This window comes from Lutjanus erythropterus, chromosome 15, assembly GCF_056507025.1.
Source record: "Lutjanus erythropterus isolate fLutEry1 chromosome 15, fLutEry1.hap2, whole genome shotgun sequence".
Classification (NCBI taxonomy): domain Eukaryota; kingdom Metazoa; phylum Chordata; class Actinopteri; order Lutjaniformes; family Lutjanidae; genus Lutjanus; species Lutjanus erythropterus.
In genome coordinates this window covers 23461141-23746275 of record NC_139331.1, presented here as the reverse complement: position 1 = coordinate 23746275, position 285135 = coordinate 23461141, and the positions used below count along the sequence as shown (strand labels likewise).

Sequence of the window (285135 nt, the reverse complement as noted above, 5' to 3'; positions counted from 1 at the left end):
GCAACATTAAATAAATTTAACTGGGAGAAAAAGGAAGGAAGGAAAACTGAGACAAAAATGTAAACAAAGGTTCTTTTATTAACAAATGTGTCAAATTAGTTTAACAGATTAAATGAAAACACACAAAAGACAACAAGTGTCCATGCTAGCCAGGGGGGCTAACAAGAACACAAGCACAGAACGATGAGTGTGTTTGCTAGCTGGCTGGACTAGCAAAGCACATGAGGGCGCCCAAATGAGTGCCCTTGCCAACCATGGAGGTAAACAAGGCACATGAAACACAAAGACAAGTGACTTCACAAACTGAGAGCGCTAGCAAAGCACTTGTCAACCGCCACGAGTAGTCTAACCTACTGCTACAGGATTAGACTACAGACTAGCAGAGTGTAGTCTGCCGAATGGCCCACTGGCCCCGATCGAATGGCCCACTGGCCCTGACTGGCTGCACTTTCCAGGCTTTTAAGCACCAATTCCTGATTGCAGAGCAGCTGCACCTGATGCCAATCACTGCAATCTGCAAGGGTCAGGGGCAGAACCTGGGCACAGGAGAGCACAGCACCACACAGACACTGTGGCACGTAACAGTCAGTTACAGTCTATATATGTAGATGAAAGGAAAACACTGGTAACACTGTCTATAACACCTGTGTCTATAATGCATCAGTGTATTAAAATACACCAGCCTGTAATCGTTAAAGAATTGATCAATGAAAAGAAAAGACTAATAATAGCAGTATACAAAAGTAATGTTAATTGATTATATGTAATTTCTAAATGTACAGAGTGAAAGTACATTAGCATGAAACACAAGACACTAAGATTTATTCACTTCATATTTGTTTCTGCATGCTTCTAGTAACAGACTGATACAATATGAGTATTGGATCTGTCCATGCCTAGCTTAAATAGCTTAGCATACAATAATAAGCCATTAATATGGATTATTAATGTAGGTTACCCGGTTGCTTCATGTGGCTGCTGTACGCCCTCTCCAAGCATTAGGTCTGGTGTTACATCTTTTCATACAGGTCTCATTTATGACGAAGACCCTCCAGATGAAAAGTTTGACTTACATCTGGGAAAAGGGCTTAGATTCACTAAACATTAAGATATGGTTACATTTTATTCACCTTTTATGATGTTTACCTGATTAGAAAGAAGCATCGATCAGTCTAGCTCTGTGTATTTGAATTCTATTGTGTTAGCTCACATTATAAAGGAACATATTGTGAATTTTGGTGGGTTTACCCTTTATTACATCCAAGCAAAAGGGCTGGTCTGTAGTTGTGTTTATGTACAGTACCTGAAGTACCTGAGGACACTGCATCCTTTATCAGGGACCTACGATGGCCTCAGAAGGAACAACAGCACAGTCCTGTCACTAACTCTGCTCTTGTTCAGAGTCATGGTGTATGTTTTTTTTTTAATCTGAATAAATAAATGACTACACAGTGAGCGAATGCTGTGTAAAGGCGGTGTGTCTGATTCAGCCTGGAGGTTACAGATGGGCAGGTAAGCTCTCTCTGTAATCCAAACAGATGACAGTGTTAATCCTCTAAAGTTATTCCCTCCATCAACTCCTTGTGAACCTTACAGAGCGACCAAGAAGCAGCCGCGGCGCTCTGACAGTGCGTCACCACCAGGCACTGATGCTGTTTGGTGGAGACACACCTGCGTGTTCTGACGCATGAGCTTCTAGACCCCCTCCTCATATCATCATCTAAAGGGTTTGTCAGCCACATCACAGTCCTGTCCTGTGCCTATGGGTCACACACACAGCAGGGTCTTACGTGGTGTTTATGTTGACCCACAGAGGATTACCAGATGGGTGGAGTTTGTTGCATTGTGGTCCATTCAGTGGGCTCAGGGTATCATTCACAGAAAAAAAATTAATAAAGCCAACAGACTGAAAAAAAATTGCTTTAACTTAAAAAAGTTAGTGTTCGGCTGCCTTAAAATTTTAATCGGACTGAATCTGAAAGGTAAAATTCTAATGATTCAAAACAAACTTTTATAGACAAATAAACTTGAAATTAATTCAGTTGTATTTGAGAAAACATGTTCAATAAGCTCGAGATATAAGTTGAACCAACAACTCTTCAGTCACACTGACAAACATTACAAACAAATTTGATTTTCTATATATATTTTTCTCACTGGAAAGAGTCAGTTCTTCATTTCACACAATAAACTTACAGCTGCAGCTGCTCCTGTTTGAGCTTCTTTGTTCTAGCATCAGCACAAAAAATCAATATATCAAACTGCTCCCAGTGAATTTATTACATTTTAAGTGTAAGGGAGCTTTCATTATTTCATTATATGTGTATGACACATCCTGATCACCTACCTATCAAACTACCTTCTGAACTACCAAACTACCTATTTACCGAACTATTTAACTACCTACCTACTGAACTACCTACCAAGCAATCTACCCAACAAACAACCAACGAAAGTCCTTAACTGTCCACTGAACTTCCTACCTACCTACTGAACTACCAAATAACCAAACTACCTGCCAAACTATCTACCAAATTACCTACCTTCCTACCCAACTACCAACTTACTAAAGTACCTACCAAACTTGCCTACTGAACTACCAAACAACTGAACTACCAAATACCTACCTACCAAACTACAAACCTACTGAACTACCTACCCAACACACCACCAACCAAACTCCAGAACTATCTAGTGAACTATCTACCTACTGACCTACCAAATGACTGAACTGCCAAACTACCGAACTACCCTCCTACCAAACTACCTACCACACTCCTGAACTACGTACTTACCAAAATATAATTCTACTGAACTACCCACCAACCAAAGTACATACCAACCAAACTGCCTACAGAATAAACTACCTAACTTTCCATCTACCTACCAAACTACCAACCTAACTAGCTAAGTAGCTTAATTATAACCAGCCACATTACAAGAACATGATGCAGGCTGTTGTTCACAGCAGTCTTAGTGTTGTTGTTCAGATTCTTCTTCAGGATCAATCTGTGTTTCCTCGTGAGTCACACTGACTCACTGTCTATATCTGACACGTCCTGATCACCTCTCTGAGGTTTACACATCAGAATCAGCTTGCATGTATGTGTTTAAAAAAAGAAAGAAGACACATTACAGTATAAAACTTTATTAATTATCGAGGATTGAAACCACCTTTATGTTTAATAAGTATGAACCTGCAGCCAGCGGCTTAACTAAGCGTAAGGACTGCAAACAAGGGAAAGGCAAAACAAGGAAAATTTTTTGAACAGATTAAACAAACAAGATAAAACTTTTTAATTAGTGAGTTTTAGAGGTGCTAGTAGGTGAATTTTGCAAAAAGCTTTTTATAAACACATACATATAAGCTGATCCTGATGAATAAACCTGATAATCTGCAAGAGGTGATCAGGACGTGTCATATATATAGACAATGAGTCAGTGTGACTCATGGGGAAGCACAGACTGATGACATAAGCCTGAGCAACAACAACAACACTAATACCGTGTGAACAACTACTTGCATCAGTGATTCCCAAAGTGTGGTCCATGGCCCACTGGTGGCCCTTAGAAGTACTACAGGTGACCCATGAGAGGTCATTAAAGTTAAATAAATAAAACATTTTTAAAATTCATGTTTGTAAGTTTGACATCACCAAAATATTTACAATCAATTCTAAAAAAAAAGTAATAATAAAACAAAGCCATTGGATTTTAATTAATTCCCTTTAATATAGTAATAAACTTTGGTTTACCCACCGTGATTTCCATCTTTGGCTGACACGGTTGATCTGAAAATAGTGGAGTAAACTCTCAGCTTAATTTAAAGAGGTGGATGAACTCAGTTTATGTAAGTTTAACCCTCACTGGTCCAATATGATGGCAATGTTAACATATGATCCAAAGACCCCTGAAGTTTTCATGAATGAAGGCATCAAGGGATCAATCACAGTTAACTAAAGCTAACACTAGTAGGTGTGAAAAACATTTTGAAATAAAAATAAAAACTTAATTAAATAAAATTTGGAAAAAAAAATAAAAGAAAAACTGACAGAAATGATACTGTGCACTTACAAGACAAACCAAAATAAAAACTACATATATACAAGAAAAATATTGTAGCCAGTGTGGTGGAAAATCTGAAAATGAAAACAGACACGAAGACCAAGATTGTCTTTGTGGTGTTTTAATAAAGCTTTGCAAAGGATCAGTACACAGTCACGCTGAGCGTAAAAGGAACTGACAAAGAATCACATGTGTACCTCTGTCTTATGGAATAAGGAAAACAAAGAAGGGTTGAGACAGGATGATTATGAAGTGCTTATGAAAGGGGTCAGGATGCGCTCGTGATATCAGATGTTGTTCTTCCAAAGAAACAGCTGTGTGTTCAAGGACAAGTAACCAATTAGTGTCTGACGAATCATGAGAACTGACTATAAGGAATAAAATATAGTTCAGCATATATTTTACCACTACACCAGTTTGGTTAAAAATTGTCAACAGCAATCATGAGACATTGCAAGTCCACATGACTCAATTTGTCCTCCAATTTGTCAGTTGCCTTCATTAAGTGTTTTTATTGTTATACTAAACTAAAATATTGTTTAAAATAAACTGAAATGGTTTAACCCACCCTGAAAACTAACTAAAACTAAACTCAAAAATTAAAAAATAATAATACAAAAATATTAAACTATAACTGATTACTGCGCTTAAACTGCATTTCTGGTCCTTTTATGTCTATTCATAGTTTATAAAGTTTTATCTTATTTTAGTTGTCTAATTTTATTCTTTTTTAATTGGTTTTATTTTCATATGAATCATTTTTTTTAATGCTGCTCTCATGCTTTTCCTCGCTTTCTGTAAAACACTTCAAATTGCCTCAGTGTTTGAAGGGAGCAATACATATAAACTCATAGCCTCAGTATCTGCACAAAATGCTTATGTAATGGTAAACAATAGCTAAAAACATGACATCAACCTGTGCCCTAGCCTCAATTTCTGATACTTTTTGATTAGAAACCTGATCTCCAGGATTGTGTCAGCACTCAAACACGCCACTAGAGGGTAGATTCTCACCACTTTAGCTGCTGCAGTATGACCCGTCACACATGCTGTTACAGCTTCTCTATTTCTTTATCTCTGCTGTTGGAACATCTCAGTTTGTTGGGACAATAATCATCACAGGTGGTGGAAGCCGTTTCAAAGATTTTGGGTGGAGAACCTTTTTTGTTTTGAGAATTCGTTCTTCACATTCTTGAGATGAAAACCTGAAAAGTTTGATAAAACAAACAACATGCCTCCGCACCTCCTGAGCAAATATTAATCCAGGTAAATGAACACATTCCTCGGGCGGCTGAACTACCATAACAACAACACAGAAGGGCTTCGGAAGAATAAACGTGAAGTGTGAAGTGAATTAGAAATACACTCCATGCCACACAAACTTTTAGAGCTTGTTGTGCAGCACATTAAAGGACAATCAGGCCTTTTCGCTCCTACAGTGAAGGAACAAGCAGCGAAGTGCCGTGGACAGACACAGACTCAGCTGAATGTGAGCTTTGTTTTGTTGTCAGACTGTTTCACACGCCGCCCCCCCCATACACATCTGTCAGGCTTTGTGCACTCCACACTGAAGTGAACTGACTAACAGTCACATGATGAGACAAGCACAAAACACTGATGCTAGAGGTCTATTTCACTCAACTTCTGTACAACATTTAGCCTGCTGTATGATGATTTTAAACTTTCAAAGGGCATGAAAAAAGGTTGCAGTTGCTTCAATCAGCTTCATATAGAGTATGCATAGATAGATCTCACTGCTCTCATCATGTCTATAAATATATTTAGGTGATAATCTGACCTCTGATCTTCTTTTAAATATATTTGTGTGAAGTCCCTTAGCTTTAATCTAAATTTTACAATTATTAAACGAAATAAATGACGAGAAATAATTACCTTGTATCCATTGTTGGATAGTAATTAAGTAAGACCCACATAACAGAAACTTCTTATCTTAAGTCTTTAATTAAGATAGAGAGATTAAGAAAGAGTGTAAAACAAGATTTTTCCTAATTTGGTATTAGAGGCAAATCTTTACTGCTAACTCTAAGATCCAATCTTATTTTACTTCATCTTATCTTATCTAAGGTTAGGAAATCCTGAATACTCAATTGAACATCGCCTATCAAGTTTTAAGTCTGTTACCTAGCAACCAACACTACTTTTCTCATCTCACAGATCTTAACAACTTTGTAGGTGTTTTTTTTTTTTTTTTGCTCATTGAAACATAGACCACTGAAACATATGTATGTTACATTAAAACATACAAAAAAATGGAGCAAAAACAACGATGGGCACTTAACTTAAGGACATATAAATGAAGGGTTTTGGTAACATCTGTAGAGAAACCCAAAGATATTTTGGGGAAATTTACATCATTGCTAACTTGGGAGATAAAAGAAACAGGGTGGGCCAAGTTATCAGAAACAGTCTCCATCGTATCCACCAACAATTGTGTAACGCCACTAAGAGCAGCCAAAAAGAGTTAGCGAACAATGCTGTTGGTCAGTTAGAAAATTAGCTACTACTACAGGTGGAAAAATGAAAGTTAGGACAGTTTAAGGGAAAAATCTGTGATAAATTTACTGTAATAAATCATAAAATACTTGCTTCTTTGGCAACAACACTACAGCCACAGTGTCATCCTTTGAAATTTCTATTCCAGACTGGAATAACTGCTTTTGCATGGCCATCTTGCGTTAATAAGAGACAGTGAGATAGGCTTAACTCCTGCAGTATTCCTGCCGTGCGGCTCCAACTCACTATTTTGACTGAAATACCAATTTTTGGATGCCCAGCTGTTACATATTGTTCCTTTAACAGATACATGTAAGTGATTTCCCAACTGAACTATTCCTTTAAATTTGACTACTTAACTACACTCATTATTTTAAAAAAATCCTTACAGCACTTTAACTCAGGTAGTCTACTTAAGTACACTTGTTATGTACTTGGGTATTTCCATTATATGCTACTTTACACCCACTCTACAACATTTCAGAGGAAAATAAAGTACTTTTTGCAGCACTTCTTGCAGCACTTCATTTATCTGACAGCTATAATTTCTAGTTACTTAACAGATAAGGCTTCAGACCCCACCCATGTCCTCCTCCATGACTACCAGCTTCTTGCCCTCTGGCAGACAGAGCCTAACCCTGCTGTTTATCTTAACTGTACTTTCTTATGATGATTCTATGTTGATGGAGGTGCTTACTCTTATTGTACATATTATGAGCAGTACTATGATGAATACAGATGTGTTGTGACCAGTAACAGTCTGTGTATGTACTGTGTGTGTATGCACAATGCTACTTTGTATTTTTTAACATATATGTGTCCAAGACAAATTTCCTCTGCGACGATAAAGTCTATCTTATCTTATCAGAGTTCCTTCTCATGTTTTGATCAGTTAAAAGGATAATTCAGGTGGGGTTGCACCCACATCTTTATCTTTGGAGGGGCATAAAACCCAATACCCCTCTGTAGTTGGCACTTATGTGTCAGTCAAATGTTGCTCTCTTCAAACCAACCAAACTCTATTGGCAATAGCTGTAATTTTAAGTCGCAGAACACAAGAGTTGCTGGGCCACCACTGTCTCCATCTATTAGTATGTGTTATGTGTTGTATATGTGTGGTAGACCAGCAACACCTGTGCTCTGTGAGGTAAAATTACTGTTTTTGCAAATGGAGTCTGGTGGCTTTGGAGAAAGCAGCATTTGGCTTATATACTGACAGCTTCTGGTCGAAAAAGGTTATCTGAAAGTAAAGTAGTGAAAATATACTAAATATTACATACACTTAAAATGATATGGATTTTTTTAGTAGATAAAATAGTTGCTGACTCTGTCCATAGTACCTCACATGACCCCAGTTCAAAAAAATCCAAACTATCCCTTCAATGAAAAACTATTCACTGTTGCAGATTAAACTACCCAGCAGTATATTGTTTTTACTTTATGACTAAAGTAAAGGATCTATATACTTCCTCCACCACTGCTTGAATCCATCACTTCACTGAGGTGAAAAGAAAAAAGCTGGAGAAAAGTGAACAGGGTGACAAGGAAGGGGTGAGGGGGACTTCCTGGAAACAGGGGGACATAAAATGAAACAGAGGGATTATGATATCTAAAATACAGACATCTAAGGGTATTAACAGCTTAATATCAATGTATAAAGCTGCTGCTATCATGACATTTGACTCACTGTCTTGTAATCTAAAGAGGTTTTCTTCTAATTTCATGTGTCCTTCTTCTTTCCTGTCTGTCTCAATAAACAGTGACTATGAATTTCCCCTTGCTCACACTTCATTATGTAATCCCAAAGCCATGAAATAACAGACATGTTCTTAAGCTTCTGAGTGGAACCGAAATCTCCTCGCTGCCCTCTGGTGTGACTATAGGGAAGGAAGTTCAGGGCAGATCACATGAGAGCAGAGAAAAAAAAAACTCTGATTTGCTGACATCCCCTTTTTCTTTGGCCTTTGTCCAGCGTCCCATTTCACTAGAAAAGCCTCTGTGGACTGCGTACTAAGGTCAGTGGGAGCTGAATACTCTCATAGCTTGTCATGGTCTGAGCTGCTGGATTAGCAAGCATAAAGAAACTGTAAAATCAAGCTCAATAACACCTCCGTAATAATGGCCTGAAAGTTTGGCATTTACAGGCTCAGTTCCAAAAAAGTTGAGATGCTGTGTAAAACGTAGATTAAAAACAGAATGCAATGATTTCCTTTTTTAAATTAAATACAGTACAAAGGCAAGATATTTAGTGTTCAAACTGATAAACTTATCAGACAGACATTTATTCTGACTTTGGCGTCTGCAAAAAGTTCCAAAAAAAGTTGGGAAAGAAAAAGAAAAAGTTGTGTAATGCTCAAAAAACACCTGTTTGGAACATTTCACAGGTAAACAGGACAATTGGTAACATTATCTGGGAATCAAAGGGGCATCATTGCTTGCTTGAAAGGCTCAGTTGTTCACAAGCAAGGATGGTGTGAGGTTCACCACTTTGTTGGCAAACAATCACAAAGTTTGACAACATTTCTCAACACACAACTGCAAAGAATTAAGAGATTTTACTATCTGCAATCCATATCACTAAAAGATTCAGAGAAATTTATGCACATAAGAAGTCAAGGCCAAAAACCAACACCGAATGCCTATGACCCTTGAGTGCACACCCCACGTACTGAGGCGATCAGTCCTTTACAGCAGTTAGTTCAACTCCTGTAGCCCATTTGCTGCGTATTACATATACATATAGCTTCAACTATCCCTATCAAATAAAGGCAAAAATGCCCCAAAAATAATCTTAAGAAAACATGTTATATAAAACTTATCCCAGTTTTCCCTGCTCACCCAACTGAGTGGAGATCAGCATGCCAGCTTTCAGTCAAGCCGTGAGTTTGGCACACATACCCTGAGGCCTGATTCTCTGCCTGTTACATGGCCATATTGCGAGGCCAGATGGCTGGAAATGTAATGAAACGAAAAGAGTAAACTCTTCCATGCAAACTGGAATTCACTTTCTGTGCACAAAGTTATCTCTTAAGCCTTGGAATTGCCAAATTATTGACTAATTGATTTAGTCTGTATTGGAAGTCTGTGTGTCGTAGATAACACTGCAAACATTCTCAGCTTGACTCATATGCAGCGTGACTCTATGTTTGCTGCACAGATCACCAGTTTGTCCTTTCAATGTTGAGATAACACTATGACCTCATGACCTCTTTGATAAAGGGCTTGCCCTTTCTGTCTGTTATAAACAGACAGCAGAACAAGCAGGGCAACACAGACAATGTCCACGTTAAAAAAGACATCATATCGCAGAGGTTATGGAGTTTATCTCTTTTCTTACAGATCTAAAAAGACCATTGTATTTTGATGTATCCGCTCTGAGGAGCATTTCTGAAAGACTCAGTTTTGACAGGTTTGACAATTGACTGTCAGCATGAGTTGTTTGATGAATGCAAGAGGATGAACTAACTCTAAACTCCAAAGATTTTATTGTTATCACCAAAAATATTCTCCATTTTTTCAAGCATCTTTGTCAGAGCATGTTTCAAAGCAACAAGACAAATTGTGGTAAAACATTGGTGATAAAGCAAAGTCACTGTGGTTTTGTCTCACACTGTAAATATGCTATTTACATGATAATAGTGGCATATTTAACACTGGAGCTAATTTTTTAAACACAAAGTCTTTGATCCTACAGAAAAGTCCAGCTGACTTTTTTAATGCTTTCATCTGGCACAATTTAAAATGAGTACGCTGTAAAAGGGTCTGAAATATATAAAGTTACCTTAGGCTCAATACACAATATAACGTTAGTGCTGACTACCATTCACCTCTTTGAAATGAAGTTGAGAGTTTACTGACTTATTTTCAGATCAACTTTATTGTTCATTGAGGAGAAACAAGGTAGGTAAACTACAGTTTTAAGTATAATTTACCCACCTTGTGTTTGCCACCACACCCCTGTGTATACATACAATGGATGACAGAATACATGCATTAACATGTGAAAAGCACAGGGATTACATTAAATGCAGAAGACGTTGAGACGGTCATCCAGATAGACCAGCCAGACTGTGATCGCCCCGGGAAAAGAGCTGGGATAAGAGCTAAGACAACCCAACAGAGACCTAAGAGAGCAAGGCAGAGATGCATCAACCGCACCCCAATTCAATTCTGTACCAGCCAACATCTTCCTCCTCAAACCCCACACGTAACAAATCCCAATTTAACCCCTGGGAATCAGCAATGAGTTTAGCAAATGCAGTGGTATCTAACACATGTCTGACTGGAGGCAACATTACTGCAGGTAAGTAAGGTAGTTAGCTAGACATGCTAAAGTTTACAGCTTACGTTAGAGCAGATTAAGACAAAGTTTAATCCATTCCTCACGTATGCTCATGTGTTTTAGGTTTTTGAAAAACTAGACAAAGACGCCACTGTCCAGCATCATTAAACAGTGTTGTATTGTTGAGTACTGCTCTTCTTAGAGCCCCATGGACATTGCTTCAACATGTAGACAAATGCAGAGCTTGACAGGCCTGCAGTGTTCTGGATACAGTTACTAATCTATGATTGGACAGTTCCTGTTCTGAGAAGGGGCTTAGCAAAGGGTCAATTAGGCTGAACAGCAAGAAAAATGTACATTAAAAGAAACATTATGTAACATTTCAAACACATGCAAGTCAGGCCTTGCGAGTGCACACTGTATGTTGATCTATGTACACTATGTACTTTCCCTCTGATGGACTTGCCTTTCACCCAGTGCATGCTGGGACAGCAGCTGCAGACATCAGAGGAGCAAGTCCAAACAGTACATCAGCCTACTCAGTACATCATAAAAACATAACTAAAGGGAATAAAAAAGGAAAAACAAAGACATTGGCCAGTGTTAACACTGAAAGTTACTTTTTGACCTTGGAAATATTAGTCGACACAAAAATCTCACCACAGGGTGCTTTTTTTTTTTTGCTGCTCTGGAGCTTTCTATCATATTTTGTTGTCATATAACAGTAGACTTTATATTTTTAATTTTTCCAGGCAATGTGCTTCTTATCCATGCAGGCTTAAATGATACAGACAGTTACAGCTCGATCTTGGAACAAAACTATAGGTGCTTTCAGACAGCGAGTGGTTGCAGCCAACGCCTCTGTTGTTTTCAATGTAAACACAGCGGCAGCTAGAGTGAAGGAAACGATACAGGAGCTGATGTCTCTGCATCTGAATAATACACCTCTTCATCAGTGTTGTAGAAATTCTTTGTCTAAATAGTGAGAGCTGCTAGTTCTCTGAAGAATTATCAAGACGGTGTGATGAATCAAATCTCTTTACTTCATGCAGCATGGAGAGAAGACTCAAGCACAGTGTTCTCTGAAGGTTCTTCACAGTGTCTAGCATTATATTCAAAAACAACAGTTGCTGATTCCATACCAGTTCAATCATTTCTTCTTCAGATGTTAACAATGTGTAAGCACAGTAGCCTTTCTGAGTACAAAGTCCCATTGATTTTACATTCAAACTTACAGTTATCTTCCTTCCTCACAACTTAGATAATAAGAATCCCATGATCAATAAACTGAATGTTGTTCATCTTCCACATCGACAGTGAACAAACAGATCAATGAAGAGAAAGGATTTTGAGCTTTAAAGTTTGATTATCCCCCCTGGGACAATAAACAACATGAGTTATGCTAGGTAGGTAACTAGGTTTATTATCTACATGGAAAAAAATGTTTTTTAACTTACTCAATGTTGTTCATAAACCACTCTTAAAACAACGCACTGAAATTCTGTTGAGAAATGTTAAAGCTATAGTGCTTTTTATCCAGAAAAAACGCAGCTCTCCCATTTACATATACTGGTTCACAGGCCAGTCTTGGCCTCAAAAGTGACAGCAACGTTGACATATTACAGCAACAGGCCCAAGTGACCAATGCTGTATCTAGGTGTATATACATACACACACACACACACACACATATACATATATATATATATATATGATTGACACTTCAGCCAACAGACGCTTCCACGTCCTGTCCTGCTTATCCACAGTTATATGTTTAGCCTTCCTATGCACATTGCAATGTCACATATATTGCAGTTGTTTTTGTGACTTGCCAATCACCTTCCCTGCAATATTAACCATTTTTGAGAACTTTTTGCTCTTCAGACTCAAGCTGCCGCACCAAGCTGTTTACATGATAACATGCATTCAACCAATCCCCTGTATGTGTTGGCTAACACCAAAGCTCCTGAGTTTCCTTATTAAAAACAATCACTGATTGGCTCTCTTATAAATGCTCTGTGTTCTCTTTTAAGGTATTTCAATACAATATAATTTCAATACCTAAGGAGTAAATCTCATCAACATTAGTGAGCCACTGATCATGCAGCATGCTTGCAGGAAGATCTAATAATGCTGTTGATTGGCTGTCTAAGGTCACTCATCATAGTGGCATGCAGGAAAAAGTTATGGCCAGAGACTCATCTTTGAACAGCTTCTTCCTTTAAAGGGAATAATTGTACCCTAATGTGTAATATGATTTTCCCTTTGTTAAAATGGATTTGGTGTTAAAAAAAGTATTGTTCGGGAACCAATATCGAAGCCAGGGTATAAAAAATTTTGCAATACCCTGCCCTAGCTGTAAGATTGACAAACTTATTACAATTTATCCAGGGGGAGACGATGTTTTTTGCCAGCAGACTCAGTGGTCCTTTTTGGCCTGAAAAGTTGAAGCACTTAGTGAGTTGTTGTCATGACTTGTTGGTTAATGTGCAATGTTTGTATTGCACAGCCCAAAGTGCAACACATTTCATAATTTAAAATACAATTTGCCGATTGTAGACTGTAATTAACAGCTTCAAATGACTCTTAATTCACACAGTATTTTTTTCTGTATTTAACATTATCAATTAATAAACTATGCTCAATTTTAACAGCTTTGCACGTGTTTTCTTATTGTTAAACTAGTCATCGACTAGTCTAAATTAAAATTTCTGTTTAATCAACAGGGAAATTAGTCACCAGGAACATCCCTAATACAGATACAGATAATGATATCTTTGTGAGTCTCTAGTCTGGACCAAAGTGGTAGATCAACCATCTGATATTTCTATCCCCACAGACACTCTGCTAGTGTGGCTAAAAATAGCTAAAATCACCATCAAAGGTAGTTTAATTGTATTACAGCCCCCTGTATAGGCCATACAGTGGGTAAAGAGACAGACAATGAGTGTGAGAGACACTTTTATTTATTCATATTTTACAAGGCAGATGTGCAGGTGTGTATGCAGTATGTGTGTGTGTGTGTGTGTGTGTGTGTGGGAGGGGAGCATATCGAAAGCAAATAAGTCAGTGATGTGCTGTGCCGATTAGGAGGGAGCGTACTCCCAGCAGTGAGACTGCTGTTTTCACAGAATTCTTCTTGCCGTTTATTACGCACATACTTGCGATAACGTGTGTGTGTGTGTGTGTGTGTGTGTGTGTGTGTGTTGGCGTGGGGAGGGATGAGGTATGAACAACAGCAGCATTTGACTGGGTGTTTGTTTCCAAAGATAAATGTGGAGCATAAAAATCTGTGAGCTGGAGGAGGAGAAGAGCTGCAAACACATTGTGTAACAGCAAACATTAGCAGCATTAGCCTACATAAGACAGAATGCATCATAGTTACTCATCAGGCCTGAGCAACACATCATCACTATATTTTAAGCTTACAAAATTATCTTGTTTAGCAGGTAACTACTTAGATTTTTGTTTATTAAAGGGACAGTTAACTCCAAATACATATTTTTCCTCTTACCTATAGTGCTATTTATCCATCTAGATTGTTGTTGTTGAGTTTTCAGAAAGGAACTGCTTTGTAGTAGAAAGAAAGTAGTTCCAACATGGAACTGCTCATAACACGGTCTGGATTATCTTGAGTAACCAGGTCATGATTTCTGGAAGGAGACATTAGTGTTGAATTTTTGAAATTTAATTTTTGCTTCTTTAAACATCACAAGCAGAATTCCATTCAGTCCCATTATAATAGAGAGAAAGCAGACATCTCTACGGTCAGTATCTCCAAAACTCAACAACTCACACAATTTATATATCTGTTTATTTATTTTTATGTCATGACAATTCATCCAGTTAAGAAAATGAAAAGACAGGGAATCCCTTATGTCAGCAGGATTTATCCTCTGGGGATGGTGAGTCCTCATCCTAATGTCTTATCATATCTTGACTTAAGTTTCCAAGATAGGAAGAATTCAATCTTCCTATTACAGAGGAGATTCCTTAACTCATGGCTGAGACCTTGTATCTTAACTTAACTCAAGAAATCCTAACTAGATTCTTCAATCAGCATGTGTCCTGTCTGTCCGCCTGTATCTGTGATTAGAGTGTACATGAGTCTGCCTGTATCCATGACAACAGCTGTCTCACTTCACTTGTCACTGGCCAGCTTGTGAATGGACAAAAAAAGATGTGCATTCACTTTTAGCTTTGATGAGACAGAAGAATTAATCATGTCTTGAAGGAGAGGAAACTGCTTTTTGGAAACTCTTTTCTTCCCAATTATCAGCAGCATGTCAATCAAATTCAAAATTAATTGTCTTGTGGCTATACATCTATTAATACAATGTCCAGGAATGTTTGAGTAGCCTTTCATTCATAAAATGTATATGTTCTTGTTGTTCTCCATCTTCATTGTCACTACCAGACCTAACAACTGTGTTGCTGCCATTTCTGACAATTAGTTTGAATTTAGGACAGAGTCTACACCATCCTAACCCTAATTCTTATGTTATGATGTTCCTTTAATAACTTAAGTCCTACCTGAGTTAAGATGGATTTTTTTCCTCAGCGTAGTAAGGAAATGTGTTTCTGTGATAAGAGAAATACTAAATGTTATCCTAAACTGAGATTAGATAGGATTTCAGACTGAGGAAGTTTCTGTAATGAGGGACCAGATTTCATGACAAGCCATCCATTAAGGTACTTTCATCTGGACCAAAGTTCATGATCCACTGACTGACAGAATTTAAATATCATTACTCCTTAATTTACCCCAGAAAAAATTTTGGGATGGCAGCCAGAGATCACTTAATTTGTCCATTAATTTGGAAAAGATGAAAACCAAACCCATTAAAACATGTTAATTCAATTACTTAAACACTGTCATGCCCTTAATTAACAAATTAAATACAATTAAAGTGAAACATGATTTCCCACATAATATACACATTGATTTGAAAGAAATCCAAATCCCTAATTATCAATCCAGTGTTCTTAAAAGGCAAAAGTTAAACCCATTGAAATGATTAATAAGGACCAGTGTGTAGAATGTACATCTAGCAGTGAGCTCGCCGACTGCAAACACCTCATCGCACCCTCCTCTTCCAAGTGGCTTGATACCATATTTCCTGTCTTATACCGATACTGATACTTCAACCTTGACTATCTGCTTTAGTAGCAGTATCCTTTTTTCCCCTCTATCTTTAACAACTGAGCTGTTAATACCTTTAATGTATTAATGCATGTTAATGGAAGCACTTTGCTTAAAGCTTAAACTTTTTCACACACAGAATTTTTGCAGCATTTTTGATGGGTCAGCACTATTCAAACATTAAATAAAATAAATTTAATCTGTGTTCCTTGTGACACGTCTCTCTTTACGGCATGTCGCTCAGAGCTTAGCTAAGCAATTTATGTGTAAGGTGAATAAATCATACTGGATTATACTATCTGTCTATCCATATATCCTATGGATATATGATCCACTGGTTTTGGTACTGGACCGATACTTACTGAGTGTCTGATCAGATCGGATAGGAGAATCTACAGCGGCTGCAAAACTTGTCCAATTCCCTCTGTAGATATTAAGAGCTCATTCTAAGGCAACGGAAACAAAACAATCCTTATTTTCTGGTGATTATAGACTAATGAAAACACACTTGTAGCTGAGTTTGTGCTGACAAAAGGATGCCATGCATGTGAAGTGAGAACAGTTTAAATTAAGGTGCTAGACAAAGACAGAAATGAATTCATAAAAAGTCAGTAAAGATAATATTTAACTTTCTTCTGTCTTCTTGCAATGTGATGAGCTGCTGCAGCCCTCCTCGCTCTGTGCTCAAGCCACAGATAACAGCTGTTAAAAGATGACATCTATCTTCACTGTATGCAGATTGCATAATTGTGCAAGGGGAGCGAGTGAATGTGTTTGGTGTTGATCTTGTCACCTGTTTTTCTGGAGTTGTTAGCACTCTTTTTATCAGTGATGACTGCTGGTTGAACCTACTTGCCTCCATGATCAAAGTCTGAGAGGTTGGCGAGTGGCAGTGCAGTCAGTGAAACATTAACCAAAAGTCTTTTCCCCAACACCTTCACACACACAGAGGAAACAAATCATAATTGTGTGCGCACATAAGCACACACTCCTCTCCCCATTTTTCTAGTAAAACTTACTACCTATGTACAGTTTCGAGGTACTTTAGCTGAATATTTCTGTTTTGTCAACTTTCTATTTTCAATCCACTCCACTTATTTCCACGCTCATCCTTCATTTATCAGCATTTATAATTCATCTTACCGCCTCAGATTAATATTTTACATTTAACATGGGATCATTAAATATTGATGCTATCAGGTGAAGGGCTGTAGCAAGGATGTTAGGATTGCTGGGGTCATGCACTGAGCTCCCAACAACACCCACCTCAGACACAGAGAGGAAAGTTTCTTCTGTCAAGGAAATTCATCTGGAAATTTCCACCAATGTGATGGAAAAAAGATCCTGTAAATCATTATAATGAAAACTTTTCTCAAAATAAGGACTAAATATTTCAAAATAATGCCCATGTGTCTCAAAATTATGACTTAAGTCAATAATGTGAGAATGTTTATCATTATTTAGATATACTAACTCACTACATTGATATATTAAGTCATTATTTCAAGAAATACATTCTCTTTCTTTTTTAGCACGTTGTCAAAAATAGGCTTCCGCAGAAATCCATCCATAACGGCTAATAACAAATTAAACTCTTCCCTACAATTAGTAAAAGATTATTATATAAGTATATTATTATTATTATTATTATTATTATTATTATTATTATTATTATTATTATTATTATTATTATTACATAAGATTACTTTATAAGTTTCCTAATAAATAGAAATTATTGAGGAAATGATGGCTTATAAAATCCTTTTTACTTTTTACCTTGCAGCCTTTTGACCTCTAGTAGGGTTTTGGAGCAGATTTTTTATTAGTGGATACCCACTTTGTTAGTTTTACACTTGCACAAATGTGGCAGGACACACAGTCCTGTCTATGGTTTCACATTATTCAACAGCTATCAGTGGCGAAATACACAGGTAGGGGAGAAGAAGATAGTTATAGCTAAACCATGAATGTAGAGAATGGAATTTTCAATATGTTGGCTTCACAAATGTTCAAGGAAGAAAGTTCAACACATTTTTAGCCCTCAAGGATACAAGGTGAGGTAAGACTGAAAGTACACATAACTTTTGCTTGTTTAAAAGAAAAGTCCCCAGCACACCTTTAAGTCAACATTTTAAATTTAATACTTATACATGCAATGGAGCAATGTTTCAATATGTTGTTTCTAATTATAGTTATGGAGAGGATTTGAGGAGTTCTTCCCCCACTGATCATCATCATCATTATCATCATCATCATCACCATCACCAGTGAGCTGGTTAACATTCCTGCCCTCCTAATCTCTAAGACGCTCAGGGCCCCGTTTCCCAGACCCTTCGTAGCGCTACATGTGTCGTAAATTGTATTTTAAGGTCTCCCGGGCTGTTTGCCAGAGTTGGGAAACAGCCCGTAAGCTTAAGGGAGACCTTAAGATACAATTTACAACGCACATAGCACTACGAAGGCTCTGGGAAACGGGGCCCAGGTCTTTTGTATGCTGCAAACCTGCCATGTGGTCAGATTAAAGGTTTCTGAGAGAAGTGTGGGAGAGGACACTCCTGTGGGGTGATTCTAAAGTAATTCTCATTTTTTCACTCTCTGAGCCAGAAGTTTGGATCTCCCTGTTTTATACTACGTGTTCAAGCACGCCCACCTAGGATTTCCTGTGTGTGTGTGTATGTACATGTGTGTGTGTGTGGTGCATCACTGGTGATAAGAAATGAGGAACAGACTGTTTTACTGATGTGACAGTACTGTTTTGCTTTGAAATTACAAACAAGGATCAATAAATTACAGTTAATCAAACAACCAATCCTATTTCTTTGTTTGATCTTCCAATTTCCAAAAAATGTGACAAGTTAAAATATTATATTCTTCCTTTTTCTGGGGACCCTGTACAACCTAATCATGTACTCTTGTTTGTCCCTGGATCCCAGTTTGAAAACCACTGGCCTAAGTGACTAAGTGACTTACTGCAAATAATTTAAATAAACCAGAGGTTTTCTCTGTCAAACAAACTGTTGTTTGTAAGAAAATCTCAGATTGTTTTTAAACGATTCTGGTAAACATAGCTTCAATTTTTCTTTGAATGAAAGTGATCCAGTCAGCATGACAACACTCCCGCCATGCTCATCACAAAAAATATTTATCGGCCATTTTAATTAGGGAAGTGCGCGATTAGTTGACTATACAATAAACGTTGCCACCCTCACTAATCGACACTAGAAACACAACTTGTTTAAACTCTTTATCAGTACTTTATTAATGTACAATGGTAGCTAACTAATGTCTCCAAGCTGTTATGCAGCCACACACCTCTAGCTGGTGCTGCGGCTCTGGCAGAGAGAAGCCCCCCTTGCCCAGCACGAATGCCCCGATTACCCAGAAGTTATCAGCATAACAGCTCGAAAACAGTGCAGTTTGTCAGCATTTTGATATAGAAATTGAACATAAGGTTGCATGTGGGCTTTGTCAGAATAAACTGATATATAACTACTTGACTGGAGCAGTGCTTTACCACATTCAGCACAGGCACAGACATTCACCTGTAGGCTGCTGCTGCTAGCACTGCTAACATTAGCCACACTGTGTGTACAATGCACATAATGCATGGCACAAACTGCCACACGTTTCAGCGGCATTTATAATACGATATGGTCAGTGAAGAATGTGATTAATGGCTTCAAATGACTCTTAATACACACAATCTTTTGTCGAATCAACAATCTAACAACAAGGAAATTAGTTGTGATGTTTTTCAGTTATTAGGCAGACCCCATGTGTTTCCAAGGAAACAGAGTTAACACTAGCAAAAAAGTTTAATATTTTGATAGAAAATTGTCATGAAATATGGATAAAATTTTGATTCTGTTTTTTATTTTGTTGGTAACCACATCACTGTCATGCCAATAATGATACTTTAAGGCGCACACTCTTAGTAATATTGCTTATAAACTTGAAGGACAGCAAAGAATAATGGGAATATTATCAGCTTTGCCAGAAACCAAAGTATAGAATACATTTTCCCCAGAAGATAGTGCTTAATAAAAACTCAGACAATCACCAAAGTTATTACAATGAATCAAATTTGATGGCAGTCCATTCAATAGTGACATTTCACTCAAAGCCTCAAATGTGAACCTCATAGTGGCGCTAGAGGAAAAGTCAGGGGATCAACGACATCGGTCTGCTTCATCCTCTGGGAGTCATGAATGCCTATAAAAAATCAGCAATCCATCTAAAAGTTGAAATATTTCCATTTGGATGGCTTAAACCACCATGAAAAATTAAGAAAATAAATGAAAAGGAACAAAAAGTATGGCACAATTTCATTGCAATTACTGTGGAGAACCAAAAAGCCCCACATTCAATGAAGTAAATAAAAGTGCTCTTCAGAAAGTGATGGACAAAAGAAGTGAAACAGTCTATAAGCGTCATCCTCACTTAAATCCATTAGATTCTGAGTCATCGGTTCATCTGTACAACCCACACACTGACTGACGCACACAAAATCAGCCTGTTCAGCCAAATTAACAGTTTAAAAGATGCGTATTTCAGCTCAGTATTCATGTATTTGTTTCTGTGAAAGAAAACCTGTCAGACAGACCACTGAGCTTACTGTCAGATAAATCCATCTGAGGAAATATAACAAGTGAAATTCTTTTGAAGCTGGAAACCAAAAAAGCAATATTTGATAATGCAGCCAAGACATATTCCAGCAGAAGTGATCTAGTGTTTTGTTAGTGTGTGTTCTGATTATTGGGCTACGCACATAAAAAATTCAGGTCAATTTACTTTCAGTTGTCGTTATATCAGGCCCACTGGGAGAAGAAATATTTTGGTAAATGTTTAAGCAGACAGTCAAGCTCCTGAATTGCTTGCTTTGAGAGAGAGAATTGACCCCAGCTGCAGTGAACCCTCAGTCTGCGGTCTGTAAATGGGACTGTGTGACACAGTGGACTCTTTCTCTCCAAACAAAGCTCAGAGGTCACTGATTGCAACTACAGCAGTCACTTTCACTGTCAGTTTCATTCCCCTTTTTCTTTTAACAGGACAGAGGACAATGGAGGGCCAAATGGACAACAAATAATCCCCAGTGTTAATGGCAAGCTACCGTTAATGTCAACAGACAGTTGTGCTAATTTCAACAAAACATCACTGTCTTGAGAAAAACATGTACTGTATATCCAAAATGTCATCTTTTGCTGAGCTAAGGGAAACAGCCCTGTTGTGAGCACTGTGAAAAATGCATTATTTTTTTTTAATACTCCACATGGATTTAAATTGTTAATTAGTTTAAAACGTAGGGGAAATTCCTTAACCATAAACCAACACTTAGTCCCTCAGTTTATCTAAAAAATTTAAAATCACCAAACTTGGGGAAATATGGTCTTCACTGAACAGGGAGGAAATGTTTTAGCATGTGACAAAAGGCGAAACCGCAGCAATAACTTTCATAGCAGAAGTGGTATTACACAATTATTAAAAAAAAAAGGTACCCTGTGGCCTTCAGGTTTCAGTTTACGCCTGATGCTGAGACAATGTGTGTGTATATCGATAGTAATACTCTTTTAAATTAAGTTTCCCATTGACCCATCTTATTTTATTTACAGCAGCCATTAGCTTAGCTTAGCACATCACACGGCCCACTAGATTTTTGAAAGACCACCTGGTTATTATTTTTGAGATGCATTGATGCTTGGTTTGACAAGTGGGAGACACATTTTGGGGCCAAGTGTCACGTATCGACAGGATTCCTTTGTTGGGGTATTGTGTCCTGCTCTCCCCTCTGTTAAATGACTCGAGTTTTAGCTTACGTGTGTCACTGCACATACAAACGCTTTGTAGGCAAATGTGAACACATTTAGCAGCAGGGTGACCTCTCACCCTCAAGTCCAGTGTTCATCCCCCCCTCGCCGCCCCCCCCCCCCCCCCCCCCCCCCCCTGAACACAGTCTCATGTCCTGCTCACCCTGTTTGAAAATCCCAGGGACAAAGCCAGGGAGACAGATGGCCTGGTGTGACCACACAACCACACAGACACACAGACACACACTTTAGGGCTTGGTACAGGACTTAAAATATCCCACAATGTCAGTTATGTAGTCCGTTATTGTTAAAGGGGGGCTCCAGCTTGTCCAACTGTCAGAACAAATCTGACGTGACACTTTATTAATTACACAAACTGTTTTTGTTTTTTTTTTACTTTGAACCCTAACAGGAACAGTTGAACATTTTGGTAATTATGATTATTTGCTTTACGGAAAACATGTAGATTAAGATATTAATAGCACTCACATGTTTGTCTATTTAATACATAACTATAGTCATGAAAAAGTTAGATTGATGGGTGGATGTCATGATATTATTGGTTGAAATTGGCTGGTTCAAGCAAGAACATATTATATCTTGTTTTACGCAAAATAAACATGATTGATTTTGATAGACGGATAAAAAGAAATTGCTTTTTATTATTATAATGTATTCATTAACATCTGCTTCTTAGTTAAATGGGTGTACATTATGAGTTAAAAAGACATTTTTAATTTCATCTTGACTTTAAATGTCATAATGAGTTTTTAAAAGATTGCTGGGTAAACAGCTGTGGCCGTTTGCATAAACCACATCAAGTTTCAAACTTAAGTTTGTCCCCTAAGCAAAACATTTATCTAAGCTAAGGAGTTCATTTAGGAGTCTCTTAGGTTCTCTCCTTTCACAGCAGTTACTGTCATAATACAGCACATGGACATTCAGGTTACACAGAGATTATACCACACTCAGCACTCTTAAATTTTACTATACGGGACTTTTGTCAGTCATTAGCTAGCCTGGCACTTTGTTAACCTGTATAAACTAGCTTAGGGACAACAAAGAGAAGACAAAGAGAAAAAAAAAAAAGAGTCAAACTGGACAAAAGATGAACATATTGTTCTCTTCTTGTTTTCCTTGAAGAATATGTAAACCACATGCACATAATCCAAAGTCAATTTTACACACTATGACAAACAGGGTCAGTCTGGGAACAAATTTTGGCCCTGGCATTTTTGGTCTGGACCCCTACCCCATCCCCGCTCTGCCAGCATTGCCAATAGCAGGAAGTTGATCAGACAAATTATGTGTAAGTCACTGGGCCAAAATCAAACAATCATAGAGGAGTTTCATACTCCAGAAAGAACTGAATATTTTATATTAACTGTTCATTTAAAAATAATTACTTTAACTTCTTCATATCTGATTTAATAATATATAATAACATTTAATTTCATTGAAAAATTACTTTAATATTTCCATATTTAGATTTTATATTTTCAGATAGTTAACATACTGTAAGTCTGTAACTTATCATTGTAACTGAGGCTACCAGTCATAATGATCAAGGACAGCATAATATAAATATTACACAACAGCAGTCTGTATATAATCAACATTACACATTAATCTGTGAATAATCTGCACATTAATCTTTTTTTTGGAATGCACCATTTAGAATAGATCATGTAAAGTATTTAAAGGACCAGTGTGTAATAATTACAGGAATTTATGTACATAAATGAGATATATTATATATAAGTATGTTATTTATTATTATCAATCAACATAAACTCATAATCTATATGTTCCCGTTACTTTAGAAATAGCCATTTATAGTTACATACTGTCGGGTCGACTTACGGAGATCATCATCCTGCGCCGTCTATGGCAGCGCAGAGCAGACAAACTGCACTAACAGTGAGTCTTGGGAAGCCCATGGCGACCTTACGTAGATGCCACAGCGTAAACACGGAAGTAGACGGGGAGGATAGACGCAGGTGATTGCTGGCAGACCATTTAGCGTTGTGAACCTTGACTGGCACAGTTTTGACAAATGGAGGATCATACATACACTGTACCAGAACAAAAAGCAGCGGACAGTGAATCCCCGTCATCCAAGAAGCGGAGATGCGAAGAAAGTAAACGCAAGCATGACAGGAAACAGCAAAAACACGAATCAATATCGGCATAGCGTTTACACGATGGAAATCACTGATGGAGGACAAACATTTTCACAGTGACGCCAAGGTTGCCTGTTTTCTGCTGGACAGGTAATTCATCCTACACACATAATTGTAGTTTGTTGCGAGATACCTTTCGCTCGCCATTTTGTCCGCTGACGGCCACCGTACTCTTGGTGAGAGATTGCAACTAATCCTCTTAGTTGCAATCTAAGGTTTGAACGCTAGATGCCACTGGAAATCACACACTTCTCCTTTAAATCACATTTATTCACAACTTACATTACCTACATTTCAATAGAATACGTTTTGCAATGAATTAGTGTTTGCTTTGTTTCACTCAACGTTTTGTTTCAGTCATGTTTAGTTTCCACGGTTGCTGCAAAAGGTATCCAGGTGTTTTATGTTGACGGACTAATGACCAGAGGAATGACACCTGAGTTGGTGACGTAGTAAACTGCACCAGGCAGAGGAATTTTGTCAAGGGAAGTTCCCTTAACTGACACGCCCTCAGCAGGAAGTACGGTCTAATGCTGCGTTTGAGATAACATCGGAGGTCAGAATGACCCAGTTGACATTTCCAACGTGACCTGGAGGCCCTCCAGGTGGAAGACGGCAAAAGTTATCAAAGTTATCGCTTTTGTAAGCAAGTATTCAGTCATTTGAACCCTCAGCAGTGCAGCTTCTCTGCATAAACTCAAAGGAGGAAAACAAGCCTGAGGTAACAGATGGCATATCTACATTGTATTTTACGGCATTTAATAACGTTGCCCTCCAACGTTGTCTAGAACACAATAAATACCTATACCTCAACAGGGAGGATTTACTGCGCACATACACACAGTTAACATCGTTAGCAGCAGAAGTAAAGACATTTACACACTCAAAGCCAACAGCACAATAACTAGAAATTGTTGAAAAGCACCTGTATCTCAACAACACACGATTTACAGCGCAGGTGCACTTAATTACAGCCAACAGCTCAATCACAAAATACAAGCTTTCAATCACATAAGAGGAAAGTTCAAGGCACCTCAACTATTAACAAAAACAAAGCTTGGCGTCGACTGGCATCATGTTTAGCAAACAGAGGAAGACTTTATAATACATATATACATCTATCATAAATCAGTCTTACCTTTTATGCAGTGTTTTTTTCGTTGCCGTCTTTCGTGCGGAATCATCCACAAAATCAACAGAGTTTATATACGTCTGCAGCTGTTTTCATCTGGATCAAACGGTCATAACGTGCTAAGCTAACATAACTTTATGTCTGTGATGATAGCAAGGCAACGTTTGTTGTTACTGAAAAACTTCCACAGTTGTTGCCAAATAAGTATTTGCAGGTTTTAGCATCCACCTCAAGATGTATTATCTTTTTCTCTCTGGCCTTTTCCGCTCCTGTTGTTTGTTTGTTTTTTGGTTCTTTATCCGAGTCATTCGTGTTTTTGACTCCATATCTTTTTGTGTCGGTTTGATCATTTCCCGCTTCACCTTTGACACGGACGGTCCGAACCACTTCAAGCGGTGGGGGGAGTTGGTCGGTACCACTGCCTGCACCTGCCGTACACTATTGGGACTGTGTGACACATCAATCAGGTAGACTGCTCTAACATCAAATGGCTTAAATTTATTGGTTTATTTTATTTTTCTATATATACTGAGTGGACGAGCCCCATTTGCATTTGCCAAAACTGCCAAATGACCAGTTCCAGCCTGACAATATGGGCAAGCAGAAGATGTATGAAGAAGTAACTGACAAAATTTATTATGGCTGCAACTAACATTATTTTCATAGTCGAATTGGTCATTAAAATGTAAGAAAAGGGTGCAAAATATTGATCAGAGTTTCCCAAAGTCCACAACCCAAAGATATTTAGTTTATTGTCAAGAAGGAGAAAAGAAACCAAAACAAATTCACTTCTAAAAAGATGAAATCAGAGAATTTTGACTTGAAAACTTACTCAGATTATCAAAATAGATGGCGATTAATTTAACAATTGATTAACTGTTGCAGCTCTAAAATCAATATGAGAAATCTCCTGTGAACAAACCTTAAATGATGTCACAAAGAAATATGAAATACTGTGCCAGCAAGAAATGAGATATCTACATATATCAAACAAATATCTACATATATCTATCTATATATGAGACAGTTATGTTAATGTTTGTTTAGGTAGCTACAAAGATGCTAGTACCAACATCAAGTAGTTTCTAGTGAAGGTTTCATGTTGTCCTCCTCTTGAACCACCATAAATTTAGCAATTGTCTTATGTTGTACAAATTATGGTATTTACTCTTAAGGAACTGTTATGGGTCCTTTAAAATTATCTGAGGAAAATGGTCACTAAGGTCACTCTCCTACAACACATACAGGAATATTTAATTAGCTATGGCAGGGATCAATAACCTGTGGCTCAGGAGCCACATGCAGATCTTTTGTCCCTCTCCAGAGGCTTCCTATGGCATTGACAAAAAATATATGACAATGAATAATGGTTCTTTTGTTAACATTTCACTTTACATTTTTCATTGTTGTAGGCCAAAAGTGATTTTGAATTTTTATTTTTGGCCAAAAATGTCTCTTTTGTGATTAAAGGTTTGAGACCTGTGAGCTATGGATACATATCTTTTTCCTTAAATTAACCTACAGAAATCCTTAGGGTGAATTTATGCAACTCATTTTTTTTTCTTAAGGTGTCCTTTGAGGAAAATTTATGGGAAACCTTAGCCTAAGTGCTTTTATGCAACTGGCCAGTGCCTTTTTGTGTATTAAACCAAGTTTAATAATAGTAGTCATAACAAGCAGATATTGTATTCCAAGATCAGTTATTTTAGTAGAAAACAAGTATCTGAACCTTATCTGAACTTTTTACTGATATCTTCAGTATCAACATTTTGAGACTGGGCAGATTTGTTGCTTAACAATTTCCTCATAAAGTAAATGATAAAAAATGTAATCCAGGCATCATTAGGTTTCCTTTGAAATGTGTGAGCTATTGTAAATTTGTCGTGTATATAAAAATCATTTCTAGGAGACAGGATGGATAATACACCACGAGCAGAAACATGAAACCTCGATGTCAGCAGTGAATGCATGCAGACCCACTACACTGTTTGCATACAATGCAGCTGCAGCAAAGGTGCAAAGAACACCTGACTTAAACAAAGAGCACAAAAAGAGAACTGCTCTCTGCATGAACCACATGAAAGGGGACACAGAGTGAGGAGAGACCGGGCTGGTTGCACTGAGGAATGCTGGGTAGAGCCCCGTGCTTGTTGCCTTTGGAATGCCCCGGGGCCTCTTACATAAGTCCCGGCTGCTCCGTCAGCCACACATTCACAGTCAGCAGCCACACCAGACTTCCACTGAAACCCAGCAGCCACCTTCATTACACCGCAGAGAACAGTTGTGAAATGCTGTAATTACGGACTCATGTAATTGTAGCATGACGACTCCACAACACACTCACATTAGTATGTCAGATGTACTCCTAACCATTATTACTGTTTATACAGGCTGAGGTTTTGTAGCTGAACCAGAAGACATGAGCCACAGATATCCTGTTGGACTTACAGACTAGATCAACATGCATGTAGCCTCACATGTAGTCTGCTTCTTCGTGTGGCTTTCAGCAACAGTTTGACTGAAATTCGCACTTCATACCCAATTAAATTTAAACTCCCACTGCAAGTTTGGGATCTGCTGAGATGATCAGTTATGAATACACAGTAAAAAGGTGGCTTAAAACCCATCCTTTTCTAGGGTTGTGACAAAAACAGTATCAGAAATGCCTCCAGCACAGCCTAAAATGCTGGATTGAATATCAGCGAGTGTGACTGTATATGCACCAATCCAATAGCATGGAATTTATTAGCAATGAAACAGGACTGTGCTACAACCCAGTCTCCAAAAAAGCTGGGACAGGAGCACATTTACCACTGTGATGCATCACCTTTTCTTTTAACAACACTCAGTTCATGTGGGAACTGAAGACACTAATCATTGAAATTTTGAAAGCGAAATTCTTCAGTTTGAAAAATTAATATCTCGTCTTTGCACAGCATTTATAGTTAAGCAAGTATAGTTAATTATCATCATCATTAACACATGTTCTCAGGCAAGTTTGATGTCTTTAACTGCATGAATTGCTGGTTAATATTTTGTGAAAGTAAATTTTAATCTGTCCTCCATTTGGGTACAAATATTTTCCTCAAAAGAGCTCATAAGACGTGTTTTACAAAGCAGGTATCTTTGCTGTAGCAGAACAAAGATCACAAGTTACACCATTTTCAGTTTCACTCGCTCGCTGTCACGTTTAGCATTGATTTTACACTCTTGACACATAAGACATCACATGGTCACATGGTGACTCAGTTTGAAAGAAGACAGGCTCATTTGTAAAATGAACAAAATGAAACTCAAATTAAAGGGAATAATAAACTGTATATTATTATAGTTACATTTAGTTTATTTGGTGTAATAAATTAATGCTAAATAAATAACTTGAAATATTCTAACATGAAACTGTCAGTAAATAGCTGCTATTTGTAACCTACAGCCATGGACAGATTTTGAGACAACAGCCTCTTAGACACAGACATGTAAAAGCCCCCCCCCTCATATGTAGACTACAATATATGCTTTGTGTCTCTTTGTTGTCATTTTTGTCTCTCTCTGTAGTCTCTTTGTGGTCTCTTTGTGCCTTTTTGTGGTCGTTTTTCTTCTCCGTGGTGGTTTTGTGTCTGACATTTTGCATCACTTTGTGGTTGTTTTGTGTCTCTTCGCGGACATTTTGCTACTTCTCTCTGATTTTGAATCTCCTTGCAGTCATTTTGTGTGTCTCTGTGGTTGTCTTCCATCACTTTGTATGACGGTTTTTGTCATTTTGACACACGACTTTGTGCCTTTTATTATTTGTTTTTCCTATCTGTGGCGTTTTCCTGTCTCTTTGTGAAAGTTTTTTTTTGTCTCTGTGGTTTTGTCTCTGGTAATTTCATTACGTCAATCGCTTTTGGTCATTTTGTGTCTCTCTGTGGTTGCATTGTGTGCCATTGTGGATGTTTTGTGTCTTGTTGAGGTTGTATTTGTCTCTTTGTGGTCATTTTGCTTCTCTGTTGTTTATGTGGTTGACTTTCCACCAAGAGATGTTGCCAGTCACTTTATACAGAGGCTCTGGTTCAGGAGAACTGGGTCTGTAGCCAATAATCCACAGAGTTGGGTCAGATTACATTGAAAACAATTAAAGAACACTAATTACATGGCAGTTTTGGCAATTAGTGATACATGGGATTATATAACGGATTACTACATTGAATATATTGCACCTTACACTGAAAAAAATGGACGCAGCCACAAAAATCCACAAATAATCTTTTAAAACATGTCACAATATTTTCAATGCAAATAAAGTACATTTTTGCACATAGTTCTTTTTGTGAAGCAGTTGTCTAAGAAACAGTTTTTATGGGTTAGTAGATTATTGATTAACCCTAAAATAAAAAAAAGTTTAATCATTTTAGAGTTGTTGTATTGTAAAGATGTAACATTTTTCACATGTAATCTAAATGTATTATTATTATTTTTTGTAATCTATTTATGTAATCCTTATTACATGTAATCCATTACAACCCACTCCTGCTAATAAGTCAAATGTCTTTGTGACTCTGGCAGGTGAGTGGCACCGACTGAAAATGACAGCTGATCATGCCTTATTATTGTGTCAGATTAGACAAATCACCCCTAAAAAGGATCTTAAAACACATTTGTTTCTCTTGGCTTCTTGTTGATTATAAACCGCCTCCAGTGTCCCATGTGAAATTAAATAAAAACAGAGTACACTCAGTAGAGTGCAGATCTCCTCCAGGGAACAGATGGTGAAGCAGCTACTGCAGTGCCACCACAGCTGGCAGATGCAACTGAGAATTGTTAAGTTTTGAATAAAGTTTTTTGTAGTGTACATGTAATAGTATTGTAACCGAGTGTCCTGGATTCACCTAACCAATTAGTAAAACCACTTTACTTTTAAAAACATCCAAATTCTCTATTTTTAGCTTCTCAAATGTGAATATTGTCAATCTTTGTGTTGTGGACAAACGGCACATTTGAGGACATCATCTTGGGCTTTGGAAAACATTTGAAAAACACTAAAGAAAGTAAGAATAATGCAATGGACAAATGTGGGTTCTTCAACTGTACCAAACAGCCATATTTTTTTTTTTTATTTCACAATGACACATTGGACAGGTACTGTAGATATATAGTATATCAAAAACACATCAGTTGACATGTTATATCTAAAATTAAAAAAACACTTGTTTCAATTTGCACATAGAGCTCAAGTCTTCAAAGACACAGAATGAAAGTGACCGAACATTACAAATGAGGGAACGCGTCAAAATACATTTTCCAGCACACAGTTCTATATTGCATACACATTTAATTGGGAGTGGAAATCTGAAAAACGCATTGATGGATCACCTGGAAATTATATCTGTGGTGAAGATTCAGAAAATTTCAAAGGCCACCTTATGGACTTTAATTCAGCGAAAAACACAACTGGCTCAGCTGTCCACAACAGAGGACAGAAAAGCTGTAAGATGAGTCATTACCTAAACAGTTATGAGTAATGTTGGGGGATACCAGTGACAGGTACTGGTAAGCAGCAACTGGAGCTCTTAATGGAGCTCCTAAAATCGAACACCTGGTCTCAGTTTGGTCATGCAAACATAGTATAACGTCCTGGAAATATTAAAAACTCCCTCAGCATGGATTGTGACGAGGTGCCGAACACATTCATGAGGATTTTTTTAAACTAAAATCAACAGCCGTCATCAGAAAGCTTTCCAATACAGATTCATACAGTGAACAGTGTTCATTTCTTCACAACAGACCTTACCCTCTGGCTTGCAAGGCATCAAATTTGTGAATGAATGAACATTTAATTAGGTGACTGTCTACTGTACTGAGTGCTCTACCACAGCAGTTTTTTTTGTGTGTTTAAAAGGCAAGGTGAGAGAGGTGTTGATACGGCTTCTGTATCCAACTAATGACTGCAGTTAAAACTGAGTCAAGGCCAGAGACAAGTCTTGAGAAACAGAATCATTATAAAACATCACATTTGAAAAAACTGACTACAGCATAGATGCTCTGTCAAAAAATTCAAGACAGAAAAATTGCAAAAATGTTTCTATCACCCAAACTAATTACAAACAGCATCTACAGAGAGAAATAGATCATTTCTAATAACTTAAATACTTAAATTAGTATGCAGTACAATACTCTTCCATTTGGGGCCAGAGGGTAAGAAAATAGATCTGCTCAAAGCCTACGCAAAAAAAAAACAAAAACAAAAAAACCGGTAGACTCTTTGCCAACAGGTCCATAGGCTAAACAAAATAACCTAAGTGATGTGTGCTCCAACTTGCATGTGTTGTGTGTGAGTCCGTTTGGAGGAGACGACGTCTCTCAGATCCCTTCAGTCCTGCAGTGAGAAGCTTTGGCACAGAAAACACCATGGGACGAGATGACGCATCACAACACGGTGCTAATGAGGGACACTCATGCAGGCCTCGCTCCAGTCCCGGAGGAGATAAGGTCAGTGAACCCCAACATGCATCGCCACCATACTGCCAGGGCGACAGACAGATGACGAGAGAGGGGCAGAGAGGCAGAGGCAAGGCTGGGAGGGAGAGGAGGAGGAGGTGGAGAAATGTGTACAGAGAGAGAAAAGATGAAAAGAAACGGCTCAAATGCATGAACGAGGAGGATTTTTCAGCCACGACCAGGGGCGATGACAGAGAATAAAAGGCTACTGAAAATTAAATCCTCGACAGATAACAGCGTCGGTGATGTGGTGGTTTTCCAGCTTCTACTCTGTTCCTCTCAGTCCCCTCCATCTCACAGAGACGACTCCACCTCTCTCGTGATGGTCACCTCGGCCTCTGACTGAGGGCGTACCTGAATGGTTGCAGCCTGCTGCTCTGGGGTTTCATTGATTGCCTCCAGGGCAGAGGTGGCGGCGGCAGCCTTGCAGTCACCGCTGGCCTTTTTATCAGTGTTCTGTTTGTCCGCAGAGCCGCAGCACAGCTTGGGAGCGCACTGAGTCCGACAGGAAAGCTCGCACAGGGAGTCCCGAGACTCCGAGTTGAATGTTACAAACTCAGGCTGGATGGTGGTGGCGTGGATGCCCTCGTCATGGAAGAAGTCCTTGATGCGCTTGGCCACCTCCATGTAAGACGTGGGGTCGTGGCATTTAATGTGAGCTGTAGCAATGATGCGGCTGCCGGCCAGCTGCCAGATGTGCAGCTCATGGATGGCGAGGACGCCATCCAGGCTCAGCAACCGTTCATTGAGCCGGTGCATGTTGATCTGCTTGGGCACAGTCTGCAGCAGGATGAGGGCCGACTCTTTGAGCAGCGGGTAGGTGGTATACAGCAGGATGCCCACCATGATGATGCAGAGTGTGGGGTCCAGGTAGAGAACCCAGCAGGGGCCGGCGTACTTCATGGCTGCCATAGTGGGACCTTCCACCAGGTCAACCAGTGTATGATTGACATGCTGATGGTCTGTAGTGTGGCTGTTGATGCATGGGTTCATGCACATCTCACCAGCAACGCAGGGCTGCCACACAAAGGTGAATATCAGAGCATTGACCACCACAATGACAGAGCCCAGAGCATCACCCAACACGTGCAGGAAGACCCCGCGCATGTTGAGCTGCGATGACGAGTCAGACTCATGGTCCATCTCCTCATAGTGGGTGTTGCCATTCATCTGCACCTCTGTGCTGTCTTTACAGCTGATTTCTGGAGATAAAAACAAAGAAACGAGTTTAGTTTAGGGCAACATGAAATAGAAGTTTGATAATCTACTGGGGCCTCATTACAGAAACTTCTTTAGTCTGAAATCCTATCTTATCTTAGTTTAGTTACAAATCCTAAGTTAGGATGTATGGACCCTGTTCTGAATTCAAAATGGCAAAAATTGGAAAAACATGAACATCAAAACGTTATGACAGACAGGCTACTCAAAGCACATTATCATGAGGGATAGTTAGCTGTTAAAACAGGCAGTCAGGGAGGGACTTGTCTCAGTAGCCAATAGCACTGAATGAGCGTTAACACAACACTTCCTCCAGCCATACAGCCATAGACAGGGGTGCATTAATCTAGCACTACCTCTGAGACTGACAGAGGTTTGACGACAGGGAATACAGTACAGCGGTGGTTTTCTTGCTGGGTTTGGCTTCTAAGTCAGCTGACTTGGCTGGATGGTTGATGGCAGTTAGCAGTCAGCTACCTTAGCAACAAGTAAAGCTATCTGTCCATCAGGAAACTCTGTAAATGACCTTGGAACTGCATCCCCTGTAGGTCTTACAGGTTTTGTTCGGCCCTGGTCCAGTCGTGTTTACTAGTAGGCTGCAGAGCCCTGTTGTCTTGCTCACTAACGGCTGCTAACTTAGCAGAAACCTTAAGCTGAGAGGCTTCACTCAAATCAGTGAATAGAGTCATTAAACTGGGATTTTGTACCAGTTATAAACTTGAGCTTTTCTACAGTAAGGCCCGGCCCCCTTTTTTGGCATATATTGTTAAACAGGAGCACAGTTTGACTGGAGATGTGACCTAAAAAAAAGTTTTAATTTCATCAAGACTTAAATGTTACAGTGGTTCTGACCAGGACTCTGACTCTATGATGATGGAGACGTGGCGGGGACAGGCAGGGAGGCATGAAGCAGTTGGCGCAGGTTTGTTACTGTTAATTTGTGAGTATGCATCATCCATCATGGCAATAAGTATTTGTTTTTGTGAAACTGGAAGTTATTTATTCCCATGTTTTGAACAACAAGGTTATTCTGTATCAAAATTAATGAACACAATGTTTAGCTTCCTGGCTGGTTGTTCCGACACGTTCAGAATCATTACTGCTTTTGCCATTAGCACAAGAGGTGGTTGCTTAGTGCCCCAAAACTATATATATTTAAATAACTGGTTGCCTAAAGGCTTGAACTAATGACTTCTTGCTGACTAGGAAAATCTTAAGTTGGGGGCGGCCCTAACAATAAGCTCATTACTCTGTGCGAAAAAAAACAAAACAAACTGTAACACATTAGACTGCAGCAAGGAGATTCCAGGAAGATACTATCAGTAGCACCCAGTTGATAAATTGCTCAGTTACATCATTTGGGGTCAAAGCACAAGTCCGCTTGAAACTTGAAACAAAAAGGCCAGAACTCAGCCTGCAATGTTATCAGGTGACACGAGTTGGAGCTGCTCCATTCAAAGTCAAGAGGAGGCAGACTATTACTAAGACATCTGTTCCATTAAGTTGGCTTATTAATTATTTTTTTCTTGATAACTATGTTCTAGGTTTCACTGTGGGAGGTATCTCATTCTTATGACTGAGTCTGTGCTATAACGGCTCAGGGCTACAAATTGGAGAAACATACCAGGCAGCCATGCTGGATTATATGAAAACGAACTGCCAGCATGTGGGCTCCTAAACACTCTGCAGTAATTCACATCAAGCAAATTCAATTAGTAATCACAGGCAGCGTACACAACTCTGAGGGAATAGCACCTGAGCAATGGTTGCTCGCTTCCACCCCGGGACGCCGGCAGGTCATTCATCAGCGGTTAATGGTCTGGCTGGGGCTGTCAGCTCCACGGTTACACTGATGTATGGCCCAGTAACAGCGATCAGTACACAGAGGAGGGGGGATATAGACTCCATTTATTAAAAGTGGCGGGGCTTAACAGTGTAGGGGGAGACATGTTCGTCTGTACGGGTATAACCCTTCAGTGAGGGAGAAGGGGTGGCGCTTGGACAGAATGACCAGCAGCAAGCCCAAGGAAGCTGTTTTCGGGGTTGGTCTGTTGGTTTATTGTCAACAAGCGAACACTAAACTCTTATCTGATCACAACCAACCAACAGAGGGATGAGCTTCCTCTTTGTGTGCTTGAAGACATTAAAACAGGGGTTGTATTAACCATCTTTTCCATCATAGCCTGAATTGTTTTTTAACAACGATGGAAAAAACTGAAGATGTCATTTTGGCAGATTACTACCCTGAGGGTGATCTACCATAGGGCTGCATGATTCTGACTAAAATGGGAGTCATGATTTTTCTACCTTCTCTCTACCTTTGCCGTCTTTATGTTGCAAATTCTTCACATTAAGTTGTTTATGTTTATGTTCAAAGACCTTTATTTTGAAATAACTTGAATTCCTCTTTCTGCTCATTCTCTGCTTTGTTTTCTGCCAATGTTATGGTGCTGAAGTCACTGATGATGTGCTGTCAAATTCATGTACCACAATAACTCTCACCAGTTGTTTATGATGTTTCGCTGTCTTGTCAATGTTAAGTGTATTCATTGTACCACTGCAATGTTGGCAGAGACCTGTTTATCCTCCATGTGATAAGCTAACCAGCCCAGGTAGCTTGCCCTGATTGTTTAGTATTCACACACTCATACAGAGAGTATGCCAATCTCATTTTACAGTCCTTAAATTCTTTTACGGTTAGGCGGCAAGAGCTGAAGTCCAACTAATGACTCTGTTCTCTGACCGGAGCCATGCAGTGGTCAATTTTCCACATGGTAACAAGGACTGACAGCAGAGCGTTGTGAATGAGGCAGAGAAATGAGAGAACACTGACTGAGTTATATGCATGAATGTTGAATTATTAATGTGTTTAGCTTTGTAAGTGTGATTGATAAAATAACTGGGATGCTTTGGAACACAAATAGGTCAACACGTGAAGGCAGTACATGATGAATGCATAGGGGAATACGAGTGAGTGAGTTTGTCATTTAGAAGAGAGATTGCATAAATGTATGAAGATTGTGATTTATTTATTTATTTTTACAATTAATTGTGTAGCCCTGATCTACAGTAACATTAAGTAATTCACAACAACGTCAAACAGAGTTGGCCTACATCACACAGGTAATTCCCCTTGAAGCATTTGGGCATCATCGCTGACCTCGACACTGTACTAAATGTGACTTGCTATTCCAGTGTTGATAGCGTGTTTATGAGCTACAGATTGGAGTAGGACTGCAACTAACAATTACTTTTGTTGTTGATTAATCTGCTGATTATTTTCCATTGATTAATCAATTGTGATCAAGTGGTTTTTAAAAATGAAATGCTATTAAAAGGCTGTGTCCTGTTATCATGACAAAGTGAAAATTCAAAAGGACGGGTAATAATAGATTATGATGGACGGTGTCAAAATGACAGACAATGAGAAAGTCTTGAAACTTCTGCACCAAGATCTGGCTGTGTAACAATTAAGTTATCCACTTGTACAGCAACAAAATTCTGAGCAGTAAGAATAATGCTGGAGACCTTCAGGAATTTTTGATAGATAAAACCATTACAAGCTTGAACTTGTCAGAGCCGGGTTGTCTCTTGGCTGAGTCAATCACACGCTTGTATAAAACTCTACTGATATGTCAGCAGAATGTGGTCAGTCTCACAAAGTGTGAAACTCGAAGCTTTCCCCGTTATGTCACTGAAGGTGGCCACGTTTCCAAGGATAGAATAACCCCCCAACAAATATCTGAGAGCAAACACAAGATGTCTAAATGCCTCTGTCACAGAAGAAACAATAAGGATTAGTCACAGGCATGCAGGCTGTCCTCATGGTGTACTGAAGATATATGTATGTACTCTTATGCAATCTGGACTGCTAACAATGGAAATAGTCTACCACATGCTGTCAGATTAAATGTGGGACATAATGAGGTTGGATTCATAGAGTTTTGAAACTTAAAGGGATAGTTTGCCTCAAAATGAAATACGCATATTTTTCTTATGGCCGTAAGTCCTACAAATCAATCTCGACTGTTTTGGTGTCAGTTGCCAAGTTTTGGAGATATCGGCCATAAAGATGCCGGCCTACTCTCAAACATAATGAAAATAGACAGCACCCAGCCTGTGGTGCTCAAAGTGCCATGATTAGTCATCCACTATTAAATTAATCGGCAACTAATTTGATAATTGATTAACTGTTCTGATTAATTTTTCTTAAGAAAAGGATATGTGTGCATCTACTCATGGACAGCCACTACAGCTCAGCCAAGGAGGACCATGTTAATGTTCATCACACCTTTTACACAAGCCTCTGATCCACGAGTAGATGCATGCTTCCTTCTGCGCAGTGACATAGTTTGCAAGTGTAGCTCGGTATAAAGAAAATAGTTCCTACATGAAATTTCTCACAAGGTCTGTGGATTATCTTACATAACTGGGTCATAATTTCTGGAAACTGCTGTATAGTTTTTCAGATGTATTTTTTGGTGCATTGAGCAACACAAGTTGAGAGCAATCTAGTCGCATTATATTCAAGAAAAGGCAGACATCTATTCATTAACTGAATATCAGAACTCGCATCAAAACAATCTAGATGGATTAAAAAGAAAAGTGCTACGGGCAAGAGGCAATATGTCTTTTTGACTTTAGCGTGAACTGCCCCTTTAAGTACTCATTTCCACATAAAAACACAGTTTACCCAAAAGAAGGGAAACAGGCTGGACTGAGTTTAAAACTGTTAAGAAAACACAAGAGAAAAATGATCCAGTTTTCCATACTTACCATTTCTGGGTCTAGTATCACCCGGGCTGTTGTGATTTCCCACTAAGTTGTTGGTCTCCTCTCCTGAAGACCCATTCCCAGCCTTCTTGCCTGTTTTACCCCTCTTGTTCTTATTTCCATGAGAGTGACCTCCGCCGTGGGAGTGCCCGTGGCCTCCGCCGGCGTGTCCGTGGAACAGGCAGAGTCCGAGCAGGTTGACCAGGAGCCCGGCGGCGCCGACCCCGGCCACCACCTGCGGGCTCTCGATCTCATGGGGCTCGGTGAAGCGCTCGACAGCCTCCAGGACGATGGTGAAGCACAGCGCCGTGAGGAAGACGGCGTTGACCAGAGCCCCCATCACCTCCGCTCGGATCCACCCGAAGGTGTTTTTGTTGGTGGCGTGAGTTTTCTCGGCGAACCGTACCGCGACCAGAGCCACCACCAGGGCGATGACGTCCGACAGCATATGAAAGGAGTCCGACAGCATCGACAGAGAGGCGGTCATCCGGCTGACCACCACTTCCACAATGAAAAACCCAAAAGTCAATGAGAGCATACATAGCAGCCGGACGCGGTTAGGCTCGCAAGCCATGTTCCCTTCCTCACAGTCCTTCGTCGAGTCAAGTTTCGAGTTAAAAAAAAACAAAACAAAAAACGTTTCACTATGTCCGTTAACGAGCTGACTGGGACAGCAGCTAGCTAGCTCTCCGGTTCAACTCCAAGCTAACCACTTATGTTAAGCTAGGTGGCTCCCTGAGACAATACACGATCAATGTTAACAGCGTCTTCATTCACTGATGTTATCCAGCGACGGCAGCATCACTCGGCGGAATCTGAAGACGACCACGAGCGAAATTAATCCGGAGTACGATTCTGGTTAACGTTTAAATACGCCGTGGTCGTCACCAGCCTATTCAAGTACGTTTGCCGACGAGCTTCGGTTTGCAGACGGCTGAAACTTTGCACCCGAGCCGGTAAACTTTCCACACGGAACACGGCACCGTAAAGATACGCCCCAGATGATTGCTATTGATGGAGAGGGCACAAGGTGGGATCTGATTGGTCAAATTTTGCAACTCTCGCAGGTAGGCGGAGCGAACTCGCCAGACAACAGCGGTTGCTACGCACGCTAACTGCAGCTGTATTCTCGCGATGACGTCCTTATCGTGCTGTATCAGAAGGGAACCCAAGACCGGAGAAAGATCTCGCGAGAGTACTCATTTTAACCCAGACCATATTTCCTCAACCCTAACCAAGTGTTTTATTTGAATCTAAACCTACATGACACATCTTATGTATAGCCCCGTCACATTCTAAAAGCATAATCAGTTTGTGCAACATGCACAATAAAGAATTAACGCGAACAAATCTCGCGAGAGTAACGCAAATATAGGGTTCCCTAATAGACGCACCCGACTTTCTTCTGTTAGACAACTTCATTTATTTTAAGCCATAAGGAAATGTAAATGAAGGAATATCGGCGGTTTATCAAATTCAGCTTTCATCATTGTTTTTAATCATCATTTTCTCATTACAATGATGACGAAATAAAACAAAACAAAACAAAACAAAACAAAGATCTCATAAGTCTCTCGGTGTATCCCAATTTAAATGTCTGGCATTTACTGCCTATGATTTAATTTTGTCTTTGGTCTGTTAATACCACAAATCCCCCAAAAAACGATATTTAATTGTTTTCAGTGGAATTAAGTGGTTGTTACATCACTGTCAGATAGTTTTTTGTAAGTGATTAGATATAAGCGTAAACATTGTTGTCAACTCAGTTGTAACTGGAGGCCTATTATTGAGCAAGCCACAGAATAATAAAACCGTCCCTCTTAATTATCCCCTCTCAACTTCTATTAATCAAGAACAAACGACTTTCAGGTGTGAAGGCTTATTGCTGTGTTGCCTGTAATCAGTGGCAGAAGTCTCTCTTCTTTCAGTGACTGTCTTTTCATGGGAAACTGATGACCCCTTGTGGGAGTTATCCATCTTGATGAAACACTGTAGTGCATTTGTAGTATAACTGTAATGGTTATTAAAGACTAATTAATTTTGAGAAATTGTTCTGATTCACAGGTAACAGGATTTCCCTAAAATCTCTATCAGAATGCACAATAACAGGACTTTTTAATATATTTTTATGATATTCTGTGTAAAACCAAACTAACTATGAATTTTGGCACCAAAGAAACAAAAACAAAACAAAAAAATTATCTTAATTTATTGCAATGTTCAGTAGCAAGGTAAAAACTTGAACTCACATTGTTTCTGCATAGCTTCAATGTTCAGGAGTTGTTCTTCATGTGCATTATTATCACTGTTGTCTAAAACACACATTTTTACATTTTGTTGTATTGTTACAGATACAAATCAAATAATTTGACCTTCTACATCCACTTCCACAGTTTGTGGAGGAAAACAGACTCATTTAACAAGGATATACAGTACATTCACAATAGCAGTCTATAAAATTAACATCCACACATCAAACTAAAATTCTTATTTTACACTACAAAACTTGGAATAAAATACACACCACCACACTGGATTGAATCACTATCATCACAGCTACCAAATTATTATCATATAAATAAAGGTTATTTACATCCAGTTGCTATGACTCCTAGCCTTCAGAAGCTTTTACATTCAGTCCTAAGTCAGGCAGTGGCATCTTTAAGATCAGCGGATGCCGAGTATCTGCCTGCTCTTGAACTGACAGGTCCTCTCCACTTCGCTCAGCTTCTGAGCGCGCAGATTAGCTACCTGCAGCCTCCTCAAAATGAACTCCTGCGACGTGACGCTCTGACGACTATCGGGACGCTGGTTCTCTTTGCTCTCGCCAGCAAAGTGGACCTTCTTCTTGCCAGGGGAGAGGTTCTCTTCATCTAGGATCAAACAGTGAGGAGTCAGTGACAAACAAAGATCTGATTACACTTTATATTTATATCATCAGGCAGCAATTACAATCCATCATGACAGCTACATCTCAGATTGTCAGGTGTGTAATATGAGCTGAATTCTTTTTTCAATATAAAAATGCAGGCTTAATTTAATTCTTTATTGGTGTATAAAAACAGCATTTACATGATTAAAAAATAATAAATAAACACATAAAGAGAAGTATGAAAACATTGCTTAGTTTTTGTCTCTGTTCAGCAAGTCCAGAGGTCTTCGTCCAATTCCCATACCTATGTCTTTGCCACAGAATGGCACCAGGTCCCTCTGCTGCTGTAGACGGTTGTAATTCTTCAGTAAACTCTCAGCTCTGAAACAGTAAAGAGTTTGTACCAATCAGCTGGAAACACTAACAAGGGATCACACTGTAAAATGAACACGGACTGTTTCCTTTCTAGGCTTCTTAAAAACGTTTTACCTTGCAAGCTTCTCATTTGACAGTCGCTCACGAACACATAGCTCCTGCTCTCTTTCTGCAGTGAAGAGACACAAACAGAGCTGTCTATTGTTAGAGTTTGTAGCATGGGACACAAAAACTTTATTTGCACAAAAGTGAGATGCATGTATCTATATTCAAAGTCAGCCAGGTACTGCAGATGTGGAAGAAACTCAAAGTAGGTAAACATTCAGTCACAACAGTGTACACAGTCACAAAGAGCAGGAACAAACCTGTTCCTGTAAAACAAGTTTTACCTGTAGAAATATTATTTTTAGGACACTGTGCAAGTAGACAGTTTAAAAAATATTAAAGTTACACAACTTCACTATATACTGGGAGGAAGAACTTCTCCTTTGCCAAAATGATCCATCCTGACAGGTGTGGCATATCAAGATGCTGATTAAACATCATCTTGAAAAATGATGACTGTCAGTCACTGAAGTATACAGATACATGAAAACAGATACCATTTTCCCCCAGGAAGGCAAAGTCATGACCCAACCTACTCTGCCTCTAATTGGCTACTACTTTTTGCCTTGATTTGTTGAGTTGGTTAGGTTTAGGCATGAAGAGTGATTGCTTAGAATATCAGGATAATCGTGAGGCAGAGAGGGGTGGGTCATGACTTGACACGACAAAAAAAAGGTACCTGAAGAGCTATGTGAAACAGACATAGTTCAGTGTCTAATAAATGTCTTTTGAAGATGAAACTACACATTTCTGAGTGGCATTTTATTGTTACCACTCCAAGGCACACCTGTGCAATAATCAATAATCATGCCGTTTAATCTGCACCTGAGCCACACCTGTCAGGTGAATGGATTATCTTGAAGTGTGCACTAACATGCATTTCAAAATACTTGTGAACAAAATTTGAGAAAGATAAACCCTTTGTGTGTACAGAAGTTGTCTAAGATTTTTCCTCTTCAACTCATAAAAAGTGGGAGCAAAAACAAAAGTGTTGCGCTTATGATATCTTACTGATATCTCTGCAAAGTGACTGTCGGACCTATACGGAAAGTTGTACAACTTTGACATTCTTTAAAACTACTGTCTTGCAACTGTCCTAAAGCAGATTTTTTTTTTTTTGCTTTTCGTGTAAAGTGTTGCATTTATATTTTTGAGTGGATTAAGAATCCACAGCTATTAATCTTTCATCATAAGCAACTTTGAATGAGTGTTTCCAGCTGCATGTCAGTAAGGGTCACACTTCCTCATGGCCAGGCCACCATACGGTTAAACTGTGACTAGATAAGGCTGGGTATCGGTGCACAATTCTTTTGATGTATCGACCAAAATAACCCAGTACCAAGAAACAAAACTTCTCCAATCAAATGATACCTGCACTCGATCTTTTTTGCACACTGATTTAGACAAAAAATGACTATTTGTTTGGTTTTTCTCGCAGCCAATCACTACAAGCATTCTTTGATTTACTGCAACATGTGATTCAGCCCACTTCCACAGCAGCTACAAACAATACAGTCTGTGGTGTGGTGAAGTCGAGTATGGTTTATTTGACAGTTTGCAATTCTGCATGCCAAAAACCCATCAAACCTTTGTATATCTTGAATATATTACATACCTGAGGTGTCTGATAAAAGTAAATGAATAAAATATGAAAGGACAAATTCAGGAACACTTCCAATCACATGACATCAAATGCAGTAGGAAAAAACAGATATCAAATCAAGTACTCTATTGGTATTATTTAAGGGTACTTGACTGACACCAAGTTCCAAGTCTGTGGCAGGAAGGGGAGTAAAAATAACATTCTTACGCTCCAGCCTCTCCTCGCGTTCCTTCAGAGCCTTTTCTCTGTCGCGCAGCGCCTGTTCCCTGAGTCTGAGCTCTGCAGCAGAGACGGGTGTCGGTTCAGACGGCTTGTGAAGGGGACAGTCGGAGTCTGCCGACTTCCTTCGGGGTCGTGCCTGCGCCCTCCTTTGCTCCTCGGCGACAGCATCAGCTAACAGGCTGCTCTGGAGAATAGACTCCACAGAGGGCCTCAGATAGTCCTGGAAACAGAAAAACACAGATTATTACCCGACCTACGTCAAAAGACAAACAGACCAGTACCTGAGTAACAGTATGACAAGTTTCTGACAAAATAAATGACTATCTAAACAACATCATAGGATAGTTAATAATTAATTCATAACCTTCAAGTTGATCATTTTGCTGAGCAAGGTGTTCAGTTCCTCTGAGTATCGGTATGGGATTCTTCTGTACTTTCCCTCTCTGATTTTCTCTGCAAGCTCTTTTTGGTTGTAGGCGGTAAATGGAGGCCTTAACAGGAGAAATCCAGGTAAAATGTGAGATTAGCAGGCAACAGGCCAGCTTCTGTGGAAATCAGCTCAAGCAGAATTAGAAAACTTACGACAATGCACAGAGTTCATACAGCAAACATCCCAGAGACCAAATATCAGACTTCTCATTGTATGACATCCGGTTTATTTGTTCCTGAAAAGAAAACAAGTTTAAGTTCCAATGGGGAGGGTCAAGAGGTCAGGTTAAAATGCTTCAAATGCACCCTAAAAAATGTAGTTTGATAAGAAAACCCTCAGGATTAAACAACTCACTGGAGACATGTAGTAAGGTGTCCCGACAAATGTCTTTGCAAAACTGGTGTCATGGTTCAGGATCCTCGCCAGGCCAAAGTCTCCGAGCTTCACGTTCTGTCTGATGTCGAGGAAGATGTTGGCTGGTTTCAGGTCTCGATGGAGAACTGTGGCCCTGCCGTCACTGCGTCTGTGGCACTCCTTCAGGGCTAACGTGAGCTGTGTCATGACTCGCAGGATGAACTGCTCCTCCAAATAACGCCTGCCATGATAAAAACACACTCTTCATTCTGCAGATACTGTCAGGAAACACAGATGTTTACTGCAGGGACACATAACTCAGACTGGATTTGTATTTTGACACCACGGATCACATAGTCACCTTTCCTTGATGCATCGGGTGATGAGACTGGACAGGTCCCCACCCTCACAGTGCTCCATGACAATATACAGCGTAGTGTTAGTCCGGTCTATGATGCGGTCATAGTACCGCACTATGTTTGGGTGCTTGAGCTCCCTCAGGAGGTTCACCTCTGACACCAGCATCTGCTTTTCACTCTCCGCCATGGTGCCATAGTCCAGCTCCTTCCACACGAGGATCTGCAAAATAAAAGTGGCTTAAATAACCAAGATTGAGGAAACCACAGGTGTTACAGTGATACTAAATAAAGGGATAGTTCATCCAAGAATGAAACCTCATACATTATCTACTTATCTCCAGGCTGACTGAAGGTTGGGTTCAGTTTTTTAGTCCAAAACACTCATGGAGTTTCACAGGATTACAGCAGTGCTAAATCGCCTAAAAAATGTAAGTGAATGGTGACCAGTTTTCAAATGGAAGAAAACAACTAGAAAAGAAGACATTAAGTGCCTCCATACTGCTTGTCCGGTGTAATCCAAGTCTTCTAAACATCCATCATGCCAACTTGACTTGAAAGTCGTCATTTACACCATGTTTTTAGACTAAATCTTCACTGTAGATCCTTAGCTTGGAGACACGCTCATGTGCACACCGTCCAAACTGTGTGTGGTGTGACTGTGTGCGCAATCAAGTGAATGGCATGTCAGGGCTTTGAATTATACAGTATGCAGGCATTTTGTATTTGTTTCCAGTTTTTTTTTCGATTTCAAAACTGCTCATCATTCACTGCAGTTGTTTGGGAGATTCTGCGATGCTGTTTTCCTTTGAAACTCCAGTAGTGTTTTGTGGATGAAAAAACTAAACTCAAAAGCAGCATGAGGTTGAGAAGATAACTGAATTTTAATCTTTGGGTAAACTATCCCTTTCAGGTCCCGTAGGATTTAGTGTAGCAGAGCCTTTCTACTGAGCTAACATGCACAATAGCACCACCCTGACCTGAAACTTAATTAGTATCACTGGCAACACCTGTGTTTACCCTATTAATTCATCTAAAAAAAAGGTTGAAGCGAAAAGGATCTCTATAACCAGATATCTGACATCCATGTATGACATGTTATAAATTAGTACTCATTACCTCTAAAATGTTGCCTCTAAGTGCCCAACAAAGTGTCGACATCACCATTTCTTTCATATTTCTGTTACTGGACAGAAGTTACTTTAGGTTTGTGTTATAACACGAGTTTAATAATTCTTACTTTAAATTACTAACTAATTGCTAAGACAGCATGAACCACGTCACACAAACACGGATATCCACGTTCAGCAACGTAATTAGGTGTTTAAATTAACTGAAACTAACGTTAGAACAATGACTAATCAACAACAGACGGTGGGTGGTTGAAACAAAGACCTCCGGGGGCAGATTAACGTTACCTACAGGTGTGCAGCGGTTTTGTACAGACAAAACTTGTAAACGTTACTCACTTTCCCATCAGATTTCCGTCTAATTTTCTGGCATCTTCCATAGGAACCCGAGCCTATAGTATACAACACCTCGTAATCGTCGACACGGGACGGCATTTGAACTTCTTTAACCGAGTCTCGCGTTAAATTACCTGACTTAACGTTAGCAACTAGCTAGCATAGCACTTAATGTTAGGATACAATCGGGTGTAATTCAACATCAACTTAAACCAGCGATTTTCTGAATTATTCTCTCAGTTTACTCTTGTGCTCCGATTGCCTTTCTTCTCGATAATGATATTTAACGCTAAATAAATTAAATGTTTGGCTTTGGTTCCTTCACTCGTTCACTCGTGTGTGTTGCAGTTAACAAAACAGGAAGCGTTCGCACTCGGTTTAAATTGGTGCCCAAATGCTTGACTGTGATTGGCCTGCCCTCTCCGCATAGTGACTCCCGATTGGCCAGTGTGAAGATGCAAGTCGTGAGGTTGCTAAGCGCCTTAAAGCCGCGAGAGGAGAGCGGGTAGATGACGTGTTCGTTCATTCCTCCACAGGGTGGCGCCAAAAACGCACAGTCGAGTCAAAGCCACGCTTTGGTCACCGTGGCAACCATGTTCCAGGAAATTGGGTAAGGAAAATTCAATTATTTAAGGAAATTGAAAAACGAAGATGGTTTGATTAAAAAAAGACGGATTACCGAGAGATTTCTCAATTTATCTTTAATAGATTCTGCAAAGTCTCACCGGAATGTATTTTTTCTTTTTCTTTCTTTCTTCCTTCCTTTTTTTTTTTAAAGAACAGCTTTACTGTACATGTTGCATACATTTTGACAATATAAGACATAATGCAAAAATCACAAATCATGCCAGGGGGCAACCACACGTGAGAAGAAGTAAATAAGCAAAATAACTTTTCTTTCACTTCCGTTGCAACATGGGGGTACAAATAGATTTAAATCTACTCTGATAATTATTCTACTCAGTGTCTGCAATTTTTATTTGTTCATATATTTAGTTTTGAAGTTTATTGATGATGTTTTAGATATATATTTTTTTTAATTCAAGTGTTGACATTTGTTTATTGTCCTGTATATGCTTAAAAATGGATCCCAAGAATAGTAGTTGTTGGAAGTGTTGTGACTAACTGGGATAAGTTACTGAGTTCTGTACAGAGATGGAGGTAGAGACTTTCTTCCAATTGAAGCACTGAGACTGTCAAGAAAATTAATTATAGCTCACTAAAAATATCCAAGGACCAATTAACATTTGAGCAATGAAGTTTTGTGTATACTCTGAAATCTTTATTAAACAGAAAAAAAAATGAAACAATTAGTTGATGGATTAGCTGGAAGAAGCTGTCTGAGAGTAAGGTAATGCAGTGAAAATATTCTTATTATAGCATAAACTTAAACTGATATTGATATTTTTGTAGGGCCTTTTTTTTATGTAGCTAGAATACAGTACATTTTGCTGCTGACTCTGTCCACAGGATTCTGATTAAATAATGTATAATGAGATTGCACTAAAGTATTTTAAATTAAGAAATATTAACTTTAAACAATCCTTTTAAACCTCAATTTTTCCAGTATGTTTTAGTACAGTAGCTTTTGCAGTTTAACAGTAGTTTTTACTCTGGCAAACTAGCACATTTTTAGCTAAATGGCAAAAAATTTAACATTTTGTTAGCATTTTAGCCAGCTAGCAAACATTGCAATATTTTGTTACCTTTTTAGCTAGCTAGCAAACAATATAGCCTTTTTAAAATAACTTTTTAGTGGGTTAGCAAACAATGTTAGCTAACTAGCTTAAATTTTTCTCCTAATTATTTTAATCTGGGTAATTCAGTTGATTTAATTAAATTTTGCTGTAGCCTACATCACCGATTCTCTGAACTGAGATGAGTTTTTAATTGTGCAACAGAGCTCTGCTTCATTTTAAATCAGGATTTACTCATTTTAAACCTTGTTTTGCTGAACTCTGATTATAACTAATCTTGGTGCAACCCAGTCACTGAGATAAAACTGTTTAAATTACTGACTGTAGTAATATCATCCACATTTTTTTTTTATCACACTCCCTGGAATAAATTTAAAGAGTAAAGCAGCACTGATATTAGTGCACGCGATAGATAAAATATTATTTTTCTCATGGTTATGAGTAAATTTTGATGTGTGATCCCCGTCTGAGATAAATGCAGTTTTTGTGATGATTTCTGGGGCGGCCGCAGTAACAGTTGTGTTCAAATTATCCCTTCAGCCTCTCTGTGCTGCCAGTACCACACACTGACACCACTCACACCACCAAGAGAGTGAGCGCCCGAGCCGGTCTGTCAGTCTGCCTCTGCAAAGGTCACTCCTACAAAGAGCTGGAGGAGTTTGGACATCAGCCAGGAACAGTCCTGGTGGGGGGAGTGGGGGGGGGACGGGTGGGGGACACAGAGTGGAAAACTGACAGCTAAAAACAACAGAGACAGTCGGGTGCCTGAGGCCGCTCTGACGTCAGCTGCCCCTGTTAAAGGCCAGGAGTTGAGAGGGAGCGACAGCGAGGACAGACAGCTACATCCCACAATAACCTCCTAACCTCTGCCGGGGTGACCGCAGGGCTGTAATGGGGGGTTTTACGATGCGCTCATGGAGCTCATCTCACGACTGATCCCCTCCCCTTTATTAATTTCTATTCAGTCTTCTCAAGATAACACACAATTTTTTAATGTGACTCACCTGGATGTTTTCTTTTCTTTGGCATTTCAGACCCCCAGAATGATGCTACAATGAATAACACTGGAATTAGGGTAATAACTATTAGAGGAATAGTTTAAGGAATAGTTCATCATTTTGGGAAGCACTCTTATTTGCTTTCTTGCCCAGAGTTAGATGAGAGGATTGATACCACTCTCACATGTATGATATATACGAGGCTAAAGCCAGCGGCAGTTTAGCTAAGCTTAGCATAAAGACTGGAAACAACCTAGCCCGCCTCTGTGTGAAACTAACAAAATCCACCCACCAACACCTCTAAAGAAAACTAATGAATGCTATTAACATTATAACTGTTTAACTAAGTGTGAATAAGAATCAACCCTTCCTAAATCCCACCCATTTTGCTCTGTGCTCCAATAATAGTTGAGCAAATAATTGGTATGTCGAGTAAATTTCTCCTTTATCTGTAAAAGCAACATATTTTTACATCTTAAGTTACCTAATGTACACAAAGCGTTTGATAAATAGCTAAATAATTTTAGCAGAATGTTAGATAACTAGCTAGCTAATGATTGACCGATGTAAATTATCTTGTTAGTTAGCTAACGTGTTGCTAACATCAGCTAAACTAAGATGTAAATATGTCACTTTTACAGCAACATTTGTAACCATCTTCAAAGTTTGGTTTTAATTTTGATTTATGATAAAGTTGAGCTTAGCACACAACGTATGAGCACAAGAAAGAGGAAAGGGAAAAGTTAACCATGGCTCCATCCGGTACTAAGTTTGCTAAACTATTTTTGGAGCATTGAGCAAAAATGGGAAGGACCTAGGAAGGATCAAAAGCTGCTTTTTACACTTTTCTTTTTTGTCTACACAGTTAAAACGAACGATCTATGATGAATTGAGCTCTAGAGGATCTCATGATCAAATTTTGTTTGTTCTGGACAGAGCCAGGTTGGCTATTTCCCTGTTTCCAGTCTTTCTGCTAAGCTACTATAAGCTAACTGGTAGGTGGCTCCAACTAATTGCAAGACAAACATGAGAGTGGTGTTGATTTTTATCATGTAACTTACAGCGAAAAGCAAACAAGTCTAGTAAACACCACAAATTAAATCTGTCCTTGCTGAGTCCTGGCCCTTTTTGCTCTGTGCTCCAATAACTATTACAGAAGCCTGGTACCCACTGGAGCCTCTGTCAGCTTTCTTCTTTCCTGTTTTCCTGTTGGTCTTGTCTATGTTGCCACATTTTGAAGATGGTTAAAAGATGCTGCTGGGGGACAAAAGTGAAATTTACACATAGTCATATCTTAAGTTAGCAAAACACTAACTAGCTGGCCAATGACTGATGCAGATTAGCAGGCTGGTAGCTAGCATTTGCTAACATAAGCTATCTCAAGATATAACTGATGCTGCAATCCACTGTATTCACAAAACAACCTACAACAGAAAAGTGCAATGCAACAGTCATTCAAGTCTGAACTCCAAGTCAGAAAACTTGGGCAAAACCAGTTTAGGCCGAGGTTTCTGACATAAACACACCTGATGTCACAGCAACAGTGAACAGCAAGCAGAGTTACCTTTTCATCAGTTTTCACTATATGCACTGTTTTTTTGTTGTTGTTGTGAACCGTGCTGTAACAACTTTGTAGGTTCTAAAATACATTCAGTCGATCTGTGTTTGGCAGAAGTCTCTGCGAACAAGTGATACCCGCCTGCTCCTCCTGCCTCTTTTTAAGAGTGCTAATCAGCTGCTTGTGAAGTTCACAAACATTATTTTGCTGCAGATTTTCATGTTTTCCTGAGCAGAACGCCGACTCAGAACTATCAACTTCTGACTTGCAGCATTTCTAAATTTATAAAGGCCTATATGTGTCTTTTACAGGCACCACAGCAACATCTTTTAACCATCTTCAAATTTTGGTTTTCTTTTCAACATATAACATAACTAAGCACAGGAAACAGGAATGGAGAAAGTTGATGATTGGGTGAGAATATAAGGTTAAGGGGTAAAAAAAAAGGGATGGGACTTATGAAGGGATAACTCTGCTCGCCTTTCCTGAGGTGAAGGCAGAAATCTCAGTCAGATATCTCAAAACCATGACACATTAAACTGAAACCACCTGCATGGCTGTACACTACTTTTTTTTGTAACTGGATAAACTGAGCCTTTCAATTCACCTTCCTTCAATTTCTTTCAATCCTTTCAAATCTTTATCACGCTGGATCATGTGCTTCTTCGCTGCTGCGCTCCCGAGACACATAATCTCCAGCGGGGTGTGTCGACACATGTATTTGCATGAGAAACATGTGATCCGAGCAGCCGTCACTGTCATCCTGCTCTCCAGTGACAGCAGGAGGGGCCGGGGAGACTCGGTGATGCCCGTGGCCGCTGCAGTGACATTCAAACCCGGCCCTCCTCTCACACACAGCTGGGTGTTTTAGTGCTTGCTGACTCAAGGGATGCCGCCACTGCCGCGGCATTCATAAGGGGAACAGGCGCCGAAGTGTGACATTGAGGACCTCGGGGAGCGGCACCCGTGAAATAGTTCATTGCAGGTGTCCGAGGAGGAACAGTGGTGCTCCTGCAGAGGACACAAAAGTTCCTCCGGAGACTTAATTTGTCGGTGTAATGTGGGTGACCTTAGGAGGAGGATTTGGAGGTGCGGTGAGGAGCAGGATTCTCCTACTCCTGCTCCATCTGGACACCACGCTGAGCAACAGCCACCCCGGCTCCTGACTGTTAGCCCTTCGGTATGTTCGTGAGGCTTCGTGCATATTAAATCCCATTTTCCAGCTCACTTCCCGCTGTTTTCACCCTCGGTTCCCATTGGCTGCCTGAAGCATGTGGCTCTCTTTGACCAGACCCTCCACATTATCACTCCAGCTGCTATGGAAATGTAGTTGATGGCACGTCACGACACGCCGGCCTTGGTTTCCATTCATCCCCTGAACCCAACAGTTTTAAAGTAGATTGGTGACATGTTTATTTCCTGGCAGCTGATACACAGTAGTTGGTTTATATAATAATAATAATAATGATGTGACTTTTCCATTTCTTAAACTGCAAGTCAGAGACGATCAGAGGTGGGAAGTAACTAAGTACTTTGTTACAGTACTTTAGTATTTATTTTTCTAACAACTTTTTACTTTTACCCCCTACATTTTAACACAAATATCAAAATAGTTTTAATGCATTTGAGAGGAATTATTGATTATTTTTTATTTTGCATCATTGTGCATCCCCCGACTGACCCATCAACTTGGCCAAGAAACAGTTTTTTACAATCACAACCTGAATTGATTTTTCACTTTAGTCTCAGTTGTGAATGATACGCATATACTGAGCTTTAGAGGCGTTTCTCAGTCTGATTTATTTAGACAGAACAAGTCTTTGTGCTAAGCTAAGTTAGCTGTAGTTTAATATTTACCCTACAGATTTGAGTGGTATCAATATTATCAATCTTATCAACTCTTGGTAAAACAACTAACTTGTACATATTCATAATTTGCCTAGAAAACATGATACATTATTCAGTAAAAAAAAAAAAAAAAAAAAAAAAAAGCCATTTTAGTCTAAAATTTAAGTCCTTACAGTTTTACTTTTGCCTAAAAGCAAAAAAATTCTTATAATACTGTTTTTAATGCAAATGTAGTAGATTAGTATTTTCTTAATTCTAGTGCAATGATTGTGCTTTATTCTTCGTTTCAGGACACTAATTTTATTGTTATGTATTCTGAAATATTCTTACTGCACTGCAAAGTAGGAGATTTGGTTTCAATTATTGACATAAAGTGTCTTGATAAGATTTAAGATTTTTATGAAACTTCAAATCGAACAACTACTGCAAAAATGCTAATCACATACTGATGCATTTGTGATAATAATTCTGTAATATACTGGTTATAAAACCATGAAAGATGCAAATACTTTCACTTTTGTTACTTACTGTACATACTGTAGATAATTTTCTATTTTAAGTAGGAAAGTAAGCCTGTTATTTGTAACCACAAACTTTTGCATTGATATTTGACTACTTTTACTTAAGTAAAGGATCTAAATACTACTTCTAACTGTACAGACGGTTTGTTTAATTTGCCTCCAAACACTCCAGACAGGACAGACTAATCATCTCTGCTTTGGTAAAACCTCTGCCAGGGTAAGAAGATCTCCGCAGTCCTGTGAGTTCACATCATCAACCCGTCATGGCTGAAATCAGAGCTCTGTAACACAAACCAGTGACATTCAACAGCTAGTGACTGACACCACAGTTAAACAACGGGCACAGACCTGAGCAAACACAGACTGTGGTTACCTGGAGACCATTTCCAGCCGGTAACTCCGGTGAAGAGAAAATGTGAATGCTGACATTTAGACTTGCAGACGAGATGGAACACCTTGTAGAAAAGCAAAATTTTTAATATTATTGGAAAGAAGGCTTTCAGCTTTGTAATTTCTATAGGAACTTAAGGATTCCTGCATATTACTGAATAATAGTAGTAGTAGTAGTAGTAGAGTAGTTTGACATTTTGGGAAACACACTTATTGGTTGCTTGCAGAGTTAAAGGAGAAATCTGTAATATATTTACTATGATTAATCAGAAAATTACCTTAGGACTTCATCAGAATTTAAGGAAACATGCCAAGTTGAAACCTTTGCATCTCTGACAACAACACTACAGCTGCGACGTCCTTTGAAATTCCTATTTTCAATAACTTGTGTTACCGTTTGTCCGTTTTGCATTAATTAGTGTTCAAATTAATGCTGAATCTTTGTTGAATGATTTGGTGTGTGTTTGAGTTGTAACAAATCATCAATAACCTCTTAGAAGGAGAAGATGTTTCTAATAAATTAATCTGAGTTATATCTTAATGTTGTCATTAATGTTGCATTCCTGCGGTGTTCCTGCAGCCTGCCTGAGCCTCCTGGAGTCTGGAGACGATAGACTGTATATTTAATAGCATTTCAACCTATTTAACATGCAGTTTATGGCTCCAGCGCACTATTTGAACTACAGTACTCATTTTTGGATAGGCACTTGTCACATATTGCTCCTTTAACATTGGCTACCTAGCTTGAATATGACTGATAGCTAGCATACAGGCAGAGGGCAGGGAGAAATAGCTGGAGGCCTGGTTCTGTCTGTACGTATAAATAAATCAAAACTCCAGTGAGTGTTGTTCTGATACTGATACAAAATGCTGGATTGAGTATCGGCAAGGACACCAGTCCATGCACCTATCTGATATCACAATTAGGCCAGAAATGGGACCCTGTTTCTATCCAGCAGCATCGCAATAAGCCAACTTTTCAATCTTGAGTGAAGCCATACAACAACGATCGCAATGATGTCACACTACTTGGAATAAGCACAAAGTCACGTGTTGTAATCAGTGTTTGAGGAAAGGCATGATAGTATCAGAACTTCTCCAAATAAATCCAGCTATCATTATCAGCATCATTAAACCTTCCTAAGGCCCGCCCCTTTGCGCTTTGTGCTCCAACAACAGTTGAGCAAGCTTAGTACCCAGCAGTACCTCGGTCAACTTTCCCAGAGTTCCTGACTTCTGTGTCATAATTACGAGTTGACGAGTTCCACTCGAATGCAGCGTACATACAGGAAACAGGAAAAGAAAAATTTGACAGAGGTTCCAAAAGGGGCGGGACTAAGGAAAGGTCACTTTACACGATATATCCCTACATATGACACAACACCTAGGTGAATGAGATACAAGCTGTGATGTTTTTTTAAGCAAGAATTATGTTCTGAATTATTTTTTTGGCATATAAACCCATTAAATATGGAGACCTGACACTGACAAAAGGTTGTAAAAGTTATGAGACAAGTATAAAACATAACTGAACACATTAACATTATTAAGATAATTAAAATGGAGTGTAAAAAGAAATATAGTTATACTTTTCCTTCCTTCCTTAGTTCCTTCCTTAGCTCCTTCATTTTCCTGTTCATTGTCCAAGTATTTCAATTTGCCGCTCGTGTATTTCCTCTTTTCCAGATGCTTTTTTTTTTTTTACTTTTCTTCATCACATTTCAAACTTTCTTAAACCTTATTAGACTAGCAGAGTGAGGTCTTTATGCTAAGCTAACCAGCTGAAGCTGAACAGATACGATGCCAGGATCAATCCTCTCATTAAATTCTCAGCAAGAAAGTGAAAAAGTGTAGCTGCTGTAATGTCAAACTAATCATTTATAGCTTTGTTGCTTAATGACAATGTATGTCAACATTAAGAGTTAAAAGACGAGCAATTACACAGTTAGGATCTTTATGATGTTTTATTCCAGCACAAGTCTTTTGTGTTGTAAAATGGCTGTGTAGCTAGGAATTAAAGGAGAAGTACAAAATGGAAAATTACAGACAGTTCTATAATAATTTGTTTAAATCCCTATTGTGTTTATTTCCTAAAACCACATCTAGGAAAATATTATTTCCCTGCCTTCTTTGGAAACATGGTCATAAAATAAAAAATTAAAAAAAAAAAAAAAGTGAAAAGGTGAAAAAAAAAGAAGATGGAGCTTTATTTCAAGTCACTCTCACGATGGAGGGGAATCTGAAAGGGCCGCTGGATGAGTCACATTTACAGCCTGGTTTAAAATGTTTTTTCCTACCCAGTTAGGTAGCCCTTTTTTTTTTTTGCATTTCACACACAGTTTCTACCAACAGTGGCACACAGGGAGGAGGGCAGTAAACTACTAAAATGCACCTTTTATGCATTAGTTCATGACAATGATAACTGCTGCTCCTCTATAATTTTCCTAATTAAAGCAGGCTAAGCAAATTACATATAATTGACCTCAAAACCACAACACAAGTACATTTGAGAGAGAACAGCTGCATCATGGCAGGGCCCTGCCAGAGTTTCCCTCGTCAGTGAAGAGTGATCCCGTCCTCACGGGCCAAGTTTGAGCTGGACACCATGAAACCATCAGTAGGACACACACACGTACACACACCACGTTTGTCCAGACCACTGACTGGAAATAAAGATGGACGACACATCGCTGTGCAATAAAAATTAAGCCACGAGAGCTGCCATTTTGCAGTAGTGATGTCTTTACATGAATATTGATTTTTCTGAAACTTTTTACCCCCCCACATGTTAACACAAATATCTGCACTTAATACTAATTATCTTTTCAAAACAGGCTCATTAGTTTTAATGCATTTGAGGGGAAATATTATCAGTTATTATTATATTTTATTTAGCATCATTGTGCACCACCTTCCCAACTTCAAGATTGATTTCAACCTAAACGATGGAACAATAACACACAGTTTCCTCGGTTAATCCATCAGTGCAGATCAGGCAACAACAGACTAAACAAAACGGACAAAACGAAAATGACGCAACAAGACAAAAGAGCCAAAAGAAGGAAACTTAACCACAAAGAAGTGTGAGCTTCAGTTAGCTTTGTGCACAAAACAGCCGGGAGAAATGTTCTTCAGAGGGCAACATTTTACTTTTACAAAATAATATTTCAAATTTGGCAACATTTTATGACAACCATTATTAATAAATAGTATATTGATAGTTGATTAAACTTTAGTTATTTTACTTTAACAAACATTCAAATAATGTTTATATAAGCTTTGTAAACCATTTACTAAGAAGTTTTATAAACATAAATTGCAACTTTATGTTTAGAGACGCACACAGTATTTATTAACCTTTAAAGAAAGGCACAAAAACCACATAAGTTCATGTAACACATGTACGGTGTGAGCACATAAGTTATTATAATCATCAGTTAAAACATTATAATAACCATCCAAGCAATGTTTATAGACAGTTTAAAAACTAATTATTTACCATTAACACAGTGGTCCATCTCGTAATGTAATGATTTAAGGGTTTACAAATTATTTGTTAATCATTAACAAATACTTAATCTTGTTTAACAGTGAAATAACTAAAGTTTAATTAACTATCAATTCACCATGTATCAGTGATGATTATCAAAAAGTGTTACCTAAAATCCTTGATTCCAGATTCTTAAATAAGAATATTTTCTGGTGGCTTTACTCTTTTGTGACACTAAACTGAACATCTTTAATAGAGAGAGAGATTCTTTATTGTCCTTTGAGTTGTGGGCAAAACAAAACATTTGAGGACATAATTTTGGGCTTTTTTTCACCATTTTATGACATTTTTTTAGAACAATAAACAAATTGAGAAAATGATAGCTTAACCGACATTGAAAATGATCATTAGTTGAAACCATTCAAATGATTAAAAACAACCTTCTGACAAAAAAAAAGGACACCTGAACAAATGTCAGTGTTGTAAGAACTACCTAAAATGACAGACACCATCTTTAAGAACATTTTATTTGATGTGAACTTAAGATGTTTTAGTTTGTCCCAGCTGGACAACATGGAGGGGGCGGGGTTTATGGTCTCTACAGCAGCCAGCCACCACAGGGTGATCACGATATTTTGGCCTCACTTTCGGGAGCTCTCATGTTGTCCATCTTTACAGGTCAATGGTCCAGAAAGAGTGCAAAGCATACACATACACAGACGCCGCATTGGCCTTTGGATCGTACGTCAACGTTGCCACCTCCAGTCAAGACCGGCCTGTAAACAAATGCAGGGGAAACAGGGAAACTGCAGTTTTTCAACTGATTTCAATGCATCATTTTATATTAAAGGGTTCAAGATCTATGTGGAGTAAGTTAGAAAAAAAAAACCCTACTCCATCGAGATCATAAACTGTTGAATATAATGTGACTGATTGAAATTCTGCTGAGAAACGGTGCTTTTTATCCAGAAAAAAAGGCAACTCCCTTGTTTACATGTATTTGTTGACAGGTCTTCAATGTTTCAATATGGTGAAAACGTTGACATATCACAGCAACAGGCCGAAGTGGCCAAAGCAGCGTCTGTGTACAGTACCGGTCAAATGTTTAGACACACTTTTTTTATTCAGTGTTTTTTTTTTTTTTCCCCTTTTTTCTTTTTTTTGACTTTGAAGAATCTAAAATATCAAAGAGCAAAAAACTTTTGGTCATTTGTAGGTCGACAGGTGTGTAGGAAAAGGCCATGGGTCGACAATAAAAAGCAAAAAGACTGTTGCACGCTTTCTCCGGCACTTGCAATCAAATATTTGGTAAGAATAATGTTATTAAATGTTATCAAAGATTTAATAACGTTGTTGAATCTTTGAGTGCAGGTGTGGAAGTGTGTGCCAGAGTCTTATATTTTAGACTCTTAAAAAGCAAAACTATTTTGCTTCGTTTTCACGTTTTCTTACCACGTAATTACATATTTCATAGTTCTCCAGTATTAATCTACAGTGAACGAGAAAATGTGTCCAAACTTTTGACTCATACTGTCTATGGTGTGAGGAAACAGTATTATATTTGGGATTGTGGTCGACCAGACATCAGGTAAGGCTTGACAGTCGAGGTTCTCCACTAAATCCTGATCATTTAAAATGTACAATGGTACAAGTTTGGGGCCCGTGTGTCACTGTGCGAGCACATGGACGCACAGTCGCTCTAATGTCATGAATCACACAACAACTTCCAGGTCAGGAACTCAAAAGAAAAGAGAGAGAGAGAAAAAAAAGGAAAATGAACAGGATAACACTGAGAAGCGAATGGAAAATCCTTGCTTTCGTCTTCTTGTTTTTTTTTAAAAAAACATTCATGATATTTTAAACTAAAATACTTTGAAATTATCATGGACCGAAAAAAAAAGAGAAGAGAGAAACGCTGCAGCAGTCATTTCCAACAATGAAAACTCTTCCTCAGCTTCGTTATGTACAAGATTTAAACATACCATGACATGAGGACGACGGTTCATGTAATTTAAAATGAAATCAAATTTTGACCACTCGTGGTGAGACTGCCGCCACACTCTGATGTCACAGAGCAACACGACATGGATCATATATATCAAAAATGGGGGGAGAAAGACAACCACACACACTCACTTAGGCAGGTTATGCTGTAAATTTACAGTAATGACACCTATAGTTCTGTAAGCCAAAATCTCTATTTTAGAATGCTGAACATTAGGGTAGCTTTCTATAAAAATCATAGTTTTTTTTTTTCTCCCACCCCGACGACACTAAGCATATGGCTTAAATATTTGTAAAACTATGTAGTCCGATGGGGGAATAAGAGTCTCTGCCGTCTCAGTCTGGCCTGCTGAGATGATCCTTCGAGATCTACTCTGCTGTGTGTAGCTGCACATGGCTCTGTGTGCACGTGTGTGTTGGAGAGCAGAGGGTGAAAATCCACAAAGAGGGAGAAACTTTTTTTTCTTTTTAGCTGATCAGACTCTTGCCCTGCGTGCTGCCACTGTGTTTTTTTTAGAATTAGCACTACAGCACCGTCTCCTCTTCCTCCCTTTATCGTCTGACACAGAATCCTTAATAATCAATCGCCGCATCACAGCCGCCATCCCTTTAGGCTTTCAGCAGGGCTGCCAGTGTAAACATGATCCCCCTTTTCTCAGTGAGCTCAGAATACTGCCTCGACAAGACAGGGAAAAAAAAAAAAAAAAAAAACGACAAAAAATAGACATCAACAACAAATACAATGGCCGTTGTTGTGGAGATATGCGGGTTAAGGGGAAGAAGAAAAACAAAAACAAAAACAAAAAAAGAAATTAAAACATTGACAGCTACCACTCAGGAGTTATCTCCTGGGACAGGGAGCAGTTAGGGCAGTATGGATCCTTAGTGCAATGAAGGCCAGAGGAGCGGCCGGCGGCGCAGCCTCAACGTTCATAAAGCCGCTCGCTCTGGAAGGTGTGGCCAGCCGGCTCGACAGCAGGCTGAAAGAAGAGGTCCAGTGGGCTTCATCAACTCTTGCCAGGAAGAAGAATCAGGGCAGACATTATGCTTCTAGTCACATATATTCACCCACACATACACGCGTCCATACACACTTTATACTCTGTAAAACTACTAACGGCTAAAGCCTAGGAGGGGGAAGAGAAGAAGAGAGTCCGGTCCAGAGCGTCTTCTGGAGGAGTCCTGAGCCTCATTTTCATTAACTTTGAATAAAAAGTTATGTACGTGTGAGCGTCTACGTGTATGAGGACGTGTAAACATCAAAATGTGAGTCGTGACGAGTGCGAGAGATTATTCTGCTAGGCCGTTGGAGCGAGTGTGTGGTGTTATTAGGGGTGTGTGCAAGTTAACTATGCCTGTGACCAGTTTGTATGGGTGTTTGTAATCTGTGTGTATGTCTCCCTATGTTTTTTTTTTTTCTTATCTCTCCGCTGTTTTGTAAATGTACATTCATCCATCGTAAGGGGGGGCAAGTATGACGCTGGGCCACACACCAACTGATCCTGAGGCTTTTCCAGTGGTCCGATAAAGACTCTCGCCTCATCAGCGCACTCAGAATAAACAGCAGTAGAGGTACTGGAGGACGCTGTACCACATGAAGCCGGAGGCGAAAGCAAACGACTGGATAATACACAGCCACACGGGGTCGAGGGTCATCTGCCGGGAGACCGCGTCCTTCTGTCCTTCATGGGGGAATGATCCTGTCGAGGGAGAAAGAAACACAGACGAGTCAGAATTCTGGTCTCACTTAAGATTTATTAAAGCAGGATGCTACAGCTGGTGGTGCTATGACTTCAAATACTTTTTTTTTTCCCTGAGAAAACTACTTTTGACGACTTGATGTGACCGGCTGAGGTTGGCATGATGTCTGTTTCTTAATATGGTCATCTGTTCCAGATACAGCACAGCATGCACAACACACCCACCCACTCAAGTCTTCATTCGACTGCTCTGCTCAGGATTACATTTGTGTTCAGTTTGTCTCAAAGAAGTGTTTCATATTCTCTGTTTTTCCTTCTGATGTCCTGGGGCTGCTCAACTCTCTGTGAGTTTTTGACAGGTATTTCTCCTTGTTGCTAATGTAGCTAACTGCTACTGCTAGTTAGCTGTTAACTCTGCTGGTGTTTGGGGCTCCCAGTCCAGGCAGGGTCAGCTGCACGGAGCTAACTAGCAGATAGCAGCTAAAGTATCTAACCGCTAAAGCTTTGCCCATCAGGACACTTCATAAATCACCCAAAGTTGAGGAAAAGCAGCCGGAGGACATCAGAGAAAAAAAGAGAAAATATTTCAGCCATAAAATACAATACAGTTTTACCAAAATCAGTGAATTAACTTATAAAATTGTGTCCTTGTGTACAGTAATCAGCCTGCTGCCTCTAACTCAAGGTCAGACAAACTTGCTGGAGTTTTAGTGCAGTCAATGTGCGTCTTATTTGTAAACAGCCTCTCAGAGCCAATCAAGGACTCTGCTATATCATCTACCCCCAAGATGGACCCGCCTACATTAGTTAAGAGTTTATTGGCTGTATTTGAGACAATCTTGATGAGAGTAGTAATAGTCCATGACTACTACAATGCAGTAGTTGTGAATACTCTACTATATTGCCATTTTTCATGCTAACACAGTGCTCAGAAGTACTGGGTGCAGTAGTGTTGCATAGCCAGTCCTATCCACGAGCTAGCCAGCCAACTAGTGGCTAAAGTAGCCGCTGTCAACATGTAAAACTTGTCTGGTAATCACAAAACACTGTAGTGTAAATCAGTTACAGTTGAGGCAGAGAATCACAGGGAAGACTAATGACGGGTCTCTTTCACGACTGTGTTGTGGAATCTCTGATCAAAAAGGGCAAGAAACAGCTAACACTAGCAAGAGCCTCCCGTATAATGTGACGAACAGCTGCCTTACAATCCGGTTTCTCCATAAAGCTGATTTCATGTGGTGAGAAACCTGGTTTCCATAATTACTGGGGTAGAGGATAATAGAAACCTGCTTTCCTCAGGTAGATTTCTCCTGTAGACAGGTGACGTCTTGGCCATGCATGCAGATAACCTGTTTCCAAATCAGGTTTTTAAAAGTATCCACATACATGACAGATTTTGAGAGGAATAAGATCTTCACAGGATGATGGGTCCACCCAAGTACTGACCACTGCAATGTGACATGTTTTAAATTCCCAGTGGTTGATTACTTGTGTGCTTGCTGAAAAAGGGTAAAAAACGTATTTTGCCAACATTTGGAAGTTGACACCGTGTCTCCTAGCAACAGTGGCCCTCAAATATCAGTCAGACGCCCACCCATAGGGTTAAAGCTTAGACACTGATGTACTAATTTGTTTTTTTTTTTTAAGGTTGAAAAATAGCAGAGATATGCAGGATATCTGCAGTATCATCATAGTTTACATTTCAGAGCGACGTGTCAAAACAGACCTGTGTCGTAGAAGTGGGCCAGCAGCTCTTCTTTCTCCACAAACCTCTGATACAGCCAGTCAGTCAGGGCCTCTGCCTCCACAGGAACCTCTTTTATTGGGTACATCCTGAAGGAAAAAGAGACAGACAGGCAGACAGGGACTGAGATGAAACACAGAAAAGGATTACTGAAGTCTCGCTCAGCAGAAACTGTCTGCATTGATCCGTCGTGGAAGCTGCAGTCCAAACCCGGGGTTGTCAGCCGTGGTCCCTGAGCTGAGCAGTCCATTTCAGACTGGAATCTATTACGGCGGGCGGTCTGTGTGTTTGCTGTAGCTTCAGCTCGTTTCAGGGGGTTCATTAGCTGGCAGACTCATCAGAGTGTCAGACGGAGACAGAAGTGCTGAGGGGGGAGTCCTGACAGGAGACAGACAAGTCATGGAGCTCCACAAAATGGCTTGGTTAGAAGTGTGTGGGAAGAAGAAGTACAAAAAAGAAAATCAAACTGAAAAACTTAAATCAGTTTGCCGCTAAGCCAGAGAGAAGCAAGACTATTAAATCTGGCAAGAACTTGTGTCTTTTATCTGTGTGGGGCCTGTGGTGCTCATGGGGCTTCAGTGAGGCATTAGTGGGGCTGCAACTAATGCTAATTTTCATCACTGCTTTAATCTGCTGTTAAATTTCTTGATTAAACAATATTTTGGCCTATATGACATCAGCAAACAGCATCAAACGTTTGTAGAGTCTGTGGTGACCTCTGAAATGTATTTATTTTGCTAAACCAACAGAAAAAATAGTAAAAATAATGACATTTTAAAGGAGCTATCCTAACTTTGCACTCAAAAATGAGTACTACAGTTCAAACAGTGAGTTGGAGCCATTGATGGTATATAAAACAGGCTGCAATCCTGTTTTAATAATCGATCTGTGGTTGAAGTGAGTTGTTTCCCCCTGTGCCCCCCTCCTCAGACTCCAAGCTAAGGTAGGTTGTCTGCAGACCGGAGGGACATAATTTACACGATTAATATCATACTTTCACAATAACGAGCGAGGACGAGTCCTAAACTTAAAGTTGATCAGCTGCTGTGTTCAAAATCAGAAATGATCTGATTACCAGCCACAAACCCAGCAATGAATCGCCTTTTATGCCTATAAATTAAACAATTAAACAACCACCGGTTCCTTTCAGTCAGCTTAACTGTTCCATTTCTAAACATTAGCCTGACTAACATCCAGTGGTCAACAGCTGTTTAATTCTCAGATTGATCATTTCCAGCTGCTACAACAATGAATTCAAACAATCAGAAATGAGAAACACTTTTTCAAGATAACAATGACTGATACTGGTTGGCATTGTGAAAACAGAAGGTGGCTGATAAAAAAAGGTCACTTTTCCAAGCCAATAATGAGAGTGGTGATGAAATCTTGTTTGTAGCCAGAAGGGGTCCCTAGTCAGCTGCACTCCCACACAGCCGACTCCTGGTCACCTTCAAATAGAGGTTACAGTCTCCTCCCTCAGACAAACATTTCCTCTGCACTCAACGTTCGCTCAGCGCTCCCCACCAGATAACGTCCGCTGGAAATGTACATCTCTCCCCGAGAGGAAAGCTTTCCGTGAGAGGGAAGTAATAAGTGATACAGTATTGATTACTGAAGTGATCAATACATATTAAAAAGCAATCTAAGTAAAGGAAACAGCCCTCCTGTCAGGATGATGATGTGTGTTTTAAAGACCAGAGACGCGTTTCCTCACTCTGTTGCAGTTATGAACGTACGACTGCGGCTACATGAGCCAGTATTTTCATCATCCCTTAAATTAAAATTCCAATATTATGAAAATAGAAAATAAACAAGAGTGTTCCCACAGGAGTGTTTGTTTTTAATGTGCCAGTTTAGTTGTTAAATTCAGCATTTTTTCTTGGAATGAGCATTCAGCCTGATTATTAGTTGTCTAAAACTGAAGTGAAAGGATGTTTACGCAGAAATTTTATCAGCAACTGATTTGATAATCAATTAATTGTTCATTATGCCTCTTTTTTAAGTAAAACACTATTATTTTCTGCTTCTCAAATGTGAGGATTTACTGCCTTTCTTTGTCTTAAATTACTGTAAACAGAATGCTCTTTGGATTTTCAGATAAAACAAAGACGTCACCATTAGGGATGCAGGATATAGATTTTTAATAACAGGAGATGAATTTTTAATAACCAATAATTACCTGCTTCTCATGGCTGATACTGATAAGTGATCATTCCACATTTTGTATTTTAAGGAGCGGTTCATATTAGCTACAGTCTCTGCACACCTGAAGGAAAGAAAGGCTCAGATGTAGTAAGCAAAGATGAATTATTTAATAATCCAGCTCTGACCTAACCAAATCTAACTGACATTATTACTACAACAAAATAGAGTAGTACAGTATTAGTCGTAGAGTATTTTGCCTCAGAATTCAAATTAAATGCTCTAACAATCTGTCAGTTAAGACATTATTTATAACTGATATTTATCGGCTATAATTTCATTATCAGAATAATAAATAATAATATGAATTTCCCACTATCGTCCAATAATTTAACCGTCCTGATATTTATTGTGCATCACCATGGACTCTGGGAAAACATAATGGCATTTTCTCACATTTCATACACAGAAGGATTCATTGATTACATCATGGAAATAATCAGCTTATTGACTGATGAATGCTCATTCGCTGCAGCCCTAACTTCCACAAAAGTTTTCACATGAGCCTTTAAAACAACAGTTTCAATTTAATACTGAAGCCTCTACATGAGTTTAATAAATCAAACAAGACAATCAGAAAGAGGATTGGCCATTTCTGTACAGTTATTCTTGATGTTTGAATGAAACGTTTGTCACAGGCAAAGAGATTTTTATTTATGTAATTTTTAGGGCCCGAGCACCGAACCGGTGCGAGGACCCTATTGAAACTGTAAAAATTATTCTTCTTATTATTTTTCCTTTTATCCTAAGGTCGCATTTTTGAGGGCCTAAACGTGCTCAAAAAGTCCCAGTTTTTTGCACACTCGTCAGGTCTTGTGAAAAATTCAATATTTTATGGTCGTTACAAAGGGGCGTGGCAAAATGGCTCAACGGCGCCCCCTAACACTTTTCAAAATCGAAGCCCCCAGCTTTAACTTTGCCCTAGGCGTACGAAATTTGGTACACCTATGTATCATGTCGGGACGGACAAAAAAGCCTCTTGGAGTGACCCCCTAAACCCAACAGGAAGTCGGCCATTTTGAATTGTATTTTCAAATTAAGGTCATTTTTGGCCATTTTCACACGTCGTACTTTAACGAACTCCTCCTACACGATTAATCAGAACAGCTTCAAAATCACTGTGTACCATCTAGACTACTTTATGATTAAAAGTTATTAAAAGATCGCGCTATCGTTAAAAGGTGTGGCCGTGAGGTGGCGGCGAAATTTGACTTCTCGCCATGAAAAACAAAATTGCTATAACTTCAGCATAAAAGGTCCAATCTGCACCAAACTTCACATGTTTGATAATAGTCCTGCCCTGAACAGATGTCTATGAAAATATTCCATAATTGTCACAGCGCCCCCTGGTGGCAACAGGAAATGTCATGTTTTACAGTTTGAGGTACTGTTCCCACCACATTCACCATATCTGACTCAAATTTGGTGAGTGAGGCCTTAACAAGTTGGTAATGCTATATTGTGAAGATTATGACGTATCGTCAAACGGCGTTGCGCCGAGAGCGCGGCGAAGTCGATGTTTCGCCAAAACGCAGAAAAGTGGCCTGAACTTCAGTGTCCTTGGTCATATCTGCCTGAAACTTCACATGTGTGTTAATGGTCCAGGTCTGAACATGTGATATGAGTTTTGTTGATGGGCGTGGCCAAATGGCTTGGCCACACCCCTTAAACATCAGCCCCTGTGGCACGTTTCACCGACATGCACGAAACTTGGTACAGATATGTATCACATGCAGACGCACAAAAAAGCCTCTTGGACCCATTGGCCAAACCCAACAGGAAGTCGGCCATTTTGAATTTTGCAGCCATTTTTGGCGTTTTCCACGCATTGGAATGTGAAGAACTCCTCCTACAGGATTGATCAGAACGGGTTCAAAATCACTGTGTACCATCTAGACAACATTGTGATCAAAAGGTATTAAAGATATACGCCCTCGTTGAAGGGTGTGGCCGTCAGGTGGTGGCGAAGTTTGATGTCTCGCCATGAAACACATATTGCTATAACTTGGGCATACATGGTCCGATCCCCACCAAACTTCACAAGTGTCATAGAAGTCCCGGTCTGAACACATCCACGTGACAAGCAGGAGACATACTCACAGCGCCACCTAGCGGCGACAGGAAGCGACGTCGAATTCCTTAAGGGGACGTCAAAAGGCCCTGACAATCACAGAGCCTCTTCGCCCGGGGCGAATCCTGCCACGAGGCCGCGGCCGCCGGCCCCCCGAGTGGCGCGGGTGTGCGAGGGCCCGTAAAACGCTGCTTGCAGCTTTAATTGGTGTTATATTTTGTGATTATGACAATGAAAGCACTACCACTTTTGTCCACAGGGGACTCCAAAATCAACAAAATATGAAAGATCCTTGTAGCCAAGTGTTCATATTCAGTCAGAGATGTCAGATTAAAATGATAAATAAAAACAACTGTCAGAGAGGACTTCAGTACAGACGGACACTTGTTATTCACACTGACTCAGTCTATATGAGCAAACCAGGAAAATGCTTGTCCTGCTTGTTCCACAGATCATAAGTCTGATGATTCAACACAGACTTCTACTTAGTTTGTATACTTTAAGTGGATATCTACAGACCCTTCTCCTCATTATCCAGCAGTTCACTGTGTGGGAGTCACTCTGCGGCAAGTCTGAACAAGGTCCTGTTTAAGTAGAGTGACTTTTATGTTCCGTAACGGCATGAAACTCCTGTTAAATTCAAGATAAAACTGACTAAAATCCGCCACTTTCATTCTGTTAAAGGCTCTAATACAGCCGACTTTTTTGCAGATAAAACAGCTTTTTAGCAACAGAAAAAAACCAACCCCCTGAGCAGCTCTGGCAGGCCAAAATCCGCTGGAGCCACCCGATAGAGTGATCAGAGACCAAAGCAAGACGTTCCACGAAACGTCTCCCACTGTGTCTGAGGATATCAGGTATCTTACATGTTTCTGATGTGAACCACTGGCGCTGATGGATTCCCAACACACCAAGCAATGAGAAAATAAGCCTAGAAAGAGGCTGAGAATAAAAGACACATCTGTGCCTCTTAATAGTAAGACTGATGCGATAATATGCGGACAGAATGTAGCAATTAAAGCAAAGGATAAATCAAGCAAGTCACCACTAGAACAATAAAAGCTGTGTTTTCCTGTAACTGCGTCGTAGTTGTGGTGATAGGTGGTAATTTTTGGTTTTGGCTGTACATGTAGCTCCCATTAAGAGTCTATTTTTGGTGTGGAGCTTTTGTTTTTTTTTTCACAGCAAACATGGTGTTGTTATTAAATATATGTGAATGAATGATTAAATGTATGACTTAATGTAACATGTGAAACCTCAAGAGCGTTTGACACCTGCTCAAGTACAGGACGCCTGCCAAAGGCCCTCTGTACTTTTAAATGTAACCCGATAGCTCTGTAATCCTGGCAGAGGAGAACAGGAGCCGGCTCGGGCCACTTATCGGAAGGTTGAAGCATTTAGGGCCTCGGGTAGCAGGTGGCAGCCGCAGCGCTTTCCTGCAGCTGAAATATTCATGCAGAAATCAGGATCTTTTGGCGGCTGGCTGCTGAGGACAGCTGAGGTTGAAGGAGGCGCTGCTGATTCGGATCCAGAGCAAATAAACCTGAACGTGCTTAGTTAGCGTAAATGATCTTCCCTGTATCAGCTGCTTTCACTGGTTTATCAGCAACGTTTAGTTTTGTTTTGAGAACAATGTCTGCAGCCCCAGCTGTAAGAATGGCGTCTCCAGAAGTTCACTGGGTTTATTTCCCGCTCTGAAAACACCCACCTCCACATTTAGGCTGCTACCAATCACACTGTCCTCCTACTTTTTCAATACCATATTTTTAAAGTTACAATATCTGTTAATTATAGTATCTACTGTACCAAAGATATAAAAATGATCTAAGTGCTCATTCAAGACCTCAGTTCAGTCTTTATTGCCCTGCCTGAAATTTGGCTTGCAGCAAAATCAGGCTGTTTCTAGGTTTGTGTGCAGGTTGTTCATTAAAATAAAAAAATAAATAATAATCCTATTTTGTGTTCCTAGATTTTTTTTTCTTTTTCCATGGTATTGAGAGAGGTATTGAGTATCATTTTTTAATGTTTTTATTTTATCAAAGTTAAAAATTCTGGTATTGTGACAACTCCACTCCTATGGTTTATTTAAGATTAGTGACACAACTAAGACAACTCAAATTCTCACATTTAAGAAGCTTAAATGAGTTAAAGTTTGACATTTATTGCTTCAACAATGATTGAAACAATCAATAAATTATCAAAATAGTAAAATTTTCTTTCTTATTAGTAATCATGGAAAAAACAGAGAATTTAGAAACCAATATACATTTGCAGTAAAAACTTAAATCTTGGTGTCAAAATTAGAATAGCACAAACACCAATCAGAAAGTGTTGTGGCTGAAACATTGAATGAGATCCATTGAATGGAGCCAAAGTAGCACATTATTGGTGGTGATAATTGGTCAGGCCAATAATTGGTCAGTTCATACTTTGCTCTTCATTTTCTAGTGAATATCAGGCACAAGTATAAGTGATATTTCTACAGTGATGATGTATCCAACCAAAAAGATTAGGAATAAATTACACTATACTTGAAAGGACACTGAAAATGTATGCAGGTCAAAGCTACAGTGGCTGACCGGATGTAAAAGTGACGAGATCAAGAAAATAAAACAGGTTTAGCAGACCAGATTTTTATTAGTCTGCACAGTTTATATCATTTGTCTGGTCTTGTTGGACGTACAAAAGTTCAAGCTGCGGCCAACATCAGTGGTCTCGTTTTGGCTCACAGAAAACAAACAGACTTTAATCAATCAGCGTACCATCTCGCCTGCAGGCTGCACAGTTACAATAAACACCAACTGCGAGGATGGGGACGTTAACAATGCTCCGCCGTGGTTTTGTTTGCATTTGTGTGAAAAATGGAAACATTGCACTACAGTGTCAATATTGTGCTGAGTGCAAAGAAACAGAGTATGGTAGTGTTTGCATTTGCTGTGCCAGGAGGCGAGCCGGCATGTGGACAGTGTACAGTAGTGATGGTGATGGTGGTAGTGATGAGGAACTGGTGGTGAAGTGCTGGCATGGGGCCACAGCAGCGCTCTCATTTCCACCCTAACCTACTTGGCACCGGCCTGCTTGTTAACCTGACACCCTGGCGCACAGACAGACAGCTGTGAGAGGGCTGCAGTTCCTCCTGTCAATAACCTTAAACATCAGACTTTTAGCATATGTACACCTCCGCTGCATCCAACAGATAATGCACATCCTCACAGGCTAGTAGGACTGTGTTGATAACCACGTTACCTAAATACCAGAGTCATGTGATGACAGGGCTGTGCTCACTGCAAATTTTATTTTGAAGGGTCAATCTCATGATCTATAGATCAACACTGTCACACACAAGTCAGGAACACAGCCTCTGATTGGTCGACAGTCTCGACTCAAGGCATCTTGGGACTGCAAGAGGGTTGCTAACGACATGCTAACAACAACAACACACACAAAAAAGGGATGAACACCTACAGAGGACATGTAGAGTTGAATTTATCATCATGGCTTTATGTCTCCAAAAAAGATGCAGCTGTTCAAGGATTACAAAGTTCCTGAAAGCGACACAATCACACCGGAGCTGATGTTGTAAAGGTACAAAGCTAGCATTAGCATCATTATAAAGTAAGCCTTTCCTGCTCAGCTTATATCGGGGCTAATTTCCTTCACTTTTCCAGCAGCTGGGCAATAACAGATCCTCTAGCATCACCATCACTCCCAGCCTGCCGCTTGCTTTCTGTTCCTCACTTGTGTGCTGCACACTTACGTGTTGCCCCTTTCCTTAAAGGAGCTACACTATGTTTCTGAGAGTATGCTTCAATGTAATTATTAAGGCTGTCACATGATACTGCCATCCTCTGTCACCACGGTAAGAAAAAAAATCTGTACTATCACAGCTCTACTGAAGAGTGATGCTATGACATTTGTGTCACGCTCTCCTAAGGTTTCTGCAGGGATGACAAACATTAAATCCAAATATAGTTCCCCAAAAGTTTAGTCATTAGTAGAAAGCTGAATTATGGTAATAACTGCAAATCAGAAGCTTTTGAGAGTCCATATTAACTGCCTTCTTTGAACCATTTAGCTTCTGTGTAGCTCTTATTCTTCAGATATTGTTTCCCCTTCTAACAAGGCTGAGAAGCTAATTAAGTCTGGACTGTTGCTGGAAAAGTCTGTCCACTCAACAAGCCTCTTTGGAGGGTAGCCAGTCATTGTTTGGGGACTCCATACAGTCCTAAATCTCTCTGGCTGTGAAATCTTGAGAAACAAAGAGGTGCCCTGGGAGGTCTGCTCCTGGGCTCAATGTTGCAAAAGGTGAATATTGAGATTAGCAGCCAGTGTGGCTCAGGGACCAAAAAAAAGTCTCCTGTCTTGTTCACTGTCTCTTTCTAGTTAAGATAAGGGCCCTCATCTATGTGCAATGAAGCTCCAAATCCCAAACTGCTGCCTTTGAGTTCTTTCTCTCAATCCTCCTGTGGAGTGGAGGTAGGGTCAGTTCTACCAGCTAAAGCAGCGATTAAATAACGCAACAGTTAAGTAAGATAAAGCAAACACAAGGTTTTGTAAAATCTGAGCTACACTGGATCAATAATTGAGATTTCTTTGTATTATTTTCCTAAGTAAACCACAGACTCCACATGACTCTCAAGGGCTCCTGCTTGCAGAATGCCAAGTGCTTATCTGGAATCAGTGAGGAGTTGAGAGACGGTAAGAGTCCGCTTTTTAATTGCTCCATTTAGTCTTTAATCTGCTTCCTCTCTGGCTCAAGGTAGTCTAGGTTCCAGGAAATGGTTTGGTGCAGAACAATGGTCACTACAGAATCCTCACCAGCAGACGTAAAAAATGGCTCGGCCAGAGGGTGAAAAGTTGAGGAAACTGCCAACATGTTGATTCATAAGGTTACTTTCAATTCAGATAAAATCTTATTCAGAATAGGTTTAAGCACTCCACACAAGGCTGAGGCATTGGCTACAATCTTGAGGCACAGCGGGTGTAATTATTTAACAGGCAAGCTCACTAAGTTAAAGAAATTCTATGTAAGAAACTTAGTTTAAATCACTAAAATAAAATTCTCAACAGATTGTGACAAAGTAACAGTTTTGACATTATATCAGACTTCTATGTATTGTGCTGAAGAGATGTCTTCTGAAGTTAGCATGCTAACCAGCTAGCCCCGGCCCATCCTGTCTTGTAATGCCACTTTGTACCTCAGGAGGCGACAGTGAGTCAGTGAGACCAGTAAAGTCTGGTCTGCCCTCTGTCAACATGAGAGGATGAAGAAGCAGCACTGTCCACAGTGCAGGAAATCACAATTAGCCATAATGAAAGACGCAAAACAAGACAACTCCTCACAATGTTTCTTCTAGACCAGTAAAACAGCTGTTAATGCTAAGGCTGGCTATTCAGTGATAACTTTTAGAGGTAGCTAATTGTATAACATTACTGGCAGTATTAATATGTTTTCTAAGTAAGCTGTTTGTTGCAAGAAAGAAAAGTCTTCTGTATGGGTGGGACTGTGCATTTTCTTGTTTCTTTCAACAGGGATGTGCACCCTAACTTTCTGGCGATGTGCTGCCCCCAATTCATCTGGATTATGAATTCGACTAGTGGCCAGTTCTTACATAAGGCTCATTTTCTGGCATCAGTGATTGCTACTTAAAAAAAGGCTGTTCATACTTTTGATTGACAATGTATTAAATAACATAACAGTGCAAATTAATACCTTCCTCTTCTTATGAGCTGTCATATCAGTATTTTTGATAAAGGTGTGCTGATCATTTTGATTATGTTCTACAATTAGAAACAACTGATCTCCATCTCACACTATGAATTAAGAATGAGTGATATTACATGTGCACTAGTATCAGATTTCTGGAATATATAAAATGTCATGTCCCAGTTTCAGAAACCTGAATTAACCTTTGAGAAACCTCTGAATGTAAATTGATGTCCGTTGCCTTACCCAGGTTCTCTGCTAGGGCAGCACAATTAGTTGAAACATTATCGAACATGGCTAAGTGCAATATCCAAATAGCAGAAGCTACAATTTTTTTGATAGAGGAAAATGTGACAAAATACCATCATAATGAAGTACGGCAGTGCTGTAAGAATGTCCCTGACCTACAAATGTTGTTCTCCAGACGTAAGAAAACATGTTTGTTTGGTTAAGACCCCAACAAATGTCATGTTATCATGATTTTAATAATAATCGAGCATAAAGCAGTGAATCAGAGAAATAAAATGTTATGCTCTGCGGCAATTACATTCTAAAGCACAAGTAAATACACCTGCACCTTCACACAATGCTGGATTTTATGTGAATGCAGCCGAGGACAGCTGTGCCTGTGTGTGTGTGTGTGTGTGTGTGTGTGTGTGTGTGTGTAAAACTTTCTGTAGCTCTCACAGGCATAATATGTCCAAGTTCTCCAATTCCAGCTTCTTCACTGTGAATAGGAGGTCATCTTGGAGTTTGGCGAAACACTGATGAACATTTTCCACAATTTTCCAACATTTTATAGGCAAACAACTATTAATCAAGAAAATAATCAACTAATTCATTGACTATGAAAATAATAGTTAGTTGCAGTCCTTGTCTCAGTGTTATTAAAGAGTTTCAACTTCAAAACCTGCGTGCTGGGGGTTGTTGGCTGGGGGCTACACACCACTACTGAACAGGCTAAAGCCCAGAAACATCCAGTGTAAAGCAAAAGCAAATAAGAAAATAAAGACAGAGGGTCTCTGCAGATGCAGCCATCACCACATAATTCTAGTGGGTCATAAGTGACGACTGAGAGACATAATGTTTGATTCTATACATTTTTTTTTTTTTAAAGAAAATGCTGCATAATGTGCATTTAATGACTGGATTGAACCACACAAGATGTCCTAAAAAGGAGGGTCTCAATCCATTTGTATTAAAATCAGACCACCCACAGGATTTTTAAACCCAAAAGCTCAACTACTATTAAATCCATCTTCTGATTGCAAACTGCTAAGAAATCAATCTCTCTTGATCTGTATAAGCGATGTACGACCTATCTATAAAAAAAAATCCTGTAACCATGGTAACATATCACCATGTCATTGTGAGGATTTTCCAAGATAAAACAGAGATATGCTTGTGCACAGCTCATGTCCTGCCCCTTGTGTTACAGCATTTCTCCAAAATTAAGTAAGTGAAAAAATAATGTCCACGCATTATGGTACAAAATGCCCCTTTGTTGTCACATTTCTGTCTGTTTGTCACCATTATGATTTGTGAGGTTGAGTTGCAGTGCTGAATTATAATGCTCATATAATCAGCTCTTTCTTCATGAGCTCCAGAGAGTATAAATAAACAATAGGAGGCAGTGAAGTGCTGCATGACCTGCTGTCAGTCACCAGACTACCCTCATGGGTCCATGTAGCGCTGATGATGAGAAACGACAAACAAAACTGTCAGTCCATCTTCATGTTTGTATCTCTTGCTTAGTTTCCAAAAAGTCAGTGTGGAAACAAAGTGGACAAGAACTTAAGAGCTGCATCGCATCTTTTTGTCTCCTTGGTCTGAACCAAACAGCAGTGAAAGTGACAGTTTTGGGCTTGAGTGATCAGAAAACACTGCAGTGTGTCTGTTCACCTTTATCCCGCTTTGATCTGTGTCGACATGGCAGCAGCATACTTTCACCTGGTCACTCTGACCATATGCCTCTGACACAGTGTTGCTGTTGTGACTTGAGGACACGGGACAGGGACGGAGGGCAGGGGAGGAGCTGTGAAGAGGTTAATAACAGCATAGCACAGGAGCATCGACCTCTTATCAGTGCCGAGGTCAGAAGTAAGGGGCCATAAAACCACTGTCACGGGTGGATATGGACTTGGTGGCCTGAACTGATTTTACGGTCACACAGATGTCAGTACATCCTGTTGTTTATGAGGGAGCATGTCTGAGGTCAGTTTTAACTGTAAAGAAGTAGGACACTCCTCCTAAAGACAAATTGTACAAAAGAACAGGTATGCCATCATTTGATTACAAGTCTACAGTTATGTCTGCACTTTTAACTCATTATTTACTCATTTATACACAGAAACATTGCCGTAACACAAAAAACAGCCGAATTTCCATCGCGACACAGACAAAAAAAAGCTGTGTTTAATGTGGATGAGCCTTGGCTGATACCTGATCCACCTAACAGAATGTAGTAGTAATGCAGTAGGAATATTTCAATGCAAATCAACATATTTTTAGCATATAGGTTTATATCAGGAACAAAAACATTTATAACGCAAATTAGGCAAGAAAAAATATTTAAGACTTCTGTAAATTAAGATTCACTCTTTTTAATACTTCTTCTATGGCTGTAGTTTAAGGAAACTAATTATTTAAGGGTTTCTAAAGACGAACAGATACTGCGTCTTCCACCCGTGCTGATGATGGGCTTTGAACTCTGACACCTCTTGAGGTCGAATCACGTGAATATGGGTGGGGGATGACTCCAGTAATTGGTTTCTATGGTGACAAATGTCCTTTGAAGACTGTAAAGCTTTGAGAAAAAGATCCCTCTATTCATACTCAATCTCTAATGAGCGAGGCACTCATTAGACTCGCAGGTAAAAGAAAGGTGTAAGAGATACTGATCCTCTGTGAGGTGTTGAATTAACCTCGGTAATAAAAAAAAAAAAGGAGGAGATGTTTCTGATTTACATCCAGCGGCTACAGACTTTGCAACCTTGTGGTCTGCGAAAAGAAAATCTGCCTCAGATATCTTCAGAGAGCAGCGTGGCTGCAAACTCAACAATTCTGTGCGAGCGCCTTGTCTGAGAGAGAAAGCCAGGTGTGCAGCTCGAAAGCATCCATGTGATGACCAGGCAGACTCAGACTCCATAAATCACATCACCTTTCAGATATTTTCAAACAGCAGCTTTCAGAAACGCATACAGCAGCAAAAAAAAAAAAAAGAGAAGAGAAGGTGCATTTAAAAGAAAAGGATTTCAACGTATTTAACACCCACTACTGCCCTCGCTCGGCCCCTGTACGCCCACCTAGCTCTCCCATCTGCCATTCACAGAGGGCTTATGATGCTGCAATCTGGAAGACTGAGATTATATGGGGAGAGGGCAGGAGACACAGTGAGGGAGGGTGAGGCTGAGGGGTGAGGACTGGAGGCAGCGAGGGAGAGGGAGAGGGAGAGGGAGAGAGGGAGGTGGAAGGATTAAAAAAAAAGTGCAGAGCGCTCAGCGTGGATTCATCTAGAATATTACTCAATTCTCAGCTGCCTGTTTTGAAGCTGAGGCTCAGGCACGGTAGTAATCTATACAGGCCTGTAAAAAAAAAAAAAAGATAACACGGGAGGAGGACGGCGGTCTGTCATCAAGGTCAGTTCACATAGAAAGAGTCAGTCAGATTTATTACGACTGTGATCAAACGCTTCACATCTTCTGTTGGACTGTTGAAGACATCACAAAGACTACAGCTGATGTCGAGCTAACATGCATCGATGTTCAGTGTTTGTGAGGGAGGAAATAACTTGCATGTATTTAAAATTATGAACAAAATACATCCCCAATTCCAAAAAAGTTCTGATGCTGTGTAAAATATAAATTAAAACATGATGCAATGATTTCCAAATCAACCTATATTCAATTGAATACAGTACAAGGACGAGATATTTAATGTTCAAACTGATCAACTTTGTCGTTTTTTGTAAATATATACTCATTATAAATCTGATGCCTGCAACATGTTCCAAAAAAGTTGGGACGGGGGCATGTTCACCACTGTGACAAAAGGACAATGTTGTTTTGAAAGTTTTCAAAATGAAATTCTTTCCCATTCTTGCTCGATATATTACATCAGGTGCTCAACAGTCCAGAGTCTTTGTTGTCCCAGTTTGCGCTGCATAATGCACCACACATGGGAGACAGGTCTGGACTGCAGACAGGTCAGTCTAGTGCCTAAACTCTTCTACTATGAAGCCACACTGTTATAACACACGCAGAACCATTTACATACAGGAGCGCACACTGCACTTTAAATGCCAGTAGGCAAATACCTTGTATCTCATAGTTATATTTCCATTTGTAATCATACTTTTTCATGTGTGCCAGATGTTTTTGCAGGTTTTCTGATAAAATTATCAATTCTGAAGTTACCATGACAGTATAACAAAACTGTAAGGTGATCTGGAGGCATGACACACAGACGAGGAAAGTTCTTTCAGTGCACCATTAAAAGCTTTTTTTGCTGTTCATTTCCAGGTGATGATGTCCCCAGTGTGGACACATAAATCATCATTAAGGACAACTATTATTTAATCTCAATGGGAACGTTTTTTAAATTTGATTTGCGCCTCCAAAAGAATCGCACCCCTATTATAGGCTGTTTAAAAAGTCTATTTGATCAAATTTGTAAAAGTATGTTTTGACCCCAAATTGGTCCTTCATCAGGAATTTTTGGTTCAATTTGCACAAGTGGTATATTTTGGTAAATTGACTCATTTGTAAAAATCACTGACTTCCTCTGAGAACTCAGAAACCTTGACAGACCCAGTCTTAGGTTTGTCAAGTTTTGTGGCATGAAAAAAGACAAATGGTTTTCTTGATATTCCTGACTTCATCTGAAATGTCAGTTCAATCAGGTTGATTTCCCAGGGAACTACTATTAAAAACTCAGATTAAAATGTCTATTTTATAAAATTAGGAAAAGGACGTTTGACCGCAAATTGTTTCTATTTTTGGTTTAATTTGTCCACGAGCAGTGTATTTTGGTGAAATGACCCATTTGTAAAAATTGCTGACTTCCCCGGAGAACTAAAAATCCTTGACCAACCCAGTGTGAAGTTTGTCTAGTTTTGTGGCGTTGAAAAAGACAAACTTTCAAATAAAGAAGGTAATGTAGAGTCCGCTCAGTCAACTTGAAGACTACTTTTTTCCTATTCTCAAAACCCTGCAACCAATGCCCAAGAATAATCATTTTTTGAGCAGATTTGATGTTTGATGTTATCCTGGTTCGGTTGTTGATATGAATGATGAAGCTTGATGATAAATTTTGTAGTTTTTTGTACCAAATAAATGGAATAAATTACAGGAGGTACTGAAATTGGACAGATTTGTGTCAATAGAGGATTTAAAGTGTCTAGTAGGTCAGTGTTACCGAAACTTTTTTTTTCTGGAGACCCACTTTTCAAAAATGACAAACCATCGTGACCCAATTCATAATGGGCCTTACCAATAAAACTCAGGAAGAGTTCATTTGTGCATAAATTAACACGCCTGACCATTTTTACGGCCATTTCTGTATCACCTCATATCATCTTGAAGCATGTCATTGAAAACATTCACATCTTCAATATTTCCTAAATGAGAAATAAATGCATTTAGGCTGAGTAAATAGGTCACCTCATTGTTTTTATTTACTCTCATCAGAAAACTATACAGGACATTTTATTCTACTTTATAAATGAGACAAAATAAGTGCATTTAGGCAGAATTAACTGGCTCGTTATTTCCTCTCATAAGTAAAACAATATACACATTTTAAGCACTTCATAAAAGGTGCTTTTCCTACATTTTTACTGTTTTTATTGTTGTCAGAATTGTTATTTATTTGTTAATTCCCTTTTTTGTCACTTGTACTGTTTTAATTGCGGTATATTATTCTTGTCAGACATTTAATTTTTGTTATTACTGATATTGTTTTATTATCACATGTATATTCTATTAGCCAGTACGAATGTGAACTCTGAGCTCTAAGCTCTTTTACAGCAAAGCCCTGTCAGTTTTCCCTGCATAAACATAGGTCAAATATGTTGGGAAAGGTTGGTTTGTTATGTCTGATTCTTGTGTGTCTTGTGCAAATCTCAGGTATTAAAGTGCTGTGTAATGGAGCCTCAGCTCTCAAAATCCATAATATTCTTTACATTTTATTATTTATAGGACAGCTGGTGAAAAAGATGCCGCACCGTGTAGAAACTGTCCTTAACTGACACAACAGAAACAGTCATAAGGTGGCTCACTTGTCTAGCCTCCTCTCCTATTTGCATCACCAAAAGTGCATCACACTGCTCACTCCCCCACAGTGTTCCCTTGATCAGCAAGCAGACTAATCCTCTTGTTGACTCCGCACCTGTACCAGCGTGAGCCTAACTTCTGTCTGATCTGTGTCGTCTGCACGGCTGGAACTGCGTGAGCACACTTGTAACAGGAACAGCTGTGCCTTTAGCTTGGTTGGGTGCCTGCCTGTCCGTCCCCAGGCTGCAGAGCTGCTGACCAAGCGAGGGGAGCTGATTGTGTCAATGGCTGATTAGAGAGTCCCCAAGGTGGGGTGGGACGAGTGCATCCTCTGCTCGTCTAATTACAGACTTAATGAGTCCTTAGCTTTAGTCCGAGTGGGCAGAGAAGTCTCCAGAGAGGGGCCTGCAAGCCAGGGGTTCATAAATCACCTTTTACTTTGCCCTATCCCACCTTGCACCCAGAGGTGAACACACACATGTGTGAGCTGTGTCAGGAGGTTGTTCAGGGGGCGAGAGAACAAATTAAAGGGACAAGATGACTTCTGCATGAGCCTGGACGTCCCTTCTGATCTAACCTGTCAAGACAATGAATGCACAGAGGGCCACATTTGTCTTGAAGCCAGTCTACAGAAAATCTAATCCTGGCCCACCTTCATCACATCCTCGAGTGGATGGATTAGCATCAGAGGGAACCTGGAGGGCACTGACAGCAGGACAATATGGAGAGGCAAATGCATTCGATTTGCATAAGGGCTGCAATATTTTTAGCTGCAGAATAAAGGATGATGAAATCTGTTTACTTCCTATTACAATAAGCATTTCACAGTTTCACAAAATAAAATTTCCTTACAGTCACATTCACACAAAAATCTATTATATTCAAGCGCTTGTCCACTGTCAGTAAAACAGGTTGACAAATCTGCAAAAACACTTTTATTATATAATTATAATTAATTAGAATGAGATAAATAAAACAATATACGGCTGAAAGTAAGAATTATTTTCATTATTGATCATCAAAGTCAACTTTGATGTACTAGTTCTTAAGTATCATGATTGTTTTTGTTATGATTTCCAAATCAATTTTTCGACTACTGAATCAGTTTTTAAAAATGTAAATAACTAGTGCTTCATCAGTTAGGTCAGTGCTAACACATAGTGGGAATTCCTATAGATGCGCTACCTGAACATAGCATCATGATCGCACAAATATTATCTTAAAAAGCTCCATTTTACTTCATGCTTAACATAAAACAAGATGTACTTAGACTTTCAGGGATATATTTCCTCTGATCTGTGGAGACAAACTAATAGCTGCTGACTTCACATTGACAGCTAAAGTTTACTTTAAAAAAATAGTTTATCTATTACTTTAACATGCAATATAGCAATGATGCTGCTGAAATAAAACTCAATAACTGACTGACATGTGATGCGCATTGTTTTCATAAATACAGTCTCTAGAAATGTACGATTCAACTCTTTCACATGGTCCAGTTATAAAAAAAGCAAACAAAAATTACAATAAATTGTAATATTGAATCCCAGTGCTTACAAATGGCAATACATATTGAATATGCACTTAAGTATCGTGATACCATCAAATCAAGAGACAAGTGTATTGTTCCAGCCTCAGCAGGGCCCTTATGTGTATGCAGGGGGAAACTACAACCAGTTTCTTGATAAACCACAATAAAATTCCAGACGATTACTGTCCAGCATCAACCAAAGTTAGCAACAGCCTCCTGACGCAGGCACAGCAGCAACATGGGTTTGTTTTGCTCCAGTTAAAATACTAACATCACAAAGAACATGATGCCATTTGAAATCACTGAAAGGTTTTCAGTATAAAGCTTCAAATTTCAGTGTGATTTCAGTGATTTCAGTGTGAGTGTATGGGTACTTTTTAAATATTTTCAGCACATTTTAACAACACTGCGATAAAACCAACAGGAATTTTCACACCATTTCACCTGAAGCAGTGTCCAATCTGAAGCCAAGTATAGCAAGTAAATACTTTTTCCTCATTCTGAAGTCCAACTTAACGCATTGTGTGATTTTTATGTTAAAAAGTCTCAGCCACTTCAACAGAGAGGAAAAGCAAGCAAACATATTCACATACACAGACACATAAAGACAGCGCTGACTGTTGTCACATGTAAACACACCTGGTAACCCTTTGAGGGGCCTGTTATTGTTGTTTCTGCAGTAAACTTGTGTTATCAGTGAGTCCCTCATTATAAGTGAGTCACATGCATAGAATACAGTAGTACAGAGTCTCAAAGTCTGTGCACCAAACCTAAGTGACCTGTAACTTTATTATGGACCTGTGATGATACTCTACGGTAATAAAAATTCCTCTTTTGAAGTGAGTACTGTATATATTGTTCTCTGGTTTGTACTGAAGTCATAAAAACGGGTATCTCTTTCTATTTTAAAATCTTACTGCCATTAACGACCTGAAAGCACCAATACTAACCTAAAATGTATAAAACACATCAATGATAAAAAACTAACAACACTATGTTGAACTTATTTCATGATGTAACATGGTGCATTTTCATATGATGTAGTTTCTTTGCATGTTGGCTGCATAGGAAAAAATTTGCATAGTAAAAATGGTTCTGGTGTTCCGCCCTCATGTGAATGATAAAAGTTTGGTGTTGAAAACTAGGTTATTTTAGATGTAGATGTGAAAGGTGAATGTGATGATCAACTCTAGCTCTTACCTGTAGTGTACATGTGTGACTGTAGGAGGCCTGTAGCCAAAGATCCAGGTCTGGATGTCCATGGGTCTTGCTTTGGGGTACGCTATGGTCACATCTATTACCCACTGCAGGCCTTTACGTTTATTACCTGTCGGAGAAGAAACACAAATTATAAGAACAGAATTAGGACACATGTGAAAGGCAGGGACCCAGGCTAGAACTTGCTCACAGGGTTCCTACACATTTTACATCTCTGATTTTCAAAGTTGTCCAGACTCAAATTTCCAAACTTCTCAGTAGAATTTTCAATAACAAAATTAATATTTGGTTACTATTAATGCTATACGCGTACATATGCAAAACAAAAGATAACGAAGCATTTTCTTTCAACCTCTGCAGGGACGTGTGCGTTCAGTTGCACGCCATACTTCTTGCCTCACTTTTGATGACATCGAGCTTGCCCTGGTCCTCAATCTCTCAAACTGTGGCAGAGCTGCAACAATTAATTGGTTCACTGATTATTAAGTTAATGCCCAACTGTTCTGCCAATCGATTAATTGATTTGAGTATTTTTTTCAGAAAAAAAAAAAGGGCAAAATTCTCTTATTCCAGCTTCTTAAATGTGAATATTTTCTGGTTTCTCTCCTCATCTATGACAGCAAACTGAATATCTTTGGGTTGTGAGTAAAACAAGACATTTGTTATCTTAGGTTTTGGGAAACACTGATCAACATTTCTCACTGTTTTCTGACATTATAAACAAACAACTCTTAATCAAGAATCTAACTTGCTGATTAATTGACTATGAAAATAATTGTTAGTTGCAGCCCTAAACTGTGGTAAACAAGTATTCACCATGAAAAACACTCTGTTGTGTGACCAATTTAGCAATTATAGTTCAGAAAAAGACTGAATATTACAAAAAACAAATCCATAGTTTCTTAAACTGTACAGGTTCTTGTGCTCTACTTTATCCAGTATTTTAGGTATGGCATACACTAATAATCCACACAGTGAAAGTCTTCTCATTTGCCCATAACCATCAAAGCTCTGAGGTCAAGGACAGCAGCCCCACAGCTGGTAGATATTCAGTAACACTTCCATACATCAGATGCATACCATCACAGAGGCTGCAGCCTGGTTGTCCAGCTGAAGAACAGTGCGTCTAACTCTGAGGTGTCCCTGGAGATTTTTTTCTATTACAGCCAAATGAAAGCTGGTTACCTGCCAAAGCGACTGGTGGAAAACAGCTGAAGCCCTAACTTGGCAGAATCTGGCTGGCGGCTACGTTTATGAGTCACACTAACAGAAATATTTTCACCTCAATATCATGTTATTTTACCAAATGAAAGGCTTAAAATTTCTCACCCTCTGTTTATGGCAGGGTGAGACAGAACGGAAGACAGGTGGAGAAAGTAGTGAGACAGGAAGACGGAGGATGACAGATGGGAGAGGGAATGCAAAACACTTGATAAAAATTTGTCAGCTGCAAGCAAGGGTGCATGTGTGCAAGTATTTATGTACATTATGCAGGGTCAGCTCTGTGCTCACCTGCATGTAACCGCAAACAAGATTAAATATAACAAATGAAAGGAGGTTTGTGATAAGGACGATGTCTTTCCTCTGCATTAAACCTCTCGTCTATTACGGTTTTGAAACCTGCCAAATTGAAGTTGACTTAAACTTAACTTGTGTGTGTGCAGCATGCTGTGGCTTTGACAATAAGACTCAGTGACTTTCCACAGTATGTTAGTGTGTGTCACTATTTGGAGAGGGGATGGTTATTAAGAGTCAGTACTAAATTGGTACCGATTCCTGATTGGTCACTATCAAAATATGGGTAAGCTGCTGGACAAACAGTGCTGTTACTGGAATTTATGCAACATTAATTTGCTCTAACATAGGAGGCATTTTCAAACTCATAACAGTCCCCTAATGATGACAGCGCGAGGCGATTACATTTGACATTGTATTACTGCATGTTTACATTCTCTGCTCTCCAATCAGAGCTAACAGGGCTCACTTCACTATATGAACCAGAGGAACCTGAAGTTGGGGCTGTGATGATACATTCTGCGGTCATGTGACGCCTACTGTGGCATTGGGCTGCAAATTTCATTTTGAAGGGTTAATCATGTCGAGATCTGCGCACTGATCTATTAATACACCTAAGGACCAGCACTGTCACAAACAAGTCAGAAATACAGTCTCTGATTGGTCAACAGACTCAATCCACAGCATCTTGTGATTGCTAGTGAGTGGCTAACAATATGCTAACAACAACAACAACAACAACAACAACAACAACAACAACAACAACAACTGTTTTCAAAGTGGAAAAACCAATAAATAAGAGTGCAATCAGTGTTGGACTAATTATTATGGATTTATTTTACAAAAAAGATGTTGCAGTTCACAGGATCACAAAGCTTCTGCAGAGATATGACTGCATCGGTGCCAACATTGTAAAAGTACAACCCTAACGTTAGTATTAGCTTAACTTTAGCCTTTCCTGCTTGGCTTATTTCAGGCTTTCTTCCTTCATTTTCCCAGCAGTTGGGAAACAACAGACAAGATGTTTCTTGGTGCTCAGAAGCTGCAGTGTTCATTAAGTGGCACACTGTCACCTGTACAGCAGATTTACTCCAAGAATGACAACATGCTAAGTTTAAGTTTCTGCTCTGCTATGAGCAGCACCGGCAGTGTGCCATTTACTTCACTTTCATACCACATACATTTGGAGCTAAGCAACTCTAAACATGCCCAGACCTGTCTTTGAGCTGCATGTGCAGATATGAATGCAATAACAACCTTAAGCCACAACTGTGGGCTTTTACAGCAAACAAGTGCATTAACTAAACGCTTTCCTTTCAGCTGAGCAAGCTCATCAAGTATAAAGGAGAAAACCCCAGCGCTTACAGTGAGGTTGATGTGAAGCAGTGCAGCATATTTGACTGCTTGACTAATATCGCAGCCTGGGCTGCTGTTACTGTGCAGCACAGCACTTCCCTCTCTGAACACACTGGCTTCTCTGTGCGAGGCAAACATGACATCCCTGTGTGACAAGCTGAAGATAAATTTTACAACTGACTCGCCACGTTACACATTACACTGTCAGTATCAGCAGCAGTAAAAACAGGGAATGTTGCTAACAAGTCATAATTTTAACCTTTTCACATGCATAAAAAGACAGTAAAATGTGGTGTCAGGGGGTAAAGAGTGTGACAGATAACAGACAAACACAGCATTCCTTTGATTAAGGTTCACTATGTTCATGTCTGTCAGTACAAAAAAACCAATATGGACACTTTGTCAGTCACAGTTCCTTCCTCTGAACAAACAACACAACCCATAGTCCCCAAGAAAATTCAAGTCATTAGAGTTGGGCAATATGGCAATAAAACCATGTGATAAATACAACTTTGTCTACTGTAACAGAGTTATGAAAGGCTCATCTATTACAGTTTAATGACACAAGTTGAGTAAACAGTATTAAGCCTTTGTTGGCAATGTTGCAAATCACTGAGTAGGACTGCTTTATACCAGTATTGGACTTTTGTACATTTTTGGTGTCTGTGTGTTGTCGTATCTTCATTTGTCAGATATTTATATCTGAAATTCATGTCTGATTAACTTTCCTTATTGAGTTACAGGAAAATACTATATAACCCACACATATTTAAACAAATTAACTAGAAAAGTGCCAATGAACTTTTTTCATCTGCCAAAATCCACACCTGCGCTCACAACACACTTGATTAAGAGGAACTGCTGAAACAAAACTCAAAGGCTGACATGTGAAGACAGAGTGACAAATAAGACACGGTGTCACTAATTTAATGGTAAAATAACAAGGTAACTGGATTCACAAAAGTATGGACAAGTCAACTGTTACAATACCTTTGTTCTTGCTCTGGTTTATATATTATATATCATCTTTTCTGACAACTGTTGCCTTCAACCATTATTCCAAGTGTTTAGCTCCCTGTATACCTGTGTGCCAGCATGGAAAGTGAGTGCAGAGGGCTATGAATGACACTATGACCTTTAAGAACACACACCTCTGTTTACTAAGCATTGTACTGGTTTCAGAACACACCGGAGAAGGGGGAAAAAGCGGCCGAGGCACAGGTTTCTGGCTCATTTATACCAATGTTACAGTGATTTGATAGGCATCCATGGTATTGACGGGACTGGCTAACACCACATCTATCCCTGTGTGGGTAATTGGATCCAGATCTCTGTCCAAGTGTGCTGAAAGGCAGCCATCGTCTCCCGTGAGTGGCCGGCCAAAGACCAGGGCCCTGAGCCAAGGTATCGCTGGTGCCCTATACACTGTGACAAACAATACTGTAATAACAGCAGCCATGGTAATTTAAAATGACATCAGAGAGGCCCTGTCCTCCTGTGAGCGGTTAAAGGAAGGAAACACACTGGCAGATATCTGGCTCTCTATCAGGCCACTCTGCAGGCCAATTACAACATTTGAGGCCCACATCTGTCCCTCCCACTGACTTAAACACGAGTAAAAACTGCCTCCGATTGGTCGCCGCTATCAAACACATTTACCTTTAGGTCACATGGAGCTCCATTCTTAGCCTAAATGACTCACAGCTGTGAACTTTGCTTACCTGTCAACTGTAAATACTGTTTTATAACACATAAACTTTATCAGTCTTAGAGCCTTTCTGCAGGCTGTGAACTACACTGGCGACCAGTGACCCATGTGCTTTGTATCTGCGCTGAGCTGTGTATTTTAGCCTGGTTGACATTGCATGGCTGATACACAGCGGCACACACATTTACATCAAATCCTATTTTCTCCAAGTGGCCCATTTGTCTCTGAGTGAGTCAGCAAGCTCTGGGCACCTCTGCAGAGCATCAGGGAGGGTCAGAGGGAGACAGAGCTGTGTCTTTGATCAGCCAGACACACACACATACACACACACACACACAGCATAGAGCACAGGGTAGTGAGGGACATGGCACTCTTCTGGGTATGTGTGTGTGTTTGCCCTAGGTTTTAATGCCATTAGCTAGATTCAAGTGGAAGGACGAGCTCTACTGCAGCAACCAGCTTCCCCTCCTCCTGAGCTGCTGGAACAGAGGGAAGGACACACAAAGATAAAGAGAGGACCGGGATATGAAGTGGAGCTGGTTTATTAAATAGCAAGAGAAAATGTAACGTGTGATTACACAGGAAAACGTTTGGCATGTCTATGATGTCAAAAAATCCACTTCTTGCCAGAGGTCAAAAACAAAGCCTCTGCTGTCATCAGTGTTTGTTGACATAGATGAGATATTTAAAGACTTTGCTATAAATTAGCAGAAAAGTCAAAGAAAAACATGCACACATAGCATATAACATAACACATAAATTGCGCTGTGCCTGGCTTTATCCACATTTAACGACAGGCAGATTACGAGATACTCAGTCTGTCCTGCAGGGGGATAAACTGACGGCATCTTGCTGTTAGTGCTGATGAGGCTGTAGGACACAGAGCTGTGTTAGCAAACTGGTGGAAGGCTAAAGTCCCTGAGCCACGTTCTCAATAATGCTGGCCCAAAGTCTCTCCAAATTACTATTAACACAGCACACCCTTTAAAATGGATTTTGAACCAAAGCCAGCAGGGACCGCTGGGTAAACTGAGTGTGCAGCATGCACGAGAGACTCATTGCATTTGTAGGTTTATGGCTGTTTTAATGCTGTAGTTTTTGCTGGTGTGGTTTCAAGAGGGTTTGCTGAGTTATATAGATAATTTTGCAAAAGCATGAACATATATTTTTACATTAGTCCACAATCCAGAGTTTAAAAGTCCAATGTGGAAGATTTACGCAGATTTATCGGCAGAATATGGCAGAAATGTAATATGATATTCACGAGTATGTTTTCATTAGTGTATAATCACCTGAAAATAAGAATCACTGGGTTTTCCTTAAAATGAGCCATTTATATCTACAGAGTGCGCACGTCCTTTTTCAGAGTCTGCCATGTATCTACAGGAGCCCACAAAGGAAAAACCAAGCACTGGCTCTAGATACAACCATTTGTGCTTTTCGTGGCCCCTGTAGTATCTCATTTGCTGCTATGAACTATTTCTATTTATTTCTGAAAGTTTGTGGACTTGCACTCCTCCATACTATCTAATTACAAGGACCACAATGGAAATAAGTGACTAAATAAGTGACTTTTTTGTGTTATCCTCGATGCTCTTTTAATTGTATATGTACCAGTGTTGCAATTATGTAACTTTCCTCTTAAATGAAACAAACTGCTAGATGCCACTAAATTCTACATACTGGTCCTTTAAGGGGCTGTTAGCCTTCCTCTTAAAACAAGGCCCTGGTCCCTGTAGCATGAACAACATGCCATCGTTCGTTTCTTAAATTCAGCTAAACAGAATATACTTTCTTTGGAGATGATCTGACAGTCTAGAGAGACTGAGAATATATGTTTAAACTTAAGTGACATTGTAGGGTAGATCCCTAAGGACAGAAAAATGTTGTATCTTAATTGATAACAGTAGAAGTAGTACTGGGAAGCAATCTTTGTAAAATGTTACTGGAGACCTACAAAAATGCAATAACAAACAATTGCTATGAAACGGAACCTCAGAGACTGAAACAGTGGATGGACATAGCAAGGGATGTATTAGTGGAGAAAAAAGTGATGTTTCCTCTGAGGAACAAAGGGAAGACCTTTCTCAGAAAATGGGAGAAACTGATCACCTTGACTGCAAACAAAGATTTCAGTACAATATCTGGATCTATTTAATTATCAATTAATCTGCAGTTTATTTTCAGCATTAATTTATTAATTATTCGGCAAATGTTTGACATTTTTGCTTGAAAACTAACTGAAACACTTAGTCGAAAGAAAATTAGTTGCCAGCTATTTTGACCATCGATTAAGTAATCGACTAAACGTTGCAGCTCTGGATCTATCCAAAGACAATAATGACATAGCAGTGAAAGAGAGGTGGATCTTGCATGGTTTTCAGCCTTTGTTGATGTTTGTTTTCTCTGTTGTAAAATGTCTTTAAATTGTTGCAAATAAAATCAGGTGCCCAAAAAGGAAATTTGCTTCTGAAAGCTTGTTAATTGCAGAGTTATCTTCCTGCTCACTGGCTGTATTTAGGGCTGGTCTCTAGACAGAAAAATTACTCTCCTGCAAATAACCGCTGGGGTTTCAGGGACCTTGATGCAATTTCTGGCACCTCTGTGCATGTCACCCCTTTCCTCTCCTGGCAATCTTTACCGTCAGTCACCTTTCATTTAAAAGAGGACTCCCAGAGGACAGTGGGACACACGAGGTGATGATTTAATGCTTCATGTTTGAAGCACGCTCCATCTCTGGCCTTCCAGCCAACATAAGAGCACATTTTGATCAAGAACTACAGTACACAGTGGAGCAGGAGAGTTCAGACACTGTGAAGTAAAGGAAGAAAAAAAATATATAACTTCTGCCAGACTTCCCCAGAAATAGCATTTTTCTTTTTGAGGCCCCGGCACCCAGAAAACTTCAAAGAATTCAATCCCAACTTCATTTTTTGTTCAGTAAATCAAAAGGCCTAATACAAATATACTCAAAATCAATTTAACATTTCAAATTAATGGCTGTCAGTCAGAAAAAAAAACATCAGCCTGGTCCAGATTCCTGTTAATTTCAAAAAGTCTTCACCTCACAGCAAAGCGAGCCATTGCTGAAGTTTCTGAAGTGTGCATCCATTTGGTTTCGTCTGATTTTAAGATGTGATGCGACCCAGGGGAGATGTATAAAAGACTGAAAACCAAAAAGGAGGCCTTCTGGGGTGGCCTGGAGACTCATTTATGTATAATTTCGGGGTGAAGTCATTAAAATAAAAGCGCTTACTATGATGTCTACATTTATGTTTTTAGAAATGATGGAACTTTATATAGCTTTTAAATGTCTGTAAAAACATGACTAACAGCTAACTTTAGGGGAAAGAGGTGCCCCACTGGCCTAATGCGATCAAACAGCTGGAGACATGAGGGATGGGTATCACTAGGATTTTATTTATATCAGTATTCACTTAGAGACTACTTTTATGGAGGAGCACAGAGGACTGATTGAGAGCTGAACATTATGGTGTCACACTGAAATTGACTTTAGACCTTTTGCCTAAAATATGACATTTTAGGCACCTTATCATTTTATCCTATTAGACATTTTATAATTTTGTCATAATTAACGAGAGAATTAGAGTTATGGGCAAAAACATGCTTAGTGAGCTCACACTGACCTTTGACCCAGAAAATCTAATCAGTTCATCCTTGTGTCCAAGTGGACATTTGCACCAGACGTGATAAAATTCTCTCCAGGTGTTCCAGAGAGATCACCTTCATGAGAATGGGATGGATGAGAGGTCAAAGAGACCTTGAACTTTGACCTCTGACCACCAAAATCTAACAAGTTAATCCTTGAATTAAAGTAGACATTTCTGACCAAGTTCAATGGACAAAAAGAAAACTATGCCTCAGCACCCATCCCAATTGGAGAAAACTTTATAGATCCAAATGGATCCCAAAAATATTCCACCGAAAGGATCTGGGAAACAGAGTAAAGTTTTTTTGTGTGTGTCTGTGTGTGTCAGTTACCTGTCTGGTTAGGGGTCCCGGTCTCGCTGCCCACGCTGCCGTTCTCCTGCTGGGCTGACAGGGTTTTCAGGATAACGTGGGTGGCCCCGAGACGAGGCAACGTGACGTGGGTCAGGTGGGGGAGAGAATGCTTCTTTGCAAACAACTGGCTGGTTTCCCGTCGCTTGCGCAGGAAGCCACCCTCTGGGAACAGCACTATCCACTTCCTGTCGCGGCTGTGGTAGAATTTGTCTAGGTGATCTTTCAGGTAGACCAGCTGCTTGTCTCGGTGAGCTTTACCCTGTGGGAAACAAAAATATGTTAAAAAAAAACAAAACAAACAAAAAAAAAACAACCAATGCACGCATCATAGTTTAGCCTCTTATTTAGTTGCAGGTTAAAAAGTTAAGGCACTAGAGATTCCAGTGCCGTATCAAACCACCAGCACTCTAAAAAAGAACCTTAAAAGTAGGTGACTACATTCAAAACAAGTGCAATTATCTCAAACAGTTTCTTTATTTGCCCTGAGGAAACAAAGTGATTGAGGCTAAGTGCTAAATTCATTAACTTGATAAGATGGATGTTTTTTTTTTGTCAGCATACTAACAACTTCCCCCCCAAAAAAAACAAGCTAACACACAAACTAGAAGTTAAATGCACCAACGCTGTGGAGCACTGTGAGCAGCATTAATAGCACAACTGAAATGGATGCAAAACATGATGGCCCTGACAACATTAGGAGCATTAGCAGTGACGGGACGAGGAGGAGCAGGATTGATTTTTAGTTAGGCTCGGTCAAAAGCCATTTTAAATGCATTAGCATAGCTGGGCTCGACTCTGTGTGTGTGTGTGTGTCTGTGTCATGTGAGCACACGTGCAGCTGAATGTAGGAAAACTGCTGACGACACAATGGAAATGGCTAAATATGATCATTATTAATATTATTATAAATATCAGTGCATAATTAATCTTAGCTGCACAGTCTGATTCACAGAGGAAGAGACGAGTATTCAAACACATCACAAACCTGCACATGACCTTGAGACTGTTGCTGTGGCTACAGGAGCCACGTGAGTTGAAGGAACTGTACTCCACAGTGTTGTCGTTAGACTGAGAAGACGAGAGTACCTCTCCTGCTTTTCCAATGTCAGAGGAATCTTTATCTTTTTTCTATTAATAATTTTTTGCAACTGGACTCGGTTTATCCACAGCTGAAGGTCTTTGACAGGAGGTCACCTGTCTCTTCAGTGACCAACCTGCTCAGCTCCTACATGCTTTTGTCAATTGGAACCAAGGATTATACTCAGATGCCAGTTTATTAGGTACACCCGGCTAAAATAAAGCAGTCCAATACAACAGTTCTGTAATAAATGCCACCTTCACAAAAGTGGTCACTGAACATTGAACGTTTTTGTTGACACAAGGGCTGGGCAATACGTCGATATCATATCAATACAGTGAAACAAGACTACATATTAGGGCTGGGCGATATAGCTTAAAAATAGTATCTCGACATTTCTAGACTATTTTGCAATTTTTGCATAAACAGCTTTTGCAAAAACATATCTACACACACACACACACACACACACACACACACACACACACACACGCACACACACCTCAGTAAAAAAATGACTCAAACTGATTAATCACTTATCAAAATAGTTGCTGATTAACTAAATAATGGATTAGTTGTTTCAGCTCTAATTATCTACATACTCATCCAAAAGACATCAGATATAGTAGTAAGGCAGAAAGGGTAGTAGAACACAGCGACACAGTTAGCTGATACCAGTCAGGCAAAAGACGATTTAAACTGGAGGTTTTCCAGATACTAAGATGAAAGCTGTGGGTAGAGTAGCAAACAAGATGAGATGATCAATCGTGTCATGCAGTTTTTATTCCTCCACAAGGAAAAAAAAAATTTAATTACTTGTAGATGCTAACTAGCTAAGTTGGCTTTTCACAGACCAGCTCTGCTGTGAAGAGCAGAGGAAGACGCTGTAGCAATGTTAGATACACTGGGACCGATTTCTTTTCTGTGGTAGCAAACATGACACACAGCCTTTCAGTAACAATTATACTGTGATCTGTGCTGAACTACACACAAACTATGGCTTACTTGACTTACTTGAGCCTGAACCAAAGTTGTTGCTAACTTTGGGGCTGACCCAAGCATGAGCAAGAGATGGGATCTTGGCTTGTGTCTGCAGGAGCTGAGCACTTATTCAACAACAATCAGCCTAAACTAAACATATACTGCACCTCTGCGTTCACAGCTGTAATATCAGACACCCTGTCTCTGTCTGTTTCATGCAACCTGCAAAGGAGTTCACAACACATTTTAGTTTAAATCCCTGATGCTTAGGCCTGGCGGAGGGTCAACTTAGACCTGGCAGGCATTGCAGGCTTGCAATACACGGCTGGAGACCCTGCCTGAAAATGTGGCTCAGGTGGAGAGGTATGCTTTCCATTTTTACAGACTTTAGTTGAATAATGTCTGAGAAAGCATAGCAACACATTCACATCTTCTTGGTTAACTGCAGCCATTTAGCCAGTCAAACACTATTCTGTTTTTTCTCTTCATTTAGGGCTGCAAATAATGATTATTAATCTGAATATTTTCTCTATTAATCAATCAGTTGTTTGGTCGATAAAGTGTTAAAAATGGTAAAAAAAAAAAAAAAAAAAAAAAAAAGGGGTAAAGAAACCAGAAAGTATGCACATTTAAGAACCTAGAAACCGAGAGTTTTAAAATTGTTGACCATATGAATCTTTGACCCCTATCTAGCTTGCTGTTCTAAGACAATTACAAAACTTATTTTTCTATGTCCCAAATCAGGTTTGTAATTGTTTTAGACAGATATTTGACACTTTCTAGTTATGAGATGTGCAAAGTTTGAGATTGAAACACCTTACTTGCCAGTTTGAATTGACACAGTGGGGATTTGGTATAACTAGGTGTGATGTGAATTGATTGTATTCAGAATATAAAATAAACTTTATGGATTTGACATCCTGAAATGAAAAAAAAGAAATACTATTCTGAGTTATGCTTGTAATTTGAAGGGTCTCCTGAGTTTTAGAGGTGGAGAACACAGACACTACCAAGGAAAAAAGTTCAGTTCTCGCCTTACTACCATCAAAGCCTGCTGTGTGCTGTGCATAATGATGTTGGAGACGTGTCTGCCAGCCTGAGTGGACAGCAGATGCTCGCGAGGCTGGGGCAGATGCTAGCTGTGCCGTGTGGATGTGTGAAGTATTCTGGGGAAGGATGTCAAGAATACACACACAAGAGTGCCAGAGGGGATCACAGAGAGAGGATGGCAGAAATGGCCAAGGCTGCTCAGGCCTTCCACTACAGCCCGTCTGGCTGTTAGCAGGCTCAGGGTGCTTCACCCTCGGCACGGCGCCTGATGTGAAATTCCATGGCAAAGCATTTCCATGACCTAAAAAATTTAATTCCCCTTTGCCGCGCCTGTGGTGTTTCTGCAGTTCAAAAAGTGAGAGAGGAATGAGTGGGCTTCTCATTAATTTTTCTGGCAAAACAAAACAGAGACTACCTATCTGTCATTTAACAGGAGGTAATGGTATTTTTAAATCTTTGTCCTAATGGAGCTGGTGCCAGAAAGTTCTGTTTAGCCCCACAGAGAAAACAGGAGCAAAAGGAAAGCTCATTACTGACATCTAAGGCATCAAATGTATATAAGCTGATGCATTCTGACATGAAGTAGTAAGGCTGGGGGATATATTGAATTTATTTTAATAAATGAGAAACCTGTAATATATTTAGGATAGTTAATCACAAAATGACCATGATATGTCATCAATGAAACATCAACATGTTAAGCTGAAATACTCCTGTGACGTCAACGCTGCAGCCACTGTGTCCCTCCTTTGAAATTTTTCTTCTGAGTTGAAATAAATGTTTCAGTTTGCCTGTTTCACATTAATTAGAGCTCTCATTGATGCAGAATGTTCACTGAATAAGTAGCTCTGTTTATGAGTCTGAAGAAATCATAATCATAATAACGTCTTAGAAGGAGTGGATGTTCATAGGGGTTAAATTGAGTAATATGTTGATGGAGTCCGGCAGGCAGTAAGGCTGGCAGCCACTGAACTCAAACTCCAGAGTGTGTATTTTCAGAGCAGTGGGCTTTTGTTTTCAGGATAACTCTACACTGACAGACAACTGACAGTTATAAACAGCTGATCAACTTACAGTGTAGGACTCGTCCTTGCTTGTTACTGTAAATTTACATCCTACGCTCCTAGGGAGTTCCTGCACAGCTTCCCTAAGTCTGGGGTGGGGGGTGGGGGGGGGGCAGATCAGCTGGATGAACTGCCACAGACCACCTCAGAAGGAGTTAAGGCTGCTGCTGGTTCATGTCCGGTCAGGAAAATGAAATGGACGAAATGTGATTCAGGCTGTCCTAGTAACCAGAGACTGCTGTACTCATATCTTACAGAGACCTGTCCTACAACATCTTGAATCAATCGATCGATGATGCTTTGTGCTCAAACGCAGTCAAAGTTGACGGACAGGGTTTCCCAGATATCAATCATATTATCATATCATCTTGTTGTTGTTGTTCACATTCAACCTGACACAAATTAAAAAAATGCACTACAGATTTATTTCCTGGGTGTAAACAAGTATATTTCTATATGTACATAACTTCATATTTTCCTTTATTTTATTTCTGTTTTATTCTATTAAATTCTTAATTTAATTATCTGTATAATGGTTATATGTGAGTGTAACGTGAAAAAACTAAAACTCTCATTTCCGTGTGCAACCCTGTGTTGCGTAATGATAAGAAAACTACCTTGTTACCTTTATTATTATTGATTATCTCTGGTTATGAGAGGTTAGTGCAGGAGAACAGTGTGCAGATTCAGCTTTGTTCAGTCTGTCTCTACTTGCTGAGTAGCTAAAGCTAGATAGCCAGCTGTCTGTAGATAAAAGACTAATGTCAAGAAGCACAAACAGCAGATAAATTAGTTTCCAGACTCTTCTGATTAACTGATTATTAAAGTTGATGTACATACTGTACTTATTTGAAGGACCTGATACTAATTAAATGATATTTCTTCTGACATTGGGCCTTGTGCAGCAACATTCTCTTATATTTTTTCTTGACTTGTTAGGAAAAAAACACAAAACAAAACAAAAAAAGTCAACTCCAGATGCACCAAACTTGCTTAACCACCCAAATCTGCTCTTACCCAGCTGTACAGAATAATGAATCCCACTTGATAATAAACATCATGGCATGACCAAGTGTTATTAACATATGTAACACTCCCAAAACACTTTATAAAGGCAGGTGTTGTGCTGTGAGCAAACACTCTGGCACATGCCCAGAAATTGGAGAGAGATATAAGAAGAAGTTAAGCAGTAGCGAGTCAGCAGAGATGCAAAGTGACTGAAGTGAGAGAATTAAGTTAAAAAATAGACTTAAAGACTTAGAATTGAATGAATTTAGTGTTGCTTTTTTCAGATAGTGTTAAAAAAAACAGCTGATCAAAAAAAAAAAAAAAAAAAAGAGTTTGGTGTTTTGCATGATTCCCAATTAAAGCCTTACAGTGTTGCAGAAATTTTATCATTTGAACCGTCTAAGGCAAGTCCTACAAATTATTATGCTGCTGGGTTTCCAAAAATTTGCAGTAAAAATTATAATAATTAAATTACTCCCAATACTGAATTGATAAAATCTAATCTTTTATTTATAGTATACAAATCCCTTTAGTTTCTTGTGAGTGCATCCACCCAAATGTTTATACTTTGATTCGCTATGAATCTGCAGTGAATCATTTCTGTTTCTCTGGAATTATTCTGGAACTTCTCAAACATGCATGTTATTCCAGGAATTCCCAGACTAGTACCATCCCTGTAGGCTCCACGTGTGGGCCTGTCAGAGCAGGCTGCTCTGTTCCAGCTGCCCCCACAACAAAAGGGTCAGTCTGACCCAGCGGGGCTGAGCGGCCCTCCCACACTACTGTCCACTGCCGTTATCCTTCTCAGAGGACGCCATGGCCGTAGGAAACCCAACAGCATAGCTGCTGTCCAGCTGGGACAAGCAGATGGGGAGCGACTCCACTTTTGCAGAGAGCAGAAAAACAAGCCAGCAGTAGCTGAGAGGTTCAAAGAGCCGGGTTATGGCCTAAAGGTCTGTGTTTTAATCCTGAGACGTTCAGGGGAAAAACAAGGTGTTGACATGTGAGAGAAAATAGTCATTCATATCCCACTGAGAACTGCTGGCATAGCCTTGAGGCCAATTTACCAACTAAAAAAACCTGCTGGGCAGCTCACTGGATTTAAATAAGTTTAGTGTTAGCAACATGCAGCAGAGCATGTTTTTATGTTCAACTTCTGATGGCTGAATAATTATTTTTTTGTATATATGTAATCACAGACTATAAAGAAAGACAAGTACACCACAGAAAACAACATTCACTATCAAGCAAACTATGTAAAAGAACCAAAAGAAAAAAAGAAATAACCCACAGGTGAGGAGAGATTCTGGGCAGACTAAGATGAACATCTTTACATTTTTAATTAACTCTCTTCTGACAACTAATAGGGAATTTTGAATAATAATAATAATAATAATAGTAACAATAATAATAATAATAATAATAATAATAATAATAATAATAATAATAATAATAATAATATGGAATCTTTATATCAAGCAGTCTCTATTACAATATGTATAGCACATCCTTTTTGACTGATAATTAGCAATCGCGATCGTGATTTAAAAGCTGAGTTAGTGTGTCCCCACAGAGATGCAGCCTAAATACCATTTTTTAGATGTGGGAGAGAAAACATAAAAGAATAAATATTTTTAATGGACTTTAGTGCTGCTATAATCAAATTTCAGCATTTTTTGACCCACCCGTTGGTACCTGCTCAATGATTAATGGTCACACAGAAAAACTTCCTTCATCATTCTTGATTTCGCTTTTCCATCAGCCCTATAGTTTTATCAAAAAGAAAAAAAAAACGAAATACTGTGTTTTTTACAGTGATTCCTGTGCAAAAATTAAGAGTGTTGCTTGTCACAGTGTTTGTTTTTCATCTTTTTGTTCCATCTTGGCAAAAAATTTACACTTAACATCTGTCGAATCATGATTTTGTCATTTACGCCACACTCTGCAGCCTTTGCCACCTTTGTCTCAAAAACATCCAAAGAAAACCCTGAGCAAATATGAAACATGCGACTTTTCACACAACTTCAAAATTAAACCTACAAAGACGTTTGGTGCAAACTGTGAGAGTCCTACCTGTCTGATGAAGAAGTCCCCATGGATCAGGGACACTAGGCCAAAGTTGGTGTATTTGAACACATGGTCCATCAACCACATCATTTTTCGTACCACCTAAAAACAAGGAAGGAGAGATGCAGTGAAAATCTATGAGAAACCCAGCCATGATTTTGCTCAAGGCAAACATTGGCCTGTAAGCAAAAGCATGTGTCTTTGGCTTTGGTGTCAGAGCTCCAAACTGATACAGCCCCTCTGAGCACTTCCACCCCTCATGACCTGCACCGATGCAGCTTTGGCTTACTGTCCTTTCACTGCTAAGAGGATAAACTGGGCCAGGGATGCAGTTGTTGAGGCGGATCATGTCATCATGTTTGTGCCGCGTAGCTCTGCAGCTCCAGTGCAGTGCCAGTGCAGTGCCAGCCTCAGCCAAAAAACAAAAACATAAACACAACACAGCTGCCCCCACCCGCCGTCCCAGAACTTCACAGCCCATCTGCAGAATGACTCCTACAGGGTGGCTGGACAGCGAGCCACACGCTGTCAAATAATCGATTCTTTGAGTGAAAAGTGACAGACTTGACTTTCGGGCTTGACAGATAATAGGATGTTTCTCTCCTGAAGTTCCATTTTCAAACTCACATCTGATGCTGACGATATTTTCAGGTAACAGCAGTTATTTCTGTATGTGAATAATGTACAGCTGGTTAAAAGAAAAGTGTAAAAATATCAACAATTTCAGTGTATGTTATACTAAGGATATTTTTACTGTTTGACTTTCCTGTCAGACTGGCTTATATAACAATGGTTTTCTGTCAGAAAAGGCAAATATTGCTCTCTCCAAACCAACCATACACCATTGCAGACCCTGGGAGTTGCTGGTCTACTGTCTCCTTGATCTGTTAGTTTGTTTTTGTTATTGTGTGACTTTGGTGAATCTGAACTATCCTGTTAAAACGCCGAAGTCACACAACACCACAAACAAACAGACTGAGGCAGCGGTAGACCATCTCAGCTTTCACACCTCCAATTCTCTCTGTATCGCTGATTTTGTGTGTCAATATATCCAATGACACAACACAGATACAATCTATACTCATGTTTATCTACTGTGTGTACATGACGTGACGTTTTCTGTGGAAATGTGTTGTGTTTTGTCGAAACAGAGGAAGGGGTGTGTACACTGATGTTGGGACATGGTTTGCTCCCTTGCCTGTTGAAAACGACCAGTGTGAAAGAATGCAAAGCAGCAGTCGCTCGAATCTTTGCACATCTGTTGTTCGCTGCCTGAGCTGAGCACTCAAAACCCACATTTTGTAATTTGAATGCAGCAAACCACACCACTCCTTTGCGCTGCGTCTGTCTCTACCGTGTCAACTGTCTTGACATGAAAAATGTATCATCCAATTGATCTGTTTTTACAAAAGGAACTCCCTCCTGCTATACAGACTGTCAACAAGTCCATATGTGAAACGGAAAAAAAGAGCATAAATCATGAATTACATTTAATCACAAAGTTTCTGGAATGTACTAAATATCTCAAACTGAGGACCTTTCCTTCAATTTGAACTGAAACATTGTTTTAATAAACACTTTGCACTACTATCCAAACAGACAATTAAGACGTTGGCTAACCTTTGACAAACATCCTCAAAACAAACATACTTAACTGGGCTCAGAGGGGTTTTTAGAGCGATGTGTGCAATTCCACAGGAACTCCTTATTTGGAGTGACAAACACAGAGCAGCATGCTCAGACAGCATCCTGTTCTGAAAAACACACGATGCAAAGGGCCCTGCAGGTTCAAACTGCTGCATGGCTTTTATTTCCCCTAATGTGACCCTGTTCAACCTTAACACTGTTATACTCTCAGATTTCCTGAAACAGACACAATGAGATAACACATTTCTCTCTCCGCCTACCGTGCCCTTGTCTTGCAGGCACATCATGAGGGTGCACACATCTCCTGTGGATTGGTGGTTGACGATGACCATGGCTTCGTCTTCAGAGATGGGCCGTACGTCATCACCCCACTCCGTTACTGCAAAGCAAAAAGAAACACAGACACATCTAGGTTTAACAAGCTACCCAAATCATATCTTTGATAAGTCCCCCAAGGATGTTTCTTGTGAACAAAGTTTGTTTTTCATTTGAAGATTTTGCCACTAAAACTCACTGTGTGCATCTTTGAATAGTTTCACACAGATTTATCCCCACACTTTGTTTTAGTGCACTGTCAGTGTTAGCTGTGTAATGACACATCATGCATAGTGGAAATATTGATCTATATCGTCATCTTTAAGATTCACCTTAATTTTGAAATGGTATCAGTCTGTGTCACAAATGTCTGGCAGAGTTAATTCATAAAATTGCTGAATCATAATTTAGTTGCTTTTGTGAGATGACATAAATGTAACTGAATGAGTTAAATGGACATTGTTTGATAATGATCGCAGGCCCCTTAATTGAATCAAACAGAAATCGTATCGTGACAGACTTTGTCGGTGAATACTGCATTGTTGTCCAAAGAATCGATGAAATATCATATTATGGTGCAACTTGTGATTTACAACCCTAATCAGCACTGGAGACAGGTCCTGCTGAACCAACTATCATTCTGGAATAGGGAAAATGCACCCTGGCTTGTTTGCATGTCTTTAATCAATTAATTATTAATCATTAACATCTCTACTTTACACCAATCACAATCGTTAGGCGGTGCTAAGCCCAGGATGATATGGTGCCCCTTCAAGATAATGTTAGGGGCTAACTTGTTTTGGTGGACATGGGGAGGCGAGCCCTGATGTATGAATGGATAAATCTCAGCAAAAAAAGGTAACAGCTGCTAGTTTGCTTACATTCACACAGTGATGGTAACACGCAGAACGAGAAGAGAATATCAACTGAAACAGTCGGCTAGACAGATACCAATGGCCTACTTACTGTGAACCAGACTGATCTCTGAGGTCTAACAGACATGATGAAGGCATTTACTTCTTTATATTAATTTAAATCATGCATTGTTTACATCCATGTTTACAAGCTAGCGGTCTTCTTCACTGCCTCTGTTACTGCACTACGTTTCTTAGCACACCGCTTCCAACTGCTTTACACTTAAATAGTGTAAAACCATTGAGAGGAATCTGCATTATGTCCAGGCTGGGAAAACAGAACCAGCCTCCAGCCAAATGCTGGTAAAATAAGAGAGTGGCTGATAGATTTCAGACACAAAATAATTACTTACTATTGAGTGGCTGCTGAGTTTAAACATTTATCTGTCAGTGGCTGGAAGATGTTCTCATTTTAAAAAGTTAATTTCCTACTCTGATTGCATTTCCCATGAGCTTGTGTGCACATGTCATCCTGCACTGCAGTGTCACTGCAGTGAGTGCATAGCTCTGCCATATATGCACTCTGCAGTTATTTTTTAATGTACGTATAGATCTAGATCAACATTTAAATAGACACTGACAGACCATGTTCAAGAGAAACAACTAGTGAAAGTACAACTTGATGCATGGATTCAAAGTTTTTAAAGTTATATTTTGGGCTTTTCCTGCCTTTATTTGACAGGATAGCTGAAGAGTAGACAGGAAAGTCGGGTGAAGAGAGAGGGGATGACATGCAGCAAAGGACCACAGGCGGGAGTCGAACCAGAGGCCACTGCCTCCACACATGGGACGGACGCTCCACCAACCGAGCCAAACAGCCGCCCCAGTATTAAACTTTTTAAAGATAAACAGTAAATATTGCAAATACGAATTAAATATTTTGGTACTATAATTGTTCATTCAATTAGCTGGAGTGTTTTTCTGGTGAGGTCAGGATCAGCAGGGTTGGTAAGTTTAAATGACAGAGTAGTCAGTCTGTCTGCTTCATGATCCCATTTCTCTGCAATAAAAATTATTAACATGAGATGGACAGACTGAAAACTTTATCTTACTACATAAAACTGATGTAGATTAAGTTTTTGCCATTGAAAAAAGGCAATAAATCGCAATTTATGTTATCACATCACATATCACTGTGCTGTCTCTGTCTAAACTATCTCGGAGCCTCTCTCTGCATTTTCCTCTAAAAACCAAAATGATGGATCTGGTCAACTGGTCTCTCAATGCAATCGACCAAATTTTCTCCACAATGAAGATGGGTAAAGGAGAACCCGCCTGCCCTGACGGAACGTTCGCAGCCGGGTACACGTTGGACTCCTGGGGGAAGTGGAGGATCGTGTGCCTGTCGGTCCTTTCCGTGGAGGATGTTGAAGACGCATACATAATTGGATTTATGATTTCAGGCTTTCTGCTGATTGGTTTTAGCAGCTTCCTGACTTATTACAAAAACAAGAAGATGCCGGCGGCAATTGACAAGCTGCACGCCTTGAACGAGGGAATGTGCAGGGCTGCCAGCACTCAGACTCAAGCGATTTGTGAGCTCAATCACAAACTGGATGCGATTCCTGAGCTTCTTCGCAAGATGGGTAACAACTTGGAGACGCTGTCAGCTCGGCTCGGCTGAATCTGGCCACCAATTCAGACATATTGAAGCAAGCCACCGGGAGACTCAGAGAGACTCAAGGGCAGACAGAAAAATTCCAGTGTCGGCCCGTACCAAAACAATCCGCTATCTCCATTGGCTCCCAGACATAAACGGCCTTCTCAAGGACACTTATCTCTCCACTCTCCTGGATGTTTCTGCAGACAAGATGCTCCGACCCCTCACCTACTTTTGGGACATTCACCCTTACCCTTAACTCAACGCCTTCTTTGGCCCCTCATCCCCCTCCCTCACCCGTGCGGCGTAGTAGGCGAAGGCTGAGGGCAGCGCACTGTGTAGGAGCTGCAGCCTTCCCTCTCCCTTTCTGCGCTGTGACCCCCCCCCCCACTTCCTTCCCCCATCCACATGTGCAGGTGTTCGAGTCTTGTTATAATGTCTTAACTGTTGCTTCGTGCCGAGGTGTTTTTTTTTCCGAATCGCACTGTCCCCCCCCTCAATAGGTGCATAGTTTGGGATTTGCCTTTTTTTCCCTCTCCTCCCCTCCCGTTTTTCATTTGTTTTTCATCTAAGTAAGCGAGGCGCCGGGATCGGCTGCATCGTGGTCCTCCTGCCCCTGTCCTCCCATGTCAATTATTCGTACTGTCTTTGTGCTTCTGTGTCCTCTGGGACGGGTTGTAACCGAACGTCATTTCGTTGCACTGTGTAACGTGTTGCACTTGTGTAATGACAAATAAAGCATCTATCTATCTATCTATCTATCTATGTTTAAAAATATCTCAACATAACTTAAATATCGTGACACTATTGTATTTTAGGGCCTCTTGTGATTCCCACCCCTTGAAACAACCTGCATCTTAATTCCGATCCACATCAAAACCTCTTTCCAAGGTTCACTCAAAACTGTTTGTTTAAAAAGGAATTATGCTAAGTAATACACATACGGCAGGACCAAAGACAAGCTCCTTGTGAAGGCAACAAGTTTGCTTTAATTAAAACACAGAATGTGAAACGGATAGGTGTGGTTCACTGAGTCAACACAATTAAAATAGAGAGAAGTAAGCCATCTCTGGTGTACACGCTGACATCCAATTTGTCTATATTAAGAGTGAATGTTACATCATTTAAAACCACAAGTGTCCTGACACTCCCTGACTGCAAACAGCCTGCCACCTGTCTGATCTGCATATCCTCTCCGTCTGGATCAGAGAGCAAAAGTTTATTTCCATGCTCCTACCTTCTCTAAGTGGGTGGAAAAACATTTGCACTTTGCTGTAAATTATTACATCATGTAAAGGGGGACATTTAAATCTGGATTTTTAGGCGTTTTTAATGTATTACACCAGCCACCCTGAGATGCTGAAAGGGACTGACAAAATGTTGGCTATGTTGCTGAAATGAGAAAGGAGAAGTGAGTTTCAGGAAATCACTTTCACTATTGACCACTCTGGGCATAGCAGAGGAAACAGTCTGGATGGTACCAGACTTTCAAATCCTTGCCTGAACTTTCATCCACCCACTGAAATGTCATATGCGGTTTCTGGTACAGCCACGAGATGTACGACGTGTAACATACTCTAAAAATAAGTTGTAATTCCACAGGATGAATACCTGACATCAACTTTCAGGAATAAAAAAGATGCAGTTAAAGGAGCAATTATGTAGCAACTGTGCATGCAAAAATGAGTAATGTACACCAAATATAATCTGTAGGTTAAATAGGTTGTAATCTTGTTTAATATATGATCTATGATTGAAGCTAGTTGTTTCATCCTGCCCCCTCCTTCCCAGACAAGGCAGAGACAGGCAGGCTGCATGAGCTCTGCTGAAGCGAAAGATGCGTGCAACCTCATAAATTAACAATAACAAGCGATGAGGAGTTCTCTGCTGTAAGTTGATCAGCTGTTTAGAACGGTTAATTGTCTTTCAATGTAAAGTTAAGCCTGTTATCCTGATAACAAAAGCCTACTGCTCTGAAAATACACACTCTGGACGATGAGTTAAGCCTGTCTCACAGCCTGCCAAACTCCATTAACATTTTGCTTAATTTAATCATTAAGCATCTACTCCTCCTAAAAGATTACTAATGATTTCTTATGACTCATAAACAGACACTTATTCATCCACAAAAATGTGTCATTAATTTGAACTCTGGTTCATGTGAAATGGACATACAAAACAGTTATTCCAGCTAGGAATAGGAATTTCAAAGCGGGACACCAGCGGCTGCAGCGTTCATGTTAAGTGAAGTCAGTATTTCAACTTAACATGTTTCCTTGATCTCTGATAACAAATTGCGGTCATTTTCTGATTTATTAGAGTAAATATATTACAGATTTCTCCTTTAAAGGGGACCAATTATACTCTTCCTTATTTCTGACATTTATGTAATGCTACAATATTGGGTATTTATATTAAACATGGCAAACATGTCAAATAATGAGGTAAACATATGTAAAAGTGATACCTGTGAGCAAAACACTCAGATTTCAGACTGTTCTAAATGCAAAGTTTTTTTTCTACTTTAGACAATCTAACGAAACCAGTTTCTTTATATTGGCATCTAATCCAGATGTGCACAGAACGCCCACCTACTCATTTGAATGCCCTGCTCAGTACTACATTCATGTTCAATATGTTTCTCAGAAAGAGCTTTCAGAAGGGTTTCAGATTTTCTGGTTTTCCCTCTGATGTCCGCTAACAACCAAAGTAAACCTTTGTCCACCAGGAAACTCCATAACTCACTGAAAGTTGAGGCAGAGCAGCTGGGGGACATCACAGGAAAAAAAAAAAAACATTTCCTCCTTAAAATATGATCTAATTTTACCAAAATCAGTGAGTAAAAAGTTATAAAGTTCTGTGCTTGTGTACTGTAATCAGTCCCCAGAAACCCTCTGCTCCAGCTGCCTCTATCACTTGTCTAACTTAATTATTGTCTCATTGGTGGTCAAATAAACAGTAAATTAGTTAGTTTCACATAGCCAGTCCCATCTCTGAGCTAATTAGCCAACTAACAGCCAAAGCGAACCACTAACAACATCTATCTATCAACGTCTATCTGCCAATCAGAAAACTGTAGCATTAATAGTTGAAAGCTGAGGCAGAGCAGCCAGAGGACATCACAAAGAACACCAGATATTATTTCACCATGAAATATAATCCACTTTAACCAAATGAATAAAGTTGTGATTTGTACAGTAATTTGTGAGGACTGGCAGCGGAGTCTGTAGTTCCAGAGTGCAGCTCTTCAGTATTGGCCATACTGCCTAAGCTGGCCAATCAGAAGAAACTGGGCTTTTAGAGAGGGGGCCTTAAAGAGGCAGGAGGTAAAACAGTGTGTTTCAGACAGTGTGTGAACTGAGAAGCTGCATTAAAGGCCAGTACATAATAAATAAGGATGTTTCTTAACTGTGAGTCATGCAAAGCTACTCTAGTGGATCCCCAGATTGAAAATATAGAGCTGGAAATGAACATAATGGGTCCCCTTTAAGATCTCATTTCGCTGTATCAAAATCAGTATTTTTGGCGAATTATATTAGCTCTCATTTCATCACGAGTTTCTTGAGTCATACAATTACATTTTCCCAACACGTACTAATTGTACTGAAGTATCTTTAAGGAAATAAAATCATTTCTGCTTGGTATCAGATGTTGCACTTGTGCTCCTCTTCCTTTTTTTTTTGGTAGCATTCCTTTATTTTTAGAAAAAGAACACAGCTGGTACTTGACAAAGATTGCAGTCTCAGTTTAAAAAACGTAATCATCAGGCTCTGTGTCAACACACAACATCAGCAGACTTCTTGGTATAGGAGCTCTCTGCCTGAAATAACATTTTTCATTTGGATAAGCAGTAGGTTAGGCTACATCCTGCTAAAACAGGACATCAGGTTTATTTGCATGTCTACGATCCATAAATAATGCTTTGCTCTTCAGTGAAACCACGAAAGGCAGCCATGTACAACTGAGAACAGAACCTGAGCTTTGTTCACTGTCAAAGTGATAAAAATAATACAAAGCAGAATATAGCTGCAAGCTGCAGTTCTTTGGGCCAAGTACAGGCACATCAGACTAGGTAGACTGCACACAGGTACATCGAGGCCTCGTCTACCCACAGAACAATTTTCATCATGATCCAATAAAATGTGGTGGAGACATGACTCATTTCCTGTTTTTGTGACTTTACAGCCAGCTTCACTCAAATGTCATAGCCGAATGATTGATGTGTATAAAATTAAGCTAAATCAATGATTAGTAAGTTGTTCATTCACATCAATCAAAGCACTATTTAAAGAAGTATTTAAATGTGATCTGTATCTGGATAAGTTATACAGATAGGGGGAAATACATGTTGATAGACCAAACAATTAAACTATTAATCAAGAAAATAATTGACAGATTAATCAACAATGAAAATAATCATTAGTTAGCAGCACTACTATGTGTTCATTCATGAACTAAAATAAAAGCAAAAACATTAAATTCCATTCATTCTGACCTAAATCAATGTTAAATTGTGGCTGAATTGTGTCAAAGAGGCTTTAAATCACTTTATCATATTAAATTTATTGCTTCAGTTTTTGTATCAGATCATGTGTCTCTGCACCACATTAATGTTTAATTACAATTACCAGCAGCATTGTCTTCAATAGGAGTCTATGTGGTAAATCAGTGTAACGCTGTAACTGTTTATAATCTTCAGTGATGCAGTGCTTCTACTTGACAAAAGCTTTCAACCTGACAATGCCCAGTGTCTCTATCAGCACCTACAGGAGGTGAAACTCCAACGGCCCCCTGCTCTCTCTTCCCTGATTTACACAGTCAGGCTTCAGAGCATACAGGCTACTTTTGAAACCATTCACCTGTAAATGACTGTTGACAGAATACACACCAGAGCTGCAACAAAAGGAGGAAACACAGCAGGGAGATGAGGAGGTGACAACAATAGCCCTCCTGTAGAACATATGAGCTTCCTTTGCAAATTAAAACGCACTTAGATCGCTCTGCATGTTCACCGAGAACCAGGGAGGTGAATAGATTTAGCTGAGCTGCAACTGTTTACTGGGAATCCCCATGATTTTGGGTGGGTCTGACCACCTGCAGTTCAGTGTAATGCAAATGTTGCATTGGTCAAGCCTTAGGATGCAGAGTGAGAGAATGCTTCCTCCCTATGGGGGAGTTAACGTTGGGATTGCTGACAGATAAAAGATTAATTAGACTTGTTTTTATACAGCAAGTTTAACATTTAATTAAGCAAGAAAAACATGGCAGCAACACATTACCAGACAGCTGCAAAATACAGGCCTGACATATTTGGTGCATGACAAAATGTTAAAGGACCTCAGAGGGAGATAAGGTTGTACTGCCCAAATTCAACATTTAGTTATGGAGATTGCTTGAGGGAAAATTCATCTTTAAAGAAAGTTCTTGGTAGTATAACTTCAGGGTTTTTTTTTTTTTTAAATGATTCCATTAACATTGCGACTGCTGTAACATCTTTAGTGTAATCATTTTACTTAACATTCTTCACATAAGACATGTCTGCATTCAGACATACATTTCCTCTGGTCTGTGGAAACAAACTTATCACTTCCAACTTCACATCGCTAATTCAGTCTGCTACTCTGGCCTAAACACTCCACACTGACCTGCTACAGGAACCTTCAAGGGTCAAAACTCAAACTCCAAATTCAGTTCCATATGCGAAGGAGGAAGGCATAACAATAATGCTCCTGAGAAAATGATTAGGCCCCTTCTCATTCCTTTATCACATTAAATCAGATGTCAAACCTTGAAAACATCACATTAAAATTCAATTGTTTTCAAGGATTTCCAGCAACCTTAAGAACCCTGTAACTTGTAACTTGTTGTATTTTTCCAATCTTAATGGACGACTTTCCTGCTGTACACCACATGTCGTCACATTGTGATTTTGAAGATGATAAATGTCAGGCTTTGGTGTCAGAATCAAAGGGCACTCACACAGTGAAAAAAAGATGATATCTGAGTTTATCCACTGACAGTAGCCTCAAAAGACCAGAACACAATGCAGCTGATGTTTCAGCTGAGGTAAGATGGGAAGCTCCCACCTCTTACTCTTATTTACTGTAGAAACTAATTTTCTTGCCTCATACTACTGCTCTATCTTAGTACACAAAGTACCAAGGTCATGCACACTCTCTGGGAAATGAAGGAAGCAATTATACACACTAACTACACAAAGACAGCTGTGTGAACTCGACAATTATTTATTTTCTTTAGGAGCAGCAGTCTTGGCACAGTCAGGGTCAGTGGCGAAAAGGACAGTGAGCGTCCAGTTGTGTAGTTGTCGAGCGTATAACCGTGCGGTCACAGTCATGAGCAAGGCTGAACGTCTTTCATCTTGAAAATGGATGGAGGCAGTCGTGTAAGAAAAAAAAAGTGACAAATGAACAGTCAGTGCAGCAAACAGCACAACTGGGATGAGTCAAAGAACAATACATTTGACGTCAACCTTGCTGGAGGTGACATGACCTTGAAAAATATCATGATACTACATTATCAAGATATTTTGACAATAATATTTATGTGTGGTGAGTTTTTCCTTCACACATCATCTCCTTAGGCAGAGTTCAAATTATTTGAAGTGAGCTTCTAAGAGATACTTAGATAGTTTTTTTTATCTACAGTACATGGCAACCAACAGGCCTGCAATTTGGAGAAAGACAGGAGTCACTATCAATTCTGCATCAGTTTGAGTGTATGCATTATATTTAGAATATTTTTACTTCTTTACCTTGCTGTCAGACAGCCTTTTCAGATGGGTGATTATATAAGCCAAATAACTCTCGCTTAACCAGACTCTCTTGGTAATTTTACCTTGCATAAAACGAGAATTGCTGGTCTAGTGCTGCCTCCATCTCCCTTCACAATTAATTTGTTAGTGGTTGACTTTGGTAAATCAGAACGAACCTTTTAAAAGAGTAACATCACAGAATAAAACAAACTAAGAGATCGGAGCAGAAGCAGTGTTAGACAAGAAACCAAGGTAATACCACTGTTTTTACCAATGGAATCTGGCTGGTTTGATGAGAGCGATATCTGGCATATGCAACAGTGGTTTCCTGTCTGAAAAGGCTGTCTGACAGCAAAGTAAAGCTGTGAAAATATTCTAAATAAATGTAAATATACTTATTTTATTTAATATATCTAAATATAACCTTGTAGTTTTTTTAGGTAGCTAAAATGTCTCTCCAGCAAGTAACAATGTTGCGTTTGCAACAAAGCAAATTCAGTATTTACAATCCATGGTCTGTGCACCTTAATTACTTGCACAAAAGAAAAAAATCACAATTTTTCCTTGCAATTTTCACGTGGTCCCACAATTTCATTGTAAAAGACAAAACACCTAAAAGCAGTAAACTTCTTAGCTTCCTACATTAGTACTCCTGCTGCTTCCCCAGTTTCCTGAAATAAAACACCTAAAATCTATTCATCGTGTCAACTATATACCGTGTGGGCAGATATCCAAATACAGCAGGCCTTTTATGTTAAAACTGTGCAATTATATCCAAGTGTAGATGCCACTGAATGAGGCATAAGATCTGCTGTCATAACCAGAGGGAAAAAGCTTTTCAAGCGACCTGTCAGATTAACCATTTCTGCATGACTCACAGTAAAAAGCCAAAGTCATTTCTCTGACAGGAGAGTTTTCAGTGACAAAGGTTGCAAGCTGGTTTCATTCCACCTTGAAATTCAACCCACTCTACCTGCTGAGAGCTATTCAGCATGTTCAAAATTAGATTTAGTCATGTAATGCTAATGCACGATTTATTCATTCAGCAGTTCATTAGCAGATATTGGAGAACACACTCCATGGCTGCAAGCACAATAATTGCAAATATTTAATGCAGGAAGCTCCCTGTTGTTTATTACTGTTTATTGTATTATATTACAGTTACAAATAAGAAACCCACTTAGACATCTGAGCCTATTAACTGTTGTTTGGTGCATGCATTTACTACAGCAGTGTTCCCCAACCATGGAAGTGGTGACTATGTAAGATCAGCTCGTCACCAAGCCTCTGATCAAGCCTGACAACAACCTATTCATTTCAATCGGGTGTGCTGGAGCAGGGAAACATTGGTTCAATCACAATGTCCCCCCTAAAAGCTTTACGCTCTGAACCCTTACAGACTTACAGCTGACGCAGCCTGGTAGACAATTACATAAAAATAAGAAAGAGGGGTACATGTATAAATAAACAAATATATTTGGTCAGAGGTTTCAGGGAAACATGTCCCACAATGTGTCAAAAGTGTATTATTTCTGTTGTTGTTCTGAGGAAGTGATTTAAAACATTTCTGTTTGTGAAAAAATCATTTAACTTTTTTTCACGCTTCTGGGGTTCCCCTTGTGTGTCTAACATGACAGTGCTATGAACTGTGGGTAATTCCTTTAGGCAAAGACTGCAGAAATGTGGACTTATGGAAAGAGGTCAAGGGCTCAACCCTAAGCCCTTGCGGACTCACAGGAAATGCATCTCTGTGAGGGTGAACAGCAACAGCAACAACTTCACAGTATGCAAAAAAAATATATATTCTTTTTTCTCTCTTTTTTAACAGCCTGTAAAACCTGCCCACAGTAAGACAAAAGTTACTGAACAATCCAAATTTCAGGAAATACAGACTGAACTGAAGTAGCACTTAAATCTTTTTTTCTAGCTGCAGTATTTTCACTACTAATATTGCTATAAGGGCTGTCAAAATTTCAATATTGAATTGAAAATTGATTTAAATGAGCTTTCAACAATCAAAATGCAGAATCAGTGATTCTACCACTACTTGTATCTCTCCACCCCGCAGCATCCAGCTCATCTTCGAAGAGAAAACACACACTTCAAAGACAACCCAGTGTAGCTTAATCGTCCAGGCAGAGCTGTCAGTGCAAAATAAAAATGTTAAAATTGGAGGGGGTGGGGGGGGATTATTGACCTTAAAATCAACAGACGAATGGAATAGTGGATCTGTAGAATCATGACACCTGTATATTATTACAATTAAGGTATTGCAACAGGTATTGTATTGTTTTGAACTCCGTGGTTGGGAAACATTGGACTATAGGATATTAACACGTAGCAACACGTTAATCATCTACCTTCTTTAATACACCCTATAACATTGTCTAAGCTGTAGCCTGATGACACAGTGGACATCTGAACCCTCCAACAACACATATCCTCATAAGAAAATCTCTCACAAGGAGAAAATGATTTTTAAAAAAAAATGGAATGGAGGGGGACCAGTTGTTGGCATGTTCAATTTAGGCCTTCACCTCCTGTCCTCCAGAGAGTAAGATCAATCCTCCTGAGCACAGGAATCGAGAGCATACTTGTAGAAAAATGACACATCTGTGACACCTGACAGGGTTGTGTAGGGTGTAGGTACCCTGAAGGCAATGTCATTTCATAAAGGAGCATGCCTTCATGCTCGCTGAAGTCCCCGTTGTTGCGGGAGACGAGCGTAAATGATATCACAGAGATGGGTCATCTGTCACATAGAATACATTAGGGAAATTGTCTTTGAGAGATGACACAGTTAGCGCAGCAGGATGACAGCCATGCTGCAGGCACATTGTCTAATCCGCTATCGGTGGTCAGCTAAACGGTGTACAGCTGACCTTGCCGCCCATCTACACTTCTTTCTTCCTCTCTAGAGGAACAGAGAGATGTGGGAAGGCATCGCACCATCTCCTTCATAAAAATGTGACTGTCCAAACCAGAGTGTGGCCAAAAAGTCTCTAAAAATATAGACTTGTGTGGCAAAGCAGAGTAGAAAGGGGATCATTTTCATTGATAGTTAAAGCTTTCTGTTTACTGGGTCAAATGGATGAAGAGCGGTGATTAACACAGTGGTGTATTAATGTCCGCAACATAATGGTGAAAGAATTTCTGCTTGGATATTTTCAAAATATTCTACCACGCACAAAGTTTACCCACTTTTTTATACATTGGCACCCAAAATTTGTAGCTTTAGCTGCTTTTACAGTAACCCTGATCTTCAATTATGAAGGAGTTAAGGGTTTAGGAAAAACTAACCACAGACATGGTCTTTAATAATTATGATTAGAGCTGAGCTGGCATTAGCTTACTGTAGATAATTGTTATCTTGGTGTATATATATTGGCAAATGAGCAACATGAAATTGCAGAAAATAAAGGCCAAAAACTGTTGCAATTACATAATTTACATAGTCAACTGTAAAATGTCAAGCTCAGTAAATACTTTAGTCATAATTCTTTACGAACACACATTTAAGTGATCCTTTGTTTATGTTGTAGTTTATGAATAAGTCTACAAGTCTTCAGCCTTCCAACAGCTCTGTGAAGTTGTAATGCTCACTGTAAAGAAAACTCAGAGATTGCCATTTCATGAGTTCATGAAGAGCATGAATGTCACCACCCAGTTACATGGCAATCCACTGAACAGCTGTCAAGACATTTCACTACAGACCCTAAATGTCAAGTCTCATGTTGGCGCTAGAGGAATCACCAAAATCAGTAGGATTCATCCTCTGGGGGCCATGAATCAGTGCAGAACAATTAAACCATTGCAATATGGCAAAGTACAATATCCAAATGCAAGAGCTGCAGTTTTTAGAAAAAAAGTAAAAGGTGTCACAACATACCATTACAAAAGAAGCATTGCAGTGCTACACAGATGCCCCCAACCTACAAACAATATTCTCCAGACACAAGGGAACACGCTTGTTTGGCATGGATCACAGCAAAAATCACATCATCATTCTTAAGTTAATGAAATGCAAAAATTAAAATTTCAATTAAAATCATGGCATATTGCATTTGCAATAACTTTCAAAATATTCACAACATGACTTTTCTTTTTTTTGCACATCGTTCAACCCTACAATGAATACCTGCAGAAATGTTCATGGCTATCTATCCAATAGTTGTCAAGATATGTCAGTTTGAACCAAAGTGGTTGGCTGACTAACACTGTCATCTTTGAATTCTCTCAGAATATCAATATTATAAACATGATTTAATTGCCTCAACATTGAGGGCATAACATTTCAGATTTTTATTTAAAGACAGACATGATGAGGTTATAACATTCAGTCTGTGTGAAGACCTGACATGCTATAGAGTTTGCTGGGCTAGATTCAGTCTTTAATTTCTTGCACTCATTAAAAGCAAAAAGCTAATTTGACCCCACATCCATTTCATCTAAGAGTTTGTTATATCAATTACATCACAAGACATTATCATTAAAACATGGACTTGCCACATAATGTGTTGTTCATCCATATCTAAACTACACGGGATGAAACATCATCCTCCACTTATGCAAACATGTTTCAGGGCTTCAGAACAAAAGTGATGCTAATTCTCATTCATGCTATCAGCCTCTCAACTGACCCCGAGCTGCAGTGCCATTATTCAATGCTGGCTCTCCTTTTGCTACAAGGCATGGTTGCATGTGTATCTCAACGTATGTTTTCATCCACAGTATGCATTTGAACAACCTAAGGCTGTTGGCAAGACACTAAGCCTTTCTCTGAATAAAATCTTTCAAAAATGCAGAGTGCTTTTTTTTCTTTTTACAGTGGATTCTATCACAAGATACATGTTTGTATCTTCTTGCATTGCTTCAGGGCTTTCTGTCTTTTCATCAATCATAAGGATGCTGCCAGCACACAGAAAAACTGTCCAAAATATAAGAAATGTTCAAATCAAAACGGGAGACTGCCAGACATAAGTTGACGAAGATCTGACGCACAAAGATCCAAGGTCAATATTACTGAAAAGAATCATAACGCTGTAAACCGTCTCATTCAAACAGGTGCAACAAAGATAATTCGGGACAGTCGGCAAGATGTCAATCAAGTCTGATCTGTACACACCCACACAGTCCAGTCCAGAGAATAAGTCTAATCAGCCAAGTAACTGATAACACTTGTGTGGGTGCACCGTGGCTGTACAGAGCCTCTAACAAATGAAGAGCAGTTTCCGTTACAGCTTCAAAGTGAAATGAGCCACACTGAATTTACTCCAGCTCTGCCTACTGCTTAGCACATCTGAAATCTGATCATTCTTGTACCAAAACATTTACTGGAACACTAAAATCCAAGTTATGCATACACACAGAAATGTGACAAGCTTCTCCGTGGGTTTTGAAAAACCTGATGCTGGTTGGTTTTAGAGCTGCAACGATTAGAGATGTACCAATCCACTTTTTTTCAGTTACGATCTGATTCCGATCGCTGCCAATACCGATACGATATTGATACCAGTGCAAAGTTAAGTGGTGAAAAGTTTTGTGTTTGCTGATGCTGATAAAAGTCAAGAGTTTTCACCATATGGAAAGCTTGTTTAGCTTGTGTAATGGTGTCTTCCAACCATTGTGGAGGGCTGTAAGATTATGGCTTGTGACATACACATGTGCTGCACATGTGAGAGTTTAAGTTTGGTCATTTTTTATACTCCAAAATACAAATGTTACTTTTTGTTAGTGTTTGCAAAATGTGTTTGTAATGTGTTTGTTCAGAACATGGTGGTTTGTGCTGGTAGTTTGTCATTTCTGTGCACTGTCTATTTCAGCATGAGTGAGGCGGTTAGTAAATTTAATTTCCAGCTGTATTTGCCAGTTACAACTTGAAACATGGCATGGCGTGAAACATGGCCACTGTATTGTGCACTAATGCAAAATCTTCCAACTCGTGCTGCTTAGCATAGTGTTTATAAATACAAACCATGTGATACTGTGGAATTAAAATTGGAATGTGAATTTGTACGGCAAGTCCGATATCGGATAAATGACTTGCAGAAATACTAGACCCCCAAACCATTGGAATACTAGCGACTACTGGATCAATCCCATCTCGAGCAACAATTAGTTAGTTGACAAAAAATTAAATGTTAACTATGTTCCATCAACTCTTTTATTCAATTTCAAGTGAAGATGCCAAACCAACTCAGTGATTCCAACTACTCACATGTGAGAATTTTATGTCTTTTTTTAAGTCATATATATATATATATATATATATATATATATGTGATAGCAAACTGAATATCTTTGGGTTTGCGACATGCAGTTGAATGAACGTGAATATATCAACTTGGGCTGTGTTAAATTATAACAGGCATTTTTCATTATTTTACTACTTTTATTTAGGCCATACGATTAATTGAGGAAATAATTGGCACAATACTTATAATGAAAATAATAGTTAGCAGCACTGGGTGGTTTATTTTTAAAGATAAAAAAGGACACAGTGGTGTCTAAAAACCTCAAACAGGTCTCTTGGAAATCTCTGCTGTCTATATATAAGTATGTTTGTCATGAATAATGTAACACTTATCAGAAAACCTACATGATACAATTCGTTATCATAAATTTGCCTGTCAGTTATTTTCGTGTCTGATCACTGAATTGCTTGGTCTATGAAAGGTTTACAAAATAGTGAAAAATGACCATCACAGTTTCCCAAAGCCCAAGCTGACATATGTAAATTGTTTGTTTTGTCAGACCAGCAGTCTCAAACCCAATTTATGCTTCTCAAATATTCACAAAACAAGCAATTTGCATAGGTCAACTTGGGCTCCGAGGCCTCGGGCTTCTCAAATATTGGTAGTTGAGAAGATGGAACCAGTGATTTTTTTTTTGTCTCTTTTTGTTTGAAACTTCAGCAGATTTATTTTGCATTAATGACTAGTCCTTTCAGCTCTAAACCATATCATTTACATGCTGCCAAAAGTGAAAGTCTGACAGTTTTAAATTATGTCTCATCGTTTATTACTAGTGATAAGATGGGAAATCAAAGTAGTTATAACAAAAGTGGAATCATTCTCAACTGTTGAGATTAGGCCTCAAACAATTATTTTCACATTAATTCACCAGCCAATTGTTTTCTCGATTAATTGATTTGTCTACCAGAGCAAGTTAGCAAGTGAGTAATTAAAAAGTTAGACAGTGCTTTAAAGTAAAACCCATTTAATAGCAAACATATAGGACAGCAAACATAATAGCAAAAAGACAGCAGAGAAAGCAAAACATCGGTTAAGAAAAATAAGTGAATTTCAGTAGGTATCGAGAAGTTGTTGTTTATTTCAGTTGAATTGGAGGACCTAATCTTTCAGGTAAACCTGCCTTTTAAGGGGCTTTAAAACATCAGAAAATGGTCAAAAATGTCCATCAGAATATCCTATAGTCTAAAGTAGTAACAGACATATTGAAATACTCAAAGAAAGAAAAAGCAGCAAATGTTTAAAAACTAACACAAATAATTGTTTGTCAAAGCTGAAGCAAATTAATTATCAGTCAAATTCAATGTCTGTATTCACTGACTTGATTAATTGTTGCTCTAGTTCTGTATAGAAGCCAGAGAAAACCTGAAGGGACACTAATAACACAAAGATATGTCTGTGCACAGCAGAAAGGTGTCACAAGTCTGGATAATGTCATATTCATGCATATAAGGACATGAATAGCAAGGTGACTATCCTTCATGTAAACATCAGATTCTAAATACAATCGAAGCCTTGGAAAGACAACAAAAACTGTCTGCAATCTTACAGTCATTATGTTTGATCTCTTCACAGGTCGAGCCGACCACCCACTCATGGGACATGCAATGAAAACTTAATCCTGCTGGCTTTAGTGCACCTGTTTGTGCCCACTGTTGTGTGTGTGTCGTTCTGATCGAGCCTCATGCAGTTGTGCTGCTTTTGTCAACAACACAGGAAAGGGGGTCAGGTCAAATGACAATACAAGTCACCACATAACAGTAATGCCACTAAATAAAACTGATTCCGCTAAATGTTCATATGTTCACTGGTCTTCTGAGGTAACTTGTGTAACTGACTGACTTTTTTTCTTGTTGTTTCAGGATGATTCATTCTTGACGCATGAAGTTGAGAGTTCTCTCAATTGCATTTTTCAAATAATCAAGTTTAATCCTACAAAGTGGGATAACAAATTGTAATTACCATAATTTGTTGCACCAGTGACACAGGGCGTCTGTGTTGTTCTTTGCTGACACAAACTGAATGGACACAAATGTGGACATAACTACATTTGTAACTGAAAAAGGAGCATCAGCAGGAGGCAAAATCAGTCTCAATTAAAATATCATGAAATCAAATATCTCAGGTTTGATGATAAATGTTCAGCCCAGAAAGAAGTAAGAAAGAAATTTTTCCTTTTACCTACAGTGCAAGAGTTTCAGAGTTTTGGAAATATTTGCTGCAGAGACAGCTTCTTTCTATTAGAAAGAAAGTAGTTCAGGTAGATTCTACTGCAGAAAGAAAATAGCTCCTACATGAAACATTCAAAGTAGAAACAGGTTAACTGGTAACAGGTGACAGTATCATGATTGTGTATGGAAGGAGCATCCTTGCAAGGCTCAGTCATTCACAAGCATGCAGGCATGGATGAGTTGAAGTTCACCACTTTGTGAAAACCTGTGTTGGCAAACATTTCAACAGTTTAAAAGCAACGTTTCTCCACACAAAACTGCAAGACATGTAGGGATTTCACCATCTACAATCCATAATATCGTGAGACGATTCAGAGAATCCGGAGAAATCTCTGCACGTAAAGGGCAAGGCTGAAAACAAACACTGAATGCCTGTGACCTTTGACCCCCTCAGGCAGCACTGTCACATCTGTGAAGGCCTCACTAATGCTGAAAGGCACATAAAGGTTTTGGAGCAACATATGCTGCCATTCAAAGTCATTCAGATTTATTTCAGCAGGACAATGCCAAGGCACATGCCGCATGTGTTGCAACAGCGTGGCTTCATAGTAGAGTTTGGAGAGTTTGAATACTAGACTGACTGCAAAACTCAAAGACTCTGCATTTACTTACATACATGGCAAAGAAACACCACATATCAATCCATTTAAGGAGACAGAACCAGCAAATGTTTGGTATTTTTGCTTAAAAAATGATTAATTTATCAAAATAATAATTGCAGATCTAGAGTCTGTCCATAGTCTGTGGGTCCCGACACTGGAGCATCATATTTCTGCTCTTGATTTGGAGCCTCAATGTTCACATGTGACGTTAGAATACTACTAGCTTATATAATAAAATAAAACACACTGGGAGGGGGTTTATGATGCACTGCAAAGTGAAGCAGTCATGCTAGTGATGGAAATATCAGCTTGGCCAGCCTGTTCTTTAATAAAAATGAGTGTCTTTCAAAAGGGGTGAAGCTCAGTTGTTTTAGTTATGGATGAATGACTCTGACACCCATCAGTCTGACCTCACCCACTGAAAGCTGAACTCAAGCAGTTGTCATTATCACATTTCAACAAGAACAACAGGGTGGATTATCAGAGCAATGAAGACTTAATGAAGCCTCTTATGGCCAAATTTTTTTTTGTAGCAATCACAGATCAGCAGCCTGTCTGAAGCTGTATGAATATGCTTAAATTGCTTCTCACGAGTCAACCTGTTCACAGAGTGCCTCAGATCGAATACTGCAGCCCGTCTTTGATGGAGCCTAATCTTTTCTCTTTGGTGTGCTGAAAAACTCTTGCACTCACCGCCTGTGTATTTAATTAGGCAAAGACATCCATCAGTCCTTCTAAGGGAGTCCAAGAAACATTTAATGATACAAACTTGAATGTGCACCTTGACTCTGGAGATCTAACCTCTAAACCAGGTCAGTCCAAAAAGTTTTCCTACAAATCATCATGTGTCTTTTTGCCCAAGTTGTCCCAGCGATAAAGAACATGCAGTATAACTGTACGCCACTATTTGGTACTGATCGTATATTATCTACAAAGCGCCATTGTTCTGCTTCTTCAGTGGAGCTGATGCAACATCCTTCATCTCTGTTAACCAAAGCTCAGCCTCCAGACTGCAGTGTGTCAAGCTGTGAATGAGTTATCCCTATTTCCCTGACACACATCAAGCATTTCCTCAGTGCAAGTACAGACTGAACAAAACAGTACAGTGCAATACAAAATCTCTGTTCCACATCTGGAAAATTAAATGTTTGTCTTTAAGTATGTCATATATGCAGGAATTTTTGCAATAATGTATTTTTGCCGATACTGAGCATGGGAATTTAAAGTAGTCTGTCTAAGGGCAGGTTCACACCTTAAGGTCTGGTTCCTTAATCAATGCAAGAGTACAACATTGTTCAAATTTTCTAGCTGGTCCGGTTTGTGTTTATAAAGGCAAAACTCAAACAGCCCAGAAATGGTAAACCCATAAACAATGTGCTTGTGTTGGAGTCAAACTACTGTTAATGGTTTAATTTCAAAAAAGGTACTCCATTTCATTAAAAGTACTCCATTATTTTGTTAGCAGTATCATAACACAACTTGGCTGAAAGCAAACATGAAATGGAAAAAAAAAAAAACAAATACCTGAAAGTACAAACAGCAATGCTGGAGAGAAACTAAACTTTAAACTACAGAGACTCAGCTGGAAGCTACACAAGTACTGCAAAAGAGAGCTGAACACAGAGAGACTGTCAAAAAAGAACAACAACAAAAAAACAAGTTGTCATCAATTCCAGTAAAGCGCCACTCTGTTTATTGGTGAAGGGTTAGGGGAGGGTCACATCAGAAATGAACCACTCCAGAATTCACTTGACAGCAGTGCAAGACCATCTCTTGGAGGCGGACCAGAGTGCAATTGTTTGGTCCGCACCAGAGGTCGAGTCCAATGTTCACACCAACTCAAACAAACCACACACACCACAAGGGTTAACGCTCCAGGGTTCGCCCGGACCAGACTAAACAAAGGTAGATACTAAGGTAGGTACTAAACAAAAGCAACAACTACAACACACACTGGTCAGTAGTCAGCTCTATGCATGCCAAATTATTTGCATTTAAAGCCAGCGGCATAGATTCCCACAAACACATGATTTGCAGCTGTTGCTTAGACAGAAGGAGGGAAAATATGTGCTGGAAGTGTGACAGTGAGACTGTGACCTTGGACAAAACCTGGAGCATCTAAATTATGTGTGTTGTCCAGATTCAAAGGTCACTGACACAATGCAGGGGGAACTGGTGGTCACACAGGACTGGCCTGTGAGGTTAAGGTAACAGAGCTGATCAACCTCTCCTTGAGTGCAGGTCACAGCAACATTAATGCTCACACACGCTCCCTGGGACTACTGACCCCTCCACTAAAAGAGTTTATCTACAGCAATGTTTACATCGGCAGTGTTTATCGTTCCGTACTGATTTACTGCTCGGGACTCATTTTTGTTAGACTGTTCACACAGTTGTTTTTGTAATGTGGCCAAAATCTGACAGCAGTCTACACAAATCATCTTTCTGAGCTGACCCACATGTGCCAAACAACAACACCAAAGATTTAACACTTGGCATGCTTGGGCAGAAGTTTACAAATAAAATGGAAGGCACTTTAATTTAAGTGACTGTATTTGGTATGTCATGCTGCAACACGGGGTCATATCTGGGATCATCATCATATATAATGCATGTAACTCCTTGTAAAATGAGACATTACCCACTGTTGCTTCTTTTATTTGAGTCTGTGGCTTCTTGATATTCTTCTGTGATATAATGGCCGGTAACATACGCCGTTTTTTCCTTCAGACATGCACCAGACACTGCAAGTAAGCGAGGGTGGAGAGAAAAGAAGATACTGGAAGAATCAAAGATTCAACCTTTTCAATTTGATTATGGAAACTAAAAGCTAATTTCAATCAGTTTTCAAATTAACATTGAAGTTGTGACATTCCAATTATCAATTAATCTGCAGATTATTTTCACAATTAATCATTCAGTCTATAAAAAGTCCAACCCAAAGCACAAAGAATCCTTAAGAAAAGCAGCAAATCTTTATATTCAAGTAGCTGGAAGCAGCAAATGTTTGACATTTTCTGCTTGAAAAATGACAACTAATCAAACATTAAAAATTGTTAATTTTCTTTTGATTGACTAATCATTGCAGCTCTGTACGTCACTGTTCCTTAATAATTGCAGCTACAAAAATACATTAACTCTGATGTGACTATTCAGACAGAGGTAACATTGGCCAAAATCTGGTCTGTGTCAGGATAAGCCACACATATAATAAAGTAACATCAGCTTTTTAAATGTCTTTTTTTTTTTTTTAAATGTGTTTCAGGGCAAACTGTAAGATCTCAGTGTCACAAATGCAGAGAGAGAAAGAAAACATGATTTGCACCATTTTAATTCCTGTTTGAATGTAGCCTAATGAACACAGGGAAATGTCAAAGTGTATAAAATGAATATACGACGTACCAGAATTTAAACTACAGTGTGTGAATATTTGATTTAAACTTTAGTCACATTCCACATGACACGGCCGTATGGTATTTCACTTTCAATCAAGGTGTGCAACACATATTGCTCAACACGAGACCAGGTGTTCTATAGGCTGAAAGCTTTACATTATTAATCAGGACGCTGTGTTGTTCCCCATGTTCACCACTTAGCAGTTTGTAAGCATTTTGCTCACCGCTCAGTGCAACCAAACACCGCTGACTGCCCGAATCACTTCAAGGTATTCAACCAGCCAGTTGAGAGCAACCAACAAACACTCATGATATCCTGCTGTTCTTCTAACATACTGTATGTGGCAGTTTGCTGCCCTGTGTCTTTACAATTACTACCAGAACAAGACCTGTGCCCTGACTGTACTTAATAATTCAAGTAATTAGGACCACGACTTCACAATTTCATTGTGAATGAATCTGCCGACAAGTTTCTGAATTAATCTATGAAATAAATCCATTACAATTTGAGAGCTCAAGGTGGCGTATCCAAATGCAATTAACGGTTACTGACTTATTTCCAATTGAGGAGAAAACACAAGTAACCACACATTGGTGTCCATGTCCACATACTGGTCAGAAGTCCTCAGCTGCAGGGATCAGCAAGGAGTTTTTCCACTCGCCTGATCAGACAAGAAATTTGCTTGCCTCAAGTCAATTTTGTCTTTCCCTGTACAAACTTTTATTTATTAGTGGTTATCAAATAATAACAAAGACTGAAGTTAATTGTCTTGTTTACACTAGCGATGCAACATCTATAATTTGTCAGGAAACTGTGAAAAATGTCTATGCCAGTTTTTCTAAGCCCAAGGTTGTCTTTAAATGTTTGATTTGGCCAGGCTAAAATGCAAAGATATTCAGTTTAATATGATAATAAACAAATACAAGCGAGAAATCTTCAGAAAGTGAAAACAGGACAAGATTGTTTAACATTAATTACTGCTGTATGAAGGATTCTTTTCCTCAGTCCTCAGAGGCTCTTCTAACCATCTGGATAAAAAAAAATATTATTGTACATACATACACACAGCATAAGATAAATATTAAATCTGTCACAAGGACCTTCCAAAGTTTGTTGATTTTGGAGGCCCCTGTGGAAAAAGCAGTATAGTTTCCACTGTAATAAAAACAAAATATAATGTCAAAAGTAATTTTATCTAAAGAAAAACATCCTCCTGCTTCTTTTTATTTGGCTAACATGTGACTTACTGTAACTTTGCCTAAGAGGATGTAAACACAGGCTTGTTTCATCTGATTTCAAGGAGACTACGACCTGGTGGCAGCCCTTAAGAATACAGACACAGATGATCTTCTCACAGAGGATCTTGTTACCTCATGTGGGTCATACAGAGGCACCAGTATTAAACTGAGACTGCTTCATATCCAGGTGAAACTCCTTGCAGTAGCTTCAACATGCCATTTTGTATGAAAATATAGAATAGTATTAAAATATCACATTGCATAAATTAAGCAAAGACGTGCCATTTTACATTGCATTTGCTTGGATTAAGAAACAGCATCTAACTGTTTTATCTTGCAGCAAACAGGATATTTTTTTATCCAGTTGGTTGGACAAGCCTTTGAGGATTTTGGGAATACCTTCAGAAGAGAAGAAAGTGTTGTTAAACACCCTTCTGGGCTTTGCAAACATTCTAGGCTGTATTTTAAAGTGAAACACAGGTTTATCTCTATGACATGAAAGTAAATACATGAAGCAGAAACTGGTGCCAGCAAGCAACTTCACTGGTTTTAGAGCGATCTTGTGCTTGCTTAACCATCAGTAAGCTCTTACCACGAGTCCAGAATGCAAATATTATCTCTACATGCAAGGCAGCACATGGAACAATGAAAATGTGTATGAATCATAAACTGTCTTACCTGTATAACCTGCGATCCAACCCCATGAGGACACCATGGCCAGTAACCATTTGAACATGATTCCTTCAATGTGCCAGAAAGCGGAGCTGTCCCATATTCTCAGCGGCTGCAGGAGCAGCAGGTATAAGCAGTAGGATGGGATGGCTACACAGTTGTTGAGGAACATGAACACAAAACGGAGCACAGACTTGAGCAGAACCCAGCCCAGTTTGCCGGCCCCGTCCAAGAGCTGTGCCATCCTGATACACACCGTCTGTAATGAGACACAGCAGCAGAGGTTAGCATCTCCGCTCGGCATGTTTGACAAACGACATGTCATGGGTGTAAACAAAGTTATCCTTCCTGTAAACAAAGGACTGTGCTCTTAGCAGGACACAAATCCACAAGTATTTTTAATTACTTCTGAATATTTTGTCATTTGTATTTTGCTGGGCAGAAAATAAATAGGATGTAAATTTGCAACAAAATACTTCAGGAGCCTGTATTTGAAATACATTATTGAATGTGTCATTTCATTCTCAAATAAGACACATTTTTATCCTCAGGTTTAACTGTAGAAGAAAAAACTGTTTGTTAGTATTCTGTTGAAGACTGTAATCAGGTTAATTGTCAAACACTTTGACTACATAGTGAATCATGTATCATGTCCTGTTGTGCTCATTGTGAACTGCTGTATTTAATTTGTGTTCCTTGTGAGCAGTATCTTGAGGAAAGAAGTGGTTTGGTGCAAATTCCTCTCAAGATAATCCAACTATGATCAGATATTGAACATGAAGGCAAGCTTACTGAATGAAAAGAGAGTATGGGATCTAGAACCATCAAATACACTTAACCTTATGAAAACTAAGTGAGGGGTTTAAATGTTTCCTCCAACATGGTCCAATAGTAAATAGAGTCATTACAATTACCTAAATTTCTACTAGTTACAACATTAAAATGCCGCTTGCATTAGAAATAGTAGTACACATCTCTGACAATTGCTAATCAGCATAATGAGTACTGGTTTTCTACTATACAAAATTTGTACAGTTTGCTCCTAATGCTGCTGTTCATTTGTATTTTGCTGAACTTTAACCTTAACAGTGAGGCTGACATTATTTTATCCATTAAATATGATCAATAAAACCCTACAGACACTAAAAACATCACTCTTTTGGCTGTGAAACTGGTTTTGGACAGTAGTGGAGTTCTGTGCCACGGAGAAATAAACTATATCAGGCTGTAGCCACAAAGACAATATGTGTTAGTGGGATAAATTAATACCTGTTCTCAGTCCCATCAAGGGATAGACATGATTGAGAATTGAAGAGCCACCCTTTAAGTACAATTAATTACATTTTGAGTGTTGTTACTACTTCATTAAGTAAATGGTCTGTGTACTCCTTCTCCTCACTGCTTATTTTCGAGTGCCCGCTCACCTGCCACTGTCCTGATGTTGTTAATAATTAGAAACTACCCAGTATGACCCTCTGAATTTGCAGCCTGCCACCTCCAAGATACAGGGGTCAGACCCATAGTCAGCCTACTAACTGCCTAAAATGTAATAATATAAGTTTTGTTTAGAATGCATTTTTGCATTTCCAAATTTAAAAATAAGCATATTTTAATTAAACGTTTTCTCACACCAGTAATTTGTATATTTTAATGCATGTGATAAGCAAGTATTTGTATTTTATAACAAGATACTTTCTGATGTATTTCTGCCCAATTTCTGGTTTTACCATACAGTCAGGAAACACAAGGGTGAGGCTGTTTCACGGAATTAAATGTAACACACGCGTAGTGAGTCTTCTGAGTATTATTATTCAAGAGGATTTATTCTGGACTGTGATTATTTGTTATCTGTGACATACTGCTAGCTAGCTGCTGCCCAGCCTTTACAGTAAGTTAATACATGCAAAGACAGGACCATAAAAGGACCACGGGACGTGGTCGAGCACTTCAAGAAGACATGCTAGCTAGCAGCAGGGGTCGTATCCAGAAGGGAACCCCACGCCCGCGAGAAATCTCGCGAGAGTGATCTTTTTAACCCAAACCATGATCTTTCCCTCGTCCTAACCAAGTGGCTTCTGTCTCTAAACCTACACAATGTTTAAACACAGCGTTGCAACATTACAAAACGCAACTACTTCATAAAAGTAAGGAGCCACCGGTACAAATCTCGCGAGAGTTTGACAAATCAAGGGTTCTTTTCTAGACACAATTGAGCTGAGTTAGCATAACGGGAACAGATGTGAAGAAACGTGTTAGGTGTGACAACCCGCGGACTATAACGTTATTGAGGAGCACGCTGACATAAATAAAAGGGGTGGCTAAAAGCTTAGGTAGTCCAGTATTTTACAAGATAATAGCAAACATTAACTCAGACGCTGGGTGTCTGGAGGCTGGTGCAAAGCGCAATATCCGTGTGCCTCCTCATCCAGAATATAGTCTGACCCTGTAATGTAGTAAAAGTCTGGTAGCAGCTCGTGTTACTCACCCAATTAATGTCGCTGAAGCATCCAAGGACGGCCAGAGATGTTGCAAATAGCTGGAGCGAGATAAATTGTGTCACGTGTAGCTAACGTAAACGGTTAAGTTAGCATTTTTTCGCTATTTGACATGACCACAGTCTGTATCAAATCTGGGGACAGTTGCGGTGGAAATGTCTGGTAACGTTACAACAAACCCCGCGCCACCAGACTGCAGCTGCACCCATTTAGCTAACGTTATCCAGGGCTGCACGGTAAATCCCGGCGGGCACCGTTAGCTCGCTAGCTAGCTAGCAAGCAACTCCACTTGAGCGTCGCTGCTGGCTCCATCTCAGTCAGAGACACCGGGATAATTCCACTGATGCATCATCATCATCATCATCATCGTCAAGTTAGCTAGCTACTCAGCTCCCATTAGCGAATATGGACGAGAGGCGGTTCGGGCCGGGTCTGGGATTAACGCCGCTGGTTAGACAAACGATACACAAACCGGACACGACACATGCACAGCCAACACGAAGAACGGCGATTTTTCGTTCCTACTCTGGTAGCAGGACCCGTTATCTTTCTCCAGACCCGGATTCACACAGCGTCAATGTACACAAAAGATCAAAAGAGCCAGAACGGAAGTCAGTCCCGTCTTTACCTTCAAAATAAAGGCTTTACATTTTTTTTTTTTCACGCACGATTCTTAAGATAGGACAGGGGTCTGCAACCTTTACGATCAAAAGAGACATGTTAGGCAATAAAAAAGAGAAACATCTGTCTGGAGACTCACCAATTAAATTCTCTCTTTTCCCTGAATACTTTTTTGTACTTGGCATCCATAATTACCCCATGGAGACTCAGTAAGACTTGCCACTGCTAAACCTTTGAGAAAAAGGCACTGAGCCATAGACTTAGGCTGTGACATACATTTTAGTTAAGAATCACTTTACGCTGTAAAACAAAAAGTTTTTGTGCCCAACTCAAATTTTCTGACTTTTATAATAATCTTTGAAAAGTTTTGCCAACCTATAATCTTTAGTTGAGATGATTTTCTTTTCTTTTTTAGATAACAAAAAACACATTGTAAAGAATATGTTTTCATATTTTTATCACTTACACATTTTGTTTGGAGCCTGACAGATATATTGGTTAAGCGAAATTATTGGCCTATCACAGCTGTATCGGTCTAAATCAATATTGGTATAAATGTTGTCTGATATGCAATGATATGAAAACTTTTAAAAAAAAATTGTCAGAATGTAATATTTTGCTCTATTTGTGCTTTTGTAGTTATTGCAATTGTAATTTTGAAAGTTGTTATCAAAGTCTGTTTGATAACTAGCTACATCCAGCTTTTTCTGTGGGCCAGGTATCACCACTAATGATATAGCAGCACCCCTCAATTAGGATTAGGTTTCTCAGGTTTATGATGTCATAAACCAAGCCTGAATGAATCTATTTTTTTGAGACTGCCCTTGCTATTTTGCTCTTGATATGTCTTGTAACACATGAAAAACTCCACATGTACATGTTAACAATGTTAAAAATGTGATTTTCACTGAAGGGGGTCTCTAAAAAGTGAAAGCTTATTGTTTAAATCTAATATATCCTGCCTCCACTACATATCATTGTCACAAATGTTAACCATTTGGAGAATTCATTATAAAAAACCTGGGTTTATTTATATACTCAGCTGATATATCACTATCAGAATATTTTTACTCCCTAATATTGGTGTGGACATCTGCCCAAAACTCCAGTATCGGTGGGCCCTCATGGTAGGTAGACAAGTTTCCACTCATGATTGTTGAGATAGGAGACGCCTCACAAGTAGGTGTGGGTGATATGACTCTAAAATAGTAACACATTATTTCAGGCTATTGAGCGATAATGATATTACTGACAATATCACAAAATACTGAAACATTTTTTTGGTTTATAACTCACCACAGCTGTTGAGCTCTCCACACAGGATCTTTGTGTCGCCTTGTACTGAACCGAGTGCGTTTGCTTGAGGTGGAGAAATTCATTTGTTGTTTTGCCCCCATCTGCTGTCACTGTCTTTCTGCACCGTCTTACATGTTACTGTGGTTTGTTGTACATCTGTTTTTTTTTTTTAACCAAACCACTTCCACACTACTGAAGTTGGAAATAATCCCTCCACCGTGGTGGATGTTGCAATATTGCTTTCATTTTCAGCCACGTTTGTTGTTGCTGTGTGTAACAGTGTGATGTTATTCTGTCAGTGTTGTGGAATTTGCCTCACTTGCCTCACTAGCTCTTAGATTGTTCCCTGAGTCTCTCTTTATATGGGTGACAATGCAGTCATGAAGGGTCCAGTCATAGGTCATCTAACCTGAATAGGCACACTAGTAGTTGGTCACTCTGCACAACTACAGTCCACAGCTGCACAAGTAGGAGAGTAGTGCATCCCCCAGATACTTTCTCCTGAGGTCCCAAGGTTATGGCTTATCGGGCAGACAGACTGTCTCCACATTCTCTAGCAGGGCACGATACATGAGCAAGGCCGACAGATACAGTGATTTAGAGCAAAGAGGTGCATAGCTTCTTGTTTTGCACTTATGCCCAATAGAATTTGTGTACACATAGATAGACACATCAGGCCCATACATGGTGGCGTGTCAAATTCCAGCGAATGTCAGGGGACAGATAAATACCTTCACTTGCGAAGTAACCTTCAGAATTGGGTTGGCAGTCACAATATTCTCAGTGTATTGCTAATCTGAATTCTCCTCGATCGAGCTTCATTAAATACTCCTGTGTAAGTCATCTGGGACTCCCGAACTCTTCTTCAGTGTCTGAGTGAACCATTCTTCAGAATTTCCACTACAGTCAGCAAATCAGAATATTCCCATTATCACAATATATCACAACATAAATTTTCTATATAATGAAAAAGACTTAGGATGTCATTACATTGATTTAGTTCGTTTCCATTGCCTATTTTTCAATATGTATTTGATATTTTTGTTGTTGTTGTGTTGTGATGTGCCAGATGAAATATGTACTTTTTTTGGTGACTAAATCTGTAAGTTTAGTCATACATTTTTTTGTGTACTTGTCTATGTATACTAAACAAATGAAATCTTACAAATTCAACAAGAGATCTTACTTCTGTGCACTGACTTACTTTCATACTAAACAAAACATTGAGGAAACATTGTTTTCACCGTTTTATCACTTACATGTTTTGTTTGATTCAGTCTTTATAGTTTTGTTTGTTCCAATTCTGCTATATATTTTGTATCAAAGAAAAAGAAACCTTGCTTTTGTATGCTGAATGTCCTGAAATGCAAAATATATTTATAGTGGGACAGAAATTTGCAGAAATTGGGCCTCCACCACACGAATCTTCTCGCCAGCAGAACTAAACAGTTGTGGTGGCTTTTTGACTGTTTTTTTTTTTTTTTTTTTTTTGCTTGTTTGTTTGTTTGGATGAACCTGAGTGTTAGAATACTTGAGACAAAACCTTACAGACACTGCAGTTGTGCTTCTCACACTGAAAAAGATTTCAATACAATAAGAAACTGAACTGAAAAAAGTATCATTTCAAAATTGGCCATATTTGTGACTTGAGATGGATTCTAATTCCAATTTTCAACTGTGCTAGCACTGACAATATTGGTTAAGTGATTACTGTTACTCTCAAAATTAATTAAAACGTATACATTTATACTATAGTCAAAATTTTACTGAGGAGGCACTCGCTCCATCACCCGTCAAACAGTACTATGACCCATGACCTCAGTAAATCCTGGCTACGGCCTTGCATGCACTTGATGCTTTTCTTCTGAAAACACTATGTTGTCCACTAATCACGCTGAATTTTCTTCCACTTGAATCTAATAATTGAAATAGTTTTCAACGTGCTCTGAAATGTATACTGAAAACCTTTTACTTTGAAAACCCCGTCCGGAAATTTAATTTTTATTCCCTCTAACTTGACGCTCTCGTGTTCACCTGACGCCAGATTGGAGCCATGAAGTGCGCAGGCTCTCTGATGTCAAGTGCTGATGGTCTCAGTATCTCTGAGCAAGAAACCGCTCCTGTGATGTTGTAAATCTGAAGTCATCTGGACTGATTCCCGGCAGGCAGCGACTTATTTCCTCATTACATCATCAGTGTGGGTGCGTGAGTTCACCTTTCAAATCGATGGATTTGGTTTAATTTTAACCCGAGGCAGTGTGGGCTATTTGACTTTGCATCATTATTATAAAGCATGTTAGAATCTGAGATAATTCAGAGCTGCAGGGTCACAAATGTTGAGAAAATAACGCGAAAAGAACAAGATTGATATTGAAGAGTGATACTGAATGTTAAACTGTCAAAATGATCATAAAACTATCTATTTGAAACGTCTAAATTTAATATTGTGACTCAGACAAGTCTGGAGTTGACCTCACAGAGATTTGTGCTCCTCACACAATGATGCCCAGTTAATGACTATGGTCTGCCCCCTGATGGTCCTTTATGTTATTACACTTCATGTAGTATACATGACAGTACATTCAAGGACATTCAACACCACATTGCTCCAGAGATGATCATATGTATGCGTGAAATACCACTGGATTAAGAATATGGACATGGAATTAAAGCTGTTTTTTTTTCTGGTGGATGTCCTTTATTCTGAAAATCTTCACCATCAGATTATGTTGAAGGTCAACAATGTGTGGACTTTGGGTAAAGACACTAAAAAAATCTCCATTATTTTGTGTCCTTTTCACCTGGTCGATATTAATTTGGGAGGGTCACACTCAGTGTCCGGTATTAAAGGGACAATTCAACCCAAAATGAGAAAAAAAAAAATCCTGTAGTGTTATTTATCTGTCTAGACAGTTGTGGTGTGAGTGATATCGGCCGTAGAGATGTCTGCGTGGGACTAAATCACACAACATATATGTTATATGTATATGCATTTATATATTGTAACATAATAATAAATATAATAATGTTGTATATTGAATAGTAAGGCATGCCGTGTGCAAACCCATCCTAATTCGTTCTAATTTACATTATTTTTCAACTATTTTTCCCATTAGTTAAACTTCTTAATAAAATGTATCATTATTACTGTAAATATTATTATTGTTCTTCCCTTATTAAGATTATCTGAGCTGAGATCTGGGATAGGACGTACAGTAGCTATAAAGTTGTTTGATATCTCCGTTTTCATCCTTTTGAGATGCAACTACTGTAAGGGAGCACAAATTAATCAATAAAGAGTATAAGAATGTTTAAATTAAATCTGGTCTTTTAATCGTTGAAAAAATATGTACATATTTAGTTTCTACACAACAAAACAGGTCAAAGTACACAAGCCAAAACTGTTTTGGATGATGAAACAGTTAGAAGCGAGCATATGCACCCCTCTGTGGTGCAGGCTGAGCTCCACCCTGCTGCAGCTGATGGCGGAGCTGCTGGGAGTACGGATCCTCCAGGGATTTTACAGACACCGTCGTCTTGGGCCCGGTCTTCCACTCGATGCCGCTCTCATCCACCACGGAGGCCTCCACAGTGACGTTGTGAGTGCCCAGGATGGAGAAATTCAGCAAGAACTGGGTGCTGAAGTAGTCATTGTGAGGCTCCACCCGCTGCTCGATCTCATTAGTTTTAGCATCAAGTGGAATCTAAAAGAGGGGGAAAAAAAAACAGGAAAACAAGACAGATATGGGAGTGTTATCATCAACAAAGCATGGGGATTCACAGTATTATTAATGTCATCCGTATCAGTCGATAAAGGCTTTAAAATAAAATGTTGGTGCCGGCTCAGAATGCCAATATTTCTGCCAGTAAGATGACGGTTTAATTATGCTCTTGTGACACGAGTATGTCTGCAGTGTACAGATCTTGTCTCAAAAGGATATGCGAGTGTCTATTTGCAGTAACTGCTCAGTGTTGTTCATGTGACGAGGTGCCAAATCCCATTTCTTCAACACAACAAATTTAATTGTTTCTGTCATCTAAAGAGCAGTCATCCCAATCGAAGACGTAATGAACAAATCAATGAACAAAGAGAAAACAAAAACCTGCCAGCCGTAGTTTCTCCAGTGAGATTTCCGAATGAATGCTTACATTTTGAAAAGCATCATATTTTAGGATTTTATTTTATTTTGAAATGCGCTGCATTTTATTTTGAAAAGAACTGCATTTCATTTTGAAAAGCACAGTATTTTTATTTTGAAAAGCTTCATATTTTATGTCTGGATCTGCAGGTGGGCCACAATGATAAAAGTAGGCATAATAAATGTGTTAATTACAGAAGCAACTAGATAATGAAAATATGTGCGTATATCAGTATTAACAATAACCCAAAAATGGGTTGGAAAATATCAGCATATTGGATATTAGCAAAAATCCAATCTTATGCATCCCTAACCAAGCAGCAGAACAGCCACAATTCACCAAAAAATGCAGCAAATGGGGGCACAAAAATCAAAACTAGTGTTTTCTAGATACCTTGAAGTCAGGTCCTGACTTGCTCTGGAGAACTGAGGTGACGTTGAGACAGACAGACTGGATCTTCCTGAAGAGTCCTGGAGTCGAACCGTGCTGCACCACCCCCTCCACCTTCAGAGTCAGCTGCTGACTGTTCTGCACCGGGATTGGTTCACTCGGTGTTCGAGGAGAGGGAGAGAGGGCGAGCTGGAAAAGTACAAGGCAAACATCAGCTTTAAGTGAGCTAGAAAGAAAATGCTGCAACTGTTGTGTCTGTCACCATGATCACTTTGCACTGTGTGCAGATCAGTAATTAAAGTGATTATAAAACAAGGTACTGTACCTTGATGCTTGTCGACTGGAGCTTTTGGAAGAAATACCTCTGGAAGGACAGCGGCACCTTCAGCAGAGCTATGACCGCATCACACAGACAACCTGTATGCTGCACAACAACAGACAATATGTTTTTATTATTGACATTATGAGGAATTTGCTGCTGCTTATTTCAACATTTTTGTAGTTTTTCTTCATCTTTGTTTCTGAAATGAAAATCTCTTCTTCAATAGAGACCCGACTAAAAGGACAGCATTAAAACACTGCTGCAAAAATTAATCCAAACAACATTCAGGGATAGTTTGGACTTTTTGAAGTAGGGTGTTACCAGTGTATTACCTACAGTAGATGGCAGTCAACATGCCTTTACTGTTTCACTTTCAGGCATGTAGGAGTTGTGTAAAGTTGCTGCTGATGAAAACATTTCCAGAGTTTGTTGCTTCATAATAAAAGCTTTTAAATAAAATAAAGGGGGACTGACTGATTTTGAAGAATGCAGTGTTTATCCACTGTTTTATAGCCGCTCCACTCAAGCTAAAATCAACTTCAATTAAAAGACACACCTTTAAGCAGGAGGCCGTACTGTAATGGAGGAGTACTGGGCTGATGTGCCAAGTCAGAACTGAGTGAAGCCAAGCTAAGTAGCAGAATAAGCTCAATTTGACAAATACACTACATGTATAATTCAAAATAAAAGTAGTGTTTTTCATTTGCACTTTGGTGATCTTGGCACCCTGCAGCGCACAAGTTACTCATCATTTACAAACTCCGATAACACAGTGTTGTACATTGATCTCACCAGACAGGAAACGGGGGGGTGTTTCTTGGTGAGGCCCTCCACTTCCTCCAAAACATGACTGAATACTGACATCATCCGTCGTTCATATTCGCTCTCTGTCTGGACCGACCCCAGGGTGCCATAATCCTGAAAACTAGATTACAGAGACAGAGAGAGACAATCTGTTACAGTCAAATGTCTGCCAGGAGTGCGCCTTCAGGGGGGATGTGTGTTATGGCAAAGCACTTTCGAGAGAACACACTCGAGTACAAAATCTTTTTATCAAATTAAATAAGACACATTCATTTTCATTATGGTGTTATCTGTGTCAAATGTGCAGCTTACAAACAAGCCACATTCATGCATCATGCTGTAGTGAGGCATGATTACATTCCTTGACAAACTCAATATGATGCATTTACATTTTTCATGCTTTACTGCTACAGAGAATCACGCTTTTCTCACATGTCAAGCCTGGGAAAACCCTCTAAAGCCAAGGAATTCAGTCATTTTACTCTACAGCAGTTCTCTCAAAAGTTTGGAGATGATGCACAATGAAGTATAGACTAAGTGTAATTTTAAACCTAATCATTATTTCACGTTTGTGCTCTATAACAGCCCTCACCCGGCTGCCTGTGGGTCCAGTATCAGCGCTTCTATCACGTGGGAGACAAGCAGGCAGCTCTGTTGTTGCCTGAGCAGACGGTTAAAGAGAAACGACCAACATTTAAGAAAGAGGACATTACAAAGTTCAAATTGTGACATGTCCGAGGCACGTTAAAGGATACAGCTCCACGTTGCGAAGGGTGGCGTAATCGGCGTCAAATGACGACTGGTGTAAATCAGCGTAGCGAGCTGCAAGACTTCTGAACTCATCCATGCAAACCTTCATCTGCAAAACAGAAAGACAGCAGTGACTTGATTATTAACTACATTTGAAGCACATTCATCTTGTCTGATACACACAAAAGAATTAGCAGTTCATCCTTTCTCTTAGCGTCTTTAACTACATCATTTGGTCCTGTCAGTGGTCTTCGGCACTGTTTTGGGTTTAAATAAAGCCTCACTTTCCCCCACTTTTCTTCCAGCTGAATTTCTTCTAGTCCCAGGCGATGTGTCAGTTTCTCCATTATACAGACTTTCTCCACTATCCCTATCCACTAGTTTTCAGTTTAATTTTATTTTGCTGTAATAACCTTGGTAGTCAGTTAGGCCTTTTTTCCCTCAGTTCTTACCTGCTGCTGGATTTTGATCCACAGCCACCAGCACCTGGAAGGTTTTAAAACGCATGCACCTGCTTCTTTCAGTCCATTAGCACAGGTCCAAACTGGCAACCACAACCTGTGTCATTTGTCATCTCATTTCATTTCACTCCAACACCCCCTAAGTATAGTTTTGTTTATTTAGAGAAGGGACAGTGCAAACTAAGTTGAATTAGTTGTTTGCCTCCGTCAACCAGACAAGTTCCAGTTTAAATCCATGTCTGTCAAAACTCATATAATGTAGTGAAGACTTTGAATTTAATCAAATGTATTAAGTGTATTTTCTATCACTGTATTGACATGTATGATTCTAGTGAACAAGTTCCAGTGAGAAACATGCTATCTTCACTTACAGACTATTTTTACAGAGGAGCACAGAAGATCGAGAGCTGAATATTATGATGTCACAGTGAAGTTGACCTTTGACTTTTTGGATATAAAATGTCATCGCTCAGACATTTGTGTGAACTTTTGTCAGAACTGGCATATGAATTCTTGTCAGGTCATTCTTAAGTTATAGTGGCTATGTGTACCATGTTTGAAAAAAGTGTCCTTAATGAATTACAAAAACATAATTGGCACTTTTTTTTTCTTTTCAATTTTTACTTGGTCCCACGTCATTGCAAAAAATGCCTAAAAACATCACAATATGCATCGCAATTTTTTTTGAAAGATGCATTGAAATCAGGTATTTTACACTGCAACAATCCTAAAAAAAAAACACACGAAATCCTGGAGGGCGTGACTACATTATGAGTGCTTTACCTGCATGGCGATGCGGCCGCACCGCTGCAAGTCGTTGCCTGACGTGAGGGCGATGGTGGTGGCGATGGCGGGAGGAGGGCTGGTTTTCAAACTGTTGCAGGTACAAATGAGCTGCGACAGGGCTTGCAGGGTGTCGATTCGCAGCTTAATGAACTCGCACTGGAATGTAAGCGGGCTCAGAGGAGTGCTGGCAGCCTGGAGAGAGGGATTAATCAGATAAGACCACATAAACACGACAGTTAAAGAGCGACACAGGTCTCATTAACGTCGTGACCTAACAAGATACAGTCAGGTATTAGCGGAGTTAATCCATTAACAGTTTGAGATACTGTGAAATGAGCTTCAATAGTGAGACTCTCCCCAGACTGAGTGTCAGATGCCTTAAGCGTCTGTCACTGGTGAAGTCAGAGGAGGAGGGATTGTATATTAATGTTTTTTGACAAGCAGATGCCCGGCAGAGAACTGACTGTGAGGGAAGCGATGCCCTTTTGGTAGGAGCGCAGGGCCTCTGCGATGGCGCTCATGGCTCCGCTGTAGTCTCCGTCCTCCACGTGACTCAGGCACTGCTCCGCCTGGGAAAACTCTTTGAGGCTGTTCAGCCAGAAGTAGAAGTGCTCCGAAGCCACGCGGGTCCGCAGACTCTGGTAGAGCTCGCTGGAGAACTCGTGGCACCCCTGCAGATTAATGAGAATGTTTCATCACTGTGACATGACGTCCAGAAGGTCTGAGTCAAGGACGAACATCAAGTCATTAGGCTTCTTCAGCTCTTGTGACACTTTTTAATCCTAATAAAATAAATGCTTCTTAAAGTAACAGTTCACCCCAGAATCAAAGATACACATTTCACCTCTTCCTCGTAGAGCTGTTCATCCATCTGGATTGTTTTGGTGTGAGCTGCCAAGTTTTGGAGATATCAGCCATAGAGATGTCTGCTTTCTCTCCAAAACTCAACAGCAATGACTCTTTTCCTTTTTTTTTTTTTTTGATTTAGCTTTAGTCTTTATCGCTTACTGAGAATTGTAGTTAGTTAACTAAAGGTATAATCTGCAACATACAGACTCATATAAACATAATCCCTTATGATCAACTAGCAGTGTGTGCCGGTGGCTGTTTCTGCAGAGATTCTGCCTGTATTTCCTTATTTTTTTCCCCTTTAGTCAAGATTCAGTCAGTGGAACTCAGTTTTAATTTTAGTCATTATTTTCTCAGACAGTGAGCATCTGAGAAACTTCACATTCATTCATTTTATGAGATAAAATTAATATTGAATTAGGTTAAATGTTTGGTACATGAATAAGCGTCTGTTAATGAGTTGTAAGAAATCATAAATTAAGTTTTAGAAGGAGTGGAAGTTTACTGTGAGCATTAACAACATTAAATTCAGTCCTAAAAGGGAATTAACATGTTATCCAACCAATAAAGATACATAACATAACTGATATTTACTTCAGCAGATACTGCATGATGGTGTGTCTTCAGGTGGGTTTTCAAATTGGTTGTGTTTTCATCTTTAATCCACAAGGTGCTCTGTCCTCATTGGGAATGATACATTCAGTTCTTTGAGCACCACGAGCAAAGTGCCATCTAGTTCCATTACATTGGAGAGAAGGCAGACATCTCTATAGCTGATATTTCCAAAACTCTGCAGCCCACAACCAAAGATAAGAGGAAAAGTATGTACTTTGATTTTGGGGTGAACTGTCCCTTTAAGGGCCATGCTATTTTAGAGCACTGGTCTGTGGTTTCATCTTTGTGGATCAAATAAAGGTCTGCAGTCATTAAAACATAAAGAGTACAGTTAAGGTTGTCAGAGCTCCCCATATGATCAATAATATCTTTCAGTTAAAGTAAACCAGCACATGCTGACTGGTACTGGTGATACTGGTTTGGGTGGTACTGGTTATGTACGAGCAGATGAGATTACCATGCGCGAGGCTTGTCGTGCGATGCGGTACACCGTCCAGCCATTTGCAACGTTCTCCAGCTGCTGTTTGATGACGGTCTTCACTTCAGCTGACAGAGACGACTGGCTGGCAACAAAAATCACTGTTGCCAAGGAAACCTGCAGCAGTCACAGTGGGAGAGACGAGTGTTAAAATCCAAAATCAGACATATACAGGGGTAATGAAAGATGTATAAAAACGAGAAGTGGTTTTTAAACTGATTGCAGTGTCGTCTATTGGGTTAGAAATACTACAAAGGCTAAAAAATATAATTACAAGCTCCATTTCTAATTAAAAACAGGTTCAAATGTGCAGGCTGATAGATACTGTAAGTGTCCTCTGCTTAAAACACAAAAGCTACATTAAAGAGCTTAAATCTCCTGTTTAAACAGCATCTGACGTGTGACTTATGCACCATCTCTCACCAGAAGCTCCTGCTGCTTGTCGGTGGAGGAGTGACTGGCCACTCTGTAGAGGTCCACCAGATCTCCCAGCATGCCGTCGCCCAACACCGGCAGGTGGGTGGCGATGGCTGCCAAAGCATGGCACATGAGGACACGAGAGGAGTCACAGGACAAGTGGAGCTGGCCGAGCAGGAACTCCACAGCTGACTGGCTGAGGTGGGGTCGACTTTTCAGCAGTTTAACCAACGAGGTGAGGGCCGTCTAGGGTCGAAACAGAAAGGGAAGTAGAGGGATGAGTATTAATATCTCTTATTTCATGGCTTTGTTAAAAAACTCTATTCTGATTGGTCAATTACAGCATTCTAAGGTCTGTTATTTCTTTGTAACAGATTGTTGCTATGGTGACCAGGCCGTTGATATGGGCACAGTTCTGATCATGGACTCTGGAGGAGCAATACAATCATTTCAAAGCAATTTTTGTGTCAAATTATTGTTTTTTTGAGGCAAGTAACCATGTAATAAGCAGGATAATGTACTGTGAGTAGGTCATCAGGGTTCATACAGGTTTTTAAGAGTAAAATTCAAGCACTTTCAAGGTACCTAAACTAAGAAATTCCAGGCTCTTGAAGCCTTTATCATTACATCTGCATTGAGACTACATCTGCTATTGCAAATTCCTATAGACGCACAGCAGTCAATGTATAGTGTCACTGTTTATTTTACCAGCTCTTCATAATAACTTTGATTACATATTTTGAACATGTTTTGATGGCTATGAATGACAAATATAACAATGGGGCCATTTGATTTCAAGTGCTGAACGATTTGAAAAAAACAGATCAAGTTGAAAATCAAGCATTTTTCAAGGAATATATTCAAATTCAAGCATATTACTTAACTTGAAAACAATGATTAAATTAAAATGATGCATTTTCCAAACTTTCAAAACTTTGTGTGAACCATGCATACAATTCCTGGGGGTGGATGGCAGGGGTGTTAGATGTTTTAGTTAAAATAGTTCACAGAACTTGACAGTTTTTTGTACCAGTGGTTTTCAAACTGGTGTACGGGGACCAACAGGGCTAACCGAGTTTTTATTGATTGCATTTAAGATGATCCTAGTTTGACTGTTGATTGACTATAAAGACGTTATTATCTTCAAACCTTAAAAAAATAACTCCAAGGGGATTAAGACAAAATCTTCTCAAACTGGGACCGTGGTCTGATGTACATCTATTATGGGGGTCCTTCACATGAAAAAAGGAAGCCATGTTCTACATACCATGAACACATTTGAGTTCGGAAAGTATCAATAAAAGTATTGAATATATAACTTTGTGGTTATCATGTTGTCTTACTTTGAGTGTGGCCTGTGCACTGGGGCTGCTGTCCTGACTGCAGAGCATCAGAAGGGACTCGACTCCTAGAACGGTGTCCTGCTCCAGCTGTACTATGTCTGAGGAGGAGACGCACACAGAGAACATGAGAGCAAACATCAGTGGGGTCAATGTGAGATCAATGAATTGATGAGAAAATGGCACTAGAAGAGCCCCTAACTCGGGCCATCACTCGCTGTAACTAACCTTTTTCTGGACAGGAAATGGCGATATTGGAGAGCACTATGACCCCATGAGCAGCCACTGCCAGGTTGCTATGGTAACAGCATTCTTGTGCCAGTTTAACCAGGTCAGTGAGCCGAGGGGGGACCAAGGAGCCACCTGAGAAGAATGTTTGAGACGAATACAGATCAGTCCAGAGTCACTTCCTTCTTCACAATACAAGTAACAGCAACTGGTGAAAATCAAATTCTTACAGGCTTAAACGGATAACTCAACTCTTTCACATGGAGTCTACTTTTCTGTGTTTTTGTGTCTAAGTGACTAATGAGAACAACAATTTCTGACACTGGTCCAGTAGTGAGGGAGACCTCAGCAGTTGACAGCCAAGAAATTGGCTTTAACGTAATCCTTATGCGCAAATGCACACCGTCAAAGTACGTTCACTGAAAGTGCTTGTTCTGCAACTGAGAGGCTCAGATTGTTACTGAAAATGTCTGACAACAGTATGAAAAGGATCCCTACAGAGAAAGACCTTTTTTTAAAGACTAAGAACTTTTTTGTTTAACAAGAATCGCTCTCTACGAATGCACCAAACATCTTAAAACACACTTTATTCAAACTTAACAGGACACAGGGGTTTGGTCAAAATAAATTCTTAATTCACCACATCAGAAGTGAAAGTATTCTGGCTGTACACGCCATTTCTCCCTGCTGCTTCTCTGATGTTCGACCTCCCTCTCACTCCTCTCCTGATATTTTCACATCTAATTCTGTGAATAAAAGGGTTTATTTTAACTCTGTTTCAGTGAGTTTTATTTTGTCTCTGTTGAGTTTGAATGAAGTGTGTTTTACAATGACAGAATTACTGTTTCTGTAAATGGAGGCTGTTGGCTTTTGTGAAAGTAATAAAACAGCTGTTTCTGTTTAAACAAAACATATCTTACTCTTTAAAAAAAAGGTCTCTCTTGGTAGTGAGCCATTCCATAATGTCTTCACACTTAAAATGACAATCAGAGCCTGTCAGTGGCGAGAAAAAGTGCTTTAAATTGACATACTTTGACAGATGTGGTTGCCCAGACGGATTAAACTGCAGCCCATCTTGCAGCTGCAGCGCTCTCACTCAATACTGGAGCAGTTTCAACAATTGTTGCCCCCACTTACACACAACAACACGGGAAAATAAGATCCAGGAAAAATAGCGATGTTACCCTTTAAAGAAATTCACAATGTGATGGAGAATGATTTAAAATGAAACACCACCTGTCATACTATTAAAGTACTGCTTGATTGCGATTGTTCCAGAAAGGGTGGAGAGGACACCCAGCATCCCCAGTTTCAGACTGTTGTAAGGGCTGGTCAGGGCGCACTCACACAGGGTCTGCAGAGATAAACACTCCGTTAGATAACCAGCAGATTTTAAACCAACAAGAAGACGGCCCTGCAGTGCAACTGGCTGCATCTGAAACTCTACCTGAGTGTTTTCTCTGATCCACAGGTGAGGAGCTTTTTTAGCCAGCAGCTTCAGGTCATTAATTGTGAGTCTCTTCACAGCTTTTCTTGGGTCATCTTTCAGGTATTGAAGAAGAAGCTGTAGCTGTATAGACAAGGAATCAAATAAAGGGTCAATCACATCAATGGAGGAGTGAGGAAAACTTAAACAATGGAACCTAACCTAGTCATTGTCGTGGACAGAGCTTAACTGGAAAAATATGGTCACACTTTACTATTATCCCTTTGAGACTCAAGACAGACATGTTTGAAAAATGTTGGAAAGGATGGAGTTTATTAATCCATATAGAACGGATTTCAGGTCAGATCTAAAAGTCTAACTTAAACTAATGTAGGAAATATTAAAAGAGTGAGTCTGAGATTTAAAAAAAAAAAAAAGAAACAAGAGAACAAATCTGAATAACAGCTACAGAGCTACATCTTTAACACATAAATGTCTAAGATATATATTTCCAGGTCTCACATCAACACAAAAAAAATCACTAAGTATTTATGACGCTAAGAAGAAGACATTCTGGGGCCTCTCATAATCTGTAGGTCTCTGTGTATGTTGCGTTGAGTGCAAAATGACACTCTGCTCTGATTGGACAGTAGGGCTGACCCAAATGCTTCCAACTTTCTACTGTTGCCATGGTAATCGAAGTCCAAATCAGTATGCAAATGCTTCATTTTTTTTTTGTTTTTGGCTGCACCAAGAAAGAGGCAAAATACTGATAAAGAGCAAGAAATGAAGCTCCTCTAGGGCATTTAAGTGGTTTCAAAACAAGGCAAGTACACATGATGTGAGCACACAAAAACATCGGAGAGTGTAAAAGCATGCTCGCAGGGTAGCACTTCTACTCCACGTGCACATGTGTGATCCCACAGGCACAGAGCTGTGACAAGTGTTCACGACTGTTCAAAACTTGTTCGCTAGTCAAGTTGACTTTTGACATTTTGGGGTTGGGATGGAATAGACAGTAGCTGATGTCTCCCCTCCTGACTTTTTTCTCTCATTCAACTTATTACAACACTGTAATAGCAAGGTGTACACGCAAATAATGACAGCAAATTTTAGGAAAGTATGATAGGCCCCTCGAACCTTTGAATATTCACAGGTAAGCACTGAAGCTTCGAAGTCCCAACAACTGTCTTTGGGACAACCATAGTGGATGGTTGTTTTCTGCTATAGCTGCTGTACCAAACAAAAGAAAGTTGTTCATTTGCTGTTGCACAGTTTGTTTCTCCAAGTACAGAATAACTTTGTTTGCCGTCTTTCCACCTTGCAGTAAGCATTTTGAAAACTGTTTTAGAACAAAAATGACCCCCAAGTGGGAAAAACGATCGGCATTGCAGGCTGGTATCTGCACCAGAAGCCAATCCCCCACTTCACTTGTGGAGTGGAGTAATAAATAATGGTGCTTCCACCTCTACGAGCACTAACACAACCCATAAAAACAGCTAGCCAATAACAATGAGGGACATCTCTGTCATGGTGCTACCTGCTTTGGGATGTCGACGAGGGACGAGGCAGCCAGCTGGGTGAAGGTGTGCAGCGTGACGATGACCATGGGGGTGGAGGGGTAAGAGTTGACCAGGTGCTGTAGAAGCTCTCTGCTGCTGGAGGCCAAGCTGGCATCATGGTGCATGTGCTGCAGCATGGGGATCAACTTCAGCTTCAGCTCCACTGGAGTATCTAAACCTGATGGTAAGAAGAGAAATGTTCTGTCCGTTTAAAATACAAAATTAACATACAAAACATGTCTGCTGAACAGAAAGCTTCACCTTTGTAAATGTTTGCCTAAATGCCCTCAGTCATCTATGTCAAATATTAATACATTTCTCCATCCTAAATGACAGAAATCTAACATAAAACTGTTACTGACTATCCTGAATATGCAATATGTTATAATATATTGAATAGCAGCAGAATGATGTCAGATTGGATTCATTCACAATTAAAAACCTGTCTTAGGCCTCATTTTGTTTAGTTCTATTTTAGATTTTGTTTAGAATATCTGCCAAATATTCAACACTTAAAAAAGGGTAATCAGGACAGCTGTAATTTTTCAAAGTGAAGTGACAAGTAAATGATGTGTGACCTTTCAGAAGATAAAATATAGTTTACCTTGAATCATCTCACTGACTTTGTTGCAAATCCCAGCTGCAAAGTCTCTGAAAATGAGAAAACACACAAAATTTCTGTCATCAAAAATGTCATTCCATACATATGCATCGCAGCTCACGTGAAGCAATGATGTTCCTTACTTTGACTGTGCAGAGAAGCTTGCAGCAGCAAATATGGCAGCCTCCACCTCTACGTTGTCATGAGAGTCCAGACTTTGGCGAATACTGTGGTGGGCATTCTTCCTCTCTGGGATAATGGAGGCCAAACTACCGAGCATCCTGAATAGAGGGAACAATGAGAAATAGTTTGTTTACCCTCAGGTAAGTGCAAAGTATCACTAATTTCTTCTGGTAGATGGTGTTATTGTGTTAACTGGTCCCTCCACTCTAAATCAGAAATCCTGTATGAACCAGCCGAATGTAAAACCTTAATAGATTACCCATTATTACCTCAGAGTGATGGCCCTGGCCACAGGATCATTGCTATGGATGACTGAAAACACCCTTTTGACAAATTCATCCACATTGAGGATCTTTTCGAGATGTTTTTCACTCTGCTGAGTTACTTTCAGCACACAGAGGCGCAGAAAGTTGTTCCTGAAATCAGAGACACAAGCTTTTATAAACAAGGAGGTCTGTGGCACAGTAGATTCAGTTTCACTTATGATTACCTACTATTAATGAACTCATCTTTCATTCTGTAAAATGTTTAAAATTTTGCTTATCACAAGTTATTAGAGCACAAAATGTCTTCAAATTGCTTTACAAGCATGTCTAGGCTGACTAGGACTGAGGAATAGAACAATAGAAATATGTATCAGGGATAGATTGTTATCAATTCCAATAAAATGTTCAACAGTTTCACCAAAATACATTAAATGCAAACATCCATTGGAAGCACTTAACAAATAGGCCCTGGCTAATAATCATATCCTTTGATAATGGAACATGCTATGACAGAGCACCAAACATTTAATTCTAAATACATACAATTTTCAGATTCATCACCCAGCGACAAGTATGACCAACAGCCAAAACAAACAAATGTATTGCAGTAATAATTACATGAAATGCACAAAAGCGAGCAGCTAAAACCAGTTAACTATTTGTAGTTTTACTTGAAATGCACTCAGTTGTCAGTTTATTAGATACACCTTGGTAAAGTAATGTAGCTCCCTTCACAAAGGTTATAACGAACTGGTTTTTTTGTTGAAACATCTTGAAATAGACTGTATTGCTTTTTGTCCCTAATAAACTGACAATTTTATGAATGACAGTAGCTTATTAGCAATCAACAAACTGAATAAAGCAATTATCAAAACTGAAAAGCAGTAATACTTTGTCAGTGAACTGAAGTATACTCTCAGCACCAAGTTATAAAGCGTCCATACCCAAGTCTGAAGATGTCTGCTAGTTTGAGAAAAGCAGAGTTGATGAGGATGGGAAAAGGGTACTTCTGGAAGAGTTTGGGGAAGAGGACCACAGCCTCACACTGCTCCCCCAGCTTCCCCGACCGCAACCCTGCGATTAGAGCAGTTTCACTGGTCACAACAAAGCAGGGACATCTCATATATAACCGGTAACATTAGACAAAACAGACATATGGAGCAGACACAACACACTGGATCAGTCTGCAACCGATGAGCCATATGCTAACTTGTTAGCAGGCTAGCAGACGCACCTTTGTCCAGCTCCATGAGAGCGGAGTTAGCGTCGAGTTCTTGTTCGCCATAACAGGCCTCTGACAGGAAGGAGCGTGCAGTAGAAAGCGACATCACTGTTTAGTTTTTTAAACTAACTAAAAAAAAAACAGGCTTGACAGCACCCATGAGCTGTTAGCATTTCATTGTACAGGCGGCGAAACACAGCCAAACCGGATGTTAAAGGAAGGTGGCTTCCGGTATGCAGTTTTGTTTTTCATAATAAAGTAAATGAATGTTTGCTGCATTTCCTTTTCTATTCCTGCATAATTGTCTTGCTTTTGTATTTTTTAAATATTTTTTTTATTGTTATTATATGGACAAAACAATCATCGTGAAGATGTCACTGTCTCATTAATTTCAGAGTTTTTACAAATAATTAAAAAAAAAAATCAATTGATTAGTCAAGAATATAATCAGCAGATTACTCCATAATAAAACTTTGCTGCAGCCACATATAAAATATGTAGAAAATAGCTTCACCCAACAAACTACAATGTAAAATGGTGCTTTTGCCCTAATGTATTAGTAATAACGATGCAATGATATAAAATATATTTAACAGTTTTACTTTTTTCTAAGTACATTTTCCTAAGTATACTTACATATTTTTACTTTTTTTTAAAGCATGCAGTTTAATCTTTGTGTATTTTACAGTGCGATCAGTACTTTTGGTTAAGTTTTTGAATACTTTTTTCCCCACTATCTGAAGGCCAGACTTGCTAAGTAAGGTCATAAAAAGCAAAACTAACACTTTGAGGTAGGAAGCATATACTATGCGCTCTGAATGCTTTTTCCACCACTGCAAGGCGGCGTTACACCTCTATCTTTCGGAACCTCCAACGCGGGATTTAAATGTTAATCCATCGTTAAGAGTCATTTATTTTGAAAATACGTGATCGTGGCACAGAGGAAGCGGATGTGGAGTCTCTGCCGGCGAGGAAGTGGCTGTTTTGAACCAATGGTATCGTGGAACGCAAGTTTAGCGGGGGATTCGGTCGTTGTGTTTAGAGGATCAGTTCGCGGGAAAGAAAAGCAGTAGAAACACGGATAAAGATCGGCGGCTAACGATCTGACAAACCTCTCGGTGTTATTAAAAAATATTCCAGATCGTCTTCTACGGGAGTGGAGGGATGCTTTTCCGCTCGATTGTTGACAGAGGAGTGGGCAGACGAAGGCAGAATGGTGAGACGATTAATGTGTTTGGGAATATTGGGCGGCTTTTCGCGTGCGTTTATTGTGCTATCTACACAGCTACTATCTGGCAAACTCAAGCTAGCTTAACATCAAGGTTATTGTAACCCAACCTTGCAGTTTTGTGTTTGGAGGTCTGGCAAAAACCTGATAATACAGACCACAGTTGGATCTTTGGTCGCGAGATATTTCTGTTGCTATTGCAGTATGAATTAATTTTCCAAATTATCGTCAGTTAACGTTATTTTACGTTGTAAATGCATCGTAGCGTGTTCCTACACGTTTGTGCTTGGTAGTCATACAGATATCCACAGGAAATTTTTAAAAGTTAAAGTATTTATTAGACCTTTTTTAAATCAACAATTGATCTGTCGATTCTTTTCTCCATTTTTTTTTAATCGGTTAGTGGTTTGGTCTGTAAAATGGCAGAAAATAGTGAAAAATGTTTATCACTGTTTTCCAAAGCCCAGGATGACATCTTCAAATGTCTTGTTTTGCCCAAAATACAAAGATATTCTGTTTACTGTCACAGGACCGAAGAAACGAGAACAAAATTCAATTTTGAGAAGCAGAAATCAGAGAATTTGGACATTTTTCATTAAAAAAAAGACTCAAAACGAACAATCGAGTAATTGTTGCAACTCTGTTTAGAATAGATTAACCTACAGCTGAAAAATGAAAATGACATTTTACTGAAATAGCAATATGGACTACTGAAATTTTCAAATCACAATAGGCTAAATATTTATTAAAGGGGTAATTTGTGTCAAAATGCCATTTTAAATGAAACATTGTCATGCTGCACATACGTCCTGACCTACACATCAACATTTTTGTTTGCTACAGATCTGATGTAGTGGCATAAATAGTACATTTAACCTTTTAATACAGTGGATTAACACCACAAAATTGAAATACTCTAGTATCAGTATCTCAAAATAAATTGAATACAGTGTCTGACTAAATCTGCTTTCTTCTTTGGTCTTGTCAGCTCTCCCTGCTGATCCCTGTCCCATGTACCCTCTGAGCTCTCTGCTGGAAGGCTACCAGTGTGTTCGACATGATGAACACATGTCCTACGGCAACCTGGGCAACTCTGTGCCTCCGTTTGGACTGTCTTTCTCTACCGGTAAACCACCTACGCACTGTATACGTATGTCATTCTCATCAGACGACATACAACACAGAGCCATTTATCTGTCTAACCAGCGTGTCTCCTCCTCTCCTGTCTGTCTTCAGCTGGGCACCTGCAGAATGTCCTCGCAGCAGCCAATGAAGAAGGCATCGTTAGGATCTATAACACAGAGAGCCGTGAAAATCCAATCCTTAAAGGTACGTATAGAGACAGACTCCACTTTTCTACAGTAGTTTGTCAGGAAATATCAGTGGTTCATGGTGCGTGTATGTTTGCAGAATGGCTGGCTCATGAGAACGCTGTCTTTGACATAGCCTGGGTACCTGGAGAGCCTCACTTAGTAAGTGCATCACATTCATTCCACACATCTCATATTTGGTCCTTACACAGACTTTTTTTGACTTTTTCATGTTGTCTGGTTACTGGATCCTTGTATTTTCTTATTATCTGTCGTTGCTCATATTGCTGCATTTAAAACACATTGTAAACTAATTTTTCATACAAATAAGCTTTATATAAATGAATATTACTGGTCATGTATGATCCTTAGGTGACTGCTGCCGGTGATCAGATTGCCAGGATGTGGGATGTGAGGTCAGGGGAGCTGTTAGGCAGCTTCAAGGGTCACCTCTGCAGCCTCAAGTCTGTTGCATTCACACCACAGGAGAAAGGTATACTTTACTGTTTATTGAACTGTTATTCATTGGAGCATTTCTTCCTCTGAATCTATTTCAGTTTAGTGGTAAAAATATCAATGTCAGCTGATGCGCAAACAGTCAGTTTTCACCATCTGGACAGCTTGTTTAGTTTGTGTAGTGTAACTTGCATAATGGAGTCATTTAACCCTTGTAGGCTGCTGTAGGATCATAGCTTGTGACATTCACGTGTGCAGCAAATCCTCAGTATTAGTCTGATACTGGCCAAAAGTATAATCCGATTAAATCCATTAGCCTGCACTATCATGTAAATGCTTAACTAAACTTTGACCAATGTGCCGTAAAGAGATATGCGTCACGAGTGACACAGATGAGCAGCATGATGTGTCATGTGAACAGGAGCTAGAACATGACTGAAATCTGTCAGCAGCGCTGTCATCATGTTGGCAGTGAGTGAGGAGTTATTTAAAGCGTAAGGAAGGAATAAGCAAAACCGCCCAGTGCAATTTATGAAACTTATTAAAAATTTCATTTTGAATGGTGCTGATCAATCCAAAACGCTGCTGAAAGTTCTGTATGTGAAAAAGTTTAAATATAAAGAAGGTACTGGTGACAGTTTAGTGGTTTAAGAGAGGAAAATAGACAGTACCGGATTAATATCTGTGTAAGAATCATCGGATACTCAAAGTTATGGAATCTGTCATTTAATAGTGTTAAGAAGCCATCCCTAGCTTACTTCCTCCCCTATTAGCATGGCATTAATAACCGCTGCTACATATGCCAGGCGGAAAGCAATTCATTTGGAATCTAATTTAAAAATTAAGTAACTTAAATGTAATATCTTTTGCATTGATGATGCTTTGTTCTATCATGTTATTCATGCTCTGTCTTATATTTAAACAGCTGTGTTCTGTACTGGAGCCAGAGATGGGAATATTATGGTCTGGGACACCCGGTGCAGCAAAAAAGGTATCAATTAGAAATCTCAATTATAGATCTAGTATTATAATATATTAGGCCTTACAGGGCAAATGCAGAACTATGAGTCAAGGTATCTTATTTGTGTCTCAGATGGTTTCTACAGGCAGGTGAAACAGATCAGCGGCGCTCACAACAAAGCAGAGACAAACCCACAGACCAAAATCAAAAAGAGGAGGATCAACACACGCGGCATGGCTCCCAGTGTGGTGAGTTTCTTCAACATCCCACTCGCCCTCTTTAATGAAAGTATTGTCATGCAGCAGGGAGGCTGATCTTTGAGCACCTTGTCTCTCTTGCAGGACACCCAGCAGAGCGTCACAGTGGTTTTGTTCCGGGATCAGCACACGCTCATCTCCTCTGGGGCTGTCGACGGGTAAGAAGCCACCGAAACCAAACATGACAGTCAAAGCAAACATTCTCTGGTTGGTTGGTTGTCTCAATGTTTCTGTGAAATGTGGCTTAATCAGGGTGATCAAGATGTGGGATCTCAGGAAGAACTACACTGCACACCGCCAGGATCCTCTTCCGCTGCAGACGTACCCGTACCCGGGTTCCTGCATGCGTATGCGACTGGGTTAGTTTTTTACAACACACTAAGTGTCATGTTTACCTAAAATTTTTAAACGAATGGTATAAGCTGACAGTTATTTTGCATGTGTTGCAGGTTATTCTGGTCTTGTTCTGGACTCCACGAGATCCAATGTCATGTGTAACTGCACTGATGACAGCATCTACATGTTCAACGTCAGTGGGATAAAAACAACTCCAGGTAAACAAGGACTCCACCCTGAGCAGACATTACTGTGTGAAAAAGACTTTTCCAGTTTATCACTGACTCACTGCCAGTGCAGATCACTAGATGGGGCTGCAAACTCATGTCCTCTGCTTTCATTGCAATGTGGACAGTAAAGCAGGAGGTTTTATAGAGGAAATGTAGAGATGCAGGGACTTTGTGCGCTTGTGCAAAAATATTCAAGTGTCTTAAAGTTAGAGCGTTGAGTATGTGAGCTCCTCAGGGATGTGGACCCCTAATCGACTGCTAATCGTCACCATGTCAGCTGGTTAATATTCACACATTGCAAGCCAGGTAGCCATTTTGAAACACAGTCACAGGAGTATTGACAAGACCACAAAATACACAAGACGTACAGGACAGCTGCAGTTTTTAACACTTTGCTCTTCCATTTAAGGCTCATGTCATGTGTAGGGATGCACAATGTGGAGTTTTTTCAGCTGATCCAGATAATTACCTGCTTCTCATTGCTGATACCGACAAGATGATCAATTATTTCACATTTTTGTGTTTTAAAAAGAAGTTCATATAACCTGTAGTTTATGCACATTTAAAGGCAAGAAAGCCTATGATGTAGTGGGCGAAGATACATGATTTAATATTCCATAGCCCCGATCAAACCAGCTCCAATATCACTATTACTACAACAAAAACAGAAGCGCTCTGCCATCAAAAAACACTTAAATGCTCTGAAGTGAACTGTCATATCAGATATTATAACAGCTGATATTGAATGGCTATAATTTCTCATTATTGGCTCTGATGTTTAGGGTGCATCCCTAGAATATATGCATAAACACAATGATAATCACTTAAATGTGAATATCAAACAGGACATTTTACAGTTATCTATACATTTTATCATCCAAAACTACATCAGGGCACTGAAACAGTAAATCTCCACCGGTATTTTTAGTAGTTTAGAAATAATTATAAATGAAAAAACACAAATAGAATAAATCAATCTGAACTGAAGATTTATTATTGTTTATTTTCCTCCACAGTGGCTGTTTTCAGTGGTCACCAGAACTCCTCGTTTTATATTAAGTCCACTATCAGCCCAGATGACCAGTTCTTGGCCAGTGGCTCAAGTGACAACCACACATACATCTGGAAGGTACAGTCTCTATTTTAATTTGATATATTAAAACAGATTTCTTTGTGTCTGTAATGCTGTAAAGTGACTATGATAGTGTATTCTGTTGTTTTTAAATCTAATTTTTCACTTCAGATCTCTGACCCTGAACGTCCTCCCACGATGCTCCAAGGCCACAGTGAGGAAGTGACATCTGTTGCATGGTGCCCAACAGATTTCACTAAGGTGAGTCACCAAACTTTGATGTTTCTTTGTGTAGTTTGACCCTTTCAAGGACTCTCTGAGTATCCTCAAAGAGTCTGACCATTCACAGCTGTGGTAATCTCCATTCTGATTCCTTTTTTTTCCAAAACCAACAATTGATTCAGAGGTTTTTGTGTCTCCCTGCTGTAAAGCTGAGCTGTTTTAAGTGGCTAGGAAGGCGGATTTAGGCTCTGTCTAATCCCCACTGCTCTGTTGGCAGATTGCTTCCTGTTCGGATGACCACACCATACGGATCTGGAGGCTTCGGCGGGAAATGGATAGAGTGCAGTCTTCAGTGGGACAGGCCAACCTTGTGGGGTGGGCACGTTCTAAGTCTCCCTCAAGTAAGTATCACAGCTACCATTAACTGCCTTGAAACAATATAAACAGATTTCTTTCTGTTCTGTATGTCATTGTCATGGTTTTTATGGGTGCTGAAATCCCAGAAAATTTCAATGTAATGTTCTTAATGCTTGGTTTTTAGAAAAAATGCTTGAAATGATGATTGCCTTACTTTCATAATAAATCCATTTGACTGAATAGTTCGATTTTTAGATAAAGAATTAGAATATGTCATAGAGAGCCTAATTCCTTTTGTTTTTTTGCACAAAATGAGCATATACAACTCCAATTCCAAAAAAGTTGGGATGTTGTGTAAAACGTAAACAAAAACAGAATACAATGATTTGCAAATCCTTAGCTTAGATATTTAATGTTCAAACTGATGAACTTTATTGTTTTTTGTAGATATACGAATCTGATGTCTGTAACATGTTCCAAAAAAGTTTGGACAGGTGCATGTTTACCGTTTTGTTGCATCGCCTTTTCTTTTAATAAATCTTGACATATTTTGCACTTCATAATGACCTGAGATAGGTCTGGACCGCAGACAGGTCAGTCTAGTACCTGAACTCTTTTACTACAAAGCCACGCTGTTGTAACACATGCAGAATGTGTCCTGGCAAAGGCAATGTGCCATAGCTTTTTTGTAAATGAGGTTGTATTAAAAAACATATATAAAAATTACCACAGTTATAAGGTGTTGGAAAAGCTTGAAAATCCACCTTAAAAACAGTGCTTGAATTTGATTTTAGAAAAAGGTGTTGGAGCCCTGTATATTGTGGCTTTACCTTACTATGAAAAATATGGAAGTCATAAATCACTGCTGTCCTGCCCTTGAATGGAACATGTGGCGTTCAAAGTATTCATGCCGTCACATCTGAACTAACAAGGACTTGTACTTTTGTTCAGGGCCTTCCGTCAAGCCTGAAGCAACTCCTGCTAAGAACCAGAGGACAGAGAGTCTTGGTGGCCCGGTGTCACCCCAGCTTGCTGCCTGTGCTCCCAGTGGAGCCGCCCTGCCTCTGCCCTCCAGCACCACCTCACCAGTCCCTTCTCAGGATGCCAAGGCTGCTGCTGTTCGCCAGAGAACACCATCTTCTATCAAACAGTGGTTATCGCCAAGCCATGGATCTCCGGGGCGGGTCTGTGGGGTGCTGAGCCCGTGTCCCCAGAGCCCGGCGATCAGCACGCCTCCTACAGAACGACGGGCCAAACGCAGGCTGGAGACTGGCGACGGTGCATCTGCAAGCTGTGAGGGTGCGGAGCAGTGTGACTGTGTTAGCGAACTGTACCCCGTGGCCAAGAGAAGCCGTGCCCTGTCTGGAATCTGCTGCCCCGCTCAAGAGAGCAGGGTACAAACAGACTGTCACGCAGAGGAAAACAAGCAAGCCTCACTGAGACAGACTGGCAAAGAGAACTGCTCCCCAAAACCGACCGACTGGTTGTCGGCGATGGGCCAAAAGATGAGGAAAGGTCAAGGATGCCCCAGTACTCCCAGAAGCCCCAGTGCCTCGAAGAAACAAGAAGGCAGAACACCAGCTTCACCGGTAAGCACAAAAATCCCTGTCACATGAGTTAAACAGATATAGAACTTTTTCACACCAGCCATTTTGACAAAAAACAGTAGTGTGAGCACAGGTGTTACCAATGTGGCTGCATTGCATTCAGGTCAAACAGAGTCAAGGTGCTGTGACTGTGCATGTTCGCTCACTGGAAAGGCTCTAAATGGAACAGGGCCTTAATTAGTATCATTGTGACTATTAACCCGTGTTTTTCCTACTATTTCATATCAATATGGCTGCTGTGAAGAATGTTTATAAAGGAATAGTTTGGATTATATGAACTGGGGTTGTATGCAGCACTTAGGGAAAGTCAGTGCATTACCTACATTACATGGCAGTCGACATGCCCCCAGTTTGGAAAAGCAGAGAGGAGAACCAGCATAGAACCTAACCAATGTGCTGCTATGGACAGTGTCAGCAACAAAACATATTTTAGCCACTTAAAAAAGTCCATGCAAAAAAAAATCAATAACAGCTCAAGTGTAGACACTATTTAGAATATTTTCACTGCTTTACTTTGCCGTCAGACGGGCTCCCCTGACGAGAAACCGCCTCTGTACGAGCCCAATATCCCTTTCTCCAAGCCAACCAAACTCCATAAGCAAAGTCAGTAATTTTATCCTGGAGAACATGGGAGTTGCTGGTCTGCTGCTGCCTTGACCTGTTAGTTTGTTTGACTTATTATGTGACATCTGTGTTTGTAAGGATAGTGCGGATTCACGAAAGTCACACAATAACATAAACAGACTAACTGATGGAGGCACAAATAGACCAGCAACTTCTGTGTTCAGCTAAGTAAAAAATGTTGATTTCACATGTGGAGTTTGGTTGGTTTGGAGACTGTGATGTTTGGCTTGTATATTGGCCAGTTCCTGTTGGAAAAGGCACTGCATTTATTTGAGACTACTGGTCCTCATGTAGATTTAGTGTAGGGACACAAAAATATTTGTCATATCTTTTGGCGGTGCACCATCAACGCTTCCTTTCACTTCCACTTGCTTGGAATGTCGACAGTCTAGAAAATCAAGCTTACACTCTTTTACCTTCATTGAAAGTCAACAGAAAAGAATAACTGCATTACAATATAAATACACAGGCAATCAGGAGTGGTTGTTAAGGTGATTGAGATCTGTTCCTCCTTATCAGTGCTTGTAGGTTTTCTTTTCTTTGTTATTAAGATGAATAATGCAGTTGACCTTCCTACTTCTTATTTTTCAGACCATCCGCTCACCACACACCATGAAGAAAATCTCCACGTATTTCACAAGAAGGCCTCTGGAGTGACCGCTTGAGCCTCCGTGCTTCTGTTTAAAATGCTATAATTTTTTATTTTGAATATTTTTAACCTGAACCCACAGACAGTAAGCCTCTAAGAACACTGCTCTGTGTCTAGATGAACCTGAGCTGCACAGAGACTGACAAAACTGTCATTCTGAATATTTGATTCTGCAGTTTTCACGTCTCAAGAGGCTGCTTTATTTTAATTGGGTCATAGGTTTTGCAGTTCCCTCCTACACAAGTTTCTGGTGTTATGCAGAATCTCTTATTGAAAGAATTAAGTTGCATGTCGCTGAGTCATTTTTTTCATTTTCCTCAAACCTGACAACTCTAAGAGATACGTTTGTGTTTAACACAAGAACCCAAATATATTTAAGTTGCTCAAAGGTCAACTGTGTGTTAATCCTCAAATGCAGTGATAAATATTTGTCTGCAGGTGTGGACATTTTAAATTCTGCTAAAAAAAATACCATTTGTTTGATTCACATCATTGAGCCATTTTATGAACTTCAGAAAAATGTATTGCCTCATCTTTTTGTGGGGCTTTTTGTGTTGGTTTTGACATTTGTCTTTCAGTGTTACACACATGAATTCTGCAAAATGTAATTTTTCTTGAGCGGTTGCTTAAGCTGTTTATATGTACAAAATAACCTGTGTTTGTTGCTTGGTTCCTCTGTATTTAATTGACACAATTTTGCTGTGGTCAAATTTTATTAAACTGAAAACAGTTTTCAAAGTGTGTGGCATGATCCATGTGTTTGTGCGATGAAGAGTGGTTGGTGGTGAGACACAAGTGGCATTAAAATCATGATTTCAATTATCCTGATCATGATTTTGAATAGATGGATTTACTTCAAATCAAATTTATTTATTTTTTTAAATCAAGAAAATTCATAAATACAGCACCATGCTAAGAGACCTTAAAGCTACTCCAAGGACAGTTTAATTGGTTATGAAACTGCCTCAATTTCTTACCTAAGCTAATATAACTTTCTGTGAGAGTATTGGCTATTTTATATAGTTTTTCCTAATACTCGTGTTTACATTTTCTTACTCAAAATTACTGAGTAGTGCATTAGCCAATTCAATATTATTTTGTGGTCATTACGGTGGAAAAATTACAGCTTTTTCCACAGGGACCTCCAAAGTCAACAAAAGCCGAGTGTTCCTCATAGTAGCTTTAAGAACAAGAAAGCACTGATGATGTCTTTGATGCATTTTCTTATTGACTAATGATACATTATTTTGAAATTGTTGAGTTTTGTTGACATGGGAAACAGGTTTACATTGCTAAAGCAAGTGCAAGAAGGAACAACAATTAGGAAAAAAAAACAGTACATTGAGAAAACAAGTGAAAACACAAAAATGTATTTATGAGACAGATGAGCGTAAGAATTGTTTCAAATAAAATCTAGAATTTTAGGTTTTTAGTCAAAAAATATAAATGCTAATAAGTGAGAGGTGTATAAACACTGCAATCTTTTTTTATGAATGTATTTACAAATATTTGTTCTGTAGATAGTCTTTATTTGTCATTGTAGCCATATACACATAGTTCATTGTGAAATGAAACCACATTCCTCAGGGGTTAACACGCTACATAGTGCATTTAGTGCAGAGCAATGTAAGACGTTTTGTTGGTCTCAGTGTGTGACTGTGTGATGAAGGGCTGGGGCCTGAAACGTCACATGTGGTGATACGATTAAAAACGCTCTAAGGAGGAGTTTATGGTGTGCAGACTTAATTTTATAGTTTTGTATCCCAGTGTGTGACCCTGACAGAGTAGGACCGCAACTAAGGATTATTTTCATTGTCAGTTATTCTGTGGATTATGTTCTTGATTAATCAATTACTTGTATGGTCTATAAAATGTCAGAAAAATATCATTCAGTGTCTCCCAAAGCCCCAAATGACGCCCTCAAATGTCTTGTTTTAATGGGTTTTTACACTAATTCAGTTTTGCTAACTTATTGTATTGAGAGGGTTGAATGAAAATTCTGAAGTACATATACTGAAAAGTAATTTATGAACTCTAAACAATTGTGGCAAGCGATTGCCTCATTTTTTTGAGTACTTCTAATGTATTTGATTTTTGTAGTGTACAGGTTTTTGAGACTTTTTTCTTTAAAAAAAATATTCAGACTGACTACCTGATTATCAAAGTAGCTGGTTAATAATTTAATCATCAATTAATTTTTGCAGCTCTAATACAGAGCACAACATTGTACAAAAATTACTGGATAGTCCAAAAAAAAAAAAAAAAAATGCCAATAAAGTACAAAGTTTAAAGACTCGAAAATAGTGAAGCTCTTTCTTTCTTGTACCTTTGAATGTGTACGCTTGGTGTGGACAGTTTTATTGTTTACATAGTATTTCTAATATATAAAAAATGCAGTAACTTTCACTGAACATTTTACTGCCTACTACGGCTGCCACTCCTCATTCAACTGTACAACGTCACGTATTTGTTTTCACATGTCACATGCTCAGGGCCCGCTGTCCGCGCGACGCGACTGGCTTAAAAAGTTTCCAGTTTTTTAATTCTCCGCTTGTGATTGGCCGTTGCAGCTGTCACTCAATGACGTACGCCCTGTCAGGCTCTGCAGTCCGCCGAACAGTCAAGTGAGGCAGACAAACGGCTGAACGGTTGTACTGGGAGTGTTTTTATGGCTGCCGACTCAGCACCACATCCAGTAATTTGTTATATTTAAGAACGCTCGGTGTTTTTGGACGCCGTTGAAACGAAACTACCGCTCTGTATTCACCGAGGGATGCTAGAAAAGACGAAGTCAGTCGGCTGTGGACGAGGCTAACTTTTAAGTGCTAAATGACACTGAGTCGTCGAACGAAATTGAACTTCATCGATCGCGGATAATTCTTGTGAAAATACACTCAGCGGAAGTATAACGAGGAATAAAAACAGTGCTTGAAGACTGGGACCTGGCGTTTTTTTACGAAGAACTACGTGAATTTCAAGGGGCAACTATCTTTTGTAACTTTTCTTCCTCGGGATCGGTGCAAACTGTTGTAGAGGCATACAGTAACGTCAGCTAATTTTAGCAAGCTAGCTAGGTACATTAGCTGGCAGCCTAGCAGTACAGTAGTTTGCTACTGTCAGGACTTTACAACTAACTTTTTAAAACAATGTCTTGTGTACGTTTTGCAACAGGTAGACCTTTTGCAAACACAACGAAACAGTAAAAAACAGAACAAAATTATAAACTTGAGTGCTAACTTTCTTATGTTGTTAACTCCAGGTTATTCTCCTGGCAGTGTCATGAGCTGTTTGGCTTCGTGGGTCATGTTTTGAAGATTGTTCCCGTGTTGCAGAAAGCGAGTTGCCCCAATGATGCAGGTTTTGGACACAGTCTAACCCCAATACCGAGCGACCATGTTGGATCATACAGAATAACATTAGACCTGGACAGGAGACGAGCTTCAAGTCGTGCAGTTGGCTCCATATTTTAGTGCTGATGCGAACAGAAGAGGAAACCTTTCATTTGACCTAGGGATACAATAGCTCGTCTGAAGTCTTCGTGCATCAAAATGTCGGCCATCTCCGCATCCGAGAAAGTGGACGGGTTTACGAGAAAGTCCATGAGAAAGGCCCAGAAACAGAGAAAATCCCAGGGCTCGTCTCAGTACCGCACTCAGGGCGCTCCGATCGAGCTTTCCCCACTGCCGCAGCTCAAAGGTACGGTAAGAGGATGAAGGGGTCTGCCGCTTAAAATAGACTGTCATCACCCGTGTGTGATGCAGTGATAGATGTGCAGCAATTACAGCATGTCTGTTATCAGAATTGCAGCAAACATACATGGAGTAAAAGAAATTTGTCCACGTATTTGACACATTCTACCTACGGTACTATGCAAAAGTCTTGTACGTTTAAACCTGCTGGGTAGAGAAACAGTGGCAGAGATGGAAGAAGTATTCAGAGCTTATATTCAAGTAAACGTACTAATACCACTCTGTGAAAGTGTTCAACTACAAGTAAAAATCCTGCATTCAAATGAACTTATCTAAAAGGATGTAAAGACCATCAGCAAAAAGTATTAAAAATAAAAATAGTCATTCTGCAGAAAAAATGGTCAGTCTTCTTGGATTATATTACTGCTGCATTTATGTGTATGCTGCACTTTACTGCTGTAGGTTGAGTTCAATGCAACTACTCTATATACTGTTGGGTAGTTATATATACAGCAATGCCTCATATTCTATAACAGTGTTTGCCAAACTTTTTTCTGGCACACTAACAACGGCAAACTCCTCTTTGTCTGTTTCTTCTATTATTCTTTGATTATTAAATTAATCAGCAACTATTCTTTTTTAATATTAGAAATATGCCCACATTCTCTGATTCCAGCTCCTCAAATGTGAATCATTTCTATTTTCTTTGGTCCTTTATTATAGCAAACTGAATATCTTTGGGTTGTCGACAAAACAACATTTGACAGGGTTCAGTGTCAGTGTTTTTTTTGTTTTTTTTTCACTTGCCCAATTGGGCCCTGTTGTGCAAGTGGGTCAGAAATCTACCTGCCAAAAGTAATGTTTTACTTGCCCCTGTACAAATGGTTTTATTAACAGTCATTGGGGCTGGAACATGTATAAAATTTTAGAAAATAGTGAAAAATATCCATGCCACTTTTCAGAGTCCAAGATAATGTCTTTAAATGTTTTGTTTTGTTGGTCTAAAACAAAAATATTCAGTTTAATGTGATAACTAACAAAGAAAAGCGGGAAATCTCCATTGAGAGAGGGGCTGAAAATAGCATTTTCTGCCATTTTGTCTGAAGAATGACTTAAACCAATAATCAATTATCAAAATAGTTGAGTAGTTTAATTATTTGGCAGATTTACTAGCCCAACATGGCATTTTACTAGCCACGGGCAATCTCTACTGTTGAGCCCTGTTTGAGAATGTTAGCTTGGGCTTTGGGAAACCAAACAAGTAATCGATTAGTCAAAAAAGCAACTGACAGATTTATCAATTATGATAATAATAGTTCATTCGTTCAGCTTTGTTTCACTCTGTTTTTCTCCCCTGGTCGTCCATTTTACAGCTAATCCAAGAGGGCTTTTAGATAGTTCAAGAAATAGGACAATTTTCTCAACCCATAATTGAACTCTTCATCCCTCAGTTTATCAGAAACATTCAAAAATCAAATTCATTCAATTTGTGTTTTTAACTAGACAGAAAGGGCATGAAAAGTTGTAATCTGTAAAGTAAATAAAGCCGTCAGACAAATGTAATGCAGTATATTTGCCTCTGAGATGTATTAGAGTATGAGTATCACTGCATAAAATTTAAATACTCCACTGAAGAACACATTTCTCAAATTTGTACTTAAATATTTTTTTTAGAGTAAATATACTCTGTGACATTAGAGTTGAAATAGAGACATCTACCAATATTTTCGTGTCAGATATCTGCTCTTTTCCCCATACACAAGCAGCTTGGAAAAAGTTTACCACAGGCAATTGAAAATGATATATGACTGCCACAGTGCATCACATCAGTTTTGTGTTCATAGTGAAAAATACTGAGTGTTGTGAACAGTTTTGTTTACTTTCCTTGGATCACTGTTGTTTTGTACTTGCTTCCAAGTTACAAGGTGTTATTTTTACAGGGACCCAGAGGTAGCCTCACTTGAGCAGTTAGGCCTGAATTGACATGTAGAGGCACATCCAGAGAGTGATGTAGAAGAAGGGGTTAAGAGGGATTTCTGCTTTTGTGGTAATGCGTTGTGGAGGCTTCCGTATCTCCACAAAAAACTGACTACAGTTTGGGGCTTTGTAGAAACAGTAGCTGATTTCCACCTGAAGTAGCTGGAACCTTTAGGCCCATGAGTTACTTTTCAAGGAAGTAAAAGGGTCTTTCAGCATGTTGTTGTCATTTCCACTGCGATCTAAGGACCCCCAAAGATGAGGCAAAAGTAGTTTGCTGACGTATGAACATATGACGACCATACGCACTGTTTCCCGGTGTGAACAATAGTTAAGCTTGCTTAACTCGGGAGATTTTCACTTGCATCTTATTATTGTGGGCTGTTCCAGCTCTTACTGGATTTTGTACTCAGAATAAATGATTAAGAAGGCCTGGACTTTGCTGCAAATTCTCAACCATTCAGAAATGTTCAGTGCTTCAAGCCCCACCCCCAAGTCCCTGCACTTTTGGAACGTACTACCCCCAAGCAGGGACTGTTTCTTTGGGTTTGGGTTTGACAAATAATGTCCCAAAGTGTCTGAGCTCCTGGGGAAAGATCCTGCAATGGAAATGCAGCTCATGTGTAAAACACAAGACCTGCGATTGGTTAGAATGGGTTACTTGTGTTTCTCCTTTGTATGTTGATGCTGGTAGCGACTGTTGTTAGTGAGGACAACATTAGGAAAGTTGAGGATAGGCACAGTAATCTTTTCTCTGTGGCTTGACAAGTTTACATTTTGTGATGTTGCAAAGCCATTTCCAGTGCAAACATGCTGAATTATAGCTCAAGTGTTGTGCCAGAGGCAGGAGTGCTGGAACACTTAAACGAAGAAGCACGCGGCTGGCTCATGTCACTCTCATTCATTCCCATACACTAACCAAATCATCACAGCAAGTCTTAAGAATTTGAACTTGTAAGCTGTAGGTCACAAGCCACTTGAGCCAAGCCTGATACTAAAACTTAGTCACGATACTACAGTTGTATTCCAACACTAAAACTCTGAAAGATACCACAATGTGGCTCCTAAGAAATTAGAACTACCCATTGATACCACATAGTTTGTTTTTGCAGTTTGTCTTTCAGGGGCTCATCTGTACACTGATGTGATGTGTGTATTGTTATCATCATACAATAGCTGTATCTCAGTGACAACTAGTAAGCACTAAGTTTTAGAATAAAGCAGTAGAGAATACAGGACAGCAAAAATGCATCAAGTGAAATGTGACACTGTGTTGGATAATATGGGTGGCCATTATCAAACTGTTTTCAGTTAATGCAGTGTTCTGTTGTAGGTGGAGGTGGGCATGTGGGTTGGAGGTCTGGTAAGGAGGGCATGTGATATGACCTGATCATAGAGTCTGTTCGTACCTGTCAAATGTAGTATTACTCTTCCTAAGACAGGTACCCAACTTACTTTTTGACCACAAAAGAAACTGCATGTTTGGAGTTTACTTCTTCATTATGAAGTTATTTTATACTTTGATGTTGCACTGCAGGCTGTTTCAACCTGTCTTCATGCAATTTCTTTCAACACACACCTTGATGAGTATGAGGTAGAATGCTATTTTCATAGATACAAGGATCTGTGGTTGTTGTAGTTCATTAACATGGTTAGGGCTGACCCAAATGCTTAGAAACTTCTATCGTTGCCATGGTAATCGACGTCCAAGTCAGTACTGGGAATGCTCTGGTTTTTCTTCGTTTGTTTTTTTTAAAGAGAGGAAGAAGACATTGTACCAGCTGCACTAAAAAATAGGAAAAAGACTGAAAATGACCAAGCATTGGAGCTCCTCCGTGGCATTTAATTAGTCTGAAAACCCACACATAAAAACCAGACATCTGCATGTGTATATGAGTGCACAGAACAGTATCTGCGAAATGGGATCCTGCAAGCACAACGGTATGGTGAGCGAGGTGTTTGCAACTGCTCAACACTCGCTCATCAAGTTGCCTTTCGGAGGCGGACATGGAATAGACCTCATCTCTCTGGAAAGCATAGTAGCTGCTCTCACTGAAACTTTGAAGCCCCAAAAATGGTATTCAGGACAGCCCTGCTTGTGTTATTTGGCAGCAGTTTAATTTGTGTTTGAAAAGTGCATTAGAAAGAACTGACAGCTTTGTGTACCAGGAATGAATCCAAAACAATACTGGACCCACTTTGTCCAAATTAAACAAGTTGTACATAAAACACCTCTCCCATAAATTTCACTCATAGTTTTTCTTTTGAAAACTGACAAATCCAAGCATGCACCAGACGAGAGATACCTGTCTATTGTCTTCCTGTAGCCTGCGGTTAAATCTGACAGAGCTGAGACTGCTTACAACTCTGTGTATTTAAGCTCCATTCACAACAATGTGTGCATTTCCTCTGTGTACTTAACAAACTAAGAGACTTAAATAGATTTTCACATTATTACAGCACAGCATCCACCTCACATTGTTTACATTAAATACAGGGGAACTGAAATATTGCAGTAGTTGGACCTTGTCTACTAATCTACAGTGTATTAGAGATATAACATATCTATAATATATAGCACTATATAAAATCATTTTGTCTTATAGAGACACTATTGTGTATAATATTGAATTAAAAATATTAAATCCTATTGTGACCTACACTAAAACATTTAATTTGATGTGCTCACACATATGCAGTCCTCACTTTTAAGGATTACAGTATTTTTTTTCTCTCTCTAAATTTCATGTTTTAAAGTCGAAATACCATCTTAAAATCCAATAACTAATTTGCTCACACTTCTGCAGACAAGCCTCAACAGCTTTTCACCAGTGTTTATGTTACTGGAGAAAAGGGCACAGTTGAAATCAGAAAGACTTGCCTGGTCAAGTAGTTTGAACTTCTCAACATGATGCAACTTCTCAACAGGCAGAAAAAATAAAATGTTTAACAAATGAGTTGGCATCAGCAGTGACTGCTATCATAGAATTTTGAAGGATTGCTGGAAAATGTATGATAATCAATGCATATGGAGAGCAGATAGTTAAATGAAGCAGTTTTCCAGCTGTTTGAAACACTTGGTATGATTTCCTGAACTAAAGCATTGCGCCACAATGCCCAAAGTTGACTTGAAACAGCGCGGCAGCAACTGTTTTGTTGACAAGTGTGAAAGTGACAGCCAAATAATACGAGTTTCTTGCACTAAATGCTTGAGGGTGACTTGTGCCTTCTCATGGTGATTACTGCTGGTACAGAATTAGAGAAATCTATTTTTCAGTTCTTTTCAGGTGTCTTTTTTAAATAGGGTGTGTAGACTATTAACCACATCATAGGAGTGTCACACATTCAATATTAAATTGAAAATCAACTGAAATGAGCTTTCAGTTACAATAATAGAAGTTAGGGATGCATCAATATCACTTTATTCAGACCAAGTACAAGAACTATTTGGGTACTTGTTGATACTGAATACTGATATTAATACTTAAAAATGCCATTACATTTCTTACAATGATTTTATGTTGAATGTTTTTTTTTTTGTTTTTTTTTTTTAACAAATTAACACCTAATAGATTAACAAATAGCTGTCTGTGCTGAAAAAAAAATGAAAATTGGATCAAAAAAAATCAGAAGCCAAAGTGAATTGTTAATGTGGAGAATTCTGACACCAAATACCAGATCATTCTGTTAATTCTGCCCAACATGGACTTCTCTGTCATCTCTTGTGTATTGTAGTCATTTGTTACAAGAGGGAAATTGCATATGCACTCTGCCCCTTCTCAAATTTATTTTAAGTGCTTTGACCTTCACATCAAAGTCTTAAAGCACATCTTATTAAGTGAATGGTTTGAGTATTTGACTATACTTCAAACAGAGTGTTATTTATATTGATGACATGTAGGAAAAAGTCTTCTTAAGAGCTTATACAACCACTCTTTTCATTTCTAGGAAATATGTTGAAGTGTTGTAATTAATTATTGGCAGAGTTGTAAAGTGTTTACTGAGAGGGAGCTATTGGCACGTGGTGTACATAGAAGCACCAGAGGACTACCCACTCACTAAAAGTTAGACTTGTAAAGCTTTAGGGACATTTGTGTCAATGAATCAGTACAAATCACAGCAAAGCAAAGAAGAGAAGAAAACTGAGTCCCCTGTAAATGGTGGGACACTTTGAATCATAGCAATCATAATCAGATGGAACACCAATTTTATCTAATACAAGATTGAAAAAGTTTAGCAATCAAAAAACAGGAGTTACTAAGCATGATTACTAAAATGCAATTTGCCAATAACTAGAGATGTTCTGAAACCATTTTTTCCTTCCCGATAGCGATACCTGAACTTTGCATATCGGCCAGTACCCAGTACAGATCTGATACCAGTGGGTTAAAACAGAATCTATGTATTATTAGTTTTTAACAGGTGTATACTACTAACCTCTTGCTATCGTTGTGTGGCCTGCTTAGGTTAAAGCAAATTGGGCTCACAAGGCCCACATTTGTGTCTTACCTTGAGGATGTTGGCAGGACCAGTCTCAATTGTTCACGCTTGTTTAAATTAATTGATTCACCACCTGCTGTCGAGTGGCACACAATTGTACGAGTCATGATTCATATACAGTACATGAGTCGGTCTGTGGTCAAAAATAGGCTACATGCATAGCTGTCCATACGTACTGCATGTTAAGGTGTTAATTTGTTGAAATGGGTTACATATAAATATTTATATTACTACAAAAAGCCAAAGTGAAAAGTAAAATGTTAATGTGTAACAATGGCCCTTTTATGAGTGTAAATTGAGTGTAAACTTAATATGGTATCTAAAATTAGGGCACATGCGTATTGGACCTACTTTAACTGAGTTATAATAACCAGTTTATCAGCATTATTCTAGGTTCTTCAGGGCTCCACACTGTGACCAAAATTGTTGCATATGCAGGAGTTTTTTTGTTTTATTTTTTTATGTGTGCCAATTAAAGTTGTACATGTTTGCATTTGTGTGCGTGACCCAATCTTGGACACACGCTGTTCCAGACCCACAGAATTAGGGCTGCCCTGATTAAAGAGTTTCCTAGCTGACAAGTGGTCGTTAGTTAAAGTCAGTAGCCAACGTTTATGACATGGATTTAATTATTTAAATATAGTTTTGGAACGGCATAATCGGAGCTGCCTGTTAAATGGTAATGGAAAATGTGGTAATCAGTCTGAATGTGTTGGGACAACTGGCAAGAAGACTGACATATCATCTCAACACTGTGTTCTCAATCATCAGACTGGCCTCTGTTGGCCTTAGAGTTTGTCTCGCAGTCTAATAGGACCACTATCTGAACTAACTAATGTCAATAAAAGCACATGTATCAGCTTTGGTCTGGTGGTTTCAGTGTCATAAGAGAAAAGGTCTGTGTCACAACAGTCCCTTGATACTTTCATCTCGGGCCTAACAGCAAGGTGCAGGACCTGAATAGAGTTTTGAGGTGTTTTTTTTCCTTCCACAACTCAATGAATATTTGGTTGACTCTTCTCACCGACTAGTGGTTTAGTCGACTATTAGGGGGTAGTTCACAGAGTTAGATGTATGCATGTGCCAGTATAAATGCCATTTAGATAGTTAACAACCTCTCGAAGGTGCTGGTTGTACCAAACAAGGCATCAGCTAATGTTAGTTTTGATCTTGATGTTTTGCTAACACTACGCAGTGGTAAACTTCATTATATTAAGCTAATGTTGGCCACCTAGCTTAAATCAATAATGCCAGCTTATCCTTTCTAACACTGGGAACAAGTTTGGAGTAGCTTGGAGTAGTTGGCTAGCTTCAGCATGAATTTATGACTTTCATCAATAGTTGTAATAAAGCAGTGAAGATTTAATTCATTATGTCTGCATGAAAAACTCCCACAAATGCTGATGTTAGCTAAATGTTAGTCTTTAACCAAATGATTTAACTGTGTTTTGATATCAAGTGTCAAGTCACTGTCATGCTGCGACCAACTAGTGATCAGGTGCTGGTACGACCAACTGGGAAAGTTAGTAGCACCAGTTCTACTGGTGAAAAAATTAGCATGGAGCCTTGTTCTCAGAGTAACTAGACTAAGAATGAAAATCTGTGCAGCCAGTAGGTTTCAGGTCCTAAAAGATTGTAGACTGCAAAGATGCTCCTTCCCTCCTGCAGTGGAGAGGTTGGAGTGCTTATAGCTCCTGTTGTGTGATAGACACTGAAAAGATGAGTCACTCAGAGACCAACATTGTTGCCATGGCAGCCAGAAGCCTTGAGAGCAAGCCAGGGAAATGTTTTACTTTCCAAATACAGACTGCTTCATTTAGGTTGATATTTCTGTCACTGCAGTGAATTTTGAGCTGAGCCATTTCTAACTAGACCTACGCTTACGTTTGGGTGGTGCAGTGGTTGTTGTCCGTAGCCTAAATACAGTACAGTCACAGTATCAGTCAAAAAGTGCATTGACTTTCATTTCCATATCTTGTTCCCACCCCATGATGACTGAACTATAGCTTTAATGTGTTGTTTATACTGTAGGTTTTCATTTCAGTCTAACTCTTATTACTATATATTATATTATTATTATTATATATTATTTATATAATTGGTTAATGGTAGGGGTGTTATAATTTCAACATTAAATCAGTCAAAAAGAGTTTTAAATTTCAGTATTGGAATCAAAGGCAGAATTGTTGATTCTCCCTGTATTCTTTTTTTCCCTCCGGCCTCGCCTACTTGGGGCATCCAGAGAAAACCCACAACGCTTCAAAGATAACACAGTATAACTTACTGGCTGTTGTATCACACTCGATACCACATAGACTGTGTTTTTAAAGAGGAATATGAAAATGTAAATGACAGTTGTCAGGGCATTAAACCAATTATCTGTGGATCCTTACAAATCAGGACTCAAGTCTAATGGTGGTATGGCAGTCAATGGAAAAAACAAAATGTTTGAATTGAAAAATCAAATTGGAGAATTATGACACTCCTAATTAATGGAGAAAGTAATCAAATAATTGATCGATTCCAAAAATAATTGTTTGTTGCACCCTTAAACAACATAGATATTCAATTAATCATTCATTTTCATGTCAAAAACACCCAACTTTCAAAGGCTCTGGGTTTGCTGATTTTCTTCGTTTTTGAGTATTTTTAGATTTTTGAACTGTTGAACCAACTAATCAAATAATTTGAAGGCATCACTGTGGATACTTGGAAATTGTGACCGACATTTTCACTATTTTCTCACATTGTATAGCCTATATGATCAATCAAAAATAAGTCATCATATTAATTGAAAATGAGAATTATTGTTAGTTGCTGGTTTTAGCCTGTTTTAATTGCCTCAACCTTTAACAATGGTTCATCAATGTCTATTCATGGAAACCATGTCCACTGTATTGGCCTATTGATTGACTAGTGTGTTCCACACAATCTGTTTCCATCATGTCTGCCAGCAGATGGCAAATCGATAAATAATTTTCCAGGAAAAAATGGACAAAGCTTTTGTGATGCACTGCGATGGTGTTCGTGTTCTTGTGCCTGTTGCTGTCAGTGTCATAATTGTGGCCTCCGGCAGGTTGGGATCTGCTGCCACCTTTTTGTATGAAACTGCTGCCTCAACTTTATTTTGTGCTGGCAGTCTGCTGGCTGAAGACGTGGGTTGTGTGAAACTGTGCTCCCAAAATGGCTAGTTGCAACTAGGGCTGGGCTTCCTTGCATAATACATTTTTGTCATTGGATGGGTGGTAAAGATACCAGAATATTTGGGATAGTATTTATTCACTCTGCAGAGCTGAACTTATGTACTTCACAGTTGTTTTGGATGTAAAATTTCTTACATAAAGTCTAAAGCTCATGGTGGTGCACAGCTGACTTTGTGTTTGTATTTCTACCGTTTGCTTTATTTTGTCTAGACAGCTGCTGTACGACTTTTGAAAGATGGAATATTTGCAGCTTGGTACAACATAGCCTATTACATTATGCAGCTTTTCCACCATTGCCTTTAAGACATCTCCTACAGCTGTTTTGATGTCCACCATGTCTTGACATAGATGCTCAGTTATGTCATGTCCTTCCACCACTGGCTTTCTCATAATGACAGCAACTAATTAATGACTCGGGCAAGAATGTTTCAGTTGTGGTCTTTCATTTCCCACCGCAGCTAAAGCTGCTCGTTATGAAGGCACATCACATTCTCAAACATTCATTGCATAAATGTTTTCTCATGGTGTGGGTCTGCCTGTCTAAATCTTTTCACCAATCTTTTATTAGCAGGCAAATGTGATTTTATCTTAAAAAAAGGAAGTGTATGCTCACTCATTAACATGCAGTAAGTTTGGCTGATGCTGCACTTAATGACATGACTGTTGAAATCTGTGTTATACCAAAATAAATGATAGTTAAATACGTATACTGGTGCATATCTTTTGATCTATACGATTTATTTTCATGATTGATTGCTGTGACAGTTATTTTCTCTATTTATCTGTTAATCTTTTCATCTACAACCCTAATTCCAACAAAGTTTGGACATTGTGTAGAAGGTAAACAAAAACATTCTTACTTCATATATGTCTTCAGTGGCTCAACAGTCTTGGGCCTCTGTTGTCATATTTTGTGCTTCATAATGCACCACACATTTTTATTGGGACACAGGTCTGGACTGCAGGCAGGTCAGTCTAGTAACTGAACTGCTTTAGTACAAAGCCATGCTGTTGGAACAGATGCAGAATGTGTCTTGGCATTGTCTTACTGAAATAAGCAGGGACATCTCTGAAAAAAATGTTTGGATGGCAGGATATGTTGCTCCAATGGGGCCTTCACAGATGTGCCAGTTACCCATGATGCCATGGGCACTAACACACCCCAATACCGCCACAGATGCCGGCTTTAGACATTAGCACTGCAAGCAATCTGGATGGCCCTTTGAATCTTCTTTAGTCTGGAGGACACCACATTCATGATTTTCAAAAGCTATCTGAAATGTGGACATTTCAGACCACAGCACACTTTTTTCTTTGCATCAGTCCATCTTAGAGGAGCTTGGGCCCCACAAAAGTCTGCAGTGTTTCTGGATGTTGTAGATCCATTCAGAGCTGCCTGAAGCATCACAGGTCACAGACATTCAGTGTTGGTTTTCATCATTTCCCCTTAGGTGCCCACATTCCACTGGATTCTCTGAATCTTTCAGTGATATTATGGATTGTAGATGGTAACATGACTAAATTTCTTCAGTTTCTTGTTGAGAAATGTTGCTCTTAAACTACTGGACTATTTGTCCACACCCCACCCATGCTTGTGAATGACTGAACCTTTTGAGGTTGCCCCTTTTAATACTTAATCATGATACTGTCATATGTTACCAGTCAACCTGTTTACCTTTTCGAAAAGTTGTGGAATACTCAAAAAAAGTACCAACTTTTGGTGTCTTTTCTCCCTTTTCAGTCAAGGATTAGCTTCATTTAATAGGGATTGGTTCATCCAAAAAGTGGCGTATGTCCTTTGTGCTCTCATCAGCTTAACATGAAACTTCATCCTCTCCTGCACCTGCTTTCCATTCACCTTATGGCTGTTCTCCATTTACTTAAATATAAAAGTAAGTGCTGGCAGTGGAATAGTGTGATCGTGCCCTTATGGGACCATTTGTGATTGATGAGCCAGTGACATGAAAGCAGACCTTGACGTGTTGAAATCTACTAGCCGAGGCACAAATAGGACTGTGCCAGGCATCCGGCCTACCAAGTTAATTCACCCTTTTTTCCACACGCAACCCTGACCTCCCTTGGCCAGATCGGCTGACATTCATCTTTCTCAGCAACTGTAACACATGCTCAAGTTTCAGAGTGACCCGTAGAGGTAATGTGAGTAAAATGGCACTAGTAGTTTCTCTGAGACAGGCTTGATTACAGTTCATAGTACTGTAAAAACTCAGAAATAGAACCAACCTCTGAGAGTTTGATTCCTTTCCAAGGATGTTTGATGTCATGTTTTGATCACCCTTGGACGGAGAAAAGAGTTCTGGCTCTCTGCCTTTGTGTTTGTGGCTTTTGTGCTCATGTTTAAATGAGCATTGGATACTTTTGGTGTTCAGTGGGTTTGTGATTAGAAACCAGCTTATGAAGAACCTAATAAGTGACCCATCTGTTTTCACTGGTTTTGACTTGATTCTTAATTACCCTCTGACCAGGTGTGTTGAGTTCAAAATCTTGGCTTTCAATTATCGCTTTGTCCAGTTAAACATGATCTTGAAACACCTCTGAATGATAGCTGGGTAACTACTGAAGCTCCCAGTTGGGTAAACAAACCTATTAGCTACAGCTGTTACTTATAAGGATTGTGGTCGTGGCTGAATAGCTCACAGTAGCATTCAGTTTACCACCCTTATTGCCTGCCTTTGTAATGTCCTATACTATGTTTTTGATTGCATTAGTTTGGACTACTATTCATTAAACTACTCAGACAAGGCCTGATGATAATAGATAGTCTCACATACATAATGGAAAAAGTTGGCACCAGGGCTGCCACTTTTTATTCAAATTTTTTGATAAGTGTTTCCACTGAAAGTGTGCACAGTGCATGAGTGTATTTTAATAGGTGGTGTTAAGATCCCTATTGTCTAACTTAACTCAACTATTAGGGTTTTGTGATAAGTAGATTTTCTCGTCTGTTGATTTTCAGTGGAATCATGTTGTGCCAATGTGAGAATATTATGTTGTCCTTTTACAAAAGTTTCCAAACAAAATGTATCAAAAGGCAGGGGTTTCTTTTCTTTCTGAGTTAATTCATCAAATAAAAACTAATTTTTGCCACTCTGATTTTTTCCATCCATGTCATTGAATACGATACAGGTTACTTTTTCAGTTTGACCTCTGAAATCATATGGCTTTTTTAGTTCTCAATCAATGCGCATTTGGCCAAATAATGTTTTAGGATGGGCTAAAACAACATGTGTTGACCACATGCACCTTTATAGGCTCACTCTCTCAAGCAAACACACCCTTCTAGCAAACTTTAAAGAGAAAGCTAACAAAGTGTTTATTATCTGCAGTGACAGGCAAGGAAAAATACTGATGTCAGGCTTGAAATCTTTAGTCAATTAGCTGTCAGCTTGTACTTTTTTTATTGCTTTGTACTAAATGTTGTTACCTTATTCACTGTTATACTGTTATCTAAGTGAAGAAATAATACATTTTAGATGACTGTGCAGACACTGCACTTTATTTAATTTTAACAGTTAAAATTGTATTGTGTCTTTTTCAATTATAGTAAAAATGCAAATATATAGTACATTTTTAGTAGCAGTCCTCAATTTGATTCTTTGCATTCAGTGTGATATTACCTATAACTTTGTATCTACTCACAGGTAATATGATACTGTGCATTAAATTTTCCTTACCCATAATATTTTCTTTACTTCTCTGGCATTTCCAGTTTGTAGTTTACATCAAAATGGTTCTAGAGATTCTTTAAGCTGCTTGTTAGTTGCTGTTGTGATATATTGTGCCAGCATTGTTTTAATGTGTACTGAAAACAAATGTTGAGACAAGTCTATAGTATACATGTGCCATCTTATCCAACCAGTTCAGCAGCTGCAGGATGACCTACGTGCCATCACGCCCGTCATGCATTAATGGTCACATTTGGCCTACAGTAGACTGTCACTCCTGTTTTTCTTACAATTCACCAGTCGTGTTCTGCACATGTTGAAGCATTTCATATGTCCTTCAATGTGGCTAAGGAAATTTTTCCAGTGTTGTGAATGAATAAATTAATTAAGTTTTATATGTTTCTCCCTTTCTCATAGCTTGGCTAAGAGGCAGGAATGAAATCACAACCAGCGCAGAAAATACTGGAGCCTGAGTAAGAGCTCCTGCAGATATAGCACTCAAGGGCTTTTACTGTCATCTCCTCCTGTGAATTGATTGCTGGTGCTCCGGAAGTTACAGCCAAATATTAAACCCTCTTAGTTTATCCAGTTTTTACATTAAATGTTTTTTTTTTCAGTTACCTTAGATTTCAGTGTTTCAGTATGCCAAAATTCTTTCAGACGCTGCCAAGGAAGAGGTGGGTTTGAAAGCACTCTCAAGTCATAACAAAACACCCTAAATAAAGTCAAACATGCATGAGTATTAATAATTATTAGCACTAGTCAGGGGACATTTTATATCTGGGTTTAGCGTTCCTGGCAGAGCTTGCTCTAAAGCCTGGATTATACCTTCCAAGCGAGTGAGGCCAGTTAGGGTCCACATAACTTAAAGCTTGTCATCGGAGGGTGTATATGTAGGCTCTGTGTGGACATCAACCTACCTCCAGTGTGTTGTCTGCGCATCAGTATGGCACAGATGAGCCCCGAGTTCATCCAAATCCACTCGTACACATAAATCCTCCATCTGCCACCCACACAAACCTTATTTTTTCCAATATAGAGACCCACACCTCTACCAGCCCCTGTGGGCTATATTGCCTTTTCAATTATGTTGAGCAGTGCAAAGATTTACGTTAATGAGTAGAGTCTGCTTTCAGTTTAGTTTCCATGTGTGCAGTAATGACACTGCAGCAAACTGTTAGGCAGCAAAACTAAAACCTGCATTTCTTAACTTGAGAGGACAGAGGAAACTCTCTAGAGGAAAGAATCAGTGAAGTTGCACTGCTGTGTCTTGTGCATAAATGTGTAGACAGTGTCTCTCTTATTAAACAGAATATTATTTTTCATGACCTGACCTGCCTGACATGGATGAACTGTAGTGACTGCTGTTGTAATTGCAGTCTGTGCATCACAACTGCACTGCCACTGCTCCCATCCTGTAGATGCCAATCAACTGTACATGTGTTGAACATTCAGGGCTCAAAATTAGCACCAGCCAAATGCTTGTAAATCTTATAATCCAATTTTTGCTATGCGTGTGATTGCCTGATTAACACATTTTTCTAAAAGTAATTTTACAAAGTTTCAAATTAATTCTGGAATTATTTTGTGAATAAATATTTTATGAGTAGGCCTAATATGGTTGTCATTAGTAGATGAATGTAAAAGTTTACAGGGTGATAAGAGTAATAATGTGTTATAGAGGCTATTTTGCACAGATGTGAATGCAGGTGTTTGATTTTGGTTTGCCCTTTGGTGTACCTTGGACACAAACTTTGAAAACCACTGACCTAAACCATGGTCTTTTACCTGAAACTTTTGATTGCTTGAGCCTTTTCAAGAAAAAAATATCTTCAGTGATCCTTTAAAACAGGCCATAGTTAAAGCAGCAGTCACAGAGCTGTTGGACATTTGTGGCTGAGAGACTGAGAGTTTGTCATCACATCAGAGAGGTTGTAAAAGCACTGTTAATCTGTGGCAGTGAGGCACATCTAGCTAAACTCTGAATTGTAGAATCTGCGACTGTGCAGGACTAATTTGTCCCTGTTCAGAGGGCACCTGACCTGCATACTTTCCTTCAGTTTGTTTTGGTCTCTTTCTGCTTGGCTATAGTTCTACGAAATGTTGATGGGCACCAAAAGGGCAGGGATTAGTGTAGAGCAGTTTTGACGTGGTGAGTTTCAGATTTCTGAGGTATTGTATAAATATGTTGTATATTTACCTGTGAGGAGGTCAAGACCCCCACTGTTTCCACCATCATGGTGATTATTTTCTGTGTTCACACTACGCATCTCTCCTTATAGTTGTGCCACAGCATCAGCTGAAACACTCCCACCTGTGTAAGCATAAAGCCATGAGATTTAATACATGATGATTATATGTTAACAGTAGTTTCCTTATCTGCTTAACCACATTTTGGATTGAATAGAGATGCTAAGTGCAGTTGCTGCAGAACAGTGTTAATCAAAATGCAAATAGAGGTCACACACTTAACTGACACTTAACTCTGCAGTATCTGCTGTCTAAATATCTTTTTGTGCATTTAATGTCTGTTCCTAACACTGCAGCATGTTATCAGTATAATAAAGCTGATTATTGCAAATGTAGCTTTAAAGTTTGTACAGTCCTTGTAAATTTTCACACAAGTCATGTTACCCAGGCATAATTACCACAAATGCACCCTGTCAGTGATGCATTTCTGTTTTCCATGACCACTGTCCTCTACTGCAGTAGAAAGCAGCAAAACTCTATTCATCCAGGGCACAACGCGTCACTCATTGGGGCGGTGAAACAATTGATGCCTAAATGGAAAATTCTTGCATAACTGCAGTTATCTGTGATGATGCAGAAACTTTTTAACGTTGTGTTGAGAAAGATGGCTGTGGTTGGAACAGAATGTTGCAGTTTACATCCACAGTAGTTTTTTTTTTTTTTTTTTTTTTTTTTTTACATGTTCCCCTATTCCTTTCTAATGTGAAAAAGGCCTCTCACTTTGGTACAGAGTTTGGCTTATGATCAATTTTAAGACAAGTCTTCCAAATTGATAGACTTTAAGCCATTGCTTTCATATTTTCTCAGGTCTCCTGAGAGTTGCTTAGACTTAATGGCTTTAGGCTTTTGTTTTTCTAGTATTAACTGTAAACTGTGGGACCTTATTTGGAAAGGTTTAGCCTTTGTAAAGAACGTCCACTAAAACACATTTGTCTGAATGTAACACAACTTACAGAAATGTCTCTGGTTTGCTGTTGTATACGTGCATGCAGCCCTAGGCTTCAAGCACATTAGTACACTGTCACAATAGCTTTCTCATTAGGGGTGTTCTTTGGGTATCTAATGATTTGATTTGATTCTGACACGATTCAGAAATGATTCTTGATTGAATAAATAGAAAACGTGGCACAATTTTCAGTCTCTTGCTCCAGTTCCACTGAAAAACAATATGCAACCCTGATAATTAAAGCTGGACTGAATGCTTTGAAGCTTTGATGCTTCGTTTGTTGCCATGGTATTCGAACTGCAAAATTAAAATTTGGGTCGCTTGTTTTGTCGGTGGGTGTCAAACTCCTGCTTAAGTTGCTGCTGCTGCTTCTTCCGGCAGGTGCCAAAGTTCCACGCCCACTTGCTTCTCTTTGTCTGACTCTGACAGAGAGTGGACACCAGACCCTGCTACAGCAGATTCAGCACTGCACCAACCTCAGAGTCGTTCTCCCCCTGCTGCCTCACACCACTGCCTCTCTGACAGAGAGAGAGACAACAGCTTCAGTTTGAGCTGGACAGAGAGTGACAAAACACTGAGGCAGCTAGCATCATAGCGTAGTAAAGGTTTGAAAAAAATCAAATAATTGCTGCCAAAGCTTTGATGCCTAAAAAAAGCTATTCTGGACAGTGCTATATCATACAGTCTCCTGCCTGTATGTGACTAACAAAATATAACCAACTGTTATTATTAACAATATGTCTCCAGCAGTTGAGAGCGGCCTCTCTGCTGCACCTTCTGCATTTGCATTGCGATCATCTACAACATAAGAATCATTCACCCCCACCACCCCTATTATCTTTTGGATATTTGCTGGAAAAACCTCATCATCTTTTTTGTCACCTCACTTTTCTGTCTAACATAAAACATTAAATTCCTCTGTGAAATGGTGGATATTAGCAGTAATAATGCTCACCTGTGTTATCACATCAGTCAAAGAGGCCCATGAGCCACCTGCTCATTTGTCCTGGTTGAATTTAACTGTGCATACGAAAGAGCACAAGATAGTCCAAGCATCCCAAACACCTGATAGAAAATCTCACTGTGTATACTAATGAGAGCTTTCATGCTTATAAATCACTGGATACAAGTAATTATGCACTCAGTGCTGGAAGGGATGTTTCCCCCATGGAATATTGAACACTTTGAAACCATCACTCACAGACGTGTGCAGTTTAATGCACAATACTACCTCCTTCAACCCCTCTCACCGTAGCCTTCTGCAATGCTGTTGTCTGCTTTCCATCCCTGTCTCTACCCACACGTCTCAAAATGGCTTCAGTGTGTTTCCAGCAGGGATCAGAAGAATGGAGATACATCTAAGCTGAATTTGCAGTTTGTCTGCTGCGTGTTTGTAAGTCACATCTGTACTCAGATTTTAACATATTTACAAATATTCATGAAAATATGCCTTTGTGGGGTATATTGTGTAGATTTATTGCAAAAGATCAGTTAGCACTTTGATAATAGGAACGTTCTGCACAGCAGAAGTCAGATTTGTTGCAAATTATTGAAAAAGTCAACATACTGTTAAGTGTTGGTAAGGATTTGGGTCACCAGAACAGCCTCAATTCTCCTCTGAAATCTCATTGTGATTGTGATTATTTTGAGTGCAGTTTTCAGTTTGACAACGGAAGTTTGTTTGGCTGCAACAGTTTGTCAATGGGTGCTGTAAACATTAGCAGTTTTGATCGCTTCCTTAGTCCAGTCAATACATTTAATAACTTGCAATAATGCTTTGTAACCGCCATTATCCGGTCTTAATCGTGTACAACTTGACCACCATCCGTGGAATGTTGATTGTGACATTTGTACTTGCAACAACCAGACATTTTGGTGATTGTTGTGCTGTAAACCATTTAATTCAATGTTCGCAACTTGATAAGTCGTCTGGATGTATGGAGGAGACCACTACTTCTGTTACTGAAATGCATCTGCTGCCTTTTGATGACATCAGCTGTAAAAGGGTTTATTGTTCAGTCCTGATTCTCTCACTTGTTGTTTTTTCAATGATGACGGTTGTAGGGGGCTAGGTGGTTCAGCTGGATTGAGATCTAGCCATAGTGTTATACCCATCCAGCAACCTGACTTTGTGCCCTGCATGGTAGCATGGACATTCGTTATGTTTCTGCTCATTTACTTTCTTTTTTACTTTTTCTTTTCTTTTTCTTTAATTTATCACTTGTCTGTATGCGGTTAATTGAACAATTTTCAGCATGTTTTTTTTCCAAACTCTCTTAGCAGTGCTGTGGTTGTAGAGATGAGATCATATTTCCTGTTTTTGTCACCATATCTTGTATTTATCCTGTCTTATACAGTATGTGTTTCTGAGAAACCACTCTGCATCTTTCAGGCAAAACTCTGCTGAAATTGTTTGATTCCACTGTCTCAAACATTGTACTTTATAAAAGCCATTGATATAATGAATTGGAGATGGAAACGTACAACATATTGAAGTCGAGCTCTAACAGTAGTGAAATTCATTTTCAAGCTTTATTTCTTTTGCAGCAGAGGGAAGATTTATTTCCTCATATTCAGTTTAATTTCAGCCCATGAACAAGACTTCATTTCAGCAAGTATTCTGGATAATATGTAATTACAGGATTTGCAAATAACAACAGCATTGTACATTGTGCAGCCTGCCAAACATGCTTTGTTCTGCAAGTATGGTACTTAACAAACCCCAACATAGTATTTGCCTCAGAGTGACACACCAATGTGGTATTCACCCATTTACAATTGGCTGAAAAATATGACTAACTTAAAAAGAAACCCAGAAAACATGACTGAATAGGTTGTGCAACATTTGGTTTCTACGTCACAGCGGTCGGCAACATTCAGAGTCTGGTGTTGCTAAATACAGAGCACATGAGCTGCTGTGCTTCTTTTTGTTTCAGGGTTTTTCATGTAGCAAGAGAAAAGGCTGCAGTGTATTTTAGGACTCAGTAGATGTTGTGTGATTCTTTTTCGATCTTATTTTTACCCACAGTAACATGGTTGAAGTCTGTGGGTGATGCCTGCTCACAAAATCATTTATTTAAAATTCATTTGTATAGGGACGAGTATGCAGTATAAAGCAATGCCACACACCACAGCATTTATAGTCTCAGCTAATTTGCTATTCCTGTTCCTAGATTAAACAAAGATAGATTAAAATAAGTAACGGTCAAAAAACAAACACAAATAGAGACAAAATAACACAGCACTAAACACAGATCTCAAGAGAGAGTAAGACCAAGAAAACACACAGACAGAACGATACAAAACACAAAATATAATACAATAAATAAATAACATTACATTACATATCTTTGCAAAAAAGCCCTTTATCCATTTTAGCACACATTTTATTGCCCCTCAAAATATATCTGTTTTATTTTTAGTATTTATTTTTAGTGTTGTAGCTTTTATTTCATTTTATTTCTGCATTGTTTTATTTGACTGTATTCATTTGCCTCACTCCTGAAATGTTTTAATCCTGGTTCAACCATGTAAAACACTTTATAACTTTGTTTTGAAAAGTGCTATATAACTAAGGTTTATTATTATTACATTACATTTGGCTGATACTTTTATCCAAAGTTACTTACTTTACTTTGCATTCAACTATGTGGATACAACCCAAAATTGCAAGAATTATGTAAGTACATCAGTGTCATTGAATAAGACCAACTGTTTCATTGTGCAGAAACCATTCAAGTTTCTTACAAATCCTGTTTTATTACATTTAACTTCTAATGTTATCTAAGGGCTGCTGTTCTTAATTGGCATTTAAGCAAAAATGTTGCTTCTTGTGTCTGTCATTTGCAGTCATACTATCATCTTCAACATATTCAAAAGGTCAGTAATGAATGGTGAAAGCTGTAATTCAAAATGCCTCTCAGTAGAGGCATTTATACTCAAAACATACAGTAGTTCAGTTATACAACACCATACCAGCAGAGATCAATAGACACATAATGAAGACGAATAGGTTATTTACTACAACTCACTCCAAGGAATAATTATGTGTTTTTTGCTGTATCTGTCTCTCCTTTTAACCCTGCCACTTTATTACTCATGTCCATGTGTGGTTATGAAATAGCATGCTATTGCACACAGATAATTGTTTAAGTGATTCCTGCAGCTTTGTGTTAGATACTGCAGTCAGAATATGCAGTAGAGGGAGATTATTTTTGTTAAATGTGTTTCCTCATCATACTTCCAGTTCCAATGTCGGCTGCATTGTGATGCCAAGATAAAACATTTCATGTGGGAGTGTAGGACTCCTTTTTTATCCTTCAGATTAATATGACCATTTATTGCTCTGAAGCTAAATCCATGTAGATCTTTGACAGCTTGGCTAATTTGGAATTTCTATCTGATTCTCAAATGTTTTCTTGGCTTTTTCGTACATAGCTTCATGGTTGTAATGGAAATATTTTCCTTCCTTGCTAAGCACCCTGAGGAATTTGTGCACTAATGCATCTGTATCTGAAAGGCAAAAATAGCTTCACATTGGGAAAAGCATCTACATGTCAGACTGTAACAGGCCCAGCCATCCCTCCTCTCAGGGGGATAAGGACAATTCCCAACAAAGAAAGAATATGAATTTTACATACAATCTGAATACACAGACAGCTTACGCAAAGCATGTTATGCTGCCTGCATCATTTCCATGAAACAGCAAGGGAGGCTTTGTTTCTCTTCTTATGCATAACCATGACTTATTATGAAAAAACTGTGGAGCATGAGAAAAATAGATTTTAAGAAAAAGAGAAGACCTGCAGAGCTTAGAATTAGAGGAATAGTTCAACATTCTGGGGAATATATTTTATGAATGTGTGTGTTTTTTTGTTTGTTTGTTTGTTTTTCCAAGGTATTAAAAGGAGTATCAAAACCACTCTAGTCCAGTGGAAACAAAATCTGCCTAGAACCTCTACAGTTCACTAATTCACATGTTGTATTTCATTTCTCTCAGACATTGACATCTCAAAACACCAATTTGTGTTTTTTATGTTTTGTTTTGTTTGTTTGTTTGTTTGTTTGTTTTAAATGGGTGCTTACGTTCTTGGTTTGTCAAGTCTTGAAGCTCTGATGTCACCAAGAGGTTGCCAGGCACCCCAACTTAGATTCCAGGAAGAGATCATGCTAGGCTGAGAAACAGTTTGGCACAATACTCTCCATAAAACCACAACATGTTTTTTTTTTTTACATGTCATCTTTTGGAGAGACACAATATGATGTCACGCTGCAGTGGCCAATCACATGAGCCTAAGATATTACTGAATTCAGGCACTATCCAGGCAGATTTCATGGACCAAACCATGATACTCTCCCAGTTGTATCCTTGCTTGGTTTATTTTGTGTATTCACCTTTGACATCTGTGTCTGGCTTGCAGCTGGGATACCAAGAAGCTTCCTTTGGTTTGTGTCCAATTGTGTGTGAGATAGAAAGAGGGAGAGAGAGAGGGTGCACAGCAGTGACTGAGGAAGGTAGAGACTGAATGAGGAGAGTGAGCGGTGGTAGCGCGAAGGCCGGTGAATCAGAGACATAAAAACTTATTTTTTGATTTTTTTCACTGTGGTTATACTAAGTACAAATAAAGACTCCTACACCACCACACAACCCTGCTGTAATCGCTGTAAAGCCTGATGTGAATACAGCCTTACTGTACAGACATGAGATTGGTATTGATCCTCTTATCAGCCAAAAAGTGCACTGACCAAAATCATTTCTTTAAGACTGCTATGGACTGCTATGCCTCTCTTAGAGGCTGAACTTTGTGCTTTTCATTGCCACTTGTGCAACTACAAAAAACTGTAGGTTGAGTGCAGCATGGCAGCTCAAAATGATGACATACAGCATTACATAAGTCTACCAGATGCCAGTTTTTGCACTTACGGGGGAAGAAATGTGAGCTACACATGTATCATGTTAATGGCAGCACAATCAGGCCGCAGGGGCATCATGGTCCTTTACCCTCTCTTGTTCCAGTCTGGTATTCAGTCTGCCCTTTGAATGTAGACTCCTTTGAGATTTGATACTTTGGAAAATTGGCATTAAGTCAAAGTAGTGCGTTAACAAGTCAGCTCGGTGTAGTTACACTCAGATATTGAGTTCACTCTGAGCAGCACCCAGTGGTCTGACCTGTAGAGTTCACTTGCGTAAGTACTTCGTCAGCTGTCAACACCGCCGGAACATTTTCACTAGGTGTGAAACTCATTGTGAATTTTTTTGGCTGTGCCTCACTGTGTGTTGCCCCCATGCCACATCATTTTATGGCAATGCCTTTTCAGTTGCATAATAATGCTCAATAAGAAACTCTGACTTCACACCCTGACCCCTCCCTCTCCTTTTACTGTTAAAATACACTCTGTATGGTGCTGCCATGTGAATGCACAAGTGGGTTTTAGGGCTGTAACCAATTATTTTCACAATGAATTAATCTATTGATCATTTTCCCTATAAGAGGCCAGAAAATGGTGAAAATGGGGAATCACAGCCACAGAGACAAAAGTGATATATTTGAAATGCCTGTTGTTGTTTTTTTTAAGATATTCAGTTTACGATCCTATACAACACCAGCAACTTTGCACATTTGAAAAGCTGGAACCAACAGTTGTAAGCCATTTTTGCTTGAAAAATGTTACTCAATTCGTTGATTACCCAAATAGTTGCCAGTTAATTTTTATTATCAATCAGTTTGTTGTAGTTCTACTATGTTTTAGGGCAGTAATGCATATCAATACTCTTAAGTATTGATACTGCTTCACAGGGGGTTATATCACAAGTTCAGGGTGGAAACAGGAAACTGTGCTAATGTTAATGTTAAGTAATAAACTATCCAAATGTATTACTTTCAGTCTAATTAACACAGAAAAATGTGCAGTTATTTTCATGAAGACATTTATTAGCACCTCAGTGTCAACAAGTGTCATGGATGGCATCTATATTTGCGTAACCCTTGAACCTTTGGGTGCTATCTGGTTGTGGAGGTGTTGTAAATCAGACGTCTGCTACCATCACAGAGAGAGTCCTGTGTCTGCAGCGATGAGCTGCTGCTGCGTTGGAACAGAACATCACTGTACAGTGTGTCACAGCATTTCTGGGCAGCTGCCAAATGCTGTTTATAGCTTAGCTGGGGTCAAGTTTGACAGCTCTAATAGCCCTGAACGCACTCACCGTCTAATCCATAAAAGGCTTTACAATCAAAGCCGAGAATGACTGTGCTGCCTCTGTGTGACAAAATACATCAGTGTATTGTGTCTGTTGGCCCGTTTGTCCATCACTTCAGCTGGATATGTAACAGTGTGCAATAAAGCAGCTCACTGGAACAATTTAGGACATTCACAGGTTATTTTTTGTGACAGTGTCTTTAATCCCGTTCATTCACATTTGAGTTAGGTGGGGATATTAAAAACAAAAATTAAAGTGCACATTTCCTTCTTTACTGCATAAGCAAATCTCACCACCTCAGGGAACAGTTTCAACTTTTATCCCCTTGTCTCATCTGTAATCTGTTGTGCTTTCTACTGTATGTATAAGCAGTGACTCAGTGTATTTCCTGTCTTTCGTTTAATTCCAGATGCCCCCTCCACAGAGCAGCAGGAACTCTTCACCCAGAAACTCCAGCAGTGCTGCATGCTCTTCGACTTCTTTGACTCTGTGACAGACCTGAAGAGCAAGGAGATCAAGAGGGCCACACTTAATGAACTCGTGGACTACGTCTCCACCAACAGAGGGGTGCTCGTGGAATCTGCATACCCAGAGATCACTGATATGGTGAGAAAACATGAACACAGGGCTTGAAGTTTTCTTTGGTGCCTCTCTAAATTTCTGTGGCCTTTTTTTAGATTTAGAAAACTGTAAACTCTGCATCCAAAGCCCAGAGCAACAACAGCATGTTATGTGCTATTACCTGTGTTTATTATTAAACAGAAAGAGTCTTCTCTGTGTCACTCTGTAACATCCTGTGCACTTGAGCTGGATTAAAAATTGGAGGCTGATTGCGTGTCTAGACAGGCTGTGTCATGTCAGCAGCACGTGAGGGATGTGTAACCATCTTTATACTAAACCTTTTACCATACTGATTCCATTTAAAGTATGTGTGAATTTTATGCATTAACATTTAGCATTAGCAGTGATGAGAAGACTGCTTCTTTTAAGTCCAACATTCTTGGTGCAATTTGAAGTTTTGTCTGGTTATTTTTCTTTCTTTTCTTTTTGCTCTCCTACTGTCTCTCTCACCCACTACATTTTCCACTCAACACAGTACATGCGGAGCAGAGTTCATCAAGTTGGAATGTGATTTTTCATTGTCTTGACACTGTTTTAGTTGCTCATTTTTGTCAGTTTTCTCTCAGAAACGTGTAGTAGGTCAGTTGGTAGGCGATGCGGCCCATATACTGAGCCTATCAGTCCTCAGCAGCGTCTGTGCTGTGGGTTCAGTTCCAGCCTGCAGCCCTTTGCTGCATGTTGTCCCCACTTTCCTGTCCACATTCAGCTTTCCTGTCACAATAAAGACAACAATAGCCCAAAAACTACTTGAATAGAAGAAACGTGTTTGATTTAGATAGTAATAGGTGCTGTCTGTCTTATTTACTATATGTTGTCTAATAGTGATAGCTGCTGTTGAAAGCTTATATGATGACACCCACTCATTTTAATTTTTATTATAATCCTAACCACAGTACAGGTAAAAGTACTGTTAACCTTAATGATGTTTGTCTGAGGTTTGAGGTTTACTACAGTAAGCATCTTCAGCTCACTAGCAATCTTGGTCATGGTGTCTGATAAGCCAACTGACTTATGATTTGGTCAAAGTGGTCAAAGTTACATTTAAAGTGTCCTTGAATAATCAACAATTTGAGCCATTAGATCCCATACATACAGTATATATAAAAGTAAAAAGCCTTCTCACATCATGTCCATGTCAGTCATTGTTATTCACATGGCAACACACATTACAGTAAATTAACAAGTGATGCATATCTGTGCTATTTGTAGTTGTCATCCTTGTCCAATGTGATTATAATCAGAGTTCTGTTATGAATCAGCTTTATTTATAGAAAACTAGAAACACTTATCTTGCAAAAGAAATAATCAGAATAGTAATGTGAAAATGCCACTTTAATACTTAAAGTAGTAATATCTTCTAAATATCTGTACTGTCCATATTATTACTATATAGATTAGGGCTGGGCGATATATCGATATAAAAATTATATCGATATATTTTTAAATGTGATATGGAATTAGACTATATCGTATATATCGATATAGTTCAAATTTGCGCTGTGATCCTTGCTCTGCTGCGCTGATAACCCGGAGCTCTCTGCACTGCTCCGCGCGCCCCTCCTCTTTCGTGCACAGAGGGGAGAGGGGCAGGGAGAGACACTCCGGCACTCTTCAACAAGCACGGAGGAAGCAACAGCGGCTGCAGAGCGCGCGACGGAGGAATTGGTTAGTACACGAATAAGCAGTGGCTCAGTAATTTGGAGATGGTTTGGTTTTAAAGTATCAGATGAGCAACAAAATCACGTTATATGTAGGGAATGCGCTAAACAAGTTACAGCCAGGGGTGGAAGCACTACAAATCTTTTTCACCACCTAAAACAGTGGCAAAACTGCAGTACGAAGAGTGTGTGAAGCTGCGTGCTGCAGAAGCCCCAGCCGCAAGCCATCCACAACCCGAAAAAGCTCCAGCCCCGAAACAAAGCCCACTGCAAGCCTCATTTCCCGCAGTGTGCCTTATGAAAAGAAAAGTGACAAGTGGTGTACTATAACGAAAGCGGTGTCCTATCACATTGCAAAAGATATGGTCCCTGTTGCAACTGTGGAACAAGTCGGATTCAATTTCAATAATCCATTTATTGTTGTCAAACTAAAAAAAATGTTTATTGTACTTTTCTCATGAATAGATTTATTTCAGAAAAAGATTGGCCTATTTTATTTTATAGGCTATTTTTATTTAAGATATATTTTTATTTAAATGTGCACAGAGCTTTAATTTCAAAAAAGGTACAGTATTTATGTTTAAATTTTATTATTTGAACTGAGCATTTTTTTCATGAACCAGGTGAAGAAACCTGTTTATTATTTATTCATTTGATTTTGCCACTGTTCACTGAAATAGCCAGTTTCAATAAAACTACTTGTGACATGTCATATTTAGCTTTGACCTTGACTGAACATTTGCTCTCACTTTGCGGAAAAAATATCGGGATATATATCGTATATCGATATTCGGCCTAAATATATCGGGATATGACTTTTGGTCCATATCGCCCAGCCCTAATATAGATATAGAGGTATAGATTTATTGTGTATAGTATAGTTTATAGTCGTATTTTATTAACATTATCTGGAGATAGAAAGTATTTCTATGAATGCATTCATTTGAAAAGTCAGTGCTGTGCCAACTTAACAAGAGTCAGGTTGAGTGATAAAAAAAATAATTTTATTTGCATAACACTTTTCAAGCTTGGGCACAATGTGCTTTTCAGATTAAAAGATTTACAGAACAAGAATTAAAACCAGAAACCCACAAAATCCCTTAAAATACAGAATTAGGAACATTAGAGCATGTAATTAAGCAGCCCCAGGCCTGTATATAAACCAAGTGCAAAATGAAAGGAAGAAATAAGTTCATATATCAATCAATAAAGTAAAATTTGGTTTAAAAAAAACATGTAAATTTTAAGTGGAGGAGGTAACCACACACTATATGAGATATGGTTTTATACACTGTATGATGATTTCATATAAGGCAGTTTGAATGTTGATAAAAGAGCATTTTAAAGAGCAGATGAAGGTGCAAAGTATATGGAAGTGAATAGAAAAACACTAAAATAATGATTAAATAATTATTAAAATATGTAGGACAATAAAGTTGAAATAACTAAAAATAGTAATATGATAATAGAAAGTAAAACATTGCTAATTGTAAGCCATCTTAGAGAAAGGCTGTTCCAAAGCTGAGGGGTCATCACTGAAAACACACGGTCCCCCTCGGTTTTCAGTCTGGTCTGAGGAACAGCCGAAAGGTTTTGCTCAGCTGATCTTAAGGGCCTGGCTGGGATGAACAGAGTTAAAAGCTCCTTAATGGAGTCTGGAGCCAGGCCTTGGATTGGCTGTGGCAAGAATGTTCTTACAGAAAACAAACTCAACCTGCAAAACGTCTTTGTCCAACATGGTATAGATTTGTGTTGATGGAGCAGGTGCCCTGAGCAGCCTATTTTCCTCCTACAGTACAATAATGACTCATGCGCAACATTTAGAACACAACAGTCAGTACTGTAGTCAGTGCTGCAGTGATTCACTCCACACAGCAGATTATCGTGATGGATACGAGTGAGCACATCCACAGCTGAGTCAAGGAGTCTTCAGATTATTAATGGACTGTAGGCAGTAATCCATGTCATACCTTGCAACTATTGATTTAGGATTCAGGCTTTTGAGGTGTTTTACAGGTTAACATTATTACTTACAATTAAGTTAATTACATTTCCCGCAGTGTTTTTGAACCCTAGTTTAATCACACAAGTGCAGTTAAACTAAAGTTGAAACTGGGGAAAGCAATTTATTTTTTGCCATCATTGGGCAACAGTTCCATTATAACCTGCGAGCACAATGTAATTTGAGTGGTCTGAGGGCAAACTGGACTTCAGCTCCTCGTCTTGGCTCCGTTTTCAGGCTTTAGAAAATTTAGCCTGTGACGGGAGACTTTGCCAATCACAAGTCAGCAAAATAGTTGTTTGCTAATTCTAGTTAATTCTGAAAATGTAAGTATTTCCCCACCTGGCAGTGAACCTCAAGAATCAACTATCTTACTCCAGACTCTCACAACAACATTAATACATTTAGATCATAAACATCGATGTTGCCAAATACAACTCAACAGCATTTGCACTGTTTCATTTCAGGAATAAAACATGAAACACCACTTTTGCTAAAAAGAAAGTTGGAAATTGGCTGTTAGGTGCTAAATTATATTTTGTGGATTTACTTGTCTCTCAACAGCAGTGTTGTGTGCAGCAGATGTCTACTTACAGTGATCAAGAAAAAGGCCATGAAGAGAAAAGTCCCAAGTAGTAACAGTGCTTGAGTTGTAATCGAAATGCCAAAAAAACAAATAGTTGCTTGTGCAAAATGTTTTCACTCGCAGCGTAAGCTAGTTTCAAGTATTGCTGCCACTATTATTAAGGCAATGCAAACATGGATGAGGAGGGTAAACATGAAGTTGGCAGGTAACAGTGCCAATGTTTAAACTGGTTCAACATCTGTGTTTAAGATACAAAATGTTTTTAGCAACATTCCCTACTCTGTTGTTATGGCAGTCACACCCTTAGAGCACACAGCGAGGACATCATTTTGATTTCAGATGGAGAGTCTGCCCTGAGCGTTATACCTGTTCTGGCTGCTAATAACACTAGAATTTAAATGAATGCTAGTTCTCCACCTTCCTTTCCTTTCCTGTATTATCCTAGTTTTTACCATCATGCTAATATACTGTGATCTTTATGTCACCATTTCCATGTCTGCAGAGTAGCAGAGCAGAGTTTTCCTAAATATAAGTTTGGAGCTTGTGATAAATACAGGATGGATAATATGGCATGGTTAACTGTTCAGTGTGCCAGTGCTGACAGTAAACAGAGCAGCAAATCCTCTGATATCAGCAGTCCAACGTATTAAAAAAATAAAAACGATCAGTTATATTCACATCAATGCAACTATACTAAAGACCAGTTTTTAATTCATATCTGTGAATCGTTGCACCCTTTATAATGTTAAAGATGCAACAACATCAATGCATGGACCTCTGGATTGATCTAAATGTACCATGAACTGGTCGATGTCCTGACATGTAATGTTCATTGTGTTTGGATGTAGGATGTATGGCATACAGTTTCTAGAAGTGTATAACTCACGTTTTCCAATGGTCAAGTGGTAAAAAAGCAAGGAAAAATCGGAATATTGCATCACAATACCTGGAGCATCACAATACATATCAAATTGGCACCCTAGTACCATGATAGTTTTGAATGCAGACAGGAATGTGTTGTCCCAACCTTTCTTAAAAGGGGAAAATGTGCACCTCTATTAATAAATTACACTGACCAGCAGATAGAAATATCTGCACTGGTTAATTTGCAGTTTATCCGTGTATTAGTGAAATATGCTTTGATCTGAAGCATTTGAAATCCCGTTCTTACATTTTTTCGGTCCTGATGTGGCAGAAATCCTGCAGCCAAAAAAAAAAGGGCCTAACTCAAAGTGTGTGAGCAGCAGGTCATCCACTAGATAATGAGCTACTTAACATGTAGTAGCTTGGTTGCACATTGCACATCAGTGACCTCTTAGGTTTGTAAAGCTGGAGTATTTTAAATGCATGACTCCTGCTGGTGCGCAGGTATTGTCAGTGGTCTTTCTTAGTAATGTCAGTTATCTATTCAGGGCAGAACAGAGGGACATGGGTTTAGCTGAAGAGAAGACCCAGCTCAGTTTAAAGTGTCTGCACTACAGACAGGCTTCTGAATGAGGTTAGACAAATAGCAGCTGCATTTTCAGAAAGCTGGCTTGATAATAGCTCTCCCGGATACTCCATGCTTGGCATCACATGATAATGAAGAGGTGAGTGTTCAAAGTGCTGCCCATTATTCTGCTGCAGTGAGGACTGCTTTGATCACTGAGGTTGATAGAAGTACAAACAGCAAGGTTTCTCATCGGTGTAAAAGGAGGTTTTGCCTCTTTTTGCCATCTCTGTAATTAGTGTTACAAGTATATGATGGAAAATCACTCCTATCAGACAATTTAGATTGAATTCCTCCTTATTAGTGCCAGAGATGAGTGAAAAGCCAGCAGAGGTTGTGGAAAAGAGCGTTTATGAGCTACGATTCCTCTTTTATTCACTGTTATTCTCACCTTTTTCATCCTTTTTGTCAATGCTGCTCTCAATGCTTGCATTTTTCCCTCTATCTCACCCCCTCCTCCCCCTCTTACTCACATCTCGTGGGTTGCTAGGTGTTGGTTGCTACTAGTGTCACCCTCAGTTTGACCCCATACTGAGCTACAGCCTCCCTTGTCATCAGCAAGCGTACGCTGGTTTCACTTACAGCCGTTTTAGGATCCTCCTACATCACTTTCACACACACTCACACACAAATCATTGTTTCCTTCTTGCCGGCATGGAATTTTCTCACACACCTCCCATGTTTGCTATCCTCTCACAGTATTTTTTTTCTTTTTTTGTCCAACTGTAGTTATTTTTCAATATTTTGAAGTGACTGAGGAAATGAATTAAGCGTGCCAGAGGCGAGGTGCAATTATGTCATTAACTGACAGCAATTTTAATTTGAAGTTAGTATTAATACATTTGTCACTCCTGTTATTATTCTCTGTCTTACTTTTATTTAGGGGATGATAATTTTTTTCAACTACAACTTGGGTGGGATATAACCAGGAGGGTTAATTTTTCCAGTTGGAGTCAGTGAGTGAGCTATGGGCTACAACTTCAGCCCTGTTGTGTTCCTGTAATGTACTCATGTATGTACAAAAAGCTGTCACTGAATTGCTGTGATATTGCAGAAACCTTAAAAATGTGATGATTCTCAGGCATGTTCTAGAGTTAAAAGGAGGGCCGTTTTTCTGTGCTTTTTAAACTAATTTAATTTCTGGATATTTATTCGTTTGTGGACATGATGATATCCTATACAGAATATGGTGCACTGAAAAAAAAAAGTTGTGACTCCAAGAAGGAGTGTGATGTTTGATGCAAAATGTGGCAGTCTGACACTGAACATTTTAAAGTCCAGATGAATAGCATCTTCAAATATCTTGTTTCCATATTGTTACATGTTTCTGAGTGTAACAGGATAGGCAAACAAGACACAACATTAGGAGGAATTTGATTGGCTAAGGCTAAGGCTGCATGATGTTCTAAAAAAAATCATGTTGTGATTGTTTTGACAGGTATTGGATTGCAACATAATTTACGATTAGTGGGAATGATCACTTTTGCATCACAATTTGCATTTTCATGGGAAAAAATTGTTACCATCGTGACGATGTGGCATTTTTTAGGGTCTGTACCAAACAAGCTATTTTCTTACATCTGGAGAGCAAGATTTGTAGGCCAGTACACCTCTGCGGCTCTATAATACTTCATTATAATTCTGTTTTCATTTAATTTCATTTTATATCATTTTTCCTTTATCAAAAAATTGTAGTTTCTCCAGTTTGCATATTGCACTTGGCAACTGTGCGATTCCGATTATATTTCAATTAGCCTAATTGTACAGCCCTAATTTGAACAACGACAAGTGGGCGTGTCATAATCTGGCATACAAGTGTGTTGCTAGCTAGCTAATTAATGAATTTTCTGTGCTGCCAAAAGTTGCAGATTGATTGATGAGTGGATGCCATTATATTTTGGTTGGTTCAAGCATATGTAAGTCCACATCATATAAAAATACAAATAAATCATTTTCTTCTTACTATTTTTGCATATATTGTTAGATAGTTGCATAACATTGTATCAGCTTTAAAGTACCTTGATTGCTTTCATGAGTTGTGTGTGAGCCACTGCTGCTGCTCCATGTGCTGACTGTGTTGGTAACTAAGTCAAACCAGCATGTAAAACTACAACAACCAGCTTGCTAATGATTTAAGAATACCACCATGCACCTGCTCCTTTGATCTCATTAAGTGTCTTTGCCTCATGTCTCTCCTCACAGATATCTGTGTCACACATTTCAAAACATCTGCTATAGGCCAAAAAATAGATTAAAACCCACAATGGTGATGAGCTGCTATAAAGCAGTTTGATGTTGAACAATGTTAAATATGCTCCTTACTGAATGATGCTTCCACCTTACTGGCATTACCAGCCCTGTGTGGTTCAGATTCTTCTCCTGTGTGTGCTGCAATGAAACCAACCCCACCATTTGTCTTTACTTTGTGGGTATTTGGCCTCAGAGCACTCCTCTGGTAAAATGGGCACCACACTGAGGCGTCTCGCCTGGCAACCCACTCTGTGAGTCATCTGACTCCAGCTCAGCCAATGATGTGCCTCACACCAGGGAAAGCAAAGCAATATGCCACAGAGAGCTCATAGAGGTGGCACACTGATTATTATTCATCCGCTTCGTTATCAGCATCTGCATACATCTGCACACTCTGCAGACAATGTTGTAAAAAGCCACTATTACTACTAGATTGTTGCTATCATATATCTAGAGAAAGGAAAAGGTAAACTTGTGTCAAAATTATATCATAAGAGACAGGCTTGTTGCACCTGTCAGGTTATCCCTTGACTTTGACTCTCAGATCAATCCAGTAGACACAGGTTAGTCACAGAGGTATGAAACAACTGGATCCCACTGATGAGCAGATTCAGAGTAGTAGGACAGATCAGAGGCTGCTGTAGTGAAGGAAATCATAATCTGCTTACTTTAACCCATACTAGTGCTGAAACAATTCATTCACTAGTCAGTCAACAGAAAAGTAACCCGCAACAATTTTGGTTATCATGTGAGGGAGTTTTGAAAAGCAGAAATACCACAAAATCAGTTTCCAGCCTCTTAAATGTGAATATTTCCAATCACTGAGATTTTCATTGAAACAGATCTGTTAAGTCACTGTATATCACCAAATGAGCTGCCGCTTCACATTAAAAGCATTTAACTGGTGAAACACAAGAGAACATTTATTATGAAGTAGTCAAAAGAAATGTAATGTGTTTGACAGTAAACTTAGCTGAGAGGTATTAGATGAAGAGCTGCAGGCAACGGCGACTTCTCAGCTAAGTAACCAACTCACTGGCCAGCTGTTTACAGCCTCACGGTGTGCGCAAAATTCGATCATCGTTGCCCACAGAATCATAGAAAAAGGCCTGACATCTTAATTGAAATGATAATAATCTGTGACCTCTAGTATGATTTTGCAAATTTAACCAGGAGATTGCAGTTTGAAACTGAAAGTAAAAACCTTCAGATGTGTTTGTGGGTCTGTGGTGAATGAATGCTGATTTGCGCAACTTTATTGCAGAGTTGTCAAAAGTGCTACTTGAAGAAAACAGCAGCTGAAAATGAAGTGAATTACTGTGTTTAGATATCACGCAGGGAGTCAGCAGGTTCTGTCACTGTTTGGCAAACGAATGGATGAGATGCTGGATTTAAGCGAGCGAACATTGTAGAATTGTTGTTTCCAGATGGTGTTTTCAGCAGCTCAGAAACAGCTGCACTACACTGGCAGACTTCTCTAAAATAACAGGAAGGACACAAGCAGGCAAATAACAGCTCAGTACAACAGTGGTGAGCTGAAGGGCATCTCTGAATGCACAGCTCATTCAACCTTGAAGGGGATGGGCTACAGCAGCAGCACAAGACCATGCTGGATACCATTCCTTTCAGCTTATAACAAGATCAGGCTAACATGGCCATGTGAAAACCAAAACCAGATAATAAGATATTATGAATGTCATAGCACCTAAGCATTGTTGCTGACCAGGTTTTCCAGCTGGCTAACATGTAACATCACAAAGCCCTCATCAGGTCTGGATGGCTACAGGAATATTGTAGTGACTTTGGTTTGCGTGAGAATCCTGTAAAAATCTGCTATAAATGTATCAGGGATAGACGCTGATATTTAATCCTTAGGTGTGTGATATTCTAGCCACTTGAACTCCTGCTTACAACACTATTATACACTAGTATTTCAGTAGCCCAAGAGCAGAAAGAAATCTGGGTGTTTGTGGATCTGTGACTCATTCATTTCCTGAAAATAATGGTAGTTGTGATTGTTGTGTTGTTTTCTTGTTACCTTTGAATGAGATGTTTATATCTTCAGAGGGATCAGGTTCCTCTTCCACAGAAACTGTCATGTTGCACAGCCCTGTTTCTACAGTAGCCTAGAAGGGACAGCATGAAGTGCAGGTGTTTGCAATCTGAAAGCTCACTGCTAGGTGCCACTAAATCATACACAGCAATTTTAAATGAGAAATTGTTGAAATATTCAGGCCATACAGGAAGAAAAACAAAAGACTGAGGAAATACTTGGCAGGTGTGCCTCATGAAGTAGCTGCTCAATGTGTGTAAACTGTGCATTGTGATGCTATGATTGACATGACAGAGCAAAGACATTTATCTCAGGTATACACTAAGGAAAACATATAATTTCTGACATATTCTGGCAATAAATCCTCATAAATCTTACACAATCGACTTGAATAATAAATGTCAAGCATAGCAGGAAATAACAGAGCATGAGGATATCGGGTTACAAAATCAATATTGGGATAATTTTACATTATGAAATTTGTATTTGTTTGATTCTGTGCTGCTCTTCATTTTGCACACTAAATCCAGCAAACTATTTGCACTCCTGTTTTGTGTGACTGCCATCTTACTGTTGGCAGGATGACTGACTGGAGGCTGGCAGAATAGTGTCCATGCTTTGTGTTTACCATTTCCATCCATGCATTTCTGCCAGCTTGTTCAGAAATGATTCTCCCCACTAAAGTTTTTTCTGGATGTCAGCTTTTGGACCACTGTCAGGTTTAAAACTCCCTTGCTACCTTCCTCTCCCATTAGTGTCATTTGGATTTTCCAGCTGCCAATACGTAATTTGATGTTGTCTTTATCACTTCAGCATGAGAGTGTGCACCCAGTCACATAATGCCAGCTTTTCCAGCTCCCCACTGTTATGTGTGTCACTCTCAAATTTACCCCTGCTAAAAATAACAAGGTGGGATAGAGGTGGTGGTGACCTGTCTACAGTGATTGTCTTCGGTACAGAATTTTAATAGGGGGTTGCAGCAGATGCAGGATCTCTAATGGTTTTATCCAGCCCTTCTGTGGTTTGGCAGTGTTATTAAACATTCTCAGTTAAATTAAACATCCACTGAAATAGTTGCTTTCCACTCCAATTAGTAAGCTTCCAGTGATGCTCATGCATGTGTGTTTGTATTTGATTTCTCTTGGGTTGCGCCACCAGTTCAGGAGAATTCAGAGCACTGACTTAATTTTGTGTCCAGATGCATGTTGACCACTTGTAACCGTTTGTGATCAAATTTTTCTTTTCCTTTCACATCTGTTTAATCTCTGTAGACATGTAACAGCTGCTTATCACATAAAACCTGCCCAGCCACTGTTTATTTGGTACCTTGTTCAGATAAAAATTCTGTAACCTTGTCTGAGTTGTTTGGTGCATAGTCAAATGAACTTTAAGCAAATTTATTGCAAAGGTTGTCACACTATAGCACACTGTTGTACTCATTCACAATACACTACATACTGTATGTGGTTTCTTTAAAAATAAAAGGTAAGAGGGCCTGTACTAATTACAGTACACTAATTACATTAGTACAGTAGCTGTGCTAATTACAGTTCCTGAATAATGCCAGACACAGCTTGTTTTATTACACTAAATGTGCTTCACAATACACACAATAGTACCATATTTCAGATTGGGTCGGATACTGAATTGATGACACTAATCTTGGTTGCCCACCTTGAAACTCTTGTCGTTGTATCTTCTGTACTGCTGTTTTAGAATTTGTAGTTTCTTTGTCACAACCTCTATATTTGAGGCATTGTAGTACACTAACAGCTCATTGGTTTTGCTGATATTAAACTTAAGGTGATTGTTGTTGCACCATGTGACGCAACTCTCTGTCAGTCCTCTCTACTCAAAAAGTGGAGACAGCATGTTTCTCACTGAAAATTATTCACTGGAGGATGTAACCTGCAACTTGACTGGTTGGTAGGGGCATACAACCAGGAGGTGGTTATTCTAGTTTTTATTAATTAAGACTTTTCCTCCCTCCTCCAGATCTGCACCAATATATTCCGGACTCTCCCACCAAGTGACAACCCTGATTTTGACCCAGAGGAGGATGAACCCACTCTAGAGGCTTCCTGGCCTCACATTCAAGTAAGCCTCCAATTCTTCCAGATTGTCAACCTTTAGACTACATTGTTCTATGTTATGTGTATTTCTAATAATTGTTTTAATTTTCTTTTATCTTCCAGCTGGTCTATGAGTTTCTCCTGCGCTTTCTAGAGAATCCAGACTTCCAGCCCAGCATTGCAAAGCGCTACATTGATCAGAAATTTGTTCTGCAAGTAAGAGTCCATTTTTAACATTTTCATTTAGCATGATTCATGATTGTGTGAATGTATCAAGTGTTTCAAAGGTAACCTGCTTTATTTAACTAAGGCAAGGTTGCCAGTTCATTCATCTACATCTACATTCATCTAGATTTCTTTTAATATAGACATATTCTTACTGGATTGCATTAGAAATACATTATCATCAATAGATTGTGTAACTGCAGAACTGCACATGCAGCAACACAGGTTTGAGAAATGTCAGGTCACAGCAGTGATGGCTAAGAAGTTAAGAAGTCCCAGGAGGACACACTGCACTTTGTCCAAGTAAAATTAATGATAAATAATGATAAAGGTAGTTGTCATTTAGGTAATTTGTGTGATTATTAGAGCAGGGTACCAGCTGGTTGCTGAGCTTGGAGTGTTGTGATGGCTCTAGGGCTGCTACTAACGATTATTTTATTATCTGTTAACCTACTGATTATTTTCTCAGTTCATTGAGTCATTGTTTGGAATTAAAATGTCAGCAGCAAATTGTGAAAAGTGGCTGTCACAAGTTCGTCAGATGTCTTTTTTTAGCTGACCATCAGTTCCAAAAGCCAGACATAATTAGTTTATTGTCATAGGAGGATAGAATTAACATTTAAGAAGCTGCAACCTTTTGAATTTTTAGCAATTTGCTTAGAAAATTCTGTAAGCTATTAATTAGTTTCAGATGGTTAGTCAAACGCTTAGAATTTGAAAGCGATGAACACCATACCAGTAATTATCAGCACATTGCTTTGTGTTTTGGGAGTTCAAGAACTCTATGGTATGATTAGTTGATGAGTCAATTCATTAATAGGCTGTAGCTAGGCTACATCTGCCCTGGCTCAGTACCCACCTACTGCAGGAATGCCTCATTTCTTTTGTGAAGCCGCAGAGCGAGGCAGCAGCTAACGGGGGACCACAGGGCCTGGAATGTTGGCTGGGCCACATCCGAGGTGCCTGGACCGACTTTCCATGATGTGAGTGTGTCGTGGGGGAGCTTTAAATAGCCGCGTGTTGTTTACTCTTCAGGTTGAGAGAAAAGGACTGTGGTTGCAGCAGAGGGAACAAGGTGGAGGTTCGGGTGGCGATGAAGGCAGGCAAAGAAGGCCTGTGGTTCGGTTAATTTCAGTTATCATAGTACGCACAGCAAAGGAGGAGGTCTTCTACTATCCCTCTGTGATGTTCACATATATATTCACCAGGTCAAAGCATAAAGGCAACCAGGGGAGGCAGAGGTTCAGCGGTTTGCTCAAGGGTATTTTGACATTTTTGTGTTGCAGTGATAAAAAAAGTTGAGGTACAAGGGCATCCATACAAGACCAAAGGGGGAATTCTTTGTAGGTATATGCAGCAGACCTAGACTTTGTCCCAAGGCACTTTGCACAATACATAAAATAGTGCAATACTTCATTTTTGATATATGGCATTTGTACATGTATTTGTTTTTCTTATTGTAGTGTTACAGCTCCTATTTTTAGAAATAATGTGGAGTAGTACAAACATGCAGTATAGCAGCTCAGAGTGGAAAAAGAATTTTTTTATCTCAATTTTGATTTAGCTGTGTTTCCACTACAGGACATTTCCCCAGGGACTAGAAACCTTTGGAGGAACATTTCCACCATGGGGACCAGGATCTAAATCAAATTACATGGTTATTATTTTACCCCATAAAAAGTCCCTGCTTGTAAGGTAACTCTGATAATAGCACTTTTGGCAGCGGGCTGATTTGCCTAATCTTTGTGAGTCTTTAGACCATACTCGAAATGGCTTCAGGAACCGTTCAGTTCCTTGGACTAAAAGTTGTGAATACTTTAGGTAAAATCGTGGCTCTAAGGCTCATGTATGCCCCCTTTATGTATGAAAATAGATGCATCTATTATAAACAGTGTAACTGTCACTGCTCATGTAGTTCTGTGCATCCTTTATGTTGGCATGGATGTTAAGTGATGCAGCCACTAGAGGGCGTCACTCAGAGTCAAAAGTTGACACTTTAGGACAGTGATACTCAAACTGGGGTGTGGGGGGGTGGATTCAACTTGAATCCTTTTTTACATATGTAACCGAACTGTTAATATATACAGACATACCAGGGAGAACTGTCCTCAGGGAGCACTGAAGAGGCCAATGATACTTGTCCTGCAACATTCTGAAACCATTATTCAAAATACTTCTTTGGACCCAGATCACCACCAGTTTTCTACCCTACTCACTAGCTAACGGCATGTTTTGCTCCTTGAATTCATCTTTCAGCACAGCGCTGCTCTGGTGCTACTGGATCAACTAGTGCAAAAAACAGCTGCTGCTGAAAACAGCCTGCGACATGGGAAAACAACCATATGTGGAGCTAAGAGCAGAACATGTGGTCAGACACGTGGTCGGGGTGTATTTTAGGCCTTTTTTAGTCGGGGATCACTGGTAAAATGTTATGGAGTGTGTCTGTGTTGGTGTGAGGAGTCTGTTTTTGCTCAGTTAATGCTTTGAAATTAAGTGTTATATGTTTAGGTTTTCAAAATATTTGTTTGATGCATTTAAAACCAAACTTGATTTAGAAAGTGTTTCATTAGTTGTGTTATTTATTTACTCAGATTGTTTCTGTGAGCAGTAACTGTGATTATTTTGACATTGTGAAAACTTAGTGCAGAATATCGGTTTGCCACCTCAGTCTAGTTGTCTCTCTAAAGTATTCGGCTACACAACTTGTTTGTTTTTGACACAGTGCTCTTTTTATGCGGTTGCAAAGTGAGAGACAATGAAAGAGTCTCCTGCATCAGCTACAAACTGTATGCAGTAGCTTTGTCCTGCCATATCCATACTACAGAGTTGATAAGGCAGTCTTTCATACCTGTCAGGAACACATATTTGCTTCATAATTAACTCTCTATGCGTGGATATGAAATGATCAGATTCCAGTTGTCCTCCGTGTTTTGAAGCTGCTTTCTTGCCTGTATGCAGCTCTGTCAACTTGGAATCACTGCAGTTCAAATGAACCTCAGGCCTAAATGTGACATTGTCCAGCCAGAGTCAGATGGATCCTGAGGTTTTATATGTAAATAGAAAACTGCTGTTTGCTTCAGAGTCATTACAGTTAAAATATTTTGTTGTTGTTGTTACATGGTTACACTTGTTAACAGAGTCTCAATCTTAATTACATTCTGTGGAAAAACAGGCTTTTAGTTGGGGAATTACTAATATATTTTCACACTGGATAATCTTTTTATCTGTATAACTGAAATGAACAGAAATAGAATTGATTGCATTTGAACCAATTACTAAATTAATCTACTTTGATAAACTTCTTTGATAGTCAATCAATCCGTTTGAGTAAGTTTTTAAGAAAAAAAAAAGTGAAAATTCTCAGATTCCAGCTTTTTATTTTCTGGTTTCTTTAGTCCTGTACGAGAGTAATCTGAACATCTTTCAGTTGTGGACAAAACAAGACATTTGTGGACATCGTCATGGGCTTTGGGAAACATGATCAACATTTTTCACCAGTTTATAAACCAAATAACTAATCAATTAATTGGGAAAAAAATCACACATTGACAGTGAAAATCATCATTAGTTGCAGCCCTAAGCCTAATAATATTTCTCTCTGGACGCTTTCAGGTAAAAATCCCACTGAGACTACTTGAGTTATTCAGAGACGTGCTGGTCTGCTCATGAGAAAACTCAAATCCCAGTGCAGCCTGCTGTGATCGAATATTGGCATTTCCTCAGGCACACACAGCATGTCTGGAACTTTTGTTTCATAATACAGCCAATGTCTTTGTCCCATTTCAACCTCATTGATCATCTTCGCTGCAGTCAAGAATTCAAACATTTTTCAAGAATAAAGACTATATTTACAGCAACAATCATGCTTATTCTGGTAAGCAGAGTCAATACAGTTTCCTCCCTTCCCCCTATGAACATGTATCTTTATTATGAGGCCATCAGTGTCATGCTTTTCTATAAAATGTCCAAAGGCAGCCCATTACAAAATAAACAAAAAGGTAGCCCATTACAAGCTCCCAGATTCAGATGGATGAGCACAGTGCCGAAGACGAACGTGTCCATAATAAAACGCTTTCCCGGATATACACGCGTTTAAAAATAGACACCTGTCATGAGGTGCTGTTGGCACACTCATGAAAGATAAGACCCAAAGTCTGAAGCTGATTTGAGCCTGAAAACATTGTGTTTAAATTCTATGGCATTGGATCAGCTGCCCTCAACAGTAGTGTAATAATGACTCATCAGCTGTTGCTGTAAATAGTTAAATACTAAAGATATGCTGTACAATACAGAGCGTTCAGGCACACATGCTGTATATTTGTTATATAAGATGGTAGCTGGTAAGACATGACCTCAAACTACTGCCTTAAAGCGAGGACAAAAAAAGGTGTTAATCTTGGTAGAAAAGATCTCCCTAGTCTGCTGGTTAGCCACAAGGTGGGCGATATAGAGAAATCTCACTTCACAAGAAGTAGTCACAGCAGTATTTCAGTTCCATTATCAGGATAACCTGCAGAGTTTCATTGTGAAGGCTTATTAAGCCTCAGGGAAAATTGTCCAGTACATGACATAACAAAGGCCACATATTGGATGAGTCATCCAGTAACTGCATTGGTAACGAGATGAGATACAGAATCTGTTTTCAGTTCAGCAGGTGATTAATTGATTGATTACATGAACTAATTAATGAGGGAAACTAGAGACAAACAGTCCAGTCAGTCACAACCACCGACCAGTTTTTACTATCAAAACTGCAGTGAACTTTGCGATTGTTTGCAAATGGGAATGCTGTATATTTACACTTAAACGCGAACAGCATGACAGCATGTTTGCTGTTTTTTTTTTTTTTTTAATTAGTTTTGAGAGTTACAAAATTTTAAACTTTGGGTAAAACACTGTGCTCGACAGTATCACTTTTTACTAGCTGTCCAATCACAGGGGAGGAGGAGCAGGACAAATACAACAAACTGTATGTTGCTTATGCAGAACTCACTGAACTGGGCTATGTCCAATTTCAGCTCCCTAACAAAATGATAGAACTTACTGAGATGCTTCCTCAGCCACAAAATCTCATGAACCGACACAGACTGGTGGGTCTGTTCTCTCTCCTTACGTGTTTCATCCTTAAGCCACAGCTTCGTGGCTGCCTCACGTATCCTGCGTCCGTCCTTGCTGAAGACACTGGTGAAAACTGAAGTGGTGTTTGTTTGTCTTGTTGTCTGTCTGTCCTTCAGCTGCTGGAGCTGTTTGACAGCGAGGACCCAAGGGAGAGGGACTTCCTGAAGACCATCCTGCATCGAATTTATGGAAAGTTCCTGGGGTTGCGGGCCTTTATCAGGAAGCAGATCAACAACATCTTCTTGCGGTGAGTGAAATATTCTAAAGTGATGTCCAGTCACAGTCATGTCAAGGGCATCTTACCTTTTCTTTCTTTTCTTTTATTTAGCCAGGTAAATGTCTCATTTAAATTAAATGTCAAGAGAGGCTTAACCAGGAAGGCAGCATCAAAACAAAGTGTAATCAAGGAAACAAACAGGCTAGACAATTGTCACTAAAGTCTATATCTGTGAAATGTTCAGGGATGTGAAAACAGAAAAACAAATCACTAACCAGTGTGTGTTGTGTCGAAAAATTATAATCTTGAGTGGCCTCTTGCTTTCAGCAAAGTCAGTGCAACCTGACAGTTGAGTTCCCAACACCTGTTCCCTTTATTTCTTTTACCTGTCACCAGCCAGTTAAAATGGAAAACTGAAACTCACTTGAGACATAAAGTTAGCCCTTTTGGAACCGTGCCTGGTAGCCAGTGATTTATAGATACACAAGCTTGCAGTGAAGTACCTCTATATCTGAGAATAAAGTCTATAAGGAACGTACCAAGAGTCCCATAGGGCGTGTCCACCTCAGAAACTTTCCCAGAGACCGAAAATCATTTAAGGAACTCATGCACTAAACCTGTCTTTCCACCAGAGGAACCAGAGACTAAATTTAGTTTCTGTACGGTACCTCCAGGTGCCAAAAGGTCCTTTCTCCAGGGGTAGCACAGTGTAAAACACTTACAGTCATCTTTGTTACAGTCATCAACTGCATAAAAAACCTCTGGGCATTTTTAAACCTGCTGTTTAAAAATGCTGTTTAAATAATTAGCTTAAGTAGTAGGTTCACATTTCACTTTGTGGAAAAGAATTCAAAACTAAGAGCTAATAAAAATAGACTAATTCTATTTACTTATTTATTTATTATTCTTCATGTTAACCTGTCTGCTTCTGCTGCTGGTGCCTCTGTTTGCTGCATGCACATTGAAATCATAACAGAAAAATATATTTTCTCTCAATGAAAATCCTTATCTCCTCAATTCTTATGACCAGCTGCCAAAAACAAGCTAACAAAATGCAGCAGCAAAACTCGGTGGTCCTCAGTTTACCTTGTGTTGCCTACTCAAACGAGGAGAAACATTCTGCTCATGATGGAGACAGAAAACAAACATGCATGAGGAAAGCACCTGTGGTTGAAGCTGGCCTCTTCAAGTAGATTGATAATGCAGTGCCCCCTTGAGTGGGCCCTTGGTGAGGGAGTTGGCAGAAGAATTGGCAGTGAGCCTGCAAGAGAACCATTTTTAAAGTTTCCATAGGCTCCTTTGAGCAGTTTGAAAAGCGAGAGAACACTGTGTTTAAGAAACTGTACAGGGAGGCTGCTGAAGCTGACACAGGCCAACTATCAGGGCCAAGTTTGCAGGGCTGAATGTTACTGATTGGTCAAACACAGACTCAGCTGCTGCTCAATCTGTGTACAGCTTCATTGAAACAACTCGTAACTACTGGACGACACTAGTATCAATGTAAGGGATAATGTACAGTGAGGAGGTCATTATTGTAAAATAAATGTTAAAAAAGATTTTGTTGTTCCTTCAGAATCTATGATCAGACCTGCGTCCATAGCAACCGTCTGTTCTTCATAGTACCGGTCTGCTATAGAGAAATAACAGACCTTAGAATGCTGAAACAACAAATCAACAAAACTTCATTTCTTTGTAATATTTATTGATATAAAAAGGTTACATGATCGCCTTCCTGAGTTGTTCCTGAACAGTAAAAAAGAAATAAAGAGTAATGAATTGGTGGTCTAGAGACTTGGAGAGTGAATTAAAGCAGAAATAAATAACATAAAATAAAAGTTTGTGTACTAAGAGACAGTTACACAGTGTTTTCAGTCTCCTTTTCCTCCTGTAAGTCATGCAACATTAAATACAAACAACATGATGATTCTGTGTCTTCAGAGTCTTCAGAAAGGGACTTTTGGTTTCCACTTTAGTTACTTTGGCTCCATAGTTTCTTGAATTTGGTAAAATCATCTCTTACTTAGGGTTCCTGCACAGATCAAAAAACATTTTTCAAGAATAAAGAGAACTCTAATGCTCTTTGGCAGTATTAGAGTTCTCCTGAGGGAGCACTTTCTAACTTCACTTTAATCGAGACCTTCAATGCGTGACAAGGCTGTCTGATTCACAGAAACATACAATGAATGCAAATGAATACAACCAAAAACAGCATTTTGGTTGCCGGTTTTTGTCCAAATATTGACCAATCACGTTTGAGCGGGTTTTGGTTGCACGCAGGTAAAGACGTCACTGTGGAGTCTGTGGACTGGGATGGAGTATTTTTTTAAACAAAATGATTAATTGAATCACCTAAAAAAAATCATAAACAGATTAATAAATACTGAAAATAATTTTTAGTTGCATCCCAAAATTAAGCATGGCATTTAACTTCAGTCTGTGTTGTTATTTGATAACTGTCAATAAATAAAATGGTCTGTCTTGGGGAAAGTAAAAGCATTTACTTCTGACCCACTTTCCCGGTTGGAAAGCTCCAGTGTGGAGTTTCCTGATTTTTAGTTGACCCTGTTAAGAGCATCACTGTTTAAGACATCATCTTTTTTGACACGTCATTACATTACATAGGCACAAACAGATTCATCCCCGCCTCTTCAAATGGAGAGGAAGAAGGAAAATGTTCATTTGGAGGCATCTGATATTCTCGACAGCAGTGTGTTGATTCTCCTGCCTCCTGTTGCTGCGTGACAATGGGCTTTGGATGATTGAAACAGGGGGCACTTGATGTCGTTTCCAACAGGCAAGGTGGCAAAACGGGTGCACCCACTTTGACCATCTGTCACTGAGAATAAAAATAGTGCCACAGTTGTCAGGCTCTGTCTGTACATACCATGGGCGCACAGCTAGATGGGTTACCAAACAGAGGAGGTGAATGATGTATGAATCGTTAAGTTACATAAGAGCAGTCGATTTAAGCTCTCCAGCTTGTATGTTAATTTTTTCCAACTAATTCTTAGTCAGCTATTTAAATTAGACTTCTAATCAATGAAAGAATTTGAATATTCTTGACCAAAAGACTGAACTCTGTACTGATCGCTGTTTCCTACAGGCTCTACTTTCAGAGTTTTGTGGCCTGCATGTTAAAAATAATGGTACACCAGTGACATTTCATATAGAAAACCCAACACCCAAATCAGAGTGACGATATTTAAAAAGAACACAGTATTGAGAGCAGCCTGAATCAGTGTTGTGTCCTGTTTTTAGAGTTGTGACATTTTTTGGCTTCATGCATTTATGTTGCAGGTTCATCTATGAAACTGAGCACTTCAACGGAGTCGCTGAGCTGCTAGAAATCCTGGGAAGGTGAGTAGTAATGTTTGGTCAAATGGCAATTTTTGCTACTTTCTGTCGTCATTCTGATTATTTGAAGTTGGTGGATAGGAGTTGACAAGCCCCCAGTTTGGAGAAGCAGAGAATAGTACCAGCATAGAAGCTAATCAATGTACTGCTGTGGACGGGGTCAGCAACAAAACACGTTTTATCCACCTAAAAACAGAATAACATTGTTAGTATATACTATACTTAGACTATTTTCATCGCTTTACCTATCAGACAGCCTTTCCAAGGGGAAACCGCCATCATATCCAACCATCGCTCTCTCCAAAAACGGTAATTTTACCTCCCAGAACATGGGAGTTGCTGATCTGCAGCTGCTTTGATCAGTTCGTTTGGTTTGGAGAGAGATATTTAACTTTTAGAACCATGGTTTCCAGTCAGAAAAGGCTGTCTAACTACAAAGTGGTGAAAAACTGATATTGATATTTTTTAAGTGGCTAAAGGTTAGGTTGGTTAGTTTTCTAGTTGGTTTTCCTCTCTGCTTCTCCAAACTGTGTTCGTGCTGATCAGCATCAATACACTGACTATAAGTACCTCATACAGTCCCACTTCAACTGGTGTTATTATTTATTTTATCTCAAAGCTCTTAAAGAAAGATAGATTATATGTATAGCCAAAGTACAAAGTAGGTTTATCATTTTACAACAGAGGGTTGTATAATGAGATTAAGTCATAGTTCCCTTTTTGCTACACACAAAAAACAAAGGTTTACAAAAATCATATGCAGTTGTAGTAATAGTCATAAAAAATAAAAACCCAGTAGTATCATAGAGACCAGGTCTGTATTCTGTCATATCTGTCCCGCTGACAGTGCAGATTATAAACAGGCTTGTGGAGAATGTTACCTGTGGAGGACTTGTGCTCTCTTGCACTCCTAAACTAAAAGGCCCCTCAGGCTTCGTCTCTTCCGTCATCTTGCTTCTACCCAGTGCTCTAAATTCTCACTAAAATCTCTTTTGCTTCAGGAAGCAAATATACTCACAGCCAGGCCCTGCTCTGATCTTGCAGTATTCAGTTGGTGCTGCTGTTTTGTTTTCCTGCACAGTGATCTGTCTCAACATTGCCCTGCTGTTTTTCTGTTTACAGTATCATCAACGGGTTTGCGTTGCCTCTCAAGGCAGAGCACAAGCAGTTCCTTATGAAGGTGCTCATCCCATTGCACACAGCTAAAGCATTGTCTCTTTTCCATGCACAGGTAGGAAAACTGTCTTCCCTATGATTTCTATTATCAAGTTATAACTCACATTGATTTTCGCTGTGTATGATTGAGTTATATGATTAAAAAGGATTGTTCCTGCAGGATTGAGTACTGTTTTGATGTAATCTCTGTACTATAGCACCTCCTGGTGGCATAGGCGAGGAAATGCACTGCTTCAATAATCTCTGCGTGTCAGTGTATCTTTAACAGCCTGCAAGAAAAATAACATTGATCATAGAATTTTACCTTAAATAAACATTTAAGAGAGACATCTTTTCAGATGGAGTTCTGTGTGCTGCAGTCTTTGTCTGGTGCAGTTTTGGGTACATTTACTGTTTTTCTTTTGTGTCCCTCAGCTGGCCTACTGTGTGGTCCAGTTCCTGGAGAAGGATCCTACGCTCACTGAGCCGGTACTTATTTTTATCACTCCTCCCACTCAAAGCACAAAGCCCCAGGCACTAAATTAGTCTACACTGCAGAGAAATGTGTAGTGGGTGCTGACAACCACCCACTCAAACAGACTGTTGCATGTTATTCGTTTCTTTTTATGACATTGGAGAGAAATTCTCATGAAATTCTCTGTGTTCATCTGTGTAGGTGATCCGCGGGCTGCTGAAGTTTTGGCCTAAAACCTGCAGCCAGAAAGAGGTATTCTGTCTATAAATACACTTCACACTTATCACAGTTTATTGTTGACTACATCATCATGTTCTGCATCGCTCTCTTGCTCTCATTAGGTGATGTTCCTGGGTGAAATCGAGGAGATTCTAGATGTCATTGAGCCAACGCAATTCAAGAAAATCCAGGAGCCGTTGTTCAAACAGATCTCTAAATGTGTGGCCAACCCACACTTTCAGGTACACACATGATGCACGCATACAGAAACATACACACAGTTGGTGCAAATCACTCATGTAAGCTGTTAAAGGAGAAATCTGTAATATATTTACCGTAGTAAATGATAAAATGACCATCATATGTCATTCTGACAACACTGCTGCAGCCATGGTGTCCTCTGAAGGTTTTACTCTGAAGGTTTTGTCAGGTTTTTCGGCCTGTTTCATGGTAATTACAGTTCAAATTAATGCAGTCGCTCACTGAATGATTAAGTGTCTGTTTCTGAGTCATAGGAAATCATTAATAATCTTTAATTGTAGATGTTTATAATGGGTAAATTGAGCAAAATGTTATTTGAGTCTAGCAGGCAGTGAGAGAGGCAGCCACTGAACTCGAACTCCAGAGTGTGTATTTTCAGAGCAGTGGGCTTTTATTTTCAGGATAACAGGCTTCACTTTACATTGACAGACCGCTGACAGTTATGAACATCAACCTGCAGTGCAGGAATTGACGTCACTTGTAACTGTCAATTTAAAATTACAAACTTGACAATAGCCAAGTGTACGGTTGATATTCTGCACCTGAAAAGTTTGATGGAAGAAGATTATTTTCTGTTTTGTCACTAGCTGTGTCAGATTGATTTTTAAAATGTGTTTTCAGACCGTCGACCTCTGAATTGATCATTCTCCCTCAGCTTCTCACAGTGAATCCTTTCATATGTTTTCTCATCAAGTAGTGGCTTGTGCTGCCTTGTTTATAAGCTGTGACTGTTGCAAACGCATAAAATGACAACCACTCGTGGAAAATACATTCACTCAACAAATTCTTTATACCTTACATAAGTCTTTACATTGAATGCTGCTTTTTACTTCTAATTCACTACATGTCAGAGGGAAATATTGTACTTTGTACCCCATTACATATTCTTCAGATATAGTTACTTGATAAGTAGTCGAATAAGAGTTTACATACAGTTTAAAAAACTCAACCTGTTTATAAAATATGATTGCATATAATAATATTGCATAATAATAATAAAGAAATAACATATAACATGTAGCAACCTTTTCCTGGTTCTGTGATGTTGGCATTTCAAATCTGATGCCTCCAGGGCTCCATCGACACGCGTCAATTATGACTTACAGTGTGTTTGGGCCTTTAGCATCTATTTAGTTACTGATATTAATGAAGCAAGAAAAAAAGTTCTGACTTAATATGTTGGGCCTAAAAATGTTTCTTATAAATTTGTGAGTATTTATTGAGATATTGCTTCCTTTGCATATTGTAATAATGATAATTTAATGATGGAAAAAGCTATAATACAAAAAAGTCTTACATTTGAGTCATTTTATAATTAATTAAAGGTCCAGTGTGCAAGACTTTTGGGGATCTGTTAGCAGAATGTGGCAGAATTTAATATTTAATAGTTTAATAGTTTATTTTGTTACCATAAAATGAACTGTTTATATCTACAGAGGGTGTGTGTCCTCACAGTGTTACACTGCCTTGTTTCTAGAGTAGCCCTAAACAGACAAACACCGACTCAAGATACAGCCCTTCAGGTGTTTGCAATCTGCAAACTCACCGCTAGATGCCACGAAATCTTGCACACCGGGTCTTACATTAATCTGGCAAAGTTTCATTGTGATGGAATTACAGGGTTTTACTCTCCTTTTCCTGGGTGGTGCAATCTAATTAAAGTAACGCGTTCAGGATTTTGTAGAATGCTGTGCTGCGTCATACTCATATATGTGAGCCTCCATGCGAATTTCGGCTCAAGTTTTGAAATAATTTGTCCTCAAAGTGCTTGAAACCCTTGAAATGTGTCATTGCAAAACAGTGTCGACTCTGTGAAAAGGGTTTTTGCTCTCTCCTTTATCTGAACTTTTTCATGAAAATGAAGGAGGTCTTTTCTCATTAACCAGCACCGTCCCACTCAGTCAACCTTGTGGAGAGTTTTGACTTTTTGACTGAAGTATTTTTTTTCTGTGACTGTCCTCGCAGGTAGCAGAGCGAGCGCTGTACTTCTGGAACAACGAGTACATTCTCAGCCTCATTGAGGAGAACATCGACAAGATCCTTCCCATCATGTTTGGTAGCCTGTACAGAATCTCCAAAGAGCACTGGAACCCGTGAGTACTCCAGTCCAGAAACATGTGCCAAGTTAAATTACCACGGTAACCCTTTAAGTACTCGACCCTGTGATTAACGCAATAGACCTGTCTTATTATAAGGTCAGTACCCTTAGCACATGGATCTGTTTAGTGGGTTTATTATTCTCAAAGGTCAAGAATATACATTCATGCACAGAAAAGCTGCTCTTTCTGCATAAAGCTGCTGTCATGTACTGCTCTTCATGTTGTGTTCACATACACACATCACAGATGCCGCCATAATGCACATTATTTACCGTTTTGCAGACACGCATTTTTTGTATTACTCAGGAATAGTTGATTTTCTTGATTGAATCATTGTATATAGAAAGTGGTGGAGAGTGCTGCACATTTGCTTCTGACAGTTTTCATGGACAGTCACAGTATGTTCATAAGCATTTTTATTTACATTCTTTAGAAGGAAGAGGTATAAGCACAGCAATATAACATAATGTTCTGACGTGCCAGTCAAGTCACTTCTGTGACCTTGAGATGCATAAACTAAATGAGAAAGAAAGCCATAGTACAGCAATAACAACAGTAAATGGAAAAAAGCACTCCAAACTGAATTCAACAATATAAATGTAGAAGTCAGAGAACTGAAATGATTTTGCCTTTTGCACAAAGTGATGAACGTTTCACTCGAGTCTCGCTCGCAGCTCTGTACACGTGGCTGCGCTGAGTGTGACAGAGATAACATGCTGTTTCAGTGATCATTGGTTAAAAAAAAAATTAAGAAAAAATTGAAATTGATTTTATTGAAATGGAAGTTATTTGTCTAGTAATTGTTTGAGTAATTGTTTCATATTTGCTCAGCCAGCTTCCAGATGATGTCAAGTCTTTTTACAGAGACGTGACTCATTTTGAAACATGAAACTTTGTTTTAACCTTTAATTTGCCATCCTTCTGTAGAATTTTGAGCTCATAAATATGTCATTTGCCACAGCAGTAAGGTGCTGGGAAAGCTGAAGTTAGAAAACATGTTTGGGTTTTTTTTATTTATGCATTTAGGGATTTTTATTTAGGGATAATTTAGGAACACTAAAGTGAACACCTGAGTTAAACCTTGATGTTTCCTAGTTGTGTTGCTGAGTGTCTCTGATGTGTTGCAGGACGATCGTGGCTCTGGTCTACAACGTGCTGAAGACACTGATGGAGATGAACTGCACTCTGTTTGATGAGCTGACTTCCTCCTATAAAGCAGACAGGCAGCGGTGAGTGCTGCACACTTCAACAACATGAAACACAACCATGATTTAGATTGGACGGTTCTTTTATCTCATCATATTTGTCCCCCACTTGGCCAGTTCCAGTAATTGTTCCCAATACCAGTGTGTCATGTTCATTACATCTTCTTCCTGGAGGAAGTAATGAATGCGGTGAGTCTCGATCCTGCTCAGCAGGATATTAAGTACTGCAGGTTTCTACCCGGCAGTTCAGTGATTGCAATTGGAGTCATCTTGCAGACCACATGTTAACATGTGTCTGGTTTGATGGAAGAGGTTCTTGCTCTGTCAAACACTGTGAATAGACATTTGGACATTTTTTTAAATTAAAAAATATCTCAAACAATTAATTAAAAATAGTTGGCAATATATTTAATTGTCTATTAATAATGGATTATTTGATTAATTGTTGTAGTTATTGTAGTAACCCTCAACTACCGCCCGCTGTGAAAAATGTCTGTTGTGGGACCTTTATATAAAGAGGAGCGTGCCTTTATAAATCATGTACAGTAAAATGAATTTGCAACAGGTGGACAGTTAAGCTCTAGATGTATCACAGTATATCTCTGATCTGAAAATTTGGCTTTATTTTGTCATTTTAGGTTTATTAATTGCCCTTAAATGTAATTTATTCCAATTTAATCCAAGTGATGGAGTCTGTATATCCTGAAGCAGTTGTAGATTCTGAGGAAAAGGTTTAGAAATAGACAAAAACAGTAATAACTAGGGCTGCACAATAAATCAAAAAATATTAGCACAAGTGCAATATCAAATGACAAAAAATAAGAAAAATGTGAAACAAATTCAATTGAAAATCAGGCAAATGTCTTCAGGTACCAGCACAGTGTATTTTAATACACAAAAAGGGCCTTTATTTGTATTTGCCGAACTAATAAAATTAACTTTTTTTTTTTTTTTTAGCCCAATGGAACTAGGTAAGTTAAGGTACTTCAAGTAGTGCAAACCTTTTATAGTAATTCTATTTTATTTTACAATTTATGCTGAAAGACTAAAGTAAACAAAAAGTACCTCAATAAGTATGAATGAAATCTGATATCTCAAACGTTCAGACAATGGAAGAAAATGATGAACCCCCTGAAACCTATTAGAAAATAGACATATTTAAGAATAAATAAATAGAAATCTGGTATTACATTTGATAACTATAGCATGGTGTAAACTGGTCTGGCTGCTGCATTGCCCTTGAAGCTGAATTCTGCTGTTTTTATTCCGTCATCTCAGCATTATAGCAGATATTTGTGAATTAATGCAGAATCATGTGTCCACATAGCAAAGCATCTAGGGATCTATTCTTCCCCCACCCCTCATTACTGTGCTTTAAGTTGCCCTTTTCCCCCTTTCAAGAGAGAGATACTGTGGCCAGAGAAATCAGCAGTCAATAATCATAAATTTTATCCTTTTGGTGTTAAGTAAAAGTCGTGACAGTTAAAGCCAGGTTACATGTTCCTCCCACAGCAAGATTTTACCTTCTTTTTGTTTTTTGTTAAAAGTTTATGCACTGCTTGCATCACACACACACACACACACACACACACTGCCCTGTAACTGAGTCACACATTGTGAATGGACGCTCTGCATACTGATGCATCACTTCATGTACTGTTGACTGTTGTGGAGGACAGATGGTTATATAACTCATCATCTGTGAGAATGTACAAACATTCCCTGGTTGTGTTTACTACAAGATGCTCGCAACTGTGAGATACTCCTTGTGATGTGGTTTTAAACTTTACAGCCAACAAAGCAGATGTTGTTTTTGCAAATGAGGGCAGCAGCAACAAGACTGTACGCCTCCCCATGTCAACCGACTTCACTCTTTATGAAACATTTCATTCATGAGTTATTGTTGTGCAAATGGAAAATGTGCAAATTAAAGGAAAAGAACAGTGGGGAGTTACTGCTGTTGCATTGCCAGAATTAATATATTAATTACAGGTTCGGGTAGGTTTTCCACAGCTTCATTTTCAGATGTGGTCCAACATTTTGGAAGTGTGAAGATCTCTAGTTTGCATTTATTGTGAGTTGTCATGATTGAGGAAAATGTTGCTACCTGTAGTCTGAATTTGTGTCATTCACAGTTTATATTTTCTTTGCCGCTGTTTATTTCTGGACGCAAACCTAAACCGAGGTCTTAAAATGTCATCTTGACAGGGAGAAGAAGAAGGAGCAGGAGAGGGATGAGCTGTGGAAGAAGCTGGAGGAGTTGAGGCTCAGCAACACCACTCTGGTCCAGAACAACAGCCACGGGCTCGCAAGCATCCACAACAACAACAACAACAACAACAACAACAATAGTAACAATAATAATGACACCCAGGACAAGAGTGTTGATGCTGCAGCTGCCGTCACCACAGACAACAACGATCCTGATGCCAGCGTGGCAGCCAATGAGAGCACCACATGTGCCAAATGACAGCGGCCGTCAGTTTTGTATTCCGTGACGGTTTGACATGGTGTTCAGGACTGTCAGGAGAGGATTAACGGAGACAGAAAAACACAAATTACACCTCAACAGTATATTAAATCTACTTAGAGTGACTTAGAATGCCAGCATTTCTTTGGCAGAAAAAAAATCTATATATTTCAACTTAAGACTATTTTTGGATGTTACAGTGTGGCTGCAGTATATTGTTTATTTGTCTGATCAAAGATGTATCCTTTCACATTTAGTTTCTTAACTGAAAATGATTTTTTTTGTTATATTCATTGTATGATACATGGGAGGGGAGAAAATAATAATGACTTGAATTTAATGTTTCCGATTGTGCTGCACTTAGACAAGCTGAATAGCTATTTAAAGATGTCTATTTTTTAATGTGCTTTTCCTTGTTGCTGCCAATACTTGGGTGCAAACCTTAAGGAAGAAGGGAACCGCGGACTTTGGGAGTATTTGGGGCAGACGGGACCAGATCCATTTAGACATTTAGTGTCCATTAATGTATAGAAAAGGGCTGTTTATCAGGAGCAGAAGAAGCTAGAGGATGGGAGGTGCATGGCCAAAAACAGATAAATCCTAAAGACTAATAATCCCACGTATGGACTGATGTCTCTGTGAGTGACTCTAGTTGGGACTATGAAGTTAAAACTTGTTCACTATTAGGGTAAATGTCATATTTGTGAGATTATTTTTGTGTGTCAGGTGTTGGTAAATATTTTTTTATCTGGGTGAAAACGTGAAGCTAATAATTGTAACACAACACCTGCATTTCTAAGATTATTTACACTAAAGTGTTGAGAACAGGGCTCTCAAAGAATGAAACGTTTTTTTAGCCTGACTGGAGTTAAAGGAATGGTTCGACATTTTGGGAACTCATCGGCTTTGTTGAGAGTTAGATGAGAAGATCGATACCAGTCTGATGGCTGTATAGCATGAAGCTAAAGCCAGCAGCTGATTAGCTTAGCTTAGCTTAAAGGTGCAGGAAGAGATTCTGGAGAAAGATAGTTGATTGTTGAGTCTCAAGTCCCAGGTCGTCAAATACTGAGGTTTTAGGAATGAGACTGAATAATCAGCCATGTTATTGACTTGCGACCTGACCACTGTCTCCTGTAACAAAGTCCAAGGCACACAAAATAGGATAATTAGGATAAATAGGATGATAAAAGTCATTCCTTGCTGTCTGGTTTTGATACAAGCCAAATTTCAAGCAGGGAAATAAAGATAAAACTGTACTGAGCTCTTGAATAAACATTTCATCATCATTTTTAATAGCTTTAGTACTCTAGTGCAAATTGTATTGTTTTAAAAAGTGTGGTATTGAAAAAGTATTGCTACTTTTGACATCCTTTACATGCAAGCACACATTCCCAGTAGATAATTTTGGACGCTGTATTTCTGCTGTTAACCTCGCCATCGTCGTGACCAAAGATAAAAGTTTTTATTTTACTTTCCAGAGTTGTAAAACCTTGTCTGTGAGTATTAGAAACCGCTGTGCAGTGCTTTGGCGTCCAAAAAACGTATTATTGTGCCTGCATTGTATTTCATTGTCCTACCGGTACTTTAAACATCACGCCCTCACCAACACAGCCACCTGTCCTGTCTTGTATAGGCTGCAACAATCTTCTGAAATTAATTTGCTGTACTTTTTGTAGCAGGTTTTTTTTTACAGTTTGAGGTTGCCAGCCTCAAACATCCACCCTTTCTGGCTTCTGCAGGTATATGGGGCTGATTTGTTTGTTCTCTCCCCATCTATTGTCCCCTAGATAATGGGATACAGTCTCACACTAAACTTTTTTTTTTCCACTGGCCAAATGGCTAGTGAATGTTTACCAGCCACTCAATAAATTATCATTGTTTTTCAGAGCTGGAAAAATGAAGCAAACCTGCCAGCATTTGGCTGGTGGCTGGTGCTAATTTTGCGCCATGCTCAAACCACATAAGACCAGACAGGACTTTGGTTTTTGCACAATCTGCCCAATACATGAAGCCCAACCAACTCCAGCTGCTGTGTAGAAAAACATCATAACCACAACTTAACAGACTGCGGGTTCAATCTTAGCACAGCGTGCCAGCAGCACAAGGCAGCAAAAGCATGTCTAAAACATACTAATTAAAACACTGAAGAGCTGCAATGATTAGTTGACTAATCAGCTTCTCAAATGTGAATATTTTCTCATTTCTTTACTCCACTATGACAGTAAACTGATTATCTTTGGTTTGTGGACAAAACAAGAAATTCAGTGACGTCACCTTGGGCTCTGGGAAATGGTGAACATTTTTCATCCAACAACCAATGCATTCATCAAGAAAATTATTAACAGATAATGAAAAAGTTGTAACTCTAATATCTTGTTTGTTTTACACAGAGAAAACCACGTAGTGTAAAAATGACAATTTGCAACTTTAGGGGAGCTAATGCTCTGAGTCACTGTTTTTACATATGGGTGTTCATCCTGATTAAAGGCATAAAATGCAACAACAAAAACAATGTATAGACTTGTATAGATATAATCCCTGTCATCATCACTGATTTCTGATGTTGGTGCGTGTATCTCAGGACTCTTTACCAACCCAAAACCTCTGTACGTCCCGGGGATCAGACTCAACAATCTGCTTTATTTTTGTTGGGTTTAGAACGGCTTGGACAAATCTCACTGATCTCACTGTCTATAGACAAACTAAATAAAATGTGTAAATTACCAATCTTTAGAGTTGCAGGATCGTGTTACCTTTGCTCAGAGCAGGCTAGCTGTTTAGCCCTGTTTCCAGTCTTTATGCTAAGCTAAGCTAACTAGCTGCTGGCTGTAACTTCATATTTACCACAAAGACGTGAGAGTGGTATCAATCTTTTCAAATGACTCTCTGAAAGAAAGCAAGTAAAAGTAGTTCCCAAAATGTTGAACTATTCCTTTAAAAGTAGTAGAAATAAAAAAAAAATAAAAGCATATGAGACCTACAGTACTATATTTTTCCAGAGTATTGAGAAGGCAAATATTTTTGAATGTTTCATTTTGCAGATGGATTTATGACAGGATGCAGGATGCGCTTGCGTGTATATTTGTTGAGTGCGTTTATGTGTATATGTTAGTTTGGAGGCTACTTAAAGGGAAATGCCACTCAATTTAAGATTTTATGTACAGTACATTGTTTCTGTGGTCTAGGAAAGTGCAGTCAGTGCTTATAGGAACATAAACGGTTCTGTTGTCAAAGCTGAGAAGCAAAGACTTGACACTTGTCTTACCACTTATCTCCACAGTGCACAAGAGGCTGATTTTTGTGTGAGTTTTTATATCCAAACAAGGCTCATTATGAAGTAGTGATATCAAGAAAATTAACACCAGGATTGTTTTTACAAGTAATCTTTACCATCAATGCTTCTTCACTCCCTGCATCTCCAGACTCTATTATTGTAACCTCATATTTGCTTTTATTTTCCAGCTGGGAGTTGATAGACGTGTTCATAAACTTAATAAATCTGACTGCCATAGATCATAGGAACAACTTTTTAAAAAATTGAATGGTGTTCCCTCTGAACCTGGGTGTCTGCTCTCTTACTTTTTGAGTTCATATTTTTTTTTTAGGTCCAGTCTCTTCTGATGCCTTTCTGTCAGTACAGCATTCCAACCTCTGTGACGTTTAAAAAAAAAAAAGAAAAAACAAAAAAACTGCGTGGGGAACCTGTTTTGTAATCGCAGATCTTATTTAGGTTTCACCATCAAATAAAGTCGACTTTATCTTTCTACTCAAAGCTTAAACACCAGTGTGTCTTTCTTTGTTTTTTTCTCTCACTGCAGTTGTGTTTGGTTGTAGTACATGATGGAGGTCAACAGATGGTGCAAGGCATTATTGTTTCTCCAGCCTGTCAGCAGCGTTGAGCTCCGGGCCTCAGAGCAAAGAATAATTATTGATGGACTTTCCTTTAATAATAATTTCATAATTTGTATAACCTGTAATTGAGATCAACAGAATAACAAAACACAGTGTCACACAAGAACATACAAACAGTATCAGAAACAATCACACACATCTCCAAAAATGTCCACATTTAACCTTTTTCTGTTCTGTGAGGTTTGTTCTGTTTATATGATGCAAAGTCTGTAGTGGAAGAAATACTCTGGTCCTTCATTTCAGTAGTAGTACCAGTACAAGAATATAAAAATACTGCATTACAACTAAAAGATTTTCATTCAAAATCCCACTCAAGTTAAAGAACAAAATGCACTTAAAGTATTAAAAGTGTAAATACTTTCTCTGCAGTAAAACAGCCGCTGTGACTCATACTGTGTATTATTACATATGACATTATGAGATCGTTAAAGGGACAGTTCACCCAAATGTCAAAAATGCTTTTTGTCCATCTAGATTGTTTTTGGAGATATCAGTCGTAGAGATGTTTGCCTTCTCTCAAATGTAATACTAGATGACAGTCTGCTTGTGGTGCTCTAAGTGCTGGAATTTTTTACTTTATTATTTTTTGTAAAAACTCAAGAACAATGTGTCTTCACTCCAGATAATTCGCAGACCTCGTTCCATGTCGGAACTATTTTCTTCCTGCGGTAATAGGAAAGTGTGTACAGACAATTATTCTATTGTTCTCAATGTACAAACCCCAATTCAAAAAAAAAGTTGGATGATTTGCAAATACATTTTAATCTATATTCAATTATACTTATTATAATACAATACAAATACAAGACATTTAATGTTCAAATTGATTTATTTTATTGTTTTGAATTTCATACAACATGTTTCAAAAAAGTTGGGACAGGGTCATGTTTACCACGGTGTTACATCACCTCGTCCTTTAACAACATTGAGTAAGCATTCAGGAACTGAGGACAATAATTATTTAAGTTCTCAAAGTGAAATTCTTTCTCATTCTTGGTTGATGTATGACTTCAGCTGCTCAGCAGTCTGTGGTCTCTGTTGTCGTAGTTTGTGCTTCATAATGCACCACACATTTTCAACGGTAAACAGGTCAGTCTAGTACCGGAACTCTTTTAGTACAAAGTCATGCTGTTGTAGCACATTCAGAATATGTCTTGGCCAAATTAAGCAGGGTTGTCCCTGAAAAAGACGTCGTCTGCATGGCAGCGTATGTTGCTCCAAAACATCCACCACCTGCCCCAACTTTTTTAGAATGTCTTGCAGGTATCAAATTCAGACTGACAGTATATTTGCAAAAAAAGTTAATAAATTTGAACATTGAATATCTTGTCTGTGTACTGTATTCAACTGAAAATAGGTTGAAAAGTATTTGGTAACAAATGTATTCTGTTTTTATTTATTCTGCACCCCAACTTTTTTGGAATTGGGTTTACAATCTTTTAAAAGGGTTCAAATGAAAACAGTGTGACTTCATGTTTTTTGGAGCTCTTTCAATTTGTGTGCAGCAAAGTAGCTGAACCCACTTTTCCCAACTTCGGTGTGAACAAGAGTTAAATGTTAAAAATGTCCTGTGACCTGATGTTGTACGTTTGAATGTAATCAGAGAACAAAGCTAAGTAGGCAGTTTTTTGCCGTCGTGTGTTATAAATAAACACACACACACACACAGATTCACTGTAGCTCATTAATGACACACCTGTTGTTAACTGTTTATGAAGTGTGGAGGAAGTGTTCAATGATTATTTGCTTTCAGGAAATGTAGTTTAAATAGGATTTGTCACATGCACATTTCAACAGACATGTGATGTGATTTTATATAAGAATAAACCAATCAGCTGCAGTCACATGGAGCTTTCTTCCCAGCAGATGTGTGACTTGTCAGTCACAGGTGTCGGTCGCCATCGTTATCAACTGCTGCCTCGTTTTCACAAACAGCTGGAGCGAAGCTGTTTCTCTCCTGCTATGACACGTCGATATGAAAAGCATTGATAGATCTAAATAATTTTAAAATTACAAAGATGATGAGGACAGTGAAAATGCTTGCAGCTCCTGAACATCAAGTGCACATTTTAAACCCATATTTGGTTGCTTCATTTGACAAATGCATTTGAATATTAAGGAAACAAATAATAGATTGATTCTGAAGCAAACACTTTGGCTTGTCACAGTGGGAAAAGCACAAGTGTAAGTACTTAAATATTAATCTGCTCTATTCACGTGTCCCTGTAAGCCGTGGCTTTGTGACGATGATCCATGAATAATACCAGGATCTTGAAACTGAGGTCTTGTCTACATGTGTGTAGATATTAGTTACTGGGCGAAGGATAACATGCCTGCTTATATGAAAACATTTTCAGAAGGGCTTGGGAAAACAGTATTTTGACATTAAAACCTTAGTACTTTGACTAAAATTTGAATGCTTTTGGGTTTTCTCGGGAACATTACTGATACAGAACGATATAAAAAACACAAAAAAACAAACCAAAAGAAATAAATGAATAAATAATAAAGATTTTGTTCCCCTGCAGTTGAGCTGCTAAAAATACAAAATTACACTTTATGATCCAGTAATGTATTGTGTTAGATATGAAATGTTCCTTTTACAGGGTAAACAGAAAGTTGACTGACTTTCCAAAGTGTGCTCAGCTGTTACTGGAGTAAATAGCAAAAGGGGGCGGGGCTTAGGAGGGGTCACTTGGTTAAATCGTGTTGTTCAAGTTTTCTGTAAAGTTGCTGAACTAACCCATAACCCACCATTGTTGTTGTTGTTTCAGGTGCATACTGATTATACAAACCAACAACAGGTGTGCGTGAACTGATAATTAATTATTATGAATTTATGAACTATGTGGATTATGTAACCACTGTAATTGTACTGTTTCAACATCTTTTATTTCCTATGTTTATGGACTAAATCAATAGCATGTGTAAATAAAATACTATTAGTTATTTAACTGATATATATATTGCTACAATGACATAGGCCATTGGGCAATAGACACAAAACAGGCAAAATAAATATATATGCTACTTTCAGACAAGACCTGAATCAGCGAAATGGAATTCAGCCATCACTAATTTTATTATTTGCAGCTTTTCTTTTCATATTGTGACTTGTCAAAACATCATTAAATAGTAAACAGGCCTTTTGTCAGATTCTTTTGTATCCTTGTGTCTTTGATTTTTGTCAGGGGTCATTTAAAGGGATAGTTCACCCATGTCGGGGCTTTAGGAGATATTTCAAGTTTACAGTCAACATTATGAGTTCGTTCTCAACATTTTGACTTTATTCTCAACGTTTTTTCTCAATATATTCATTTTTGAAATTTTGACTTTGAGTTAGTTCTTGATATTTTGACTTTATTCTTGGTATTCCAAGTTTAATGATGACATTTCTTTTTGCTTTCTCTTTTATAAGATTATTTTTTGGGGGGAATTTTTGCCTTCATTTGATAGGGACAGCCAAAGATATGGCAGGAAAGCTGGTGGACAGAGAGGACATGACAATCAGCAAGCGGGCTGCAGGCGGGAGTCCAATCAGCCACCACTGCAGAGGACCAACATGCTCCACCAACTGAGGCACAAGGACGCCCCCATTGTCGATATTTCAATTTTATTGTTGACATTTTGACGTTACTCTCGATATTTTCAGTTTATTCTCAATATATCAAGTTTATTCTCGAAATTTTGACTTTCCAATATTTATTCTCAATATTCTAAGTTTATGTCGCCATTTATTTCAAGTTTAAACCTTTTTTTTTTTTGAGTCTTCTTTCTTTCCTTTTAATGTGCCCCCCCCCCCCCCCCCCCTTTTCTTTAAATTTTGCTTCATATATTGTAAAAAAAAAAAAAAATACTAGGCCTATAAGACTGTTTTTTATGGCCAGATTAGAACATTTTGTCAGAGGAGGCATAAAAAGAAGACGACTGAAAACACAAAAGCGAGAACGAAAAAAATAAAATAAAATAAACTGACAAGATCCAATCGGAGTAATTGGCGGTAAAGTGTAAACTTGATTGGAACGGTTCCTTCTTAGCTCATCAGACCGTCAGTGACATTCATCACCTGTAGGACTTCGTACCTGACGCCCACACCTCCGCTCTCACACGGTTCTTCCGCTCCTCCTGCTGAAGGAGCGCGTTCGCTCGTGCCTTAAGTTACCATGGCGACACATCCGCCCGCATAAAAGTGAGGCTTCGCGCACACATCTCCCTACATGAGTCAAGTCAAGGATTTTACCCACATCAGCACCATCAGAAAACAGCTCCATCCAATGCCTCTGAACACCTCTGATGACAACCGGACCATCTCTGCCTTCACCTCCAAACTGACCCCCGCTGCTGACATATGTGTGGGACTCACCATCCTCTCCGTCGGTATGTGCGCTCATATATTCTCTGTTTACCTCTGTTTTTACCTGGAAAACAATTAAAGACTGTCCTTCACAACAAGCTGGACACATGGCTTTATAGAAAAAAAAAACAAAAAAAAAACAAGTTTGTAAATTTGCTTGTTTCTTTGTTTTGTTTTGTTTTGTTTTGTTTTGTGTTTTTTTTTGTTTGTTTTGTTTTTTGTTTTGTTGTTGTTGAAGTTGACTTTTAGAGTAGACTTTTTAATTTTGTACATTCACTTTATTGGTGACCTTTTAACATGTAACCCCATCCTATATTATTATGTTTAAATATCAAAAAAAAAAAAAAAAAAAAATATATATATATATAGATGCCAAAGAATAAACAAAAACATACGAAAACACAATAAACAACCCCAAAGCATACAAGGATCAGGGGCTAAAATTAATCATGGCAAATACTGGCACTTCTTAAAATTTGTTATATTAATAACAGAAAATGTAGGATGTTGATGTGCATCAAAATACACATAACAAGGCATTTTTTCTGTTTAACAAGAGACAAACTTCTTGGCACATTTTTAGTTTTTAAATCAAATTTGATAGAAACTGTTAATGTGCTAAAGAAATCGGTAAATATACTTTGATGAAGGTTTTAACCTGCACAAATTAATCATTATTTTAGTCTGTTTACACTTGAATATCACTCATTGTGCCTGTTTCCTCTTGAGCAGCAGCAGTAATCTTGATTTGTCATTGAGTTTTCCTTAATCTCTTAATACCTTGAAGGTCACATTTCATGTTTGTTACTAAATTTATCACTAACAGCAAAATCTGATCGAGTGCAATGTAAGCTCATGGTGTTGTAGGTAATGAAGAGATGAAAATGGCAGCAGGTGAAAAAGTCAGATCACATCTGTGTGGAGCAACGAGGAGACTAATCTTAAAACATATAAATGATTTATTTTCATCATGTTTTCTACATGTTGTATTCACTCATGACCTTGGATGGAACTCTTTTAATGACATCATCTCGCAGTGCCGCCTTCTTCTACAATGGCTGAATGACACCAGGCTGGAGAATTAGCACTACTAACTGTTCATCTTATATTCTATATATATATATATTCTAATATTCACTTAACAGTAGTGGATGGAAACACACATTAATGCTGCATTCACATGGATTCAGGCAAAGAGTATATGGGTAATACCTTCAGGACGGCATGGGCAAAACAAACTGTTCATGACGACATAAACGAAACATATTCTTCACATCTATTATTTTATGTAGGTATTAGTATTATAAAATACATGTAGACTGAGCTACAAAATGCAGCTTTCTCTAAATATTCTATAACAAATTCAAAACTGATGTTAAATTAAAAAAAACTTAAAGAAAATTTAAAAAACTTAAAGCTACCATAAAGTCAAAATTGATGTTTATTTATTTTCATTACACATATATAGCGCTTTACGTCACCTATACACCAGCATCTGGCCTAACAATGACAAAAAGTCATTCTGCACATATTCTTTGACATTTTTAATGACATTTCAGGGTTGTTGTCTTGTCCTGGAAAATGATTAAAAACTGTTGATGACTCACCATGCACTGGGGGGCGTTAAAATTTTCATCCAGTGAAATGCTTTCTTGCTCAGGACGCAGCGGAGCATGAAGGGAGCATACATCCGTTCACCGCAGCAGACTGCAGTGTTACTGGGGAACAGACCTCACTGTGCAAAGCACAACTTCATAACTTTATTCACTGATTTGGGTGAAACTGGACCATATTTTGTGGAGAAAATATTTAATGGTTTATTCCCTGGCTGCTCAGCTTCAACTCTCTGTGTTTTAAGTAAACTATTTCCTGATGGACAGATGGAAAATGGACTCGGCAGTCTCCCAGTGAACACGGCTGGTCACCAGTGCAAACACAGCATCAGAGACCCACAATGAATACAGTACCAAGGTCGTTTACGGAGTTTACAAATGGAAAGATAGCTTTACTTGTTTCTAAAGTAGCTAAACATTTGCAGTTAGCTGCTGTAAGCGGGCAGCTGAACTGGGTCAAGACTCTGAGACTGACCGAGGTCGTTTACAGAATTTCCTAGTTGTAGGATAGCTTTACTTGTTGCCAAAGTAAGTCAGCAAACCGTTAATTGCCGTTAGCTGGGTTAGCCATGACTCTACGTTGGGAGCATAATGCACATTCAGCAGTATTGGCTGCTTTAAGAGCCAATCAATGTCTGTGACAAGTCCCTCCCTAACTGCCTGTTTTACAGGAAACATGTAGTCCCTCTCCTTGTGGTGGACCACCATGGGACCTAACTTTGAAAAAAAATATGAACTGTAGTCTGTGGCAGGAGACAAATATTTCTTTTAATCCCATTTGAATTGTGCAACGAATCACATGTGATGTTTGTCAATTTAAAAGATAATTTTTCACGTCAAGAAAGTTGCTGTTTGTTGTAAAACAGTGGAAGTCTTCACCATCTTCTGGGTGCAAACAAGAACCCTCCCAGCTGGTTCTATGGAGAACCTTTTTATATTCTAAGGGTTTTATCTAGAACCCACCGATATGATTCTACCTAAAACCCTTTTATATTATGGCACAAAGAACCCTTGACAAGAGTTATTTTATTCAGAACCCACCCACAGGGTTCTACCAAAAACAAACTGGTAAGAGTGGTGAAAACAGCAGCAAAACAAGTTTCAGTGAGCTGAAAGACACTAGAACATAGCAGTGAACTGCAAATTGAATTATATATATTGTTTTCTGCTTCTCTGTCTAGTTCTGCTCTCTGTCCTGGGCAATGGGCTGGTTTTGGTGATTTGTTACCGCAGGAGGAAGAAGATGGTGGGCTCTGAGCTGCTGTGCGTCAACCTGGCCGTGGTCGACTTCCTCTGCTGCATCTGCTTCTACCCGCTGTCCATCCTGTCCTCCTTTCACCACGCATGGCTGGGAGAGAACGTCACCTGTGTTTACTACGGCCTCGGCTGCTACATCTTCGGCCTGTGTGGCATGTTCACCATCGCCGCCATCAGCATCGTCCGCTACCTGAAGACATGCTACAGCTTGGTTTACGGTGAGAGCAGCTGTTATTGATTCGGCCTGTTCTCACCAGAAGGATGGCCGTTTATGTAGGTCATTTGTGCAAGCAGTTTATTGCGACCGTAGAGAGTAGGGTTGTCCCCCGATAGTCGATGTTCGAAACATTGGAGCCCCTGTAGTCGACTGAGATTCTTCCCGTCGTGCATTCAATTTTTTTGAGTACATCACAGTTACAGGATAAAACAGATAGAAGCTTACAAAAATGCACAGGGAAAACATTTCAATGAGAAATAAAAGGGAATCATCAACCTTTTTTTTATATTAGCTGGTGCACTTATCAAAAAGTATCCTCAGGACCACATGCGCCTTCAGTTGACTGATGAGAGCATCGTCGTCAGCTTCATTCAAACTTTGCAGAAGCTAAATAAAACTCACCAAAAACGTCTTGGTCCGTCTTTCTGCTGTCCCAGCAATCACTAACTCTGGTTTGGTTGAAATAATCCTTAATTTATAGCGTAAAGCAGTGCAGAGTGCGCAGGTGATACTGGACAGCAGCTGTAGCCTCGGGGGAGAAGCTCCACACGTCTGGAGGACAGGAGGACACACTTTTCACTTATCTGACTGTGTGAAAATCTGATATTTTCACATCACAGATGATGAAAAAAGGCATAAAATCATGAATATAACTGGTAAAACATTTTATCTAGAAGTCACTCAGGGCGTTCTCCCAAGAAAGTTTTTATATCATGTCATAAAGAACCAATGACAAAAGACTCAAATAGTCTTTGGATTAAAAGTATTCTTACTTGAGCTCTTCATCTTACACTGAACCCTTGATCAACCGTTTCGTTAAAGATGGTTGTTCAGAAGCAAACGGTTCAAGGTAGAACGTCAGCCCTTCAGGAAGAATGCTTTTCTCTATGAATGAAGAAAACAAGTGTCCATGATATTTCTGAAGAACCATTGTGAAGCTCAGGGTAGGTTGTATTCAGTCCCCTGTGTGCGTGATAGATTGGTAGAAGGTTGTTTGCTTATCATATTGCTTTCTCACACAGCTTTTCCAGGAATGCTATGAAACTGAAGATAAATACACAAGTAAATGTTAAAACATAGATACTTGCTTGTTACTGCATAACTAGACAGATGGCTGCACTCCATGTGTTTATTTTTTCACTACATGCAGTGGCAGCATAACAATTCTGAAATAAAACAACATAATATTCATCAGTCCTTATCAATAAAAATGAAACATATAATATAAACTTAGGAGCAAAGCTTCTCCAAGGTCCAAAACAAATGGATGTAAAGAATTAAACAGAGAAAGCTGTGGAGCACTTTACTGTGAAAATCTCAAACAAAAATGACATAAGCAGACATGGACGCCGCTTTTCCACTTAACATTAATACAATACTATTAATCCAAAATCATCAGACATAATGAACAAGCAACATGAATACTTTTACTTTAAATATATCTGATAACATTTATCTGGTAATATCTTCATACTTTTAGTTAAGTAAGGTTTTGTGAATGCAGGACTTTTACTTTTAGTGAAGTATTTTTACTGTGTTATATTAGTCCTTTTGTGCAAGTAAAGGATCTGAATTCCTTATAAACTCCTGGCCACCTTGGAGGGGTAACCTCGTGTCCATGTACTGTTGACTGGTATGTCTATTGTGGGAGAGTGAGCACGCACATATTAACATGTCCACATGAAATGCTGTCATCTTCTCTGACCTTCGGATTATGAATGCCACTGCACATTGGCGTTAAGCTAAGATCTTGAGCTCTATCTAATGCAGATCGGCACACAGCGCAGTCAAGCTTTCATTTCTATTTTCAAACCAGTGCAGCTGCCAATCAAACACCTCTTCTTCAGGGGAGGCTACAGAGGCTACATGCCCGTTGGCAGCGTAACACAAAATCAATCAAAAGTTCTTTGTAGATGCTTTTAAGAAAAAGTGAGACTTGCTGTGAAAAATAAGCTTATTGTCTTTCTTGCTGATAATTAGAACATCTGTACAGTAAATATGAACCTACAGCCAGCAGTTAACTTAGCATGAAGACAGGAAACAGAGGGAAACTGGTAACCTGGCTCTGTCCAAATGTAACCAAATCTAAAGCTCACTAATTAAAACAGTTTTGTTCATATTGTTTTTTGAGTCTGTACAAAAACATGAAGCAATGATTTCACTGGACGCCTGGAAGATACTGCACCTGGTCAAGAAATGATCTGGCATTGAACAGCATTAAAAGGACCAGTGTGAGGTTGCAGATTGCATACACCTCGCTCTCCCTCTAAGCGTGTATGAGAAGCTACAGTGGCTGCGAAAAATGTTAAAGACCAAAGCGAACGTCAGTGTTTGGTTTGCCCATTCTGAGCTACTATAGAAACATGGCAGTGCAGGTCATGGTGGACCTGCACCCCACGTGGATAAAAACAACTCATTTTAAGATAACAAACACACAGCAGATGTTTTTTTCAGGTGATACTGAAAACATACTTATGGGCTTCATTAAATACTTGATTCTGATTGGTCAGTTGTGCCACTCTAAGATCTTTTATTTCTGAATAACATACTATTGCTATGAATAACAGGCCGTTGCTATGAATAACGAGCCGTTGCTATGGCCGCAGTTCTCATCATAGACTCTGTAGAACTGATGATAACATTTCATAATAACCATTATTAATAAATAGTAAATTTATAGTTAATTAAACTTTAGTTAATAGTTGTTTAACTCCCAATAAAGGTCAAATAATGCTTATATATGCTTTATAAATAACTTATTATGCAACTATGTCATAAGCATCAGTTTCAACTTTAGCATTCAAATGATGTTTATAGATGGTTTACAAACTAGTAATTAACATTAATGTGTTACAAATATCATAACAAAATGAAATACTAAGTATTGTTTGTTAACAGTGAAATTACTATTAACCAAAGTTCAGTTAATTTACCATTTATTAATGATGGTTCTTATGTGTTTCTGGAGCAATAGAATAATTTTTATATTAATAAAATCGTTCTTAAATTAATATTTCATGTCAAATTATTGATTTTTTTTCCAAGTAATAAGAAGGATAATGTAGGTTGATTCAAGACCACCCTTTTAAGGTTTATTTCACAATAATGACTGGGTCTCTTACATATTCTATTTACGCCATCTTCTGCCAATAAATACCCATAAATTCTAGACAATGGACCATAAATAGAGTTAAAACAGCGAATTGTCATATTTACACTTTGGTTTTGGTACAGATGTTGACAGGTTTCGTTCCTCCTCACAGCTGTGTGGCTGGAGGGAGCCAACATCCGCATAGCATGCTGTGCCATCTGGCTCGTGGCTGCTGTGTGGTCCAGCTTCCCTCTGTTCGGCTGGGGCGAGTACGTCCCTGAGCCTTATGGACTGTCCTGCACCATCGCCTGGAGGGGTTATCATACCTCAGCGAAGGACGCCTTCTATGTCATCTGCTCCTTCGCCTGCTTCACGCTGGTTCCAGTCCTTCTCATTGTGGTGTCCCAGTGTCAGATCCTCTACAAGGTGTCCCGCTTCTCCTACTCGCTGTCGGCAAGAGGCATCCGCAACAACCTGCGATATGCTGAAAAACGACTCTCTATGGTGAGCCAACAAGACATAAGTTGTATTTTTTTTTCAGGAGGTTATGTGCAGGACTGCATCTTGACCAGGAGCAGTGACCTCCTGAAAATTTTATGGTAAGCCACATAGATTGATTGAAACTTGACCTGGACTTCACTGCTCTTAAACTTGAAACTTTACTGAAACTTGATTCATTCAAACATTAAAGTCTCAGGTTGCTACCTGATGAAATCTTGCTTTAAAAAAGAGAGGGCTGAAGACTTGCTTTGACTAGACTTGCGTCTTGAGTTGACTTCCCCGAAAGAAAGAGCCAGAAAGGGGTATATACTGTTTTAAACTTAGCTTTTACTGGAAGCCCCTCAAAATTAGCATTGGGAATCAGTACTAAGTACTCAAGTGTACTTAAATTAAATTTTACATAGATTCAATTCTAAGGCTTTATTTGGTGGTTTGATGATGATGGTGGTGGAAAGGACTAACATGCTGATAAAACAAATCTCCCATAGGTGCTCAGCTAAGAACATTAATACAATAATATTAATCCAAAAATCCAAAAACGTCAGACATAATGACACTGACAGGGAGCATTTAACTGCAACAAGAATACTTTTATTTTAAGTATATCTGATAATATTCATCTGATAATATCTTCATTTGACTGGCAAAACCCTGGTCTAAAATCAATGGAACAGTATTTTCCTGCTATGAAAGCACTAATCAGACAGTAATGCACCTACATGGGCCTGTTCACAACGTTCACACTCTGCCTTGATTATGCTGCAATTAATTTACAGGTCATATAAATTAACATTCTGATTAATAGCAGATGACTTGCAAGTGAAATAGGATCAAGCTATGTGTGCATTTACACACAGCAGCTGTAACTTCAGTCAGTAAGGGTCTGTTAATTAATGTCTAAGTTCATACAGTAAAAGTAAGTTTTTTAGTTTCTTCTGTCCCGTCTATTTATTACCAACATCTTTGGTTTTGATGCTTAAATATTAAAAAAGATTTGCTGCAGTGACATTATTGTGCTCATCAAAACTGAAAGCAGCCATGTGATTCTGTTTTTTCATGATTTACTTGAATGATCAGAGAAGTTGCTTTAACATAGTAATGTTTCCATGTGCACATTAATGTCGCAGTGGTCATGCTGCTGAGTATTGTGCATAAAAGCACACACACACACACACACACACACACACACACACACACACACACACACACACACACACACACACACACACACACGCACACACAGATAGGACAAAGGGAGGTGCTTCGGTCTATTTCACCCACCAGCAAACCCATCTCCTGTTAGAAATAATGTCAATAATTGCCCAACCTGCAGGTTACAGTCCCTGAATCACTTAACCTGACATACCAGGTGGTTTGGCAAGTCATCCTTAGAAATGGCACTTTTAAAATTGATTGGATGAACCATCCGTCTATCACGTCTAACACAGGCCGACCTCAACCAGTCAGATCAAACTCTTGTTGAGCCAGATGGGAGAAGAGCTCATCTTTTCCAATGAGAAAAGCCATCAGTTCTGTTCTTTTTTCTTCTTTTAATGCATATATATCCTCCAGTTCTGATATAACTGATGATACTGCCATATCTATGCTAACCTCTTCAGGAGCTGCCATGCTTGTTCAAAACAAGTCACTTCCATGGATGCTTCTTGCTGCTGTCACACCTAAATAGGGCCGGGGTGATTCGTTAACGTAGTCAACATCATCTATTACAAAAACGCACTGATTTGCATATCATGCGTCCATGTGTCGCTATGAACCGCTACGTCCAGTCAGGGCATGGATTCACCTGTAGAACAAGCAGCAGAGAGCAAGCCTCGCTGCGATCATCTAAAGTGTGGGAGTATTTTAGACAGAGCTGCAACAGTTTGGCTCCATTTAACTCTCTAGAAGTCTCTTTATCACCCAAGTTAAAAGTGATGTCTGCACCGACTCTGGTAACTTCACGCCATGCGTCATTTGATGGTATTATTTGGCCGTTTTGTCCTTTCTGTTCACTTTACCGGCCACGTGTGAGTCAGAAATGGATAAAAATAACATTACAGACTGTCTGTAATTCATTTCAGTCGGAAAATGTCTGTCTGACTCCAGTGATGAAATAATTTCATGTCATAACCAAGTTTTAAGTCAAAATACTGATTTTTTCAGTTCAGTAAAGGGTTGACAGTGAGTGGTAATTAAATTAATATGCATCACAGCTCCTTCTCAGTTTGAAGTCATGGAGTCTATTAAATAGGGTGGAAATTAGAAAAAAATTTAAATATGCCACTATTATTATTATTATTATTAGTAGTAGTAGTATTATAATGTGCTTTATGTGGTTTTCAGGATTATGAGTGAATAAAATACTTAAATATTAACAAGAGGTTTGATATGTATTTTAGATAGTTATGAATCACTACAAATCACACCTATGATTAATTGAAATACTAAATACAAACCCTTTGCACCTAACCCTGACCCTTACTTAAAGGGCTCAGATTATGTGCTGTTGGACACGTCCTGAATGCTCACGTGTTATGCACTTTGGACCATGTGCTTCAGATCGTCTAAATAGGTCCCCTGGTGTCTGTGTTGGTTTAAGCATAAGATTCTCAATTTTTTTCAAACCCATCAAACCATTCAGTGATTCATATGAAAACATATGCATTTGTTCAGTCACACATTGATGCAGATCTCATCCCTTATTCACATGTACATCTGCACATTGTGTTCGGTGATTCATTGAGGCTGCGATCACATCCACTCGCTACTTACTTTTATCTGCACATATGAAGAAATGGTGCTTTGCCTTTGTTGTACCGGGAGGTTTCTCAGCAAAGGCCTTGTGGCTCACAAGTAGGTTTTATATTTGTTTCAAAACATTTATAAAAATTTAATCAGAGGATGAAGCAACAAAAGGACAATCAGAGAGCTCCTCCACCATGGCCAATAATCTAGCCTTCTACTGATATGCAAATCTGCAAATGCAACCACTAGGGGCGAAACAAATAAAATGGGCTCAGCTGTATGCTGTGGGGTATCAGCACACAATGTGATGCAGTAATGGTGAAATGGTTCCAGTCCCTGGTTTAGATTAAAATAGTTCATTATAGGCATAAATAATTTTCTAGCACAGAGCAGCCTATATGGCCCGTTCACAAGCTGTGGTGAAGTCCTACACCTTTTTACACCAAAACCTTCTGCTTAAGACATTATTCAGAGCTATGAAACAACACAACATCTCCGGCTTTGCTGCTGAAAATAAACATGCAATTTAAAGTAATTAGACCAATGCTAGTATTATTCTGAGAAGACAGTCATTTACATGACTATAAGAGAGTGCTTTCCAGGGAAACTAAATTGACTTTTTTAGACCACATAACCACATTTGTGTTGAAGTAATGTGTTACTTTTTCTTCCAGATGTTTTTCTCCATCAGCCTGGGTTTTGTGATTGCCTGGGCGCCGTACGCTGTTGTGTCCTTCCTCTTCATTTTCCACAAGGAAAACCGGTACATGGCACCTGAGGGATTTGTGTTCCCCGCGCTCTTCGCCAAAAGCTCCCACATCTACAACCCGTTCATCTACTTCTACTTCAACAAGACTTTCCAGAAGGAGCTGCGCTGCCTGCTCCTCTCTTTCTGGCCCAAGCTGGGAGGAAATAAAGTGGGTGTCCACATTGCCACGGGCCACCAAGTCCAGTATCCCATCCACATTCAGCTGCAGGACAGAGGCTGCATCCAGCAGAAGAACGTTGGTTTGTCTCAAGAGAGGACTCACAGCAAGAACAAGAGCAAGAGCACAGGCAAAGCAATGCATACCAGCAGCAACCGTGTCCACAGCAAGCAGGTGTACACCTGCTGGGGGTCAACATCAAAGAATGCCCCCTCCGCCTTTGACAATAAACCTGCCAAAGACTCTGTGCCTGTCTCTATATGAACTTTGTCTATCACTGTTAATATGTGCAGGCACAGGTCAGATCTATGATTTAAAGGCAGCGTGGTTGCAAAGCCATTAACCAGAGAGTCTGGTTCTGTATTGTTTTATTGAAGATTCAGAATTTTTGTTAATTAATGAGCTTATAATTAAGAGTTTATCTGGTTTGGGTGCATTTCTTGGAGAAGCACCCTGCATCCCATTAAATCAGTAGATCATACACTCTCCGTGAGTAATAAGTAGTAACCGAATAGCAAATATTGTCTTTTGTTGTCATAATGCTGCTATTTATAGCACAAATTGCTGTCCAAATGTGTTATATATGCAAACAGAACTGTGCATCATTTTGAAGAAAACTTTCATCACTAGTTACATGTTACATACAAATATGATCTGTATTTAATAATGTGTTTTGCATTATGCAGACTTTAAATTTTGTACTCGCACAACAAACCAGAGGAGCCACAGGAAGATCACGCCAGCCTTTCACTCAGAGGACACATGCAGGTGGTAATAAACTCAATGGCTGAATTCCATTAAGATGCACCAGTTCTATGGCTCTGGAATTCAGCAAGCAATTTTAATCTGCAGTATCAAAAACGATGTTGAAGGTTGTAGTTTGCTTAACTCAAACTCAAGTTGATGAACATGGTAAAACTAGGCTATGTCTGCTAAACATCAGCGTGTTAGCATCACTATGAGCTTGGTTGTTGTGCAGAAAGTTGTGCTTTCTGTGGTGTTCACGTTACATTAACATTTCACATCAACTTCCAAGGCATAATTGTCCTATTCTGCCCCTTTTTGCTATGCGCTCCAATATCAGCTCGGGAATTTAGGGGCTCTACTCTGTGAAAGTGTAGCAGCATCATATTGAGCAATGTCATTCATCGTGTTTTTTTTTTTTCTTTTTTACTTTGTGGTTTTGCTCTTTGTTCTTATCAGAATTTTAGCCTCCTGTTGCCTTTTCTACAAGTAGCAGATTCACTGTGACCCCCTGCTGTTCTCCCTTGTGTGACGTGCTTTATGAACAAACTTAGCTGCAAAGCTATGATGCCATTAAGTCCTCTGCAGTTATGTTGGTTCAGCGTGTTCATGTGAGTGAGTCATTTGTACCAGTTGAACGTTTGTATAGTATTTGTAATATTTTGTACACTCTGTGGTCATTCTCTTGTTCAGGCTATGTCAATAAAAAACTGTTTGCTAGCAAATTTAGACATATAAGGTTCTATCTGATGTTTTGATTCTAATCTGAACTCGTGTACCAATATTTCTATGATATCTGAACATTTTCTAATCTAAATTCTAATTCTAATCCAATCTAGTCTAATCTTTGATGCTCTTTTCACTGACACAGTGATGTGAGCAAATTTGCAGGATGAGTCCTAAAGACATAAGACAAAATAAATCAGAGGAGGTAGATTTTCTCATAATTTTTCCCCTCATATTTGTCCATAACACTTAACAGAAAGTTGAACTGTGAATTTATTTAGTGTTTTTCCTCTCCTTTGTGTTCTAATAAAGCAGATCGGACACTCAGATGTCTCTTCTGATATTGAACAACATTACTGTAACATGTTTATTTAATGTACAGAAACTAAAATTCCTAAAAAAAAAAAAAAAAGGTGCATAAATTGATAAAAAAAATACACTGCAGTATGATATCAAATTACTGAGAATAAGAAACTGTTCAAAACTAAGAAATCTGGCACAAAGCTCTATTCTGATTATATATAATAAGATTCAAAATGCTAAAACATTCATCTTTTTATTCAGTCCACAGTCTCATGTTAAATTCCCTCACAGAACAGAATCATCCTCATCTCATTTCTTAATGCTCAGTCTGGGTGATTTAACAGCTTCATGCATGTTAACAGCAGAGACAGATTAATTTGTCTGCCGCTCTCGCTCCTTACAGACCTGTTTTAGTGGTGATAACTATCCTGTTCTGCTGTACTCATGATTTAGTTCATTTAAAGCTGCTATATGTACATATTTTTTTTATTGTCATTAAATTGTTGTAATGAAGAGAGTCATCACCTGACACCTACAGCTTTATAGCTTCTTTTTTTCACCGCTACTCTCAGCTCAATGTTTTTGGTTTTACAGCCTCGACTCTGCTGTTTTTTTTTGGGGTTTTTTTTTCACTTTCACACAGTGATAGCGTCGTTTCCAGCTTTAAAAACCAACTGTATGGCTGTATGCTGCACCTTCCACTACAAATCTGTGTCTGACTGTTTGGTCGAAGATACAGCGCAAACTCCAGTGGCCTTGGTCTCCCTGGGAGACGGAGACAACATTATGAAGACAGCAGCACTGGCCGGCCCAGAGACAAAGATCACTGAAATACGCTTTTAGGATTTTTAACCAATCTCAAACATGACCTGGTGATTATTACCATGAGCCTAAAATTCCTTCAAGTATTCAGGTGGAGTTCAGAACCCAACACATAATCACTATATTATATATACACTATAAAAACAGACTTGATGTGTGTTGCCATGTGTGTGTGTGTGTGTGTGTGTGTGTGTGTCAAAGTGATACAGAAAATATGAGCATGTGGCTTATTGCATAATAGCAAGGCCAAGATGGTGATAAACTGACAAAACACCATAACAGATGAAAACATGGTCGGTGACAGTGCACCTGCACACATAAAAAATAACTAGTGACATCAGACCTGCACGTTATACTCAAGGGTTTTCAGGTTTGGACCCAAATGCAGACAACAGAGAGAGCAGAGCAGTTCCGAGAAAGTTAATGAATAACAAAAAGATACAAAAGCTTACACCAATGTAAGGCAGCGAATATCAACAAGGCAGGGAAAAAACAAAAAAATTAAAAAACTAAAATTCCAGGAGAAGCCAGAATCAAAATCCAGGGAAGAAAAAGCCAAAACAAATCCATCCAGGAGGGGAAAAAAAAAAACGCGTGCAACCAAAACCCAACAAGAAACACTGACAAAAGACGAGTACGAACCAACAACTAAGGAAGACAAGACACAGGATTAAATACACGAGGGAGGGGGAGGATAACAAGACACAGGTGAGGGCAGCCAATGACAGGTGAAAAAAAATTTGTGATCAAAAAGAGCGGGAAAACAGACAGAGACAGGAAGTAAAAACAAAACACACGAGGGAGAACCAAGACTACAAAATAAAACAGGAAGTGACCAACAAAATTTCCAAACTGTAACAGCATACACATGAAAATTAACAATACATTAACTTGTTATGTTTGTTGCTCAGCTTATCAGTTTGTCTAGCTGTTTCTTTCTTTGTTGCGTGAAATGTATTTATTTATTGATTATGTTGATTGATGTGTGTGCACTGTGCATGATAGTGTATCACTCTTTATTTTGAAACTGAAATTCTACTAACAATCCACATTTTTTTCAAATAAAATATGTCTGTAGTCTGATTACATCTTTCGTATCTATAAATGTTATGGAATACAGTTACCTTTTTTTGTATCCAGATTACAAAACATGTAATCCATTACTCCTCAAGGCTGAGTGTCACATATAGACACAGCTGGAGCACTGAAGCTGCTTTTCTGCTCACCTTGTCGCCTTTCTCTTACATTCATCAGGAGGAGGAAAAAAAAAAAAGAATGATAATGCTGCTCTCTGTCTGCATGATGTGTAAATAAGAAACTGCTAACACGACTGGCACGACAGCTATTCCACTGCCCACAGGTGGCGCTGATTACTGCGGGTTTAAATAAAGCTAATAAAATGTTATCGTCATCGACTGCAGAGGAATGTGAAATTCTTTATATCAGGTATGATCAGTTTACAGACCTGTTTATCAGGCCTGGTCGTGGGCTTCATCTGACGTGTGTGCAAAACTCCAGGATATTTCAAACATCCACAATTCATCCTTGAAAGAGGAAGTCACATGCACACACACACACACACACACACACACACACACACACACAGGCCAAACCCAAACATGAGTAACATGTCAATTTCAAAGACCAAATCACAAGATTTAAGGCCTGGTTATACATACGGTACCAGACTGTTCCTGTGAGCGCTCTTGAAAAAGGAGCAGTGGGATATTTCCTGAGGCTTTGTGTATGTGCTACAGATTACATAACCTCCTCACAATAGGCTGCATTGATGAACAAAAGCTGCAAATTGCTTCCTCCATTACTGAAAACATCAACAAGACTTAATTGCATCTCTGTGTATGAACTGGCCACAGGGCTGCATCACGAATTCTGCCATGGTGACATACAGTCAAAAAACTTAATATATGCTGTCAAAAGCAAGGAAGGAGCATAAATAATCCACCAAAGGTGTGTTCAAACATCAGTTTTGAAAGGAAAGCTCTGGAGAGCTGGACAAGGAGGCATATCTGCGTGTGGCAGCTTAATTACTTTTCAGTGCCAATCAAAACACAAACATGCACACACCTTTAAAAAATGGAAACTCTCAAAAATAATAGAGCACATGTGAGGTGGCATGAATTGCAGTGGTGACAATAACTGAGTGCATTTGTGAAATAAATGTCGGCCCATCACCGCCACTCCATCAGACAGCCAGGATCAAACCAGTCACGAAAACAGCGAGCCGCTCAGAATTGGCTCCACGCTGAGCTTTTGACAACTGGATGGAAACCATTAACTTTTCTAAACGGGACTAAATGGAGGAGCAGAGCCAACTCAAAACACAAATAATAAAGGGACAGAAGTGCTGCTTGTTTGTTTGAATGTCCCCCGCTGACAAGTTATCACTTGAGTTTTCATATTTAGTCCAAACAGTCGCAGGTCAGATGAAATGGAGACCCTGAATTTCCCACAGACGTAAATCTGAGTATAAGTAGGTTTTTTTTTTTTTGTTTGTTGTTTTTCTGTCGGTCTGTCTCCAGCTGACATTTTAATGTGTCCATCTGACACAATTTAAAACAAGAACCATGTGAAAGTGTGGAATATGCAATGTTGTACCTGATATAATGCTAATGCTAAAAGACTGACGCTAAGGCTAGCTTATACCTCAGCAAACATGGGTCGGACGGTGAGATACGACATGCAAATGTATTACAGGAAACATTCATTAATGTGGGAAAAGGATGCGCACAGATTAGCGGACCTTGAGACGGTCACCGGAAATGCCAATCATCGCTTCTTCTTTCCTTTGTGGGCGAGTCTTTGTGAGCTTTGCTGCCAGGCGCCAAAACATCTGCTGACTTGTTTATTCATTTGTATTAAGTACATTAACTTGAGTACTGTACATTTTTTTGAGCATCTGTACTTTATTGAGTATTTTCTTTGAAACTTTAACTGCACTAGGAAGGTTGTCGTTGCTTGTTAGTTTTAGGCGAAGCACAGCTTTGAAGTCAGCTGTTGATGTTTTTTTCTTTTCTAAAATCCAATTGGCCACACACTGTGTTCCTCACAGAAGGAAACCAATCACAGTACCCGCTCTCAACTGGGACTGCTGTAAAAGCAGAAATACGTCATACAGGCGCACTCTGTAACACGCACAAGCAAACTCTTCCTCTTTCATTCAAACAGTACTCAATAATGATGACAGCAGGAGACAGACAAAATCAAATCTCAAGATGTTATTATAATTAGAAAAAGAAAAATAACTCCAAGGAGGCTGGATTGTTTTTATCAGAGTGAGAAATACCACATAGACACAATTCATGTATATACTGCCCCTGAAGCCAGAAAGAAACCTCAGTTATTTTTGGAGAACTCCTTACAGTTGGCTTCAATCTGCTTTTATGTGGTGATTTTAATACAGTTAATGAAAATGACAATAACTGTCCTTTTTGTTTTAAATTGCATTTCTATGCTGAAGTTTTTATAGGTGTTTCTACAGGCTTTGTGTAGCCGAGTGCTTCTACAAGCAGGTCAGTTCATTCATTAGGTGGTTTCAGAGAGTTACAATGCATCGTGAAAACAATACAGCAATGTACTGATATTAGGAAATATAGTTTGTGATTTGTACTTTTGAATACTTAAGTATTTTTAAAAGCAAGTACTCTTGTACATTAACTCGAGTAAAATTGACTTGAATTTTGACTCTTTCACTTGTAGTTGAGTTATGTTTGACCTGGAGTATCTGTACTTTGACCCAAGTACGAGGGTTGAGGACTTTTTCCACCACTGAACGTCCTTTTAATTTCATTTGCTTTTGTTTGCCCTCTCTCTCTCTCGCGCTCAGCCTCTTGGGCCACTATGTTCATAAGTTTGAAATATCACTGCCTCCTCCACTACGTAGACAAAATGGCGACTGCTGGGCGCGAGAAGTGTCCAGCGTTCGACGCTCAACACCCAGGTACTTGCAGTGCACTTCACTTTGCTGTAAATGTCAATGTGAATGCAGTTACGCACTCAAATCAGGAAGGGTAAGTACAGAAGTATGCAAATTTAGACACCGGCTGAGACGTCAGAGAGCGAGCCGGAGAGAGATGGTCCACATCCTCCTCCTCAAACCCCTTCACTCAACAAATCCCAAAGCAACACCTAGAAACAAACCATGAGTTTTTCAAATGCAGTTGTTGCTAATACAAGTTTGGCTGGAGGGAACATACCTGCAGCCGGTGAGCTAGTATTAGTCAGTGGACATGCTCATGTTTGCAGCTTATGTTAGAGCAAATGAGGACAAAGTTTTATCCACTGCCTCTCATGTGTTCTTGCGCTCTCATTTTTGAGCCTTTCCTCTGCGCGGAGGAAAGACGTGAAGCGAGACATCAGCAGGCCATTCATGATTATGGCTCTTATGAAAACAGAGGGCTACATCTGTGTGTGCTGGTTAGTGTTAATGATGCCTTATTATCCCTTCGCTCTTGAAAATGAGACTCTCTGAGGTTACTTGTCTAAATGAAGGTTAATTATTCCCCCTGATCCAGCACTTATTCTGAATATGAAAGGATTAAAGTGAACCTGTGACTTGGATATAGGAGCGGTAAGGTGTGCACTAAACACTCAGATGAAAGAAAACGCTCTGCTTTTTTTTTTTTTTTTTGCCTGAAAAGAAAAGAGATAATAGACAACAATAATGCAAACAATAATCATCCTGGTGATTATGCGTACCGTATGTTATCAATATTAAATCATCAGAATAATAGGATATGACAAGACTCATTATGTTATGTTATGTTATGTTATGTTTTGTCAAGCGTCTTAATGAATTATTATTATTATTATTAAGAATGTGGAGCTCAGATGTATGAGGGAGAGTTGGAAATTATATGCAAATTTCCTCCCTTTTCTCTCTTTCTTTCTCTCTCTAAATGTGTTTCCAGAAAAAGGAAGCTGCTTTTGTGTCTCTGGACCTTAATGTGTCCATTTTCTTCACATCATTTCAAGTCATTTCAAGGCACGGCAGTTTGGGATGATGAGGGCTGTCTTTTTATTTTTGGCTGGAACTGTTACAGATGATTTTTGAATAAGCTGAAGGTGCCTGATGTTTTTTTTTTTTTTTTTGAAGAAGTACCATCAGACATCCAGTGCTGTAATTAGTTTTGTTGGTGATAAAAGCATGAATCTGTTTTTTTTTTTTCCAGATCTTGGAGCTATGTTGATGGTAGCTAAGATGATAAAATTGCATGTGTCTTGTGTTTGGTTAAAATATTCACATGTGACCCTAAAGTAGAAATGTCTGAATTGTTTTTTTGTTTTTTCAAATTAGTTAAATAGTTTTTGAGTGTTTCATTTAGCAAAAGATCTGAGGTGTTCTGTTACGTGTGTCGGGTTTTATGTGTTGTGTGTAGTGTTTTGAAAAAGAGAGCCCAGTTTTACAGTTTTTCACAGTTGTTTACTGACACTGAAACCTGAAACTCATGTACTAATCTTGAGCTTTATTTACCAACTGGCGACACCCAGTCCTCGCAGCTGTGCACGATATTTGCTAGATGAGGAAGTGGAGGACGGGGATGATGAAGCAGAGGAGAACATGGCCACGCTGGCTGACCGAATGGATCGAATATGAGGCTGGTCAAAGTTCAGAGTTCAGTCCAACCTGAGCCACAACATGGCTGCATGTTTAAACAGGGAGAACATCGCCGGTGACGTTCGTTTTTGTCTTTTTGTCTTTTTTAGAGTTTTGGGTCGTCACGGGTTGGCCAGACGTCACCACAGTCCACTTGGAGGCGGGTAACCCTAAAAGTAGTGATGAAAATGGAAGACGCCCCCCCCCCAATACCACTGTGTTTATTTTTGTTTCCTTGAGTTTAGTGAGTCACATATTGTTTTGATTTCTGTGCCGTAATTCTGTTTTCTTAGCGTGTATTTGTTGTTGTAAAAACCCGTGATCGAATAACAAATAAGCTGTGTATATTTCTGTCTGGAACAATCTTTCACAGAAGCCTGTTTTAGAAAATTAAGGTAAAAACCACATCAGTGTTGTTGCTGCTTCGGGAGAGTGAAATCTCTGTGTGAATCATCTTTCTGCAAAAATGCCATTTAAAAAAAAAGGATGTGAGGTTTTGATTGCAGAGTTTCATTTTGACACAGAAATGAGATGTTTCTCTCTAAGTGTTGTGTCGTATTTGGCTTGTAGTTTTGGCACAATGAGCTAAATTCTGCAGCCTGACTGTAAACACTGGGCAAAAACTGTAATATAATCACTCACCATTTTTCTGCAAAATTAGTATTTTTACTTTTAACAGAACTTTTTTACAGGATACTTCGTCCACCACTGTGTATCATGTGTCATATCAGCCTGGATGAAGAGGCGCATGAGGAGGTTTAGACTGGTCACACTGGGTCAAAGATTCAGAGCTGCTGACTTTGTCCAATATCACCACACTTTTCAAACATTTCTCTTTTGAAAAATATTCTCATTTTTTATTGTTGAACTCTCCTGCTTGATGCTGCCAGTAAAGTCCCTGAATTTTCTGCCTCGAACAATGACCATTTAGGATGTTAGCCTTGGCTAAATTGAAAATAGACTGCACTTGCTTTAAAAACTCAACTCTGAGGCTGGGTTGCTACATCAATGATTAGTTTTCAAACCAAATAAAATCATGATTTAACTTTAAATTATGTTGAACCAAATTTTTAAACTAGCTTAAAACAAAAACTTTTCTGCTAGCTGGAAAACAATGTAACGTTTTCTTAGATTTTCAGCCATCCAGCAAACAATGTTTTAATTTTTTAGCTGGCTAGCAAACAATTTAGCTTCTTTTTTTTTTTTTTTTTACTTTTTTTTAACTTTAAGCTAATTAGCAAACACTGTAACATTTTGTTAACTTTTTTGTGAGCTAACAAATAATGTAACATTTTGTTTTTTAGGTAAATGTGTTTATTTATTGTAATTTGGGCATATCTAATTAAACTATTTGATTTACTAAACAGATATTAGTATTCAGTTACAAACAGCTTAATTTTTAAATCTGGATTTGATTAATTTAAACTTTGTTTTGCTAAACTTTCATTAGGACTAATCTCAGATTAAATTAATATTTGTTGGGTGCAACCCACTCTTTAAGTACATCTGTGTGTGCACCTATTCATATATGCTGTGGGGGAAGGGGAGAATCTATGAGACCCTGTTTTTCGGAGGCACTGGCAGTCACGGCATCTCGCCCTCGTTAGTCTGGAAATGGGGACGAGGCTGCAGGCCCTGATGGGGCGCACGGCGATCTCATTATGGGAGGAAGCTGCCCCACTGGAGCGGAACAGGACAGGCTGTGATGGAGCGACGGGAGGAGGGATGGATGGGTACAGTTTGGGGGGCTCAGACTGGCACTGCAGGTCTGGGTCAGGCCCAAACCCCCCCTCCTCTCCTGTTTTGTGTGCCAGCCAGGCCTCCATTGTTTCAATCCTCATTAGCAGCAGTTAGAAGAAGCTGTTCTGCAGGACAGTGGACGTCATTCTGTAGCCGCTGCCTGGTTCATTCACAGCAGAGCCCTCAAACTGGGACGCAAACTACTTCTCCTCTACTTACAGAGTGAAAACTGACTACACAAACTACAGCAGAGGACAGCAGGGGGTTGGGGGCTCGCTTGGAGACACCAGCATGGACTCTCCAGATTATGGAATTGCCGCGATGAGGAGAGGAAGCTACGATGATGCTGCAACTTCTCTACGCCCTGTGAGTATTGATCCAAAGCCAAAGGTGAAAAAGATCCTGTTGGTGACCGTTAAGTGTGATTCAGTGACTCATGACTCATGAGTCCAACACCTGCATCAACATACTGTAGCATCTTGTTCATCAGCTGCTGTGTGTCGAAGGGAGACAGATTTGAAGGTTGTGTTACATAAGACAGTCAGTTAACATCAATGACTAGCAGAGAAACAGGCCCAGGGTCAGATCAATATCAGTTCAGTTACTCCAGATAAGTATCTGGAGGTGCTGGTGTGTGACATGTCAAACCTATCAGGTGGTTATGGAGGGAGTTATAGAGGGTCTCTGAGCCTCACAGGGCGCAGATACAAACCACATCAACGTGAACATGTAGCCTCTGAGTACTGAGACCAGATAAGCAAACCTTTATTTACGCTTCAGAAAAATCAGTGTGAGAATTTAGGAAAAAATATGCAATTTCCACCCATGTAAGTGGAAATTCTTGTACTCTGTACAATTCTGTACTTCAAAATTCATTTTACTGGTGAGAAAGCAGTGGTTTTTAGCTGAAACACAGAAAATGACCCACATGTCTGGCAAGCAAACTCTTGTAATTGTGTAAAAAGCAAAGACTGAAGTAGAGTGAAGTTCTTACCACCACATTCTCACTCCCTATGTGACAACTTACAGCAGCTTGGTCACCGCTCTTAGGCCTCTATTATAGACCTTAATGGACACGTACATGGACAGCTGGATGGACGCTCTGTTCAGGACGTGCTCCACAAAGGCACGGTGGATTGGCGTCTGTAGTGGCTGCAAAGGTTTGTGGACAAGTCTGTTGCGGATGTCTGCACAGATCCTACGCATACATGTTTGATGACGAAATTTACGTCACATGAACCCAAGCAGACGCTTGTGGGCTCGTGGATGTGGAACGCATAATACCTTCTTTATCATTCAGACTATGATGCTGTAGTGGCATTTCTGGGAACGCCCCTTGACTTTTTTGAGAAAGAGAAGGAAAGTCACCGTATGGAGGAGGAGGGATGGATGGGTGGGACAAATGAACACAAGACTTTGACGAAGGAGACTGAGGTTTGTGTCCCAAATGAAACCAAACATCAACATTGACTTCTTTTTAAGAGATTAGACTATGATTACGCAATTTATGCAATGTTAAGTTATGTTATGTACTCATGAAACTTACATAATGTTATGTTATGTTACATACATCATGTTGAAGGTGTTATATATGACATTATGACCCTAGAGGGCGCTGCAGAGCACCAGCATCTCAGACTAAAACAAACGCATGCTTTGTTTATAAAATAAAGTTTGGGAGGAAAACTGTTAAACTAAGCAGTGCTGATCAAATATAGATTAAAATTCTCTTACTACATTCCCTATTTCTTGCTTAAAATTAAAGACTATTTAATTTTAATCCAAAGCTTTTTCTTTACCTTACCATAACCAGGTGATTTCTGTCTTTAAACCTACCCAGACACATCATTAGTTTGTACAAGGTGCAAAATGAAGATGCAACACAAACAAACCTCAAGAGACTAAACTGTATCCAGTGGAGACTCCCTTGACTCATATCTCAATATTTTCAGAAACAAAGTTTAGGGACTATTTAGTTAATTTAACCATTTAACCAATGTTTGTTCTTTACCAAACCAAACCTGAACTGCAGAGGTGTCGGAGCTGAAAAATCTCACGTGAATCATTTCCGTAATGGTTATATTGGTAGTTTTGTGTGGCCCTGACAAACAATCTCCCTCTCAAGAGGGAGCTCACTGGGTTATTGTGGAAGACAAGAGACCTATTCACTAGTTTAGGTATGAGAAACTGTTGGGTAATTGAGCTTTTCAATGCTGAATAATCATTTTTGTCGAGGGGTAATCAGGTTTCAACAACAAACCCTGGAGCATTAAAGCTATTGTAAACAATATTTGTGTATTACAGTAACTAAAATGTCGTTATAGCGTCTTTCACCTTATTATTTCAGTTTGATCCACCTGCAAACAGCAGATGGCAGAAAAATGACCAATCAGCTGGTGAACACTGTGCAGCATTTAAATGTTAAATTGGCAGATATTTCTCTCGGGAGATGTTGGAGACCAAAAACAGAACTGAAAGTGAGTGAATACTGGACTTCAATTCACCAGGTGGAAAGAAACACAACTCAAAATAAATGTTAATGTTGTTTTATGTCTGCTGAATATTTAAATGAGCAACCGTTTGTTGATAGATTCGCTATATGAGCTTAAAATGTAATGTGTGTGTCGCAGCTTGTTTCTGCTGCCAGGTGGCAAAAATAACAAAAAACAAACAAACAAACAAACAAACAAACAAACACAACTAAAAATACTTTTTTAGGAAAACATTTCATCACGCAGGGCTGAGGCTGCATATTTCTTCACCAACAGGACTTACAGTTGATTCTGTTCACACACGTTTACACACTGCACTGGCTTTCTATTTTACACAATCAAACCATTTTTTAAAAATCTAAATCTAAATAAGAGTTGAGGCTGCACGTTCCATCATTATCAGCTGTATGTTTGGTTTTCTAACATACCAGTACATCAAAATTATACTTTTCGCACAAAGAAATGCCAGTGTAATCATGATTTTACTGCAAATTTAATACTGAACATAGCAAATTATGAAAATATATAAAGCTATACATAAAGTTTAGAAATTATTGCAGGTTTAAAACACAAAAAGGAGTTTGGTCTTGAAGATTATTATAGGAAACATTTATTAAAGATATGGCAATATTTTTTTCTTTTATGTTTTATGCTTTTATGCCTCTTGGCCAAGACACTCTTGAAAAAGAGATTTTTAACCTCAATGGGGCTTTTACTCGGTTAAATAAAAAAAAAAAAAAAAAAAAAAAAAATATATATATATATATATATATATGTGCAGTTCCTTTCATCTGGACCAATTATATTGTCTTTGTCTCGTGATCTCCTGGTGCTTACAACAAAGGGACATTAAGGGCGATGACGTCAGTCTTGAATAGATGGTAACATGAGCCAATTGTCCACAGCCATGAAAAATCTTATAATGGCTGTTCCTTCAATATAAAGGATGTTAAAGAGTAATATGAAGGAAGGAGGGAAAGAGTCATGTAGCTGGTGGAGAAAATTTTCAGTCTGAAAAATCTCCAAACTGTTTGAAAGCTTTAGCTTATACTATATTTACACATATATTAAGATAGATTGATCTCACATTTATGCTGGAGAACCGTGAAACTACAACAGTACTGGATCCATACTTTACAGTGATGTATGCACTCTGGACTGACAGGTCACCCTGGTCCTTTGTGTCCTGGTCCTGGTCCATTACGAGTCAGTGGACTTTGTGTGCCGGCATGGAAACTGGCTGCAGAGAGAGTTAGAGGGCAGAAAGAGATGCTTTGTCAAGTGTTTTCCCTGCTTTTGTTTGTTTTGTTTCGCTGTTTTCCTCTTTGTCTTCAGTTCTGCGTCACCCAATTTCTCAGTTTGTCCAGCAATTAGAGCTCAAGGGAAGCCACAACAAGATGGAAAATCTGTTTGCTTTCTTTCACCCAAATTAGTTCATGTGAATGGACTGTTCCTACTGGGCACAGGCGTGATTTGTCGTTGGGATAGTGGGAATATGTCGCTACCCGTTTTTGATTATGTTAAATTGTTGCAACCATTTATTTAATAGTATTTGCATGTGTTTAAATTAAATATAATTTCCATTGGCTATACAAAGGGTTAACTCAGGTTCTCATTAGATGAGAAATAGATATTCTTTTGGCGTTTGCTCACTTTGTTCCCACTTCCTTTGCATGAATCAGAAACAGCAAAGTGAGAGAGCACAAGCTAAAGCAGGCTGTTGTGTTGTAGCTGATTTGCCTTCAGTGATCATAACATAATGGCAGTGTTATCAAATTAAATATACATTATCGATCGCTCAATGATATGAAAGACACAGCAGTCCTGGGCTGGCTAACTCACTACAGACCAGGAAATTATAGTCTTGCTAAGGTTAGTGTTGTGCTAGTAGCTTTAGCAACATTAACGACATGTAGCTCAGTTGGTAGAACATGCACCTCATACACTGAGGCTGTCAGTCTGCTGCAGCGGCTGCTGGTTTGACTCCTGCCTGCAGCTTTTTGCTGCGTGTCATCACCTCTCTTTCGACCCCCTTTCCTGTTTGCTCCTCAGCTATCAAATAAAGGCAAGAAATAAAATAAAATAAAATAAAATAAAATAAAAAAGGCACACTTGGCTGCCAAATGTATGTCTTACAGACTGTGATGATTCCCTGATTTTTCCTCTATCGCCACCAGGAGGTTCACATTTGTCATGTTTTGAGCGACAAAACAGGTTTTTATTATGTTATTGTTGCAGTATGAATCCCTTGCTGTGGCTAAGCAACATGTACTCAGTTGTCAGTCTGGTCTGCACATTCAGGCATTCAGAAACACGTGTGGGTGGGAGCTCCATATGTTATTGTCACGGGCAGGCGGCTTCGGTGAGATTCAAACGTTCCCCTCTCAACTGAGCGAGCAGAAACAATTTCTGAACCAATCTGTTTTGGTAAATGAAGCTTGGATCTCTTTTTCTGCGAAGTTGTATGACTTCTAAAACCTCATTATCCGTACTTTTGGAGCACGCTGGTTTCCAGCAAACTCAAAACTATGTCCAGATTGATAATGTGCCTCCTCTTTGTATCTATTTATAGAGGGGGAATTTTGTTTTTGAGCACTGACTTATTTCAGTCTGCAGAGTTTGGTATTTTGAGGGAGGTTTCTCTGTAAATTCAGCTTCATTTGCGGTTCCTTCTGTTTCAGTGATGTTCAAATCTGGGCCCTGATAGTGTGCTGGGTGGCCCTTCTAATCATCAATGAAAATAACATGACTCACACTGGGATTTTTTTTTTTTTTTTTATACATTTGTTCAATAATGTTCCTTGGCTGCTACTCAGGGAGTTGAGCCATACTAAAAGTGCTTAAATATGCTTATCATCATGTCCCTGGAAAGAGCAGTTCCCGGTTTATGGCATTTTAATCCACTCTAATTTTTTTTTTCTCCTTTTACAGAAAATAATAGGCAGCATTTGACACTTCTTCTTTATTCAAGTTGTGTTTTTTTTTAAATTCAGTTATTATTATTCTCAAAACTTTGCTGAATATTGGCCAGTAGATCGATATCCGCCTGAAAAATTGTCGGTAAGGCACTGAATGTATGGCTCTAAATGTTATATAACACTTTGAAACAACTAATCTACAGTAATCTGATTTATTTGTCATTCATATAGGCCTAGTATCAATTCTTGTGCCGACTAAATTTAGTCAGTAACTTAAATTAATTAGTCAGTTCATTTGAAAGCAAAGAATTTCACATAAAGATAAGTTATTGGCCTTAATCTTTTTGATTTTTTCTTGTAAATATGGTTAATGTTTGTTAAGTAACTGGCCCCCTGCCTCCTGTTGCCCCCTTTGGAAAAGCAAGTTGAGTACCTCTGTTCTTCTCTTCATCTTGGTGAAGGTGTAGCATGTCCCTGATTGAGTCACAGATCACGATAAACCCTCTGTTCTGTCATTGTTCCCTTATTATTCCTCCCTTGTTTTGCTGCTCCTGTCGGTCAGACAAACAACATGAGGAAGGGCCTCTATATGTGTGTGCAAGAGAAAAACATGCACTGTCCACTGTAGGGCTGCAGGTGAAGAGGCCCTTTAATTGACTGAGTAGAAAAGCAAATGGACAGGTCAATTAAGTCTAGTCCTGGGGATGTTTAAAGCTGTGGTTGTGAGGATCTGAGGACCAAAACAACAAAGAATACAGTCGTCTGTGTGCGTCAGTCGAGGCTTTCATACAGTCGTGGTGCAGAGAAACCATAGATGGAAATATAGCCTTGTGCCATTTGTTAACATTAGCTCCGTTCAGATGTGAATAAGGTATCGCAACATCTTTTAGCCACTTTCAACATTTGGTTTTCTTTTCAATATAGACAGTGCTAGTGTGTAGCATATCTAAGTGCAGAAAGGAGAAAGCTGAAAAAGGACCCAAGCTAGCCCAGCTGTTATTGAAGCACAGAGCAAAAAAGGGGCGGGACTTAGGAAGGGTCATTTGAGCCAAGATACCCTAATATTAATATCAGTGTTTGGCAAAATTTAAGATCACACAGAATAGACAAAAAGGTTTGTCTTAAAAAAATATTAGTTTATATCTCTGAGAAAATGGGAAAAACATTCCCCCTCAACTATTGTCTGGACTATCTCTTTGACCCAATAACACACCGTATTTTTTCACTTCCATTCACTGAGCCTTTCGGCCGCAATACAAGTTTGGATGCTACAGTGTCAAATGACAACTGGCAAAGGGCATTTCTTTGTTGTTGTTTTTTTTTTACAGCTCTAGGCTGCCTCATCCCTGTGTCCTGCAGAAACATGCCTATCAAAACAATTAAAATTTGGATAATATGATGATTTAAGCAGTTATGGGTTACTCATATTGCAGGCACGAAAGAAAAAAATACAGTTTTTTCCTCAAGAGGGTCAGCTCAGCCCAGCTTTGTGCACGTCCTTGTCCGTGACCTATTGCTCACAGTGGGTGACAAATATATTTTTTTTCTTCTTCCTGAAGTGTTTTAGTCATTTTTTCAGACTGAAATGCCAAACATTTGACAGTTCCAGCTTCTCAATTGTGATATATCTGTTTTTTTCTTTGTTGTCCTACTTTATTGATATAAAACGACGTACCTATATAGTAAAGTCAAGATTCAACACTCAAGATATTTATATTATTATTATATTTATATTCATACTATATTTGGTCAGAGTGCTCCAAAATAAAAGTAACAGTAATAATAATAAAACACAGTAACAATAATATTAATCAAGATAAAGATAAGATAAGATCAGATGTGCATTTTTTTTTAAATAAAAAATTAAGTTGAGGATCTTTAGGTTTTGGACTGGTTGGACAAAACAAGATGTGGGCTCTAATACAATATAGAAAGTAACTGTCATGTATGTTCATAGTCTGGCTGTATGAGGCTTTATGATACCTTTACAAATAAAGCCCCTGACTGTTAATTTTCTTGATTTTCAAGTTGTTTAACTGTCTGAGTTGATGTGCAATCTTCTGGGGCCTGTGGAGGGAAATGTTTCAGTCATACTGTAGAGACGTCTGGCTGCACAAAAGAGCTGAAGAGAACAAACAGCTGCTGATTCACAGCTGCGAGTGTGAAAGCGAGTGTGAAAATGACAGCATGCTACATGATTTGAAACAAATGAAACTGATGAATTAAAGGCCATATAAATAGACACATATTGATTGTTTCAGCCCTGCTTTCTTACAGCACCTCAGACACTTGGCTCACAGACGACGCTCTGCTCCATCACTGGTCTTTGGGAAGGCGTTGGGGATGCCATGGTCTCCTATCAGGTGTGTACATCATTGATGTAAACTCTTTTCCATCTTTCACAACATTTTCTGAACATAATGTCAGTTTGTTGTAATGTCACATCTCTTATTCATACAGTCCTAACAGAGAGCTGCAATCACAATCTTTTTTAATTATCTGCTGTGGATGATTGAGCAGTTCAGCAGGAGCTGGCTGGGCACTTCATCAGTACTAGCGAGGGGAAAATGTTTTTTTCACTTGAAGAACATTATTTTCCCTGAAGCGATCTTGAGATACAGAGTAGGAGCTATTGATTGAAGTGCAAAATGATGCGAAGTCTATACCTGATAATTTAGTTTCTCTAACTTTATTTAAATTGAACCAATTATGTTCGGGTTACAGCGGTTAAAGCAGCACTGTGAGTGATGAAGAGAAGAAGCGAAGGCAGCAAAACGGCTCTGTGGATCGCTCTGTCTGTCAGTCTGTCCACAAAAATTTCCTGCAGTTTTAGCCCTGGGAGTCGGAAATTGAGGTTGAATGTGTGTGTGTTCATGCTGACTTGCAAAAAGGGGGCAAGGCAGTGGGAATGGTCTATAACAAAAAGGTGCATAAAGGTGCCTGAGTCGTAGACTCTTATGAGAGACATCATCGGTCTCAACAGAATTCTTTTTTCTTTTTTCTAAACCTTAACCACACTCCCTCATAACTAATTGTGGACTTTTTTTTTTAAACACATAGCTTAACTGCCTCCAAATTTACAATTCATGATAATGAATATATACATATTCATACATATATAAACATATACATGCTTGGGTGTATGTATTAATTATAGGAAGAGGGAAGATACAATTTTTTTTTTAATATAATTTCCTATCTAAAACTTGAATTGTGTTTTTCTATTTTATTAAATCCGGAGGGAGGCATCATTTGTCTGAGCACAGAGTTCCTGTTTCAGTGGTGTGAATTAGCTCCGCCCCTTTAACTCATAATAACTCATTAAATCTACTACAAGGAACTTTTATATTGTGTTGATTTTAGAGGCCCCTGTGGACAAAGGGGTTAGTATTTACACCATAGTAACCACAAATTTAACATTAATAATAAAATTATCTAATCAAAATCTACTCCTGCCTCTTTTTAACTGGCTAATGTGCTACTCAATGTACATTTGTCTGGGAAAATGTAAACACAGACATGTTTCATCTGTTTTCACAGATAATCCAACAGCATTAACAATAACCAGAATAGCCAGTCTTCTCGCTGAAGGTCCTGTTTCCTTATGTAGGTCGTGTAGAGGCATCAGGATTACACTGACACTGTTTTATATAAAGTTAAAAACTCCTTGCTGTTGCTTTAATTGGACTAAGCAGAGTTCATTTTTCATTTGGAGAATGATTTTTTTTTTTTTTTTTTCATTTTGAAGGTTAAGCTGAACTTAACCTAACCTGAACTTTTAAAGAAAACAAACAAACAAACATTTTTTTCAAAGTGAAACCAACATTTGTAGCTTCTGAAACACCACAAAGATCAGAGGTCATTTTCCATAGGATGGCATAATGTCAGTGATGTAAGTTAAATGATAATTTTCCCCCAAAACTGCAGGTTGTTTCACGTCTGTCATCATACTTCGGTTTGCTTTTGACCTGCAGTCCTGATTACCTGACAGCTGCACGCCCACAGAAGATGTTGACGCAGATCATAAATCTGGGTCATCCGAACACAAAAATAATAAAACAGGTGGTCACAGCAAGTGTTGTTTGTTCTGGTGTGTTTTTGATTCTTGAAATATTAGTTTTAAAGAGACAATTTTATGCAAACTGTTCAGGCTCATGTTCTCTTTGCAGCCTTCCTCCTACAGATGGCAGCACTTAAAAGTACAACCTCAAATTATCTCTACTGTTGTTGCAGATGCATAAATAAAAAAAAGGAATGTATTTTCCCCTGCCCATGAACCCGCCATATGTAAAACGATATTGTGATGTCACCTTGATATCACCCTGCTGTGTACAGCCCACTGTGCTCAGGCCACAAACACAGATGTCCCTGGTGGGGATTTACAGAGTTTTGAAACAGCGGCCTGCACATATAGATCAGTCCTTAAACCACACTGAAAACAGCTCTGGCTCTGAGGACAAGGGTAGTTAGCTGATACTATCTTTTATTTCAAACCATTTGCTCATTTTCAGTCCTCTACAATGGAGTTGACCTTTTCAGACTCAGACTGACTGTGATTGATTGTTAGATAAATTAACAGGAGATTGTCTCATTGCCCTTAGATAGTAGCCACACATAACAGGACTAAAGAGACAGAAAATATCCTATATTTACATTCTGTAACAAACTTTATACATAAAAGCATATTATGCACCAGCAGCTCCCAGACTTTTTGCCTTGAGACCCCTTCTCACAGGTTATAGGCTCAATGAGGATGTTAATCGTGAAACGTTAGATCATTTTCACCTCTCAGACTGTATCACCGAAGGAAGTATCACACAAGCAGAAAGCAAAACTTAAGATAAAGATAAGTCTACGTTGATCATCAGAAACCTGGTTGTTATAGCATCACAAGGACTGAAACGGATACATGAGAGAACAGAGAGAGCAAAGTACAGTTTACAGTACACTGTGGATAAAGATAAAGAGATAGTTTATCAAGTGTGACTTTTTTGTTTTAGTTCACTGAAGATACAAAAAGTCAGTGACTTTTCAGTACTTTTCATTCAGGGTTATAGCTGCCAGCGAAAACACCGAGGTCATATCCTCAGAGGATCTTGGGATTTTTGCCAGCTGGGTGTGTCGGGTAGTTTACCAATTACAACCTGGTCTGTATCGCATCAACTGATTCATTTTTTTTGCACTCATTGTATTTAAAGTTGAGCAACCGTTGGGCAACAGATAAATAAAAAGATAAAACATGTCGGTATTTCCCCATCAGAATTTAATTCCGAGCAATGATGAGAAAGGTTTGAAACTACATTTATCTTCAGTCTTCAATGGTAACTTAATATTGAGCAGCAGAAAAGACCACATAACTAAAAGAAATGAAAGGCCGATATGGTTTCTGTTATTTATGTAGATCGGATGGGGGCAGGTAGTAGTGGAGGGGAACTTCATCATCATCGTCCATGAATCAGAAGATTCAGAGAATTTGGACTTCCTTTAAAAAAAAGCTTAATAAATTATCAAAATATCAAAGATATAGATTATATATATTATATATTATATAGATAGATAATAGATAAATCATTGCAGCTTTGTTTTTAGGTTTATTAGTTTGTCCAGCTGTTCCTTTCTTTGTTGTGCACAAAAATGGTGAAGTTTTCTACCCAGTGATGCATTTTTTCGCTTGAGGCTGTGATAATGAATTGACAACTGTAAATGTAATGTAATGCAATACAGTTACCTTTTTTGTATCAAGATTATGTAATCCTGTTACGTGCAATCTATTACTCCTCAAGGCTGTTCATCATAAATCGTTAACTGACCGAATAGTTTACTTTTTAGTCGGACAGTGGCTCAGACAGGTTGTATGAAATGCCAAGTGCACTGGCATCTGTTGGAAACGATCACAAAATATAACCTTAGTTGTTCAGAGCAAAATTACATCTGATTTAAAGTTGCAAAGAAGTGAAATAATCGATGTGTGTAGAAATATGTAATTTACCGCAGCTGTAAGGTGCTGGAGAAGCTTGAAAATGCAACTTGAAAATCCTTTAAAAGTGCTTAAATTTTACTTTAAAAGAACATCTGGGAATCCCTTTATCGTATTTCAGACTTGTAAAAAAATATATTACTGACTTTGAGTTATGAAAGTGTTGAATTGTGGAGAAATTAAGTCTCTTATGTGACTGAAAAGGAGTTTTTATACACTTGTAGAAATTAAAATAAATAAAAAGAAAGTCAGTTATCAGGCAGTCAACCTTTTTTGTGCTGATGCTTTGGGTTAAAAAACTCTGCAGCGTCATAACACACCTACAGTCTGTGACTGTGTGTGTCTGGTGAGACTGTTAATGTGTAGGCTCTTCATCACCTCCCCTCATGCTGAACTCCTTAACCTTTTAGAGTTCGTATCACAGTCGTCAGTCAAAGACCACCAGAACGTCCAAGTAGGCGAGTCCATCAAAGCAAAAAAGAAATGTCAGACAAATCCCACTCCTAACACCTCCACCCCTTCAGCACTCAGACACGCACACACACATTATACATTTCCGTGAGGTAGGGGGGACTGGTGGGTGTTAGTTTCACTTTAGTGGGATTGCCATTGACGTAGAGAGCATCCTACTCCATCACAGAAAAACACACGGTGAATATAATTAGCAATATGTATTTATTTAAATATACTTATTCCACAACAATAACTCAATATTCTAACAAGTTTATTCATATAGTGCAGAGAAAACCTCACTGCACACCTGTCTGACAATATCATTGTTCACAGCATAGAACTGATTTATATTATACATCATAGTAGTCAGAATATGACTGTTAGATTGAGGTTTTTTTTATATTATTGGGTAATACACTAGTTTGTTTTGTTCACATATTTCAATCTGTCCATAAAGATATGAAGCTACAGCTGGAGATGGCTAACGTTAGCTTAGCAGCTGGATTTACTCTGCAGGCTGATATGAGAGTGGAACTGCATCTAACTTTTGGAAAGTAAATCAGTCTCTCAGAAAGTTGAACAATTACTTGAATTGACGGGCGCTTAAATACTGTGGTTTGTAGTAATAATACATTTATAAGCTTTTATGACTCAGATTCAGCGGTGTAATGTCAGCCTGTTCTCAGTAACGCAGCAGCTCGGTCTCAGCAGCTGGAGCGTCATTTATTCATGCATCCCTTTTGTGCCATCAAAGTCAGGTGACCTAGTATAAAGAGCGAGAAAGTCCGCATACAGAGGCGTGGAGGAAGTATAGTTTGGAGGAACACAGTAGACTCGATCCTGTCCGGTGTGAAACCAAGAGTCAATGTCGACCTATTTTTCAGGAAGTAACATTCCTATTTTAACCCAAACAGTGATATTTTCCTAAATCTACACGAGTAGTTTTGTTATTTAAACGTACTCCAGCCCAACCCTACCTAGTTTTTGCACATTTGTTTTGTAAGTGCACAGCCACGTTGCATATTGCTAATATCTGACATTAAATGGTTGCCTACAGTATCATAGTTTGAAGAATGGGCCACCTGACCAAACTGCTGCAGTTGATTAGTCGGGTGTGAGAACGTGGTGACTAAGTACACTAACTTGCTGTACTTAATTACAGTTTTCTGGTACTTGTACTTTACTTGAGTATTTCTATTTTGTGCTGTTTCATACTAGATTTCAGAGGGACATATTTAACTTTTTTACTCCACTGCATTTATTTGATAACTTAAGGAGTTGAGTACTTCAGTTGCTTTGCAGATCTATCAGACTGGCAATACATCACTCAGCCCAAGTCGGCAAGGCCACGCCCCTTTCTGGGGGAAAACTCACGGTTTCGTATAATGGGAGAGACAGGAAAATGCTGAAAAGCTGCTGTGTAGCAGGTTGTTAAACAAACAAACCCACAAATCCATCACAATCTCTGGTTTCCCTTCCTTTCTGGAGAGGCTGCGAGGCTGCTGGAGTTCAGTCATAACGCTACAGTGCAGCGGCGTCAAACTGTCATCTCTGGCTAAATCTCAGTCTAGCCCTAAATCAACAGCTGTCCATTGGCAGGTTTTGTTATTCATAGACAACAGTAAGCCTAATGATACCTGGTAATTCAGCATTTGCTCTGTCGGATCACTGTGTTGGCTCATTGATCCACTTGGAAGGCAGAAGATTGAAGATGATGGCTGACTGATCAACATTAATCTATTCAAATATCTCAAACCCTCTGGTTCAGGAAAGTTCACAGAATAATTCTTAGACATTCTTATAAAACAAAGGTCTATGTAACTTGACATGAATTCGCACAAACCTGCCAAAATTGTAATTCAAAAACACGTAAAACTGAATTGTTGTGTATGGGATTTATGGTTCTCTATCCCTCAAAAGTTGTGTGGCCTGACATTTTGGTTAATTATGTTCAGGTCTAATGTATTAAGATTAAGACAAAAATAGCTTAGTGAATAATTACATTAAAGCTTTAATTATTATTCAGTGATATAATTCTGAAATCAGCTAATCAGTATAATGTGCACTTTTACTTTTGGTACTTAGTAGTTCTACTCAGGTGGCCCGATATTTTTGAATGCAGACTTGTTCCACAGTATTTTAACACTGTGGTGTTAGTACTTTGTTACTTTGTTAGTACTGTGGTTGTTTTCTGCTGTTTGCATTTACACACACACACATCTAACCGCCACTTTGAGTTTAAGGTGTTTTATTTGTTCCCACTGTTTTATTTACTGGTATTTTATGTGTCATCTTCAGTGGGCCAGAAAGGTAACAGGGAAAGTACCTCCGCTGCAACTATTTGAATTTCTGCCCTGAACCCACAATCAGTGGGAAGAGCAGTGACCAACATTGGTTTCATAGTCATTTAGAACAACAACTCTTACTTCTTGTGTAGAATTTGACTTGTGTGTTGATTTGATGCACGCTGAAGCTTTTCTAGACATGACTGTACAGCGGTGACATAACCAGACTGTTTTATTTTATTATTGATTATTTTATTATTACCTATGCAGTGTGAAATGCCAAGTCAGATGAGAGGTAACAGTCTAATAAAATCGAGAGCTGCAGCCAAAGGCATCGTCCTTCAAAAATCAAAACTCCCCATATATTTAATCTGAGCAAATAAACCATCTCAAGTCAGTTAATCCTTGTGTCGTCAGGTTATTGGCATGATATTGATCCATTAAGGTAAATGATGCTGCCGCAAATTAATCTGACATTTTTCTTCATATTATAACATGATTCCACGCTCTCCGTGGTATTTGGGGAAGGATCGGAGTAGTATCATAGTCAGACAATGTTTATTTTGCAAAACAAATGGTGGTTTACTCCATGAATCTGTTGTGATGATTCAGCCACCGATGCACAGCAGCAGGAACTTCTGCATTCTGAGTTGTTGCACTGCATGATTGCTGATGTTTGGTAGTTTTCAATATCACACCCGCAGGAGGATGAAAGAAAATAGACGTGTCAGTCGCACAGATGCAGATTCGATTCTATATCCATTGCCATGTTATAGCTTTATTATATTTATCTTTTAACAAAAATGTCAAATTGTATGCCCTCAGTGTTGAGTCAAGTTTTCCCTGTGGAGTCAAAATTATTATAAAACATCAATATTTTTCAAAGTATTGAATAAAAACGCAAAATTCCAGAAGTTCTAGGGGCACATTAAAGATTTCTAAAAATTTTGGGCTTTGAAAAAGGATGGAAATAAAGTCATTTTTGGCCACAACTCAAGAATTAATAAAATTCCACAGATGTGAACATAAAATGAACAAGTGACCTTTTCTATCTAAAAGGTCAAAGGTCAACTTCACTGTGACATCATAATGTTCAGCTCTCTATCAGTCCTCTGTCCTTCTCTGTAAAAATAGTCTCTAAGTGAAGACAGCATGTTTCTCACTGGACATTATTCACTGGAATCACACAGAGAACTTCCTTTTTGTCATAAAATACACTTACAATGAAGTTCATTTCCAACATTTCAACTTTATTGCAATATTTAGACTTTGTTCTCAAAATGGAAAAAAAAACCTTCCTTCTTTCAGTTTTTTTCTTTATTAATACTCCTAATATTCTGATCAGGTTGTTTAATTTAAATATATAATAGTCCCAGTGAGACAAAATTATCAGATAGAAATGGAAAATTAATGCAATTTTGTAAATATTTTTACCTCTTGGTTGGAAAACATTGATCAAGACCATCGATTCCCAGTCTGGGGTTCGTGAGATGATTAATGGAAAAGAAAAGAAGAAAAACAATAACGTTTGTCCACATTTATTTGTGAAGTACTGTCTTAGTTTACCTGTTGGAGTTTTTAACAGCAACACTTTTCAAATGAGACAATCTGAGTCTTAAAGGTGAAACATATGTAACTGACAGACTCCTGTCACATGAGATGAGGGGTCAAAAGAGGACACTGCTGTATTTCAAAGAGGTAACAATGAGGCACGACTCTCGATGGCTCGGTCGTCTCTAATGTGAAGTTTTGCCTCTCATGACATCATTGCTTTGAATTCAAATGAGTTATAATCCCTCTCATCTTTTGTTACATTGAAATTAAGAGTAAAATGTCAGGGAATAATGGTGTGGTGATGAATCTATTATCACTCTGTTAAAAACATTCTTAATGCTGGGATGAATTCTTTATGGAAGCTAAAAGGCAGTGCCATGAATACTAATTCAGCTCTTTAATATCTGCTTTCATAAGAATTTGCTGCAAAATTTATGCAGCGCGTTACATTTCTACTGAATGGAAATGTCATCACAGGAAATCGTTAATATTCATGCTTATGTGAAAAACAGCTTCAGACATCATATCACCTGCGCCAGACGTCAGTTTCAGCCTCATCATTATTTTGTAAAATACACCCGTTCTCGTTCCTAAACAGAGCTTCCTCAGTAGATCCATGCCATCCTCATGCTGGATGGTTATTAGCTTAGCTTACCAGCTAACCAAGCCAAATGTATTCTGCAGCAAAATCTAACAGGGTTCAGTCAGTTTTTCTGTAACAGCACTGTGCAGGTTTTTAATCAAAATAAAGATTAAAAAAAATATTTTGTGTGCCAATTACGTTTTTTCCCCTTTTGCTGTGGTATCCTTGTATCTAAGTTTACAATTCAACTCTACTGCACAGTGAAATCTCAGCTGACTGAGAGATCTTCGACTGATGGTTGGAATCTTCCATTTTCAGAGGCAGCCTTGCTGTAATCAGTCCATCTAATTCTTGGCAAGAAAACAATCAACTATTTTCCCTAAAATGCTGAACTCTCTACATTTACGCTGTGCTTAAAAAGTCAGTTATTTGGTGCTTTTGTCTTGAATCCCAGTTGTCAACCAAGCACACTGATGATTCTTGTTCTAGTTGTGTGGTTTCCAATCAAAAACAAACTTGAAAGGATGTTGTGTATCATTGTTTTCCATAAAAAAATTTTTTTTTACTGTACCTCCAAAATGTCCACTTTTTTGTAATTATAAAAAAAGCCCCTTTTAAGGTTGGTGAGAAACACATTTCAGATAATCCAGTGGTCCTAAGAGGTGGGGAAATGTTGTAAACTTCCTTCATTTTCAGATTACTAAAATTAGACTGGTCTGGGTGTGGGTTGTCTCTGTCACCCACCCTCTTTTGCATGTGTCCTCTTGCTCAGGGAGGAGGCTTCCTGCTGGGTCTCTGTGGAGCAGAGTCCATTCGTCCTCGGCCTCACCAGCGAGAACGGAGAGCTGCTGCTGGACGACTGTGTCCAGGTCACCGAGGGCTCCAAGACCAAGGAGAGACACCTGTTCCTCTTCAGCGACGTCATTGTCTTCGCCAAACTCAAGTAAGAAGAGCAGATATTGATATTTAGCCCAAAATATTGATGGTGATCAGCAGTTGTTTTCAGTGAAATGAGAAGAAAATCAAATAAGTGGCAATGGAACAAAAAAATTACCACTGGGGAACTACTAAATGAACTGACAGAAACTTACAAAAACAAATATAGGAAATAGTTGCAATGCTGAAGTGGTATTTCAGAAACTTTCTGCTGAAAATGACACACATATGTAGAGTTGGGATGGGAGAGTGAAAGAGGAAGTAAAACCCAAACATGTATTTTTGGACTGAATATACTCGGACTGCTGGGGAATCTCCCAGCGTACGGACTGTTTGAGTTTAGTCACTCTGACTAGAAGAAGAAGAAAGCTTGGTGGTTCCCTGTGAGCGAAGTCACATGAGGAGGAACTCAACGGTTTTCTCTGAAAAAATATGTTTATTTCAACACATCTTCAGCTGAAGTTCTGTTGCCTTTAGAACAAACAAAATATGTTGGTGAGATACTTTCACTTTTAAATGCTGATTCTTTTGTATCTAAAATCAACAACCTTGCCTTTAATGACAAAAATCTTTTAATTACTTCTTTGGATTTTTATTTGTTTAATTTTAGTGGGTACACTGATAATCTTTCCTTTGTTCCCATCTGTTAAAAACAGCATTATCTTGCTTTTCCAGATTTCTACTCAACATAATTAATCAGGCAAATTAATTCAAACAAGCTTTAAGTTGTTGCATTTACTGGTTGCTCACGTTAGTCAGATTGTTTGTCAAAGCCAGTGGAAGTTTTACAGATCTTGAGTGGGAGGATATCACACTCATCTGTGTAGCACGACCTGCCCACTGTTCCAGTAGGTTTGCACAGCTGTGACTACAGTATGATACAATAAACAGACTCTGAAGTCTTTTGAGACTCTATATTTACAGTATATGAACATTCATTACTTCTAGAGATGATTGTGTTTAGTAGCATTTAGTTTCACCAATTTTACTCATCCAGTTCAGGTTACCGGTTATAGGAAGCACTTTTGAAACTTTTGAAATCAGTTTTATGTCTTCTGTGGACATAGCTCGCTAAAGGCTGAAAAATAAGCTTCATATGTCATTTTATGCCATTTTTCTTAAGGCTGGATTATCAACCAGATCTCCATTAACCAAAAAACAAAACAAAAACAAAAGCAAAGAAACAAACAAAAACACATGCGACACATGTCAACACTGTATATATATGAGTCTACAAACAGCAGCTGTTAGCTTAGCTCAACTTAGCTTAGTTTATCTTAGCTTAGCATAGCTTAGCATAAAGACTAGAAGCAGGGGGAATCAGCTTGCTTGACTCTGTCCAAAATTCAAAAATTCCAACCACCAAACACCTCTTAAACTCACTCATTAACACCTTAATCTGTACACTTTATGCTAAGCTAGGCTAATCATCGCACACACACACACCTGACTCTCAACAAGAAAGACTGGAAACATGGGGAAACAACTAGCCTGGCACTGTCCAAAGGTAACAAAATCTGAATGTAAAGCTCATTTATCAAAACATTGAATCTTGATTGTTACATCATTCTGTAAAGTTCTGCCGTGCTAAGCTAATAACCTCCTGGATCTTTAGCTCCATACTTAGCTCAGTGATACGAGGGTAGTAGTCCCCCTGTTTCAGGCGTCCTCCCCACTACAAGAAACAACAACAACCTTTGAGCTAGTGAGACACCTAGCTAGGGAGCACCTGGTCGCTAATGGAAAACAAGCTAGCAGCTGCTATTTTTTTTAATGTGAGGATTTAATCATTTTAATGCCAGGACTCGCCTCCCCCACCACAACAGGATTTCCCTGACATTATTTTGCAGGGGCACCACCGCTTTATCCAGGACTTAGCTCCACCAGGGTCAACTGTAATTGGTTTAAAGAAATGTAAACCACTGGGTGAACTTTGTGCCTGGCGGTGATGATAGTGCTACAGTACTGGTTGAAATTAGAGAAAATATAACAATGGCATCTTTAATCTGCTGTGTAAATGGCTCTTGAAAGCCACTGTACAACATTACACAGTGAGTCAGTGGAGACCTTTTCTCCCCCAGGACCCTCACTGTGTTGTATTATTATGAGACCTTTTGTTATTAGTTCTGGTCAGTCGAGCATCACTTCCCTCTCTCTACTTCTATATCGTAACACATTTTGAATCGCGAAGATCTCTCCCTCTGCCTTCATCCCTCTCCGACTCTTCTTCTCCTCCCCCTGCAATCTATCAGCACTCCAGGAAGCAGTCAGCAGGTCTCTGGTGCAAACACACAGCGGTCAGCGGGGTCATGATCAAATACTGTTTACTGTTTACCTCAGTTGCGGCTGTATGGAGGTGTAGAGTGAAAAGAATGATTTGTTCCTGATAATCTATTCATTTCAGCAAGGACATAAAGAGCGAGTTGTTGTTTACTAAGGGGTTTTGTCACCTTGAGAGCTGGCTGTTTCATTTTGACACATGTTTAAGAACTGTTCTAAGACTAAGTTTCTAACATTGGTGTTGCACTGTAAAAATTGTTTATTTTAATAACAAAAAAGTTAGTGTCCAGGCGGCCTTAGAATTTTAGACAAATTCTGTCTCTTTGTGCCCAATTTATTTTAATTTATGCAGCATTTTCCTTAAAAAGCAGCGTACACACTCATAATCCCTTTCAATCACTTATGACCCACCAGAAATGTGTGATGGTGGCTGTATCTGCAGAGACTTTTCCCTCTGCCTGCACATCTCATCAGTATTTGATGCTCTGGAAGTGACTGACTGAATTCAGTACCCACCTTCATCATAATTCACAGTGTTTTCATAACTGTGATAACAAGCAAACATGACTCATTGGTCATAGAAAGTTGTGATCGCAACAACTAATGCAAATCAAACCAATCCCTGTTAATTCTGCATGACCTTGCAGTTTTGTCCAGTCACCACAACCTTTTTTTGCAAATTTGACCAACCACTGTAGCTTCCCACGAGTTCCACCAGTCATAGCAGTGCCCCACACAAACGCCGTACATGTACGTCTCAGTGAGCCAACTCATGAGTACTGAGGTTTGTTACTGTTATTGGCCTTTATCAATTCTCTGTGGACTTTTATTTTATAATTTTGTGTTTTGACTGAGTTTGAGCTCCAAATAGATTTTGCTTCTTTGTGGAATAGCCCTGAGTGCACTTCTTCATTTATAAATAAGGCATTATATAATATGTTAGAAGTTTTTATAATCCTGAGCCTTTTTGGTAATACTACTTGGAAGACTCAGAGTGTTTTAGTCTTGCTGGATCAGATTGCCTTTACTTTTTTTTGGGGGGGGGGGGGGGGGGGGGGGGTAAATTATACAACAAAAGCAACAAAAATTACAACGTTTTTCCCATTGTCACTTGCACCAGCAATTTCATTGAAACAATGCCTAAAAACACTGCAATATGCATCACATTTTTTTGTAGAAAAGCTGCTGTGAAGCATTTTTCAGAGTACAGACTGTTTGTCCTTCGACATATACAGAAATCAGATGTAATGGATGAATTTCAAAAGAAGGACTTCTGTGATAAATGAATCCTTTTATTTCAATGTTTAGCTCCAACCTTTTCAGACATAAAAAGGACAGGAAGTAGCAAAGAAAAAAAAAATCAATCATTGAGACAGAAGTACTAAAACCTGCATGTTAGTCTTAAAGAAAGTGTGTAGGGTAAAATGGAAACAGAAAGGGCTATTTAGCCGGCTGTTGCCATTCTTTCTGCTTCTGTTTGAACAGATCGACAGCCAGCTACCGTCTGAAGCACCGAGTGAGCCTCGAGGACATCTGGCTCTACGGCTTCGAGGATGAACCGGAGGACGAGGAGGGAGCGACGGGGGACATCGACCTCAGGGTGACCCTCGTCTTGGCCTGGGCTCTCACTTTTTGTTTGGTGTGTTTCCGGTAAGCGGACATGCCTGACTCGCACACAAACAGCAACATGTTCGGTGTTTTGCTTCACATGTGCTCACATGCCTGAATACACATGCTCAAGCACGACCGTGCACGTGGCTGAGAGGCTCTCCAGTTGATTATTACCCTCCTCACACTCTAATCCTGCTATTTCCTGGACTCATTTTGAAGATGTGCGCAGAGCAGGAGACTTAAGCTCAAAGGAACAGGCTAACATTCATTTATCAGTAGATCTGTGGCGAAAGAATCTTGATGTTTTTAAGATAGGAGCATATGAGGACGGACATGATTTCAGTCTTTTTCTGCAAAATGCAGCAAGACTAAAACATGACTAAAATGTCAGTTTTTTTAGTTGTGCATGTGTATGAGACACCTGCACTCCTAGCGAGCCTGTCGTCAATGTGATACCAGTATTTCAAAAGACACGAGTTTTTCTATAAAGGTATAGACTGTCAGTATAGATGCTTTAGCTAAATATAGCACAGATGTAAACAGATGCAGCAGTGATGTGCTGGGAAAAGCAGAATAATTCATTATGGATCCCACCTGGGGTCTGCTGAGAAATAAAAGAGCATTGTGTTAGTCTGTACTCTTGGCGTACAAATCTGTGTGCATGAATTGCAAAACAGTGAGAACGGTTTACAAATCTGTGAGTACAGACTTTTACACTTTCAGTGCTCTGTACTTAAATGTAGTTTCTCATTAGAAATTATTCACTGCAATCATACATTTTTCAAATTCCTTCAAAACCGTCGCTAGATATATTATAGAAGTTTGGACAGACATGAATGTAAACTGCAACTTGACTGGTTGTGGCGTTATACTTCTAACTTTTTCAGAGAAAAAGAGACAGAAAAAGAGACAGATGGCCGACAAACAGTAACATTTAAGAGAAAAGAAAAGTAGCTGGTGTACAATTACATTGTTTTCAGATATAAACTGAGACAAATGTTCACTGAAAATAACACTCGCTGAGGTGTCATGTGGGTCGCCTCAGTACTGTGATGGTTAATCAAGGGTTGCCATATCTGTTTTCTGTTATTTCCCCTAACATCTCATATTAGATTTTCTCCATAAAGTACTGCTGAGCTCTATGAACCAGCTGTTTATATCTCTTTGATCCAAACCTTTAAAGCTTTATTATGTAACATCTGTGATAAAAATGTAATATGTAATACCTAAAAATGCTAGACATATGTTATATATATTTCTATTTATTTTACATTATTATATTCCCAAATGTTTCCAACAATGTTCTAACACAGAAAAATATGTAATTTATTCAAGGTAATTGTGCGTTTCTTGCTAACCACTGCTAACTAGTTGCTAGTTGCTTTAACTCCCGGGAAAAAACAGGATACGTCAATAAATCGATACATGAGATACAGATACATGTTGGATATATTTACAGATGACAGGTTGGTGTAAAAAAAATAAAACTCTGCAAGCAATCTAATGCATGTATTTCCCAGAATACTGACCTATTGATTTAAAGGTCTTGAGGTCAAACTGGTTTTAACTTTGATAAAAAACAACACATAAACACATGCTTTCTGTTTCTTATTTGACCGCCGTCATGAGATTTTAATGAAATCGGAGGCCATTCCTGGAACATCTGTGTAGTAAATGGTCATATGATTCGTGGCCTTTTTAGGGAAGTAGCGAAGAGAAAGTCGTATATGCAGCATCACAAGAGGTTGCAAAATAGGAAGTGCAGAAACACCAATTCATCTTCATGTGAGGGGAAAACATCAGCTGACTTAATCTAGAAATACTGGCTTTTACAATAAAAACACAAAGCGCAGGAGAAACGCTGTCTCATGCTTTTCGTCTAAACAATGTCTTCTGTCAGTCCCGCCCATTATTGGAATCATCTTCCATCTACTGAAATAAGAAAGTTCACTAATTACCAAACCTTTAAACACGAAATTAAGATGTGGCTTCAAGCAAACCAAACATGCAATCATGAATAATCTTAGGACCTCGTCTTTGGCTTGGTAAATGAATAATTTGATAATTTAATAAATAAATAATTAAGAGGAATGAAAGTACATTTTTTCTTCTCAGCAAATGGTATTTCTGCCTCATCAGAGGCAGTTAAAACGGCACCCGTTGAGAAACGCAGTCATACATGTTGTTCACCAACTCCCACGTTTCTTGTAAACTAATTAATAAGACCATAAAATTGTTTTTTGACTCGCTATTTTCTCCCAAGATGATGAATCCCCTGGCAGGTTCTGAGTCTTTGTTTGAAAATGAGGTTTCTGATTGGTTGATATGGCTCTAGTAATGATTCAGCGTGGGAAACTTTCATCCCTTCTCACTCTCATGGTGGTGATCAGGGAGCCTGTACTAGAAACCATGTGCTCACTTGTTGACACTTGGCAGCCACATGGCACACGATTATTTGAAGTGTGTGAGGTACTTGTGCACGGAGTATCGGTGCAGGAAGCTAAGCATTGTACTGCTGTGGACAGGGTCAGCAACAAAACGTATTTTAACCAACCAACAAATATTTTCTCTGCTTTAACTTGCCATCAGACAGTTTTTTCTGATGGGAAACCAAGCCAAAAATCGTTCTTTCCAAACCAACTACTAATTTTACCTTGCAAAACACAGGAGTTGCTGGTGTGACTGGTGTTTTAAAAGGTAAGTTTGGAAAGTCAAACAATAAAACTGATCAAAGCAATGGTGAACGAGTAACTTCTGTGTTCTGTGAGGTAAAATGACTGTTTTTGTCAAAGGAGTTTGGTTGGTTTGGAGGGGGTGATATTTGGCTTCTATAATGGAGGTGTCTCATCATAAAACCCTGCTGGACGGCAAAGTAAGGCAGTGAAAATATTCTGAATATATTGTACAGTTAAACTGATACTGATTTTTTTTTAAGTGGCTAAAATATGTTTTGCTGCTGACTCTGTCCATCTTATGTGGTGCTTCTCCAAACTGGGGGTGTGCTGACCTACATCTGTTGCAGGCAATACACTGACTCATACAACCTCATACAACCCCGCTTCAAATAACCAAGTCCTCCCTTTAATGAGGCCACAGTGTTTATCAGGTTATCATAAGGTTAAGCCCATCAGGTGTAGATGTAGGCATACGTACCTGTGTCGTCGTCATGTTTCCATTGATGGACACTAAACCACACCAGGCCTAGTCTATGAGGAAGTGGAAGGTGTTTGGTCGGGGGCCGCCGTGACGCTGCTTCCTGTTCCCATGACTGAGTTACAGTTTCCGCCAGACATGATAAAAGGAGGCCGTGGAGCACGCTTCGTGTCAGTCCTCCCACTGTCTCTGTTCGGCTTGTTTGATTACTCTCTGTGGATAGTAACTCATACCATGCTGTTATTTTGCCTGCAGCTCGCCTGAGGTTAAAGAACGCTGGTTAGATACACTTCACAGGTAAGAAGCAGCTTTATTCTCAACATTCAGTGACTTAGATGGTTATAAATGTACTTTCAAGTCTTAAAAGTGATAAGAGTTGGACTGTTCTTGAGCTGTGTGATCAATGTTGACAGCATAGTATCGCCGCAGGGAGTACCAGTCGTAAAAAGCATTCACATCCTTTACTTAAGTAAAAGTACTAATACCACACTGAGAAAATATTTCACTACAAGAAAAAGTTCTGCATTCAAAACATTACTTAACTAAAAGTACTTGAGTATTACATGTAAAATGTTCTTTTGTGAACTCATTCCAAATATTCCCTGTCAGTGTTTTACTATTATATCTGTGTAAGAGTCACATACAGCCACATTTTCATAAAGTCATAAGAGTTTTTAAAGATTTTATTTCACTAAAGAAGTTGGAGATTTTTTTCAACACATACAGGAACAATGAATTAATTGGTCCTTCTGTTTATCAGAAAAATTCACAGTAAAAAGTTTAAGATAAATGGTTTTCACTGGCCAGGAAGGGTGTGAAAAAATGTGATCTGAAAAGTAACTTGTAACTAACTACTAACTGTAGTCAGATTATGTAATTCAGTGTGAATTGAAAAATGATACTTGAATCAATGGGCGATTCAGATAACGTAGTGTCGAGTAAAGCGAGATAACATCTTTAAATCATGAAAACACTGTTAATTGTGTCACTGATACTCATTCAGCATAGTATTATACTGATCCACTGTTAGATTAATACACAAATACATAAAAAAATATATATTTTTGTGCAGCAAAGTAAAATTAAAAGGCAAGACTGAGAAATGTGAATCTGAATTTGCAGAGGGTACAAAGACTTACGGCACATTTTTGAGTAAATGTGTTCTCTGTAAAATAATTTTATTTATGAATCTATTCCCCATTTTACTGTATAGAATTTTTGTATATTGTTTTTTTTGTGAGTAGCACAGACTCCATCTTGCATCTTGTTTTGCCACCCCGGGATGTATAAGGATAAATGAACCTTGTTGCCTCGTAAATGAACCTTGTTATATGTTTACATGTATGTTTTTCCTCGTTGCAGGAAAATTAAAGACGCGAAAGCGAGGGTTGGTTGTGCTTCTTCACCTCCAGACGTCCTCATGAAGGTGTTGAGTGGCAGCATCACAGTAAGTGCCCACTCTGTCATGTCTAATGGAAACCACAATGTTAAAGACAAAAGAGCTTTTACTAAATAATCTCTGTTTTTTCACTATCTTGTAGACTAAAACGCTAACAGGAGGTGGCATGGAACAGTTCATTGAGTTTCCACTTGATGTAAGTAAAAAATCCCCATTTTCAGGGCTGTTTGTGAAAGACACCTGCTCCTTTGCACTCATGCTGAACGTAGGTTTGATTAGACAGATGTTAGGATATGTACAGCTTCTCAAATCCATATACTGTAGCTGCAAAAAAATATTGAATATTAAAAGATTTTACACTTTGATAAATAATTATAAATGCAATCTATTGTTGGCTTCTACAAGGATCGTCACCCATTCACGTGTCAGCAGGCATGCACGGCAAGCGTTTGTGGCGCTGGTCCCTCCCTTTGTTCCGCTTGAATGCTCATGTTCCTCTTACATGCTCGTTGCCACAACACTTATTTCTTTATTTTGTTACCAGGGCAATGCAAAGATCCCTGCTCCGGCAAAGCAGCTGAATAATCAAGAGGACAAGTCGACACAGCCCATTGGTGAGTTTGAAAGTGGCAGTTTTTGTGGAGGGAGGGGCGCGTTAATGGTGCCATGTGTAGAGAAATGTGACCAAAGAGAGCAACCGCAGAAACAGAAAAAAAAAAAAGAAGGAAATCTAACAACTGATAAGAGCGAGCAAGTGAAGAAATCCATTTCTGACCTCAATTCTTGCAGATCCGTTTTAATTCCTCTGTTATGTAACTCTAAAAAGATAAATGCTTAAATCTGTAAATATGACATGAAATGATAAATAAAACATCTCTGCCCCGATCAGAAAACAAGTGGAAGCTGGTAAAGAGGAAGCTCAGCAAAGCCCGCCGCTCTGACACCAAGCCACAGCTGTTTGGACAGCCCCTCAGCAAAATATGCCCAGACGACTGCTCACTTCCCAAACCAGTCGCAGTAAGTCAACTTTCTATCTTAAATGTCAAACCTTTTGTCTCATCACTTCACAACCTGCCAGTCAAGTTTCTATTATGCAAGAACTGAACTCCTCCTTTCGCATATATTTTTTTTTTGTTATCTTGAATATGTATAGGAACATAGATGAGCTTTGCTTTGCTTCTCCTTTGAGCATCAATAATAAAAGCACCTGCTCATCTGACCTTTGACAGCAGCTCTAAGAATTTGTTAACGAGGACAGGAAACCATGCGAGCGCATGAACTTGCACGTTGATTAGCAGCAGCTCAACAAGCGCTTAACACCTCGTTTTTTTTTTTTTTGGTTTTTTTCACAACAAGCTATCTTTGTTGTCCTTTCATCAGGAGATGCTGCTGCTGCTGAGGAAGAAAGGCCCGTCCACGGAAGGAGTGTTTCGCAAACCATGCAACAGCAAGAACATGAGGGAGATCAGGGATCAGCTCAACAGCGGTGTGGAGGTGGACATGGAGGGTCAGCCAGTTGTTCTGCTCGTCGGGCTCCTCAAAGTATGTCCACATGTGTATTATAATAATTATTACTGCCACAGTACTCATTGATTTGTATTGATTTTACTACAATCACAACTGATGCTCCTGTTTATTTTGACCACTACCTCCACTACCACAACCACAACTACTACTGCTAGAGCTGCTGCTACATCTAGTACTACCACCACCACCACTACTACTACTACTACTAACACAGAGGTGGAAGAGGGACTCAGACCTTTTACTTGAGTAAAAGCAGCAATACCACAGTGCAGAAATACTCTGATACAAGTAAAAGCCCTGTCTCTAAGTAAAGTATTAGCATTAAGTACCAGTAGCAAAAGTACTCATGCAAAAAACTGAGCATCCCTTTAATGCTGCAGCTGCTATAAAAGGGGTTAATTTGAATTACTTTATATACTAAGTACATTTATTCAAGTAGTGTACTCATGTACAATTTTGAGGTACTTTTACTTTACTTGGCTATTTCCATTGTCTGCTAGTAAAATACCTCAGAATTGTACTTAACTACAAAATATGCTGTACACATCTGAGTTATTTAATAACATTTTTTCATTTTGAATATTGTGATAAATATTGTGTTGTGGACTTTTTTATCGTATTATTATTGCACCTTGAGTTCTGTGTCTCATCAGCGTCCCCGTCTGTCTCTTGCAGAGTTTTCTGAAGGAACTTCCTGGCAGCCTGCTGGTATCTGAACTTTATGACAGCTGGATGACGGCTCTGGACAATGAAGACACCCAGCAGAGAGCTCTGCAAATCAGAAAGTAAGCAATCAATGCCTGCTAATGAGTCTAGACGGTGCCATTTATCTGCACTGTGACCCTCAACGTCTATTTATATGTGACATTTGTACATTTGAGGAGATCTGTTGGTATTTACATGAAGTGAGAGTAAACAGAGGGGGTATTTTCAGTGGTGTTTATGGGGATTCCAAGTGTCCTACATCTTTAGGACCCACTTCTCTTTTTTTAGTCGGTCGTCTGTTAAAAGAAGGAAGAAACTTTAAACCAAAAAAAGAGCGCCAAGCTAAATGTCTCCTTCCTCTTCTCTTTTCTTTTCTTCTTCCTTCTTCTGCTACCCGCCGACAGGGTGGTAGACATGCTCCCGGGGGCCAACAAACGCCTACTGCAGCATCTCATCTGCGTCCTCCATCACATCCTCGAGAGTGCTGACACCAACAAGATGGACGCCTACAACTTAGCGGTGTGCATCGCCCCCACAGTGCTGCTGTTCGACGGCACCCTGGATGAGCAGAAGGAGAAGACTGAAAAGGTAGAAAGTCTTGTTATGAATATACCATCTCACTTTTGGTGCTTTGAAGCTCTGCGGTTCAGAGTGCAGAAAACCTCAAAAGGTTTCATAAATCAGGTTATGCTTGTACCAACTCCAGTTAGATGTTTGTTTAGTTAAATGCAAATACAAAAAACACAGTCTTGACCGAATGACGCACTGCATTGTGTCAGAGCGTCAGCTTCGATTTTCAAAATTCTTTATCTAATATTCAATTGTGAATAATCGATATTGTGATAATTTTACTCATCCTGTTTGTTTTTATGATTTGCTGCAGGCCACAGAGCTGACTCAGTTCCTGATTGAGCACAGTGAGATACTTGGAGATAATATTCCCAATCTGCTGGATTCTGATGAAGGTACATTTACAGTAAACATCTCTCAAATCTCTGATATTTATCTCCCTTTAGGGACTGTATGCCGTATGTGACAGTTTGCTAGTGAAAAAAATGGTGCACTCTTTGGAGAGATTAAGTTTTTCAAAGCGGAAATATTGTTCTCAGTAACACCTAGAAAACAAAGCCCTTTTTCGCAACTATGATTGCTGTCTGCATATGGAAAAACATACCATTATGATTCTTGACACCCGCAAAAGGCATGTTTTGTATTTAATATAAACTTGGGAGTAATTCTTCCTTGCACTTCCTTGCAAAAAAATTGAGACCACACCTACTTCAGCAAATAAATAAATTAGCAAACAAATAAATTGATAAATAAATACAGACCATCTTGTGACTGGATCACACTCGTCGTGACGCCCATCAGCATGCTGATGTTCTCACCCATGAGTACTCAGTGGTCATTACTGTATTACTACATGAACACTCAGTACTCATGGGTCACACCACAACGATCTTGGACCCCGGCCTTCATTTTGATTTCAACCATACACTTGTAAAGTTTCCTGACAGCACCTTGTATGGTTGTGACTAGGGATAGTAAGCTAATACCACAATAAAAAGTTAACAATACAATATTTAACACAATATGAAAAACAAAGAAAATGAGGACTTGAAAAAATGCCCTTTATTAAATGAAAGCCAGTGCCATTTCTTTTATAAAATGAACTAAAAATAAATAAATAAAATAATTAACTATGTAATGTCACAGAAGAAAATGTTTGTGATGCGTCGACAAAATCTGTTCACAGACAAATAAATATCTGGCAGAGTACAAAACCACTTCTGTGGAAGTTCCCGCTAGAGTAGGTGTCACCAGGACCACATTTTGCCATGATGACACACACACACACAAACACACACACACACACACACACACACACACACACACACACACACAGACAAAGTGAAAACAACACCAGCTGCCTGCTGCTGCAGCTGGTAGTAAATGTCAAACTCTCTCCGTTTTCTCACCTTCCTTCGAATAATTTTCATACAGTCCCTTACTCAAGTTAAATAGAATTCATAGGAACACAAATTGAGTAAATAAGTAATGATTATTGTAAAATATTTGAAATCTTAATTGCATCTTCCTGTTCCCTCTCTGCAGACTCGCTGTCCTCTCAGCATCACGACTCTGCGTACGACAGCACTGATCCAGATGGGGATGGAGAGGCCGGAGAGAGTGCCGCAGAGCATCCCGACTTCACCACCTCCTCCACTTCTTGGCCAGCTGATGCCATATTCAACACGAAGTCAACATTCAACCGCCGCTGCTCTGAGCCCATCATCCTCCTCTCGCCCGATGCCCAGAGCCGGTGCAGCCACGCCAGGAGCCACGACGACTGCTCGGTGGAGAGGAGGGACTTTGAGGAGCAGCCTCTGAAGAAGCAGATCTCAGATGACTCCTTCCTTCTCAAACGACAAGTCGGGCTGAGGCCAGTGTCTTTTCCTAAACTGAGCAGCAGCTCCAACATGGACTCCCTCCCCTACATGAAGGACTGCTCCTGCTCGTCCCTGGAGAGCGCCACCTCTAATCAGTCGGAGGGATCTGTGTTCACCAGCTCCCCTGTGGCGTCTCCAGCCTGTCCAAGGAGAGCAAACACCAACAACCAGCCTGTAATCGTTGCTGCTAAGCCTCAGCAGGAGATTCCCAGACCGATTTCAGATGAGAAGAGGCGTTCACAGTCGTTTAGAGTTGCCAGTAAAGTCCTGATGAGAACCAGGAGCTTAGGAGGCAGCAGGAGCAGCCTGAAGAAAGACTCTCAAAAGGAGTGCTCCTTCCCCTGTGAAACCCTCCAGGAGGACTCTCAGAGTGAAGCAGATCCAGCTGAGCTCAAACCGCGCCCTCTGTCCGCCATTGAAGTGTTTAAGCATGTGGACAGCAGGCTGCCCTGCAGGCCTCCAACATATGAACACGCCTTGCAGAACATGGGTCTTCCTCCAAAGTATGGATTGATGACTGTAAATGGCGCCATCGAACTGGAGAGAAGGTCCCGTCCATCCTCTGTTAACTATGACTTCCCCTCTACCTGCTCTGTCAATCAGTACTCAGACTGTTTCGCTGCAGCGGTGCAGGACACGGCCTGCATCGTCGAGCGGCGGCAGCCTTTCCGCCAGAGAGCCATGTCCGAGTCTGTGTCTGCAGCTCACCGTGAGGTTGTGTCACGGAGATGTAGCCAGCCTGTGTTTGAGGAGTTTTCTTACGCCAAGGAGTCTTATGTGTGATTGACTCTGGAACTTCTTTACAGATTGGATTTTAGATATATGAACATTTATCAGAGTTTAATGTCAGTGGGCAAAGCCAAAGAACCAGGTTTTAAACTGCAAATTTTGGGTTGGTAAAGCATCCCGAGCACAGAGAAACAGGAAATAAATGGAAAAATAAAACGGTACGGCAGAGGGCGGGGTCTCTGTGGATGCCACACAGTTCTGATTGAGTGGGATTATTTTTGTAGGCACACCTTGTCTTTAATAAGGCTGGATTCTGTGTGTCATAACAGCAGCTACTTCCTCCTCTTGCCTTCCTTTTTCACAAACTGTGTTTTTTAGGCTCTGCCCACTGAGCAGCTCTGTGTTAGAGAAATAATTGTACAGGTACATAAAGTCCAATCTGTTTATTTTTCACTGTTTCACTTTGAATGAATGTCAACTATGTGCGGCCTGTACGGTTGCACTTTCTCAGTAGTACCGTTTAGAGTACAGCATTTCAAGATATTTAGTCATCATGATAGATATCTAGTCTATCACAATGAAGCTATGAATACACAGCTAGTATGCTATGAGTTTTTTCTGTGTTTTGTTTGAAGAGTTTGTTGACATATCTGTGTATAGCAAGTTGAGCACAAGGTTTTTTTTTTTTGGCTTTTTCTGAATCCTTGGTCTTTCTTTCACTACACTGAAGCACTTTCCTGATGTCGATCTATGCTTTGTCTATTCGTATGTATGCTAAAATGTAAATAATGTGAGAATGCAATAGATATAGATGGGTAATTTTTGTTTAGAAGTCCACTGCAAATTGTTTTAGGTACAACATGAACAAATATAAGAAAAGTTACACAATAAAAGAAAAGAAAGTGAAAAAGTGTGTTTTGTTCTGGTTCTGTGAGACCTGTAGAAAGCTCTTGTTACAAATGGGTGTTGTGGTCCTGAACTGCTCCCCAGTCAAATCATTAGTGGCAGAACTAATTAGAAAATGGAGGAGAATGACTGGTTTGGCTTCTCTTTGCTCGACGTTACATAACAGAGACGAGCAGGCTTCATTGAGAGAACAGCATGTTCTGGCACACATGCTAAAACAGAAGGAAACCAGACACGGTCACATGGGCGGATTTGGTTTTTCTCTGAATTGCTGTTCCTCTTGTCTCTCTGATGGCATCATGAGCCGATGCCACCTCTTCCTTCCTTTCTAAAGTTTTTAAACATATTGTTTCCTTCCTCAACTAATTGATTTAATTCACACCAAATGTTGCACAAAGACACAACAGGCCAGCAATGAATGACAACATTTGTAAAGTATTTGTTAAACTCTTTACTTAGCGTGGGGGAACAAAAAACAGGAAGATGTTACAAAATAATGGAACGGAACACCCCCACAAGCCTCAAATGCAACCAGCGAGGTTAATTAGCGGATGTCTGACACAGTCTCAACAAAATGAAACATTAAAAACAGGCTCGGGAAGACTACTTTAAAAATGTATTCTGATATAATTACTTGTTAAAAAATATAATCAGTAATGCAACTTGATTACTGGGTTTGCCAGGTGATTGTGGAGAACAAAATAAAATACTGTGACAGGCAGCATATAATAAGGGCCAAGGAGCAGCTTTTCCAGTGATATATAATGTGAACCTCAACCTAGTTTTTCTGGGGGTATGCTGCTCAAAATGTTTAGAACCAGCGGCTTAGATTAAAGGCAATTTTTTAGGTTTTTGCATACCAGTACAATTCTTGTGTATTTCAGTCATCAGTCAGTTTTCCAAGTCCTTCTCAAAACATTTTCCCACATGACCTGATTTAGGTTTCTGCACGATGAGCTCCTCCATGCAGCATAAAACCCCTTTAGGTTTGAGGAGGCGGCGGGGGTGGCAACAGCTCTGTAACCTATGTCACTGCTCTTTGCAAAACTGTGTTTATACCACTACTGGGTCAAAGATGACATTTTAAATGTAAGGGAACTTGAGTCATCAGCCCATATCTGTTATATCTATTGAAATAAGTTTGCCCAAACAGTTGCGTGTACTTTCCAATCCTTAACTAAAACACAGACAAAAGTAGATTTTTTTTAAAGGATTATGAAGCCCCAAAGAGTCTCCTGATGAACACTTTAAGGACCAGTGTTTAGGTTGTAGATTGCTATGAAGTGACTCATGCTTGCCTCCCCTCCCCCTCCAAACATGTGGGACGTGTCAAACTCAAGCTCTTCTGTGAGAGCTTGCAACAATACACAATTATGTATGTATATAAAATCAATACAACTATATGTTGCATTATAGTAGTACAGTGTCCATGAACTACATGTCCAAGAATGCATCTTGAGTTTGTTATCCTTGCACTGAAAGTAGGTAGATAGTGTTTCAGTATCATAAAGCGTCTCCAGCAGTGACACTCTGGCTAAGCAGTCATAGCTTGTAATGTTGATAGTAGCAGCCTCAAATTTGCTTAATTTTTAAGTAAATATACATTCTGGATCTGAAACCTCTCTTGCAGGCTACACAAACTGAAACCCTTATTGTTATTTTGACTTTATTTCTTATGCTACTTTTTATACAGTTTTTAAATAAATAGTATAACAGTTGGACTGTACTTAAGACTTGTTATCAGTCATTACTAAAACCAATAATTATGAAATGCAGTGGAAAAATTATGTAACAAGTTGATAAATTTTTGCTGTCTCACATTTATAACCGGCCATCATTCTGATGAAGGAAATTGCGCTTGACACCCTTGATAGGAGAAACTTCGGTGGCTGTGAAACTTGTGAATAATGTGACAGTTCTTATCTAGAGCCAGTGTTTGGTTTGTCCATTCTGGGCCACTGTAGAAACACGGTGGTGCAACACGGTGGCCTCCCTAGAAGACAACCCACACCCTCTGTAGATATAAAAGTCTCATTCTCAGGTAATGAAAACACAGCGCTCATTATTTTCAGGTGGTTATGTACTACTGAAAACTGCCATATTCTGACAATATATCTCTTAAATATACACATACCGATAAACAAAATACATTGATACCTTCTATCATCACGGTCCATCCAACAGTTTTTGAGATTCAGTCTGAACCAAAGCAGTGGACTGACTGACAGATGAACGTTGTCTGTATCCCCATAACCACACGCTGCTTTCATAGCCAATAAATCAACATCCAATTTGATATCCCCAAATTGCTTGTTTGTCCAAAACACAAAGACATTTAATTCAGTTATCATAGAAAACAAAAAGAGTGAATCTTCACATTTGCAATAACCAGTGTTTTGTTGTTGTTGCTGTTGTTGTTCTCATTTTTTTTTCACTTCCACTGTTGAACTCTTCTGCTAATTATTAATCTTATGTGTTTATTTTAGTTAATTAGTTTATTTAACAAGGGCCATGCACAACACAGGAAGGTGATGAAAACAATACAACAATAATTCAATAAATTAAGAGCAACTGTACATTACATAGTCTCTGTGTTGAAAAACAGTGGCCACATGATTTGTTCGTCTTGAAGCTTTTTATATCTGTGCTTCAGTGTCTGTATGCAAGATATCGTACGTTGTTTACTCGGATGAATTTTCAAAGAACTGCAGTGAGTTTAGATTATTTAGTTTTATTTACAGTCTGTACCGCCCACGCTCACAGAGCTTGTGTTCATCAACCAAATGTCCACTGAAAGAACCAGCCAGATTTCCTTTAAGATAACTATGAACATATTGTACAGCCGTCGTCAGCGTACACTTTTACAGCTCAGCTCATCAGAAAAAAAAAAGGTGGAGCTGTAAATTGCACGCCAGGGTGTTCGGTATGAAAATGAGCTCTCCAGCAATTCCTGGCACAGAACAGATGTCACAGTACAATAACATGTCAGGTGTGTATTCATAGAGGATATTTAGATGATTGGAACACACCATAAATTATTATTATTACAATAACATGTAACAAAAGTGCAGAACAGTGTAGTATAATACTGACATTTGAAGCGAAGAGCGCTCTCCTTTTTTTGTTAAAACAGTGTCATACATGCATTGAAACAAATTTTGTGTTTTTTTGTTGTTTTCATCTAATGAAGTCCTAACAAACCACAAACTGGTTCCAGTGGGGGAAATGGGGAGCAAATATATTCTAATTTTGATCTGAAGAATCAAAAAAAATCTCATTTCGTCTATATTTTTAGTCACTGTCAGTGACGGATTCAGACAGGGCAGGGGCAAAAGTAAAAAATAAAAAGGGCACCAGCACGACGAAAATCTATTTTGCATTTAAGGTGAAACAACAACAACTACTACAACTCTGTTATATAAACACAGAGGGAACTGTAAAACTATTTAACTGTATGTAGAGGCCAAATAACTTTCTAGTATGTTTGGCAGCCTCTTTGGCACAGCATTGTGTTTTCTCTATTCAGAGGGCGTCCTAGAGGCCAGTTTGTGCTCTTTCTACTACAAGGGCACATAGAGGCCACATTTTATTCACAAAAAAGGCGTCCTAGAGGGCATTTTATCATGTTTTGGCCAGTGGAAGGTATATTTCATGAGCTTTATAATGCTAATTATGACTAATTAATTTCTCTAATTTGAAAGCATACAGATGGTTCAGGAATTCTTTTCAGCCCTGAATAGCGTCTGCAAGTGTTCCTTTCATGCCTCATACAGCCTCAACAACCTTCACCAGTAAGGCAGGGTGTGAGAGGTGAGATCCTGAGGGAATAAAAGCCCCATACACACTCGCTGCTCCACTCACGGCTGCTCATTATGTTTACTGCTCAGTGATAACAGAAGATTACACAGCATTTTTATCACCTCTCTTTTCTCATATTAATTATGGAAGCTGGATGATAAGAGGACATTGGTCAAAGAGATTTCAGTAAGAAAATCAGTTTTAGACTTGAAAAGTCCCCAGACGGATTTACACACTTGTCTGAAGTCAGTCACGGCTGCAACAGTCTGAATGAGACAAATCAAGTGGGTGTCAGGAGGAATGATAACAACAGGCAAAAAAAAAAAATGTTTGAATGCACAAACAGGTAGCTGACTGATGTCTTAACTTTTGAGTCTTTTTTTTTTTTTTTTTTTTTTTTAAACAACTTTAAAGGCCTGTTTAGAGGTGTCTGTGACTGAGACTGAAAGCGCAGACTTTGATTACACCAGACGAGCTGTATGGAGGCGTTTTTGGAGGCGAGACCTTCAATTGGCATGAAAGTAAGCAGATAATCACTGAATATTCATTTTGAGGGAGCTATCCCTTTAATTCTCTAAAGACTTCAGTGGGTCCAGATTGCTGTGCGCTGACAATAACCAGGAAAAGAGATCATAATACTCCTGTATTAGTTTCTCTTCTCTGGCCACCTGTAGAATTACAGACTGTCTATGATTTGCTGCTGTGTAAATAAAATCGACTTTCAGGGGGATTTTTGGTCTCATAATAACAGCTTTGCACTCAGGACTCTCTTGGTCTTGATTTTAATAAGATTATCAGATTAAATTCAGGTTATAGTGTATATTAATATAGACTGAGCATTATTCTCAGATTCACAAAGGTCGTTATTTTACATTGGATTTAATTAAATTATTCAAGTGCCTCTGTTCCTTTGTTCACTTCATTAACACTGTACATGTTTAAATCATCAGATTGCATGCACTTTATGCTGCTTTTTCACCCACAGTAATTGTCTCTGTTTCAGCCTCGCTGCTTCCATTACCACCTGTCCGCCTTTTATTACTTACTGTATACTCTACATGTCCATGTACTGTATCTCTAATAGCTTTTTCCTCTTGGATGCCTATCTACTCTAATTACCACTGAGTTCCCCTAATGCTTCAGCGACCTCCGACTGTTTTAAAAACAGCAGGTGGCATGTTGAATCACTGAGGAGGCTTTTGACTGCAGTGCGGGCGCCTGGTCCTGCTCTGCGCTATTTTTAATCAAAGATGTTAGAAATACAGTAATGAACTCTGTGGACTTTTAAAAGTGAATCAAGGCTGCAGGTCTGGAGATAAAAAAAAAAACATGATGTTGTGGGTGCATCACTGCATTGAGGAAAAGATGAATGAGTGGAAGTGTGTCCTGCTGGTTACGTAACCTCATGGCTGACAGTCAACACTAATGAGAGAAGGTTAACACAGTGGCAAGCTGAACAGTTTGCCATTTAATGATGCATAATGATTTGTGACAGCTGAAGCATAAACAAAATAAAGTGCAGAGAGGAGAACAAGTCCCAGACCGTGGCACTGTAAAAAAAAAATCATACAGAAATTCAGTTGAATCAACTCATCTCCTCTCATTAACCCAACATAAATATACAAGTTATATTCAGTAACCTTTTTTTCAGAACTAATAAACATAAATTCGTCTAACTTGAAGTGTTTTAATTTGAAATGATGATTTCAGTACATTCATTAAAATAAACATAAAAAAAACATGATCAGCATATAAGTAGACTTCCCAGAATGCATTGTTTGAGAGTTAAAACACTTTCTCGCTTTTTAGAATTTGAGCAAAACATATAACGAAAACTTCCTGTGTGTGTATCTAATACACTTTAAGTTAAGCCATGATTGTTTGTTTTCACAATAATGACAACACTGAGAGAAATGATGAAGTTCAGTATTGGATACAGTCCCGACCATTTTACATTAGTAAATTCACTGGGAACAGCTGGAACAAAGTAGGCTGAACAGAGGCAGCAGTAAGGACTTTGTGTGACCTTGTGTGTATTTTTGGTTCGCCATGGCATTTTTTTTTGTCACAGAGCTATTTTTTCTTTATTTCCATGAAAGTACAAGCCTCATGGCATTTACAGCACTTGTTTTTTCTGTTTCTTTTCTTTAGTAAATCCTGTAATTCCACTGCTGACACTGTTAAAATGATAAACGTTCCCTTTATGGATGTCTGAAAGTGGAACTTCTCGACTCTTGAAACTTGCAAAGTTATCTTATTTACTCTTTGATGCTGACATTTGGGGCAGGAAGCATGTGCCTTACATGGTATTATTGGATCTATTATTGGGGCATTAATTATGCTTATTTGTAGGACTCATGCATGTACACTCAAATATTCACAGATGGATCATTTACACGGTTATATGAAGTTTTGAGTGTTTGCTGAATCTGAGGTTGTATGTTTGTACCAGTCCTTTGTATGAAAAAAGTAAGAGGAAGTTAAGATAAAAAAATGAAAATATTGCATGAGGCCAGTTTTCTTAAACTTAATGCACATTTTCTCAAGTACAAATGAAAAATATCATGTTTGTTTGATTAAAAAACTTAATTTGTTTTTCAGATCATTACAAAACTGTCCTAATTTGTCTTTTCACATTCAGTCAGTTTAAAGGCAGTCTAGATATTACTGAAGTTAAAAATAATTTATTTTTTACAGTGTTTGACGCAGAAACCTCCCCGCTCATCCGAACATTAATTATTCCTTTCTTAAAAAGATCACAAACATATGATGTAGCCACAACATGCTCCTTTCTTCCAGCCGTGGCTATATTTGGCTGTTTGTGTTGTGAACAAAGTATAGTTTTCTTGGAAAAGTTATATAATGATCCTTTGTTTGGTTATTTAAATAGTTTGACCTGTTATGTCACAGATCAAACAGGCAAAACTATGTCACGATTTGCCGTGACATCTCTGATATGGAAACAAAGAAAACACACACAAAGGATCCAGTTCAGATGTCACTCTGACCGCAGAACTTTCACCTTTGTCCTCACAAACACAGTTTGATGTGTATTTTGGTGCCCTATTTTCTTTTCTCAGACACTGTCAGACTTTTTGTATAGATGAAAATGATCTCTGTGGTTAACATCGTCTTGAGTTGAGTTTCTACTTTCCTTTGGCTCATGCTACCCACATCTCAGTGCCGCCCGTGAGCAAAACAAATCTGTTTTCAAGTGCACAGTTTTGTCTTGCTTGTACACCGATCAAGGATGCAAAAAAATGATGAGGTGACAACAGATTATGCTACTCATAAATTAGAGCTTGAAGAGCAGTACAAGGTTGAGATTGTGTGTTTGTCACCTTTTTCGCTTCTCTTTCCAGGAAGTGGTCTATTTATCAACAGGTTTTACCCAGAATTTCTGACACGTGTTGAAACTCAGAACGAAAAAAGACAGAACAGGTGGCGACAGTTTTTTCGACAAAGTCTAGTTCACTTAAGCACTGTCGTCATGCTATATTGTATGTTCATATGATACTTGTTTACTTCCTTTTAGATTGACAGCTCATTCTTGACCTTGGAAATCACAAAATGAATCTCACCACGAGTTCTGTTGAGCTCCTTATTGAACAAAGAATTCCAGGTCAGGAACAGGGGTGTTTCTAAAGATATGACTGGCCACCCCAAGTGCCACCCCATTATCCTCAGGTATGACTGGTTGTCTGTCCAATGGACCAACTGTTTGATGGGTATCTTTAAATGGCTGGGTGCCCACCTTTCGCTGTGGTGCTGGGACTTTTTTTTTTTTTTTAATCCAAAAGGTCAGAAGCTAACATCACTGTGCCATCATGATGTTCAGCTCTTTATCAGTCCACTAGAATTTTTTTTTCTAACATACAACATTAGAGCTCCCTAATAGTGAAGCCAAAGCATCTCTTTAAACCCCTTGGTAGCTGACTGCAGTACAGGTCATAAATGCTGCTTCCTTGGAGATGGGCCAAAACTAAAACATCAACGTACATCTCATAAAATTAATTTTGGTCATTTTAGGTAGTTCTGATCACGCTGATGCCTGTTCAAGTCTTCATTTTGCTGAGCAGTTTGGTCTTAATTAGTTATTCGATTATATAAAACAGGGTTTTCATGAATGAGAGCTGAACTCAAGCAGAAAACCAATCAAGCCAATTAGCCGATGCTTATTTATTTCATTTTATCCAAAAGGTGAAAGGTCAACTTCACTGTGACATCATGATGTTCAGGTCAGTCCACTTAGCGTCAGGATCCTGTATCATCCTGTCAGGATTTATTTCACAATAATGACCTGCTCACTGTACATTATCCCTTACATAATAGGTAACAAGCCAACAAAACGTGCTAGCTAGTACTAGCTAACATATTTAGTTTTTTGCACACATTTAAGCTCCGCCCACAAAAAACACCATAATATTTATCAACAGAAAAGGTGTTTATACAGACTGTTAAGTAAAGAATAACGGCACATATGAAGTTAAATGACAAATAGATGAAGATGGAAATATTAAATAAAAACTCTATACAAAATAATAAACAAACAAAACTAAATTAAAAAAAACTATAAATGGGGAATTCAGATCTAACAGGAAATGTGGAATCATAGGGAAGTGACTGAAATTTTTAGTTTGTGAAGCATTTTTTATCGTCTATTTTTGGAGGAAGTGACGTGTCGACCTAAGATACACTTCCTGGAGACGGTTGCTACAACCGTTCGTTGTCGTCTGTCCTGTTTGTTTGTTTTAGTGGTCTGCTCCTTACGAAACATTAACGTTAGCTAACTGCTACAACTTCGGTGTTTGACGGTTTAATGAAAATGGCTTTTGTGCCACAGAGCCAGAGAGATCCAAACGGAACCTACATGTTCTCAAGCCGACCCAGACCTGTGGAGAACCGCTCCAAATACAGAGAACCAACGTCTGAACAGTACGTCTGTTGTGTTTCTGACAGCGCCAACGTTACTTCAGTATAACGAGCTATATAGAGAGTATATACAGTATATCGTAATATTCAGCGAAAATATGAGCTGGAAAATAGTATCTCAAATTATTTAGCTGATGAAATACTGTGTGGATAGTGGTAGACAGTAATTGAAATACATTTACTCAAGTATTTAACACTTTACCTAAGTGCTTCTGATTTTATAGTTACAGTCAACACTAATGAGAGAAGGCTAACAGTTACAGTTAATATTGTAATTGTGCTTTTTACTCCTCTACATTTATTTGGCAGCTAACTGATAAAGATTTTATATACAAAGTGTATAATAAGCTTGTAAATATGACACATTGCAATATAGATTAGAGATGCACAATAGATATAAAAGTCAATACATTACTGGCCAATAATGGGAAATTTATATTGTTATAAATTTATTATTCCAATAATTAGATGATGTTGTATGTGATAGTATCTGATTTGACAGATTATGTAAAAGCATTTTAATTTGAATTCTTAGGCAAAATGCTAAATAAAGGCAAAGTATATTTGTGAAGTTTGTTGATGTAGTTTACTAGAAAAAAAATAATGAACATTTGAAGAGTCAGAACTGTTTGTTTTTGTTGTAATAGTGATGTCAGATTGGGTTTGGTCAGATTTACCCCTGCAGCATGACAATATTTAATTTAAAATGGAATTTTGACGGACATTTCACCTTTAACAAATTTTGCACCTCCTGATATTTGAAAATAGCAGTGGTCCATATTGCGATTTCAGTCAAATTTGGATTAATTGCTCAGGCCTAGTACACATTCTCAGTGATTGACTGCATCACCGTGTTTCCAGACAGAAAGGAAATGGCTGAAAAATACATGCAAATTAAATCAAAATGATTCGACTGTCAAAGACCAGCACAACATGGATGAGTATATCACCTTTGTGACTAATGTGTTAGTCATGCTTAGTCAGCTACTAATGAGCTCCCTTCATAACTGCATTGTGTTTTTTTCTTGTAAATGTAGGACACACTTAAGTTATGGAAATATTATGTACGACCGCCGTGTTGTCAGAGGAAACACTTACGCTAAACACATCCTACCAACTGTAAGTATGAAACATCCATTTTGCTATGCTTTATCCCTGCCTTCATTTCAACCACTTCTTCAAAAATGTGTATTATCATCCGTCTATGACAGACGGCTCAGCCTGACCCCGTTGAGATACAAAGACAACAGGAGATCAGGAGGAGAGCCGTTGCTCGAAAACGAGCCAGGGAGCAGTTCAGACCCACCACTCCCAAGCCCCTGCAGGGCAGACAACACGTTGATGTCCAGACAGGTCAGGCATTTCTCTGGACAACTTCAGAATGTTCACATTTGTAGTTTGTCAAAGATGGTTTGTAATACTGTGACCTTTATTTTCAGAGCTGTATCTGGAAGAATTGAGTGATGTCATAGTGGCTACAGATATTGAGTGCCAGACTGATGCTTTTCTAGACAAACCTGCGACTCCGCTCTTCATACCTGCCAAATCTGGCAAAGATGTTGAAACACAGATAGAGGAGGGAGAGGTAGGTGATCCAAGTGAGACCTCTGGCCGTACTGGTGTTGGAAGCTATGCAGTATACTGCTGTGGACAAGGTCAGCAGCAAAACATGTTTTAACCACCTAAAAAAGGGCACTTATCTAAAAAATCAATATCAGTTTTAGTGTACATTATATTTATAATATTTCCACTGCTTTACTTTGCAATGAGACAATCTTTTCTGATAGGAAACTGTATGTATATATATGCTCTCTCCAAACTAAACAGACTCCTTTGAAAAAATAAGTAGTAATTTTTCCTTGGAGAACATGGGAGTTGCTGTGGTACCACTGCCTTGATAAGTTAATTACTTTGTGTTATTGTGACTTTGCTGAATCTGAACTAACCTGTTAAAACCAAAGTCACACTAAAACACAAACTAAAGGCATGGCTATAAAAGTTAAATAACACCAAGAATAAGCTGCAGTGCTGGCTGCAGTTTGTTTGATAAATGTTTCTGGTGAGCGACAGTGAATCCAAACTAACCTTACAAAACACCACAGTCACACTACAACACAAACTAACTGATTCAGACTGCAGTACACCAGCAACTCAGGAGTTCTGTGAAGTGAATGATTTTGTTAAAGGGGTCTGGTTGATTTTAGGAAAATGATATCTGGCTTATATAACAGCAGGTTCCTGTCAAAAAAGGCTGTCTGATTCCAAGGTAAAGCAGTGAAAATATTCAAAATATAGCACACACTTAAAATTAAAACACATTTTGCTGCTGACCCTCTCCACTTATTAAGCAATGCACTGCTGCTGCTGTATTGTCTTGTAGGATGTTAAGGACAAAGAACATGTACAGTGCTGCAGGTTTGATCAATTTAAAACAAATATTTTAAAATGCACAATGTAACACCACTTACTACCACTGTCCTCTGCAGTTGTTTGACTTTGACAGGGAGGTGCAGCCAGTGTTGGAGGTCCTTGTGGGTAAGACAATAGAGCAGTCTTTGTTGGAGGTGATGGAGGAGGAGGAGCTGGCCTGTCTGAGGGCCCAGCAGAGGGCCTTTGAAGAACTTCGAAATAATGAGCTGGCAGAGGTGCAGCGGCTTCAGGAGCAGGAACGACGCCGCAGTGAGGAAAAAGTATGAAAATTATAGAAACATATAGTTTATTTCATTATCTCTTCTAGTTGAATTCCACCATCAGCAACAATTTAGACGTCTGAAAGCAAGCCACTGAGAACCTATTTTCTTAGATTCGTGCTACAAGCTGTAATATACATGACCACAATTTTGCTCATTTTGCAAAAGAGATTTCTGTGTTTATGTTTTATGTGGGGCTGTACTGGAAAAGGGTCTTATCAAGTGCACCAATCAGTTTTCCCCGTTGACCCGTTGTCTCATTATGCATCAATGAGTATAACCATCAGAATCCAATAATAATTAATAGATTGCTTGCTTATGTTGACACCTTTGTCAGTTAGTTAAATTTGATCAACCTCACAGTTATGATGAAGCAGTTTAGCTTCAATTTTAAGCATTAGACTTTTATTGATTTATAACTAAATATGTTTTTTTCTAAAATTACATTTTTGTTTATTCAGTGAAAAAATGTTTCATGTTACAGAAAGTACTTTGTTTGAAATATGTCAGTAAAGCTTCTTCAGTATGATATCACTGGTCTTTTCAGGAATAATCTGGTGATCTATGAAATTATCTGTTTGTCTGTTTGGTTTATGTTTTTTTTTTAACTTCTGGTCTTATCTGTGTTGCTAAGTGTTCTTTGCAGTGGTATTTCTGCTCTGCATTTCCTAGAGACCACTTGTCAGTCAGTGTACACCACAATGTGTTGTGTAACTTTGGTTTCTTAGGTTGTGGTCTCTTTTTTATCTGCGCAGCAATGGATGGCTATCACTGCCCCAACCCTCGATTCATTTTTATTTCATGCAGACACGCATCAGTATGTCCTTAAAAGCATAATTTTCTGTGAATCACGATTATATCAAATCAACAGACTTAATCATTCACATTAAGAACCAGAGAGTGTGTTTGTTTCTGACCTCAGGAGCGAAGACTTGCCCAGCAGAGGGAGGTGCTGAAGAAAGAAAAAGAGACTGCAGAGAAGATTGCTGCCCGGGCGCACAGCCAGCAGTTGTTGGCTGACCTGTTGCCAGCAGTCTTTACCTCGCTAAGAAGCCACGACCACTTTATTGACCCAGTGGTGAAAGGTCAGCCCACCTTTGCTGCGATGCTCTCTAGCATCAACCTCCATTCAAACGCACCTTTCTCCTTTCTGACACACGAGGGCATCAGTGCGCTCCACTTCCACTGCACACAGTGGACGAGTGATCTGTGACTCGTCGCGGATGAGCTCATGGATGTGTTTAACCTTTTATCATATTTCTGGTTCTAATCTCCAGATATTGAGACTAATTTCCTCCCATGGCTGATGGAGGAAGTTAACAACACTTTGGTGAAGAGATACACAGCAAGAGAGCTGCTGGACAGTAAGAGGATACACTATACTTTCATTCATTTCTTTAGAAAACATTCCTCTGCTTAAGCTGAGCAATGCTCCAATTTGTGAACCTGATTTCTCTAATAGTTCACCATAAGACTTTCCATTAGTTAGACACAATCATTAAGCTCCAGTATTTATTTTGTTAGCACTGGCTGTGGCTGTTACATTTTTTTACTTTTACATTTCTAATTTATACATTAATCCCACCATTCTCAGGTGAACCCGAGAAATGATCTTATGACCCTCTTGTGGGTTCTGACCCCCAGGTTGAGAAATACTGTTCTAAAGCACATGTGTAAAATTCAAGGCCTGCATGTAAAATTCGGCCCATTTTAGGTGGCCCGTGAGACCTTCCAAAGACTGTAAGCTGTGCAATACAACTCTAAGATAAGACTGAAGGAAATCCTTGTGCCAGATGGCTCCAAATTTATACTATTACAGTAACAATAATAACAATAGAGCATCAAATAAGTGAAATATAAACAGAAAATATAGTGTAGAAGGAGTAAATGTAAAGGAACAGTGCCTAATAGAATAACAATAAAAGGAGAGAAGTACAAAAGCATGCTAAATAAAAAAAAAAGTAGTGATGGGAGTTACATTGTAAATGATATTGTCAGTGATATTGGGAGGTAGTAAAAAAAAGTTATATTGCACCAGATAATGGTAATACCATGTCCATAAACTACATGTCCCAGAATGCATCCTGATTTTGTTATCCTTTCTAGTAACGTTAATAGTAGGAGCCTAGCGAAGTGTCCAAGAAAAGTCAATTTAAAGAGAGAAGAGAAGGCAAATGTGTTTATGCTTAATGGAGACAAGCCAGTATGTCTTCTTGGTCATACACTTCGATTTTTAAAGTAAATTGTGTAAAAGTTGTGCACTTTAATGTCTGCTGGCCATTATTTTTCCTAGACTAATGTTTTCAAAGCTAGTTCTAAATTATTAACTCGTTACTAAAACCAGCTTTCCCTGATGTGGGACTAATAAAGGAATATCTTAATTATAATCAAATTTATAGGTAATTTTATAATATGATAATAATTAGATATATTTACATTGACCCACGTTTATAATTGGCCCTTTAAAGGCATCCGTCCATGCTGATGTGACCCTGGATGACACTGAGTGTGACACCTGTGTTCTTGAGCGTGATGATATCACCTCTGACAGCTAAATGGCATTTCACAAGTCCTCCTCCAGGGGTCATCAGGTCATAGACATTGTCGGAGTGCCATCTAGTGGTTGTTTTTAAACATCACAGACACCATCAATGTCAGTGGCTGAATTGTCTTCATCCTCTCTTTCAGTGATCATCCTGGATGTTGCCCAAAGGAGTGTGGGGGAATTCAGAAAGCTGGAGACGCAGCCAGATAAACGTGACGAATAGAGAAAGCATATGTGAAGGTCAAGGGCATGAATGCAATCTCAAAAATAAACTTTTTTTTCACTCATGTAGCTACCGTGTGTTGTCTCTTGCCTGGGTGTTTTTTGTTTGTTTGTTTGTTTGTTTTGTTTTGAGAACTATTATGTAGTTCAGGGTGTGTCTCTGTGAAGACAACAATGCACCACAGAACATCACTAACACCAGTTCTGTGATCACAAGTCATGCATTTCAATGTTAAAATCAGTATTATGATACTAATGGTTTTATAGTTAAATAGTGGAAAATTCAAATGCAGTTTTATATTTTACTTTTACTTCACTTGTTTGTACAGTATGAAGAGATTATGTCACTTTTTCTATGAAAGTTGATCATGGCAGTTTCTTCAGTTTTTGAAGCAGTAGGTTTTTTTCTTTTTTTAAGTTTGGTAACACTTTATTTGAATGGGTTGTTTTGTGTTGAAAGAAGAAAGTTGACCAAGGTATTAACTTTGCTCAACTGTCATTGCAGCACAGAGCAAAAGAGGGCAGGACATAGGAAGGATCAGTTGCTGTAAATATATATCAGACCTTTTTTGTAAATGAATGTACAATAATGAAATATTTTAGCTTGAGAGTTCAACTCTTCATCCACATATTGTGAATTCATCTGACTTCATCAGCAATTGAAGATTTTTCCATTAGTCATGGGTGGCTAAATTGATTCATCAAACAGATGTAAAACCCACAATGTTATTTTCTTCAACTAAATACCTAGTTCTAATGAACTTTCAGTCATTGCAAAACCAATAAAATCGAGACTTGGTTTGCAATGCATGCAGGGGTTTGCTGCACATCTACAATTTACCAGATCATGGCCCTTCAAATTCACTGCTAATAGAAGATCTGACGTCCTTAAACACAAAATGTGGCTGTCAGTTGATGTTTTTGCTGCAACTCTGAAATAATGTAATCCCATTGTTTTCATTTACCAAATTTTTGTGATAACCATTCCAACCCGCCCCCAATGCATACAGTGTTTTTTTTTTTTTTTTTTCCCATATTCCAGTTATCAGGAGAAACTTCCCACCTGTTAACCAGGT

The 285135-nt window shown here is 39.0% G+C and overlaps 9 protein-coding genes across 10 annotated transcripts; 5 read left to right on the top strand and 4 right to left on the bottom strand.

Annotated features, from left to right (window-relative positions):
• Window positions 1-30175: 30175 nt before the first annotated feature.
• Window positions 30176-38560, bottom strand: slc30a1a (solute carrier family 30 member 1a). The gene is made up of 2 exons (XM_084737484.1): window positions 37595-38560; window positions 30176-32802 (listed from the first exon to the last, which is right to left on the bottom strand). Exons 1-2 carry the CDS (start codon window positions 38163-38165, stop codon window positions 31895-31897), a joined length of 1479 nt encoding a protein of 492 aa, XP_084593610.1. The 5' UTR covers window positions 38166-38560; the 3' UTR covers window positions 30176-31894.
• A 1223-nt stretch (window positions 38561-39783) lies between these two features.
• Window positions 39784-45706, bottom strand: nek2 (NIMA-related kinase 2). Its single transcript, XM_084738035.1, has 9 exons — window positions 45378-45706; window positions 43914-44131; window positions 43553-43793; window positions 43351-43433; window positions 43133-43259; window positions 42754-42988; window positions 40953-41007; window positions 40768-40844; window positions 39784-40464 (listed from the first exon to the last, which is right to left on the bottom strand). Exons 1-9 carry the CDS (start codon window positions 45471-45473, stop codon window positions 40259-40261), a joined length of 1338 nt encoding a protein of 445 aa, XP_084594161.1. The 5' UTR covers window positions 45474-45706; the 3' UTR covers window positions 39784-40258.
• Window positions 45707-58156: 12450 nt separating this feature from the next.
• lpgat1 (lysophosphatidylglycerol acyltransferase 1) lies at window positions 58157-125009 on the bottom strand. Of its 2 annotated transcripts, XM_084737883.1 has the most exons (8): window positions 124299-124985; window positions 121820-122072; window positions 98083-98201; window positions 96182-96277; window positions 88907-89186; window positions 80308-80434; window positions 61307-61413; window positions 58157-59580 (listed from the first exon to the last, which is right to left on the bottom strand). In XM_084737883.1, exons 2-8 carry the CDS (start codon window positions 122055-122057, stop codon window positions 59432-59434), a joined length of 1116 nt encoding a protein of 371 aa, XP_084594009.1. In that variant the 5' UTR covers window positions 122058-122072; window positions 124299-124985; the 3' UTR covers window positions 58157-59431. The 2 variants fall into 2 exon arrangements, with proteins under 2 accessions (XP_084594009.1, XP_084594010.1); XM_084737884.1 differs by lacking the exons at window positions 58157-59580; window positions 61307-61413 and adding an exon at window positions 61424-61702 and having other exon boundaries at window positions 124299-125009.
• A 4526-nt stretch (window positions 125010-129535) lies between these two features.
• Window positions 129536-143270, bottom strand: ints7 (integrator complex subunit 7). The gene is made up of 20 exons (XM_084737879.1): window positions 143078-143270; window positions 142788-142917; window positions 141847-141993; window positions 141538-141675; window positions 141398-141444; window positions 140772-140971; window positions 139253-139375; window positions 139042-139159; window positions 137806-137940; window positions 137581-137678; window positions 136244-136483; window positions 135800-135937; window positions 134343-134549; window positions 133876-134070; window positions 132637-132740; window positions 132474-132542; window positions 131870-132002; window positions 131081-131179; window positions 130759-130944; window positions 129536-129929 (listed from the first exon to the last, which is right to left on the bottom strand). The coding sequence occupies exons 1-20, from the start codon at window positions 143169-143171 to the stop codon at window positions 129648-129650; spliced, it is 2883 nt and encodes a 960-aa protein (XP_084594005.1). The 5' UTR covers window positions 143172-143270; the 3' UTR covers window positions 129536-129647.
• Window positions 143271-144074: 804 nt separating this feature from the next.
• Window positions 144075-153112, top strand: dtl (denticleless E3 ubiquitin protein ligase adapter). The gene is made up of 15 exons (XM_084738071.1): window positions 144075-144281; window positions 145282-145419; window positions 145530-145622; window positions 145704-145765; window positions 145976-146096; window positions 146985-147050; window positions 147153-147268; window positions 147362-147435; window positions 147530-147636; window positions 147727-147831; window positions 148860-148972; window positions 149087-149176; window positions 149415-149538; window positions 150446-151083; window positions 152317-153112. Exons 1-15 carry the CDS (start codon window positions 144230-144232, stop codon window positions 152380-152382), a joined length of 1965 nt encoding a protein of 654 aa, XP_084594197.1. The 5' UTR covers window positions 144075-144229; the 3' UTR covers window positions 152383-153112.
• A 1863-nt stretch (window positions 153113-154975) lies between these two features.
• Window positions 154976-210959, top strand: ppp2r5a (protein phosphatase 2, regulatory subunit B', alpha isoform). Its single transcript, XM_084737219.1, has 13 exons — window positions 154976-156070; window positions 180230-180426; window positions 192475-192576; window positions 192675-192767; window positions 198011-198141; window positions 201409-201468; window positions 202588-202696; window positions 203056-203109; window positions 203297-203347; window positions 203437-203556; window positions 205541-205668; window positions 206802-206903; window positions 209088-210959. Exons 1-13 carry the CDS (start codon window positions 155923-155925, stop codon window positions 209347-209349), a joined length of 1557 nt encoding a protein of 518 aa, XP_084593345.1. The 5' UTR covers window positions 154976-155922; the 3' UTR covers window positions 209350-210959.
• A 6319-nt stretch (window positions 210960-217278) lies between these two features.
• On the top strand, window positions 217279-229112 carry opn8c (opsin 8, group member c). Its single transcript, XM_084737715.1, has 4 exons — window positions 217279-217638; window positions 220410-220703; window positions 223966-224297; window positions 227714-229112. Exons 1-4 carry the CDS (start codon window positions 217479-217481, stop codon window positions 228227-228229), a joined length of 1302 nt encoding a protein of 433 aa, XP_084593841.1. The 5' UTR covers window positions 217279-217478; the 3' UTR covers window positions 228230-229112.
• An 8611-nt stretch (window positions 229113-237723) lies between these two features.
• tagapb (T cell activation RhoGTPase activating protein b) lies at window positions 237724-269208 on the top strand. The gene is made up of 14 exons (XM_084737829.1): window positions 237724-238280; window positions 245602-245687; window positions 254949-255119; window positions 258878-259042; window positions 262412-262453; window positions 263519-263603; window positions 263698-263751; window positions 264100-264169; window positions 264445-264572; window positions 264936-265097; window positions 265758-265867; window positions 266192-266375; window positions 266671-266752; window positions 267903-269208. Exons 1-14 carry the CDS (start codon window positions 238206-238208, stop codon window positions 269018-269020), a joined length of 2532 nt encoding a protein of 843 aa, XP_084593955.1. The 5' UTR covers window positions 237724-238205; the 3' UTR covers window positions 269021-269208.
• Window positions 269209-278391: 9183 nt separating this feature from the next.
• On the top strand, window positions 278392-284128 carry rsph3 (radial spoke head 3). The gene is made up of 8 exons (XM_084737649.1): window positions 278392-278605; window positions 279640-279721; window positions 279814-279955; window positions 280042-280187; window positions 281089-281292; window positions 282215-282377; window positions 282570-282656; window positions 283981-284128. The coding sequence occupies exons 1-8, from the start codon at window positions 278490-278492 to the stop codon at window positions 284058-284060; spliced, it is 1020 nt and encodes a 339-aa protein (XP_084593775.1). The 5' UTR covers window positions 278392-278489; the 3' UTR covers window positions 284061-284128.
• The last annotated feature ends 1007 nt before the right edge of the window (window positions 284129-285135 follow it).

What these genes read in the sequence shown, in the direction of transcription:
- slc30a1a (XM_084737484.1), bottom strand. Translation starts at nt 38,165, where the DNA reads ATGGCTTGCGAGCCTAACCGCGTCCGGCTGCTATGTATGCTCTCATTG. An exon ending in TGATACTAGACCCAGAAATG is followed by an intron (nt 32,803 to 37,594) that starts GTAAGTATGGAA and finishes TTTTATCTCCAG; the next exon opens with AAATCAGCTGTAAAGACAGC.
- nek2 (XM_084738035.1), bottom strand. Translation starts at nt 45,473, where the DNA reads ATGCCGTCCCGTGTCGACGATTACGAGGTGTTGTATACTATAGGCTCG. An exon ending in TCAAATGAGAAGCTTGCAAG is followed by an intron (nt 40,845 to 40,952) that starts GTAAAACGTTTT and finishes TTACTGTTTCAG; the next exon opens with AGCTGAGAGTTTACTGAAGA. An exon ending in ATTCTGTGGCAAAGACATAG is followed by an intron (nt 40,465 to 40,767) that starts GTATGGGAATTG and finishes GTTTGATCCTAG; the next exon opens with ATGAAGAGAACCTCTCCCCT.
- lpgat1 (XM_084737883.1), bottom strand. Translation starts at nt 122,057, where the DNA reads ATGGCACAGCTCTTGGACGGGGCCGGCAAACTGGGCTGGGTTCTGCTC. An exon ending in TTGGATCGCAGGTTATACAG is followed by an intron (nt 98,202 to 121,819) that starts GTAAGACAGTTT and finishes TTTGCTTTGCAG; the next exon opens with TAACGGAGTGGGGTGATGAC. An exon ending in GGCCCACTTCTACGACACAG is followed by an intron (nt 59,581 to 61,306) that starts GTCTGTTTTGAC and finishes CTCCCTCGACAG; the next exon opens with GATCATTCCCCCATGAAGGA.
- ints7 (XM_084737879.1), bottom strand. Translation starts at nt 143,171, where the DNA reads ATGTCGCTTTCTACTGCACGCTCCTTCCTGTCAGAGGCCTGTTATGGC. An exon ending in CACGACAAGCCTCGCGCATG is followed by an intron (nt 134,550 to 135,799) that starts GTAATCTCATCT and finishes ATTAATCTGCAG; the next exon opens with GGGTGCCACGAGTTCTCCAG. An exon ending in GCGGCCGCATCGCCATGCAG is followed by an intron (nt 132,741 to 133,875) that starts GTAAAGCACTCA and finishes TCTGTTTTGCAG; the next exon opens with ATGAAGGTTTGCATGGATGA.
- dtl (XM_084738071.1), top strand. Translation starts at nt 144,230, where the DNA reads ATGCTTTTCCGCTCGATTGTTGACAGAGGAGTGGGCAGACGAAGGCAG. An exon ending in TACCTGGAGAGCCTCACTTA is followed by an intron (nt 145,766 to 145,975) that starts GTAAGTGCATCA and finishes TATGATCCTTAG; the next exon opens with GTGACTGCTGCCGGTGATCA. An exon ending in ACGTTCTAAGTCTCCCTCAA is followed by an intron (nt 149,539 to 150,445) that starts GTAAGTATCACA and finishes ACTTTTGTTCAG; the next exon opens with GGCCTTCCGTCAAGCCTGAA.
- ppp2r5a (XM_084737219.1), top strand. Translation starts at nt 155,923, where the DNA reads ATGTCGGCCATCTCCGCATCCGAGAAAGTGGACGGGTTTACGAGAAAG. An exon ending in ATCAGAAATTTGTTCTGCAA is followed by an intron (nt 192,768 to 198,010) that starts GTAAGAGTCCAT and finishes TCTGTCCTTCAG; the next exon opens with CTGCTGGAGCTGTTTGACAG. An exon ending in TATAAAGCAGACAGGCAGCG is followed by an intron (nt 206,904 to 209,087) that starts GTGAGTGCTGCA and finishes TCATCTTGACAG; the next exon opens with GGAGAAGAAGAAGGAGCAGG.
- opn8c (XM_084737715.1), top strand. Translation starts at nt 217,479, where the DNA reads ATGAGTCAAGTCAAGGATTTTACCCACATCAGCACCATCAGAAAACAG. An exon ending in ACTCACCATCCTCTCCGTCG is followed by an intron (nt 217,639 to 220,409) that starts GTATGTGCGCTC and finishes TTCTCTGTCTAG; the next exon opens with TTCTGCTCTCTGTCCTGGGC. An exon ending in CTGAAAAACGACTCTCTATG is followed by an intron (nt 224,298 to 227,713) that starts GTGAGCCAACAA and finishes TTTTTCTTCCAG; the next exon opens with ATGTTTTTCTCCATCAGCCT.
- tagapb (XM_084737829.1), top strand. Translation starts at nt 238,206, where the DNA reads ATGGACTCTCCAGATTATGGAATTGCCGCGATGAGGAGAGGAAGCTAC. An exon ending in TGGTTAGATACACTTCACAG is followed by an intron (nt 262,454 to 263,518) that starts GTAAGAAGCAGC and finishes TCCTCGTTGCAG; the next exon opens with GAAAATTAAAGACGCGAAAG. An exon ending in TGTTGAGTGGCAGCATCACA is followed by an intron (nt 263,604 to 263,697) that starts GTAAGTGCCCAC and finishes ACTATCTTGTAG; the next exon opens with ACTAAAACGCTAACAGGAGG.
- rsph3 (XM_084737649.1), top strand. Translation starts at nt 278,490, where the DNA reads ATGAAAATGGCTTTTGTGCCACAGAGCCAGAGAGATCCAAACGGAACC. An exon ending in TATTGACCCAGTGGTGAAAG is followed by an intron (nt 282,378 to 282,569) that starts GTCAGCCCACCT and finishes TCTAATCTCCAG; the next exon opens with ATATTGAGACTAATTTCCTC. An exon ending in AGCAAGAGAGCTGCTGGACA is followed by an intron (nt 282,657 to 283,980) that starts GTAAGAGGATAC and finishes CCTCTCTTTCAG; the next exon opens with TGATCATCCTGGATGTTGCC.